The sequence below is a fragment of the Harpia harpyja genome, chromosome 6, assembly GCF_026419915.1.
Source record: "Harpia harpyja isolate bHarHar1 chromosome 6, bHarHar1 primary haplotype, whole genome shotgun sequence".
NCBI classification, from domain to species: Eukaryota; Metazoa; Chordata; class Aves; order Accipitriformes; family Accipitridae; genus Harpia; species Harpia harpyja.
In genome coordinates, this window is record NC_068945.1 from 66,131,026 (window position 1) to 66,419,383 (window position 288,358).

Here is a 288,358-nt window from a genome sequence, read left to right on the forward strand (position 1 = left end):
GGTGTTAGACCATCCCCTGCTCCTGCAAGAAGGGATGCTCACAAGATCACCCGAAAACTTCAAACCTTGGCTCAGAAATGACCGGAGAAAAGCAAGTGGAGACAGCGATTGTGTCTGAGCCTGTGGGCTGAGAGGCAAATTTGGCAGCCCGGGCGTGGGGACAGACACGCCAGCGTTTGGGGTGAATTTCACGGTGGAAAGGGCAAAGCTGAGGACCAGTTGCTGCCCTGCAGGAACGATATCCCTTCCCTCGGCTCTCCTCCAGACCTGTTGAATATATATGTGCTGCACCAGCCTCCATCCCGGAGGATGCTCCAAAAGCATCCACTTGCATCCTCAGTCCTATCAGGGATGCAGTCCCTGCCTGCCTGCAAGGAGAAGGGGTTTGGGGCTCCAAAAATCCCCAGCAAGAAGCATTATGCAGCCCCCGGGCAGGGCTGCAAGAGAGGGAGCAAAATCCCTACAAAATACACCCACAGCCCCGCTGCTGAGCAAATCCAGGTAGGGAAAGCTCCGAAATCGGCCGGGCACCACCGGTCGGAGCATCCCGAATAAACCTGGCTGCAGAGGGGGCTTTTATCCCCATCCCGTCCCTTGGGGATTTTTCTTGCATCCCTGGGAGTAGGAACAGTCGGAGGGGGGGGCATGGGCAATGGTGTCTGGCCAGACTTTCCAGCTCTGCATCGGGGCTGATTTTCTCAAAAAAAAAAAAAAAAAAAATCAGAAAAATCCCGCAGTGTGGCTGTACGTGCAAACACCACCCCCCCCGCCAAGCACAGCCGCACACGCCGACGTTCAGCGCAATTCTGCCGTGAATCCCCTGCAACCGCTTAATAAAGAAATAACCAAAAAAAAAAAAAAAAAAAAAGGAAAGAAAGAACCCAGCGTGCAACGACCGAAAGTTGTGCGTGTGCCTGCGCGCCGGGCGGGGCGGAGGGGTGCGCACCAGTTGATTTTGCATCTCGCCCTGTGCCTTCGCCTGCTTTTTTATTTTTTTTTTAATTGATTTTCTGCAACGGGGAATAAACAGGTAACGCAGGAACCTGGGGAAGCGGAGGGGACGGGCGGGCTGGAGGGGACACGGTGTATTTTTTGCTTTCCCTTCTTTCCCCATCTCCCTCCCTGGAAGTTTCTTCGCGACACGGAATAAGGGGAGAAACCGAAATAAAAGGTTGCGGAGAGCGGTGGGGAGGGGAAGAGCGGAGGCAGAGCTCCCACTTTCCCGGCGGAATAAAATGCTTTATGGTATTTTATCGCATTTAACGCGCGGACGGCGAGACCGTGTGATCGCTGCGCGGTACCCCGCACCGCGGAGGAACCGCGGCATCGATTTCACGAGTGATTTTTCAATCCTCCCTTCGGTTATTTAGTCCATTTCCCAGGCGGAGGCACGGCTCGGGGCGCGGAAGCACCGCGGCCGCGTAGCGCGGAGGAGCCGGGGCGATGGTGGTTGGGATGTGTATGTGAATTTTTTTTTTTTTTTTTTTGAAACTGCTGAAAAAGGTCACTGAAGGAGTTGGCTGCTAAATTAAAAAAAAAAAAAAAAAAAAAGAGCCCTAAAAAGAGCGGCAGGCATGCGCACTGCGCGGATGCCATATTGGAATGAGTCTGCCGCGAGTGCGGGCAGAGGGACGGGTCGGCTCCGCTCCGCTCCGCGCAGCGCCGCGCACCGCGGGGGTCTCGCCGCTGAGGCGCGGGAAAAAAAAAAAAAAAGAAAAACACCTCCCCAAAAAAGCCAAACTTGCCCAGGTAAGGTACCGCGCCCGGCACCCCCCCCCCAAAAAAAAAAAAAAAAACCAAAACCACCCCAACCCCTCCCGGCTGGCATTTCCCTTTATTGGGTTTTGCACCGCTTGGGTGGAGAGAGTCGCTTTTCCCCTTCCAAGATACATTAAAAATCTTTTTTTTAATTTTTTTTTTTTTTAGCGGAGGAAGCTGGGTGTGGATTTTTTTGTAATTTTTTTTTGTAATTTTTTGAGTAATTTTTTTTTGTAATTTTTTTAGTAATTTTTTTTAGTAATTTTTTTAGTAATTTTTTTAGTAATTTTTTTTTAGTAATTTTTTAGTAATTTTTTTTTTTAGTAATTTTTTTTTAATTATTATTATTTTTTTCTCCTCCTCCAAAGGAGAAGGCGGCGGTGGAGTTGTTGGGAAGTGTTTGCGGGCGGGTGGCGGGGCGGCTCGGGCAGATCCCCCGGCGGGAGCCGGTACCTGCGCTCCGGTTCGTGGGTGCCGCTCCCCCCGGCGCTGCCTTCCCTGGGCAGGGCACGCCGGAGTTATCACGGGCAGGGTTTGCAATGCCTGTGCAATTCATCGCAGGCGTGCAGGGGCTTTCTTTTTACCTCAGCGTATCGCATTTTAGAGGCTCTCATTTCTTTTTTTTTTTTTTTTTTTTTTTAAAGTAGTAGCTATCGTTTTGGTGCTTTCCTGCTAAGTGCTTGTGCGACCTCCTTTCAAATTTACTAGGCTGATGCACGTCTCGGAAAGAGTTATTTTGGGTGTGCGGGTGGGTTTCTTCGGAATCTGCAGGGGAGAGGGGAAAAAAAAGCTGCTGCAAAAGGCGGGGAGGAAGAAAAGAAAAGAAAAGAAAGCAATCAGCTGTGCCAAAATGTGCAGCCCTGATCTATACATATTTTCCCGTAGCGCTTCCGAACTGCGGTAAATGAATATTTATAAAGCTTGTCAGTTCAACATGGCGGGTTAAGGTGTCTTTAAAAACTGAAAATAAACATTTTGAGAGGAGAAAAAGAAGAAAGACGAGGTGCCACACGTTTGGTTCAACTCTCTTTTGTTGGTCGGAGAGGTGCGCTGGTGAATTAAATGCGGAGGAAAGAGGATGGGATCTGTCCTCGGGGTTCCCCCTCCCCGCAGGACTCAGTGGTGGGAAAAGTGTAGGGCATTTGTATGTGCTGGGAAGAAGCCATGAGAAGGGGCATGCAGACTTCGGAGCCCGGCCGATTTGCCTTTGAATGCCAAAATTGCAGACATGCCATGAGAAAAAAAAAAAAAAAAAGGCAAAAAAAAAAAAAAAAGCCGAGAGACACAGCAATGATTTATTTTGCATTAACAGTAGACATGTCGTGGGATGAGATGTCCTGTTGGAGCTGTCAAGGCTTCCGCGCTCGCCTCGGCGCAGTCAACTGGGGATGTGGTGGGTTTTTTTTTTCTGTTGTTTAGCAAAAACGCTTTGAAATTGCTACGCACGGAAATTTGGGCTGCCGAACAAGTGACTTTCCCAGTGCGTGCTGCAACGAGCGTCTCTTTTGCAGAGAGACCCTAAAAAGCCCAAGACGACGGAGGCAAATCGCAGCTTTGGCAAAGCAAGCAAACGAGAGTTTGCGAGGAGTTTGCAGGGAGTTGTTTGTGCCCTTCCCAGCTGCCTTTTGCAAATGTATTTTCCAGGGGACTGGAGGAGCGAGGCTGCCTCAGAGGCAGGAAAAACTTCCTTGTTCCCGTGCAGAGAGCAGCACTTCGCTGCTGCTGTTCTGGGATTGTTTCACCGTGGTTGCGAGGTGGTAACTTTGGAGCATCTGTGTTTTGTAGCCGTGAGAGGCGATGGGATGCTCCAGCATCGCAGGCTGTCAGTGTCCGGCTGGGAATGGAGGAGCCAGGGAGGGTCTTGGGGGGGGGGGGAAGAGAGCTGATCTGCCTGCCCATTTCCCTGCACCTCTTGGAGATGCTCTCCAGAAACCCACCACGCTTTTATTTAGCAGGAGCGGTTGGAGATGCCGTTTGCGCATCTTGTCACGCAGGTTGAGGTTTCCTCTTCCAAAAGGGCTCTGCTCCATCTTCCCACCCCGTTTCCCCCCACCTTTCTCCAGCCCTCAGCTCCTGCCAGGACCAAGCTTTGCTGCTCAGGGAGGCAGCGACCTCGCATCGCAGGATATGGTGGTGGGGAGGGGGGCAGAGGAGAAGACCGGAGCGGGAGGATTGTGATCTCTTATCCAAATAGCAGAAAACAGCATTAATTATAAGCGGAGCGGCGTGGAAGGCAGCTGTCAAACAGTGGTGGGACTTGGGTGGCAAAATCTAAGAGCTGCAGTGGAGTCGTGTCAGCCTCTGGGGTTTTCTCTGGGGTGGGAAGGGATGGAGCCATTGCAGAATGGAAGCAATCCCCCCCCGCCCTGTGAATCTCCCCTGTCCCCAAGTTTGCTGCCCCTTGGATAGGACAGCTTTTAAAATCAGTTTGCGCCCCTGGTGCTCTTGGGGAGGAAAATGTTGTGGCAGAGACGTGGTGTCTGAGCAGAGAAGCATCTTCGCTCGGTTGCGTGCTGTGGGCGTGGGGATGGAGGGGGTGTGCGAAGGTCTCTGCAGATCCCTCTGTACCTGGGGTCTCGCCCTTCTTCCCTCACTTCACCTTTTTTCTCTTTGCCTTGGAGACATCGGCTTAAAAACAGGAAAAGCAGCCTAAAATGGCTCTTTTCTTGCAAACCGTGCTTTCTGATGGGAACGCCTTGCTTTGCGTCAGCAGTGCCTCTTTCAGGCTCTGCAGCCCACACCCCACCCAAGATGGGGTGACCACCCCCCCCCCCCCCCCAAACCCCCACCTTTGGCTCTTTGCCAGCCACATCAGCCAAAAGGGGCCGTATTTATGTGACCACTTTGCTCCCCCCCCATCTTTTCTCCCAATTCCCTCAAAGGGAGGGGGTCCCGTTGCTGCACGAAGCCCACGCACGCCCCTCCTGCAGTGCCAGCGTTAGGGTTAGCTCTGGTCGCACCAGGCAAACCTCCTCCGGGAACTTTTTCCTGCGGTGGCAGGAGGGTGCTGGCCAGGATTTAGTGCCTTCAGGTACAAACAAATTTGATTTCCTTTGCTGGGGGCAAAGGAGGAGCAGGCGAGGCAGGTTTTCTCTCCGGGGTTGGGACTGTTGCCTGGGTGAGCAGCGATGCAAGTGGCTTTTTTTTTCCCCTCTTTTTTTTTTCCTCTCCAACAGATTATTTATGGAAGGGAGGAAAATATTCTCACAAGTCTAATAACTTTAGTGCTTATAAAGGATTAGGTCCTAATAACTCCTGTGATAAGATGGAGGCTTGGTGTAATCTGTTACTAAGTGAAAATCTAAAAGCCATTTAAATAGATACAGCAAAGAGCTATCAAGAGGCTAGTGCATTGTAAACAGCAAGGAAATACCTTTTTAATGATTTAAGGGGGCGCACGGGGTAGTGGGACAGTAGAAGCATTATAAGCAAGACGGTATCATTTATAAATTGAGAAAATATTTACAAATATTCAACAGATGTTATAAGGATGTCGCAGAGGTGGAGAGTGTGTTTTGCACAGATGTGAGAACATCTGTAGAAGTCAGTATATAGTTATATAGATGTGATTATGAGTGATAATTGACTGGCTGGACAAACAGTTGATGTTTTAATGAAGCATTTATTAAAACTTTATGGTAGTGTTACTAGGAATAGAATAAACACCACAACTGTCAACTCTTTAGGCTGGGGATGCTTTTCCTCCACCCTTGGCTTGTGCTGTGCTGAGCGTGCTGCTGGCCCAAGAAATACATATATGTGTTTTGAGTCACTGTTTTTGGCCTTTCATAGCCGTGGGGATGCTGGCCTGATCTGAGGGCATCAGCGAGGGGATGTGACGTTGCCTTTCTGAAGGACGGGACGTGGTAGAGAAGGTGCCGTCTTGTTTCTTCAAAGACTTTTTGCTGGTTAAACTCATGTCGGTGTGGGGTGAGGGGAGGTATGCAGAGTGGCCGAGGGGGTTTTCAAGGGGGGTGGTTGAAGGAGGTGGCTGGTCCTTGACTGTGTCCAAGTGACAAAGTAAAGGAGTTGTGGAAAGCTCCAAAACCTGGGACAAGTAGCCAAAACTTGAAGCAGAGGAGCCAGAGGCGTCTTTCTGAAGGTGCACAGAGAAAATTAATGTGGTGACCACAGGGACCATGTTTTAGATGACCTGAAGGCGATGGAGGTGTCAGGTATTTTATTACTGCGAGTATTGACACATACAGAGTATATCAGCTGATGCAGCAGGGTCCTCAGTACTGAAAATGAAATGCTGTTGTTAATAGTGATGCTATTTGCAAATACTGAGTTTGTTCTATCGTTGTAATATTCTGGTCCCCAGGAGCAGGTTTTTTTAGGATTGGAGTAGCCGATGGTACCTTGTCAATAGTTAAATCTTGTAATTTCAAAGTGTCTGTTGATCTCTGCACGACAGTCATCTCTGATGAAACCAGTCAAATCCGTCCTGTGGGTTTTCTGCCAGAAGATTTCTCTTTCTTTTCTGTGTCTCAGGTATGACTTCTACAGTGATAAAAATGTTTGGGTTGCAAAACAGGGGAGTGCAGAAATATGAGCAAAGACGCTGTCACTGACATTTAAAAAACCCCTGAAAAAGTTTATTTTGAGATTGGTCTTTTGCAAGACCTAAACAAAGCATTTTTGAGAGGGCTGGTTTGGAAAATGTGTTCACAGTTACTCTGTTTTTATGAATCAGAAGCATTTGCTCTAAAATTAAATAGTAATAAAAAGAAAGAAAAAAAACCCCAACCCAACCAAGCAGTTCTTGACAGCTGACCGAGAGATCATTTCTGAGTAGGTGTGAGGCTTAAAAAAAGGTATGTGCAGAAGCCTTGCTATTTTTACTCTCACTGATGATTCTTACTTTCATGATTAATACTTTTAACATCACTGGGTGGCTTGTGCAAGGGAGTCCTCTTTTCTTGGGTGAAGTCCTGAGACGCAGTTTGAATAGAAGTTATTGGAAAGTTTTGCGTTTATTTGCTTAGCAAGGAACATGAATTCCCTCCACTAAAATCCAGGAGGTGACGTTCTTCTTACCCTTGGGGTGTAGATCGGACCAGACGACCATGGGCTGAGCATCCTTAAAGTCTAAGGAGCCATAAGTCCCGTGCCAGGACTTTTGGGTGGAAAGCGATAGCTTTCCCGGATGCATTAAAAATATCCCTTTAAAGAAATGACAAGAAAAATATAACCTTTAATTATTTCTCGGAAGGTGTTTTGACCAAGGTGCAGGTGTAAGACCAGACTCCACGATGCACTGTTGTATGGGTGATGGTGGGGCATTAAACCTGGATGGCCTGGAGCAGCTCACATGTTCATCTCTTAGAAGCCACTTGTGGAATGAAAGGGAATCCAATTTGTCTTTTCTTGGAGAAATGGGATGAAATTAGCCCCGTAAATGTGACTCGCAGGACTCTGAGTTAAATTGTCTTGAGGAATTTGGTTCTGGATGGACCTTGGCAGGGGTCTGCTGGCTGCCCTCACATGCACTTGGCGGAGGGAAGGGTCCTCCTCCTCCTCCTGCTGTTGTACCAAGGGGTGGCAGGAGATGGCTGCATCTTTTTTTTTGGCAGGTTCTGCCAGTCCGTGAAGCTGCTTCTGGATGTAAAGCACTGAAAGGGATGTAAGCGCGTGTAGGACTAAGCCCAAATGCTGATCAGCTGTGCTGTTTAAATGAACCAAACAGTGCCAAGACCTAAAATGTCATTTTTCCTAAAAAGTGTTGGAATCAGATGGCAGATGTTTCCTGGGTTCTGGTTTGCATCTCGTATTTTTTTTGGAAAATGGCTCCGACTGCTGCAAAGCACTGCAACATAGAAGGCAGAACTGATCGCCCCGGGTGATGGGAGTTTTGGCTGATGAGGGACTGCTGAATTGGGCCCTAAATTAAGTCCACGAAAACAGTATTTTGTGTTTCCTGCTGGGTGACTTTTATCGCTTGGCTGATGGGTCCCGTTCAGGGGGTCTGACTTGAGTTTTTTTGATCCATGGGGCTGGTGTTTTGAGATGATAAGCATCAGATGAGATGTTTCAGGGTGATAAGCAGCTGTGTGCATTCAAGTTACCCATCTAAAAGGCTTCCTCCTTTCAGCTCCGTTTCAGACACGGAGGTGGGAGAAGACAGGGCGTTGCAGATGGTTGATGTTGCCACTGTGCTTCTTCCCTGCAGTTCTTTTGCCTGTTGTAAAGGGCATTGGAGATACTGATTCGGTCTTCTTCATGGCCCTGATTCAGCTGAGAGCTTTAGAGGATGCCTAATCTTAAATGTGCCGTATTCCCCAAGTAGTTGGTGTATGTTGGGTCCTTAGCATGGGTAGAAGTGCTTTACCAGAGTGGGGCTACATCATAGAAATTGCCTGTTGAATCATGGAGAAGGTGACAGCCACCTAGTAGGTGACAGGACAGCTGGAACTGAGAAGGATTAGTACACGGCGACCTCGCTGTCCCTGGCCTGGCACCTTACGCCGACATTTATATCTATGGAAAGACAAAGTAAAATATCAGTGCTGTGATAGGAGGGGATTTCACAGCTGCTTGGAATGAGCGTCAGTAACGCAAACGCAGGGCAGGGGAAAAGCACCCGCTCGCCTTGCCTGGCTGTTTTTGGCAGCGCTGCGGGGTGGTTTGGGGCCAGATCCTGCTGTTGGCATCCGAATCTGGGAGGCTCCTGCAGCCAGCCGACGTGGGCGCTGAGGACGGTACCGTGCCATGCACATGTGCTTCGCGGGATGCTGAAGGCAGGGACGTCCAGGGTTAGCAGGGGCGACGGCAGGGATGCAGGTGTGGCAGCAATGCCTTGTAGCCCATGGTTATAAAACATCCAGCTCGCTTGGGAGAAGGGAGATTTAATGAAAAAGTGCTTTTAATTTTAGAGGTTTGATCTAGTCCTCAGTGAAGTTTGTGGCAGGTTTTTGCTTTAAGTCCAGCTCTAGGTCCTTAGGTTATATTTACACATACGGCAGCTAAGAGTGGGATGCGTACCTAAGTCTGTGTTCCTGCCTGTAATCTATCTTTTTTTTTTTTTTCCTTTTTTTCCCTCCTAATACTGCAGGGCTTTTTGCTGTAAACAAGTTAGTTTCTCTAATTAGGTTTATTTTACTTTCTGTTACCTTATCTTACTGCTGTTTATCTCTGTGTGTATCCTGGACTCCAGGGTGTGCCAGGTAGGGAGGATGAGAAAATTGCTTTGTGAAACAGGTTTCTCTCTGTTGGCATAAAAAGTATGAGGCGTTCGGCACCAGTGCAAGAAGAGAGGAGAGCAAGGATCTGCTGAGTTATGGAGGGCTGTCACCACCTCGCATGATCCTTTCTCCACCATGTGCCTTCAGAGAAGTTTGGTTCCTGTCCTTCTTCCCCTTCAGGATGGACAATCCAGACCGTCCCTGCTCTGATGGTTCCTCTAGTTTCCCATTTTTGCATGTTTTCCCTCCAGCCTTAGTCATCTATTTTCTGTGCTGCTGCACAAATGATACTGATGCTTGACTTCAAGAGCAGAAAGATCAGCCCTATTGAGTGGCTGGAGCAGGAGGGCTGGAAGGGACCTCCATGGCTTGTACAGACCATCTCTTACCCCAGGGCAGGATTAATTATACCAAGATCTGTTTCTGGATAGATCAGCATCCTAACCCCTCCAAAAAGCAAGGCTCTGTGCCCTTCCCACAGTCTATCCCACTTCTTCACCAGATTCATTATTAGTGATTTCTTCTCATGCCCAAATCAAATGTCCCCTCCTGCAGTTTAAGCCCGAGCTTTCCTCTTCGATCCACCAAGAACATGGAAAACAGATTATACTCTTTCCCCTTTCAGCTGTTTTTTATATATTTGAATATTGTGAACATTCCTAGTTCTCCAGTTTAGATGGGATTTGTTTCTTCCACCCCAGAGTATGTCTGAACCAACAGAGCGCTGTTCAAAGCAGTAATTTGCCCCTAATAAAATCCTGTGGGGTGTTGAATATGAAAGAGAAATTGTCACTTGATATAAGTGAAAACATTTGGCGAGGGAAGCTCTCAAATAAATAATAAAAAAAAGACAGGAATTTGGAAGAAGTGATCCTTAAAAGGTTTCCAACTGGTACTTTGTCTGAGAAGAGAGACAGGCTCTTTCTCTAGGAGGTGAAAGCTGTTCCTTGATGTGTTCAATAGTCCTTCCAAATGAGCCTCCATTTGCGTTGTGCAGATGCTTGGGGGTGTAAATATTGTGGCAGGCTGCCACTAGCAATCCTGCCTGAAGTATGGTTTTATTTAGGGACCTCTGCCTAGAGGAGCAGACTTTCTTCTCAGCCACAGTGTTAGTCCTGTGCATCCTCGTGTTAAATGCAATGGGACGATTTGCAGCATTGCCCATGAACTAGCTTTTTGGGGAGTTGGAGACTGCATTTATTGCTTTACATTGCCTGCATGCTCTTGGAGGTCATCTCTGAGCATTGAAAAAGGTCACCTGCATTGCTCAAAAGCAAGGAATGGAGATCCAGACTTTCAGACCTGGAAGGGAACGCTGTTGACTTGAGCTGTAAAAATCAGAGGTTGTGTGTGTTGTGATTTGCGGTGTGGCTACTGGTAAGACTGATCTCAGTGTCTACTGCGACTGGGATCCACTGGGACATGGGTATCTCTAGGCTAGCAGGCAATGGAGGCGACCAGAAGGGCTGCAGGAGCGCAATGTTGGGTCAGAGTCCCAAAGGGGAAAGGAGATGCTGTGGAGAAGAGTGCTTGAGGGTGGGCAGGATATCGACTTGGTATTTTTTTTCCCCTTAATCTTGGGTGATGCTTGGTCTTGTATTGTGTCCCATGGGTGAGAAGATGCCTTGGTGGGTCACCTGAGGAGGGAGAGCATGATTCAGGGTCGGTCTTGCGGCATCCAACTCGCATGCGTCCTAGATCTAGTCCCACAGGGCCGAGTCCCCCTTCACCCTGCTCCACGTACAGGGCCAGTACCATATGGCATCTGAGCATGTCGCTTCTTCAGTTTGTTTGCTGGCAAATTTGGATGTCTGAAATCTTAGCAGGTGCTGTGCAAGCACAGGCACCCCCAGAGGGTTGTTCGTCTCATCCGAATTTTGGGTGTCTGACTCGGACCGCACAAATTGTCCTTTGGAGATGCTTTCTCTTGGTTAACTGCAAATGATTGACTAGGTAAGACAAATCCCACCTGAGGTGGGTAGGATTGGTGGGCATCGTTTCTTGTAGTGCTGTTTCATGGGGATTTGCTGTGCTGGAAAACCCCAAGGTGAAGTCAACAATGGAGTTGGGACCTGGTCTGATACCACCTGTGTCCTGCCTAGGCTTTTGCTCCATCTGCTCCAGCCTAGGTGCCCCCATTTTACCTGATGTAAAGCCATTTGGCCAGATGGGGGACATAAAAAAAAAAAAATGATGTTCTGGAAGTAGGATGGAAGAGGAGACAACTGGAGTGACCATCTCAGCTCCAGGATTGGGTTGAGGCAGGGCAGGTCTCAGCACAGCCCTGTCCTGTTTCCTGAGAGCCTCAGCACTAATTGCTGCAGTTTCCTAATTGTTCAGGCAGGTGGATCTGGTCTCATTTTTTCAAAATGGTTTCCTTGATCGCTTTGCAGTGGCATTTTTGCTCACGGTCCTGCAGAAGGCTTGAAGATGGTAAAGGCTACGTGAAACTGCACATGGTGGCACCTGGCTTTGAGGGGACTGGGTGAAATCAGCAGATGCATGCACCAGGGAAGTCTGCTGGGGCCACCCCATGTTCAGCTTCCCTCCCACTTGGCTGGAAAAAGAAATGTGGCTTCCTTATATGCCAAAATACCTGGGGTCGAGCTCTGGAAATGTAGTGAGCCCTGGAGCTGCCCATGGACCCACCCTCCCACTCACCATGTCCCTGGTGGGGGCTCTTCACCATGGACATGGGGTCATGCTGGAAGCCCTTACTGCAGCTCTGCTGTACTCATCAAGTGGCTTCTTACTGGGAGGTGGGACCATCTCAGGTCAATGAATGCTACCAAATTTTGGAGGCAGGGCCCATATCCCTGGGAAAGCAGTGGGATTTCTACTTCTTCACCATTCAGGACTCAGCGGTACGTTGGCTCAACTGATGCACTATGCAGGTAGGAGGTTTCAAGGATGTAGGATCTTTTTTGCATGCTCTGTTCCAGTAGCCTGCCTTTTTTATGTCAATCCCAATTAAGCAAGCGTACATTGGAGGGAGAAAGTAATTTTTTTCAGGAATTACTCTAAGGGAGAGCCCTAGGGCGCTGAATTTGTGTGTGGGGGTAGGGGACATCTCCCTACAGGGGCTTACTCCAAAGGAAGGAGAACCAGGGTGGAGTTGACAGGAGGTGAGAAATGTAAAATGGTGCAAAGAAGCCAACGCCGGCACTTATACAAAGAGCCAATATTGATACAGATGACAAGGCAGCGTGTTTGAGATAATCGTGCGGCTGAGACTGACAGCCGTGGGAAGAAGGAAATAGAAGAGATTCTTTTTTTGTATTGGCTGGGTTTTTCTGCCTGTGAATTAAGAGTCAGAATCTGCATTAAATACCAGGGGAATGGGAGCTGCATGGGAGAAGAATCGGATCAGTTTGAACCACCACTGTGCAGAAACAATGAACAAGGGATCTGAAACCAGGGAATTTCCCCCCTCCCTGCTCTTTCACATGCATTTCATAATATTTTCCTTTGTGTTCCTGCCTAGTGTAGTGTCACCTTGAGCCTCTTTTGCTGTTGTTTCCCATCCCCTGGTTTACAGGCTGGCAATGTGGCTTGTGGTCCTTAATTTGGTTTCCAGTGGACACAGGTTTCTTCAGACTGAGAGAGAAATCGGAGTACGGCGGTGTGTGCTGCTTGTTTAATGTTGATGGTTGCAGGCCAGTCAGCATGCTACTGTTAACAGTATGGCTGGGGACTCTGTTTGAAGTGTTAATTAGCAGCAATTAATAAGAAGTGAAAAATTAATACCCTATGTCAGCTTTCTTTGCTAGTTAGTTATATCAACACGAAGGCTCAGAGCTATCTTGAAGCTTATGTTTGCATAAGAGTTTGGTCTTGTTGTCACATAGTATTGGGAAAATACTTAAATGCTCTCCTGCCATAGATGGTAAACTAGTTATTCCCAAAATAAGAAGATAAGCTACAGTGTCTGACAGATCCAGTTTTCTTGGGATGTGGATGCTCTTGACACGATGTTTCAAAAACTTCAAGTTGGCCATAGCTTAAGCAAAAAATACATTAAAATAGAGTTAAACAAACAAAAATGTTGATGACATTGCTGAATCTGGCTAAGAGATTCTGCGTTGCCCTGGTTTAATTGAAGTGGGCTCAAACCCAGCCCCAGATGTGGCCACCAAGGATGGATCCCAGCTGTGTTGCAGACAGCTCGTGCAGGTTCCTGCTGTTTTTCCCATCCATTTTCCATTTCTGATGGGAAGTTCCCTGACCCAGGGGAATGGGCTTTTCTCATGGGTCTGGTGGCAGATTGGGGGCTTGACTGCATAAGAAACAGCAAATACTGTTGTCGTCTGACTGGATACCTTCAGCTTTTTTGTCTTATCAGCATCATAGGAGTGTCACAAGATTTAACTACACTACCAAGAGGCTTATCTTTCTTCTTGGTATTTATATTGTTACCCCTGAGTTCTGTTTAAGGTGATTGATTTGTTGTGTTTAAATTGATCTCTCTGTTTCTCTCCATCCTTTGAATTTTTTTTTTTTAATAGACCCAGATTACCTTCCATCATTGTCTGGTCCTAGGCAAAAATGAAAACAGCTGAATCCACTCAAGGTTCAGCTTCAGCTGACACCTCCTCTCCTCTCACGTTTAACAAGGTTGATGTAAAATCCTGATACTTAACCAATTTATTATTAATGATATTTACGAATGTATTCTCTACCAAAGGAGAAGTGTTATTTGACTTTCAGTAGACTGATTGCTTCTAGTTTCATGGTTAATTGAAACGTAATATACACTGGGGATGAGTGATACATGTGTTCTGAGGTTAGCTGCACTCAAAATACTCATAGTATATAATACTTAATTCATTAGCAAGTCTCATGTCAACAAAGAATAAAGCTGAAGTGCTGTAGTGGCCATCGCAGTGGGGAAGTGATCATTATTATTTATGGAGTGCTCGAAGTATACTAAGCACTTTGCAAAGAAATCAACAAGCATATTGCTCTGAATTGGTTTACAGTCTCTTCTTCTGAAAATATTTTTATCCTTTCATTAGCAGGTTTCTTTGGGGTGGGGAGTGCAAATTGCTGATGGGGGTCTCACTTTGCCCAAACAACATTCAGTTGGAGGTTGTATCACCTGTCTTGGTAATTTACTTCTACCAGTGACGCTTTGTGAAACACTCCTGGTTTTAGCACGGTTTGATTGCAGTTGCCACGATGCTGTTGTGATCGCTCCAGCAGACAGTCCCACCATGGTTCAGTTAATGGATATCACTATGGATAGCTTCTAGGAGCTTCTCACAGGAGCCACCCCTGTAGTCCCCTTCCCCGCTACCAAAACCCCACCATGCAAACCCAAAACATGCACTTAGACTTGACGTGCTCCTCATCTTTTTTAGTTCCTCCTATAACTGCTCACACACGTCCATTTCTTCCTTGCAATTTTTGTTGGAACAGCCTTAAAAACTGGGAGAAAAAAAATCTATGACAGAGCACTCTCCCTCTTTCTATTTTATAACCACCATATCTGGCCTTCCTGAATATGCTTCCTAAGTAGTAAAAGTTAAAAAAATCCCATAATATTTTTACAATCTTATTACCTCCTGCTTTGCCTGGCCTCTGGCAGTAAACTTTTTTCCTACTTTTAGTCACGCTTCTTACAGGGCATTTGGCATCAGTGCTGCCAGCATAGTCCTCTCTGTCATGCAAGTCTTAGATGCGTCCACTAATAAGCGGGACCAGTCGTCCACATCGTATATTCTGGACACACACCTTCCCTACTATCTGTCTTTGCTTTAGCATATCTTGTGTGAATAGCTGGTTCCCTCTGCGCCCATAACCCGAGCTCTTGGTTTCTCTTTTTCAGTCCTCCTTTGACACCTCGTAATTCATCACCATCTCAGAGAGTTTTACTGAAAAGCTCACTTTGGAGTTCTTTTTAATCTGCTCCTAAGGGTGTATCTCTGGGTATTGCTTGTCTGGTGGCTTACTGTAGGTAGAAATATAGTTCTCATTTAGCCTGGTGTCTGATTCAAGATCTAGTCAGTCTGTATTCCCTTTCTCATACCATTTTTCATCTCTGCGTGTTTTTATTCGCTTTGTATTTACTACGGTCATTCCTTCTAGAAGAATCTACTCTGCCAACATAACCCAATCTACAGCTGAGTGAATATTTGCTACCCTGCATGGTACTAACTGGTGCAGTTACCTTAGGTCAGCCTTCATTTGAAAAACAGTTGCAGCCAGCACTATTTCATTGGAGTATCTGCATTTTGCATGCTGAACTTTATTTTCTAGAGTTATTCCAGTCTCTCCCAAATATTCTCCCTTCAGTGTTTCCTCTGTTTCATTATCACAAATATACCCCTTCGGAAGTTTGAATATTTATGGAGTGAGATATACCTCACACAGTGTTAGCCATCAAAAAGTTGGATGCCAAGAACTGGACTTGTTGGAGGATGGTTGAGTTGGCCTTTCTTGGATGCCTTTTTTTGGCATGGGTTGTGCCACCTTATGGCACAACCCTCTCTGTTGGTGATACAGGGAGCTGGACTGAACTTTGAGATGTGCATCCTTTGTGTTGAGTAGTGGGGATATAGTTTATTACCTCATTATCTCGTATGTTATTATTGTTGTTGTTGCTGCTTTTATATTATTGCCACGAAGGGGAGATGCCCTTCGTTGTGGTTCCTCATCCAACTCTAGCTTCACCTTGGAGGGGAGAGCAGGATTGAAGGGTTACAATCAACATGGGATAACTTGAAAACCATTAGGAAAGGCTGAGGGAATGGGTCGGTGTAGGTAGAACAAATCACTCATTGTTTTTTTTCTTTTAGCTTGTCCTCTAGGCGCTCCCTGCTGCAGGATGAATTAGGAAGGCAAGGCCTCTTCCTCTGAACCATGGAGACAAGGGCGTCTTTCATCGCCACCATGCAAGAGACCCAGCATCTCTCCCCAGAGAAGGGTCAGAGCCCGGCCAACGGCAACATGGAGCAGTTTGATTCAGGTGAGCTCTCCTTCAACCCCGTGGGTTGTCTTCGCTGGTACAACCCTCCAACGGATCACCGGTACGGGTGGGGACAGCCATGTTGCCAGGGGAGCGTTGGGAAGGGTTGTACAGCTTGAAGGCCTTTTTTGGGTCTTATGGATTAGACTGTGTCCCATGGTTGATGGGTTGGGAAATTTGAGCTTTTCTTCTAGATCTCTTCTACAGTATGTAGCAGCTATTCAAAATTTAAACAAAAAGCAATGGAAAACCTTTCCCAGGACATCATATTGTGTTCTTTCTGTTTCCCCACCCTTTTTTATTTTGTTGGAGTTTTGTGGTTAAAAAGAGGAAATGAACATTCAGAAATTACAGCATTTCTCCCTTGTTTTGACCCTTCACCCTCATTTCCTCCAGAATTTTTTTGAGTGCTTCAGGTGAGAGGGCTTCACAAACATTAGACCAACCCGTGGAGAGCTGGTCACACGTTGTCCTTGTGCTCATGGTATGACTGGACCTAAAGGTGAGGATTCGCTGCACTAAATTTGGGCATCGTCATGGTAGATGGAGAAAAGTGCTAGCTTCTGGTGATTTCTTCTGGAATTAGGTGCTTTAACTTCCCATATCTAGCTTTAATAGGAGGAGACTGTATCTTACGGTGAAGTTGCACATTATAGCTAGACCCAATCTACTTTCTTTCTGATGCCAAAATGGAAGACACCTCTTTATACCATCTCTTCTCTTGCACCACCTCTGCTGCCTATCACACCCTGGGCCGAGTCAATCAACTCGCTAACCCAGCAGAAAGGTAATCCAGCGGAAGAAAAAAGTCAATAATTTTCTGTCACCTTTGTGAGTTGAACTGGCTGGAGGAAGAGTGTGTGCCAGAGCACATGCTGGTAGGAATGAGACCTCTCCCAGTGGCATTGAACTGTTAATTTGGCTCAGCTATAACTTGTAACTTCATCGTTGCTCTGTGTTTGCATGGGAGAGGTCAACTGATGAACTTGTGGAGAACACCACTGAGCTATCGGTCAGTTAATCTGTACAAAAGTGTTTGGTTTTGCATTGTAGTACTTGTGTTGGTGCTTACATGCTTGAGTGCTTTTCCAGAACTCGCTTGCATTTTTGTAAGAGCTATACTTGACAAAAGGATCCTAGGATGTAAACGGCAGATGAGTCTGTGCTTGCAGCTTGGCCTCCTAAATGGATGCCTTAAGTCTACTTCCATGGAAATTGGTGCCCTCACCGGTGGTGAATCACTGATTCAACACTCCTCAAATGCAATGGTAGCAGTGTTGGGGTGATCGCTTTAAAACTCTGCATGCTTTGCCTTCAGTGTCTTTTGCAACTTTTCTCTCCAGTGGTGCTGTTTGTGCTTTATTGGTCAGTGCTGTGCTGAAGTCCTTTGCAAAGTTGTGGTTTTGGTCTGCTTTTCACTGCTTCTTGCTCAGCACCTCAGAAATTTGGCCACCCAGCCTTTAGTTTCTTCACTTCTTGCAGTGACTCAGTGGTTTTCCTATTTCCCTGGACACCACCCATTGGAAAGCTGTGACTGGTATTTGAATCTTTCCCAGGTTCACTAATGAGTTTGGGTGGGGGGGAAGACTCACAGCAATGTGAGACCATGCCAGTTAAACTATGAGCTGTGGCCCTTGAGGTGACTTTGTAAGTTTTTTAGGGTGAGGATGAGCTGTCTTGCACAGCCCCTTGTGCAGTCCAACCTCTTCTGCAAATTTTACCATGAAAATAATAAACAAGGGTGGGACAGTTGGCTTGCAGGTTGTCGGTGACCACCTGGGCAGCTCTTAGCAAGCAACTGCATTATGCTTGTGCAGTTGAGATGGAAATGCAGATGGGCTTTCAAGAGGTCAGCAGCGGTAGGGAAAAATGACAGGGATGTCCTATAAAAAATGCAAACTGGCTGTGTTGCACTGAAAACGTGTTTGAAATGTGGCGTAGTCCAATTGGTCTTGCCACGATGCTTGTAGATTCAACCGGGCTCTTAAGCTCTGCATGTTAGGTGGGACACAGAGAGGTGGAAACTTTCCTGTGCTGTGGGCTTGTTAGGCCAGCCAAAGTTTTGGTTTTTTCCCTGGTATATGCAGTGGTTCTGCTTGTTTCGCATGGCTTCAGAGGGAAGTTGGACATGCTTATGGAAGAAAGATGTGGTATACTAACTGCTTAGAAACGATGTTTGTCTCAAGGAAACCCCTGAACCAGAAATAGTTGGATGATAGGAACTTACCTGGTGGGCGATCATAGAAGGTTGCCCTCATCTAATGGATGTCTTTAGGCATCCAGGAGGAGGCAAAGGATACAGGAAAAGTGCACTGTCTCTGTGTGAAGGGGAGGATGTGTAGATATGGAGGAGTTGTGATGAAAAAACTGGATTCAGCCCACCTAAAGAAAGCAGGACACTCTTATGTTACCTTAGGTAAGAACATAAATATTACCCTGGATTCTCCCATAGACATGAAAGATAAAGAGCCTGCCTTCTGTAGTGTGACTGAGATGACTACTGAGGGTCATCTGGAGTTAAACATCTGAATCTGGAGCTGAGGTGTCTTAAAGCACCTCACAAAACCTGGTCCTTTGATGCTACCTGTATCACCAGTGAAGAGAAAGATACAGTTCCAGAAAGCAAGTCATCCCATTTTAACACAGGTGCTGGGTTGCCTTTGGGTTGAGTTGCCATCTGGAGCTGCGTGTTTCTCCCCACTGAGGATGAAGCAAGCTAACGCTGGCTGGAGCAGAAGGGAACATCTCAATCCTTGTTGCTCACATGATGCAGACCCCTCTCTTGAGGTGGGATTCATGGAGCCTCTAGGACGAGATTCAGTTGGCCAACCATAGACATTGGTTTTGGAATGAGAAGAACTGGCCTGCGGTGCCTAAATTTCTTTGGGGATACGGATCTTGGTGACTCTCCCAAGGCCATGCCAGAGGTTTGTGGTCGATTAGGTTCCCCCCACCCCCCGCCTCACTTGCTGTGTTAAATGCTGAAAGCATTTTGGTTCTCTATTCACTCAAAAAGTCATGAACGTATCTATGTGCTATAATAAGATGGCTAAGCAATTTGCCATAAATACGTTCTCCTTCAGTGAAGCCTGGGAAAAATCTGTGTTTCTGGAGCCACAGGTTTTGGGTCTTTATGCCCTTTATTTCCCATAGCCAAACATCCCAGGAGGCTGTTAACAGCTGGAACAGTTGCGTTTTTATAGTGTCAATACATGAGCACTTTAAAGCCATTGAGAGGCTCACGGATAATGACTTGTTGATTTTATTTGCCGTCCTGGGCTTGTTTATACATCACCGTATTGTAGGCTAGCCAGCCTTGACTCTTTCATTAAGAAAGAGCACTGGGCCTAAGTACCAATAATTGGAAAGGGAACTGATATGTAAAATAGGCCGAATGCCAAATCTATCATCTCGCAGGGCGCTCTGTGAACTGTTGGCACCTGGGTTTTGCAGGTCTCCAGCAGAGCCAGGACTTTGTTCTTGGAGTGCGGGACTTGAGGAGAGACGAACAGATCGGCTTTGTGATAACCGCTTCTCCAGTGGGCACAATCTTTGTTGTCGTATATTAAGAGACTTTGCGTTTCTCTGTCTGCCTTTTAATTGGGGGATTTCCAGGCAATTGAGAGAGGTTGGGAAGAGGTGTCCTCTGCTTCTCAGCAGTAGGGCTTTTCTGATGGATGAGGAAATTTGTGCACAGTCCCGCTACGTGCGTGGATGGGGTTGGGTCCCTTGGGCTGGTCTCATCCCTGGGCCACGCTGTCTCTGCTCTGGATGCCCCCCTGCTGGATTTCTAGAAGGGAACAAAGTCCATTAAAAGAACATTTTGGAAACCTGCAGTCCCTTCAAAATCCGTTGTGATAAAATGAAGCAAAATAGAACGCTGATGCTGTGATAAATGAGTACTCTGACATTATTTTTACAGACCTTGTAAAAGTAATTTCCTGATAAAGTCTGCAGATAAAACACGGTAGAGGAGTCAGACTTGTGATGTGTCAGAGAGAAATGAACTAACAGGGAGGGAAGGCTGCAGCTCTCATGCTGCCTCCCCCCAGGGTCCTGAAGCCTCTCTGTTTGGGTTTAGAAAGGAGAGAGCTGGGCAATACTTTTTTAAACAGGTGCTGTTGTGAGTTTTGCTGGACTGCGTGTGAATGAACCTGCCAGTGGGGCTGTGGGAACAGTGGGGCCAGTGAGTCTTTCTGTGTTGGCAAGTGGCAGAGTAGATCACGAGTAATAAGATTATGAAGTACAGGAGGACTTGTTGCATCCATAACTAGCATCTGTAATGCTAACGTAATTAACGTGCTGTTGCCAAATTCTGGAGAAGGTTTTGCCAACCCTGGAGACGTTGCTCCCTGCAAGGGCTGGAGCTTATATATTGAACTGCCTAAAAATCTCTGCTTCTGCTACTCTGTGGAATGTCTCCTTCCCATAAGACTACTGAGAGGGGCTGGAGAAAAGGAGATGCTTCCCTGGACTCACCCAACAGGTTAGAGCAAAAAGTGGGACTAAAAACTGATGATATACAGTGAGCATCATGGGCTGAGGGAAATGCCTCATGCTCTGATGTGGGAGTATCTGAGCAGAAGAGAAGGGAGCCCAGGGCTGACCTGGAAATGTCCTGTCCATGTCAGGTGTCCTGAGGTGAAGATGTCCTCGGGGTTGTTGAGCAGCCCATCCCAACACCACAAGCGCAGATGGATGCAGAAGCAGGCAGCAGCCAGGCAGAGGGGATGCACTTTTAGCTTTTCATGTCAGATGCTTCTTTCAGTGGGATGAGGATTGGTTGTGCTCAGGGTAGAAAGTTGCTTAAGCATTGGAGTAATTTTAAGCCTGGGATGGATAACCATATCTGCCCATCTACATGGGGACTAACATACTTTATTGTCCTGGTTTCAGCTGGGATAGAGTTAACTGTCTTCCTAGTAGCTGGTACAGTGCTATGTTTTGAGTTCAGTATGCGAAGAATGTTGATAACACTGATGTTTTCAGTTGTTGCTCAGTAGTGTTTAGACTAAAGTCAAGGATTTTTCAGCTTCTCATGCCCAGCCAGCGAGAAAGCTGGAGGGGCACAAGGAGTTGGCACAGGACACAGCCAGGGCACCTGACCCAAACTGGCCAACGGGGTATTCCATACCATGGGACGTCCCATCCAGTATAGGAACTGGGAAGTGGTGGGGGGAATCGCCGCTCGGGGACTGGCTGGGTGTCGGTCGGCGGGTGGTGAGCAATTGCACTGCGCATCATTTGTACATTCCAATCCTTTCATTATTACTGTTGTCATTTTATTAGTGTTATCATTATCATTATTAGTTTCTTCTTTTCTGTTCTATTAAACCGTTCTTATCTCAACCCACGGGTTTTGCTTCTTTTCCCGATTTTCTCCCCCATTCCACTGGGTGGGGGGGGAGTGAGTGAGCGGCTGCGTGGTGTTTAGTTGCTGGCTGGGGTTAAACCACGACATTTATTTTAGAGGCTCAGCCTTTGAAATCTGTGGACCTGGCTCCTCTCTAAAACATTAACTCCACAGGGTTGCAGACATTAAGGCTGAAAAATTTCCCTGATCATTTAAGTTGCCTGCCTGCATGATACAGATGAGGGAAACTCTTAGCAATTTTTGCACCAAGCACCTACCACGTGGTCAAGCTGTGGCTTATCTTTCGGTCAAGAATGAACAAACCCCTTATTTTGGGTCAAATATCTGAAGTAGAGCCAGCTTATATGCCTGGAGGCTTTTGCAATGATGACAACAAACAAAACAAAGCCCATCTCTTATTCTAAATTGTATTTGTTTTCAGGTTGTAATCATGGGGTTGGGTTGTTTCTTGTCTTGCTGAGTTGAGAAGTCATCTCATAGCTACTTTATCACCAGAGTAAATGTCGATTTACATCTTCATATTTAAGCAGGTTATTTGAGTTTAAGGCAAGGAATCAGACCTCAGACTTGATGCAGCAGCGTGCAAAGTGTTTAACGGGATTGACAGCTCAGAGCTCCTCTTTGAACTCCCAGACAGATCTTTACCCTCCACTAGCCCTGTCTCAAAAACCCTCTTCTGATCCACCTTTTTCCCCCTTGTCTATGTATGTCTGGCTCCATAGGCAGCAAATAAAACCTGTGTCTTCCCCTTTTAATAATGAGAGATTCCCATTGCACAACATAATTTTCTGGTCCTGAAAACTGGAGACCTGTAGCAATAATTGCAATAAATTAACCCTGCCGTTTTCTTCATAAAACTGTCTGGGGAGGTTTCTTAATTCAGTTTGTCATGAGTCACTTTAATTACATCATGACCACGCTGATGAATGTTTGGGCAGGTAAGGGTCTTACAGAGTTTGCCTGATAAATGCTCATTGCAAAGAGCTCATTGCTAGACTGTAAATATTTTTGCTCCGGGGATGAAACTGGGTTTGCAAGATTGCTTGGGAACAAAATGAAAACAATCAGATTTGGCTGATTTTCTGTAAGTGAAAGAAGATTTATTTTTAATTATTGCTTTGTGTGTTTCAGTGATGGTTTGGGGCCTCAGCTCTGCTCTACTCAGCACAGTTATAAAAAAAAAAAAAAATAAAAGAAAGAGTAGTAATGTCAAGCCCTTCACTGTGGGGAATGATTGTGTGGAGCAGTGGTGTGGATGAGGGAGCCGTGATGCAGAGCCCCAAATCTGAAATGGGGCAAGGACAAGAAGGCAATAGTGGTCTGGCGAGGGTGGTGGGGGATTTGGGGGAAAACAGCTGTAGTCTTGGGGGAAGAGGGAGGCGTGGAGGCCTCAGCTGAGATTGCTGGGTGGAGGGATGCTGCGGGAGGAGAGAAAGGGTGGCAGGACTGAAAATGGGGCTCCCTAGCCCGAAGGGTTGGGGTGTTTGCTCTACACACTGCTCAGCCACCAGAAGCAACTTCTAATATTATCACTAGGACACTGCTGTAATTAACAGTGCTGGGTGACCCACTTTTGGGGCACGAGCAAGGCCGTTGCACCTTTGTGATAGTGGACAGGCAGCCACTTCCCTTGCGGCAAGACAGTCATCAAATACAAAATAAAAGAGCACAAGTGCCTGTTGCAGTATGACGGGTTTGTTCCCCAGTGCCATGAAAGCAGAGTCATTTCTGCTCTCACGGTGTTGGTTGCTAAAGTCCCAAAGTCTGCTCAAAGTGTAGTAAGAGACGGTCAAAACCAATAAGCACAGATCTTTAAAACAAGCTTTCTGTTTTCCCTTGTGTTGATGTTTATACTGGTTGCTATTCTCACCCTGAACTCTTTGACACAACTTTTGCCTTCTTTGGCTGTGTTTTAGGCTGCTTTTCTTTCTTTTTTTTTTTTTTTTGCTTTTGAACAGATGAGGGCTCCAGCATTGAGGACACAGACTTCAACTGGGACGAGTTCCTGGAGGAAACAGGAGCCAGTGCTGCTCCCCACACCTCCTTCAAACACGTACGTGCTTCGTCTGATTCTCGCGGGCATTGCACGCGTTCCCTCTTCTGGTTTTCAGGGGTCCCTGGAGAACTGAAGTGGGGTCTAACCATTTTGGAGATAAATTGTCCCTCTGTGCATGTGGCAACCTGCGTAGGAATAGCCCCCCATGTGGTGTTAGGTGAACTCAGTGTGTTTGCATCATCTGCAGTCACAGCTCAGAGCACTGTCTATGCCACTGCCTTATCCTCTGCCTTGGGTTCAAATTTTCCATTTTTGAGGGCTTCTATTGCTCTCCTTTTGCTTATAATGCACTCATTTCTCTTTGTCTGCTTTTTCTTCTCTATTCATTGTTGTTCATCGCAACCTGTAGAGATTCATCCCACAAGAGTACCTTATTTCTCCAAAGTTGTCCTCTTAACGCCTGATTTACTGAATAGCAGGGTCACCCCGCATGGCCCGTAGGAAACCATCTCTCAGCCTCCTGCCTGGAGATGCTATCTCAGAAGCATGAGAACCAAGTACTTGGGTAGGTGATACTCTTCTGGGTGAATGTGGCTGATACAGACAGCCATGGTAGTGACAGCATGGTCTGTGGCTCTGGTCCATGTTAGCGCAAGTAGCATTCAGAGCGTCTGAAATCTTGACTGATGAAGATGAGAGCATGCTTTGAAGAAAGGACTCCGTCTCCAAGCAGAGCCCATCACAGTCAAGGATATTGTTGTTTGGGACCAGCTTCTACATCCACCACCAGTTGTTTAACCTCTTCTATTCAGCTCCCTGTGTGTGATGTCACGTGAGGACATGGGACCAAAATGAAGCTGATGTATAGGAGTTCTTCATCACAGTCAAGGGCGTGCACATGTGGCAACATCGGTAAATTTTTCCAGGATATCTTTTGTCATTCAACCGCAAGACTGTGCTGTCGGAGATGTTGGGGCCTAGTGGGCGGGTGTTGCGATGCCCTCATCTGTGTCAAGCCACGACAAGTCATGGTGGCCCTCTGTCCTCAGCTGCAAGTCCCATGAGGGTAGTGCTGCTCATCCTCCTACCTGACCCATCAGATGCAGGTAGCTGCCTGTTCTGCTACAGCTGCTCATCAGTTGCACTGGCTCTTCTGCCAGCTTCGCTTGCTGGTCTGTGTGCTCTGGAGAACGTGGACATCTTCATCTGGAAGAGAGGGGTTTTAGTTGTGGTGCTCTGGGTTGTCTTACACTGAGTCTGTTTGCTGGCAGAGATGTCCTTTGGGAACAGTGTAGTTGTGCCACAGTGAGAAAGCTTCCTGAAGAACATGTTGCTACTTTAAAAGAAGTCTTTATTTGGATGACTGCTGTCATGCCATTAAACCACCTTTGTCGCCAGGTGATTTCTTGGGTTGTTTTGAAGGGATAAGGAGCTGCAGTGATGAAAAACCTCTCTTCCATCTACGTCTGAAAAAAAAAAAAAATACAAACCTACATTCCCTATTTTGCTTCTATTTTAACAACAGTGGAGTATTGCAGGATGAAGGACCGTAATTCTCTATACTGGAGAATTACAGGGCAATGCTTATTGTAGAGCTTATCCTTGATCCAGCGGCTGTCTGAAGAGACCATCTTGTCCCAGGTTTCTGCTCCAGGGCCAAACCCAAATACCAGATCCAGGTGAAAGTTTTGTGCTTCATGAAGCCCTTAAGGATGTCTTTAGGTGCCTGGAGATGCCCTCCTCATCCTGCTGATCCTGCTGATTGCAGTGTCTCACAGCACCTCAATCCTGGGATTGTCGATGTGAGACAAGTTAGTACTGGCAACAGTCCTCAGTGACTGTGCTTCACAATCTGAAAATTGATCCTCAAAAAACCCTGGCTTGGCCAGGAACCTGAAAGCCATCAGAGAAGATTATATTATCTGTCTGTTTGATTCCAGTCTTCATGTGATTTCCAGTCACAAGTCCCTTGCCTCCAGAGTACCACTTTGGTCTTTACTTACAGTGAGTGCAAGGAGAAAAACTACAAATGAACATGTATCCTGGGTTATTTATGAGGACCCTTATCATCACAAAAGCTAAAGTTCCATCTTACCACTATGTAAAGTAGTAAGCGTCACAGACCTTCTTCAATCTTAGACGATCTCCAAAGGTCCCTTCCAACCTCAGCTATTCTATGACTCCAGGCATTGATGCTGATGGAGATGCCCACACAAGTAAAGGCACATGGAGTGTTGTTACCTGCAAATAATAAATGGCTTTGGCTGGGCAGCACTCGTGGCATAAGCTGGAATGGGATGAGTAAGGGAGTACTGCTGACATGCCAGGGGAGTGTTTTCTCTGCATCTTGGCATCCCCAAGTCTGCGAAGTCCTCAGGTGGCCGAGTAGACCGTATTATATTTGTATTTGTGGGTAAAAGAGGCATTTTAACCTGTCATTTAAAGGAGAAGTTAATCAGAGACAGGCTTAAACCAGGCTTTATAATCTCCGGTTTCAGTAGGAGATAAGGTACTACGAAACCTGTAAGAACCTGTCCTTAAGCATCTCATAGGGAGTAACAGGCTACATTTTGGATGGTCTTCTGAAGACAAGTCTGGCACCTGAACCAGTGGACTGGCATCCACTTCTTCTTTATCAACAGCAGCTAGAGACATCCCACTGGCCCTTGGAAGATACCATACGATGTGCCCACAGCAGGCCCTAGTGTTTAACAGCAGTCCCTGTAGTGTCCCAGTCTCCATCTCCAGTGTCCTAAGGGAATTTACATGTGACCTGTCACTGGCGAGATAAATGGAAGCGACATCTCCATCTGACGGCAAGACGGGGATTCAAACCATTTGCTGCTTTCAGCGATGGATCATCATACCTTACCAGGGTGCTGGGACAGCAGATTGGTTGAGGCTTAGCTGCTGGGTATGGATTTAGTGGAAATGCTCTCCTTGGTCTGACTGGTACAGCATTCAGGCTTTGATGCTTGTCAAGCCTCTCAAAAGGTGCTTCAGTGTTATTATAGGACTAATTATTATAGTTGGGTTTAACTCCTAGAGGTGCTTAGAACCTGCCTTTCTACCTTGCATATGTCCTGTGATTTGCCTGATGGAGCTGTGCAGTGGGAAATGCAACTTCACTTGAGTTATACTACCTTTTCCCAGGCATTAGTGAGATTTATGATGATGATAAATGACCCATTTAAGATGGGTAGCAGTCCTCTCTGAGATGCACTGCGTCTGAGGTTGCTGCTGCTGGAGGGCCTCTTTAGAGCATGCAGGACCTTGCATGATGGGGTATATACCAATGAAGTAGGAATGACAGATTGTGAAGGAGGTGGTTGGATTACGGAGCACAATCAGCTCGTGTCCTATCCCAGAGCTGCTCTTTAATGGTGACATTATCTTGCTTAGCTGGGGAGGGGGGGGGTTCGCCTTGCAAAGAAGAAAAGGTAACACCATGCCTTTCTCATTCTGTAAGGTTGAAATCAGCCTTCAAAGCAGTTTCCAACCAGGGATGAAATTAGAAGTGGCCAACAAGAGCAATCCGGACACGTACTGGGTGGCTACGATCATTACAACATGTGGACAGCTCTTACTGCTTCGTTACTGTGGCTATGGAGATGACCGCAGGGCGGATTTCTGGTGTGACGTGATGACAGCGGATCTTCACCCAGTTGGCTGGTGTACACAGAATAACAAGGTCCTGATGCCTCCAGATGGTGAGTTCTGCATGTTTTGTTAGGGTCATGCTCTAGTATTGGGCTGGTGGTTAATCTCCAGACTTCCAGTCGATCTGGAATGGGTACTCCATGATCCTCAACTGGTGTTGGGTGATGCAGTCAGGGTCAGGTCCCCACGGGTCAATGGGTGATTCAGTTTGCCAGTCAGCCTCTAGCAAAGGCATTTTTACTCTAGTTGGTAACAACAGAAGGCGCTTCTATAGGAAGCTGTCTTAACAAGGAAACTTACTGCTAAATTGTAAAGCTGTGATTTTCAGTTATGGGAGAAAATTGTCCTGTTCTTGTAGGAAAGAAGGGTGAAATGCAGAGTGAGAACAAACTAAGCAAGATCAGTTTGGGTGTAACCAAAATCAAAAATTGGCTGTGCACTCAAGTGTTTTGCCCTGAAAGTTTAAAACCTTCCATTGCCAGATTTATGCAGCTGTTGATGCCAATGGTAAATACATGTGATTAAAGGTAGCAAAATTCAGTCATCGTAGGTTAGGGCATGTCCCAATTATCAGCTCTTAAGTGCACAAAAGCTATATGGAAGAGCTGTAAGTTACCGAGTGGCCCATGTGGAACAGTTTAATAATACAATCTGATCCCCAGTGTTTAAGAAAAATGGGGTTTTTTTGGCTATGTACTTCAACAGAACAGCTGTGTATCCCTACCACTACGTAGCTCCAAGCAGGGGCATACTTGTCACTGTTACTCATACGTATTCTCGCCATATATCCCATTTATTCTGGATCAAGGGGAGAAGAGATGAACATTTAGCCTCCAGCTTGTGCATGTGTTTAAGAAAAGTCTCATTTAAGGATTCTGCTGCTGAAGTTATTCTTTTGCTTTGTTACATGTGACCATTGGAAAAAGTATATGTGCCAGTTGTGTGCCATATGTGATTTCTCCTGGATAGGTGTTACCTGACTTCCCACTGAAGTGAGCTGTAGACACGGTCTTTGAATCAGAGCTGACGTTCCTGCCTTGCATATGCTGAACTCTGAACTAAACTTACCTTTTTGTTCTGGTCTGTGTATTTTGAATAAACAGAGGATTGATTGCTTAAAAAAAAAAAAGAAGTCTTGAAGACAAATATGGCTGAGAAATCTGTTGGCTTAGCGCTAGTAAATCAAGCTGATGTGAGAGGGGTTAGGTGTTTTATTTTATTGGTCTCTTAAACTACCTTTTATTACGTGGATTATAATCAATGTTACCAGAAAGGTGTACAGTGCTGTAAACTAAATCTCAAAATGTGAGGGTCAAGGGGTAAGAGATCTTATCGGCTGTTGTAATAGAAAATAACGATTGTCTTATAACCGGAGGCAACCACTTTTCATGGAAATGTTGGAATCTGCTCTTTGGGTTGTAGCTGCTTCGTCTGAATTGTCTTGCTTGAATGACTGCAAATGTGCAGTGCGTCATACTGCCTTTCTCCTCTGCCTGGGTGATGTAACTGTATACCAGGGTCTTAAATTTGGGCAACTGCCCTGTTTTGTTGTTTTTTTTTTTTTTCCCCACTCCCATTCTCAGTTCTGTTGATTATGTCTTAGTATAGTTTTCAGAAAGAATAAATTAAATGTGTAGGCTGTAATTTCAAAACAGATTTAAGCATTTAAGAGCTTGAGTCGTATTTTGGAATGAGGCATCTAAAAAGCCCAGGAGGATTTGAGCCTTCAGGACTTGTCTCACTTGGAAAAAGAGAGGTCCTAAATGTGCTCATTAATCACGAAGCTCCTCTGGGTGTTTGCCCGCAGGGTCAGCCCATGGTCAAAGGTGGGTTTCCAAAAGATCATAGCTCCCATTGGGACACCACAGGGTAGAACCTGAATTTTCAAGAGTGCCCTTTGTTTTCCGTAGGGAGAACTGAGGTCTGACCAGCTTTTAAAAGTTGCTTGTGAGTACTGGACTTGTATGCAGATGTCTGGAGTTCGTCCTGTGCTTAATTGCTTTGCTGATCAGTGAATGTATCTTAACGAGCCAAACTTCATTGGAGCGCTGAGAGTTTTAGCTGGTGAAGCCTGCAGGATCAGATTTTGCACTGGTTATAGAGAAAGTGATGTTCTCTGTGAACTCCGTGGAGGTTTTTTTGCCTTTTTAGCATTGCACGCTATTTTGTTGCCAAACCTTTGGAAGAAACGAAAGCCAGCTTCAAATTGCATGGACTCGTTTTCTAAGGGCCTGATTCTGCACATCTTGATTACAATGAGGATATCTGTTGGCAAGACCATGCAAGCAGCATGGCCAGGGCCAGTTATCTGTCACTAGGGTTTGATTTTAATCAGGAGCTGAAGGCTTTGGTTAAAAAGCAGATCTGCTAAGAAGGACTTGTTTAACGGACAAAATACCAGCGCTGCGACAATGGTCTGGTTCTGCTTACGAATCAGATCGGACTGATCAGCACTCATCTTATAAATGTGATGCCAGACAAGAATGATCCAGAGTGATAGGACGAAGAATTTCATTAGAAGGGAGAGAGATGCAAAAAAAATGGGACGGTTCAGTTTAGCAAATCTATAAAGCTTGATTTAATGTTCACTACACATGGAGCTTTTAAGGGGCAGCTGCCAAATAATTGTTGTTTATGATCCCAATAGAAGGAACTCATTTAATTTACAGACTGTTACATGATTATTTATTAGGTGACGTTAGTATTGCATCATGGTGCCTGTGAGTAAAATGTCAAGTCATGTTATGTCCTCCTATGACATTATGGTGCAATGCACTAGAATAGGACCACTCAAGCCAAATACTTGAGTTTGCAATAAAAGGTATTGGCTTATGAAAGGACGGTGTGAGTGCGTGTGTGCCTGCAAGCTTCACACTCCACCCCCTCCTTCCCTGCAGGAAATCAAAGGAGTAAAATTGTAGTTACTTCAAGCTTTGCCATTAATTATATTTTTCTCATTACAAATCGGTGTGTAATTTGAATTGCAAACTCAACTATCCTGGCAGAATAGATCTGTTTACCATTCAAAGCAAAATGAAAATTATTTAAATTAGTTAATATAGAACTCATTTGAATGAATTGGATGTTTATTCATGAACTAGCTGAGGCAAGTGTGAAGCTGTCCTTATGGTCTGTAGCTTTGGCACTGATCAGCTCTAAAGTCACGTCCTGGGACAGAGATTTCTATTTTATTGCATATTAACTGTGGTGTAGACCAGTGGGTAGCTACTGCCTGACGTAGCTGAGTGTGAAATTTTCATCCTTTCTGACAAGGCCCCTCGGCAATTGTAATTCATATGAGGAAGGACAACGTGCTTCAAAGTTCCTTGGCAGTGGCAAGGCTGTGGTGCTATAGTAGGATTTGTTTTCTGCACTATAGGGGTGGGATGTAACATAGACTTCCCATCAGTTGGTGAAAATTTCCCCATTATATTAGCCTGCATGGAAACAGGGACAGCCTTTATCCCCTCCTATGTCTTAACCAAGCGCTGTCCTCCTCCTCAGCACAGAGCCGATGCGATTGCTTTTCAACATCCTCCATCCCTTGGGATGTTTTACCCACTGAGCATTAAAAATTAAAGTCTAACTAAACTTTCCCTTACTAGCAATTACTTTAACTGTGAAAGGAAAAGAGGTCTCTTGCCTCCTTTAGCCTGTTATTTCCATGTTCTGTTTTCCTTTGTTGATGGCAGTTGGGTTCATGAACACATTTACCATCGGGTAGAAGAGCAGTGTGGAGAACCTGACAAGCGTAGTAGCTAAATTATGCATTGTGAACCACGCGTAGAGCAGGAATGTCTTTTGATTGACACTTGGGTGTTTTTGTACAGATTGCAGATTTACAGCTGAGCCAACAGAGCCGAATCTCTCCTGGCACTATCTTAATGCATTCTGGGATGCGCTAAAGACACTGGACGACAAGATTATTGTGTACACTTGTAATTGCCGTGGTGGTTCTGCTTTAATGTTATTGACAGATGGAAATTCAAATAGGGCATTTCTGTGTGCAGATCCGTGCAGTGAGCTTGAGTCTGCTTGCCATGTAAACCAGAAGATGGAGGAGACTGGAGATGTAAAGAAATACAGCGGGGAGAGAACCAAGTCTATGTTTTGATTTTACAATGAGCTGGTACAGATGGGAAAATGTCTGAACACCATCTATACCTGGATTTGGTGATCGAAGTGATCAATCGTACTGCGATTATGTGTAGGAAAGCAGCCTTTACTTCTCTGTTACACCACTATAAGGAGGATGAAAGCAGAAAAGACTGATCCTGGGGTGAAATGAGTCCCTCTTGAATGGTGCTGAGCTTCATGAAGTGAAATATGCCGTGAAGAGTGGTGGACATGAAGCATTTTGCCTGCCCAGACTTTCTGTGAACATCATCATTCGGTCACTATTTGAAATAGGTTTTTGTGTTTTGCTCAGGTCAGGTTAACTTCTGTCCTAGATCCAGGCCAAAGGAGGGGGATTTCACTCGGATTCAAAGTGCTAGATTTGATTCTGGGCAGGGTATGGATGAAAAAGGAGATAAAACTTATGCCACAGCAAACCGGGTTGCCGTGAAATAACAACTTTTTTTTTTTTTTTAACCATTATCTGAATCGATCACAGAGCCAAATCCTGTTGTTTGAGATCACTGGTGTAAGGGAGGGGAGAAGTGGGTCTGGTTGGCCATGTCAAAATTTATGGCGTGAGGACTCACCGGATTCTGCGTAGTCAAAAGGTGGTGGCTGTGTGGCACAGCTGATATGTATGCAAGATGTCAGATGAATAGATAAATGGAAGAAACAAGTTAATTTTGAGCCAGTTTTTCCACTTTGTTAGTGCTCAGGTGAAATCATCGATAGATGCAGTGGTTAGAACAGGTGCTGGGGCTGGACTGCAGCAGAAAGTAGTGGGATTGAGAGAAAATGGGGCGCAGGGGATGGGAACAGGAGCAGTAAGGGGAGACGGTGAGACAGGAGCAAGGAGAAGAGCAAGCCTGGAGCAGTCACTTTCTGCTTGTGTGTGGATTTGGTGTCGTTCAAGACTCCCTAGGTGTACAGGAGGCTTTTTTGAGGGGCACAGCTGGCGGTGGTGGTGGTGATGTGGCCCGTACACTTGCCTTTCAGCATCATTCTTGGAGGTCACTTGGGTCTGCAAAGTTTGTCCACAAGTTCTTCAGAGAGTCACACAGAGGTAATGTTTCTGAAAATAGATGAAGGCCTCCAGAGCTTCTCTCTCAGAAAATGCTATCGTGGATTTTTTTTTTTTTTTTTAACTGAAGCCAACTTTCCCCTGGTAATCTCATCCCAGAGGAAATAAAATGTAAACTATGCCTGCAGGTCCATGATTACAGTGCAGGTAGAGGGATCAGATGGGCAGGGTGGACTTCTTTTATCTTTGTGAGGAGTTGGCTCGCCTCCACGAACTTATCTGAGATGAATTTGCTTTTCTACTGGTATAATTGAGAGCAGATCTGGCCCTGGTTTAGCTCTTTCACTGAAGGCTGACCTGAAATATTGCTTCCTAAGAGCTTGAGGCTGGAGAAAATCAGCAGGCATTCACTGAGCTTATGCTGTTTTACATCAGCTAAGAAGTGGGTCCTCGAGCCAAGTAAAATGAAACTCGGAAATCTTCTTTGGCAGGTTGTACTGTCAAAGATTGTGGATATTTCTAAAGTAGTACATAGGGGTTTTTTTATCTTCTTTGCCCAATCCTTATCCTCTTATTCCATCAAACCCAAGTTTAGACTAACCTAATGTAAATAGATTGCAGGATTTCTTTATTTTAAATACTGTAAATGACTCCTAGTACAGTGTTTTGTGTGTGCTTTTCAAGTTGACTTTAGCAGACTATTAATTATGCTGCGGTGATGTTAGCATAAATAACTAGTCAGCAAATAAATGTCAATTAAATATTCTATTAGTATAGTAGGCAGCTTTATGCATTGGCATAGAACATTTAGCAGATTATACTTAACAAGCATATAAAATATAGCATTTTTTTTTTCTTTGCTCTCCTCATGATGGCAGAGGGGAGGAGAGGAGGTAAAAATAATGCCAGCTTTGGCTGAAGAGCCGGGGGTGTTTGGTCTGAAATTTGCCCTAGTAGGAGCCACGTCAGTTGACTCTGATGTCTCTTGGGAGCTTGCAGCAGCTGGAAATTGCTGGAGCATATCGTGGCTCGGCATCTCCCCGCCGGCCCCGCGTAGCCCTTTGCAGCCTTGCTCGCAAGAAGAACGTATTTTCATTACAGCACCCACAGTAGTTTTTCCTTCCCTTCCTTGACATGACTTAGATCGCTCAGTCTGGGATGTGAAAATTCAAGAGTTAGCCCATCGCTCGTGCGTCATCAGGATAATGTTGTCTTGGTAAGGAAAATGGTCTTTTCACTACTGTGTGAAACTGCAAAAGTTTTGCATGTGGTGTTGGCTTTAGTTACTTTCGAAAGACTTAATATTGCCAAGTGAGGCCCTTTTGGGGTAAACTGACTGTAACAGGCCCCCATATGTCTTTTGGGAATGTCGGTAATTGTTGAGCTACTGTGCAAATGTGGCATAGCCTGGCCAGTGGGACAGGCTTTGCAAAATGTTTTAGTTGTAGACTTTATCGAACGCAGAATCTCTGAGCATCGCCAGGTCTGCTGGGCTTGAGGTCAACCTTTTCCATTTTGATTTTCCTTTTAATATTTTTCAGGTCTAGAGGCATAGTTGCAGAGAACCTTGCGGGGATGAGATGCTGGCAGGTTTGTAAAGTGGACTGGGGAGTAAATGATTTATCCCAGTGTTTTTGTTGTGAAACTAGGACAAGGAAACACTGCGTGAGTGGGCAACGCGAGGTGTGTGCTGCTCTGGCTTTAGCTGGGACTGCCGTGAGTGATGGAGGCTATCGAGGGGAAAAATCAATGCTTGGTTATACATAGGTCCTTTCGTTTCAAGTTCTTCAGGAGTGCGGTGGAGGTAATCCTTAGGGAATGTACCTACTATGAGGCTCCCAGCCTTGGCTCTGCAGTGATCCTGTGGTTTAGGTGAATGGTGATGGGGTAGTGTCAGGCTCTGCGAAGGGGAAGATTTTCCCTGGGGTGAGGGCCCATCAGCTGGTGTCACTCTGTGCTCCTCTATTGAGATTTTGGTGGAACTGACTTAGAAAAGGTGTTTTTCCCCTTCATAAAAAACACAAATGCAAAGCCTCTCTTCTTGTCAGTATTTTCCTTCGGGAAAAAGGTCATTGCTTTTCCCCACAAAAATGTCAGAATGGTTGTTCCTGGGATTAAATGCCCAAAATGTTGTCTTGAGTTGCAGCACTGCCTTATGGGATTCATACGTGGGTGCTGGTCCCTCCTTGCACTTTTTCCTGGGTTAGACTTTCACAAGGATCTGGTCTCTCCTTGGGGAGTCCTCCTGAGATGTCTGCTCCTTGATGCCCCGTGAAGTGCTCTTGTGCCTGCGGAATGCAGCCCTTGCTGAGGATCAGGCATTTGAAAAACCAAAGCCATGCAAGATGGTTTAGGTTTCCAGTGAAAAAAAAAAAAGCCCAAAGCTTGCACATGAAGTAGGCTCTGTTTATTAAAAGGAAGAAAAGAACACACTTTAATCAAAACCTAATTTTCCAGTAAGAAGCCGTTTCAGCAGAAGCATACTCAGCAAGCCTAGTTTCCAGGGACAACGACATCTGCTTATGCTGTATTTATATTTATTTATTCTCACAAACAAATGAAGTAAGGGAAACAGGAGCAGGCCTGACCAGAGAGCCTGTGGTCCAACGAGGCAGGGATGCATGCAGTGGCTGCAGCCACCAAAACTGCGTGGGACCCTGCAGTGCACCTAAAGTGCCTGCTCAGCATCCATGTTGGGGTGCTTTTTTTATTGCTCGGGATTATTTGGGGAAATTAGATTTGGCCTGCACCCAGATTAGGTATCAGTGCAACTCCTTAGAGAAGTGACAGTTTCACTGATGCAATTGTCCCTGCGTAGTCCTAATGCAAATCCTGGATTTTTGCACACTTATGGGTGGAAAGTACTTTAATTTATATTTCTAAGTATAACCTGTCCTCACTCCTGTACTGGACTGAGCTATATTGTCAGTAAAACTAGTAAAACAGTATTACATAGTTTTACAGCTAACATTGAAGATAATATAGCACTGTTTACGCTAGTGTGTTACTAACCCAACTTGGAGCATGGGTTTAATCTGTAGGTTGGCTGACGGCCGAGGAAGGGTTCAAGAAGGGGTTTCACCGATGGAGTGAGGTTTGATAACAAATGACTCGGACATACCGATACTGAAATGAAGGTACTTTCTGACGGCTTTTCCCTTGCTTGGGTGGACTGTCTGGCCTGACTTTTATTTCCATGTATTACTACTGGTGCATAGTGCCTTCCTCCATAAATGAATGATGTTGCCATTCCCATAAACCAGCAGTATGGTTTGCAGCACCGTTAACAGTCCATTTTGGGTGGTACAGGGAAGACTGAACTATTTCAGCTACAACTATCCCGTTACGATTAAAGAAGCAGCACCTTGTGTACAAGCAACAGCGGAGCTGAGGATCAGGCTTATTGCAATGAAAACTGAAAGCCTAATCCTTTTATAAACAGTCTGGAGGGGGATGAAGGTGGGGAAAAGAAAAGCAGTGATTTTTGTGGACTTTGACATGTTATAAATATATCCTGAGTGAAACCAATAGTGTGGAGCTTTATGAAAGATTTAATGAATAAATATTTCATGCCCACATGGTGCTTCTTCAGTAACGCATGCTGTTGGTAAAAAGCAATAAACAAAGAACCTCCTTCAGGGTTTGTTTGGGCTTTTAAATTAAACTAATTTAATCAACTTTTTCAGTCAAGCTTGATATTAGTTCATTTCTGTACACAGCACTGTACTCGGATCTGTTTGTTTTCTCCTGATACCTGATCTCCTGTTCGGAAGATGCTTGAATATCAAAGAATGATTCATTTCATCCTGCCCCTATGGCGCGCATCTGGGTTTTCAAGGCAGAGACTTTCTGACTTTCTCTGTGTCCTACAGCTTGAGGAGTCAGCCATCCTCTACCGTTATGGGACCCCAGCTGAGGTTTTCATTATTCACCAGGGAGATCACTTGAGCATGTTGGTCATTTCTCAGTGTAAACAAGCAGGCATCTTTTGAGTTTTGGAAGCCATCAGCACCCAGTTTGCTGCTGCTTGTAGGACCAGAACTAGCCAAAAGTGCTCTGGAGTCTGGCCCCCTGTGGGCAGCAACGTTTGCACACTTCTGCACTGGATTGCAGAGATTTATGCAGGGAGATTGAAATGCTCCTCAAGCTCAGGCTATTGGCAAAGCTGCAGCTCGGGTGTGCTAGTGCCGTTGGTTTATGGTTGACTGTCACAACAAATGGCAAGAAGGAGATCAAGATATGTATCAGCTCTGTGCTCCATGTCTTTGCAATAATTTAAAAAAAAAACGCTCAGACACCTGATTTTTCCTTGGGAACAGCAGGACTGTAGCCAATTGATTCTTTCACAGCTGGACCGTGCAAGTGAAGAGCAAATAAGACACAGTAGGGAGGTAAAAGCAAGGGTGATCGGAGGGGTAGAGCTAACTTTGGGAAGGCATCTGCGGGCAGGGCTGCTCAGTGAGCTGAGGATCTGCTTAAACTTGGACGCTGATGCACCTTTGCATGGGGTGGGGCATTTCTCAGCTTCTTTTGCCATGAAAAGGAGTAAAAGTGCTTCCCCCCCCCCCCCCCCTCCACTGATCTGGAACCACTTGTTTTGCTAGTGGGCAGCTTCGGGAACTGAAATTTATCCCTCTTGGCTGGATGGAGTACATCCCCGTGAGGTTTGTGCCACAATATGGGCAGTGACAAAAAAGAGGAGTTGTATTAGAAACTGAGGAAGCTTTGCTTGTCCAAACCCATGTAGAACTAGATTTCATTTACTTTTTTCAGTGTTATTAGGCAATGTGTGAGGTTGTGTCTGTATAGATCAAAGCCCAAGCCCTTTGCACAGCAAAAGGGTTCAACTTTGGCAAAGATTGATGGAGCAAAACTCATTGCAGTAGTGCTGGGCTGCAGTAGTTGACTGATCCAGCCCGAAGTGTTGGCAGAACCAATTTCTGCTGCGGCTCCCGACCTCCTGCAAGGAAAATACATTTCAATGGGACTCAAGCTCTGTTTAGGATGCGCGGAGGGCTTAAGATGAGCAGTTGAGACCCCACGGCTTCTCCTTCTGCTGCTCACAATTCTGGTCACAGTCCGCAGGATAACGCTGCAGCCTCTGCTGTGACTAAACCATTGGTTTTGGACTTGACATTTAGTACAAGTTGTGCTGGAGGAACAAAGATATGGGAGAAAAAGAGTAATTGCAGCACAAGGCAGAGACTGTGAATGAGAAGCTGTATTTCCAAGGAAATATTGCAGGAAAAGGCTGTGAGCAGACATCAGGCTTTTCTGCGAGTAGAGATTTCCTGAGATTTCCTTGTTCTTTAGCACCAGGTGAAATGGGGTGGATTTTTAGAAGGTACCTTTGAGACCATTTCAGGTAAAATCTCCCTTTGACTATTGCACAAAACAGCAAAGTCCTCCTCCCAAGACATTTAAGTGCTAAGGGATGGAAAGATATAAATTATTTTACAATTAAAGTCCCCATCAGGCTTCTAATAACAAATGTGGTTGAGGAGACAGTAAATTTTAGAAGTACTGGCTCTGTTGCTCTGTGTTGAGCCACCATTTGACATCATCCAACTATTTGGTGCAAACCATGTGGATACAGAACAAAATGCAGAACAGTTGAGAATCTGTTCACTGTCGAGCAGAAGACATACAGCCCCATTGGTAGACTTGGTGAGTTGTCATTGAGGAGACTGCAATGTCATTATTCAAGCAAATACCCCTGAAGCGTGCACCTCAGTCATGACTCTAGAGATGTCCACACCTTGAATATTCAGCAGTGAATATCCAGAGTTGTTCTTCCACAATCACACCACCTCCTGGGACATGTGCTCTGAAGCTGTGGAGCTAGAAAGCCCCAAAATGATAGAAAAATAGGAGGATTGACCCTGAAAGCATAAAAGTGGATGCAAACCACTCTTTTTTGACATGGTCAACTTAACTAATGTCCAGCTGGATGCTTTTTTTATAAAGTGTTCTTTTAAAATTATAATTCTGAGAGATTTTAAGTAGCAGGTTGGTAATTGCCTATAATTTCCCTTCCCCAGTCTCCCACAATTGCCCCCAGAGGAGTTTTGGAATGGAAATGCCATCTCAACTGTAAGACTAGGCCTAAGTAGTTAATGTGGTGATATAACACGTAAAACATCAACAGTCTTAAATAATCGCCATTGCAGACATCTGTGGAGAATTAAAAACCCCCTACCATTCATATTCTGTTAGGCACAGTTTTGGGTTTTTATATCAGAGAAGGAGGTGACTTTTCTGTGCATTGGTGTGGGAAAGGTAAATAGCACAAAGGGCTTGATCCAGAGCATGCCAAAGTTGATGTACACATTTCTTCAGTGGATCTTTTTTGATCAGGTTGAAGATTCAATTATTTCTATTAGAGCTGAGCCAACAGAGGATTTTCTGTGCTCTTTTAGGCCAAGGACAAGCCAACGTGTCTAGTGTAATGTCTTCAGCAGAGTGTTCCTTCAGATGCACCTAGGGGCACCTCAGATTTTGCTCGTGAGGAGCATGCATATAGTGAACTCGGGAAGCTGCTAGTGGCAGATGCAAGCGCCAGCATGATCCTGAGCCAGCTGTGACTTGCACTTGATTTTTCCCTCATTACACATGATAATGTGGGCTCCCAGTCACCATGGAAGGGGTTTGCTTCGTGAAGCAGACCATATGCTCCTGGAACCCGTGGAGGTAGCAGTTACGCAGTGCAGAGATTTAAATGATGCTCCTTTAAAGCATTTTCCTGATGACAATTAAAAATCAATTCCTCTAACCCAGATTCCAATTTCTGGGTCAGTTCTGGCCCTTTTGCATGATATTGGAAAGCTTTTTCTCTTAATTCCCAAATGATTTGTTTCTATGTCTGTGTGTGTGCTCTCATTTCTATTTGATTTTGGTCACAAAAGGCAAAAAAACCCAACAAGCAAATAAGCTTAAGGATGTGCTGAAACCTTTCCTGATTGATGGTTTATTTTGTGTTGTGAGGCAGAGCATCCACCTCCTGCGTTTGTAGCAAAAAAAGCTTTTTCCCCACACTGTCACTGTTGGGAATGGATGAAGAAATGAGGGGAAAGTCAGCATTTTCAGGTCGTGGTGTAAAAATGCAGCTACTTCCTAAAGTGCTGGAGTTAATCTAGAAGATGTATCCAGGGAAAACTTTGCCAAACTCGGGAAACCATCCTGCTATATATTGTACAAGTTTTACTGAAGAGGCTCTGCCATGATGAGTATAGAACCTACAGAGAGTAACTCCTGTAATTCTCCCATGCTAAGCCACGCTGGGAAGGTCACCGAGGAGTCCCTGCCCGTGTGAAGCATCTACACCCTGAGCATTTGACTACTGAAGCTACGTCTTGCTTTGCTTTGAGCTATTCTGCTGTTGTCCTTGAACTTGTCAGTCTGGACATCAGCAGGTGGCTCCCTATGGAAGGTCTCTTTCCTGTAGAACATCTACAAAATGTATTTAGAAACAAGCCAAAAAAACTTGGAGGAAACATTGTGTGATGAAGATGAGATTAAGAGCTCACAAACCAGCTCTGCACTAAGATTTGGGAGCCTTCGATTTAGCAGTGAAGGCATTTGGGTTCATCAGAGCATCATCATCTCCAGTCAACATGTCCCAGAGTGATGGAGTAGCTAATGTTTTAGAATTCAAAGGAGGTTTGGAGCACTGTGGAAAAGCTGCTGGCTTTTCAAGTCCTGTAACACGTCGTTATTCTCATTTCAGATGATGCCTTGCATAATGTTCCATGTTGATCTCCAATTCAGATCTAAACTCTTCAAAGTTTGGGGGATGTTTTTGATCCTGGGATTTATAGTTCAAGCCCTTTTCTAGTTTCAAGTGAAGAAAACACATGTTTAGCAAGCACAAAATGAGCCTTGATGGAGTATTTCTTTGACGGTGTTGTGATGATGATTATGAATTTACATCTTGTGCATAGGATGTTAAGCACCTCATGGGGCCTGGCTGTGCTTAGACTGTACCATTAATTTCGGGAAGGATGCATGATGAATGTTCATAAGGCCCTCTAGGTTCTGATTTGTGGTGCTTACATCACACAGCCGAGAGCCTCCAAAGTGATTAAATGGGATTCAATCATTAGAAGCTGGCAATACAGTTCTGATTAATTACAAAACACACTGCAAAGTGTGAAATGAGTTTTGGGTTTTTTTTGTTGTTTTGTTTGTTTGTTTGTTTTTTAAACGTGTGCTTCTGCTTTGTGGGGTGTCAGAAGGTGAAGTCATGGTGAACGAGGCTTGTTGGCTATTCCCATGATAATTTGGAAGTGTGCTGCCTCACTCTTGGGTCATGGGGATTGTTAGATTTCCAGTATTGTCCCATGCTCCAGGCGTGAGCAGTGAAATCTGGGGAGAACCATGGGCAGATCCTTAAATTAGACCTAGTGCGTCCTGCTTTGCTGTTTGTACCTCGCAGCACTGTTCCTCACCAACTCGAGCACCGTGGCACCAGCCAGGGTTTTCCCACAAAGTATCCCTCTGCCTCTCATCTCCGAGATGCGTCTTTGCCCGCGTTTTGGGGGTCCAGGCTGAAACTAGTAATGGATTGCTTTTTCTTTCAAATCACTGCTTGTGTCTTCAAAAGATGGCACGGTTTGGGACTGCCAGTCAGTGGCCGTACAGCCAGGGACATGTTTCACCTGTCTGTAGTCATAACACTTAATAATCTCAAATAATGTGAGACTAGATGCTTAAATCTTAGATACGTTGCGCAGGGTGAGGTGAATCTAGACTTGTGGTGTCTGTCTAGAGGCAGAACAAGTAAAAAATGTGCTTTTGGCTATTCTCTGGGTCTCGTGCATATCCGGTGAATTTGATAATAGGAAAAAAAAACTTTAAGCATTAACCAAAAATTCCATCCTTTTTTTTATTTTTAATTGGTGTTTCCCACCAGAGCTAAGAAAGAGTTGTCTTAATTATTCTACTGTAGTGTATTAAACAATACAGTGCATATAATAAACTGCAAACATCATCCCCACTAATTCTCATCTTTCTGTAGAAAATGAAAAAAACCCCAAACCTAGAATGGATTTCTTGGACATCAGGTCTCTCTCTCTGTCTTCTGTGTTTTGGTGCTTTTGTTCATAGTGGATATTTGCTTTAGACTGTTTGCATTGCCAGGGAAAAAAAGGTAATTGTGCGGTGAACCGCTTTAAGCTTTATGTAAGAACATTGTGCTGCTGTAAATTTGTTGCATTTTAGAGAGCTGTCTGAACAGCCTTCAGAAAGCGACCGCGGGATTTAGAAGTGAGAAAAGGCACTTAGTATGTGAGATAATTGGATAGAGTTTGGGGGCGTGAGGTCAGAGCCTTGGGCACAATATTTATACTGCAATGACATCCCCTTACAGAATGGCCCATAACTTTTAGATGCTGTTATGCCGCAGAATCCATTTGGGGCTGGCCTGTGAGATCCCAGAAAGACAGGGCATAAAAGTGCCTCTTGTGTCCGTTGGCAAAGGCGAGCCAAGGGGAGAGCGTTTGGCGTTCGGATCAGGATCAGGTAACCTCCAGACCTCCTTTCCTCCACTAGCTCACTTTCTAGCATCGGAGAGATCTGGTGCAATTCAGTATTATGTGAAAGACCCCCATACTAATTCATAACAACTATTGGCATGGTCCACTGTGTGCCCAGCGGTGGTCGGAGATACTAATTCAGGGTATGAACCAAGCTGATGGTTATATTGCAATAGTTCTGGCTATGGTTATGTATGTTAGCTTCGATGGGGATTTATCCAGGAATTACTGCATTTTGCTTTGTAGATGTCCCTTTTTCCTCTTTCTACATTTCTCTTCTGGAACTAGTACACAGGGAGCATCTGAAGTGCTATATGTAGGCTTTACCAGGGTGATGATGGGCAAGCAGCATGCATACGTCCTCCCCGATGGCTTTTGAAGCTTTTAAATCAGGGTTTTACAAAGTGTCTGTGCATCTCTGTCTACCTGCAACAGCAAATCTCTGCGCCTGCAAAGGTGACTAAATGCCGCCTTGGTTTTCACCCAGAGGGGCTACAGCTTCGAAGCAAATAGCTGCCTGCCTGCCTGCTAAGTGCAGTTTTGTGCAGGGAATCTGGTGTATGTACCTGCGTCTCATACAGGCACACACATAACCCATCTCCTGCAGTCACACTTTGAGGTCTGTGACCTGGGCTGCTTCTCTGTATGCACTTTGGTTAAGGTGCTGATTTTACCTGGAAAACAGAGCTCTTACAATTTTATTTATTTATTTATTTTTTTAATCTCTATGGGATAAAAATGGATTTAGAAATTACAATCAAAATATGAAGTTCCCCCCTCCCTGAATGCTCCTGAACTGCTGATTTGACAAGGCGTTCATTAAGACTCCTGGGTCTGAAGATTGGGAGTTTGAGCTCTCGTTGCACATGATACATCTCTCCTGCGCGCTGAGCATGGCGCTTAATGCAACTGGAGGAAAAAATAATCAAGGAACGTACGTGGAGGCTTGGGGTTAAGTGGTGAGAGCCGTGGAGTTTGGATGCTCATTTTCACAGTGAGCCATCGCCCTAATGGACATCGATACTAATGATGGAGGAACCCCTATGGCTATATGGTTTGTTCAGAGCTTTCAAACGCTGGGCATTGCCTGCCTTTCAGAAATACCTTCCAGGAACTCTATCTGTGTGTGTACACATCTGAGACCATTTAAGTGAGCCATTCCTGCTTAATTTCTAATACTGTTGTTGATAACAATGAAACTTAGTTAGCTTGTACCTAGAACTGAATTGGGCAGAGAGCAATGTTATTGCTACGTGTAGAGAGTGTACAATCTCTGTTTAGGTAAGAAATTTTGGAGAAATAGAAAGTACTTGCTCCGAGTGAAACACCGTGACCTTTGTAGTTATGCAACAGGTTTCCTCCTAATTTATTGCATAGGTAACCGAGAATAAAATCGGTCTTTTTTTACCACGTTGGATGCAATAGCAAAATCGGAATAATCAGCCTTTGTTCATGCCTGCAGATACAAGAGAACAGGTAACTGACCCAAGTAAAAATGTTTGTGTCTGGAGGATCTCTTGCGTTCTGAAGTTGCCAGGCAGCTGCTCTTCCCAATTCATAGTGGTGTAATGAGAATGTTTCTGTTGTTTGGTACCTGGTCTGGATGACAAGGTTTCAGAATTGTGTTCCAGGTGAAATTAATGTAAAAAAACCCCACTTTAATAAATAAATAAATAGGGTTATGCATGGTAAATGCTCTAAAAAGTTGAATGCTTCATCCTTGAATACCACCCTGTTGAGGCTGGATGGCCGCGGGTGACTTTCTGTTATGCTGAGGGACCAGGTGAACGAATTGGTTGCATCCCTGCAAGGCCGAGGGTGGGAAGAGATGAGTCCCCCTCGCCTCTTGCCCTCTCCCACCTGCCTTTTGCTCTCCCTCCTGCCCTGTTCCCATACTCCCAAGGGAGAGCCGTGCTGCGTCTCGGTGGTCCCTGGCTGTGTGGTGCCGCTTGCATGAAGTCTTCTTACAGCGAAGGGATGTGACAAGTGCAAATAGAGCTGATAAATTTGCTGCTGTTCTTTATCTACATAATCTGATTGCAATTGATAGATAATGCCACGAAGATAGAGCAGAGCCGCTTCCCATTATCAGCACACCTCTCCTTTTTATCCCTTTTTTTATTATTTAAATAATCCAGTGCAAGTAGAGTATTGACTTTAACTGAAGGGAAGTAATTAATCACAGTACTTATGAGAAGATCATTTACTGCAGCTTGCATGCAGGATGGGTACCTGAGGCCGTTGTACTCAGTCAATCAAGGCAGGCTGATGCGGGTTAATGGCACACGGGTCACCATGCTGTAGGGATTTATTAGTCAAATTTCTTTTCTGATCTTGGGCAGTTTAACTTGTAAGCAGAAAGCCATAGCAGCAGGCTCTCAGGAAGAGCGTTTGGGGTGAACGTTATTGTTTCCGTAATGTTGTGTTTGGGGTGAGGATAGCTGAACCTACGGCATGGAAGTGCTCAGCAGTTGCTGGTGGTGACCCTCCTGCCAGTTATTTCTTGCTAGGCTTCCTGAGCTGCAGCGAGTTAGTGGAGAGGATTGCTGCAAGATCTTTCATCATTCAAAAAAATCACTTCGGTGTAATAGCATTCACTCACCCTGTCTGCACACACTGATGCTTTTCTCCCACAGCATCCCACATCGACATCCTTGCCTTCGTCCACCCGTAGTTCCCACAGCTGGATTGGAGATGTAGCACAGGCCAGAGCAAGCTTCAAGAAATGAAAAGCAACTCCCAAACCACCGGCTGCTTTTTTATTGTTAAAAAGATAACAGTTAATTAAGGACTAGAGAAACCTGAGGGGAATAGTGTGCATGTCTGTGAAGGACTCAAAGGATGTTAGGATGTAAAGTCTCCTGTGGACAGTGAGACAGTTTGCTGCACCAGAGCTTGCCTGTTTTGACCGCGAGAATGTAAGTGGATCATTTCTGGAAACCTTGAATGGCAGCAGGAAGGATAACAGTTGCATTATATTGAAATTCAGTGTAATTGCGTAGAAAAAGCTAAGGGAATTCTTCAGGTGAAAACCTAAAGCATGCGTTCATGCCTTTCTTCATTTTTACTTCCCTTTTTCTAATCGGGGGGTGCTCTTGCATGCAGAACTGGGTATGCAAGGATTGAAGTCTGTGTCTTGGCCCTTTCTTGGGTCAAGACCATAAAAAGTCCAGCACGGGTAGTCTTCCCTTAGAAATGGGGTCATGGTGTTTGGCTAGCCTGAAAAACCAGAGTGCACCAAGTATTTTGAAGACAATTAAAAAGCGATGCAGAATATTCTTGTTATATGACGTAGCTCATGTGGGCTAAACAAATAACATTAATTTGATTTTTACACATTTTCAGTTTTATTTGTGAAAATTTATTAGATAATCAACAGTTATAAGAGCTCAAGATCAATCGATACAGATCGATATAGATCAATCGATAGCTTAAAACGGCATCTTCTAACAGTGTACAAGAGCTAGTCATTGTCCTACAGATATCACACTTCTAACACCTGTTTGTTAGCCTGTTGTAAATTCGTATGAATGGGACCACAATGTACTGCTGACTCCGGGAATGTATTTGGAGCACATGTATTCTTTGATAGACAGTTGCTTATAACTTCTGGTTTCCATGAAAATCCCCTGTATATAGTATTTTCTTTGAAGGCCTTCCATATTTAAGACAGGTGTATAGAAGGTGATGCCTGAGCTCTGAAGTTGTTATCTCTTGATATTTATGCCTGCATCATTAAGAAGTCAGATCAACAGCTTTTGACGCACTTTTTTGTTTTTCTCTTTTGGACTGCATTTTCATTATTTTGTGATATGAATCAAACCACAGAACTCTGCTGGTGTGAGAACAGAAGATTGTTTGAAGTTTTAAGTAAGAAAGTTGTTTGAAGATGTCTCCAGCCCCATTTGGCTTTTTCCAGGGAGCCCAAAGAATAATCCAAAACAAACAGTCATTTTTATAGAAAATGCCATTAAATCACTAAATACCTTTTTTTTAAAAATTTATTTTTTTATTTATTTGATTTTGGAAATGCCCCGTGGGGGATCTGGCTTTGTAGGGTATGCAGCGGAGGATGTTCCCTGCCCTGAAGGACTTGGGGAGGGTTCAAAAGCAGCGTAGGCACAGCCTGAGCCACAGCACAGGAGCAGGGATAGCACTCACACCCCCGTCCTATTTTCACATCCAGTCTGGTTCACAAGGACGTATATAGTTCAGCAAGCCGAATGAAAATGTTTGGATCCCACCGTTTTCTGTCAAAATGCTGTTTTATCAAAATGGAAATATTTTGTGAGAACATGTCAGTTTTGACAAATTGTTTTGATGGGTGAAGTCTAAACAAATTGTTTTAGCGTTCTATGTTATTTCGATATAAAGACATCTCATATTGACTCTATCATTTAGACCTTTCTAACATAGTTATAACATTTAAATGTTAAGACTTTTATAACATATAAATATTGCATCAAATGTGTGACAGCTTTAAAATATCAATATTACAAGGTTTCTATATTTGCGCAATATGGTATTTACCTTTCCAAAACCTGCATATCTTAAATATATATGTATAATATCCATATACAAACTTTTGAACATCTTGAATTACTTGTTTAAAAAATTGGGGGTTTTATGAGGACCTGATATTTTATTTTATTTCATAATGGAGTGACAAGAATTGCCCAAGTCCTGCCCAGCTATAATTCCTCTTTGTTAACCGTTTTTGTTCATTCCAATCCTAGGAAGGAGTTCTATTTTTAATAATAAGAGTAGTTGCCGCAATGAGAGTGTTGTCACTTAGCAGATTTATCCCAAAGATTTTAAACCATTTTATAAAGCTGTTTAAGATGCTGTTCCTCACTTCACATAAGAGAAAATTGAAACGCTGTTGTTTAGAGGTTGATGGGGTCCAGTGGGGATTCTCCAGTCAAGGTGTCGACAGGTTGCTGGTGATCCGGGGTTATTAAAAAAAAAGCCCCAACATGAAAAACATTCTTTCTGATGATTTTTTTTTTTTTAAAGGACAAAAACAAACATAATTTGATGTTATACTTGTCCTGGGCCCCGTTACTGGTGGCAGCAGCTCAGATCCCCTCAGATGAGCTAGCGTTAGGTTGTCCTCAAGCCTGCAAGCTTGTACTCAACATGCTCAGATGGTAGGTGGATAGATGGGCGTAGGTATTCAATCATGCATTATGTATTAATTTGTATTATCATGCCTTAGTTTGAAGTAATGGCACACTACTTGCTCGGTGGAGTCTGGTGGCTGGAAGTCCTGGCGTACTCTACCTCTGTTTATGCTTGTATCTGGGAAGGGCGAGGTTATCCATGGGGTATGTAAAGGCGTTCCTGAGGAGTAGCTTATTTAGGTGCTGTAGTACCGTAATGTCTTTGTGCTACAATTCTTTTCTTTTACTGAATGTGGCAGTTCAAATTCCTGAGTCTTGCTCTTGTCAGTTGAGGGAGTGGTTTGGGGGGAAAAAAAACCAAAACCATAAAAGGCCAAAAAAAAAAAAAAGTGCATGTTCTTTCCATTGTCTTCTCAGTCTTTCAGATTTCAGTTTCTTCTGTGCTTTGCAGTGTACTGTTGCAAAAACAAAAAGAAAACGAGGATTTCCATATAAACCCATGACCCTGGGAGAAATGGCTTTAAGAAAAACAGCAACTACTAGGAGACTAGTGTTGTGGTTTAACCCCAGTTGGCAACTCAACCCACGCAGCCGCTCGATCACTCCCCCCATGTTGGGATGGGGGAGAGAATCGGAAGAGTAAAAGTGAGAAAACTCGTGGGTTGAGGTAAAGACAGTTTAATAGGGAAAGTAAAAGCCACACGTGCAAGCAAAGCAAACCAAGGAATTCATTCCCCACTTCCCATGGGCAGGCAGGTGTTCAGCCATCTCCAGGACAGCAGGGCTCCATCACGCGTAATGGTGACTTGGGAAAACAAAAGCCATCGCTCCGAATGTCCTCCCTTCCTCCTTCTTCTTCCCCCAGCTTTATATGCTGAGCATGATGTCCCATGGTCTGGAATATCCCTCGGGTCAGTTTGGGTCAGCTGTCCCGGCTGTGTCCCCTCCCAACTCCTTGTGCCCCCCCAGCCTCCTCGCTGGTGGGGTGAGAAGCAGAAAAGCCCTTGGCTCTGGGTAAGCCCTGCTCAGCAGTAATGAAAACATCCCTGGGTTATCAACACTGTTTCCAGCACAAACCCAAAACACCCCCCCATACCAGTTAGTATGAAGAAAATTAACTCTATCCCAGCCAAAACCAGCACAACTGGTTAAAATCCCAAGAGTTGGTAATGCAATAATAGTATCTCATATTCATTGAAAGGAGCACCTGTGACTCAGTGCTTTCATGGGACTGTAAATGTTCTTTTAATCCCGTATTTCTCTAGAGAGGCAGATAAATCTGAACCCATTATATGCTGTGGCTGAGGCAGGGCACAGAGATCTACAGGAGTGCAAGGGCAGCTGGTTGTGCGCCGGGAATAAAGCTGCTGTCCCAGTCTCCGGCGCGCGGTTAGTGGGATTACAGGGGACGTGGCGATGCAGGGCATGCAGTTCTTTGGCCTTTTCTGACCGCTGTTTGCATGGCTTTCATGGTCAGGATGCGCAGTGCAAGGGGAAAGGGCTGTTTTTGAGCAGCTGATGGTGGAAACCTGGTGCATGGTGAGCGATGCTAATGGTACTTTGCTCTTCAACCACGGACCAGGTTGCAGCAGCCCCTGGTCCTCAGCTGCTGCCACGGTGCCTGGGTTTGGAGCAGTCAGGTCCGGCCCCAACCCAGAGTTGTTTGCTTGGGAAAAATGAGACAAATGAGTAAAAGTGAGAAAATGGTAGGGAGTTGAAAGGGGAGAGAGGAATGGGAGTCAGAGAGGTTGGGGGCAGGGTGAATCAAGTAGAGAAAGAAGTGGGAAGAATTATTATTATTTGAGGGATATTGAGCGTGATCCATTTTTTGATGGAGTTCAGCCCTGTGGAAGGGGAGCTCAGTTTTATAACCTGTACCGTGACTTCTGTGGAAATAGAGTCTTAATGTGGAAGGATCCTTTTTCTTTCTAATTTAAGAATCTGCTATAATATCTGCCAAACTAGAAGCTGCTCTCCGAAATGAACATTTTTCATTGAAGGAGGCAGGAGGGCTTTACATTTTCCTGCGGGAGACACAAAGGTAGTGTGCTGCAAAGACTGCAGCGGAGCAGGGATACTTGGTTTTTAATTTTGCAGGTGTGGATAATTTCGCGGAGGTCTGTTAGGAGGAAGCAAAGCCTGGGCTCAGCTTCAACCAGCCCAGCCCAGTGCCGAGTCTGGGAATTGGTGCACCGCTACAACTGCTCCTCAGGAACTGGGGAGAGAAACATGGGATCTTTCTCAGGTCTTTCTGTAGTGATCTAGATCCAGATAGATTTTCCTCTCTGTGCAGTTAGTCCTGCATGAGTGCAACCTGGAGCAGAGCTATTGGCTCTGCTATGGGTACACCTTGGCCCAGCAACGTGCAGATCTGGCCTCTGTTTTGGGCTGCTTTACTCTAAGGCAGGTGGTTCAGTGGCATTTTTATGGCAGGAAGATGCTTTAAAGCCTTTGGCCTTGGAGCTGCAGAGGTGTGAAAACAGCCACCCATGCCGGCTCCAAGATGAACTGCACCCGATCCAAAGGAAACAGGCACATCTGCGTACACAAGCTGCAGCTCCAAACAGGGCTGTGGTGTTGCCTGCTAAACCTGGAAAGAAAAGCAGTTACGAGAGCATTGGTGTTTTAGGAGCATCGCTTCGTGCGATGCGTGCCTGGTGTTTGGGCTGTACTGTGTCTAATCTGGTGCAAGCTCTGACCGATGCTTTTTCCATGGTGAGGGTGTTGCTAATACCTGTCTCCTTTCTGGATTATCTAGTGTTTAATCATTCAGTTCAGCTCACGCTCTGGCCTTTGCATCAGTGGGATCGCTAAACTGAGTCTTTTTTTCTGCTACCATGTCTCTGCTTCTCTTGAATCATTTCCTCTCACTATGATAAATATGATGGCCGTTGGCTCCCGGGGTCTCAGACTATTGCACAATCTCATATTGGTCACTTTTGTGCACAGCAGACCCTGTGCAGGACTATGAGACTGGTTCTAAAATGGGTGTGTTGCTCACAGCAACATTGGGATTCTTGGTCAAGCTCTGTCCTTGTAGAGCATCGAAGCCTCATGCTCTACAGGACCAATCGTGTGATTATGTTATTGTTGTCTTGGTCAAGCAAGCAATCACTGCTTAGGATATAATTTGCAAAGTAGCCTCAAAGTAACTAGAATATCTCAAATGTTTTCTTGTCATTGGGCCTATTTGGAGCTCCATTGTGGTATGGGTGACAGTCCCCTTCCCGTCTTCACAGGCCAGCTGTGCCTGGTGAGGGAAGGGTGGGTGTGCAAAGGGACAGATAGACTTCAGTACTTACCCCTGTTTGGAGAGGATTTTATGCACTGGTAAAAGTCTTCCTGCCAGTTTTGCCAGCTCCCTGGATTACGAAGAACGAGGGACGTTTCCTCCTCTGCCACACAGACAGAAGTACCAGGGACTTTCTTTCTATGAAGATTTCTTACCACCTTTTGAGTCTATGTAGCTCAGTAAGGGCTAGGGTGACATGAATTAGGGTGACATTAATCATGCGCTTGTTAATTACTGCTTGTGCCTGTCACACTTTGTGGTTGGAGGGGGCTCGTCAGAGTATTTGCATCTGAAGGTTTGAAGGACACATTTTGTCCCCCGTGGCTTTTCTCTTTTGTAGAAGGACCTACTTCCCTGCATGACATGGTTCTCTTTGAAAGGATTGATGAGATTTCTTTTGCTTTATTTCTCGAGTGTGTGTTTCCCCTGCCTTCTGTGGTACCACAGATGTTAGCTGAGATTCTGGAGGTGCGTTCAGCTTGACAGGTTCTGGGTGGAGGAGGTTCACAGAGGTCTTCTGGGAAGATGGATACATTGAAAGGTAGAGAAAATATGGATATCTGAGCCCCATGGACCACTCCTGACTCACTGAAGTTATTTAAGGAAGGAAAAATTCTTTTGAAAGTAGCAATACTAGTGGAGCTTAGGTCCCTGTGAAACAGGATCCTTTGTCCTGTCCACCTTCCCATCCCACTGGTTGGTCAGCCAGCTGCAGATGGGCTCTAAAAGCAGAGTTCTTCCAGCCTGTCTGCAGTAGGAGAGGTTCAGTTGGGTCTTTTTCTGTAGCTAACGAGTGAAAATGCAAATTACCAATTGAAAATCAGTGCTTCAATTCACAGGTGCTGGCTCTGATACACCAGAGAAGCACCAGCAGTTTCTGAGATGGATGCTCAGGTTGGGCACCCATGCATTACACTGCCAGCTATTCTCATTTACCCAGCGGATTTGCCTTTGTTTGAATATTCTTGTTTAACATTTTGCTTGGTCCTCGGAAGGCTTTTGCAGGTATCGTGATGATTCAGATTCACTTCATTACTACTAAAAATTAATATTTGCGTTGTAATAACTTGAACTGTAGTACTGAGAAGCCCAGTTGTGGTCTGCAGGCACAGAAGAAAGTGCAAATCCCTGTTCCTAAAACTTCCAGTGCAATCTGTTCTCTCCCAGAGGTTTCCAGAGTCCCTTTATCTACATCACAAAAGAAGCATAAAATAAACCAAAACACCAGATACTAGATATGTTTGGGGAGGATGGCTCTGAAACCACTTCAGAAAATGGGAGTAGCTCGTTTTTTCAGCTGAGTGTGTTTATTCTGAAAACAAAGGTCACCTTGGCACTTTTGGACTTTGGAAGCCTGTAATCCAGATTTGAATGTGGAGAGGGGCCACCATCTTATTTAGGTGTCAAAAAGTTGTGAGGTGCGAGTCTTTTAAAAAGGACAAGGGATTTTGGGTTTTTTTTTTTTGTTTGTTTGAGAGGCATTAGAAGGGGGACTGACTGACAGACAGCAAGATCTGTGAATCGGGCACCGTTAAGACATCTTGAATTGGGCATCTGGAAACGGAGGCCCCTGAAATCTGTTGTCAACTTTGAAAATCCTATTCGTCCCTCTGCCTCCTGCCAGCTTTGAAAGTTCGAACCGTGTTCTTTTTATCACATTTGTCATTCCTTAGTAATGAAGCTCTGGCATTCAAAATTTGTCTGACAACTTTGTGGGTATAAGCCAAAATGAAGTTCAACTTGCACCTTTCTCGGATGCACCCAGTGCTGTTCGCAGCAAGAGGCAGAAGTCTGAACCAGAGGGACTCCACTCTCATTCATTACAGCAATTACTATCTTCTCACTGATGCCAAAATTAAGCTTGTTTTCTTTATCCTAACGTAGGTGGACAGGAACTGATGAGGTGTACGCAACAGGAATGTTGAGAGAGAAAGTACCCTGTATAAACCATTTCTTCTCAGGCTATTCCTTCATCTTAAATAATGTAAAGGTCATAAATCTCCTGGAAATCATGCAAAATCAGTGCTGCAAAAGACTTAGAACAGTTCCAGGCAAGTTCAAGTATTATTTTATAGAGGCTCAAGTCCAGCACTTTAAGGTTTGCTAATTTTAAATACATTTAAATGCACTTTCAAAGTAATTTAGATCTATAAACTGAATGTATAGGTCAAGTGACGTTGGGAGAGCTGGCTTTTGGGGAAAAGGAGCACAACTCAGAAATGAGGTCTGATGTAAGGTCTGCTGGGCATGGCTTCTGGCTTTGTCCGTGGCCAACTGTATGTGTTGCATAAGATATTTAGGATATAAATTGAGCATGGGCCAGAGTCCAAGTTTGCCAAGCACCCGTGCTGGATGGAAGCCCAACCACGAGCATGTTGTGCCAGGTTTTGTGGCAATGTTGTATAACTGTCCCTGGGCAAACACAACGCTCCCTCTTTGCATTTCTTTTAATTCCATGTTTGGCAGCGGATGGCTTGAGGATGCGTTTTGAGAAAGCTCAGGTTTGGTCTCCTTGTCTGGAGGTAACAGTGGCAATATTTGTGCCCACAACGCTGTTTGCATTTCCAGTCTGTAGTCCTCCTGCTTTAACCACTGAGATTGCACCTTCTCAGAGGTCCAAAACCTCAGGTTCTGCATTGTCGGGGCAGTGCGGCTGCTGACGCCCATCTCTGGGAAGGACTGAGAAGTCACAGTCACCGAGCTTTTAAAACATTTAGAAATCCCACCCTGATGTGTGTGGAAGCACAAAGTGTTTCAGACCGGATTGCTCTTGGTTGACTAACATGGTATTTCCTTAAAGTGTGGAGCAAAGGACTCCGCTTCCTTTGAGCAAACCATGAGGGCTGCTGTCATTTAATTATTCTGGACCTATGCTGGTTAATTACAGACCTTCCTGGGCTCCCCTGTGGGGTAATGGTCCTTAAGCCACGTATCCATTTTTTTTGTTCAGAGGAAACGTTCTAATTTTCAAATGCTTGCAATTTTTCCCTTCTATGGGTGTTGCTATGTTAGCGGCATAACTGTATCACTGTTGGTTATCTCACACATAAGTAAGAATTTTTGGGAGAGAAAAATGTTTCTGATGTAATTTAATTCCCATTTGCAGGCAGGTGGAATTAAAGTCTGGTTTCTGGGTTTCCAATTGCAAATGCACAATGCATTTGAAGAGGCATCTGTATCTCTGAAGCTGAGATTTGCTGAATTGCCTTTTTGTGCCCAACTTTTACTGATTTCAACAGGGATTGAACCAGAATTTGAATCCCAGAGGCAACATTTATATGTTTCAGTTCAAATCTTACACAACTCTGTGGATACAGATCCTAAAGTAACATAGGCTTACAGTGTTTAGCTCAGAAATTATTCAGATTTTTTTCTGAAATGAAATAGAAGTTCCTGATAGATTCTTTAAGTCTTTCTTCTTGCAAGTGTGTTGACTTGGCAGCTGATGTACGATGTTCTCAGGGTTGATTTTTCTGCTTTGCAAGGGGAAAGCACCTGGAGTTTCTGTTGTCCTGTCGAGGAACTGAAAGTTTGCACAGCTTTTTTTCTCAGAGGTCATTAGTGAACATACAAAGAGACTTTATAAATCATATCTCAGCCTACGTGGTGAGCAGGAAACCAGCGGTTACACAAACAGTGGCCAGTTTTGAATGGGAGTGATGTTGATGATAAGCCATGCTGTTGTAAGTCGTGATCAGTGACTACAGCGGAGCAACACCTTCCCTCATGCTGGGATGTAACCATGTGCATGGGTTGCCCAAGGAACTGGGCAAGAAACCAGCTTTTCTCCTGGTCTTGATTGCAGACTTTAGAGCTGGTAAACCCTGAGATGTCTCTAAAATACATGTGGCAAGTCCATTGCAGTCTGCTGTGCTAAGCATTTCTTTTCTTTCCTCACCCTCCCCAGCAATCAAAGAGAAATACATGGACTGGACAGAGTTTCTCATACACGATTTGACCGGCGCCCGGACTGCACCTGCAAATTTACTGGAAGGCGTATGTATTAGATTGCAGTTTCTATCTGATACGGTGTCGCGGTGTGCATGCTGCAGCAGTGTTTGCGCTCCCGATGTGTAGGGTTGTGTGCTTGCAGCGTCTGTGTGCTGGCAACCGAGTCTGATCCAGCGCTGGCCAAAAGTCGGTGGCAACGTTGCCTTGACTCTGCTGGCTCTGCTTCTGACCCAGCGATGGGTAGTTTGTTTTGCCTTTAAGCTGGAGGATGGTGCTTAGAAAGTTGGATACTCAAAAAAAAAAAAAAAAAGAAAAGGCTGGGTGGTGAAGGAGAGCATGGAGGGAGTGCGTAGGAAGGAGGACACAGCCCTTCAGTGCCCCATTAGATTCAGCAAACTGGTGACCTGAGCTTTCAAGCCAGGATGCAAGTTGGAGAGGGGGTTTAGCAGGTTGATGGGAAGCACTATCTGTTTATGTGTATATGGAAATAACCCCCCCCGGGACATTCCCTCCACCTAAACACAGCAGTCAGATTTAGTAGGGAAGTTGGGTGAGGTGGCCTCGGTTGCCCGTAGTCAGGAGAGAAGAAGGGGCTGGTTTTTTAGATGCACCCATATGGCCAAGAGCCCAGTCTGTGCAGCATATTCACAGGGTGACTCGCACCTGGGGGAGCCTCACCATGCCTTGAGATCTTGGACAAAAATCCCGCAGATTCACCTTGAAACCATGGGAGCAGGGCACCTTCTTCATCGGGACTCATGTGGGCATTTGGAGAGGAAACAGCCCATCCTGCAGGAGATAATGCTCTCTGCCCCTCTGTATTTAGGCTGAGAGTGAGGGCGTAAAGACGGTTTACCTTTGTGTTAGCACTCGTGTTGGCGTTTTGGAAGCAAGTGTGCATCCACAGGCACCATTTTTGATCGTTTTGTCCCTGGTCACTCCCACCTGCCACAGCCGCATCCTTTATTCCACATGCCTGTGCGGTACGAGCTGCCTGGCAGAGAGAATTAATAGCGTACCATCAGGGATTTTTTTTTTTTTCCCCCAATCTGTTAGCCAAACAGCCCTTGCACACCCAAAATAACGCGCGTCCTCAGGTCTGCTGCGTCCCCGTCCCTGGACCACTCGCAGGTGGCACGTGCAAAAAGCCGGTGGTGTCCAACACCCATCTCTGGTGTACGCCAATGCCATCGCGAACCTCTCCGTTCCCTGTCCGCAGGCAGAGAAAAGAGGCAGCCCCAGGCAGAAATGCAGAGAGAGAAAGCAGTGCATTGGCTTGAAACAATTTCTGACCCTTTTCTGGTGTTTTATGCAGTATATGTGCTTAGTGCTGTCTGTGTCGTGCAATGTATGTAACCCCCTGTCGACAGATTTGCTGTTCGTGAGTGCTGCAGATTGTTGTTGTACTGTTAAATCAATATGTAGTGATACTTTTTTTTTTTTTTTAACATGCTAGCTATGCATATAAAGAGTTCTTGCATTATGGTAAATGTTAATATTTCATGCAAGCCAATTATTAATCTTAGCCATTCAGTTCTCAGGAGTAGGTGACAACCCATTGGCTTAAAATTTAGCACACAAATCAGAGAAGCAATATTCGCTTTTATACAGCCAGGGATTTATTATAATAAGTTAAATCATGACACCATCGTTTCATATTAAGGAACGTTTTGTTGCAATGAAGCAGTTGTATGAGAGGAAAAAACCCATTAAACTAGATTTCTACTATATTATTAAATTCTGACACTGCGTTTTGCTATGAAATAATGTTTGAAGAGATTATACAGGTGCTTGTAGCTTACACTATAGAGGAGTGACTTATAATGGCAAATATATTGTTCTGAGAAATATCTATTAATCATAGAGCTGGTTAAAACTGTGCATGTGATAAGATCTTAGTTAATTTTAATTACATTTTTTACCAAATTCTCATTCTGTTGCCTGCATTTTTGGATTGAGAGAGATGTAGTGAAAATTGGTTGCATTTCAAAATTTTGGATCTTTTCAAAATTCAATAGAAAAGGGAACTTTTTTCAAAAATAAGGCTTTCTTCTCTCTTTTTTCTAGCTACCCCTACAAAGAACCACCCTGGGCTAACTCTGATTTACAGAATTAATATTTTAAAAATACTGTGAAAAGTTTATATTGTTTAATTAAGTAGAAGTGGGACAAACACACAGGAAAACAGAAAAGTCCTTGTTTTTAATACATTATGCCTGTGCTTAGCATCTCCTTCGGGGACCAATGCTCCCAACTCTTGGGGTGTTTTTTAGTGCTGCTCTTAAAGCCCTGGAATTGAGAAATTGCGTAAGAATTGGAACTTGCATTTAATAAAAAAGAAGAAATCTAACTGTTATGTTAGTGGAGAAAAGCTCGACAACAAAGAGATGCTCACAATCACGAAACAAAAACACTGAGCCCCAAAGGTGTCATTCTGCAAAGCATCTCATGGTTTTTTAATGCCTGCGGTTGGCAGCTTTGCAGGTGTAAAGTTAAGCACATGTTTAATGGTTGCAAAACTGGGATCACAGAAAATACTATGTGTAAGCAAATAACCTCAGTCACTGGGATTTTTTGGGCATGGTGGCTTGACCTGACAAATCCTGTGTGCCTTGGGCTTTGATCCCAAGACTGCTTAAGCTGGTGGGAACCTGCCATTGGCTTTGGGCTTTGGAGTAACCACCATCGACTCTCGCATCCATGGCTGTGGGGAATAATTTGCTCTACATGACAGTAGGAATGAGATGAAGCCTTTGGTGGGAAAGATCAGTGCACAGAGGGCAATTTCAGGGTCATGCCCAAAGTAGTCGCCTTTTAGGCAAATGCCAGTGTCCAGTCCTGTGATTGGTTCTTACCAGCTGCAGTCAATGAGAATTTGGTTTGAAATCCTCCATTATAACTGGGCTTTGAGCTGTTCAGGAGCATCCTAAGTGGATGTGACTTATGAGCTGTTCCACCTTTTATTATTCTTTTTTGTTGTTGTTGATGATGTCGGTTGAGAAATTAGCACAACTGTTGTTTTCTGTTTTACTTCTGAATTTGCACTTGGAAGACATTGGGTAAAATAGAAGAAGAACAGACTGTTTGCTGATCGCTTGGATGATGGTGTGAAAAACAAAAATAATCTTCTGCTGTCATCTGTTGCCTTGAGAAGTCTTCAAATAAAGTTTAAAATAAGGAGTTTTGCTTCTATTCAAACAGCCTCTGCGAGGAAAAAACCCTGTAGACCTCATTACAGTTGATTCCTTAATAGAGCTGCAGGATTCCCAGAATCCCTTTCAGTACTGGATAGTTAGTGTGGTTGAAAATGTTGGAGGAAGATTACGCCTTCGCTATGTGGGATTGGAGGAGACTGAATCCTATGACCAGTGGTTGTTTTACTTGGATTGCAGACTTCGACCAGTCGGTTGGTGTCAAGAGAATAAATACAGAATGGACCCACCTGCAGGTAAAGAGCCTCCTAAAAATACTGTCTCCCTTTGGCATTTACTGATGTTTTGAGATACTCGTGCAATCCATTTCTTTTCCAGCATTCACATTGCTTTGACAGGAGTTTCTAGATGTAACACAGATGGTATGTGAGAGCCATCTAATTTGGGTTCAGAGTGGGTCAGGTAAACTGTATTAAATTTATTTAATAAATTCAGTTTAGCTTCACTCCTGGAAGGAAGTGGTGTCTAATAAAAGCAGTTTCGTGCAGTTCTCCGCCAAGAAGCAGAGCTGATGGGAATAGTCCACGGATGTGCCTGCTTGCCCAGCCCTTTTCATTGGCGTTTCAGTGGCCAGCTCTTCCTGGCCATACCATGTGCATCCTGGTGGAGGCCTCAATGGGAACCAGTCTTCGGCTGTTCAAATCAAGTCCTAGGTGATACCTCTCAGCATATACTAGTCTCCATTTGCTTTCCCCTCAACCAAGGACCCCTTGCCTGTTTGTCTTTCCATGGCCACGCACGTTTCTCTTGGGTAGCAGTAGACCTCCATGAAATTTCCCAGGGCTGGAGGAAGTGTTTTGGGACCCTTATGGTCCCTCTAACACAGGGCTTTCATATTCAGCTGTAACATTGCTGTACATCTGCGGAGTGAGACCTGCCTTGTGTGTAACCAGTCAGAAAGTGCAGTGAGAGTGCTGGGTTTGTCTGCCTGTCCATGTCAACCTGCCCATCGAGGGGTTATGGGGTGTCTCTTGCTAGAAGCTAAGAAAATACTCCTTTGAGTAAGGGTAGAGGGGGTCTTTCAGGTTTAAAAGACCACAGATTTTATGCTGCATTTTCTCCAAGGGAGTGAAGTCTTTGTGAGTATGTCAGACCAGATTGAACATCAGGAGATTGCAACTTGGAGAAGCAGCTCGCTAGAGTTGAGTTTAGTGTTCAAACCAGCTTGGATAGAGAGAGGTAGGGATTGCAGTTGAGCCAGTCTGGGGTCAGAAACTGGAAGTCACAAATCCAGGGGTAGGAGAAGTTCAAGGGACGGGAGCTAGGCAGAGGCGTCAGGCACAAGCAGGCTGGGCCAGGAGGCTGGGCAAGAGCAGAGCGTAGGGGTCAGCTGGAATCAGATTCCAAACAGTGGGATGGGGTTTGGCAAAAGGAGCAGGATCAATATGGCAGGGAAGGAATGATTGCAAGACTGAGTGTAGGGGAACACTAAGCATCACTAACATTTAGCAAGCAGGACATGGGCTAGGGACCACAGCACACAGTAGGGGCTCAGGGCTGCTTGAAGCCTGCTGGAGAAACACCTGCATAGGCATTCACTGGCAGGTTCTGGGGCTGGCTTTGGAGATACGCTTCCATCTAGGCTCTACCCCATTACAGTGGGGCATGACTGGGAGGGTGAATTTTCTCTACCACCCAATAATTTCGGTCAAGACTTTGTGGAAGTTTCTGGGCAGTTGGGTTTCTCTCTACTCAGGGCGTTTAGCTCTGCGTTTGTCTTAAGTTGGCTGAGTTGGTTGAGTCAAGTTGATTGACTTGACTTCTCTTGAAGTTAGGGATCTAGTTAAACATGACAGCTTAGACTGTTGCATGCATGGTCTTCTTTGGAGCAGAAAGTGTGCAGCATCTGTATTTTTCATAAAGTTGTGGCTTATGCTTGGGACCACAAAGCTGTTTGCCAAGTCCTGCGGATCATGGCTCCCATTTGCTAGCTGTTCGCACCTGTCTTGAGAGATGAGGTGCTTTCTTGGTTAATGCACAGGTTTTGACCCAGCAGACCTATTCCACCTTTTCCTGTGTAGGTGAAAAACTTGTCCAGGTCCCTACCTCATTTTCCTTGTGCTGTGGGTGAAGTTTTGCAATGAGTGTCAAATGATAGCAGAAAGATAGCCCTCCTTTGGGTAGGTATTTCTAATGTGGCTTCTGTCCATTGCACCTGATTCAGAGAGGTTACCCTGATACGTGCAATTGTCGTGTTCACAAGTCTGTCTGGGTCTTGGGTCTAACTTGGGGTCTCAAATGATCTTTGGAGGCGTGTGTTTTTCTGCACTGATGGGTAGGAATCAATGTTCCCCATCACTTCTAAATTAGATGCGAACACTGGAGAGCATGACTATCACTCGCTCTCTTCTTTTACAGAGTATTTGTGTTACGGAGAAACGTTTCTTCATTGACCATCTTTGCACCCTCTTGGCCTGTATAGGTTTGGTGAATCAATACAGAAGTGGCCCAAATGAGATTTGTGCTTCCTCTTTGTTTATTCCATTCTCTTTCTACTCTTTCCTCCTTTTATCCACCTGTGCTTCCTTCTCTATGGATTCCCACCCCCTCCCCCCGGCTTTCTTTTTCTTTTCATTTTTTCAGTTGTCTTGTCTCTAAACTTGTTATTGGACTCTTCTTTTTGCTGAAGTTGTTTATGTTTCTTCTCCCTTCTCCTTGATTTAACTGCTTTTAAAATTTCTTTCTCTTGTTCTCATCTGTCTTCATCTGAGATCTGTTTCCTCTCCTTGGCATTTCTCTGGTCATTCACTTTTTAGTGAATGTTGTTATTAATTCAATGCCCGGATCTTCTTCCTGACTTCCATTGACTTAAATAGGTGGTCATTACTTTACACCTCCTAAAATTGGGTCTCATAGGAGTTTGCTGAGAAAATACCCTTTGGGTCTGAACACTTCCATTTTCTCACAAGTCCTCTCCTGAACACTGCCCCCGATGATCTTTCTCTGATCTCCTCTTCTGGTCTACCCAGTTATCAGGCTCTGCACTCCAGGGAATAGCCAGTCAGAAATGGGAATCTGATGAGTTTCTGGAGGCAGGAATGCTGGTTGTTCCACTTCTGACATAGTGGACTATATCGGCCATTTGATGTCCACCTAACATCAGCATGTTCATAAAGCACAATGGATGAATAAAGTGTATGAGATGTTAACCCAGAGGAAGAAGAAGGAAAAAGCCAAGTGGCTGGTCTTAGGGGATCTGTTTCAAATTAAAGAGTCTGCAGAAGAAATCTTGGATCTAGCAGGTAGGCAAGCAGTAGTGAGTTGTCAGGATGAGATGCTGGCAGCAGAGGTCTCTAAAGAAACTCAGGGATGAAGCTACTAAACCATAAACTGTCAAAGAATGCAATTTCCTAAGGACCTCAGGCCAGGAGAGTGTGCCAGGGACACATCCTTGCCTGCTTACATCCTTCCAAGTGACTTCTGTAGTAAATAGGATTTGGACTAGAAAGACCTTTGTTGTGTGAAAGACCTAGTGTGGACCTTCTTAGGAAAGAGAGGGAGTCTGTGGGCAGTATGTTTACTTTTTACACATCAGGGATTAGATTCACCTGTCGTAGTGTAGGCATCAAAAAGACAGTTCAGTATGAGCTATTGCTTTCTCTTTATGATCAGTGGAGAAAAGGGGATGCTTAAGACATGTCTAACATAGGTCAGATGAAATGACAGCTTCATAAGCCTATTTTTTCCACTCGGGGTTGAAAGCAATGAACAAACCTGGTTGTCTAACTTTTGAACATCTGAAGCCAGTTAAGGTGACTCCTTGATCGATAACAGGAACAGCCTTAGACCGTATATCAAAGCTGTTATGAATCTCCTCCAAAGAGATGCCGAGGACACGCAGCTCCTCCCCAAATCATGCTGCATGTTCAACTGCTATCAAATGCAGATGTTCAGCTGTACATCAGTTCTGCAAGTTGTGACAGTGCTCTTGACTTGGATGCTGTATATGCACCTTCAGCTTTATTTGCCTTTGTGTCTGGGCTGTGATTTTTCCGTGTTGATCCACCTCTGGGACCTGCCAGGTTGAGTTTCACCTTGCACAGTAGTTTGAGGTCAGTCTTTCAAGAAGCAGAGCATCTCGTATAAAGGAGATGCCATGGATCCAAATGCCTACAGTATTTTGGATGGAGAGGTCTCTTCTCTGAAGCCATCCACATCCTAGCACCCACTTAATGTACAAGAGTGTGCAGGAGGATCTTTAGGAAATAGCATCCTGGCTGTCTTCTCCAAATGGCAACTTCCAGGGACTTTGTATGTCTTGTGAGCCCTTTTAACTGAGGCAAAGGGGTCATAACTTATTTTTTCCCTCAGATGTATATCTGAATCCAAAATAAGCCTCCTTGCTAGTGCAAATTGGCACAGGCTGCTTGACACAGAGCCATTGATGGTCTTGCCTCGACTGTTTATGGAGGAAGAGATCGTCTTGTTTTACGTTACTTTCTATTTAAAGACAAATTGGCAGTCATTTTAATTGCTCACTCCTTGTTAACCTAAATACAAATTGACACAGTACACTTTGTTCAATTACCTGCAACCCTATCACTTAAACAAAATGCTTTATGCTCTTTTAACCGTGCGATTTAGTGTCCATATACTTGCCAGCATAAGTGAGCTGCCACTAATTAAATGTGCACGATATTGCTTGCTGGTTATTGAAACCATTGGAGTTGTCTTTATCCCTCGAACTTTGTTGACGCTGCCCAAAGAAGTTGCTGCTTTTTTTCACTGATTTTGGGCAAAATTGCCCCAAATGCCACTTTCTTCTTCTTTCCTATGCTTCACTGCCATCATAGTAGAAAGCGAGGGTCTGTTTTCAGCTTCAACTCCCTCTGTCCAGGGAGCATTCAGCAGCATTTTCCAAAGCTGAGACTTCTTGTTAGTTGAAACAACAGGCTGGCTGCAGCTTGGGGCAAAATCATATTGTATTGAGTATTTCTCTGTTTGGCATCATTTAAACCAAAAAGGAAGAAACAAGGTGAGTCGTTTCCCTCCCTGCGCTTCAAGCCGATCAGAGCTTCTGCAAGTAAGGGAGAACTGGAGCAACAAGGCTATAAAATAATGAACAATTAGATAAAGAGTGCACTTATTAACACTTGTGGCCACTGCACATGCTGTAAACAAAGACTTGAAATGTATATTCCCATTAATAAGCAGACAGTTGAGGAATTAAAAATACTGCCCTGAAAGGTTAACATTTCCCTTTAAGTGTGTTTAAATTCATATGCATATCCTTGATGTCTGTTCTGAAGTAGTGAGGTTTGATATAGTGGAAGTATAAATACATCCACTTCCAGTGAGTGATTCTGCAAATCCTATTTTGATAAGGTCTTAAATCTGTTGAGATGAGAGCATAAAATTCTCTTGTACTGTCAGTGCTAGGTGAAAACAGTGCTTGCCAGTTCCTTTTTTATACATATTTTTTATTTCCTCCTTCGGAATTGTAAGATACAGCAGTAAATCTTTGCTAGCTAGTAAATATATATCGTTATTAGATGTACAGAATTTAAATGCAAATTGGGCCAAATTGAACTGTGATGTAAGCGCCTGAAGCCAAACCGACAAAAGCTTCACACTGTTCACTTTGTATCAAGGTTCAAGTTTATTATTGAGTAAATGTTCATTTCCATTTTAATAATTGTTGCAATCTATCTACCTATCTTGTCTCTTTAAGACCTTGATATGAATGTTCTGCAATAGCTTGTTATGTGCAGGATAACAATATGTTTTCTAGGGCAGAAGTAAATCCAATATAATGTTCTTCGTCATAGTATTGTTTCCTACATTGTTTCCTTTGATGATTCATAGGCGTTTCACTGCACTGAACCATAAAGGGCTTGTTAATAGAATGATTTAATAATATTAAACCTATTTAAAGAAACTCACTGAAAGCAATGTGAATCTGCACAAAGATTTTGCCTAAAAGTATAATGATGAAAACTCGTAAGTGTAAATCTTTGAATTGGTGTGATACTCTGGTTTGAGTGTGGTACCAAACAATGGGTCTGGATAGAGATCTAGCTGAAATGTTCCTTCCCACACTTACTCCCACCCACCGCAAAAAAACCCCAACGCTGCAATAAAAAAAAAAAAACAAAACCAAAACTTTCCAATGAACAGAAGCCCTGGTAAAGATATTTCTAGTTTTGTTCAAATATAACTAATATCGGCTGAAGACCTGAGGCTCCTCAAACTGGAAACATCAGGTATTTTGAGAATTGAAAATCAAAGGAGAGTTTTTGTTATTTTCAAGTAATGAGATAGTACGATTCTCGTTTCTTCAGCAGAAATGAAGGACATGCATTTTTCTGGGTTTTACTCCAGGATATAAAACACAATCTTCCTGAAATGTGCCCCTGCTAGTTGCTTTTGTGTTGAATTTATCCATGCTGTACAGCTTGGAATATACACACTATTCATTTCACTTGTACTATCCATTTTTATGACATAGGAACTTAAGTCTTTCAAAAATGTTTGATCCCCAAACAGTCACCTCTTGGTTTTGTTGTGTTTTTTTTTTTGTTGTTGTCATTGCTTTAGATATCTATTCTCTGAAGAGTGTATCTGAGTGGAAATGCGCTCTGGAAAAATCCCTTAATGATGCAGCAAATTTTCCTCTTCCAATGGAAGTGTTCAAGGTAAAAGATACACATTTTTCCTTCACTTACAGAACCTGCAATGAATAAATATCGCGCAGTGTTTAGCAGTTTATGTTAAACTTTTGCAGGAAAGGTCGTTGCTCTAATACATCACCATGAAAGGTCGCAAGTGAGATGTTTGTATAAAATGCAGTTTTATGTGTGGACTTTCCATTCTGAGAACTGACTTCTTGCAGTCAGTGTTTTCAAGGGGCTGGGGGTGATCGGCACTGATTTCTCCAACGTTATTTTTAACGTGTCTTATTCTGTTAGACCTGTGCAAAGGCGGTGTATACAACCGTGAAATTGTAAGGCTACGAGTATGAAAGTTGACATAAGCTGGACAGATTTCAGTGAGCCTTGCACCAAAATTTTCATCTGATCACAAGCCACAAGGCAGAGAAACCTCCTTCAGGGACCTACAGTGGAAGTGGGAGATAATTTTGCTCCCACATCTTTTTTTTTTTTTTTTTTTTTCCTTTCTTCTCACTCTGGTTTTTAATAGTTAGAGATGTGCTTCAGCCCTGAGGCACCGGCTTTAATTTCCCATCCAGATCTGCACTGCTATTAATCATGACGGCTCCAGATAATCCTGATTTCTGGCTGTGCCCGTCTGGTTTCTAACAGTTACGTCCCTGCCGCGGTGTGATGGGCAGCGCGGCTGTGGGTGCGAGAGGATGCTCGGGGAGGCGCGTTGAAGCACAGCGCTGCCCTGCTGTCTCCAGTGTCACCTCCTGCTTGGGGACCTGGTGGACCACGGTGTCCTCCCCACCACCCTTCCTGGCTCATCCAACCATCCTGGGGACCCTCTGGGTTCCTTCCCTGCCCTTAAGCAACATTGCACTGGGACACCCCAAAACACCCATGCAATTGGTGCCGTTCACATGTAGATGTGGCACTTAGGGACATGGTTTAGTGGTGGACTTGGCAGCGTTAGGTTTACGGTTGGACTAGATGGTCTTAAAGATCTTTTCCAACCTAAATGATTCTATGATTCTATAACTGGAAGAAGGCAGTCATGGTGTCCCATCCTGGGTGGCATGCCACGAAACGCCGGTGCCACCTTCACCCTTTCTGCAGGGATGTGCTGGCTGGCAGCTTCCCGTGAGGAATCCAGGCTCCTCGCCCAGCTGAGATGCACTTGAATTAGCAACATTAATTTGGGACCGCTTTGCTAATGGCCCAGGCAGTGGCTCATTTGCTTGCAATGTGAAAGCTTGGCTAGGCTGGGAGAAGTGGGAAGATTTGTGCGTTGGCTTTCGGCACGAACGTGGGTTTGAGAAGCCCCATGTTGTGATGGGAGTGGCGTGCGGAGAGTTTTGATTCTCTGCCAATTATTTCATACAAAGCTTCAATCCGCCAACTCTATTAAAGTTTGCATTTGCAGTTTCAAGATCAAAAATGCATTGTGTGGGGCAGGGATTAAATCACAATAGGGAATGCCTAATGTGTAAATTTTATTCCTGTCTATATGAAAGAGTGAAGAATGTTTCTGATGAGGGTCATAATACATCCTTTTTTAAAAAAATTTTATAACTAACAGCTGGTTTTCTGCCTCTTCTCAGCATGCCGGACTTATACCCACTTATTTTAATTATTGCATGAGGGTCATAAATTTAAATTCAGCAAATCCCAGTTGCTGTGCCATGCGGTTGGAGCTTGCAAAGATATTCCTCTTAGAAGACAATGCAAAACATTGGAATGCTTGAATGGCCCAAGAGGAGAGTTACTTTGGGGCCAAATGGGACAAAAAGGCAAGATTAGGTCAATAGGGCTTCTTTATTTGTAATGTGAAAGCTGAGCACAAGGTGAGCTGAATTCAGTGTTCGGTGTTATCTAAGCCCCTGGTTCTGGGAAGACAGGAGGCTGAATAAATTATTTGTGCATGGGCATCACTTTATTCTGCCTGTTCAGGGTGAATCAACCCCATCTTGTGCCTCTTAATTAAGGAGAAAAATATGAGAGCTTGTCCGTGCCTGCGAGCATGTCTTCCTGTAGTAATGACTTAAATATGAGTTAAGGAAAGGCTTTAGGAGACTATATGAGAGTACACTTGTCTGATCTTACAAGGTAAGCCAATATTTATGTGTGGGACCTTCAAGGATAATCCCAGAACCCAGCAAAAAGTGTAGAATCCAAAGGAGTCTGTCTTTTTTTTTTTTTTTTTTTTAATTTTTTTTTTGCAAACCCAGCACAGAAGTAATGTCTCTAGATGGTGCCTGGGGCTCCGTGCTACTGTAACTGTCATGTGTTAGATGAGATATAAAACACAGGGTTTGACAGCTGGCAACTGTTAAAGATCTTCTGGAAAGCTGGAAATGTTTACTTTGGCGGACATGGTAAACTGCACACCAAGCAATTATATTCCGCATTTTCCACATTTCCCTACAGAAATCCATCACTGAGGAGAGTGTAAGTGTGTGCTTGCTGTACAGACGTGAGCGGTCCCTATGGTGAGCACATGCACATTTGGCTGGATTACCACTTAAATTACTGTTGTCCTTTGAGCTGTGGATGACCATGGGCAGTGTCACTAGTTCACCATCAAACTGGTCCCAGGTGGTGGTGCTGGGAAAGCAGATCCGCATTTGCAGCGCGAGAAGTGGCTCCTCTTATGGGTCTATCAGCCCATTGTTGGTGTTGGTGGTGATGCTCTTTGGTTTTGATGTAATAGGGTTAGGTTCTGCCTGAGACCTCATAAGCCGTGGATTTGAGCCTGAATTATCAACTCTCAGAAGTGTGGCAGAGCTGAACTTGCGTGTGGTGGTCTTTGGCAGCAGTTCAAAAAATCCTTTGCAAAAGTGCAGCCCTGATCCCCTCTTGGCATCCAAGGAGAGGGCACCATCCATCAGACCACATGAGCTGGTTGGAAAAATCAGGGAGAAGGCTGCAAACAGGATCTTCTTTTTTTCTGGTGCTATTTTACAGTTGGCCATATGTTGAAAGTGTTTGTAAAATGCTTTAGGATCCTTTGAGAAGAAAAGTGATGTTCAACTGCCAGAAAATGCTGCTATTATATAGCTACTAAACATAGTGTTTTGCAAACTGCACATCCTGGAATAAGTTTTTTCTTCACAAAAGCTTTTTGCAACACACCCGCTATTTTGTTGTTCTGTTCTTTTCAGAAAACATGTTGATCCTTAAAGAAAACTACATGCAGACAGGATTTTCAAGGGTGTTTGAATGGTTTAGGAGCACAAATCCTTCCGTAAGACCACAACCCAAGGAGCTGTGTCCTTTGCTGTTTCTGCTCTGATTTCAGGGTGCTATAGGGATTCCCCATGCTTGGCTGGGTACCGGTCATAAATGATGGCTTAGGCTTCAGAGGACACTTGAGAAGATGGCCAGAGCTTTGGGTATGAATAAGGGTGGTCGTACTGTTACCACGGCCTGATTTCAAGTTAAGTGTGACAATTTCAGCTGTTCCCTTCACCACCAGCATTGCTGGTGCTCTCTAAGAGACAGCCTTGCATCAGGAAGCCAGACTCCAAACACAGCACCTTCTAGCCCTAATGCGTATGAACCAATGCATTTTCTAGAGTTAAAGCCCTGTAGCTTGGGTAAGATGAATGCTGGACACAGATCATGGGATTTAGTTTCCTAGAGAGAGGCAGATAGCATCCTGGGGATCTTCTTTGACATCCCATTATGCTTCCCCTGGTCTTCTGTGCCATATCTGTGGGTCCCATGCAGATGTCGTGGATCCTCAGGTGTCTTTCAGCTCACAGACGCCTCTGGGCAACTAAATCCTACCCAGGATTTGGGGTACTCATCATCTTTCCATAGCTGTTGCATATGGGCATCCTATTCCCAATTCCCTCCGATTGCTGTAAAGCGGGTCCTGATGACTAGCTTGGATGGAGCTGTCACCAGTCACATCCCTAACCCAAACTCTGTAAACTACTTGAAAAGCACAGACACTTAAGAGGGAGAGGTGTTATCTAAGACAGGCGGCAATTCCTGATTTATAGCCTTTGGTCCCATTTCTCTTGTCTCCACCCTCTGGTCCTCCTTTCCTAAAGTTGTTGGTTTTTTCCAACTTGAAATTGTTCTCTCTCTGGCAAAAAAAGCTCTACACTATGCCCAGCCCAGTGTGCCCCTGTTTCCAACTGGAGCTTTTTGATATTTCCTGTAATCAGTAATAGTATTAATTAACGGTAAGACTAATGACGTGGAAGGAATCAGTTGGGACAAATCTCTGCTAAGGAGAGTGATGGCAAGAGATGCCCCCAAGAGCTGCCATCATCCAGGCAAGAGCTGCTCCCTGAAATTCAGGATGGAGTGGTGGTTCTAGTTCTACACTGAAAAGTATGAAGATAAATATTAAACAGGACTCTTTCCCCCCCTCTAAAATATAATTTTTCCATCAGATGAATTGTGCGTTTTAATTAGAAGAGTAAGATGGACTATTTCTCCAAGACACTGATTTTTTTAAAAAAGGAGGACAACATCTCTCAAAAGTTAATAAACCCTTTGGGTGTTTTAGGGTGTCTTCTTCCATTATTTGGTATGCTGGAGGAGTTGAAGTGTAAAATAGAGAAGCTGAAGGGTTACTTTCTGCTCAGAGGCAATCCTGACCTGGCTATATGAATAGACTTGGAAGTCCAACAAGGTTTTTCTGTCTTCAGCTCCCCTAATAGATGGGCACGTGCTGATGCAGTAGCTTACGACGAACACGCTTTTGGTTTCACTTGGAAGCCAAATCCCAACATAAGCAATCCCCAGCTCCTTCATGCACTGATGGCTTGGCTGGCCCTCGCTGCGCACGCTGTGCTTTAATAACCCGCGAGTCGCCATGTTGTTTGCAGGCTGCCAGATTATTTATCCTCCCATCTGTTCTTCCCCATCCGTAGCACTCGCCAGCCCTCCTCCCTGACTGCTATTTGCCTGGCTGGGAGATGTGCACGGCGTCCCGACCCCTCTGTCGTTCGGCTGCCTTTTGACCCACTCCTGTCCCAGCTCATTAAAGCCATTTATCTTTGTAAGACCTAATAACCATCGTTAGGGGGTATACTGCAAAGGTCCTTATAAACGTAGCTGCCTTCACGGCTCTTGGGAGCAAGGATGTCTCCGATATCAAAGGTGCCACTCGGGCGAGATGGAGTCTGGCGGTACCTCTGCGGACCAGGGAAAAGTTCTGACCTCTGTGCAGCTCCCACCCGACCGTGGGTTTTGCAAGGAAGCAGGCGGGGAGAGCAATCCAAGGAGGTGAATGGAGCCAAGCCCCCTCTAAAATGCCCCGAGGGTCTGTTTGGCAGCACTGTACAAAAGTCAGGGTTGGAAGAGGAATGCTGGAGATGGTTCAAGCAAAGCAGACGGGCTGAGCGGGAACCGGGTCCCTCAGCCTTCCTTGTCCCTCTGGCTGTACGTTCAGCACGTGTGGTTTTCTTTCTCCATTACATCCCGGCATCTCTCAGGATGGTGAGAAGTTAGCAAAAGGACCTGATCCAGTGTACTTACTGCATCCAGGCTCGGCGTCAGGGAATTTGTGCATGACAACCAGAGCTCTTGCCTCCTGCATCCTTGGGCATGGCAATGTTTTCCACTGACAGGGGCTAATGTGCACCTACAACCAGAGTCTGCTCCCATATAGGGGGTGGGTGATACCTAAAAGTCATCCATCTAAAGACGGATGATTTTTCTCAAAGAAAGCAAAAGCCAGCTCTGGTCCATAGCTGTTTTGCAGGGTCGTTGCGGCCCACAGTGTGCACTGAATTTGTTCTGATCCTCTCTCCTCTAACAAATTCCCATTGATTTCTCAATAACGATCTGAGGGCAGACAAATGCCTGTGAGGACTCGGTCGCTATTCACAGCTGAGGTACTTATTTAGGGGTGTGAAAAGAGACACTGATGGTTTCACTTGGAGCACTCAAGTAGGTATTCCCACCTGTGTTTTCCTTTCCACTTGACTTTCCCACCCGTGAAATGGGACCCGTGCGTGTGACACAACCAGGATTCATTAGCAAACACTTGTGGAGCGGTGTGGCAGTCCGGAATGCCGCAAGACGTTAAAAAACCTGAACCAAACACAATCCCCCCCTGCCCCAAGTGGATGCATCTCCCTCTCTTTTACCTCTGCTGCCCGTGCTTCCACCGCCCAGGCAAATCAAAGCAGGCGCTGCGTAGGAGGGGATCTTTGCCCTAATGCCATCTGCGGCGGGCCGAGCCATACGGAGAAGGTGTATTTGGATTTAGACCGGCTACTCTGCAATGTTGCTGTTTCTATGGTAACTATTTTTTATTCAACAAGAGGAGCTTAAAATCTGTAGGGCTAAATTTGATCCTAGGCAGAAGCATCTGCAGTTTTTAAGGGGCTCTTCAGTAGGTGCAGCTCGTAGCTGGCTCTCGTGCTCATTACTTCAGGGTCATGGTATCTCTAAAGCCTCCTTCCCAGCACCCTTTCCTCTTCATCCCACCCCACATCTCTCCATTTTGGTCTTCCAGTGACTGCACTTGTCAAACCGAGGGACAATTTGCTCGTGTTGTGTCTTACTGGGGGATTTCTGTCTCCCTGCAGAGAGTGTGTCTTTAGGGAAAATTGCTCTGTGTTTAGCAAAGGAAGTTGATGAATCGCAAACAAGACTGATTCATCTGCAAATAATGCAAAGGATTGCATTTGGGAGGGTTTCTTTATTTTTTTTTTTTTTTTGCTCAATTAAAAAACAAATGCCAGATTCCTGCAGAGGCAGTTTAACCACTGCTATTACTGTGTTTGTGACTAGTTACCACACATGAGCTTTGTGATTAAAATTAGGCTATTAGAAGCAGCCAGTTTCTTGGAGAATTAGAGAAAACACTGGGGGAAGCAATTTCTTTGAAAACAAAAACTGAATCAAATAATATGGTTCCAATCATACCAGATGGGGCCCACTTCTTCTGTGCCTTTTAGTAGGGTAAACCAGGAGAGATGTGACTGAAGGCAATAGCATTTCACACTGTTACGGTTAGTGAGGATTAAAAGAGGCTCAGGTCAATCATTTATTAAGTGCTCAGTGTTTCTAATCAGCCTCTCAACTTTGCAACTTTTCAGCATTCAGACTTAATTCTGAATTTTGCACAAAGCTGCGGTCTTACAATGGTGTGAATCTGACTGTCCTGGACCAAAAGAGCCCTGACTTCTAGAGTATTTGAAAATTAGAGTTCAAATTAGAGCCTCTTCCTCTTATCTATACACTGTGTAAGCTGCTGGGTTTAAAATGAGATGACTCCGGTGTTCTGTCTTGAGCAGAATGGGCTAAAAATGAACATTTCACAATCTGAAGGTGATGCCTTTCCTTGGGTTTGTGGACACAGCTAGAGCAACCGGCCCATAGTACGGCTTCCCTGAATGTCACGGGCAAAAGCAGCTTATCCAAGTCCCCCTGCTCTATCTGCATTACCCAGTGCACTGTAAAATTACCTGAGCTCCACTCTTGTGACATGGGCAAATTTGAGTTTATTTACACTTAAATGACCTTTGCTGAGTAGAAACACTCAGAAGCCGGATTTAGCAAGGTATTTAGGTACCAGAAAGGGCAAATGACTATGATGATTTTGAAGTATATCTTTTTGAGTTCAAGACCTAAAGCCAATGCTTAGTAACTTTATTATTAGGACTTAAGCATGTCACCCACACAGGTACTTCCCTAAAGCCTGTCTGCATCCTTAAGAGTCTGAATACTTTTCTAAATATGTTTGTGGATCTCTTTTGGAATGACATTTAGGCTCCCAAGTCACCTGACGTTTTTGAAACCTGCACTGCTAGTGGCTCGTTAGCTATGAAGGAGAAAATTATGCAACTATCTCAGTACCTAAAGAAGAGGGTTGGGAATTAGGAGCCTGGTTCTCCTCCTAGCACTGTTGCTGACTTGTTATTTGACCTTCAGACGTTCCAGCTTTCAGCCCTGCAGGTGATGCTGGTTGCAGTGAGCTGTTGCAAAGCCCATCAGTATTTTTGCAGAAGGGTTGCAGAAATACGTGCGGGAGGAAGGTAAAGATGATGCAGATGCATACCAAAGCAGGGCTGTCTTTCAGATGGCCTGGCGGGTCACAGCCTGTGCATGCTGGCAAATTTGCAAATGCATACTGCTCTAAAACTATGAGTGTAGGGCTGAGTTTGATTGCTTCTTGGGGTTTGTAGTGAGAGCTGTGACAGCCCTGGCTTTTGCCAATGGATTTGGGCTGTAAGTGACAGACATTCGGTGGAGGGTTATGCAATTTTCCATTCATTACCCGTGAGCACCGTCGCAGGCTGTAATCCATCATGTTAGGGATTGCGACCCTTTGAATGACTGTGGTGCTCGTGCCACGTTAATTCGTTGTACTTTCTGTGGCATGATTTTTCACTTTGCTGTAAGGGACTCTTCTGCATCCTTGTTGATTGTCGATCCAGCTTACTTGACTGCTCTCCAGCTGTCAGAGGGTATTTCCATTGCCCACTCAGGGGTTGTGAACCCTGGGACAGGCAATCTACTGGTGTAAATCCGTGTGGTCAGTGGGAAGCATTGACTGCCAGCAGGAGTAAAGGTTCACCGTGCACGAGGCTATAAAATGCTCCAACTGGTCAAAAATATTCTGCCTATTCATCTCCATTTCAAAGAAAATGGAAACTCACTTGGAGAAGTTGCTAGAAAATAATGGCTGGTGACATCCTCATAGGTGGCTTTGAACGCCGTGAAATAGCGGTAATGGGTCAGATTCTGCCACCCATAATCATTTCAGGCATTTCTTTTGCTCGGCTGCAGAGCCTGGCGGGGACCAGGGGAAAGTCTCACCCCTCCAGTCCTCTTGTAGCTGCTTTTATTAAACAGGCATCTTTCCTGTCAGTGTGAATAAAAGGAGTAGAGAGCAGTTCATTATCCAGTGTATCACTTTGAGTCTAATACTAATTAAAAGCTTTGCCTTCACTTCTGTGGAACCTATTCTTAGAAATTATGTAAATTAATTGGAGTTTTGAAGAGGAGCATATGCCAAATCCTAAGTAATTCCCTGCTGGCTGAGGCAACTCCAGCACTGGAACTGGAGAATGGCATCAGGATCTTTTTTTCCTTTTGTGGCTGCAAAAATCTAAGGCTGCTTCAGTAAATTTTGATGCTTCTCTTTAGCAAATATATGAGAGACATCAAATATCCAGACCCTGACCATTTGCCAGAGAGGTACAATATAAAGGCTTTTTCTCCATGAAAGCTTTTCCATCTCAAAAATGACATTTAACACAGACAAGATTTTACTTCTGTAGCCCTTCTCCAAACAAATGTATGTTCCTGCTTCAAAGAGGATTTTGACCCTCAAAAGGGAGACGTACCCGAGATCCCATGAACTCCCCTTGCGAATTCACTCTTGCTATTAATTTAATGGGGAAGATATTTATTTACATGCTATGCTGAATGAGAAGGGAGGTTTGATCCTAAGGGACATAGCGCGTGGTGAAAAGAGGATATACTTTTGAAGCAAAATAGCTCTAAATGTTATTAGCTTTTTTTTTCCCCCTACCTGATTATTTTTTCCCTTTGAAAAAGGCCAAAACAAATAGAAGGAGAAGAACCAAAGAAATGGATTCAAATAAAAGTGAGAAGCAATATGGTTTGGTCTCGATATATTTTGGTCTCAATCAACAAATCACTTAAAGTTGATGAAACTACTTGCATGTTTAAAGGTAAACATGATTAAGTACTTTGGTGGATCTTGGCTTGTTATGTATTGAAGCTAGATACGAGCGTGAATTGAATCCTGGAACTTTTGATGGGAAGATGCTGCATGTAAGCTTACTTCCAGGTGCACATTTTGCAAAGTCGCCTTTTCTTTACAACCTCACCCAAAGGATTAAGAGATGCTGGGTGTGGATCCTCATGCAGGAGGAGGCAGCCCTCCAGTCCAGATGTTTTTTGCCTTTGGAGATTTGAAGTTCAGTGCTGGCGAGGTCTGATTTTTGCAGCTATCATCTTTTCCCAGCTGAAACCTTTTCAGTAGTAAAGGAGGCAATTTTGATAACCTGTTTGTCCGATGCATCCCTTGTATTAGGCAACCTCTATGTACAAGGAGCCAGATTCTCTTCCCTGGTTCAGACTTTTATTCAGTGAAACATTCTCTGTGTAAAGCTGCTAGAAATGGGTCTCCTGTCTCTCTGGGGCTTTAGTGATATGGAAGCGACTGCCAGAAAGCACATGTACGGCTGATGGTTATGCTATACTGCAGGATGCTCACACTCCTGAATGTCTGCTCCTTCCTCAGCTGTTAGTTCATTGTGCTCCTGGCCATTATTGCTAAATCTGCCTCAGTTTCCCTAACTGTATATGCTTCTGCTGTGAGTCTAAATCCATTATGATTTTTTGGACTGCTTTTTGGTTCTCACAGAACAGGCTCCATAGCATTGCAGGTTGGTAAGATGAAGACAACAACTCATTTAGCCGTGGTTGGAGCTTGTAAAAGTCTCTATCTCTAATGGCACCAGGAATGTAAGATCCCAAAATAGAAGTTGTTAAGTCTACAAGTGAAGACAGTTCTTGGGAAGAGAAAGCACAATGACATACAACTTTGGATCAATAGAAAATCTTTTCAGAACAAGAATACAACATGTAGCAGTGACTGTAGATGGGAATGACATTGCTAACCACTTACTAGATAGCAAGCTCTCTGCATGTATTTTGGAGCCGTCTGTATGTGTGTGTTAAATATAAAATCATCTCTTTTTATGCTTGTATTGGCTAATGCACAGACTGTTTAGAAATACTGCAGGACGTTTTTATGGAATGAACACAAAAATATGATCATTACTCTGGAATTAGGATGCCAACTTGTACACCTATTAGACAGGGGTCATGAGGGATGGATTAATTTGATAGATGTTAAACACTAAACTGGTGGCAAACCAGGGAGTTGAACCTGGGTTGCTTCTGAGTTTCAGGACTGCATCCTGCTGCCATCCCCAAAGCTGCTGGGTGCAACCCTCTGGGTGCAGCCCTTTGGATGCAGCCAGGTTTGATCCCGGGTGAAAGTGTTGCGGTGGGCATATACTTGAACACAGTTGCATGTTTTCCCACCATGTTCTCTTGTTGCCCACGTTTTTGGTCTGAGTTCATTGTCTGGGCCTTAGTCCACCTTTATTGTCCTGGCTGGAGCAAAGACCTTTCCATCTTGCAGCACGTGGAAACCAGCCCAGGTCCTTATATTGGTGCCCTGCAGAAACTAGACATCCATCAGGGTCAATTAGGGCCATCCTGAGCTGTTTGCATACATGTTGTGCATTACCCTGGGGGATGTCAGGTTGAATCTTGACACCTTTAGTTGCTATTACATGGTACTGGGTGTCAGAGGTGAAGAGACTCTGTCCAGGGGAGATTTTCAAGTATTCCTTTCTCAGACAGGTCCTCGTTTTGCTGAGTATGATCTCGTTGACCAAGGTCAAGTTAGATGCTGCTGATGAGATGGACACACATTGTGCTTTAGATATGATGGGCTTGGTGCTGCAGATCTGTCCTCTAGGAGTGAGGCTGTCCCTTCTCTTTCTGTGGTTGGGTTAGCATGAAAATAACGTAAGACCAGGAGCGCCCAGTTGGAGCTGGGGGTCAGTCTGGTAATCAGCTAAGTGACAAAATCCATATGGACACATTTCAAATAGATTTTCAAATGTATCGGCCCTTCCTTGGTGGACAGCACTGGCATGCCATGTGTTCCTCTTTCCCATCTCTTCCCACAGGACCATGCTGATTTGCGAAACCACTTCTTCACTGTGGGAATGAAGCTGGAGGCGGTGAATATGAGGGAGCCGTTTCATATCTGTCCTGCATCAGTGACCAAGGTGAGCTCCCAGAAAGAAGGATGAAAAGAGCCTGATTAGGAACCTCTCACTGATTTCCACCACATTTAGGAAAACTCAAGAGTGGTACTTAATTGGCTGGAGAACACATTAAGAAATATGTTTAAAATCCATGGGTGTTCCTAAGTAATGAATTGTTTGTTTCCTACGAACATCACCAGCTGACTATATGCACTTAGATCCAATGGGGATGAGTATGTCCATCTAGCACTTCCATGTAAAAACCAAAAGGATCCTTCTTTTATCTCTGTCTCCCATCCATGCATATGTATTTTCCCTGCACATCTGGGAAACCTTTTGAAATAAAACAGCTGGGTGGAGGCGGTAGCTGGATATTTAATCCACACTCTCAAAGGCAAGAGAGAGGAAGGCTCTGGGGTCTCCATGATCGCTTCCAGTCCCTGCTCAGCTATAGGCACACTGAGTGACCTTGAACCCCAGCACTTTCCCTTGCCTCAGTTTACCTGTCTCTCAAACTTGGGCTTTGATGTCTTTGGTAGAAACGCTTTGATGAAAAGTGTTAGGTGAGAGCGGGTTATTTTCAGGACTAGTTTGATTCCAGGGCCTGGCTGTTTCAGCTTTCCACGTTACCTAATGTTATAGCAAATTTAACTTCTGATTTTGTTTTCTTCTTTTTTAACCCCTTAGGTTTTTAACAGTCATTATTTACAAGTGACCATTGATGACTTGAGACCTGAACCCAGCAAAATCTCAATGCTTTGCCATGCGGATTCCTTAGGGATCTTGCCAATACAGTGGTGCCTTAAAAATGGAGTCAATCTCACACCTCCCAAGGGTTCGTATTCCTTCTCGGTGATTTGCAGGTTTCCTCTGAAGGAAGTTTGCTTGTTATTATTGCCTTTAAAACCACGATGCTGTTCACAGCAGAGCATCACCCTAAGTATCTCAAGCCAGAGTGGCTCTCTTGAGTCACTGGGGTTGTTCTGCCTCATACCAGCTCGTGAACATCTCTGCAAACGTGTCTTGCTGGTGGATTGATGTCCGTGTGCTTTGTAGTCTGAAGCAGGCTGCACCGAAGCCTAGTGAGTTCCTGTGAAATGCATCTTCGCGATGCTTTGTGTGTGTAGAGAGCAAAAGGAGCATTAAAATTCGTATCATACTAGAGGCAAACCAGGCATCTCCCTATAGTATCCACCTTGGTACAACACCGAGGCCAAGCAAAGCTCCTAAATCTAAATGTCTAAACTAAACTTACAGCTGCCTGCCCAGGAGTGTGTAGGCATTTCCTTAGCTGTCTCAAAAAACCCCAGGTGAGGGCAAATTGTGAGCAGTGTACAGGTCAGAGCCAGGGGAAACAGCCTCCATCCCTGCTATTTCTCAACTTTGTAGCAGTGCAGTTAATTACGTGCAATTTCAGACAACCACCTGCGGTGCCCTAGCAATATTTCTTTGCTTGCAAAATGTGTTGGTGCTCTGGAATTTTAGATTTTTGAAGCTGGCTGGAATGTTGACCCTTTGCCAAAATTTGGTGTTGCTTGGGAGAAAAAGAAATGCCTCCAAAAAAAAAAAAAAAAATCCCACTAAGTTTTGCACATGCAGATTTGTCTTAATTTTGGAAAAAGTATGCTGCTGCCAAACCCGGGGAAGTGAAGAGTTATTCCCTACCAGATTCAGAGTCCTCTTATGTATATCCAGAATGTCTCTTCAGCACATGTGATTTGAAATTCCCACCAAAGTCCTGGAGTCCTGTGCGTGCAGCTGCGTACAGTGCATCCATAATTAGTCTCTTGCTTTTACTGAAAGAAACGTGCTGTCTGGATGCTTTAGCTCCCTCCTGCTTAAATCCAGGTGTAATGATAATGTCTGTGTAAGCGCTCACTGATATTGGCCATAAAAGTTGCTAAAAATGAAAGTAAATGGAATGTTTTGTTTTTTCACCCCAAGTTCTCATGCAGCTTCCCCCAGGCCAGCTAATTAACTAAAGTAGACCATAGGCCAAACATTTCCCTTTACAGGGTCATGGCCTAATAATTTCCAATCCATACAAAGCCTGTCTGAGGAGGCGTTTTACAGGTCAAGTGCATGCAAACTCTCTTTTAGATGCCAGCATTTTTAGAAGTGGCTGTAGCATCCATCATATGGGTATTTCTCAACTTGGCCAGTAAAGTCTAAGGGGCAAGTAATTATCTGGTGTGATGCCTGATGACTGGGGTCCACCTGGACTCCTGGGAAAGTGTAGAAAGTCTTCCCTCATTCTGCTGATGAAAATAGTTTGCTTTCTGCTGTCAGATCAGAAATTGTGGAGGGAAGCTATTTAAAAGGTATAAAAGAAGTGGCAGATAGATGCATGCTATCTATTGCCGTGTTTGTTACATTGTGTATGAGGGCTGCATGCCCAAACTGTGTTTTAGGACCTTTGGTGTCAAAAAACTCTTCCATCGGCAGATACGCTCTTTGAGTCACTAAAATATAATCAGATATTAGAATGATTTCTTTAAAAAAAAAAAACAAAAACCACACAACAAAACCCCACAAACCACCAAAAAAGAAAGCACAGGGAAAGTGAAAAGCATCCAAACTCCCACTGAGGGAGCCAGTCTTCTCTGAGCAGAGTAATACCAGCTTTGGATAAAGAAATAACCAGAGCTGATACGAGTGGGCTGCAATGCTGCAAAAGTGAGGAAGGCTGTGGTGTGAGCTGGCTGCTAATGAGCAGGTCTGCAGGAGGAAGAAATCCCACCATTTCCACCCAAATCACTGGACAGTCCTGCCTGCCTTGGGGTGTCCAGAATTGCCCCTTCTCACACCAGATTTGACCAGCCTCCTGCTTCCCAGCGCTCATGCGTTCTCAGCCAACATCATCCTTAACAGAGGATATGTTGACCATTTTTATTGTTGTCCAAATGGCTCTCCCTGTTGAAAGGCAAGAAGTTCCCATGGAGCGAAAGATGAGAATGGAAGAAGTCCTTTTTGGTTTTGTGAAAACGATTTCTTTGCTGTATTCTGGGCTTGCGTTTTTTGGTTAATTTTTGGTTGACAAGGAGGTTTTCGGATTTTAAAATTACCTGATTTTATTTCATCAAAACAGTGTGCCAGGTTGGGGTATTTGGGTTCAGAGTCCTTTATTTGCCTGATACCCATTTTCTGGCCTTTTTGCCTATCAGGCCTTTGTTGAAGCCAAACACACAGTAGATGAGTTGTGAACAGGAGGTGCAAACATTTGCTACTAGAAATAGAGCACAGTATTTTCCTGTATGGTGCCAAAAATGAATACCCATTTACTGCTGCTGTATAAACATTGAACAAGCGCTGTTTATATTTATTAGAGCTGGATTTATAGACCACTTCCCTTTAGAGTAACAACCATTGTTCCTTTTTATGAGCTATTAAGAGGGGGAAAAACATTTCAGTAGCGCTCCTGGTTGTAAGGCTTACTAAGGAAATTCCACTTCCAAAACCTCCAGTACATTTGTATTGTTATATTTGCTTCTGATTAGACTGCTGAGCTCTTCCGTGCTGAGAGTTGAGATAGCAAACACAATGAGGTTTTACATGTTTGAGGAGCAGCAGTTGAATCACGCAAGCAAAGCTTTGAACGTTATTACTTGGGCTGAGCCTTAAAGGATAATGGTATATGAATGCTAATGGAGGTATTGGGTACATGGTAGCTACCCATCTGCTGAGGGAGGTAACTTATATCATGATGCTCCACGCTCCCAGCCATACACAGATCCAGGCTTATTTGAAGCCGATTCCTGAGTATGCTCCTCTTGGAGTCATCCTCGTTGGGCTGCTGAAGTGAGTTATGGCAAACTCTCTAACTGTCGTCCCAGGTTTCGTTCCTGCTAAAGTCTACAGCAAAAGATCTTCTGGCGATTTCAGTGGTGCAGGGCCAAGCCAACGGGTGGTTGTGCAGTGACAACACGCTCAAGTTTTTATACCTCACTGAAACCTTGTCAATGTGCCTTTTCCATCCACTCCGCCAAGATTTTGCGTAGCTTGCAGTTAAGATTCAAAACCTGTCCGTGAGGGGCTTAAATCGGAGATGAGAACGTGCAGGGTGTGGGCAGGTTTTTGGGTCTCTGAAGGCAACGTCCTCTGGCAGCTGGGGTGGACCCCAGGGGATTTAATGTAGACGACTGCGCTGTGGCTGTCCCCACCTGAGCCCATCACCCTGGCTTCTTCTGGAGTCAATGGAGAGGGACTTTTCGCGGGGCAATTCTGTGCCTTCTGCAGGAGGACAGACAGATCACCTCTAGATCTGCCTGTTTTTCCATTGACTCTTTAGGGAACCCAAGGTGACAGGCGCAGCTGTAGGCATCTCCACTGCAAACATCCGTATGCGATCAGATGAATCCTGTTCCGATGCGAAGTGGTGTGCACTTCTCCTGTTTTCCATTTCATTTTATGAAGCTGAGAAGTACCTGGCAAACAAATAACTGGAGAGAAAAAAGGAGATAGAGAAGATACGGGAAGAGAATGCTGTTGCAGAAATTGGTTGTTAAAAACCAGTGCAAGGATATATTTTTTTGTATGAAAAATGAACATTCTGTAAAAGTAATTGCCCTTTTTTACTTCCTTGTGCATGTTTATTTCTAGCTTTCCAATTATTATGCACTTTCATGCCCCACAGAGACGGGCATCTTAGCTCAAGGCTTTATGTCATTAATTTGTTTGTCATGTATGCAATCATTAGGATTAGAAGTTCATCTTATCCCAGACACTTGCATCTTAGCTGGATGCTTGGGACTTTATTTTCAAAATTTTTACCTCCTTTTTTGGATCTAGGTGACTGATAGGTGACTGCACTCAGTATTCCAGTCCTTTCTTGCCTACAAAAAATGTCACAATTTTCATTTTCATAAATGATTTATTCCTATCTGATCTTGAGTGTCCCTTTTTGACTATCAATGAAAAAGGCATTAAGGGATGTTCTGTGAAATGAGGCCAGGCTGAGATGCCAGGAAGGGAGATTGAGGGGAGAACTTGGCCTTTAAGTGACTCCTGAAACTTTCCAGTGTGAGCAGTTCCGCAATAATGTTATTAGAGTATCAACAATATCGTCACAGGGCCCTCGACAGGATTAGCAGTCATTGGTTTCAAGCATTGTGAAAATATAGACTAAGACGCAGACAAAAAAAAACCCCAAAAGCAAATAAAAAACCTCCTCTCTGTCCCAAGAGTTTATTGCCTAAATAGCCGTGTAAGAAGAATGGATGAGCAGAGGTCTGTTTTGTCTCTCTGTGATGGGACTGTTTGAGAGATGCTTATATAAATCAATTTTTTTCCTAGAAGCAGAGGCTGAAGGGATCATCCAGTTGCTGAGACTTTAGTCTGGGAGCTGGGAAATCTGCGTTCATTTTCCTCCTCTGCTCCAGAATTCTATAAAACCTTGGATAACGTGCTCACTGTGGTAGGATTCAGCTCACGTACACTGAGCTGCTGCGAAGTCACTCATGGAGGGTACATCCCTATCAATGAAGAGAGAGGAGAATTTATCTCATGCTTTGAAAGAGAGGATGGATCAGCTTCTGATTGTGCTGGTCCTCTCCCTGTCCGCTGCTGAGGGACCCTTGACGTCCAGTTCCATAACCCCAACTTTTAGATAGCTAAAGGAAGGAGAAAGAGTCGATGACTAGCCCCACCTGGAAACTGGGGACAGTAGCACTTCTTGGTAGTTATAGGTTTATTAAAGCCTGGGAGATGCTCACAGGAAGGGGAAAATAAGGAAAATAAATATGTTTTATTACTTTTTAATAAAGACCTGGAGTTTTCAAAGTGAAATGCAGAAGGTGTGTGAGTGGGGGCTGGAGAAGTGTTGGCATTGGCTCTCGTGGTGTATAAACAGGCATCCAGAGAACTTGCCTGCTGATACTGTGCAGTTCACCGAGGTGGGATGGGATGCTGAAACACAACCGGTCATCTGCTTGGGGCCCATTTCATGCTCTCTCTCTGGTGTGACGTGGTGGCTGATGGCACTTGCTGTTTTGTCATCCTGCAGGTTACTCTGGCCAGGACTTTGACTGGGCAGACTACCAGAAGCAGTGTGGAGCGGAGGCAGCGCCTCACCTGTGCTTTAGAAACGTAAGTTCTCTTTTTGCCTTTGTGTCGCTCGTCTTGATCCATGTGAAACAAAATAGCTTGCACGGAAAAGCTGCAGGAAGGCTTTGGGAGGTTCCCCCAGACCGCCATGAGTCTGTCTGAGGAAGGAAGCTGGAGACATGTTTCAGGTCTCCATCCCTAAAAGAGAAAAAATCTTACTCTTATCTTTATCTGATTGATTTAGATTTCCTGCTCTTCATCTCCTCTCTGATTTTGTACAGCACCTAGCACAAGAAGGTTCTCGGCTGATCATTGCAAGTAATTCAAGTGCTATTAAAAGAAAATAAACTAGGTAAAAAAATTGCATGATATCATCTGGCCCTTTTCATATTTGGGGTGTTTACTCTGGTTCCCGGGGAGATACATTTAACCAAACCAAATGCATTTAAAAGCTACAATTGAAACTGTTGAGCTCAGACTGTGAGAAGGGATTAACCTGCATGGATGCTCTGGTCTTTGGGACAGTTCACGTGCTTTCTTGATAAGCAACAGTGATGTGAGAGCGAGCAGCACATCATTATGCTGGAGGCCATCAACATTCAGAGCTTTTGAAATAGTCTTTTCTGGCAGTGACAGTCTGGCATGGCTTGATCCGACAGGTATTCATCACTTGGTGAAAGGCAGATGTAGCCTTCTGCCTTTTTCAATAACCTGGTGCTCTTCTTCCTGCTCCCATCAGCTGATGGAAGTTGAGATCCCATCAATAACTGAAAACGTGGTGGTACCTAAAAAGACCGCAGAAGGGTTTGCAAAATAAAGTGGTGTTGTGAACGGTGGACAAGCAGATTCCTCTAGGAGTTACACAGCCTTTCACTGTACTCAGAAGTCACAAGACTGGGGGACAGGGTGTTTGTGAAAAGCAGAATGGAGACGGTCTCACAAGACACCAGCCATGGTTTTGCATTGCCTTCCTCATCTGTGGTGGCCCAAGGGCAGCCTGGCTTGGAACAGACCTTTGATGGTGAATTGATGAATTTGAACACTTTTTATTAATAAATTCGGAGGACCTGTATCATCAACAGAGTTTGACCTGGGAATCAAATCCGAGTTAGGATTTCTTTGCCCCGTTTATTGTGCCATCCCATGCAAAACCCTCTGCCTCAGGGGACTTTAAGCGAAGATTTCTGAAAGAACTGAGGGAAGCTGGACAATGCTGCATCGCACCAATAGAGTGGAACAGTTGTCGCATTTCTTCTCTTCTGCAAGCACCTCTCCCTTTTCTTTATATCTCTTTTCGTTTTGTCAAGTAACGGATCTATGCTCTCAACGCTGGCATCTTGAGAATAGTCTCTGTGTAATATGCTCCAAAGATTAAATCAGGTCTAAGTACTTTTTTTTTCCTTTTTTTTTTAAGGAAACACATTCATCAGATGAACACATGTCTGTTATTCTTTCACTCTCGATAACACAGTTCTCTGCAGAGAGATGTAATTTCGCTGTTGTCTCTTGCGCAACCTCCCTGGCAGGTCGGTCCATTTGTTTCGTGGCTGTGAGCGGCTCTTTGATAGAAGCTGTATTGCAAGCACATCTTCCACCTAGCGCAGCCAGACGTGGTGCTGGAAGTGGATATGCTGTAACTGTTTCCCTGAGGGGGATATTTAACGAGGAGAGGCAGTTATGAAATGGATTGACATGACCAAATGCTTAGTAAAATAAACTCCCAGCTAACTGTTTTGCCATTGATTCTGTATAAATTAGCCTCCAGCACCGAATTGCAATGAAAGGAACCGGTGTGATGATAAATGATGTTTCCTTGTTAGGCAACATAAAAGCCATTTAAACAAACTCACCCTGCTTTTCTGCAGTCCTGGCCACTGGCAGCTTTTACATGGTGAGACTGATCTGTGTGCTGAGCAAGGCTTGTGACGGTCCAAGCAATGTTGGAGAGTAGCAGAACTTTCCTGGAAGGCCTCTTGATGAAAAAAAAAAAAGACCAAATCTAGAAGTTTTTAGTCTCACAAAGAGCTCCCAGTGATTGTTCAAGACCAAGTGCCCGTAGTGCTAGGTGCTGTACAAATAGCAGAAAGGGTGAATTTGAGTCTGGCTTTCAGCTGCTGCATGAGAGATTGGTGTCATTTTGAGTCAGTGACAATTATTACCCATCTTAATTATTATTAGCCAAAATCTCAGCCAAGAGGGGGAACCTTTTTGTGGTGGTGTGTGCAGAGAGATGCAAGCGCTCAGAGCCGATGTGTTGCCAAATGGGTGGGACAGATGGGAGGAAAATGCAAGAAAAGGAAGCCGTGGCATGGCCACAGGTATTTCATTAGTCTGTTTTCAGGGATAGTGGTGGTGGGGATATTGGGAAGGGACTGACCTTAAGTGAAGGAAGAGAGGACACTGGAAGGGACAGAGGGTAAGGATGAAAGTAGGTGAAGAGTAGCTTGAGGCTCGGCTTGTGGGAAGGTTTTGGAGAGGTTGTAGGGTCTTGGGATCCCTCTGCACTTGGGATCACCTGCAATGACTACAAACAGGAGCTGTGGTTTGTTATGTCAGGGCTGAGCCATCCTGGCTCTGGCAGGAGCAGGAGGGACTGGTCAGGAGCCTGCTGCTATCACACGGCCAGGCCAACCTCAGGCTGAAGCAGTTTGCCCAGGCATATATTAGCCTACAGTGGTGGTACCTGAATGATTTGAACTGCGGCTTCTCTCAGGCTCCCAAACTCTTAGTACAACGGGGGATGCTGCATTCTCGCAAACTCGTGACCCCACATTTTGGTCCTGTGTTTCTTACTTGGGGTGATGACTGCTCATTTGGGGATCATTGCTGTAATATCTGACCTGGCTTTGCCTTCAGTGGAGAAGAGTGGGAGGGCAGCGGGGGCCTCAGATAACCTATGAAAGACCTGTTTCTTTGGTGCTGTATTTAAGTGTACAAGGTACTGCTGTAGCAGTAAACACAGCTGGCTCCATCTACACCCACCTGCAACTGATGAACTAATGCACCTAAAGTCTACAGAGAAGGACCTTGTACCTTAAGCTTAAAATACTCCATGAAGAAAAACATACTTGAATCAGTTACTCAAATTTCTCCAGACTCAGTCAGCCTGGGCAACTAAATGTGGAAAGAAGTTTCTCTGGTCTCAGGGAAGGTGGGTTATTTGCTTTACAAGGCTTCTGCTAGCAAGGTGAGAGATGCTCAGGCGCAGCAGATCTGGGAACCCTCTGTGTAGTATTTTGTCACCAACAGTGGCCAGCAAATGCATCACTAGCAATCATCCAAATATACTTGGAGCTGGTGTGGAGTAACCTCCTCCCAGTCTCTGAGAGTTAGGGATTGGAGTAAACTGTGAAATACATTGCTTCCTGATTTGTTGCCATCATTGTTTTTTCATATGGGTGTCCAGGGTAGCTTCATTTTGAATCTGGATGCCTTTGTGTTCTTCAGTGTATCATGCACTTCCAGTGAAAAGCAAACCGTGCTAAATTTATGCTTCCCAGTGGACAGCCTAATTAAAGTCATGGAGTGCTGCAGTGCCATGTTTCAGTGTTGGTCCTTGACTCTTTCAGACATCCTTCAGCCGTGGCTTTACTAAGAACATGAAGCTGGAGGCAGTGAACCCCAGGAACCCTGCAGAGATATGTGTCGCTTCTATCACCTCAGTTAAAGGAAGGTTAATGTGGCTTCACCTTGAAGGTATGTGCTGTAAAGGCTTCTTGTGTTTGTGTGGTTCACTCAAATGCTCTCTTAATTTTGTCCTTCATCCTCTGCACAATATTGCTTTCTCCAGCCTTTCCTTTTTATACACATTTACCAATAATAATAGATTATAATAATAATAAAGGTTATTAAGAATTATCTTCCCCTGCTCTCTCCACGAGGGAGCCACAAGATCTTCCACCCTCCCATCCATGTGGACTCTATCCGCATGATCTCCGTTAATGATAGAAACCTCCTCGCTGCCATCATGATAGGCCTCCATCCTGGGAATGGATGTTTGCCTCGCTTGTGCGGCTGAGACTTCCACTGTGATTTCCAACAGGCTCTCATGGGATCTCCTGTCCCCCTGCAACCTCCTTCCTTCCTTCCTTCCTCTTCCTTTCACTCCTTTTTTTCCTCACCTAGGCCCATAAAACTTCTGCATTATATGCCGCCCCTCACTATGGCCATCGCATGCTCACATCCCTCCTCTCTGGGACTGTACAATTTCCTTTGCTGATCTAAGAGAGCTCTCGCAGGCAGTAACTCTGTAACGCAGACTTTAGAAAGCCATCATCCCACGGAGAACACCACCCACCACTGTACAAGCAGTATTAGGAGAGTGCTGAAAAACTAGCAGAGCATAATACCGTATAAAAACTTCCATTTCTACCTTTCTTGAAATGAGGTATAGATGAGCTCATTTTTAATGTGGTTTTGCTCTTGGGACTTTCTTTCTCAATTCATCTGGGCAAGGACTTCTTAGGTAAGTGTAATTTAGAACAACACGGGGATTCTTATTGCTTTAAAACCAGTGTTATTTGTAAAGTCACCGAGAGCGGAAAGCCATGCTCATTTAAGTGTTTTGATGGGCACTGTGATAAACCATAAATTTGTTGTAGCATGTATCATTGTCACAACATAGTTTAATTTTTACCCATCAAGGTAACACACTGTTGTTTGAAGCTACTGGCTTCACCTGTAATGAATATAAGAGCTTCAGTTTCCCTCTGAAATCAATAGTAATTGGGGCAGCATCAACTGCAAATGCAATATGCTGCTTTGCTTTCTTCTGGAGAGCCATGAAAATATCAAAGGCACTTCTAGTGGCCCATAGTCCGGCTCATCACCAGCCTCTAAGATCTGTGCTTCTGCCTCTTGAAGAATGCATAAGGCAGATGTGTCATTACTTGTGCTGCCAGCCCTGACGCAGTCAAAAATCAACATCTTGCTGGAACACCCCATTTGCAAAATAAAATGCATTCGGTTAAACTACCGTGATGGTTCAGGGAGACGTGATGTTAAAATACCTCCACTGCTTTGCCTGCAATCACATGCTGATAGGCAGATCACTGTGCAGCTCTCCTTATGCATTTCTGATAGATGCCGCTAGATGTTTCAAGGCATCCCTGAGAGATTGGGCTGACGAAGGAGCAGCGTCTCTTAAACACTTGCTACGTACAACCCCAGGGAATACAATGGCATGTTGTCTCAGTGAGCTGGGAGGAAGGCAAGACGCGGTCACATTCTGCAGCTCAGGGAGTACTGCATGTTGTTGGTATCCCAGTCTCCTAACAGGAGGAAGGGATGGGGAGAAACAAAGCTTGTGCTGGGCTCCAGGTTGCAGAGTTGTCCTGCAGAAAGCAGAATCAAAGGGAAACAGAGCAAGACTTTCCTTTGCTAAAGTCAGTGACACCTGCTTGCTCCGTAGGAGCTCTGTAGCAGGAGGTGGGAAGGAGGAAAGGAGCCGTCCATGTCTTCTCTGATGGCCTGTGGGGTCAGTGTGGTGGCTCATGAGTAATTCCCCTGAAGTGCATTAAATCTGGGCTGCTGTCAAGATTGTTTCTGCAAAAGCAGTGTGAAGCCTCGTTCTCAGAGATTAATGCAAGTTTATTTTGGCCCTTGCAGGGTGAAACAGGTAGGAAAGTGTTAATGGAAGAACAAACCATAGTCAAGTACATGATTTCCAGAAAGGACAGAGGAACAGGGCTCGCAGCAAGGGGTTCTTGCAGAGATCCCATGTGAGATGAAGTCTCAAGCCTGATCTGCACAAAAAGTCACCTTCCCTCCTCTGCAAGATGCTCAGCTCTCAGTGTTTTGGGGCTGAAAGACAGTGGAAGCCAGATTGATAGTAGCTGTATTGCTTCATGATCACCTGGCACATCACCTTCAGCACCATGCTACGCTGATTATAATAACCCAAGAAGTATTTCAGCATCTGACAATGTGCAGTGCAGTTTGTGCAAGAGGAAAGGTCTCTAATCAAATCCCTTAAAGTTAGTAAAAACGTTGTCAGGTAACCCAAAGTACCTCATCTGTGCTAGCAGCTTGCTCTATAATATAAGAAAGGCAGATGTTCTGTGGTGTTTAGCTTTACAGAAGTAGCGTTATATGGTAGACAAGGCTTTCTCGACACCTCCGTGATAAATCCCATTCTCAGAGATTTGTAACTCAATTGCTATCTAAAGAGAGATTCCTCTTGACCTAAAGCTTGGCAGGCCAAACCATTCGTGCTTCTCGTGTCTTTGCTGCTAAGCCTCGTGGTTTGGGCCGGCTAAGGTCTGGGGAGGGCAGAGCTGCAGATGTGCGCCCAAATGCAGCAGAGGTGGGAGAGGTAGGAGAGCTGGGTTGTCATCCTTCTCCATCCCTGACACCCCAGGCAGTTTGTGTGCTCTGTGATTATCTCCAGGGTACAGAGCAGATACAACTTGGCATCTTTGCTTTTGGTAGAGCTGTGTGCAATGGCGGGTTTTGGTTTTTTCATCTGAGACGACTGGTTGCCTTCTGACTCGAGGTGGCTAAAGCTCATCTGCAGCCTGGTCTGGACACGTGGTAAATATTTTTGTTAAAGAGCTGGAATCAATGCTTGTTTGAAATTCAGTTCTCACTAGGGCTGTTGTCGAATTTACACCCATCTGGTCAAGTAATCTGGCCCATTTTGGCAACTCTCCTTCTTAAATGGCCAGGTGCCTTCTCTTTTATATGCAGATTTTATGGGGTTTGGGAATCCTTCTTTTTTTTTTTTTTTTCCCCTAAGCTGTAATACTTTCAAAGGGACTCAGTTTCATTAAACTCTGGCGCATTATAGTGAATAGGAAGTGCTGGTTTTGGGTCTTCAAATCAACTAGTCCTCCAAGACCCTGAATAAAGGCAGGGAGAGGGCCACACACTCCCACCTTGCTCCCCTCCCTCATCTCTTTCTCCCTGCTTTTTACTCTTTTAATTTCTTAAAGGGTTTTTTTTACAACTTATCATAAAAAAACCTGTGTGCATCTCCTTGTGTTTTGAGTTCCGATATACAGATGCTTTACCCTTGTTTTATATCTCAATACCAGGAATAGAATGATCTGTAGTAAAAGGAAGAGATGCAAGACTGCAAAAATGAAAAGAAATCCTTGCTGCTGTTGAAATACATGACTACAGTATGCACAGTGTTAGGCTAAAACTAGGCATTAAAAAAACACAAAACCCCAAAACCCTGCTTGCAGAGTTGTAAAATAAATGTGGCTTGAACTGTGGCATGTTTTTTTGACTCCATTAATACACTACTGTTTCTAACTGATTATTTATATTCTGGTAGCAGCAAGACTTCCCAAGTACCATGGGAGCCCATCGCTGAAGACCTCGGGTCCCACCATTTATCATGGGGGTGTCTGAAGTTTTCATTGTTGCCCTCCCAGTTTCGCCGTTTGACAGCCCAAACTGCAGCCATAAAACAGGACGCAGTAGTTAAGCGGCGTTGAGTTAGACATGAGGGAACATTGCTTAATAAATCACGCTTTGTACAGTAGCAAAACTCTGTAAACTTCAGGGTGAGCATTTAATGAGCAGCAGTATAGTTCCCCCGTGGTGGAAAAGAAGCATAGGGCTGATCCGATGCTGTGCACATCCCATCACTTTCTGCTACTTTATTACTCATCATCTGCATTGTTAATTTTTACTGGTTCATTTTAGATTTTAAAGCTGAAGCTTTCTGGTGTGAATTTATACAAGTAATAATGTACACTCTCTGTGCAGCCTAGGAATTTGAGGAAAACCCTTTTGTTAATCTCTTCACCAGGGAGATTTTCCATAATTTTCCCTTTGAGAGTTTTCTAGCATTGCTGCTCTATTCTGCCCATCCTGTAAGATTCGTAGCGTGAGATGGAGGTTTTCCTCATCCTGTTTCCAATCTCCTTGTTGTCTTCTTTTCCATTTAACCTCTCAAATCTCACGGACATTTCTTAGTCTGAGAAGATGGCAGCGTAAAATGCAGCAAATGAAACTAATGAGTCGCAGACAAGCTGTTTTCCACGTATACGAGCGAGGCCAAACAAAGCGGTAGGATGTCAGAAATGGAAGGCAGGGTTATCGGTTACCAGAGGGAAGAAGCAGTGCCCGGGAGGACAGAGTAGCTGTGAATATGTCTTACAAGAGGAATAGTGGTGTTGCAGGAGAACAGACATTGTGGTGCTTCCTCGCTCGTCAGGCTGGCTGCAGCTGTAAACTTCAAAATGTTCGTGTCGCGTCTGTTGTTTCTTGCAAGCAGGAAAGTACATTCGATCTGTTTATTTGGTCAGAATAACACTGTAGAACAGTTACAGTAATGAAAATAGTGGATTTTCCCAGATCTGGTGAAATTTCAGTGGGGACTGTGTTGATCTCTTGCTCTGTTTCAGGCTTGATCCATGGCTTGCTCACTTCATGCCTGTCTTGCCACTGACTTCAGCAGTTCTCACATCGGTTCCTTGGCTGGATTTGTGGCATTAGGCGAAAATGTTTTGCCCACTGGAGAGTGCAGCTTTCATCAGGTTCAAACTGATCAGTGACCTCTTGGTGTTTCCTCGTGGAGGGAAATGGTTTTGCAGGGAATGCCAGCTGCTGAGATCTCGCATTGAGGCTCAGCTGCTCATATGAGCAGGTTGCGTCCCCTTTCGTGTGCCTTCATCCCGTTGTTTTCCCTTCCCCATATCCTGGTGAAATAGAGACTGTATGTTCAATGTACAATCCGTGAACATGGTGCAGGGCTCAGGGGAATACCATGACGACATCCATGAACCTATGTCGACATGATGATTTCATTTTTTAAATTATTGTCTCCAGCAGTGTGAGCACCGGCACTTATTTTTCTGCTTCCTTTGGGTTTTCATACAACCACACACTCTAAAAGTGCAGCAAGTTTATTACTAGAGACAAGATTGATCCAAATGCTGCATCTCAGCCTCAGTGCCATTCCCATCACAAAGTTCAATTACTGTTTCAATTACACTGCAAGCCCTTGATGAACATTCATTAGTGGGAAGTTTGCCGTAGTCATCTAGCTGTGCACAGTCAAACACGGCTGCATTAAGCAGGAGGCAAAGATGCTGTAACAGATGCAAAGGCGAGGATGCTGCAGGGGAAGCTGCTGATCCTTTGGTCTCTTTTATTAGGAGATCATCTCATGCTGGTGCTGGAGCTATAGGTCCTAGGGTGGAAATGGCAGAGGGGAGTGAAGTTGCTGGCCAGGCTATGCCAGCACAGATGGACTTGAATTGGAATAATTAAATGGTGTCTTGACTCAGGACCCAGACTGTTTTCAAAAGAACTCAAAGCTAGTGGGAATATTTCCATTTGCTGCAATGGGCTTTGAGTGTGACCCACATAAACCAAGACAGGAGAGTGTCTTCTAAAGGAGGCATAATAACCAAACTGGAAGAGACTTGCTTTAAGCGGAGATTTTCAGTGGGGTTTTGGAGTCAGTGTTATGCTAGAGATCTTAGTGCATCTGTCTCCCTTGGGGTTTTTATACTGACTCTCCCTTGTTTGGGTGATCAGGTCATGTTGTAGTGAGGAGCCCTAGGAGAATTCATGGCACCTCTAAACAAAAAAGGGGCCATCTCCCACCCTTAAAAACAGTGAGTCAGGGGCAGAACTACGTGAAAAAGCTTCAGGGGGGCATTGGGGCTTAAAGGCATATCACATTAGTGATTATCCTGCTACAGCACTCTTTTACCAGTAAGAGCAAGCACGCAGCTGGCCTTCCGCTAACTTGCTTGTGCAAATCTACAGAGCAACCAAGGGGGCAATCAGTCTGTCTTGTTGGGGAAGGTCATGCATGTTTAACCTTACTGGCTTTGGCTGCTTCATTGTGCAGCCTTAGTGTGCTCTTAATGGGGGTTTTCTCTGGAATCACGTTGCACTGTAAATGCAACAACCTTATCATTGCTGTCTGTGCAAAACTGAAGGTGAAATGATGCCTGATTTTGATGCAGGGAAGCAGAGTTACTTTTACATGTTCCATCATTTGCTTCCCTTGGTTCATGATGAATGCTCGAATGGCTCTGGGCTTGGTATTTCCGTGTTTAAATTACATTATAAATTTGTGTTTATAGGTTTACAGATGCCCTCTCCAGAGTACATAGTTGATGTAGAGTCTATGGACATTTTCCCCGTTGGCTGGTGTGAAGCGAATGCTTATAACCTAACTCCACCACACAAAGCTGTTTGTAAGTACATGGAAACCTCAAACAGCACAGATATTACATCAACGGATTTATCAGGGAGTTTGTCTTATGTCTATAATCCAATTTTTGAAACTACGAACCTAACTAGCAGGCTGGTAACCAGGCTGTAAGTGTACTGTAATAAATAGTAATAAATCTATTTAGTGACCAGACTCCACAGCACTGGTATTATGCAATTTGTACTTGTCTGTGTGGTCAGTCCTTCTAAAAATGGGATTGTTTGCACTGGGAAAGGCTGTTACGTGGTTTGGGATTGCACAGTGTGGCTTGTGGGTTTGCGGTGGGGATGTCAGAGTGAAACCAGGTTTCGTTGCGCCGAGCCAAATTCACTTGGGCAGCTGAGTGAATTAGGGACACAGGACCTCAAATTGGAAAAAGCCCATAAAATATAGCGTGGCATGGACATAAAGAGGCCATCCAGGTGCTCCTTCTCCGAAACAGGATCTGCTCCATCTAAATTACGAAACGTTTGCTGGCCTCTTGTGATGGAGTTTCTGCCCCTTCCCAGGGTATCTATCCCATTATTTCACTGCCCTTACCAGCTCAGAGATTTCCCTAGTGTTTAATTTAAATCTTTTCTGGCACAAGTAAGCCCACAGTGTTTTGTCCTGCCTCCAGTGTGTATTAAGACCAATTTCTTTCCTTTCCATTTGCATTTGAAGGCAGTTCATGAGCGCTCAGTGGCTTGGTGGTGTTCTCCTGTTCCTCGCAGAAACTATCCAACCCCGATCTCAAGCCACCAGACAAAAAATTAGCCTCGCTGTTTATATTAATTAACATCTGAAAGGCAAATTTTAAAATGTGTCAACCCTTTTGAAGAGTTAAATATGCTTAAGTTAAAAATCAGGCAGCCGGGGCCTAATTTGGGAGAATACTGCTATGGCAACATTATGCAGCCTTATCACAATTTATAGCTAGGGATAAATTATGCTGGAGGTAATCATGCTTGTAAAACGTAATCTTACCCATATGTGTTTCTGTATGGAAAAATATTTGTGTTTTTATTTTAATTTTTTTTATACCGATCCCATAAAACACAATATTAGCATTCCAGAGGAAAGATTAAATGTATTATTACATCTTTAAAGTAGGTTTTAATGATGTAGTGACTTACTTAAAAAAAGCCAAGAAAAGATGGCGATAGTAATTAAGTACCATTTCATTGTGTTAGAAGTCATTTTATAGTCAGTGCATTTATACAGCTCTTTATGCATTATGGGTATACTTTATAGGACAGAAGGGTACAAAAGTATTTTTTTCTTCCTTGCTTCATTTTTGCAGTGCGAAGGAAGAGAAGAATTGCAGTTGTGCAACCAGAAAAGCAGTAAGTTTTTGTTATTTAAAGTGATACTTTTACAGGGATGCATCAGGTCTTTCAGGGGAGAGAATAGAGCAGCTGAGTGACTTTGCTAACTACTGCCCAGATACTGCAGTAGAGCTGACAAGGGGATTATTTTAAATCTAAAATATTCGTGAGCATATTAGAAAATCTTTGTAATAGAAATTTTTTACTGGTTGGGACTGTGTAGCCAGTGTCTGATGGGCAATAAGGGATGCTTGTGGAAGGCGAACATGTGCCAGGAGGGCATTTCCCTATCTAGCCCTTGCAGTTTCTAGAAATTAGAATTTAAGGGATTTAAGTGTGAATATTTGCAGCCTGAAGGGCTAAAGCTCACAGACCAGAGTATATTTTTGGAGGAGGGGTGAATCTGTCTCCTCCTTCTGCAATATGCTGGCCCTGAGCTATGATAAACCATGTGGAGGTGGTGTTGCATTTGAGGTATCGCCATTCCTTGGTCCAGGCGGGTGCTGGTATATCTCTCGGTCCAGCCTGAAGGCTGGTTCTGCCCCTTTGCCCCATCCGACACTATTAAAATACACTGAATTGCTGTTTAACAGGTTACCATCCACAGTGCCTGTTGAGAAAATACCTCATGACCTCTGCCCGGTTCCTCAGCCAGACACAACAGGTAAGGCTGCTTGGCACCAGCAGGATCCTTATTTCAAGGACGTGTTGCCTGTGTGGAGGGGAATGACCCCAAAACGGGAGCGAGTGTGTCGTTTGGGTGGGGAGACAGGACCACATCCTCAGGGATGGTGAGGTGGTCTGGACGCACCACCAGTGCGAGGAGCCTCTGGTGTACAGAGGGACTGGTCCTCTGCGCGTGAGCATCGTGTCTTGCTGGGGTTAGCGGAGTTCCCCTGCAGCTTGCCCATTTCAGCTAACAATGATAGGGCCAGGCTAATGAAGCTCTGGTGGAGGTGGATGCGACTTTTTAATTGGCATCAATGAAATTGCTTACGCCCGGACTTAATGGGTCCCTGTGTTAGCATCAAGACTGTGTGGCATGGCTGCTACTTCTGCTAAAGGCAAATTTTTCTCCCCTATAGCAATGGCAGGAGGCTCTGGGAGCTCAATATTCATTCAGTTAATTGCATAGACTCAGCAGGAGGGGCAGGATTTAACTCACTTTATTTCAGCAGACTGCAGGACACACATTGGCATCTGAGCCAACATCCCAGGGCCCCATTACAATCAAATGGAGAGAAACAGGCTCTTTTCGGGTATGATAACCAAAAAGTGGATAACCACTTGGATGGCACATGGACCGCATCTAGAAGTACACACTTCTCTCCATGGGCTATAAAGGAGCCCAGAGTAATTAGCCCAGACAAAGAAAACTGCTCTGTAGACCCATGTTGAGTCAGGGGAATGGCACTGCAGTGCTTACTGGGTTGGACAGTAGCTGAAGAGGGGTTTGTAGAGCTCTCCACTTGAATTTTCTCCCTGAGCCTATTCCGTATCTGTGAAAGGCAGCTAATACATTCCCTTTCTGGCAAGTTGCAACTAAGTCACTCATGTCCATCTGTGATGCAAGTTATGGAAGAGGTTTGGGTCACATTATGAATGAAATCCTTTCCCGATTCTCCTTTCAGTAGGGTGTGCAGCCAAATCAGTTGCTATTAAATACACTTGCTTTTCCCATGTTGGATGGATTCAAGTAGCAGAGGCTTCTCTACCTTTTATCTCAAGGAAGACTTTTTGTGCCTCCTCTACTCTTCTCCCCTCCTTCCCGCATCTAGGAGGAAGAAGAAGGGCCCTTGATTTATTGTACAAAAGTGCTACACGCACATCAACGCTACTTTCTCCTTGCAGGCACCATCAATGGGAGATACTGCTGCCCTCAGCTCTACATCAACCACCGCTGCTTCTCAGGTCCATATTTAAACAAAGGCAGAATAGCAGAGCTACCTCAGTCTGTCGGGCCTGGCAAGTGCGTGCTGGTCCTCAAAGAGGTATGGCTCAGCTATCTTTTGGGGGGATTTCAGGGGAAAGCATGGGTCATGGGTTACCAGGCCCAGAATTTGAAAAGAATGCACCTAAAATTGTCCTGGAGCTCCATGGTGGTTTCCATAAGTCAAAACTGCAAGCTGGGAAGAGAGGGTAGGTATATGCATTGTGGGTTTTGATGGGAGAGGTGCCATTTTTGAAACATGGAGAGTTCTGCTGGTTGGGAGCAAGTTTTGTCTAACTGTGTGCAAGAGAATTCATGTTCTGACCAGAGCCATCCCCAAAGAGGACCTCTGCGGTTTTTGCCATCAACCTGTTTCTCAGCATCCACGATGCTGTTGGGCCAGCAGATTCAGTGTGGGTGACACCGTTGTATATGTGACCATGGTCCGATGGGGCCCAAACCATCGAGATCCAAAGTGAACAGGACAGAAAGCCAAGCAGGGCTGTGTGCGATGTGCTGAGTGGAAGCTGTGGTGTGCCCAGCTCTTGCTGAATGTGGATGGGTTGATCCCACGCAGCAGGGATGGCAGAGCACCACTGCCTCTTCACTTCATCCTGACCCAATCAATGCTTGCTTTGGGCCAAATCCATGAGCGCTTGCTGTTGATCTCAAGAGAAAAGCTAACTTGTTTGAAAAAATGCATAAATATTTTCCACAAAGGTTACAGTCCATATACAGATGAAAGGCAAGGTGACTGCAGGTGGCAGAGGACAGCAAGATGGTACTGTTGGATAAGCAGGGTGCCATTGGTGCCTTGGACACCATTTCAGTTTGACTTGGGTCTTCTAGAAATCCAGATCTTCCAGCTTTCAGGTCCGTACCTATATGAACTGCACTTGATGTGCACACAGGGCCATATCTGAGCTCCCTCTGCCCTTGGTGGAAAAGTATGGGAACTTCTAGGTGTCTGTTTATCTGATGGATTTGCAAGACCCTCAGTGCCCAGCTCAGGATGTTTGGACTTGCCTGAAATTAGATGAATCCCAGACCTTAACAGAAACACCTGGAAGGTGAGATTCTTCCCAAATCACCCACTACTTTTGAAAACACCTCTGTACTGTACTGTAGAGTGACTCCTGTGTCCCCATTCACTTCCTCATCACCTACGTGCACTGCTTTATGCACAACAGTACCGCTGGCTGTCTCGCATGGTTGAAAGCTGGGCCATGAAGAAAGCCCAGTAATCCAGCTGCCTGTGCAGGTGGGACACTTGGGTCTCAAAGAGGCAAGTCAAAAATAGCCCGCAGCAGAAAGCAGGATAAAGTGGTTGCAGAGCAAAAGTTGACAGCTGCCAAATTTGAAAGCAAGTCCATAGTGGCTTGCTGACGGCGAGCGTTAGCAATCTGCTGCTACTTGAAAAACAGGCAATGAAAAAACAACATGGGGGAAACACGAGGCATGCACAGTCAGTACTTATGCTAATGTTTCTTCCTCCTTTCCTCCTGGAATTTGGATTTTGAAAACATAAGCGGTGCAAAGTTTGTGCCACGTCCTCCCCTTGTATCTTAGGGCTTTGTTGCATAGACTAACACCAGCTTCTCCAAATTCCTCAAGAATGGGACTGATTACCAATTGTGTAAACCAACCTGAGTTTCCTACAGAAAGCCTGTTTTCTCTTGCTCTGCCCCCTTACAGAATTGCTAGCCGAAGGAGCAAATAGCCGTGTCAGTGAGATATGGGCATCTTGCTTTTGGAGACATGAACGACTTCCCAAGGAGTAGGACAATGGCAATGGCCCAGCATTGGTCAGTGTTATTTTGCAGATAAATTCAAGCTCATTCTGGCCACGGGGACCAGGTCCAAATTCTGGAAAGGGTGAAGAGAAGGCATTCAGGGTGTTGCTGTAGGGGAGATAACACCTGGTTCATATCAGCTGCTCCTGAGACAAGAGAGGGGTCAGCAGCTCAGAGAACCATGGGTGGGGGCGAGGATAGGGGTACCCAGCACATGGAGGAGGTGAGAAGTGGCAAAGAAGACGTCCCTGCATCGAGATGAAGATCTGTAGCAGCTGCCAGAGCACCCAGAAGGACTGCAGAGCTGAGTGGTGAGAACATTGCAGGAGGTATCTCCTCCGGCCCAAGACCACAGCCACCAGGCTTTGCACAGCTGAAAAGCTTTGCAAGGGTCCCCATCCCTCCGAACCCAGTCTTGGTGCTGAGCTCAATGCCTTCGTCTCACTTTACACCCGCTGATGATGTGGCCCCAAGAATGCAAATGCATTATAATTATCTCTCTCTCACTATATAGGAAAATTTCAGGCCATTGTAAATTATGCATCAGCATAACTTGTCTGGAATAGATAAATTATACATGGGCTTTACTTTGGCAACACACAGGGGAGGGTGGGAAAGACAACTCAAAACAACAGCTACAAAGGAAGAGCAGAGTCCGTAGCAGTCTGGTGAGAGCTTTTTAAATCACCCTGGTCTCCAGCCATAACTCACTGCCTTTAGGGACGCTCTAGTTAAAAATCTGTGCCGGTCGCCAGCCAGTTCACAGTGGGCAGCAGTCTCCATGACGGAGATGCTGCTGTGTTTGGCACTGATGGAAACCACAGACTAAAACCAGCTGAGCAACCAACTCTTGTCCCATTCCCGGGCCTGGATTACCTAAAGCAAGAAGAGAGCAGATGTCCTCTCCCCACTAGCACTAGGTGATGGGAGACCTTGCTCCTGGCTGGGTGCTAAGGAAGTGGCTCCCCATCCTCTGCCTTCCTCCACACTCAACCAAAAAAATGCAGCACGACTGTAGTTAATGATGCTCCTCAGCCCTCTTTTCCCCCAAGGCCTTGTCCTTCCTTACCTCCATCATTGATGCAGTGAAGCATCATCCTGGATCCAGCTCCAAACTGGTGCTGCTCACCTGTGCACTAATAGTGGGATAGCTATGGATCAGTACTGCTTGCTTCGGGATTAAACAAGGTTAGGAGATACCCTTGTAGTGTGGAGTAGAAGCATCTCCTTCCATTTGAATAGTATGGGCTGTTCTCACCTGGGATGTCAGGAGAGAAGCAGCACAGATAGGTTTGCTTTTGCACAGCACCTCTTTTCCAACAGAACAGGCATGTCTGCCGAGTTCTGCGTTGTTACTGCATCCCCCCGATTTCTGCCCAATTGCTTTGTCCTAGCGTTGGATTCAGAGGTTGTGAGCTCTGCAGGGAGGAAACTGCAAAGGTGCCTTCCAGAATGGCAGCCCTTGAGCAAGATTTCCCAGCAAAATCTTGAGAGCAATTGCAACTTATTTGGTAGTATGATCAAAAATACTGATTTTAATTCTGTGTGTGTTTGTGTGTGTGTATCCGTGAATCCATGCAAAGCCTTAGGTGAGTGACAAGTAACTCTTGTGCTATCTAGTGCCAAACTTATTTTTAAAGCCTAGCTGTTCATTATTCCTGGTGCCAGCACAAGTTCCTGCTTTTGTGGTTTCTTTCACAGCAAGAGGCAAGTGAGGTGGTAATGCCTGTTGTTTAACATCAGCTGCAAATATTATCTCATTCCTGAGATACTTGTTGGAAAAGAAGTTGAAACCTGGAGCCAAGTACAGTGGAGACATCAACTATTGCCATCCAACAAGTGCATCTGGGCTGAAAATTAGTGGCTGTATAGTGGCTAAGATATGTAATCAATGCTAACTTTGAGTTAAATTAAAATAAACACATTATCAGCTTTAGATTTAGTTCTTGGGTCAGAATATCTGAAAAATACTTGTGAACAGTTCTTCTGTCTATACCAGCAACTTAGCACGGCAACGTTGTAAAACAAAATGAGGTCTTTTTTAAGACTTCAGATGATCTATAACCCACCATATTTTAGGAAAATATGCTGTAAAGATTAATTAGTCTTATTGCTTACTGCTCTTACTATTTTTAAGATACTTTGCTCTTTCTCTGTCTAAAAAGAAAATGGACTTAAAGGTAATGTGACTGTCCAACTGATGCAAACAGGAGAAATCAGCCAGCATTTGTGAAGGAAGGCTGTTGCACTCTGCAACTTGACTTTTTTGGAGCACAGCGTGACTTCTTACAAGAAATTTGCATAATTAAATCATGGTGCTCAGAAAATTAAGTAGTTTGTACTGAGCCTTAGGTGTATGATTGAGCCGGGCTGATAGTGCTATCATTAGTCATCAGATATGCTGTTGGAATGGCAGAAACCTCTGTAGTCTGGAAGGATATAAACTGCATTTCTGCAAGAGGGTTCAGTAACATCCTCCTCAAGACTGCTCTGTGGACTTCAGCTCAGCTGTAGTAGTTCCTCCAACTTAGGATCTGGACATCTGTATTTTTGAAATGTCATGGACTGTCATAAGCATGTCAACACTTACGTGCTACAACCTTGACTATGACAAAACCTCACTTTTAGATCCTTGATCATCTAATCAAAGAATCCAAAACAACTCTTTTTTCCCTTCTCTCTGTCCCACAGACACGTCATTATTCCAAGTAAAATAAAATAACTGTTTACTGTCCTACCTGAGGCTAGCCTGGGAGTTAGGGTCTCTCCTGTTAGGTAGGAGATGTGGGCTCGTATCTCAGAAATAGGAGGGAAATTGAGTTTCTCCTCATAAAGATGTTGACCATTGGGGTCTTGAACAGAAGAAGAGGTACGATGGTATTTTGAACTCCACCTCATCAGTGATACCTCCTGAGAAAGCTTCATCCAGGGGTGGGACCATTAATGAAAAGGGGTGGAGAGATGAGGAATGTGCGAATACCAAAAAGCTATGGTGGGAAGAAAGGTGCTGAACTGCCCAGTGGCATCAGACACATCTGGACATGCTCAGAAAAGGGCCCTTGTGCACTTGAAAATCTGTGACATGGAAAACTTTATAGCTAAGATGTAAGGTGCTTATAAGGTTGGGTAGAGGCTTGTGGTGGTGCTCACTGATGTGACTCCAACCTGCTTGACTCTGAAAATCCAAAGTTCAGCAGTATCAAAGTAAAACCTCATAGATGCATAGCAGCAAAGCCTGGTGGTGTCTAATCCACCTCTCTGCTCCGTGGCACCGCTGGCTGCACCCAAACCATTCCTGATGGAGAGGGCTAAAAATAAACTACCAAAATCTCCGACTGGTCACACTCTAGCCAAAGGGAATTTAGTGAATCAGATCAAAATTTGACCAGTCTGATATGGGTGGAGTAACTTTCCATCTCCAGAGAAAGTTGGAAACTGGTCTAGGTTTCTTCACTGTTTTTGCTTTAATCACAGTTAATTTTTCCACAAGAACCAGTGTTCTTGTTTCTCCCTAGTGTTTAATAGTGTGTAATACAAAGCAATAATGTTGTTAGAAGGTAACACTGTTAACATGGTGATGGACTTCTGCTGTAGGGTAAAATGCCAAACCCAGTGACTTATTTGAGGTATGAGAAGAGTAAAAGCCAGAGGTTTTAAAAATCATTTTTTCTTCCCTTAAAGGGAAATGATTGTTCTTACAAAACACTGTTTTTTTAAACTGAGTTTAGAAGTTTACAGAGTCCTGCTGATTACAGGCCGGTTTTGAGAAGAGTCCTGGTATTTTGGGTGTCTTTGCAGGGCTGGAGTTGATTAGGTGTCTGGGATAATGCCCAGACATGGCCACACTGTTATTTGCAGGGTTGGGTTTTCTTTTCTTGCTCATTTCCTAACTGTTCCGACAACTCATACAAACACCATCGCCCTGATAAAGGAGCAGGACAGCACTGTTTGTGGGAATTGGTCAGCAAGAGACACTTGCTTTCTGCTCCTGGCTTTCCCACCAGCAAGCAGGGTGGGTGCAGAAGTGTGCTTAAGGAGATTTTCCCAACAAGCTCCTGCGCAGGTGTTAATGACTCCCTGGATTTGTTGATTAAGAGGGGAACACATCTGATGAGTTGTGAATGAGCCTGGGAGCTACCCAGGCACTTGATGTTTTTTGAAAATCCACCTTTGGCTTCCTTACGTAGGCTCTCAGTGTCTCTGCGTCAGAGGCCAGTGCCCCATCAGTTTGTACAGTGAGAGGCAGGCAAGAAAAGATGTGGATGAGCAACTGGATGGGCTTACTCAGAAGCTTTCTTTTGCTCCCTTGGGAATCAGTGTGGCTTAGTAACTAGTATAGCAGGGTTGTGTGATGAGATGGGAACCAGCTGGGGAGCTGTGGGTAAATCTGTGTTGTAGTTTCCCCTTGTGTGAGATAGGGAGTGTGCTTCTGCCCCTCCTCATAGAGTGCTCTGAGATGTACGGATGATCAGAGCCGCCTAAGACATTGGTGCTATTGTTAGGCATTGCTTTAGGTGTCTCTAATTGTGCTTTTTTGAAGAGTGGTTCGAGTAATGTTTCCAAGGGCCCAATGATAGATCAAATTTTGCTTCTAGTAAATAACCTAGCCAAGCAACTCAAACCACTGCCGTTTTACATGGTACTATGCAGCTTTAAGTGAAGCCCTTGCCTGAAAATGTTTAATCCTACAAGGTTTTCAGAATGCTAGCAAATCCTTGGGTTCCTGGATTAAAAAAAAAAGTCAAAACAAAACCCCCAAAAAACCCGAAACATAAGCACATTGCTCTTTGCAATATGACCTAGTCACTTTTTCATTTCTGATGAACCACGTTCATGGGTGCTGGGGAAACTTAACGCTCATCACACTGAAATCGTTTGCAGGCCCCCAGAGAATTAAGAACAGGCGTTAGGTAAAGAGCTAAATTATATCAAAACCAATCTGGACTCACTGTGGGGTCATTGATGTGCATACAATGCAGAGTGTTCAAACACATGGTCTGGTGCTGTTAAAGAGATTTGTTTTTCTTGTATTTATCTCCTTAGGACAAGTGTGGACTATTAAAGCTTGGATTACTGGAGTCAATAGTAGGAATCATTTTTATTCTCAGAGATTTTTGCATTAAATGGATTGGCACATTTGTTTTGTTGTACAGAGTGGACACAGACTGGGTTTCAGGCACACCTCCTGCAAATTCTTTTTGTGTAGACTTCATTAATATTCTTTTAATACAGTCAAGGCACGCAGCACTCAGACACTTAAGCATATTGCTGACCTCAAGTATGTAAATTTCCCATTCAGTGTGTAATGGTACACGTGACTTTGTACCTGATTGAGCCTTCAGAATTATTTTCATTTTTTATTAAAATGAGCCAGTATGGATGCAGCGAATGGAGTCTGCTTAGGGTGAGAGGGTCTGTCTCAAAGAAAACTACTGATTAACAGGAGATTTGGGGGCTTAGCTAGCAGCATTTAATGCAGCCACCATATCAGACTGATGTGTCATCTGCAGTACACTTGGCACATCGATCCAATCTGGGACCTCTTCTCATTGCATCTAGCACTTACCCTGTGCAGCCTTGGCCCTAAATTGACACCTGTAAGCTGCTCTTGCCTATGCAGCACCTGGGATCATATTCAGTGTGGTCAAGGGCTACTTTTAAACCCATCAGTGTTGTTGGTTTTGTTTCTCAATAGGTTCTCAGCATGGTGATCAATGCAGCTTACAAGCCAGGGAGTGTTTTACGAGAACTGCAGCTAGTGGAAGACCCTCAGTGGAATTTCCAAGAAGAAACACTTAAAGCAAAGTAAGTCTTCAGTGTGTGCTCTTTTATTTGGGAGGCTTCAAAAATGGAACTGACTGGAGGGAAAAAAAAAGAAGAGAACAAAAGATTTTTTTCTATTGTGACAGTTTTACTTTTCTAATTATCGTTTTGCTTCATTGAATTATTTGACTTATTCTATAGCAACTTAAGAAATGAAATATTCACCTGAATGGTTCATTTCTATTGTCTTTCTCCAAGCAGCTGTCCAGATTTTTATGAAAAATGCCATGTTTATTCAGTGAAGTCCTGAGTTTATGATGAGCTGTTCCTATAAGCTTGGCTATTATTGAATTAACTCAATTTCTGGCTTTCTAAATGTAGGAGTATTGCTGCTTTTAATACAGAGCCTGTCACTCTAATGCAGAAGAACCTGGTGAGAATCAATGGTACAAAAAAAAGTGTGAAGAGAATAGCAGGGACACATTTTTAAGCAGGAGAGTGATTAGGACAAAATACTAACAAATCTGAGATTCGGGTCAAGATTTGAGGCCTTTCTAGAATATATGCTTTGATATTCAACTACACTGAAGAAAACTGTATATCTAGAAAATACTCATTTTCTCCTTCCAACTTGAAAATTTACCCATTGATGTCTTCTTTATGTAATAGGCACTACACTTAGGATGTATTGCAACAACCATTGTCTCTCTGAAAGGGGGGAGTCTCTCCTAAGCTCCCTCCAGAGTCCCTCCAAAGGGCAATTCTTCCCACTTCAAGATGGATGTCAACAAATAGTTCTTTGAAGACAGCTCTCTCCATTGACTAACTTGGTCACCTTGACTTTTTGAGTACTGAAGTTAAATACAGTGAATCTCACCCTTTGTACTGAACTGTTACTCCTTTTCAAATAAAAGCAATTTTCTCTTGGTTATTTGAAATGATTGGCTGTCAAATGTGGCACTATTGATTGCAATTGTATTTGATCTTTGGCCATGCAGATATTGCAGAAAGTTCATTTGTGCTTTTGTTGAGGTAGAGAATTGAGAACCTTTTATTCTGCATACTCAGAAATTGTTTTTCTAAAGGAGGATTGCAAATAGAAATGAAAAGCTACTAGAAAATCCTATTTTTAATTTACTTCTTTCACCCATGCAGAAAGTCATGGTTTTGTGTTTTTCAGTTGAAATTTTGTGGATGGAAATCTAAAAGTAATCCTTGTGCATGCAGATTTTCATTAAAATCAAGTCATTGTCCATGACCTGGTTTTCATTGATTCCAGGCTCCCACACCTTGTACATCAGATAATGCAATCCTATAGGTACTTAGCAGTTGTGAAATCAAGTTGTAAGGCCCCATCTTAATATCCTATCCTGCAAAGAATTGAGCTTACAGGCAGTTTTCCTAATAGCAGTATCCAAAATAGGACTTTATTGGGATTTCTCATTTGAGTGTGGGGATCCACCTTGTGCAAAAGCAGCAGGACCTAGTTCTTAAGGCTGCCGCAATCCTTATTTCTAATGGGAGACGGCCTGGAAAATGTTTAACTGACCATCAAGTGCAGGGGTGTCTTGTCCTTGATAGTCAGCTGTGTCTACAGCCCAATTCACTGTGACCCCAGGCAGCCTGCTGGCTCTGGGTGTGCTTACACCAAGATGACCAACTCACTGAGTACATGAGCTGCTAGAGGTTGTCGCTCATCCGTATCACATCAACCACTTATCCCCCCTCACTGTTACCCGACGTGCTAATCACACTGTAATGAGCACCTCCGTCTCCGATACTTTCCCCAAGGAGCTCCTACCCCTTCGTTCCTGTGTCTGTTACCTCCTCCCATCTATTTAGCAGGGTAGCCAGCCTGCTGGGATCTACCTTGTATCTACATAGCCTGCCAGATAAAAGTATACCAGTGCTTTCCAGCAAGGAGGTTTTGTATTTTATGTTGGCCAGCCAGTCACACAGGCTGTGTACGTGTTCCTGTATGATGGCTACCCCAGGAGGCAGCAACCTCAGCTCTTCAGTGAGTCAAACAGCATCTCTCAACTTTATCAAGCCACAGAATGGATCATTACAGGCTCAAGGCTGGGACAGCAAGTTTTGGAGTGACTTCTGAGCACAGCAGTGTATTCTCGTTCAGTGTGGCAGAGCTCATGGGGCTGAACACCACCTTGTTGCTGTGGCTACCTGGCTTCTGGGGCTGGAGCTCTGTTTGCAGAGCGGTGCTTGGTGGTCATACCAGCTTGCCTGTGGGTAGTTGGAGTACTTTTAAGAGTGGGTGACAGAGGGTTGACATGCCCTAAGACTGTCTGGCTACCCTAGGACTTCTTTCTTTTTTCCTTGCTGAATTTGCTTGAGTTGCTTCATCAAGAAGCATACCAGGGTTTTAATTGCATTTGGTTGTGCAAAAGGAGAAAAGAAGACACGCTCGTGAAATCAGGTACCCCGGGATGCGCAAACAGCACATGACACGTTACATCAGGTATGACAGTCAGTTGTGCTCCAGAATCTTAAACAGACCCGTAACGAGCAAACGCCTGTCTACACCAACTTGCAGCTGCACCGGCTCCCAGTGGTGTCTTGCTGCTAATGATGACAGCTCTACAGCCAGCTGGAGCGTCTGTGCTGTAATGTGACATGTCGTGTCACCGCCTGCCTTCTGATGTAAACTGACAACTCCTTGGATCTTGACAATGTTGTTGTTTGTTTGCAGCGACGGCTGTAGTAGGGTAGAGCAAAGGGGAGGGAGGAAGACGGTGAAGAGGAGGCTGTTTTTCCCACTGGCCCAAATGCCAAATCATGCACTACCAGGAATGCATTATCTCAGTCCTAGGGCAACCTGCATTTGGTTGATTCTGCTGGCATGAGTGACCAGCGCAGAATCAATTACACTAGCCTTGCAAAGAAGATAAACAATTTAGATTGTCCAAAGAGATGTGTCTGCAATGCGTGATGGCAGTCGCTTCCCATCAGCACTGCTGGCTCTTTGTGAAAATAGTCAAACCTGATTTATTGGTGATGATGAGTTAGAAATGTCAGGCCTGATCCTCTGAATTCCCATAAGCGCCAGCCGAAGCGGTAGGCATTCAGCCCTTATAGTTTTGATGCTTTAAGTTCAGTGCCTACATTTAGGTTTGGCTTCCCAATTTTACAAAAAATGCTTGAGGGACTTTATGCTTTTTAAGGGTTTTCATTTCTAAGGGCTGTAAGTGGGGCTGTTTGGACTTACCCATTTTTGCAGGACTTTGGACATAAACAGTACCAGTGTGTGCAGAGAGTTATCTCCTGGGTCTTGTACGAAGCCCAGTTAATCAAAATACGAAAGATGAGTATTCCTGGACTCCTTCATCAAACAAAATTTCGAGAGCTGCCTGAATCCAGTAGCTGAACTCTAGGAATGTTTCCCCCCATCACAGACACCATTGCTTATTTATGAAGCTGCATTTCAAAGAAAGTCTTTTCACTGTGGATGCTTTAGAAGACTGCCTTTCACTTGTGATAGATGATGCTGAGGTGTTCGAAGTCGTCTTTGCCACAGCCTTTGTTAGCAAGGGTTACTCTCAGGCCTCCCAGGTCCCAGTTACTGTTTGAGGGAGTGAAGTGTTACCCACAGTAAATGGAAAAGAAGCTAGAGACGCTATAAGCAAACTGGATGTGCCCAAGTGCATGGAACCAGATGGGATGCAGCCAGCTCTGCTTGAGAGAACTGGCCAATGTCATTGCAAGGCCACTCGCTGTCATGTTTGAAAGTCGATGACGATCAGGGAAGTTGCGTGATGTCTGGAAAAAGGCAAACATCACAGCCCTCCTCAAGAAGAGCAAGAAGGAGAATCCAAGTAACTACAGGCTGTCAGTCTAACTTCCTGGGAAGGTTATTAGGCAAATCCTGCTGGAAGCCATTTCCAAGAACATGCAGGACCAATAGGTGACTGGCAAGAACCAGCATGGATTTATGAAGGGTGAGTTGTGCCTGATGTGATAACTGGTTTGGTGGTTGAGGGAAAAGCAGTGGAAGTTTGATTTTATCAGGTTGATTTTATCGAAGCTTTTGACACAGTCTCCCAAGTGTCCTTATAGCCAGGCTGTGGAGATGTGGATTGAATGCGTGCATGATGAGTGGAAAGTTGACTGGACAAATGAACCCCAAGGGTTACAACCAATGATACGAAGTCCAAGTGGCAGCTAGTTATTAACGGTGTCCTCAAAGGTCAGCACAAAGCTACAGCTCATATAATCTGGTTCGTCTTCCACATCAGCTGTGCTACATACTTCTTGAGGCACTGCAAGGGTGAATTAGTGTGACCAGGTGGCCTTCTGTGCCAAATATTGGAGATAGAAGTCATCAGGAGCAGTAGGATGACTTAAACCCTTTCTTTCCATAATTGGGAGGAAACTTAACAAGACATGTCCTTACAACTAGAACAGTTCCAGGGTCTTTTCTGAATCCTCCCTTCAAGAGTACAAAATGCCATTGGATGATTAAATAGCTTTGGAGGAAGATACCTTCTCATGTTTGGCAGACTTTAAGCTAGTAAGACAAATTGGAAATTTCTTGCGAAAGAATAGGAGATTTTGGTCCCCTAAAAGGAAATTGAGGCTTTTAGCCACTGAGTTGTTCAAAAGTCTCAAGGATTGTCAGAACTGTAGGCTGTATCCTTATGATGAAACTTTTGAAAATGAGGGTAGTCTCAATGTTCTTGCTGTTTGAAGTGTCTTCAGCACAAGACTTTTTGTATCATCACACAGTGGTCCCTAACTGGAGCTCTTGGAAGACATTTTGTTCTCATGAACCTCTGATCTATTTTACCACCAAAGGAATCTTCAACAGAAGAGTGATATTGCCAGCAAAGTGCTGTTAGCTTAATATTGTTGCTCGTGGATCAGCAAAGATCCCGAGTATATTTTTCATGGAAGTAGTTTCAGCCGTAAGGGTTTCTCCAGGTTTTGGTATCTGAGGGCAGAGAAAGGGGGAGAGGAAAGGAAGATTTCTTTGGCTTTAGCTGATAAATCTTTTTTAAAAGAACAGCGATTTCTAAGAAAACTGAAAATGTTATGGTTGACATGGCTGTTTTCCAAGTCTCCAGTGCTGCCATGCCGTGCATGCAGGTTACTTACTGCTTATAAGTGGTTGGGAAGGTAGGAGTCCTAGTATGAAAACATCAATAGGAGTATCAGTAGTTGGTAATTTTTTGAGCAATGCTAATGGAAAAGGGTTTTCTGATTATATACAAAGGAGCTCTTTCCACATGGCTGTCCTAGAACAGCTCAGTTTACATTTGGTGGTGTTTGTGTTAAAAATCTTTAGTGTGTGAGGAATATGGAAAATATTAGTAGAACCTGGTTTATAGTTGAAAGAGGTGCTGCCAAGGCCAAAATCACGTAAAAAATATTACTGGGGCCAGTACTAACACCTTGGGTTATTGAGACTGATTGCTGCAGTCATGTTGATCTCCATTTAGCCATCCGTTCTGTTAATTACTATGTGTGTTGCATTCAAACCAGACTGTGAAATCAGTCAGTTGTTCATTTTCCTAGTTTCATCTTTTTCTTTCACCAGGCACTTTAGTACAATGGGTCCTTTCTAGGCAGCCAAACACAATAGGAAGCACACAGTTAGAAAAAGTCAGCCATCCTTGAATAATACCCATCAGGCAGCTTTCTTAGCTTATAAGAAAGAAGATCAAGAGGCAATTTGATTACAGTGCTTTTGCAGGGAAACAAAACCAGATGCAGTCTTTTCATCCTGGTGGTGAAAGTCAGAACAAGGACAACTAAATGTAAGTTAAATCCAGACACATCCAGACATAAAATGAGGCATAGGCTCATGAGGTATAGCTACAGGTGCTCCCACTGCCAGGATTCTTCCAGGGTGGAGACCCTCGAGGGGAGGCTGGTGCTTTTCTGGAAGTGATGCTTTAGTCCAACCAAAGTTGTTGGGGTTCAGGTGAAGGTAACGCAATGAAATTCCACAGCCTGTCACAGGAGTCAGACTTACTGACCTAATGATCTAGGCTGTTGTTAAACTTAATGGCTCCTGGAGAAGTAATAAGGGCAGGAGTCTTTTCAAACATACTGAAAAGAAATATAAAACATTTATAAGTAGATATATTTAAATGCCTGTGGAATTTGTTCTTTCGATGTTAGGTATTGCCAAACCTTCTTTAGCCAGCCTGCTTGTGCAGCTATTTCATAGGGAAGCGGGGATAACAGCGCTCTGTATCTGGAAGGAACACTTTTTCGATTTTAGATCAGTTGTCCAGGTCTGTTGAGGGGCATGAAGAATTGGCTAATTAAGTCATTTAATTCATTCATTCATTCAGAAGGATGAATGAATCCAGGATTGTCACCATGACCTGGTGTCCTTGGTCAGGCACCAACTGGGGTATTGGAGCCTGGTGCCTTGCAGAAATGCTCATATAGGTTCTGGAAGAGTTTTCTGTTGTGGTGATATTTTGGATCAAGTCTTTTGTGATATGAGGATGGTTGGACTGGGTGGTTCTCAGACCCAAGTTTCGTTTGGGTATGCCTCTATAACACTTCATGTACCACAGTTTCAAACCCTTTTCCCATACCCCAGTGTTTCTGGAAAAAGCTTTTGGGAGGGAGAGCAGAAAAAGGTGGTTTCTCAGCTGCTTTGCGCAACTCAGTAAAACCTTCAGAGAGAGGGAATTGGGTCTGGGCGCATGCTGTGCATTTTAACTCTCTGGCCACATCTCCCTTGTTTCACCTTCCCCTCCTCTTCCTCTTCCATATCTGACTATCAGCAGCTGATTCCCTGCTAGGGAACTGTGGGTCTTAATGCGCTCACAAATGCTTTGTCTCATTTTTCCTGACGACTGTATCTTTGTCTTTCGTTGCCTTCCGTCCAGTAATCTTTCTTTCACTGTCTCTCCCTCTTTTTCTTTTGTGTGTGTTACTTTTCTCTCCTCTAAGCACATTTATAATGCCTTAGCACCAGGCGCTCGCGTGATTGTCTCTTGTGTTGCATTCCTCAGGACGTGCAAGAGATGTTTTAAAAACCTTATCTCACCATTTACAATAGCTTGGTGCTGCTGTTTAATAAATTATGGGGATAATTGGTTTTTCAGAGTTCGCATCTACAATGTATTACAGCAGGGATGTAACTATATCTTTCTTAGCCGTTTATCGCTCAGAAACACTTCATATAAAACACTGAAATAAATGTTTTAGTAGCACATGGATAACAAATTTAAGACAAACCTTTCATTGCATCTGCTCTAAGCATTCCCTGTTCAGGAATCACTGTTTTTAGGGCCCGTTCTCGCAGCCCTGTTAAATGACTCAAGAGACTCCTGATGAGTTCCTCGGGTCTTGTACTGCCCAAATCTCATAGTGGTGAAGTCATCTGGTCCCTGTATGGCAGGCAATCCAGTTTCACCCAGATGCAACCGCGGTTGGCACAACGAAACTGTGGGCTTCTTGTGAGCTGGAACATGAGTGGGCATGGTGGTGTTGGGTTGACGGTTGGACTCGATGATCTCAAAGGTCTTTTCCAACCAAAATGATTCTATGATTCTATGATTGATTCTATGATGTGGGAGCTGCCTCAAGAAAGATGGCAATGGAGAAGACCAAAGGTGTATTGGGGGCTTACAGAGACAGTCTCCAGTGCACCCCACATACAGGGTGGTGACCAGAAAGCAAGGCATACAAGCTTCTAATTGCAGATCAATATATGAGGAGAGACTACGTCCTTCTCCCCAAAACTTTGCATCAGCTCGTAGTATGGGCATTCTGTGCTGTGTAATATCCTCACCAAGCCTCCTGTGATTTTTTTCTGTCTCTTGCCTTACCTACAGATATACGCAGTCTGCGCATGCATTCCTCCCCAAGTCATGTCCGCACCTCTGATTCCAGGGTCATTTCACCCTGCCTTTCCTTTCTCAAGTCCATTTGAAATGGAGCCACTAAAACAAGTAGACCTATTCTGCCTGCCTTCTCAAGAGAGACACTCTCCCAAAAGTCGTTAGGGAAGGTATCTCCCTAACAGAGGAGGGTCTGGTCTGTAGCATCAAAGGACATTGATTGGTGACATGGGGTCTTGTACGTTTTTCTAGATACAGAGGGAAGACATACAGGGCAACCGTTAAGATTGTGCGGACATCGGATCAGGTAGCAGATTTCTGCAGAAGAGTCTGTGCAAAGTTGGAATGCTGCCCCAACTTGTTCAGTCCTGTTCTGGTGGCCGAAGTCTGCCCAGAGAACTGCTCCATTCATACTAAAACCAAGTACAGTGAGTATTGGCCAAAATGCTTCTTGTTGCTAGCTGGGAATCAGAGCGGTGGGAGACTGTGCATGAGCTAGTGATGAAGAAGAGGAGTTGTGTAATATGTTAATATTGAGTAGGATTCATCTCATCTAAGAGCATTTATTTAATCATGACCAGGCCACCATAGGCTCCCTTAGTATTCTGTACAGAGAAATGGGCATCTCCAGAAAACTGTCCATCTCACTCCATCCTAATATATCTGTTTGAAAGTCATTACTTTTTAGAAGTCTTGACTTTTCTTCATACGTGAAGTTAATATAAGGAACACATAAAAGGAACCTGCTGTGGCCAGCTGAGATTTAAACTGCTACATCTGAGACAGCGTCGTTAGGTGAGATGAATCCTGTCCTACTCAATGAAGAGTTTCTGGCATACATACCAGCACAGGCCAGTATCACAGTGCCGAGGCACTGGAAGGAGTTTGGTAGCACTGACTCTCTCTGCTCAGGGTATTTAATATTTAAACATGCTCCTACCTACTCAGGAAGACTGAAGGTAGGCATGTGTTCGACACTTTTTGTTGTCAATGTTACCGATTGTATTGGCTCTTAGGTTAGGAAAGTGGAAGTGAGTGCTGTCCTTCCACAAAGGTTATAAGAAACCCATATGATTGATTGAAACTAATTAGCTTCTGTTTGGTGCCACAGTAGAAGGAGAAATGGGCTCAGGGAGAGATTCCCATTGCTGAGTATGGGTTTCTGTACAATTCTACACCTGAGCTAGACTCCTAGCTCCTGTTGGAGAGCTGTGGGAGTACAGGTAGGGAAGCTCCAGCTGAGATTTTCTCATCTCAGAGTTGATGGTTGTATGTGGCTGGATGAATCGTTCCTCAAAACTCCATCAGTTTGATGAAAAGCTCAATTCAGTTATGAACTTTGACATAGGTGTCAAGTGACATTTTAATTGTCCCAGGATACCCTACGTGGTGAAGGGCAGAGTATCTGTCAGCCCCAGAGGCTGCTGTAGAGCATGTCAAAAGGCATCTCACACAAGTCCCTAACGTAAGGTCAGAGGACTCTCACATCCTTCATTTCAACTTGGCACGAAATAGTCAAAGGTAATAAAAGCCCGTTCCTTTGTGCATTGAACAAACACACGTAATTCAGGATAGCTGGTCCTCTTCACTCTCTGCTGAAAACATTAGCAACTGAAAGAGTGTCTAAGACTGTTAACTCATGCAGAAGGGCATGGGATCAAATCTGAAACATGCTAGCCTCTCTCCCTCCAAATCACTGCTCGGCTTAGTGGAAGCTTTTCCTTAAGTACATATCGTAGGGTTAAATTCTGAACTCCTCACTCATCAGCAATAAATGTGTATACATAAGAGCTGTAACACTCTGCGCTAGTCCAAGATGACATCTTGTATTTACACTGGACATTTTTTCCAAATCAATGTATTTTAAAGTTTCTAGTAAAAGTGCACCTAGAGTGCAGTACTGAATCAGTAGCAAGGAGCAAGCCAAAGTTTCCTTCTCATGGTGGTTAAAGTTTTTAATGGGTATTTTGCTTCATTCCTCCAGCTTATTATTACGGGAAGAGGAAAAAAATCATTAAGCCACCAATTGGGGAAAATAACAACATGAAAAGTGGACATGTCAAGCCAGCCAGACGCAGAAAGAGACGGAAATCCATCTTTGTGCAGAAGAAAAGGAGGTCATCAGCTGTCGATTTGAATGCTGCAGGCTCTGCAGAGGTGCGTGTTGTGTTGGGATAAATCAGCAAAAGCCCCTTGGTGCTTTTTTGTCCCCTCATCTGCATCGTCCTTTTGAGGGACATCTCAGCAAACCTCAACACTTACGTTTTCCTTTTTGAATCCCTCCTTGCTGCTCTGTTCTTCTAAGATCAGACTGGTTTTCTTGGGACACTTTGGGGACAAATAGAGTTTTTGCTCCCATCTTCATAATGCTTACTAGCTAACATGCTGTCTAATATTGTATCTTTGTTTTCTTTTGCTTCCTTACAAGCCTTTAGGCAGGTAGACGAGCCTGTTAGATGCTTTGCACAGCATCTAGCAGAGTGAAGGAGGTCTGTGATCCATGTCTAAGATCTCCATGTATTATAATAAATAATAATAACAGCTCATGGGCCATTGTGGTTTCAAGGCCTTTTATTTTTTCATTAACCATTTGTAATATCTTGGGTTTACAACATCAAGCAACAGAAGTTCTAGAGGCTTTAGAATACAAGTAAATGGTTTGTGTCCCAAATATATGGTATTTGAGGCCTCAGTCTTTCCAATTGCTGTGTAATAGGACAGGATCCCAGCTTCAGCAATGATTTGTGTCCAAATACAACCTGGAGCAGAATTAGTTCTGTGTGGACCGTTCCCAGGTGGTTTTCCCGTGATATAATGACAAAGTTCATATGTGGTTTCCTTTCCTCAGCTGAGTGCCAGTGATTGCTGCTTTGTGCAATGTGAAATAAAACTGATTTACTTAAATTCCCTGTACTTCAGCTGGAGGGGGATATTTTAGTCAGCTTTCAGTTGATTGCTTGCATCTTCATGACTTGGTCCTCATTTAGGTGTAGTTCTGCTTCATTTCCTTAAATTATACCTGCTTCAAAGGAATTTAAACTCATGTTAAGCCTAAATCAACCATTAGCCAATTTTTCAGCCTTTCGGCCAATATAACTAACTTTGTCTAAAATTGCTCTTTCACTTAAGACCTAAGCTTATGGCTTGGATGCATGCTCACGCTTTGATCAGAGCTAAGCTGTCGAAGCCATTTGGGCCACTTACGTATATATAAAGTTCAAAATACACAGTTCCCACCAATTGATGTGTGCTTGCAAGCTCTGTGTGACAGAAATAACAAGAATCTGGTATAATATCCTTTAAATGGAAATTTGTGCTTCACCTTCAGCAGTTAGGTGTTGGGCTGAAAGCGTGGAAATCTGGGTGAAATCCTCTGTCCTGGGTTTTACAGAAATGCCAGCTAAGAAATCAAGTTCAAGTATGCACTTGTAGATTTAGATATTTTTAAAAGGCACCAGAATTTCCTTCCTTTCAATACTGGTGACACCTGTGGTAATTTGAAGCAAGGTAAAGGTTTAAATTCAAGCCTATTTGTGATTTGATTTTATCTCAAGCAACCTGAGTTTCGTTTTGTCCTTTCAGTATTTTCCACTTCCCCTTCTCATGCACATCTCCAGTGCTACAAGGTTTGAGATGCAAGACCAACAGAGGAACATTTCATGCCAGATGAGTTATTGCCGTTGACCTTTCGTTAGAAACAGAAAAAGGATTTGTCCACCATGTATTTTTTTCTTCTATATTGTGTAACAAATCTAAATTGAGGGCTAATCTACTTAGCACTGCAATGAAAATGAGATAATTGGGTTAAAATAAATGTTACCCTGGACCAGCGTGGGCACGGGTGTGCAGTTTGACCCAGTGCCTTTCGATTTTCCGCTGTATTAATCCCCGAGCCTGGATGCTGTTTCTTTGATGGTTCTTGTGCAGGAGAGCGAAGATGACGAGCCGGACGCGATGGAGGACGAGACGGGAAGCGAGGAAACCAGCTCAGAGCTCCGGGATGACCAGACGGACACCTCTTCTGCCGAGGTCCCCTCCGCCAGGCCCCGGCGAGCGGTCACCTTGCGGAGCAGCACCGAGTCGGACAGACCTCCTCCCACGGAGAGAGCCCGACGGAGCCGGAGACCGCAGCCCCACTCCTACAGCGAGGCGGAGAAGTGCGCGCAAGTCAAGGAGGTGAGTATGTCCCGCGATCGCTCCCCATTAATGGCAGTATTCTTCCTAAATTAACCTTCCGGGCCAAGCCTTCCTCATCTGAGGAGGGCATCCCTGCCCTGGTTCTCCACACAAGGTACTTTTCTTTATGACAGCTTTTGGTTTTTTGTAGGAAATTAAGCAAGAAGAGGAAGAGAAGCTCATCCTGGACAGTAATCCGTTGGAGTGGACCGTGACTGATGTCGTGAGGTTTATTAAACTGACCGACTGTGCACCCCTTGCCAAAATATTTCAGGAGCAGGTAGAGGTCTTCATGTAACTCTTCTCTTTGTGTCTGTGGTGCTTATTCACATCACGAAAAAAAAGAGCAGCACATACTACCTTGCTAGCTGGGCCCGGGGCTTTGACAGAGAGATTATGATCAGACTTTAGATCCCCTCAGACCAGGCTATAGCACAAATTTTGGCAAGGCATGGAAACCCTTGGAAACTTGAATCAGAGCCTTGCCAGATCCTCAGAGAGACCAGAAACACCCCAGCTGGAGTGCTTGTGAAAAGCAGGAGGTTTAGACCTTTCTTGTTCATGCCAAGGTCCACACCGCCATCCTGGGGTCACACAGGCACCTCAGTGTACCAACAGATAGTGGTTATTTGGTACCTAGCAAGCTGTCTCTCCTGGCCACGTGGGTTCCACTGTATTTTAAAATATTGGCCTGGGAAGCAGAAATCTGCTGCTTGAACCCAAACCCAGCTGCCTGAATTTTGTCACTAACACCTAGGTGCTTTGAGTATGTAGACATCTACGTCCTATCTGCATCCCTCTGAAGATCCGGCAGTCAGGCCCTTGGATGACCTAATTTTAGGAGGTGCCAAGCATCTCCCCATTAAGCGGGTAGGTTTGCGGGAGCAGAAGCCAATGCTCTTCATCTCAAGTCAGTGTGAATGTGTAAAATTTATATAGAAACAGCCATTCCTTGGCTAATGAGTAACAGCCACCACTGAAAGTAAAGGGCAGCGCTAAGAAATCATAGTTAGAAAGAAGCAAGTGTGGTTAATTAGGCTATAGCCGATGGCAGTCAGTGGTATGGCCAACTGCACATTGAACTATCTCTGATTCTTCACCATGAGTAACTCCGTACCCAAGTACAGCTGCTTTGACTGGGAGAAGTTGAAGTGCGAGTCTAGAGCAAGGCAGAAACGCTCCATAGCAAGATGCCGTAGTCGCTGCGTCGCGGCATGCTCCGACCGTTTGTTAATCAGCCTGGAATAGCGCCAGGGCTTGAAAGCCAACCCAGTCTCTCCTTTGCCAAAGAGTTTTATGGGGACTTTAATCAAACACAGATGACTGGAGCTTTGCCTTGTGATTTGCAAGGAAGCTCTGGTGCAATGGGCCATGCCATCAAGCTTCAGTGGAGGAAGAACCTGGGCCACGGACAGTCCTGATCAAAGCAGTGCTTTAGGTGTCCAAATCCTCCTTGTGTTTAATGCTACCTAATCAGGGCTGTCCTGGGGAGTTTATGTTGCCTGTGAGTTACAGTGCTTTTTTCTGCACTTAGATTCTGATCCTCCCTAAGGGGTAAAAAGCAGTTTTGTAGCCTGCTTGTCTGCTTCTCAGTCCATTAAAGAATAAAGAGGACTTGAGCTCTTAATTAAGAAGAGGATCATAAAGCCAATGGAAATCTCTAATAAAATGGCTTTTGTCTGGGATGCTAGTTCATGGAGTTTGCTGCATAGATATGCCTGAGGGAAGGATGTGACCTCCAGAGGTCCCTTCCAGCCCACACCATTCTGTGGTTCTGGGACATTAGAGATTGCAAGGGCTCTAGGTGGTCCAGTCCCCTCTGACTTGGTTGTTCAGCAGCTGAAGTGGATCAAGGCAGGTCCTGGGTAGACCAGGGGACATGGCGTGGAGCAAGGCAGACATAAACCCGTGCTGAGCACATCATGGGCCAAAAGAGGTGGGGGAAAGGTCTGACTTGGCAGTGGGACCAGCATCGGTTCCTCCCTTCAGCTCCCTCCTGTGTCTCCTGGTGTGCTCTCTGTAGCCTCGTCCTTGTTTGAGTTCCTCAGTCATAAAATGGGACTAATCAGATCTCCATGGACTCTGCAGAGTTTCTTTGGGAGCTGATCCTGCATTTCAGCAGCTGGGTAGCTTTTCCCAAACTGGCGGCAAAGTGAGAGTCTATGAAGACACACTAGACAACTTCTGAAAAAGCATGAGGTATCCCAGAGAAAGGAGATGGGCAGCATCAAAGTGAGAGAAAAGGGCAGAGGACAAAACCGCAATTAATTTTGGGGGCAAACTTCCCTACTTGCTTCTCCAGACCTGTTATGCTTTCTGCCCTCCAGAGTCCACAAACAAAACCATTTTCCCTGTCTTTTTCTTCCCCAGGACATCGATGGCCAAGCCCTTCTGTTGCTGACACTGCCCACGGTGCAAGAATGCATGGAACTGAAGCTTGGTCCAGCCATCAAACTGTGTCATCAGATCGAGCGAGTAAAAGTTGCTTTCTATGCACAATACGCCAACTGACTGCACTTCTCCATTTCTTTCTGTTCTCCTTGTTCCCTCTCTTTTTTAACATTTCAACTTGTTCAAGGGTTTTTTTTCCCCTATCCCTTTTCTTTTCCGAGAACACGTGGAATTGGAAGCACTGGGAATTAATCTGTAGGCAAGGAAAAAAAAAAAACCCAGAACAGAAAACTAGCAACAAATTGAACTATTTTTTCTGTACTTGTAAAGCACACCGAAAGACTGCTGGCATCTCTCCTCGTGAGCCTCACCAACCCGTTACGCAGTGGTGCAAGGCCAGCACGGATCAGATGGTTTGTCATTTGTTAAAACAAAGCTACCGATGGCAGATGCATTCCCAAGGGGAAGGGTTGGACACTTCCAGATGATGATGGTTTGTCTAGGCCAATTTCTGGACATGAACATTTCTTTTAGCCAACTCTGACACACTTCTTTCATATTGAAATGTAAGTGATCATTTGTAGCATTGTAGCTGGGGTTTACTGCAAATTTGATCTTAGTGATCAAAGGGCTTTTTTTCTCCCGCCTCTCCAGTCTTAGAAAAAGTGTTATACCAGTCATACGCTATTTATTATTCCCGAGTGATTTATGAAAAAGGACTCAACCCATGGTCTCTGTATGGTATCAGACAAAGCTGCAGTGAACTGACAGGGATGCAACAAGACCTAGTGTGCAGTAATGTGTCCTGAGCTGTGCTGGCTGTGCACAATAAGCTGAATGTCTCTGTGATGGGATCTGTACAGTGCTGCATTCTTGTACAGGAACATGCACAAAAGCTTTCATAGTCAAGCCCGTGCTCTTAAATCCAAGTCACTTTAAAGACCTGACTTTGAGCCCCACAGAGTAAAAGGAAAAAAAGCTATTCAGATTTAATGATGAGACTGTTGAGTGAATGCTGGTTTCATTTGCACCTTCATGAATCTGGTTGCTAGGTGGGAATAAAAAGCATCAATCTTTTCAGGCTGCGTACGCCACAGTGCTTTAGACCAGCTGAGGATCCAGCCCAATGCAGTCTATATAAAGCCCCCAGATTGTCCCAGTGCCACCCTGGCTAGTGAAACTGGGGGCTTGCTTCATGCCAAGCAGGGTAAGCACCAGAGAGGGTGAAGAAATGGGTCAGACACCTTGGGTTTGCCTCAGCTGTGTTTACAGGAGAAGTATTTCCCATTTACTTTGCAGGGATATATGACCCCATCAGTCCCACGTGTTGAACCTGAAATTGCTGTAACTCAGCAGAGGTTGGCGGCATCACCGTGGTGTAAAATTCTCTCAAAAGCAAGAACCAAACTGCGTCCAAGTCTGAATGTTGCTCTGACTTTAAGGTGCAAGTGAATCCCTCCTTCCGAAAGTGAATTGGATGGTTTGTGCTGAGTTTTAGCCTGATTTCATAGGAAACCACTGACTTCGGCAGATCTTTGTTCTCTAACCATAAACAGACCCCTGTTCCCTGGCCTCAGGGAACTCAGCTTGGAAATTGTACACAGCTCTGTTAAAATGCTGTGATGCCAAAGCCCGCTCAGTGAAGACCCCTTCAAAAAGAAATGTTATTTCTATCCCTAAACCTGAAGCCAGTGCTTATGGCCAGATAACGCCCACCTCAAGCACATACCCTATGGTGACAGCAAACTTCGATCAGATAATCCTGCTGACCACCGTGTGCTCAGAAGAACCTACTGACTAACACCAGGCTATAGCTGCTGCTTTCTGCGTCACCAGTTTCCTCCTTAAATTCTTTGGATTAAAGGGGGAAAGCCTCAGAAATAATATTCTGGACTACATCCGAATCTGCCCTAGAGCATGTGTTAGGCAAGAAGTATTGACTCCATTTGCCATGCATCACTGGGGAATCTCTAGACTGTCTTTCAATGAGTTTCCTGATTTGCCACTGAGGAATGTGATGGGTGCAACCGCTGCAGGCTGGGCTAGATCCTGCGAACTCCCAAGACTTCAAAAATTTTCTTACATGGGACATCAGCAGGACTGGATCTGTTCTCAGCTGTTGTCTTGTACTGAAGATCTTCTTGTTCAAGTTTTAATCAACTGAAGGGAAAAGTAGACACCTCTGCATCAAATGGTTTTCATTTGTTTCTCAGAAATCTAGGAATAGGGTTCTGTAGTGGTGCAGACATTCAAAAACTGGGTTTTAGACTGGATTTCTACTGACAGTAGCAATGGACTGTGTCCATGCAACTGGTTTGATAACTACTTTGGATCCCTCTTAGGGTCCCCTAAAAATGTTGCTCCGTGTTTCGTTTCTGAAGACTAAAGGATTGTGCCCAGCAAAATGAGAGCACAGCTGAGAAAAACAGGGAGGGTGCTTCTCCCAGCTTCTCCTTGCTTCAGCCCAGTCCCTCCAATGGCTGGTATAACCTCTGTCAGCAGGAGATAGCTCCCAAAAGACTGCTATCAGGAGAACTGGCGTATGAGGACATTTCAGGGAAGGGAAGCAGAATGGCTGTTTGCTAAACAGCATCCCAGCACTGATCCTTTACTTACCACATCCACCTTCTTTCGAGCATCGTTCGCTGCTCTGGTATTCTTGGAGTTTCTGGCCACCGGGATTTGTTATAGACATTTAATGCTTCCTGGGACACGTTGCGAAAACGTCATTGTTTTTTCCATCAACCTTGTAACTGTAGATGTTCCTATGGCAGCTAACTACTCGTGGAGGCACGGTCGGGGAGCAGACAGCCGCAGACTCTGAGAGCAGCCAGCTCTGATGTTGGCCAAGCAGGGGATGAGTGGAGCATTGAGCCCAGCACGTGGGAGTCTTTACTGATTGTTCAGGGAAGTTAAATCGTATTTAAAACTCACCTATTAAACAGAAAAAAAGAGTTTTAATTTTATCCTGCGCCGGCTCTTTTATTTCCTCAGGTTTCATTCTCCTCACCATTTGTCTTTCAATTTATTGTTCTTCAGTGTTGTGTCATTTATCACACTCTGTCCTTTCGGAGAAGATTATAACCTGAAATCTTTATTCTAAAATTACCTTGGGTGGTAAATGCTTTCTTATTTCTTTTAGCCTGCAGGTTGGGAAGAAATAGGGGATTGGGCTACTGTTGTCTGTTGCACTGATTGCCTTCCAGAAAAGCTGGAGCTGAACTTCTTAGACAATTTCTTAGGCAAGTGGAAATGGACGGTGCATAGTTTAAGTGGATGGGATGCGTGGATTGTCACTTACAGCTTGAGCAGAGATCAGAAGGAACTACTTACTCTTGCCTGGACTTCATTTCAATTCCGGAACATTAGCAAGGCTTTGGAGTAATGTACTTCAAAGGAGATGTTGGAAACCCAATCTCGCTGGGGTAAAATATCACTTTACTTTGCAATATAGAAGTATAAGCCACTGGAAGGTTTTTTTTTTTTTTGGCCAGCCCCAGTTTTGAGTTAAATTCAGAGCTGGTGCAACTTCCCAGATACACCGATGACACTGGTGAGGCCACATCTTCTCCCTCCGCCTCCCCGGTTCTGAATTTGGCATCCAAGCCTGAAGTTTACTGTGTTATCAGCTACAAAAGGCCACCACTATAAAGTGCTGAACTCATAATTAATTATCCAAGACCATTACCAAGGGCTGACGAGCAACCCTGCTGTTGCTTTTGGGCCGTTGGATACTGAACTTCAGCACATTCACACAGACTGCTTTGCTCCCACAAGAAGGGTGTGCAGGCACATGTTATTGGCCTCTCTTCAGGCATAGGACCAAGGATGAGCATTTCTGGACCAAAAGTAGCGGGTTGCAGAGTGTGTGGTACCTGCCCATCTTCATCTGCTCTGGCTTCTTTTGAGCCTGCACTCAGTCAGGTTGAACAGATCCATGGGCAGGTCCCTGCTCCCTTCCCAACCCCCTCAGCACTTACCTTGACAGAATCAGCCAATTCCCAGTCTGCAGGCCCAAAGCACCAGTCTCTGATGTTGGATTAAAGCATCAGCTTAGGGGAACGTCCGTGATTCCCTGGCTGGTTGTCCTGCCTTCATCCTGCTGTCGTGGATGCTCCTCTCCCACCTTGAAGAAAAATGCTCTCTTTAGTTTCAGAGCTCTTCCCTTTCCAGCTCAAAAACACAGCTCACATCCACATTCCCATTTATTTCTCAATGCCAGGGTGACCAAACCGTGGCTTTTTCTACCTCTCAGATGTGTGATGGCCTCTCAGCTCTGACAAGGGTTTCAGCAGCTCCAGCTCCACCATGTTAACCATATGCAATAGCCCTTGATAGTTTGGTCCTGCAGGGTGCAGAAAACCTCCTAGAAATGCTGTGTGCCCTTAGTAACCACTGAAATCAGGGCAAATGGTTACACACCCTGTCCTTAGTGATGCATCTAGCAGATGCATGTCTTAGCTGAGATGGCCTGACCCACAGTGTCAGAGGTATTTGAATGTCTGCTAGGATTTACAAAGTTTCCAATTAGGCACCTAAAGCATAGTAATATTTCACTCTGCGTAAACAGCTAATTTGCCTTAAACTGGAAAGTCACCATTCCTTGGCTTTAACCTTCAACCTTTTGCAGTCCCCAGTCGTGTGGTGTGGAGCAAACACCACCTCAGCTCTTTGAAGGCAAACCAGATATTGTTGGGCTGCCATAATCAACATTTGGTCACCTGAAAAGCCTGCCTTGGTCTTTTCAGGGCACAAAATTGAATTTGGCAGAGCTGCAGTGTCATCTCAATGTTTTAGAAGCTCAGTACCATCAGGGCACTTCAAATACTTTTTGATTTTCTGGTGCAGTGTGTCTGGAAAATGATGAACGGAGACTGTTCCTTCCATTTCCAAATTCAAGTGCCAAAAGAGAAGAACATGCTGCAACTGAACACCGTTAAAACCAGCTTTATCACATGTGGGTAAATATAGTCTCAAGGGCTCCATTTTGGTGCTAAGATATGTCACGCTGTGTTTTCCATTGCTTGGTATTACAAAGCTGATTCCCTGCTCCAGGAAATATTTTCTGTAATCAGCAACATCTTAAGCATTAGGATTTTATTTTTTTTCTTGAGGCTGTAGATTTTTTAACTGGGATACACTGAACAAATACACCCCCCCCCAATCATGTGAGTTTTGGAGAAGTTTTATACAGTATATTTATGGAAAAAGTCTTTCAAAATATGGGTGCATGTATATTTTCCCCTCAGTAATAGTCTTCATCACATCAGCTGACCCAGAACTAAGGGAATCTGTTACTCAGGATTTGATCGAGAAGTGACCGAGGTTACGGGAAGGGCCCTCACAGATGTGTGGGTTGTGGGACCAGGTCTTCACCAAATTTTTTCACTTTGAAGTCAAAAAGTGTGCAGTTAATTAACATAACATTTAAACACCTCCTTCTCCTAGCAGGCAGAAATTCAGCTGAAATCTGCCAGACTTAACAAGAAAGTGCTTGTGTCCTTAGGTGCTCATGAACTCCCAATAAAGGAGCAGAAGCATTTAATATTCTCATTTATTCTTTGGTACAATACTCCAGCAAGAAGTGCAAATTATCTTAATGGCTGCATTTAGAATATGAGCCAGTCATCAAAGATGAGAGTTTTACAGCCCAGTAGTCCTTTAAATGTCAGCTGTCCTGCAGAAGAGTGGTTTTGCAATGGTTTGGTGCCATGCTGTGGAATTCTCTTGCAGAAGTCATGTGAACTGCACAAAAACAACATGGGTCATAGTTTTAAATACTCATGGCATTTCTCTTGTTTTAGTCTTTCATGTTAATTCTTACCTTGAAAAACATCTCATGTTCCTGATTTAAAACTCCAGCTTCTGTAATGGCCCGTGGCACAGCATACCAGCAAAATACTTTTTTATCTATCATCACACTATAGATGAGCACGGGGGCGTTTTGTTGACAAGCAGTTAGGTCAAGTGAGACAAGGAGATCTTGCTTCAACACCTTGTTGAAGGAGTCATCTGTGCAGCCCAAAGGGCAGATGTTCCCCACCGCTCACTCTGGAGGGACCGACGTTTCCAGTGATGCTCTTGCTGGATAGGTCGCGTAGCCCAAGTAGCCCAATACAGCAGGTCAATTGCCGTGTGGCTACCTACCCACAGATATTCCTGGTCTTGATGACTGCCAAGGATGTGGGAGAGGAGAGGGAGGGTTTCAGTGAAGGAGAGAGGTTGGAGTTCTGGGCTTGAGATGTCTTTGTTGAGGGGGACCTCTCACAACAGGGAAGCACAGCTATGATCCATGAGCATCATTCCTGAAGGTTTCTCTGAGTCTTTTTCACAGCAAAGATGCTTTGAGCCCCAACAGGGGCCAGGTGAGAAGAAGGAAGGAAGCTGGCAATACACTCAGAGCTACAATGCTGAAAGGTTCGTATTTTGTTTTCCCTGTGGAATTACAGAGATTTGGCTCAGGTGGCTCTAGGCTCCGTGGCTGGATAGTAGGGAAAATCAGTCTTTCTTCCTTGTACCCAACTCCTGTACATCTCGGTTTGGGGGGCTGAAGAACCCCCTCTTGCACCTTTCAGACCTCCATAGGAACTGTCAGGGGCTAAAACTTGAGCTCTCTCTCGTAGAAAAAGGTGACAATGCCCTGAGTTCAGGTTGTGGGTCTACAAAACACTCTGCTCTGTGTTACGATGTGACAGGACTAAAATGATCATTCCCAAGTCACCCCACCTGCTTGTTGCTGCTCCAGTCTCACTGGAGATTATGAACCTTATGTCTGCTTATAAATGTATGCATTAAATTTCCCAGTCCCTGTTCCGCCATACCTGGTCAGGATGTGCTGACACACGCAGTTATTCCAGCAGCCTTCACCTTCAGGGACCTGTCTGCTAGAAAATCCTCACCTGGGGAATGGTATCGTGACACTTTCATGTACACAGGCAGGGATGTCGAGTACAGCCAGGCATTTGCTGCAATATGGTCCAACAGAGGTGAAAGTCTCAAGTGGAGGCTTTGAAGGGCGTTGAGTCTTCTCATGTACCATGGTAGGACAAGGCAAGCACTTAAACCCTCCTGTCTCCTGCGGAACAACAGAAACGAGCTCCACAACCAGCAGTTATGGTCCATTCGTGGTGATGCACGTTGGAAACCTTTGAATTGTTTTGCATTCCAGTTTGTACTGAAGATTTGATTCAAACTTTGTGTATATAATCCCTTTGGTGTGTTACAAATATGTATGTGTGTGTATATATATATATATGTATATATATGTGTGTGTATATATATATACATATAAATTAACCAATGCTGGTGTTTTTACTTTTTAAAGTTCACAGGGCAAAGGGCATGTTGTTAGTTTGCTGTAAGATTCTATTCTGTATATATGTTTTCATGTAAATAAGTGAAAATCTATATTCAGAGTTATATTTTAATTTTTATTCAAAATTAAATAAATCCCCTTTTTACTTGAAACAATTGTAAGCCACGTTGTTAATAAAGTGACAATAAATCATATCTCTCTCCAGCGTACTTTTTTGTTTGCCTGGGCAGTGAGGGTTGTGTTTTGGTGTATTGGGTTCCTCCCTGAGGAGGTAAGGTGAGAAAGGCATCTGCTTGGCTTCACTGCTAATGCCAGTTTACCTCCATCTTGAGTGACCTCATGCATCTTCTAGGACAGACCAGTCTGGATTTGTCCCTTGCGGTGTTAGACACTTACAGAGGCATCTTTGGAGGCTCCCCTTTTTGTCCCTAGAGGGAAGCACCTGTGGTAAGCGTTAGGTTGGCCAAATCAAATTTCCCTAGGGAACTGCCTTTTTTCAGTGCTTTTGGAGGACATCCAGAAAAGGCGAACTTTTCATTTAAGTTAATACGAAGAGAGAGTGAACATGAGCCAGTAGCCAGTCTGCGTGGATGGGCATAGATAGACATCAGCTTTGGTTGCATCCCTCAGAGCATAATGGACACCCAACGGTATGACTTCCAGGCAGTGCAGGTTTCTGTCCAAGCAGAGGTGTGTCTCCACATCTGTGTGCTCTGCATGCTTCACACCCCAGCCCTGGTGAATGTGCCCAAGCTGCCTGGACCACAGTCTTGCCTTCACGAGCCCCCGAATCTCCAGGGAGGTGTAACACAGCCTCCCTGGCTCAGCCCTCCAGAGATGCCAAGCTGCAGGGTTTGGGTTTACGTGGCTGCAAATTCTTCCCAGAAGCAGTACGGCAGAACACGAAACAAGAAAGGTGGTGGGTAGCTGAGGAGACACAAGAGCATCCGAGGACCTTTTAGGAGACTGACGGGGAGCAGGGTGAAAGGCAGGAATGAAGGTAATAGAGTGAACAACAGGCAAGGAAGGATGTAGTGAGAGAGGAGCTGATGGTAGCGGGACAAGACTTAAAGCAGGGCCACAGCACACGGAGCAGACACACGGAAAATAAAACTTCCCAAGGTGCACAGCAGCCATTGAACACGGGGGGAGCCACCCTGCAGTGGTGGAAAAGAGCCATTTGTGAGTCCAAAAGGTGGGCTGCAGAAATAGTGACATGCTTTGCAAAAGAAAACCTTGTATTACATATTTCATAAAACATTTTCTCTGCAGTTACAGGCTGTGTTGAGGAGCATAAGTTCCAGCTTTGCAAGTGAGTCATCTCACCTTTCAGACATCTCAATGGCATCCTGAGTCCTGCCCAGAAAGTCTCTCTTTGTTGGGCTAGCTTGGCTACCAGGCATTTGCTGTTGAGTCTCATCACCCATCCCCAGTGAAAGTGGGGTAGTGCACACCCCGAGACAGCAGTATTGCATCCATTGATGTGTGCATGAGAGAACGTGAGCGCACGGTCTACAGAATTAGCTAATGAACTTGGATGGCCCTCGTTTTTGTTTTTACTCCGTCAATCCCGTTCAGATGTCTCTTGTGGATACAGCAAAAGGGGAGAAACAAAATTGCTTCTTCTTCGATCCACCGTTTCTCTTAGTTCATCAAGACTGGCTATTCTTTAGCAGGCAAAAATAGAACCATGGGCGAGCGAGTGATTTACAAAAGGATCATACCACTGGAAAGATTTTTTTTTTTTACAATGTCATCAAAGTCTTGGGATGGAAATCCTTCCGTGTTACTCATTATGACACTGTAACCACAGCCCATACTTTGGGAAGGACAAAAGTGCAGATAGTCAAAGAAGTGACCTGTCCAAACAGCCTTAAAAATAAAGCATCAGACCAATGGATAGTGATGTGTGTTGACATATGGCTTGCTAGACCACAGAAGTCCTCACTGAAAGGTGATGCAGAGAATGGGAAAGATTTATACAAGGAAATAATTCTGAGCTAAGTCTGATGGTGACATTAAACTAAAAGAGCAAAAGCTTGAATGTTTTATGATATTCTTCAGAATCCAGAGGTGAAAATAAATCCATGTATCTCCCTGCAGCTTATTACATACTCATTTAAAAGCAATGCAAAGGTCAGACACTGGTTTTTAAATTTCTGCCCCAGCTCAGGGAAGACATGCTCAGAGCTCTGCAAAGAGCTAATTCTTGAAGAATGTAGTGCAAAGTGATTTTAGTAAAATGCTGGCAAGATATTCCAACAGAGCTCTTTGAAATTAATGACCAACACATGAAACACAGTTGCCATATATAATTTCCTCAGGGAAAAAACCATCTACCAGCCTTGCTTCAGACATCACAGGCCAAGACTTTGAAGACGCCTCCATTTTTAGTATTGCAGCTTTTCATGCACAATTAATTTGGAAAAGATTTCTAGTTACTTCATCTGATTTGTGGACACAGCCAAGTACTCATGTAAGCATCAGTATGAACACCAACAGGTAGTCAACTACCCCATTAAAAAACACCTACAAAAATAAAGTTGGATTTTCATGTCTCTGAGGAAACACCATCTTTATATTTCATTCCTAGGGTTTTTAGACAGACTTTCAAGACAAATAATTATTGTTTTTAATAACCATATTGTTGCTGTTACTGCTACTTTTGTTAGCATTGTTACTGCTTTTTTAATTTTAAGATTCATGCCTTTCAGTGAAATTTAATGATTTTCAGAGTCCCTCTACTGCTACAGTATTTACTTAAGAATGATCCACCTCTTGCTATAGTGTCTGTAGTCAATCACCATAAGTTGATTTTATAACTGCATCTCAGCCAAACTTGTAATTACACTGTCTTCTCTAATAAGTCATAAAATCTTAAAATCAGAGAAAAATAGTGCTGCAGGACACCTTGAGGTGTCAGCTTGACTGTTTCCCCCGTACAAGGCAGGACCACTTTTAGACAAATCTTATTCCTATTTGGCATTTGTTTAATCTGACCTTCGGATGGGTGTCAAAATAAGACCGCCAGCAACAAGCGATTCCCCAGCACTTCTACAGCATATAAAAAAAAAAGTGATGTCATTTGGATGATGAAGCGTAATATTCCCAGCCAAAACCACTGAGCTGATGTTGCCATTGAATGGCCATTTCATTTTGAAAAGCTCAATATGACTAGTGATTAATGTAGCAATTAATAAAAGTAAAAGCGGAAAATTCACAGTTAAGATGGATTAGATTTCAAGTAAGCAACTGTGATGATAATTTCCATCATGAGTCCTTAGCTGGGGAGGTAGAGCATATGATCTGGAGCTTACAGCAAATGATGGTACTACAGTCAACTTCCCTGCGATACCTAGTGCTGCCGTCATTGTGCTTGGGTCTCTGGGTAAGTCATCTCTGGAAATAAAGCTTTGAAACACGGTTCCCAGCTTGTGCACCCGTGCAACTCAGTGGCCTGCTGACTCACAGCCAGGCTGGCTGAAGAAGGTCAGATCCAAAGCTGCAAGGGCTAAACAGTAGGGTTTGCCCAGCCGTGCCTATCGGTGAGTTGGTGAGTCAGGAGAGAGCTGTTAGCCATAAAAAGCAGTAGATGATAGGCTTGATCGGCAGTGAATCTCAAGTGCTTCTGAATCAATTGGACACTGTCTCATGCCATTTTAAGGAATGCAATACCTATGATGGACATGGGATGGGAATGCTTGAGCATGCATTCCTTCCAGGCTTGATAATACTGTCTTCTTCAGTGGACAACTCCCAGTAGCTAGAGAGAGAGCTAGGAAGAGCCCTTAGCTCCTGAAAGAGCTGTTAGCTCTTGATAATCCTGCTCTAGGTGGGATTTCCAAGGTGATGGCTCTGTGGAACCTGCCTTTTGTTCCCAGGAGAAGACGACATTGGCCACTTTCTTGACTGAGCCCAGGATTAACAGCAATCTTTTATTCTCTGACCCAAACAGAGTTTTTAAGAACCCCTTTTTGTTAACACATGTAAACCTAGAAAATCTCCATAAGACTCAATGTAAGTTTTTCGTGTAAATGTGGAGTCTGCGGATAGCAAAAGGGAGAGCCGTAGAAGAAAAGAAGAAAGGAAGGAAAGCAAGCAAGACCTTGACTCCACTCACCACAAAACATATGAACAGATATAATTCTCTTAACTTTACTCATATGAGAAAGTGAAGCTTTCTCGTATTTGACTGTGTAGGCACCATTTGAACTAATTTCCCCAAATTGGCTTCATCTTTGCACTTTCTGAGTGTGCCTGTGTCTCTTAGATGCAAAAGCTTTATACCTAACAAACAGCTTTATCATACTGCAGCTATTGTAGATAACAGGTTAAAGTTCTGGGTTTTTTGGGTGCAGATTGCTCTGTTATGTATGACTGTCCTTCCTCTCAGACGAGTGAAGGACATCACTCTGGTCCTCTTGCAGACACCAGCCACCTATTTCTGTGAAATTTTTCCAGCTGTTTAACATAAGTAAATCAAACATGGAGCATCTACTGTTGGTGTGTGCTTAGTCTGGGGTTTGCTGCTGCTCTTTCAGATGTGAAATATGCCCACATGTTGGAAGGGCCACTCTGTCTTTCCATGTGTATCAGCTGGACATATAGAAGGAACAGCCTGTCTCTGTAAACCTCCCTCCCACACATGCACACACACACTCACAGAGTACTCGGGAGATACTCCCTGCCAAGGCAATTTGCAGTCTCTCATGATGAGACCTAGCAAAAGGCGAGGACCTTTTCAGGGACAAAAGTGTTGTTATCACTTTCATGGACTTGTCACTGAGACCTGGAGACCCTGCAGCAGTCAGGAACCTTGTTCCCACTGGTTTAAGGTGAGATCACACATGTCTGTAGGGAATAGTGTGCTGGGGAGATCTCCACATCAAAACGCAATCATGACTCTGAAGTTCACTTTTGTTCATAGTTGGAAGGACACTCGAACATCCAAACTGTAAATCTTTAAGCTTGAATTTGCACAGGAAACCTGCAAGCTCTGCTGAACTCCTGGATGTATGGTTGACCTTAATTGCATTTTACCAATGCAGCTTTCTACTTTACAGCCTCCACAGCAGGTATTTACCTAGCCAAGGAGGGCTTGAGCACAGCAGGTCACCAGCTACAATCGCTCAATGCCCTGCTTCTGAGAGCCGGGCCTTTGGCACCTCATTTTCATGCTGTCATGAATATAAGAGACAAACACAAAAGGAGAGAAGAGCTGGGAACCTGGACACCATCTGAGGACTGCTCTGCCTCTAAGGACCCATGTTGGGCTGAATTAAAGCCCTGAAGTATCATCTCGTTGGGGGAAAAAAATCCCTCATTTTGTTCTGTGCTTGTCCAGTATCTACAACTGCTGATGCCTTGGAGCTTGACTTCATTTTTAGCCCACGTTATTACAAGTAATAAATAAAGTAATGAGAATATCTTCCACCAAGAACTTGGAATAAATTCATACACCTCTTTCCAGTGGAAAGTCTTGTTGTCCTCTCTTAGCACACTAACCACTGAGGCAGACCAGGATGTTTCTGCACATCACACAGCATGGCAGTGAAAAATTGGGAATCCTTTTCCCCATTCTCACTGCTCAAGGGTCTCCAATGCACCTCAAAAGCCAATGTAAAACCTTTCCTCTCCTTCAGGTGGCTGGGAACACTGTGCCCCAAGAGGGCAGTTGGGATGGTACCTTGGTCATGGCATTTCTGGGTGAAATATGAATTTCTATAAGTGGCTGTGGGAGGGCAGGGCGGAAAGGAACTGGTCCAGCCCCAAATATTTGTTGGTAATAATGTGAGTGGGGAAAAGATTGTGCCCACAGATCTCAAAGAATATCATCACTAAGAGGTACAGATGCAGCAATGACCAAAGTTTGGGATGCATGTGATGGAGGGGTCTGGTCCATATCTAGTGAAGACCATCTTTCCTTTGACTTAAAAGGAGCTGGGAGCCAGGATGCCTGGTGCCTGATGGGACAGGCAATAGGACAGGAAGGAGAGATGATGGAAAGTGGAGAAGAGGCTGGAAATTTAACTGCAGGCTGCTGAGTGATGCACCCAATGTTACGGGATATTGTTTTCTGCCATGATTCCTCTGAAATTCAATGCAGCATTTTCAGAAATGTGTTTTGAGGTTTTATTTCTCTTCTGGGAATGGAGCTGCTATTGCTCAGGCATTTTGGTGTTGCTTTTTGGGGGCTTTTTCTTTCCTTTTTTTGCCCCCCTTTTTAATTCCTTTAATAAGAAACAGCTTTTCTGTTTCTATTTACAATTGTTAAGCTGCAGTATCTATGTGCGTGCATGTGTCTCTGTGTGTGAATCTCCAGTCCATTGTGAAATACAAACCAGAATATCAAGTCTTTGCATTTCCTTAGATCGTTTTTTATCTGATATTGAATTAAGTAAAGGGCTTAATGTTCAAAGTGGTGTTTGGGGAGTTACTCGCACAAATTCTGTTATTGCTGTTAATGGGATTTGTGCAGATTGCTTTGAAGATGAGTCCCTTAATGTAGAATAGGAAAAGACATTCTAAATTGTAACTTATTTCAGACAAATCTATCTTTATAATTTTTACTGATAGAGCATTAGAGACGTGAGGCAAAGAAGCATTTGCTGCATTTTTTTCATATATTAGTATTATTGACAGGCATGTGAAGATAGGTTTGATTCAGATAATCCAGTGGATACTTCACTGAATTTTTAGAAGTGGAAAGAAAGCGATGTTACATTTTGAAATAATGATGGAATTTGGTGACATTTCGGAGAATACAGAGCTGGAAAGAAATATTCATAAAACATTTCCTGGAAACCATCTGACACTGCAGACTCACTACTGATGGAAATCTTAGTTTGCAAAGTGGACATCTCAGCCTGCAGCTCGATAGTACCTCCCTTAGTTATTGCACTAAGTGATGACCACCTGGTTTTAAGATGTGACTAGGAGCAGAAAAGAGCAGGCAAAGGGGAGTCTGGCTGATGGGACTGTAGAGAAAAAGGCTTGAGGATCCAGTATCATGCATTTTCTTGAGAAATCTCATCCCTTCTGACTCCAGAGAAGAGTCAGATCAGGCTTGTCTTATATGAGCTGAGACCAGGGAATATATCAGGCAACCTGCAGGCTGAGGCTTGCAGCCACTGAGAACAGAGCAGGGCAGCACTAGGATAAGTGTTATTTAATTTTCAGGTGCCTGGGCAGAGAGCGTCTTACCTGACTCCAAGGCTGGAGCTAGTGATCACCCCACGGCATCCAAGACATGAATGGGATGGCAAATCCAAGGAAAAGTCACACCCTCTTGGAGCAGCAGCTAGAATTGGCATTTTGGGGTCTCTTAGATAGTGGTAGACACCTATGTCGAGTCAACTTGTTCAAGTCCCACCTGGATATCTGCTCGTACAGCTCCAGTGACTGTACCAGATGCAATCATAGACACCGACATGCTTGCAGACACCCACGTGTAGGCTTCCATTAGCCTTAGCGGGACAACCAAGGTCCACACTTTTTTTGTTTCTCTCTCTGGAGGAATGCATGGGGTGCTAACCACACTGGTCCAGGCAGCTCGTCTAAGATCGATGAGCAGTTTAATGCTAGCTTTCTCACTGCTGAGTTGCAGTGAAGATTAGTGGGCTGCTTCCTTCTCAGATCCTTGCAACCCCTATCTTTTATCCTCTCATCTGGATGACAAAGTTGACAGAAGCTATATAAATTACAGTCTTTGGAGTATTAATTGCCTGTTTCTAAAAGATTAATTACAGAATATCTCTTACATTCACAGATCAGTATTAGTGAGAATACACGCAGTAGTATTCAACAACATCTCTTCCTGAGCCACCCAGTCTGTTCTGGATGTAAACAAGTTGGTAGTTTCTGAGCATAGAGATGAGAAGAAGTTATAGGAGATAAAGAGTATGAACTTTTGTGCTTTACCTACTTGTCATAACTGCCTGCATATAGGTTTGTGGTCCATAGTAAACACGGAGCAATTTAATGCACTTAACCCACAAGTCAAGGTTACACTGTCACCTTAGTGTTAGCACTCTTTCTGCTTCAGTGAGCGGTCCCATCCCCTCCCTGTGTCATTTCTGCTTTCTCACTTGTGCTGGCGTCAGTATTTCGGCAGTTGGGAAATTCATCTGGCTAAAGACTAACCCACATTAAAAAGCCATCTTATCTCTCAGCTCACTTATTTTCCCAGTCTATCTATCTGCCTGGATGCATAAGCTCTTCCATCAGTATTTTGGGATGGGTAGGAACAAGCGCTTGGGAGGGAAAGGATCGTCTTTTTCAGTTGCACATGGATTTACACTGAAATAAGGTACGGGATTTGCCATAGTCCTAGAGACAAGGGCAGACACTTCTTCATACCACATGCAGAGCAGGAGAATTGTTGTGTCTCGCACAGCTCACCTCGCACTCAAGCATCCGTAAGCCGAGCTAAGTGCCACCACACCAAACCCAGAAGATCCCCACCCTAGATAAATGATTTCACTGCATATTTGAAAGCCATGCCTCAAAGACATACAAAAGCAATGCAAAGAAGCCATATGGAGGTGATGAACTGAAAAGTTGAGCTACTGAATTTGCATGCAGAGACATGCAAAGATGTTTCTGAGACCTAAACAAGTAACTCTGTGGTTGACCAGGTTGATTTAGATATCTCCAATTGGAGGCATTCTGCTGACATGCCTGTATTTCTGCCGTAAAAGGTAACCGGTCTTTCTCTACTGACCTCACTTCAGTTTTGTCACCAGTTATCCACACTTTTCGGTTGGATGAAAGCTTAACTTACTATATTTTTGCTCCATTAAAAAAATTTTTCTATAATTTTTAAATGCCATTTCCTTCTCCCCCTCCCAAAAAACCTGAGGAGGTTCACCAGCACAACTCTGTAACCATCCAGTCACATAAATACATAGTTAAATTTAAGCACCCAAATAGTTCTGAAGTTTTGGAAGGAGTTTTCAGGTGTTTTCTGCATGATGGTAGGAAATGCCTTCGGATGTATCTGATATTACCAATTGTGTTAAAAAGCTGTTTTATTTGTGGCTGCTGTTTCTGGTGATATACGTATTTTACAAATGTTTTCAAAATTACCGCTTGAAATATAGCCATTCTTACTCTGTTCTAAATTTTCATAACCTTGAGATGTTGTTTTCTTTGCTGATTAATGCTTTACTTCCTCACCCCCCCCCCATAAGTTTCTCATTTCCTCCCACCGTGGTCTATCAACATTACTTAATTTTAGCTTTTCAGGCACATACACCACATCCAAATTCCTTCTGTAGCCAAGGAAGGAGACAAGCACCTCCAGAGGGCAGTTTATCTCATCTATTTAAGACCATTAACTAGGACAGGATGAATTGTCTTTTGTAGCAAAGGGAGACAAATGTCTCCAGAGGATGACTAACTTAGTCAATGTATCTAAATTTCGGAAACCTGAAGTCAGAGAAGTCTCACCACAAAGTTGCTTTGGGGATAAAAATTGGTTTAGTTGACTTTGGAGTCCTAATATTTTCCCCCCACTTCCATTCCAAGTAGTTTTTACATAACGGACATAAAGAAACCCTGGGCCCTTTGAAATGAAGAATTTTCATTGCAGACCAGTTCTCATGTACACTTAACAGAAACTGAATCAACTTAATGCAGACTTGTTTTTACTACAAGCTCTTCTAAAATTTGCTCTACCTTCATAGACAGCCTCACCACTTTCTGCACAGGTGACCATCACATCAAAAATACTTGGGACCAACTCTTGAAAGTAGTGTTTTGTCTCCCAGTCTGCACCTAGGATGTTGAAGTCTCCTATGTTAATGCCATCGTCAGGGATATTTTTTCCTTTAACAAGAGCTTCTGTCCATATGCAAGTCCAGACACAGTGATTCATCACAGTCTCAGCACCATCTCTAGAGAACTTGTCCTACCATCCAGTCCAAAAGGACTTCAGTTCAGGCTGGTTCTCTGCCAGTCATGCTATATTATCCGAATTCTTCCCTTACATCCTAAGCAGGCCACTCTCTCTTCTCCATTCAATTCATTCTTGGACAGCTGTTAACTTCTCTGTCTGCATCAGAGATTTATGCCTAGCAGAAACAGATTTCCTTTATTGTCCCACCAAGGATCTGTTGCTCCTTTTTACCCATTCGGTTCCTTAGACTCTTTATGTCAAACTTTACAATTTGTTTTCTTAGCTCGTGTCTGTATGATCAAGATTCACAGGTAGATGTGTCCTAGATCTTCAGCAGGAGCTGCACAGAGAAAAAGCTGTTTCAGAGGAGTGCTCAACCAAACTCAGAAACCTTGCTGCAAGGTAGGGCTCATCTCCCAGAGTAACACATTGCTCTAACACTGATAGCTTGAAGAACAGAGCCACATCCCAGACACATACCTCGGAGCTCCAACTGTAAAAGACTGGATGGACTGAGGCTTGGCTTTTCTGGGTATAGTTCACAAATTAAATCCATTCCTTCCCCTCTTTCTTTGGCACTCACCATCTTCTTTTCCCTATGGCATGCCTTAGTCTATTACTGTGCCCCGGTTTCTCTGTTCTTTCTTATCTTATACATCAAGACCAACTATTTACACATTTATATACACAAAAAAGCACCTTGTGAGTTTTCAGAAGGAAGTACTCAGCTGTATCTTCAGACATCTCTAAAAACCTGGCCCTAAGGCAGCAACTATTTACTACAAGCAAAAGTAGGTACTTTGCTAAATAAAATTATTCCCTGATAACGTAATTCCCAAGGTAGAGAGGGAAGAGAGCAGGGACAGGATAAGAGACTTTAATTGTCTCCCTTTTCCAGCAGGAAGCAAGCAGAAGGAATAATTGTTAATTGCTGTTAATTGTTAATTGCTGCCTCCTCCATCTGCAAAGCTTTCATTAGGAACTAATGAAAACTTAAAAGAGCTTGAATGGGTATATTGTTCTCTGGCTCGACAACTTTTTTCCTCTATAGCAGAAAAGGGGTAAGTTTTCCATTGATATTTGTTTAGAAGGATGCTCCTAAAAAGCCCCTGCTCCCGGGAGAGTGGCTTTGTCAGATTACCTGGGGATCATCTGATCTGCAGAAAGCCTCTACACCTTGCACAGTAGATAATGAAAGTGATTGCTTTTGTTATCCCACACCGAGGACATTTGCTCAGATCGATCTCAGGTTTGTAGAGAACTAGAGGGTGATGGCCAACGGGCAGAACCCACCATAACAGCTGCTTCAGGACACCCACTGCTGTTGTTCTGTCCCTGGAATAGCAAGTCCTTGTGTAAATAAATCTAAGGGCACCTCATTTGGAGCAAGTATTAACACTGAGGCTTAAAAAAGGGACTGACAAATCTACTTTTAATTCCCACCATTACTTATTGTGGGAAAATGTTCGCGTGTGTCTGTTGATGAGCTTTGCATCTCCTTTTATCAAGCCTTTTACCTCATCCGGCCTTATTAATTCATTCTTATTTTAATCAAATCTGGAGGCACTGAGCTGTATGTGGGAAAGGAAGATGGCAGATCAGTACCAAGAGCTGTACTTGAGGAGCTGCCTTACCTCCTGCCAGCCACTGCATCTATTTTGTGTATCTTTCCATCTCCCCGTCTGTAAGATATGCAAAGTACTGCTTACTGCACTTCAAAAATCTTGTGAGTTCCTTAGTTGTGGATAACTAAATATTATGACATATAAAAGCACAGGGTATAGATATATCATAGACTTCACACTTGTATTTCACACTCTCTATTAATGTGGTACTCCATGGTGACATGATATTTACCAAAGACTTCCTGGGAGCAGATTTGAAATTTTATTTATTTTTTTTCAAGGCTAAAAACTGTTAAGCTCAATGTTTATCTGCAATGGCAAGGGAAGGTGCTCAATGAATGGTAATGATAGGTTTCTAGTCATAAAAATAGCCTTTCCTACGCTGAGGAAAGAAAAAAAAGAAAATACCCTATGAGATTTTTCTGGCATTAAGACAGTCAAATTGTCTTTTTAAATACTGTGGAAATCGACAGATCATAAAAAATAGAGAGAACAATCATTGGAGAGTGTACGATAATCTGGCAATATGGAAATTACAAATTTTAATATTTCCCCCCGAGTCAATGAAATATGCAAAGGCACAACTGCATAATACAGCAAGCTCTGTGTAATCCCTAGGTAGCTAGAGTTAGGAAGATACTCTATCCCAGTTGTTTTTTTCTTGGTTAATAACAAATCCAACAAATTACTTCCATGGTGAAGGATAGAAAAAGCCTCTCTGAAGTTCAATTGTTGCACAAAGCTGCTCCATCAAATATCCAAATTTAATGATGCTCTGGTAGTTTCTGATCTTGCTGAATTCTTATTGCAACATGAAAAGTCAGTTGGTCTAAATTTGTGCAGCTGCCATCAGCATTCATTTGCCATAATGGATTTTCTTGGTGATCCATCAAACCCAGCTTTTTCTCCAGCAGAAACCAACAAGCTAGCTGAAACAGTGGGGAGGTCTGTTCCCCGAACCACACTCACCAGCTTGTGACTGGTTTCCTTTTTAAATCAAAACATTTTTCTTGTAAATTTGGAAGAAATCTCAACAGATAACAGCTTCAGGATTCCTCCCTCTTTGGTAATAAAACTGCAGAGTAAAAGATCAATTCCTTCTTTAAAGAGTACAAAATAGCCTGTTAATGTAACATCAGTCACAAAATGACAATGGTGTTATGTGTCTGCAGCGTGCAAACCTTTGCTAGACAAACAGCAGTATCAAACTCATCAAGCAGATAGCGGTCTGTAAAATGTGATCAAATGCAGTCTGCCTTTTGCATAAGAGCTTCTTTTTCCAATAGGTTTTTGTTTAGTTTCAGTGCCCAAGCTGCACTTGGAATAATGGATTGCAGCAATTTCATAATACAGCAGAAAACTCAGCCCAAGCTTCCTCAGGCTCCTGATTCAGAAGAGCACTTCAGCATGTGCTTAATTTAAGCACATACTTAAGGGTCTGAAGGGCTGAACAACACACTTATGCCCTTCTAATTAGAGATTACTCAAATCATGCTGCAATACAGACCAGCATCAGAAGATGACTGAACCCATCTTCCCCTGATGCAGGGCCAGAAGCAACTCCAATAGGTGGAAAACTGTCTTCTAACAAAAAGACAAGGGATTTGTCTATACTTATGAGTTACACAGGCATATTCTGGGCTAAATTAGACAGGGAGGCACTGGCAGGACTGTCCAGAGAGTATTGAATGAAGAAGTAATGCTGCATACAGACAATGTTAAAATCAGACCATTTTATTCAATCCCTCTCTGGTTAGCATGGAAGGAAGTTGCTCTATGAAATTGTGCTTGCATTGCCTGGAGAGATGATGTTGACAGCTCAAGGCTGACCCACCTGAAATTAAAGTGGCTCCAAACATGAGCGAAGGATTTTATAGTGTGCTGGGGCTCAAGGTAGGGACAACATATCAGTTATTGCAGAGGGGAAAGCACACTCCAAACAACAGCATGGACAGATGGGGTCTGACTGCAGTTAGCTGAGCTCTGATGAGGTTTTCCACGAGAGGATCTGATCCTCTTAGCTCTGATCCAGGTTTGCTAAGCTCAAGGGAGCCTGCAATGAGACTGAGCATCATGCTAGTCCTGGACAGGCAGTTTTCATCAGAGGCAGGGTTCAAGCACGCCTGTCAGATTTTGTCATTCAACGTTTCCATTGAAAACTTCCTGTTTCCAATAATTCTGGTTGTATTTCTCCCGAATACAAGTGCTTCAGGCAGAAAATCCTCCTCACACGTCTTCCCTTTTAACAGCAAAACCAACCTGCCTTGGACTGCTTGGGCTTAGAAGATTTCAATAATGGTTTTGAAGCATGTGTATCATCTTCCTTCCCTCTCTCTAAGTGCTATACTTTCTTGTTAAATGTGACAGAGTTACCCCTGGATCAACAAGCTAGAACAAATATAATCCCCCAGTAGCAAGAGGAGCAGCCCTTTTTCGGGGGGAGCAATCAATCCCTTACAGCGGCACGTGCCTAATGGATCTGTCTCTTTCATTAGCTCTGGGGTCCTAATAACCACTGTCTTTGCCAAATGAGGGATGTGTTATGTCGGCCTCCTCTCCCATCTTCTCCTCCCTTCCCTGCCTTGTCAGCAGCATGCTAATTTATGTAATCAATTCATAGTACTGCTTAATGAATAGCTTTGAAGTCGTTAGATTCATCTGCTGGTAAAGGGGCTGATTGGTCAGCCTCTGAATCGTTTCCATTTTCTGAAGCTCGACAGTGTCAGCCAACATAATTGCTTTAGAAACACCCTTGAGACACTTGGGAAGTAGCTGTACAATCCCCCTTTATATTTAAGTGGAAGACAAAGTGGAACAATAATAATACTTAGCATTTTTACCACACTTTATATCATTAAAATGCTCCCCAAACATTAACTAATTTTTGCAGTATGCCCAAAAGGTGAATCATTACTTCACTTACACAGAGGAGAGTCAGTAGTAAAGACAGTAGGTCCTAAGCTCCTTGGATGTTGCAGCTGATGGGTACCGTTGTGCTCAGGAAGGCCAGTGGTAAACTCAGATTCACAAAGTCCCTTCAGCACCCAACTCCTGTGGAAATCCCTGGGGAGTGTGAGCTCTAGGATTTTAAACCACACATAAAAGCAGAACTCACCATTGGCTTGTAAATACTGGGGACACATTCAAAGATGTTATGAACCTTTTCTTCTCAGGTGCCTGATGGAGGCACACAGGCAGCCACCAACAAGTTACAGATACTATGCTTTGGGGCAACAAGATTTTTCGGTCTTGATTGACAGCTCTGTGGATGCCTTTCTTCTTGCCATCCAAGCACTCTTCTGTGTTCAGGTCTGAGTCCTGACCTCCTGATGACGGACACGGTGGCGTACAGCTGAGCTCAGCTCTCCCGCATGATGTGCAGCTGGCATAAGGAAAGGAATTGCAGAAAGGGGGCAAATGCTTGTTGAATTCCCACCCCAATGCAAAGCATGGGTCCTAGCAGTGTGCTCCAAGGGGACCCTGTGTGGATGCAATTTGATGCTTGGGTCAGATATTCAAATATGTGCTCAGCTAACCCTACCAAAACCTGCAAAGATGCAGGCTGGGACAACAACCACAACACAGATTTCGCTAGGAGATGGTAAGCAGAAGGTGAGATTTCCTTTCAGCTTGACTGTCTGCTACCAGCAGAGCTGAGTACTACTTTAATTACTTGAAAACTTTCAGCTACAAACAGTTTTGCTGTGCTTTATAATGTTTATTCAAGGGTTTCAGACTCCGCAGTGAGCTGTGATGCAGGGTGCCCTCTGGCCACACCATTTCGGTAATGACTCTGGCATTTCTGACAGAGACTAATAGCAGAAATTGTTATCAACGTTTTTAGCAAAATACTGCAAGCTAGAAATTGGATTCCCCCCCCTTCTGCATCCTCCTTCACTCGTTAATGAGATAGTTCTTCAAGGTGCCAATGGTAAAGCTGAGAAGTGAGATGGGCGATTTATTTTCTGGGCTTGAGACTCTCAGATACAGAAACATACAGTTATTTATTTTAATGCATCATTCACTGAAAATTACATGATGCTTTACAGGTGTAGCAGGAAGACAAGTTTCCTTATCCTGGGGACCTGTAAGTTGAGATATTGATGAGATGCTAGAGCAAGACGAACATGAGATGAAGGAATCTCGCACTCCAGGTGTAAGTGAAGGTGGTGAGAACTGGTTTTGCCATGCATTACCTCTTAGACTTCAAGAGGTTGGGAGTGGACAGGACACTTCTTTCTTGATAGGGGTATTTGGAGTCCTTTAACGTCACTGGAGATGCAGCCTTTCCAATAGAATGATTTAACCTGCTGTAGTTCAGATGTTTAAAATCAGTGAGATGAATAATGCTCTATTTCCAATTCCCTATTTCCCATGGTAGCCGATGGGATATCTATCAACCGTGTGTGGCTTCCTCAAGTATTTCAACGACTGTCCACTGGTTCACAAGGCACTAAGGTGGTGGAATTGCACCCTAGATGACTAGCTCCAGTGTAGGTGTTTCCATCTACAGTTGCAGATATTTCTGGGGTGCTGCAACCTGTATAAAAGAATTGCTTTCCTCCATGCTTTCCTCCATACTTTCCTTCCCTTCCAGAGCACCCCAACATTCTGTTACTGTTTTTCAGGCTGTAGAGATACAAGTTATCTCAAATTGGATGGATATGCTTTGTTCTTTGTCTGTGGAAACTCAGGCATGCATCACGTGCAAGAAGCTATTTTATAAGCATATCAATATTTTTATTGAGATGGGAATATATTAATATTTTATTTGTATATGAATATTTTAATAATATCTTAAGGAAAATGTAGAAAACAGAATATTCGAGTGTGTAAGCATGTGCCACTCACTATCAGTGATGCCCCACTGTACCCTGCCTGGCCTCTGACTATTGCTCCAAAAGTGAACCTCTCCCATCTGTCCTGTGCCACATCAGCACCGTGGGGGTCATCTCAGGTATCCTAGGAGGGCTCATACAATACTAGACGTCTACGTGTGAGCAACAGCATTGTGCCTAGACTGAGTTGTGGAGCACAGCAAAGAGAATCAGGCACTGAAGGTAGGTAATGAGTTGGGAGAGGTTAACCAAGAGGGTTGATAGAGGATGAGCTTAGCCAGATGTTATGAAGCATCTAGGAGAGCAGACACTGGTGTTTAAAAGGAAATGCTCTTTGAGCCTTTAGGAAACAAGTTACTCTAATCTGCTAGGTACTGCACATCATTGACAGGTGATATCAGGGAAGGACTGGGACAAAGTCTTGATTCTTTACTCCATGTAGTCAGGGATGGAGGCAAATATGTTCCAGAGTGGGCTTTCAGCAGGCAGGAACAGTAATCCTAGGTGGTTTGGTTTTTTTCTACTTCTTTTAGTGTTTTCCTTTTGTTTGCTGAGAAAGCACTGTGCTGCTCTCCCCATTTTTGCTTCCAGGGGGATGGAGGCAAAAAAAAGATGTGACCTTCTCATGGTGCTTGCATACAGTGCTCTGCAAGCAGTTCACACCGGGGCAATATCTGGTTTTCCAGGGAAAGGTTGCAATACCAGCCTGCGGGTGAGGAATGTACCTTCTCGCAGGGACCCTCAGTGTATCTTTCTCTCAACAGAAACTTGTGCTAGACAGACCCCCAAGGTCACCATGAGCGGTTGTGCAGGGAAGAGGCAGTGACACAGTGTGAACTTCCCTCTGCAAGGGAGCACAAGGTGAAAATAGAATGGACAAGTGTCACGTTCACTGCAGCAGGGACAGCCTGTGTGGGTCCTGGCCACCACTTTGTTCCTTCTACCCTCATGGAAGTCAAACCTCACTTGTCTTGTCATGGTCTCCAGCCCATGCTACACAGGCACTCAGCAAGTTAACATTCTGCCATCCCTTCTGTATTGTTCATCCAGCCCTGGTTTTAATCTTCAGAGAAGTTTAAACAAGAAAACCACCACCAGCAACCAAAAGGCTCTGCCTTCACCATAAAAGCATTTTAATTTCTTGATGGAATACAAAAGCAATCTCTTCACCTGCAGCATCTCATGTAATTACTGACAGCATTGAGGGGAAAAACCTTGTGTTAACTTCTTGACCTTGCTGCTCAAGAGTGTCCAAGGGACCCTAATGTACTGTTATTATTTTGCGAGAAACTCCTTTTGTGCATGGTTTATTTGATTTGATATATAAAGGGAGAGAGCAGGGCAGTTGTCACCTCTTCTTCCCATGCAGGCATCAGGTCTGAGCAGAGACAAGAGGTGAGTGGTGCTCAGTGACAGGTTATTGCCAAGGTTGAGATATAGGGCCTTTTTGTTTTATTCCCCATCTAAATTAGTTACTGCAAAGAGATTTCCCTGGTGGAAAATTAGTTTCAATATTTATTTCCTACCTGACACTTTATTATTCTTTTATTGAGTGGAATGTGTGCTTTCTCTTTCAGAGCAGGTCTTCATGCAGAGCTCGCTATAACCTGCCTCCACTGTTTTGGTTTATAAACTCATGCCAGGTGCCTGTTACAGTTGGCTGCGCAGGATGAATAACTGTCTGGGGGCTGACCCTTGTCGTGGTTTAAGCCCAGCCGGCAACGAAGCACCATGAGGGCACTCGCTCGCTCCTCTCCTCCGGTCGGATGGGGAGGAGAAAATACAACGAAAGGCTTGTGGGTCAAGACGAGGACAGGGAGGGATCACTCACCAGTTATGGTCACTGGCAAAAGACGGGCTCAACTTGGGGAAGAAACAAAATCAATTTCATTTACTACAAATCAAAACAAGCATAATGAGAAGTAAAACCAAACCTTAGAACACCTTCCCTCCACCCCTCCCGCCTCCTGGCACAACTTTACTCCTGATTTTCTCTCCCTCCTCCCCTCAGTGACACAGGGGGACGGGGAATGGAGGTTGGGGTCAGTTCCTCACACGTTGTCTCTGCCGCTCCTTCGACCTCAGGGGCAGGACTCCTCACTCTTCCCCTGCCCCAGCGTGGGCTCCCTCCCATGGGAGACACTCCTCCACGAACTTCTCCAACATGAGTCCTTCCCGTGGGCTGCAGTTCTTCCCAAACTGCTCCACATGGGTCCTTTCCCCGGGCTGCAGTCCTTCAGGCACAGACTGCTCCAGCACGGGGTTTCCCACGGAGTCCCGGCCATCTTGGGGGGCATCCATCCCCCTGCTCCGGCGTGGGCTCCTCTCTCCCCGGGCTGCAGGTGGGCATCTGCTCCTCCGCACCCCTCCGTGGGCTGGGGGGGGACAGCCCGCTGTCTCACCACGGGCTGCGGGGGCATCAACCTCCTTCCTCCCTGACCTCGGTATCTGCAGAGGGGTTCCTCTCACATTCCAATCCCCCTGCTCTCTGCAGGTTCCCCTTCCTAAATCTGTTCTCCCAGAGGCACTACCACTGTCACTGATGGGCTCTGCCTTGGCCAGCGGTGGGTCCGACTTGGAGCTGGGGAAGCTTCTAGCAGCTTCTCACAGGAGCCACCCCTGTAGTCCCTTCCCCACTACCAAAATCCCACCACACAAACCCAATACAACCCCTTGTCCACCCTCAAAATTAAAGATAATGCAACCATGCAGTTCAGCTTGACTCAAGATGGAAATAATTTCTTACTTCTTTCATAGCCAAAAAAGTATAAGAGTGTTGGGGAGGCACCTAACACAACATTCCTATGAATTGTCAGAAATGCTTCATTCAAAGTGTTTTATTTATAATTTGGTAATTTGTAACAATAGGAAAGCTAGACTGAGGTGTCCATACACTGGGGAAGAGAGCAGCTGTAAATATGCTCAGGTTTTGGAGACTACAAAGTCTCAGGTGTCGTCCACTGCCTCTCTCTGCCTGGGAGGATGTAAATGCTCAGTAATGTTCTGCATCTGCTTTTTTTTTCAATCTCTCCTGCTTGCATCTCTCTGCTTTGTATAAAATGTTCAAACATGCATTGCAGAGGAGCTGGAGACATGGCCTTAGGGCAGTGACTCCTGAGCACCAAGGGAAGTAAGTAGCTCCCTCTCGCAGGTTTTTCCACCATCTGGCTTTGCCTGGTAGGGGCATACAAGTATTGCTGAAGCACAAGACTTGCTTTGCATAGTGGCCCAAGGTCCATGGCTCCAGAAAACTGCTTAGCAACCTGTGCAATTTTTTCATTTGCTTCCCTTGAGCAAATTTAAAGTGGAACAGTTCACATGCATGGTATGGCTCCAAGAGGAGAGCACAACACCCTTCCCTGTGTTACTTGTCAGCCTTTCCATTAAGAGAAGATGAATGTGATTTCAAATCCCCGCAGATCAAGGAAATTGAATCCCGGTCTATCACCTCACTGCTGGATTACAAGAAAATAGGTGCCATCACGTTGGCTTTGGAAAGGACTCTAGGGTAAAACCACGTTGCAGCTGAAATGGTTCAGCAATTTCTGTTGTCACAAGCAGTATTCAGTTTGCAGCTCATACCTTGCTTTGTTCATCCTGTAGCTCTTGGAGGCTCCTGTGGGCAGTGCTCCTCTCCTGGTGAAATGAACACTGGACTTCAGGAGACCTGTTGTCTACTTCTGCCACTGTCCAGTTTAGGGCAAATCATTTCATATTTACGCGTTCACTTTTCCCACTTTTGAATAGTTATAGTGTTAATGCCTTCATAGAATACTTGGAAATCTAAGTACAAAAAGTAAGACTAATAATTTGGTAGCGCTATGTTCTCATTATTAGGACTTAAGTCGTTGAAATATCACATGGTAAGCCAAAAGCACTCCACCTTCCTAATGCTGTGGCTTCAGCAGTTCCTTTGAATTGCAGTAGTTTGGCTGCCTCTGGGGTCCCCTTTATCAACATGTGTGGTGAACACTTAAAAGTCACCCCTCAAATATGATGGAGAATGAACAACTCGTATGGTACTTTTCCTCAAGATGCATCGAAGTGCTAACCAAAATATACTGAGTTGCAAATAGATTTCAGGTATTTATAGGGTTATAGTAGGAAAGATTTAGCAAGAGAATGTTTATAATAAAGCGTTCTCACAAAATAACTATATGCAGGACAATATAATATTACAGAGCATATCAGAGAGGCCTTTACGTTAAGAACGTCATCAATTTTCATAATGGAAATATAAGAGGTTTTGCTGATGTTTTGGAGACTGAAATGTGTTTTCCTCCTCCCTGAGCTGATTATTTTTTCTCACTTTGGCATCTTATTTGTATCGTTTCTTCTTATACAATTTTATTGTGACATCTGGCTGCAAAATAAAAATGTAGCCTACAGGAAAACTTAGAATTGTGTTCCCTACAGTGCATCAGTCAGACAACAAAATAGCCATCACTAGAAAAGAGTGTTTACAAAAGCTATTATTTGTAAATAAAAAGTTTTCTTCTGGCTTTACATCCAAATGAATGCATAGGGACAACTTTTCAGATGGTGTAAGCTGGCTTCAGGATGGCTCTACCAATTTTTGCTAGCTAGAGGTCTGTTCAGGAGTCCTCTTTTCCTTTCTACCACTTGTTCTGAGAGCATCTAAAAATGCACCTCTATTGGGTGTCTACAGGTTTGGGTTTTTTTCATTGGTTGGTTTTTGTGCATGTCTGTGAGGGTCATCTTTCATTGTGCTCATCCCACTGTTCCTCCTCATCCTGTGACCAACTCCACTGACCATCTCCTGGTCTTCTCAGTGAGGTGCCTGTCTGGATTTAGGCAACCATTTCTGAAAGTAATAGTAATTTGGGCTTCAATATCCTCCTTTGAAAACTATGAATAATACTACTAAGAGGTCAGTGAGAGAGTTAATACTGGATTAGAAGCAGTTCCAAGATTTCTATCACAAAGCGTTAATACATTGATCTACTGTAGGCTTAGGAAAAGAACAAAAGAAGCATGATTACCTTCTTACAAATTGATTACATCCATACAAACACCACAGACAAAAAAGCAGGCAGATCAAAGCACAATTTTGACAACAGACTCACTAAAGAAGTAATTTTAGCAACTCGTTATGAGGCAAAAGAAGGAAAGGCTTGGCTGGAGGTCCCATTGCACGAAGAAGACCTTGCAGAACAGAGGAATTGGTTTGAGAAGAGGTTGTTTGGAGCTGGTAACCCTGCTCTATTCACCTGATGGTGCTAGAAATGGATAATATTATGGTACTGCCATGCACTGAAATAGAACATGAACATACAGATGAAATGGCACCTACCTCTGAGCTTGCCATTATAGTCAATGGAAGGAAACAAATGCTTCTCAGGTACGACCTATTTTGAATGGTCAGTTTAGGATGAAATGAGGTGTGCATAACATCTGTTTGCCTCTACTGACTCAGAAAAGAGGGTAGGTGACTAGTCCAGATGGAGAGATCTCCATTATTGTTCTCTCAGTGGAAATGAATCTAGTCAGGATTTCAGGAATGGCTGACACTGACCATTTTCGAGAATTGATTAGATAAAACAAAAGCCTAAATCTGTGGTTTAACTAACTCCCACATTCTTCTGGTAAAAATAAAGAGGGAAAGGGTCAGTCCAACTCAGTTACTTTAGCAACAAGGTGTAGAAGTTGGATGCCTAAAAAGAAATGGGATGGGGTCAGCTTTGAATTCCTACACACAAGGCTTGATTCATCTGCTTAAGCACTGCTGTTTGATGCCGGCTGAGATGCCGTAGGATGTAAGCATGGGCATGCCAGAGATGACCTGAGATTAGAGGGGACCTGTTCCCTTTCAGAGCAACGACCAGAGACTTGGGTGGAGGTTCTGATGGGGGTCAAGTGGCACTTGCTACCTCTGCTTAGACAACTGGGTTGAATCCCTAACTTTAAGTAGCAATGGTGATGGTCTCTATGTGTGGGCTGAGTATCTGAAGTCCTATTGTAGCCAGGGGAGACCCCATCACTACAGTCCATGGAGTCCTAAAAATTACTTATCTGTTTCACCAAATTGAAGTGTTAGCCTTGATGCTGCTGTTCATCTACCAACTCTGCCGAGTGTAACGAGAATTGATATACTCAGCTCACGTGGCATTAACTGCATTATAGTGTCTGTATCTTGCCCTTGAACCTCACAGGGTAAATGTGATTGCTGGGACAGTAACTCATGTGCTCTTTACAACTTGGGCAGAGTGTTGGGAACTGGGTAGCACTTAGGCAAATACAGTATAACCCAGCATGTATTTTTATGTCACTCAAAGATGTTCTTTTGCTTACCAAGAAACTTCATGGGCTTATGACATTTATAGTGACTTTGAGGGCTCCACAAAGAAGCTGCAGATACTCTGCAGTGTGAGATCTAGGCAGAAGATCATTCCAACCTATTTTGTCTGTAGGCATCTGTAGCCCATCCCAATTCAATTGGTGTGATTGGCCCAATTGTCAAGGTTATGTTTTTTTTTTAAATCATATCACACAGTAGTGTTCATTATGACCACAGCTCAAATGAATCCATGTAATTAAATTTTCTGCCAGTAATTATCAGCTCATCTGATTCTGATTGTGTATATCAGGGTAATTGCACTAATGTCATCAAAGTTACACAAGCCTAATCAGAGTGTCTCTTGATCTGGGATAATCCACAGAACATGTATTTCTTGACCTCTTTTACTCAGTTCACCCTTACACAAAATGGAGATGATGGATCAACTCTAGCGGGTTGAATGCAAGCAAACTGACCTAAAAAGTCCTTTCTTTCCTAACTCATGATCTTGTTGAAGGTTTTAGTCAGGGACAATTTATGTCTTCAGAGCAAAATATGACTGCAGGGCCCAAGCAACACTTTGTCCAGAAAGAAGAGCTGGAGGCAAGAGGTGAGGATGGCAGAAGCAAAGAGGATAAATTATTCTGGAGGTATTTGGCACTGGGGAATGATGCAGGTGTTTCCAGGAAGACCTGCATGGTTTTTCCTAAGGTCTCAAGTCTGTTGCCTGCATATAGGTATGTTGAGTCAGTTGAGAGGCCTGAGGATACCTGCCCAGGGCTCCAGCTGATGTTATAGAAGGGCAGATAGACAGCTGTCAGCCCCATTTGGCTGTCTCTGATAACCAGAGGCTGGGACAACTATGTCTGGGCAATTGAATCAAGCGTTTAGTGTCTGGAAAATCTAATGCTTCTTAGAGCCATGATTCGCAGCTACTGGGAAGCTGAGGGGCTTCTTAACAGACCCAACACATAGTTGCATTCAGTCCAGTACTGTTTGCAGAAGATTTCACCCAAGCTATCAACTCTTTGAGGCAGGTATTTTATTTTGCTAATTCTCACGCAACACACCTAGTTACCTCAGGTCCTTATAACATTCCAGTAACTCCCATGGGTTCAGGTTGATGACTCCTCTTTCATCAAAGGACTTACAGGTAGGGAAGTAGATACTTCATCAAGGTATCAACAGTAAACTATTCTTTAAAACTGTGAACAAACAGAAAAAGACTTCTCAATGTGGGCTACTACAGACACTGGTGTGCTGCTTTCATTGATTTCAATGGGTTTTATCTTCATGGCCTGTACAAGGAACAAACTTGGAAACCCATGTTACTCAGAAAACATAGCTAATAACCTGTAAAGCCAGGTATTTTATTAGCTATTTAATAGATCTGCAGCTGGGGAATTGTTCTAATCACAGAAAATCTTAACTAATGACAAATAAATAGGCTCGTGGTTACCTGCTTTCAACCACCCAGCTTCTTAAGCCGATCTGACTTGCACTTCAAAAGGCTTTGGTGATTCTGTCAGTACAGATGCAGGCATCAGTTTCATAAGGGCCAGAGTATGCAAAAGAGACAAGCAGTAAGATAACTCACCACTTTCTTATGTTACTTTTCTTCTTCCAGACCTAAGCCTCCAAGGCAACAACCTGCAGTTGCAGCAGCAGATGGTGACTTGATTGTCTGTGAAGAAGTCCATTGTTTTTCAGTGGCTACAGATGGTATAGATTTGAATTTATCTGGTCAGATATACAAGCCATGTGTGTTAGATGAATTCCACCTATACATGGTACTGTTTACCATTTGAGCTGTTAACCCTCAGCCCTCATTTAGGTCAATGGAGAAAAACAGACATTTTTAGAACAGAATTCATGTAACTGATTTTAGACAATTGTTTTACAATGAAATGAATCATGTTCTAAAAGTGTTTATTTTTTCCACTGACTATAAAAGTAGTCTAGACAACTAGTTTCATTGTAGATACTGGAAGCATCTTGACTGAGACAGATGTGTCCACTCCAGGCTGATTGCATTTTCCACCTAACCTGCAAACCTTTCCAGACCAACGAACAGACATTTAACTCATTTAAAAAGTGTCACAAAGGTGTAAATAAATACTAGAAGGTTCACAAATATAGGGTTTTGAGAGTACACACTCTAATCAAATACTTGGGTTTTTTACTTTATAAAGTGCTTGAACTTACATTGCCAACATGTCATCATCAAGAATTGGTATCTATCTGCAAGATAAGATGTAGTTTAGCACAGCTTATTGGGCTAGCACAGTGATAACAGTGTAAGAAATTATATATACCTAAAGGTAAATATATATCTATATGTATATTTATAAATGATGCAATCTTGCTTTTTCTATGGTACAGTCATAACATCTAATTCAAAGATTGGTACCAAAGGAAAAACTTTTCCCAGTGAATTAAACTAGCACTGTGTAATTTAATTAACCAGTTGATATAAATATAGAGCAGTGTAGACTTGGACTGTAGAATTTTTGATACTAGCAGAAATTCACTGAGGATTTTTCAGTGTCGTATTTGCTGACATTTTTCTTAATAAGCTTATTGAGTGAAGCTCATTGAAACACATGATCTCCAGAGAATTTCCCATTTAGTTTTACTGTGGATTTGGATTTTTCCATTTAAGGCCATTTGAAATCCCAAATGGTCTCTATCAAAGCGACTTTCACTTAGAAGTAAGTTGCTGCAGCTTCCTGAGCTCCCTTAGAAATCAGCTTCTCCAAATCATGGCATTAAGTGGGGCAGCAGTATTTAATTTCAGACAGTTGGGACATTGGCTGTTACACATCTTTGGTGGTACAAAGTTTGCTGGTAATTTCTAATTTTAAAGGTCTTTTGGAGGATTCACAAAGCCCTTGAGACTACTGTGAAGGAACATGATATTGTTTTCTGTTGCTCACTAAATAGAGTGCCTGAGAGATTAAGCATAGAGAGAAATCTTGCATTAGAATAGGTCAACAAGATAGATGATACATTAAAAATTCACCCAGCTCATCAACAAAGATCTGATCTCAAACAGCAGAAATCTCTACTGCAAACCACACTTCCCTGCCTCTCAATCTGAATTTGATATACCAGTCTCACATTATTCTTTTTTCCCCAACAAAGTAGTATAATAGCTTCATTGGACAGAAGAATTGAGCAACTGTATTTCCAAGAAGCATACAGTTAGATGCTAAGATGCAAAAGTCATATGCCAAACTCCTGAGTTCAAGTCACTGCTAGGTTAGAAGCTTTTCTGTTTGATTTTAGAGCAAGCCAGGTTTTAAAATGAAGATATTTCCTTTCTATTGCTGTTATTTTTTCCTGTAGGAAAATACTGAGCATGATTGTGCACTGGTAAATCAATTCCATTTCACTCGAGCAGTTTTCTGTTCCACCAAGACCACCATAGGAAAGGACCTGTCTTGACTGTATATTCTTTTGTCAAGTGCTCCAAGACACTCTTTATCTGATATAACCAGGGACTGATCACATCCCTTTGTGAAGAGTTGTGGGGCATGGCCATTGGTAGGGAACTCCACAAACACAACGCCAGTTGATTCCGGAGTTCGGGAACAACCTTGTGGTGCAGTAAGATATGATTGCAAGACTTGTTCACTCTGCAAATCCCACACCGCTGCTTACCAATCTCAGTCAAACCCAGAAAACACTTCTTCAGCTATTCCTACAGTTCAGGCAGTTCTTTTGACAAGAAAAAAAGTTTTCTAACTTTATGGGAAAGAAGAAATCAGAAGCTGAGTGTCACACTTGGTCATCCTCCTACCTGCCTGCTTCACTTGTACGGGGGAATCTAAGAGATGGTAAATCTACCTACATACTCCTCACAAGAGTAGCAAATTAAAGAAGTCATTCCTAGTCTTAAAAAAGGAGCTATAACCAAACAGGTATCAGTATATCTGTCCCCTTGTCTTCTCTCTCCCAGCGTTTCCTTCCGTCCCCCTGAAAATACTACCCATCTCACTCAGAGGAATGACAAATGCCCACAAAAGAGAAAGGCGAATGCATCCCTGCTGCAAACTAACCACCCTGTAGATCACACTAACTGAAGGCTTCACGTCTTATGAAGATAACGCAGTGCATCACTCAGGGCCGGGAGACTGTTTTGCTGCAGGACACAGCGGGCTCAGCTGAGTGTATTAATGATTCATGCTTACTTTGCCAGCACATAATGTATCGTAATCATATGGAACCAGCGTACAGCAGTACTTGAGACACATTTGTCCGGCTAATAGTTTGACTTCATCTGAAATGTTTCATTGGGTCACTGACCTATTAATTGTAGGCAGAGCGCAGGAGATAATATATAGTCGATACACTCCCGAGTCAGACTCCTTTCTTCACAGTTACCAGGCAACCTCCTCCAGCTCTGCACAGCGCTGCTAATACTTTTCCTCTCTTCCCACTGCAAACTTAGCGATGGAGAGCATGTGTTCACGAGAGCATCGGAGGGTAAGAGACAAGGCAGAGCATATTTAAGTTAGATGGCTTTTTACAAGCATTAAGCAATGCACTCTTGTAATAAACAACTATGCTAGAGCTAATACTCAATAAACAGTGTGCTTTATAAGCAATTAGGGACTCACATTGTGGAACAGCCATTTCAGTGGAACGTACACTACTACCCTAACAATGCTTAGCAAGACAAGTGGCTTGTTAAAAGCATCATAATTCTCCTTTAAAAATCAATTAACAGTTTGGTGCATTTTTTTTTTCTATGGACTGCTGGGTGTCTTATTCAAATGAGGATGAAGCCAGGAAACTGCTTCTCATGTTCTATTCATTGGCTGCTGTTTAACCCCCAAAAATGCAACTGGAAGCAAACCTGTAAAATAAAGAAATAAATTTATATAACCATAGTCAAGTTCAGTTGTTTTTCAGCCCACGACACAGCTGAAGATGCTCAGATGAGTCAGATAAACACATTTTCTCTGGGGAAAGGAGAAGCTAGAGCACATTATAAAACCATTTCCTTTGTGTTCCTTGGTAATTTTTTTTAAGTTAAATTAATTAATAATATCTTCCCCAAAGCGCACTGGGTTAGGTAACAGAGGTTTAGTTTAGAGAGGCTTGTCTGTGATTTCTACACAAACAGGCAGTATAATAGTCCTTTTCCTGAAGACACAGAATACGTCTTCCTTCCCTTCTAAAGCAACCTGCTTTATGGGATCCCCGGGAAAGAACAGTCTATCAGGGCACCAAGCACAGAAAAGAGGGTGAGAAAGTCATGGGAGAGGGACCTCCTGGCCATGCCTCCCCTCCATCACTAGCAGGGAGGGCACTGAAGAACCAAATGTCCTCCTCTTTTCACCTCACAAAGCCAGAGATGTTTTCAGCCACTCCCGCTTGCAAAGGTAAAAAGCCAGAGCCCTTTTCTAAGTGAGACTGAATACTTTCATCCTCTAAATATTCACAGGATTATTTTTCTCAGCCCAATCTGATGCAGTCCTTATTTCTCCCTGAGCAGCGATGCGCTCTTGCAGCCATCAATTTCCTATCAGCCCTTTATAAATGCCTTCTTTCTTCCCTCCCTGATTAATTATTAAACTATTAAATAAAATGCTGCATCCAAGAGTTGAGCAATCAAAACACAACCTCCACCTGCCTCTTCTCAAATGCTGAGCTGTGTGAGCTACAGGCTTTGTTGGAGGAAAGTCAGCTGCTGTTATCTGGGAGCTTCCCCTTCACACCAGCAAGCCCACTCAGCAAACAAGTACAAGAAAAGGGAGCAGATTTTGGAAGATGATAAAGAAACATTACTGGACTTCAGTGCCGGATTTCTGTTCATAATTACAGCACATACTAAGCATGCACTGGGATTGCCTTGGATAACCAATACGGTTCATGTGTACTTTTCAAATGCGAGTAACTGCAAAAGAATTTCTACAGATTTTATAATCCTGCTGGACTGTGCTGATCTCACAGATGAATGTACGCTTAGACTGCCGAGCCTCAGATATAAAAGCATATTGTGCTGTTGTAGATGGGACACAAAAATGGAAAGCGAAGGGTTTCAGAATAAGCCTTCAGTAGGAATTGTGGTGTAATATGGGCTGTTCGGAGAAGGTTCCAGGTGTCATGCTTGGATTAAACTAGCTAGAAAAGTGCTTTTCTCTCGTCTGCCATGGAAAGCTTCATGCTTCTGGGAAACAGATGAAAAAAAATGAATCCTTTGGCTGCCTAAAAGTCAAACAGTTTAATTCCCCCCATTGCCAGGGCTGCAGAGCCAGCTGGCTTTTCCCTGCCTTCCTCTTTATCCCCCAGCCTGCCCCAGAGCAAGAGAAATGTGGCTGGTTGCAGTGCTTTTGCTTTTACAAAGCCACTTCTCCCTAACATTTTAATCTCTACACTGTAAACTCTGAGAGCAATTGAACACACTGAAAACTGGGAGGTGGTGCAATCCAAACTGGGTGTCACAGCTGCTCCAGCTAGAAGCATGTGTGTCTTGAGAGTGCGAGTACATGTCAAAGTATATACTTTTCCAATCTAGAAAACTTCTCTTGTCCATCTAAAGATTTTTTTCTTCCAAATAAAGAGCGCCTAACACTTAAAAACAAAATGAATGTCACTGCTGAAGAGAAACCTGTTCATACACACCCAAGCCCATATATAAGAATCAACACAATAGCAAATATAAAGGTCAATAGAGAAATCCGACTCTTATGCTAAAATATATATAACAACAAAAGGTTTGCAGATATCACCTAGAAGAAGAAGAAAAATAAGCAAATTACTCTATCTCCTGATTACTTTTTTTCTCCTTTGCTTTTTTAAAATTAGTTTTTATTTAAATCACCTCTGAATGGGCTTCTTGGCAGGCTAGAGAGGAACTCATAACATTTCTTAGGTGAAGTGATCCTGAACAGTCCAGGGACCAAAACTCAACCAAATATGTCCAGACCATTACAATACTGAACTGAAGAGAGCTGGCTTCTTCCTATCTGCTGCCTGGCTCCTCTATGCTATGAATCTTTCATTGGTGCTTTCGTTTCAGACAAGGGGGAAAGAGAGAGAAAGGGGGAAAAATGTCATAAAAGCAATATAAAATGGACAGATGTAATACTTCTTATTCTCATAAAAAAATCAACATGCATATTTTATCTGTTCTAGAGAGCCTAAACCAAGTTTCGCAATCCCTGCACTTTTATTTCAGGCAGGCCAGATCCTGTTCAAGAGGAATTAAAAGGCTGTTTGGGACCTTATGAGTGAAAAAAGATTTTGTTAGCTTCAGAGAACTTTGGAGCATGCTTTCACCTTGTTGCCGAGGTAGCAAAACAAGAATAAGGCACGTTAGAGTCTACAAGCATTTTTATACTGATTGCGTATGAAAAATTGCATTTAAGTAACAAAAATAGAGGTTTGTAAAATTTTGCTGGGTTTCTAGCTATGGCAAGAGTTAAGCTGTCAGGTCTTACAACTTCTTTCCTTGCAAGGTCCTACAACTTCTTTTCTTGGCAGGTCCTAGTACCTTTTTAGCCCTGGTTTGTAAAAGAAAATTACATCACTCAAATCCTTGCCTTTTTTCCCCTCCATGGACCTGCTGTATTTAGAGGAGCTGAATTCAGCAAGGTTTGAGGGTGGAAATGCTGTCCCTGGCCTCCAGACTATTGCTACCCTCAGTCCATTTTCACAGGAGAGTCTTGCACGGAGCACTTCAGCTGTCACTCAGGCATTGATCAGGGAAATGTCTCACCATCATTGAAGAGATTTCCTTCAAGGCCAGCCTCTCAGGGGTCAATGTTATTAAGATTTTCTTCAAGGTTATGAATAGAACTGAATCTTTTATTTTCTTTTTTCTTTTTTTTCTTTTTTTCCTTCTTTTTTTAATTTTCTTTTTTCCTCTCTCCTCTCCTCTCCTATTCTCTTCAAACTGGGTAAACTTCTAAGTTGTAAGATCATACAAAAAAGAAAGCCCTGCTGGTCTATTTCCTCCAGACACAAATGGGTGAAAAGAATTTTTTCCAATTTTAGCAATCATCTGGCCTATTTCACTGCAACTGAGGAACTTCTGCTGGCCTTCTGCATCCTCATTTTGTCTTCTAGATGAATTCCAAGACAGCTACTGCTGATGGACCTCTCCTCTCACCATCGAGATGTGAACATCCCTTAGTTGTAACTCATCTGTACCTCTCAGTCAATGGCATCATCATCTCAAGCATTCACAGTCCAGCCTAGAAACATCTCCTTGGCTCCAGGCTTCCTGGCTCCATAGAGTGTGAGAAGAAGCATTGGCATTGAAGAGCACCCAAAAATGTGTAAAATTTGTTATATAAGGCCTCCCTGGAAGTTGCCTTTTTCTTAAACAACCCTTTGTGTATCAGGTCAAGTACACTGGTGTTTTCATGTGTGTCTGTCATACAGGACCTTTGATTCCATGGTTGGATACACAAGATGAGAGTCGATTAACTGTAGATGGCTAATGGAGAAGAATAAGCATTTCCAGGCCAAGATGCACTTGACTTCTTTTAGCTGTTTACTTAAGGATGAATTGCACCCTGAAAAAACAACATTGGTGAGCTCCAATGGAGGCTATAGATACTAAATAGTGCTGGTAATGGCAATGAAGTGATGCATAATCAAGGATGTAAGATAACCCAAAATACCCTGAAGTATATATAAAGATGTCACTTGGATATTTTAGGTTATGAGACACCTATTCCTAGAAGCGTTTGTTGACACCTTTCTGAGTATAAGAGGGTTTATATCTCATGGACATCCTGTTCTGCCAGAACAGAGAGGCTGTGACACTTATGAATGACAATCTGCTACTGACATTTAGCTTTGTAAAAAGACTTCCTTCATTTTAGTAATGAAGGATGTTCGTTCCAGTGTGAATGTCATTGGTCAGAGGTGAATCTAGCAAAACCAGTAAGTATTAACATTGATTAGTCATTCAGACTGATCTCAATCCAGTTTGATGGCACACAATAGAAATTCAAACTAATAAGAGACAAAACCAGTAGTATAAAGCCATGGTTCAAAATGACCTACTAGTCAGAGGGAGCATCCTTTTGGGAGCAATCAGCTCTGGATTCATCCCAGATAACCCTGCAGCATTTAACAGAGGCATGGCTAATTATCCTAGGCACTCCATCGAGCGGGAGCTTGTCACCTCTAAGACTCTCCAGTGAACCTGAAAGATAACTAAGAAGAGCTAGCCTATACTCAATAGATGGAAATTTGCTCCTCAGGGTCTTCCCCTCCAATGTATAGGGTCTGAAAATTGAAGAAGGGTTTGAAACCCCTACTCTGAAATGACCGGAGAGAAACACAGTCCCTTGGGCTTGATTTGGTTTTCAGGGGATTAAACTGTGCTCCTCAGAGCCTGCCCTTCCCTCTGGTGACTCCAGGGGAGCAGATGGTGACTGCGGTTTTAATGTAACAACACCTCTGTTAACTGTCCAGATAATCCAACTTGCATGTATCTGGTCCCTCACAAAGATTCAACTTGCTTTTTAAATCAATAATTACCAGGGAGGATGACAGCAAAAACGCTCTGTTCTGCATGTCTGACATAATGTTGTCAACTCCCAGGGGTATATTGCTCTATCATAGTGTTTGGTGAGGGGGTTTTTTTGTAAGCCTCCAATTTCTGCAATCATATCAGAGTTGCCTTGTGGCCTTCTCTTCCTCTCTTTTCTGTCTTCCTTGCCTTCCTTCTTGTTACAGGAAAAAGCTGGAAAATGGGAACCTAGGGCATCTTGCTGCAAAGAGAAAGGAATAAAATCTTGCAATTCATTATTTTTAAATCACTTAATTTTGGGGCACAAATTTTATTCCAGGGACTGACTGATGTTTTTATGCTTTTAATCTTGTCAGTGCTATGACTCACGGAAACCACCTCTGAGATAATCTCAGGCGTGGGGTCTGAAACTCAGGTGCAAGCTCATGTTATCTTTAACCTGTTTTATAACAAGTTGCATGGAAAATATACTGCTTTGTTAGGTGGCTAAGAAGTAGGCAAAGAGGATCATATCTTTTTCATTTTGTGAACAATCACTGCAACAGTAAAACACAGCAAACCCTGCTTTGTAATGCACGCTGATAAAAAGCACTGCCATGTGCCTCCCATTTTGAGCCGGCGATATATAGCAACCGCTCATGAAGTCTGTTACGATACCTGAAAAGCCTACGCTGAGCAAAGCTGAAATGAATGATAAACAAAACAGAGCCCATTTTTCTCCAGTCGTGTTTAAGTGTATGGGGGCTGTCAAGGCAAGATGCACATTAGTACTTAACTGAAAATGACTTCAGAGAGCAACTCGTAAACCTCCATTAATAACTCCCTGACAGCCTGGCAGTGCCTGTCTTGGCATTTATCTAACAGCAGGCCACTATTATACTGTGACATGTTTCACTTCTCCAGAGACCTCTAAAAACCTGTAGGATCTGGAAACATTTGAGAAGGGAAAAGTGTACCACTTGTCCCTTCTCCCCTCAAATTAGATTTATTATCATATTTAATCCAGCATGAATGCTGCCTTATTTAGTATGATGACTATAACTGCATATAAGTTAGCTCAACCCAGTGTTGGCTCCAGTGTGAAATTATGCCTTTCCTGGTTGAAAACGAATGACACAGACCAGAAAATAGTTCATGTTGGGATACACATTTTACGTACGGCGTGCTCTCAAGTTGCACAAGTTGTTGCTTGCTTAGGCCATTTTTGTCTTCTGAGGTTATTCCAGCAATCCTCAAGCTTTTCCCAGTGGGTTGGGAGCAGCTGCATGTTCTCTAGGCATGAAAAACAGCAGGAAGAACTCTGAAAGTCTCTTGCAAGGACACACCTTGCGCTCCGAAGACTGCTGATACTTGAACAGTATAGATATAAAACAGCTTCTACCACACGGCCCAGGGACCATGGTCTGTTTCTTGGACAAATCCCAAACACGGCATAGATGAAGCCTATGTAATCCTGGCAATCACTTATCTCCCTGAGGACAAAGATCCCATCTGCAAAATATACGGAAGAAACGTACCAGCTTTGCAAAGCTTTAATTCAGCTCATGGCTGCAACTCTTCTAATAATGACATATGACAGCTCTGTAAAAATGTTTTTAGTTGCCAAGGCAAGAACTGGAAAAGGAAGGCCAGATTATGTTTGTGAATACAACTTGAATTAGCTCCTCTTTTCTTCCCCTATGCAGGTGGAATACATTTTGAGGCAAAGGGGATTTGTCTCGAGCACGAGATGGGGCTGAAATATCTCCTGTGATGGTACAAATCCGGAAGACTAGAGAAGAATGAAAAATGCCTGGCTGTTAAAGACAAAAAGGGGGAGAAACAAGGAAATGCTGCTAATTCAATTTGACTTCAACTTCCTTCACAAAGCAGAACAAGCAAACAGTTATACAATATAGGGTGAAAAAGCTGAGCATATATATGATCATGCTGTTTCAAACGGCGTGGTTGTGTCAGCTGGAGGATAGCCTGCAAGACAATGGAAGTCATTCTCCTGTCTGTCCCAGGTGTCATCCCGTGTCTGGTTTTGATTTCACCCTTCGAGAAAGATGATTGGGCCAATGGGAGCGTTTCCAGGGGAAAGTAATGATAATGCTCGTCAGTGTGATGTACGTGGTCTGTAAGAACGAGTGAAAAAGCTGGAGTTGCTTAGTCAAAGGAGAAAAGGCTTAAGGAGAAAGCTTTAACAAAGCTATTGCAAAGGAGAGGGTAAGCTTTGCTATGTGTCTGTGGGTGACAGAACAAGAAATGATGGATTTACTTAAATTTCATGGAGAAATTATTAGGGGTTTTGATTCTCTCACCATTAGTTCAAGCATGGGGTGGGGGGAGGCTCAGAGTACCTCACACTCTAGTTCCTTTTAACAGAGTTGCAGGCTGGAAGATAGAAGTTGGTGGCTACTAGATATGTCATTGCAACGTCTCCTGCCACAGCCACAAAAACCTTCAATTTGCCTGTGAGAAAACCAATGCACCTTCATAGTATGTTGCTACCCTGTAAGCGGAGTTGCTCCAAAGCAGACAAGACACACGTGTAACATGCATATTAGATAAAATATCAGCTGTCTGCCCCTCCTCCCTCAAGTTTTCTCCAGCTTTCCTCAACAGCACATCTCTTGTTTCTCCCTTTGAACCTCCCTTAGTTGGGTCTTGAGTGCCACTCTTTTACCCATCACTCTAAAGTCCTCCAAAGCTCATATGTCTGCAAGAATCTGACCTCCAAATAACTTGGCTACTAACACCGCCAAACGTATTTCCCAAGAGAGTTTTGCTAAAGCTTGGAAAGGAATCTGGGATCCTCAGCCTACCATATACAAAGTAGTAATAATTTTCCACTGCTCCCAGGGAAGCAAAAATACAGAAGAACATCACTTACATCCAGAGTTATATTTACAGCCCATTGAGGGGGAAGGGACATTAGATCCCAGATATTTAGCTTCAGGAGAAGTTCTGCCCGTATCAGGATTTGAGGCAGTCTTTGATGTTAGTGAAATAAAAGAGAGAAATATTTCCCTCAGGGAGCAAGAAAAAAATATCCAAAATCTTCAGCCTGACTTTCTTTTGTATCGCTGCTCCAGCTACTGTCTTCAGAATTCATTACAATAAGCAAATACTCATACATCATTGGTTTAATATGACAACTATGATGCTTAATAAGGCTGGAAGAAACATCGCTGTGACTCTATTTGAGCCTCCTAAACAATCAGTTATTGCTGAGAAGGTTACACCAATTTTTATAGCTCAGGAGCTGATTTGCAATTTGTATTCATCTTTCATTTTGACTAGACCAATTGTGTGTTCTATCTGCGTTATCAGCGCCATAAAAATTCATTCCCATCCATAAAAATATAAGATTTCTAATAATGCCTCTCCTACTTTGTATGGGTGTATTTGTGGTTTTATTTAGAACAGAAAGGCAGTTAAGCTGGTAACTGGATTGTCTTTCTGTCCAGTTTCACTGCAGGACCTAATCCATCTACTCTAAACCCATCCAGTCAGATTTAAACTGAATTGTTTTTATGATGAGATGGGAGAAATTTGTCTTTGCACAATTTATGAATTCTGAGTAACTGTGAAATTGTTGCATATCAAATATCTTGCTGTACAGAGTCACTCTGGGCAGACAGAGCTCCTGACAGGTATGGCCCACGCAGTCTGAAAGATGGTAAAGAACCAAAACAATTAACATATTGTTTGCAGCCTGATCGAGCAATAGGCATGCTATAGAGACGTCTGAGCTGAAGATATCGGTTTAACCGAAGTCTGTCTCCGGAGAACTGGAGTGTGGAAAGTCTCAGTGAAGGGGCAAAAATGACAGTCTAGAGAATTAAAATGTTAAAGAAGTTGTGGATAAGAGCAGTAACAAATGTATTTAAGCAATGACAATACCTTCTGTGTCAAAACCAGCCCCAGGAGCCTCAGGCACCTGTGATGTCTGTGACTTCCAGGTGAGTCTGTGCCTACAAGTATACTGGGAGACCAGAGCCAGTGCTGGATTGCCAGGGGAAGGACAGGAAAATACTGACCTGTCATGAAGAGGTACAAATGCATCAGCCAGCTGAATGTCCAGAATAATGGGTATCACTGGGATCTCATTGTTTCTCATCATTGATGATCTTGGATATTTGACTGATGTTCACTAAGCAAAGAGCCATGACACCATCAGCTCCTCCCAGATGCTTGCTGTCTCCTTCTCAGCACAGGTCATGCTCCTGTAGGAGAGGCAGCTCGAGGAAACATATGCTTATGTCCCAGCAGTGCTTGTTCGTTGTCCAGTGTCCTAAGAGAAACTTACCTTCATGAGAAGTTTGAGGCAATGCATAAAATGGAGCAGCTGAGGTGGGGCAGGTGTTTGATTGTGCCAGCTCAGGTGGAGGCAGTGACCATCAGCAAAGGGTGGGACAGACAGTTAGCATCATCCGAAAGTGGTAGAGGGAGATTGGCAGGAGCCCCTCGTATATTAGTGAATGGGCATCCAGCTACTTAAGCACTAAGAGGACTTGTTTAATCCCTCTCTTATCCCCTCCCTGCTTTTCTTTCCTCTTCCTTCCTCCTGTACCCTATTAAAATATCTGTGCCATGTATGGGGTTTTTTCATGATTATTGCATGTAGCAATACTGATCAGATTATGTGCAGGTAGTTAAAAAAAAAAAAAGAATTTGTTGCTTTTTCACAATTGGTGCAATGTGCTGGCTAAAGTGCAAGCGTGTTGCTGTTCCCAGCTACTAGATCTCAACAAACTGATTAAATGTCCTTTAATGTTTTTTCTAAACCAGGTTGCTATTGTTAACCATGGTGATACGATAGATCCAGAGTCTGCAAGGTAAAGAACCATATTTTGATTAAGAAGTTAGAAGGGTGCAAAACCAGACTGGCATGTTAAAGAGGCAGAGAAGCATCTGTCTGATCTCAGTGGGTGAAAAAGAAACAAGAATTTGTCTTCAGGCAAGAGCACTTCCAGGGGAGTCCCACAGAGATCTCTGTCTGGCCTTGAGTTCTTCAATGTTCCTACAATCTCTGTGAAACCTACTGGGCCATATCCATACTACCTACAATACATAAGCAACAAGCTCTTATGTTGTTTCTACTTCTTCCTACGGAGGGACCTAGGCTCTGGCAGCCTCTGAAGGAGCAATCTCAGTAGTTCATTCCAATTTTGCTGTGAGATGCCACAGCAGTTGTGAGGACTAACTTGGCCATTTGTCGCCTAAGGCATGAAATTTAGGCACTAGTGGCTTGTACAGGGCTGGAAACAAATGTCAGCAGTCCAAAGATAAGAAAGGGGATGGGGAATTGGAGAAGGGACAGCTCTAAATCACTCATTGCCCTGGAAAAGTGACAGTTAAGACCTAAATGACCTTCTTCTCACTTGGTCCCTCCCCATATGAAACTGGAAAGCAACCATTTTTGCCTCACCACTGTGGACAATTTATGTCCTAAAGTCTTCGTTGATCATTATAGTTGTGGGCTCCTGCCTTGGCTGAGCCCTCCTCCATACTTCTTCTTCCCCACCTCCCCCAACATCCTCCTCCCAATCCATTCCCCAGTGTTCCTCACTAAAGTATGTCCCTTTCTCGCCACAAACATCCCACTGCAGCATGGCTGCCCATCTAAGAAGACAGTTCTCCAGCTGGGGAGGCAAAGCGGGATCTGTCATAGGGTGGAAACAAAGTCAGAGGGAGCTCTTTTCTAAGAGCTGGTCTTGCAAGTCCTCCCAAAGGGTTGACATGGAGGTAAGAGACAGCAAGGAAAATAATCAAGCCAAAGCTTCAAAATGGCCTTTCCAGATTAATAAAGGCACCTTGAGAGTCCTTAACTTGTGCTGAATTGTAACTTGCAAGATTCCCCAAACCGCCACTGCCTGAGTCTGAGATACTGTGGTTTTACATGCCCAAATCTTAATGCATCCTGAAGAAACCTCTAACTATATCCTCCACTCTGAGTAAAGGAGTTTCTGAGGACCATTCAGTCCAACCCCTGCAGCTGCAATCTGGACAAAGTGGGACACTAAAACTAAATTTCCTTTTGGCTACAGCTGGTTACATTATATTTGCCACATGCTGTGAAATAGCCTTAAATATTTGAAGCAGCAAATGTAAGCACCCTAGCAAATGGGACATAAGATAAGGTTCTTCATCTGCCAGCTTCCAAGCAAAGATCCTTAATATTAGGGGAAATGAAAGAAACCGGAAGTGCAGAAGACTAATTAGGACCATAAGACGTGTCAGGACATGATTATCCTTCCTCACTCCAGGAGGAAGTAAGATAGCATAACTGAAAACAACCAATGCTTAATCAATCTGAAAAACCTGAAATGAGAGAATTTTAAATGGGGAATTTTCAAAACAGGCCACTTTTTACCAGTTTAATGAGAGCCATGATCAAATGAATGAAATACCGCAGGATCAGACAAGGTACGAAGTGTGGGACAGAGATGCTCTCCAAAGAAAACTGCACATACATCTTACTCCAATGTACACTGCCCTGTATAAATGGCAGACTATGTCCCAGTGAGAAAAAGATTCACATTTTCCCTCCTTTTTACTTGTCCTTTACCTTATATCCTAAACCACTGCAGACTGACACCTTGACTTACACTGTATCAGCTTTCCTGAGGAATGAATATTTATATCTCAAAGGCACTGCCAAAACCACCCAGTTACCGATATTTCTCCAGAAGACACTATAGGAATTAGTGGATTATAAATCTGGACAAATCTGCAAAGATCTGGAGTTTAGTTCTGCCATAGTACAACCAAGAAATTGTGGTTTACTGCCTCAGTTTCCCCACGTATGAAGTGAACGTCATGATATCTCTTTGAAAAGTGTTGGGGCAATCCACTCATAAAAGCACTATAGAAAGTCAGGCATTATTATTATTATTGCTGTTATTAATTATGCAGTGACTGTGTGGTGCATTAAACTACAAACAACTGTGGATGATGGGGACAGAATATTTGCCTGATGTTCCCAGTACTGTTAAACACAAAATGTGACACCAGTGGTAGCAACCTCCTCCACGGTGGAAGACAACATGTACCAAATGGATGAAGAAAAATGCCTTGCACCCTTGTGAAGCAACACATCAGAACAAATAGTGACAACTGCTGAAAAATGCCTTTGGCTGAGAAGAGCTGAGATGTGGTTCTGTCCAGTTCCCATTGCGAGGAAAGTGTCCCTTTCTCTCCTCCCCCCCCACGCCTCCTCCCAGTCATATTCACAGTTTGAAAAAAGATCTTGAGAAATAAACATGGGAAGGTGGTGGAGGTGTGTCATGGGGAGGGAGGAATATTCAGCATTTTTGTCTCAGCCTCAGCTGGAGAAATGATGTTAACACATCTGGAATAGCAGAAAGAAAATCAGCATTACTGGGGAGGCTTTGCTGGTTAAGAAATAGGAAGCAGCTCCAGAGAAGATATATGAAGCAATAAGAGATGATTTACTTCCACAGCATTTATTGTTTGAATACGTACATACACCCCATCTATTTTCGTTTGCCCCAGCATGCGTGGCAGTCCTCCCTGTCAGAGGATGACATTGTTGCATTTGTCGTCATTCCCTCCAATATATCATGAGGAATAGCTGCTCGAAGTGCAATGCCTGGACCTGGATTAAGCGGGTGGTGAAAAGCAATCTGCTCCCAACGCTAGCCCCGATAATGGGAGTTCTCCATCATGCTGCCTTTTCACGGTGCGGGGTACAAGGCTTGCACGGCTCGCAGGAGCTCATCGGAAGCGGTCTTGCGATCGCCATCATAAAGCCCAATAAAGTAAATACTTCCCAAATAACTCTTTTCACCTTGTGTTCTCTCATATTGTGGCACTTCCAATGAGCAGCCTTCTTTCTGAGCAAAAGAAGGAGAGAAGGAAAAAGATACAGCTTCTGTTATAAGCACAGTTGTTGTCAAGGCTTTAATATGATGTGGACTACTCAGAGTGGAAAATTGTGCAGAGTCTGGGCACAGCTGGGGACGTGACACACATTTGCTGGGATGGGTATTTCATTGACAAGTCTGGCTTGGTACTTAGTGAACCGAGGGGTTAACTTCGGCTTGCTCCTACTGAGGTAGGTGCTAGGGAGGAAGAGGACCCAAATGTGGCTGATGATTTTGACGGAGAGAGCCTTAGATCATTACATTTCAAGACTCGAAGGGTGCCTTGAAATCCCTAAATGACTATTTAGGGATCCATGAACTTGACCCACGCCACCTTCCTCCAGCCAAGCTTTACGTTACCTAAGTGACACAAACGCGCGCGCAGACCTCAGATGGTACGTGAGCTATCGCAGCCGGTGTGTCCCATGAAGCAAGTGCCAGCACATAGCTCTTTCAAACCTGGTCACCTTCTCCAGTGGAAAGGAGTAGTTTACAACCTCGCTTTCCTCCACAGTGGGATCCTGACCATGCCAGGACACCTGGATGCAAGTGGGGTCCTGCAGCTGGGGGTGGGTGAGTGGGGAAGTGTTGGTATGGCTGAAGAGGACTCCAGTTTTGGGTAGGTGAGGGCACTAAGGTGAGATGCAGGGATGCAGGGAGTTGGTGTTGGACATTGGGGCTGGATGAAGCTGGGGGCCAGGCTGTCAGGGAAGGGTATAAATGAATCTTCTTAAAAACAAAAATACAAAACCCGCAAGAATTTCTATGTATTTTCCTTTGCATTGTTTCAGGCTTGAACTCTTCCTAGGATCATAAGACTGAATTAAGCCCCACAAAGGGCCTTTGAATCTGATTTGAAGTCCATTACAATTACTTTGGATTAGGATCTTCATGTTTTTATTACATGATTTTACCTCCTTAGTACAAACTGGCTCTGGAAGAAGAAGTATTGCAGGCCATAAAAGTGTAACTGTGATGGGTTTGTTTTTTTCAGTCATTTCATTGCCTTCCCCTACAGGCATATTTATATACATTGAGTTTTGAGGGAAGTCCTAAGATATATCTATCTCTTTTAGAAAACTTCTCAGTAATTTGTCTATAATCACAAAGGCAAGTCATGTAAAGAGAAGAACTAGCTGAAATTAGGAACATGATGTTCTCGGTGGAAGGTAGGCTGTACACCTTTCCCTGCAATCCAAACTAACAAACAATCTTCACACCTTTGAGAGTCATTTAACTCAGTACTGTACATGTGCAGAGGTTTGCTTCCTTTGGTTTGAAACTGTTTAGCCTGTTCTATTGCTCTGATGTTTGCAACATAACATGATCCACTTTGAAAATGGTGAATCTCATCTGCATGAGTCTGCAGAGTCTCAAAGGCTCAGGAAATACCCTGAGGAGTGTTCAGATAAACATGATAAAGATTCTGATGGCAACATCATTAACTGCTTCCTTGCTTAAAATATCTAGGAAAAAATATCCTGTGTTGGAGATCAACACTAGTGTTTTCTAGAAAGCAAAGAAAGGACTTCCTAGAGGCAAAGAGAAGGTGTGACTGCTTTCCCTGGCTCATTACCTCCTTCAAGGTACATTCCCTTCTAAGAATTTGTTACTGACTCTGCTTTTTATTGTTAGTTGGCCAACTCTGTGAACAGTCTAATATGTCTTTGGAGATATGTTTTGTTTTGTCATAGTGATAATTTGGTCACATAATCTTGCCTAGGGTTTGCTGCACCATATTAACATCATATTTAGCGCAAAACATTATCATCAAGTACACAAGACAGTAACAGCACTAAATTGTTTTCCATTTGAGGCTGTGTCTCTGGTTTCAGTAAAGCTTTATTATGTGGCTGCAGCTGCATTCTCGTAAGAAGCTCCACAAAATTTCCAACCACCCATTAAGCTTTCCAGCAGTCCTTCCAAAGCACTAGTCTCTCAGACATTTAAAGTGTATATCTTGCAAGGAGGTGCCCCAAAGCTGCAATCAAGACAAAGTTCTCTGTCCCGGCCAAAAGGCCAAAAGAGTCACCCTGGCTATGACCAGAGGTTGTCTTCTGGAGCATTCCAAGAGGCATTTGACAAACTCTTCACAAACTACTTTCATGGGTGCTTACAGGAGGTAATGAAGTCACAGAAAATGCCATGCTCATGGTACTTCTTGCAGCCACACTTTTGCATTAAGATGTCTCCAAAGCAAATGTCTCTGCATGACTATGGGCTGGATTTAGCTGCCCACACATAGGCACTGCATGCCAGCTGAGATGCCCAAGGATGTTTAAGCCATCCACATGGGGCTGTCAGATGTCACAGCATCTAGGGAACACTTGCACCATCGTGGACCAGCAGCTGGAGGCCAGGCAGAGTACTCGAGAACAGCTCAAGCACCCTTGGATAAGTAATTAGGATACCTGGCAGCCCATGCAGATGTATTTTAAGGTGCCTCAAGTCACTCTAGATGCCTGAATGTGGTGAAATGAATCAAATGGTTGAGGTTGGAAGGGACCTCTGGAAGTCATCTTGTCCAACCCTCCTACTCAAGCAAGGCTAGCCCAGGACCATGTCCAGATGGCTTTTGAATATCTCCAAAGACGGAGACTCCACAACGACTCTGGGCAACCTGTGCCAGTGCCCAGTCACCCTCCCAGTAAAAAAGTGCTTCCTGATCTTCAGAGGGAACCTCCTATGCTTCAACTTGTGCCCACTGCCGCTTGTCCTGTCACTGGGCACCACTGAACAGAGCCTGGCTCTGTCCTCTTTGCACCCTCCCTTCAGGTACTTATACACATTGATAAGATCCCCCTGAGCCCTCTCTTCTTCAGGCTGAACAGTCCCAGCTCTCAGACTTTCCTTACAGGAGAGATGGTCCAGTCCTTTTGTCACCTTTGTGGCCCTTTGCTGGACTCTCTCCAGTATGTCCATGTCTCTCTTGTACTGGGGATCCCAGAACCGGACACAGTACTCCAGGTGTGGCCTCACCAGTGCTGAGTAGAGGAGAAGGATCACATGGCTTGACCTGCTGGCAATACTTTGTCTAATGCAGCCAGGATACCATTTGCCACCTTTGCCGCAAGGGCACGTTGCTGGCTCATGTTCCACTTGATGTCCCCCAGGAGCCCTAGGTCCTTTTCTGCCACCTTTATCCAGACAACTGTAGCAGGAGCTCAAGAACCAACTTCACATGAATATACTTCTATTGCAGATGCCAAAATCAGGATAGCTGAAAAATAATACCTTCTGGCATGCTTATTGTCTCCACCAGCAAATTAAATTGCTTTGCATTGAGTCACGTTAGACTTGCACTCACCATTGCCAAGGTATGGATCTACCTGGGATCAGTTCTAGCACCTTGGAAGTAATATCATCCCCATACTAGCAACAGGGGCCAGGAATGTCTCCATTGCTTGGTCTCTTCCTATGTTGTTATTGACAAACATGATCACCTCCCAGACCATAATACATTGCAAAGGTGTTCCAGTAATTAGAGACTGTTCTTTACTTGTGAATTAAAAAGGTTTAGTTTGGTTCGGTCTTCTCAGATTGTCACAGAAAAAGGATGATTCATCAACAGTTCATTTTCCCACACAATTTGTTCCTTGTTATTTTTAATGAGCTTTTGAAAGCAAGCAAAAACTTCAAGAGGAGATGAATTTCTGTATAAAAACAAAACAAAAACTCTAAGCACAACAGCTGAAAGTTAACAGCTTTTAGTAACTAAAAGAATAAATAGATTGAAGAAAGGGCGAATCATCCTAAAAGGCACTGGAAGGAAATTGAGTTTGTGTTTTGGAAAAGAAACAGTCCACTTGAAATGGTTACAGCTAAGGCTCTGAAAGAATAAAATTACTTTACCTCACCTCTGCTTAAGGCTGTGCTAGCTAACACTCGTAAAGCCCCTCCTCTGCCAGCAGACGCCTTGTGCTGTTCTTCATGGGTTCGTACTTGCAACTCTTCTGCATGACAAGATGACAGCTCCAACTGCTGCACAGAATTGCTTAGAAAGAGTTGTCACAGGGAGAAACCTTTCCCGGACTCCAGGAAAAAAGCCGCTCCTAGCTTCAGCAATCCCTTGATTTAGCCTGATAATCAAGAAGGCCACCCCATTCCCCCCAAAGTCAGTATGGTTTTTTTTGCATGGATTTCCAGGTTTTGAAAGAAGTACCACTGCTGGAAATACTGAGTGGGCAGCAGTCTGAGGACATGTGTGGTTTTGTCTGGACTTTGTCCATTATCATAAAATCAGAGATATGTATCCAGTAGAAAGGTTTCTGCGATATATGAGATGTATTTCTCTTTCCTTCCCTCTATCTTAAACCATCCTTGGTGTTTCTAGCTTTCAGATATATATCTTCTAGCCCCTTATGCTGTAATCAGTTTTTCAGTGCACATGAACAATTCAAGTTTTCTGAAAGTCAAGGCACCCCAAATCAATAACTGATAGTTGACTGAGTGTCAAAATGGAGACATGGAAATCATGGTTAACCTGGTAGGACCTGACTGACAAATTTGGGCCAGGCAATTTCTGCTGTAATGGTAGTATTATTCTTGTAAGTACACACTTACAAGTGTACTTTCAGGCATACAAAACTCAGTAGAATGAAAGAACGGGAGGAAAAGTGGTGTTTACCTACATTAAATACTGGTATTTGGTGTATTAGAGCATTTAGTCTATATGAAAGCAAGCTTAATGTTAGTAACATTAATAACAATGTGCTGAGTGAATATGGGAATCTAAGGCCATACTATAATGCAACTAATACAAAAACCTAAAAAAAAAATGCCATTCAATCACTCTAGCCCATAGGCAGCATGATGAGAAAAAGTGGGTTTGATAAGCCTGCTCCAGATTTAGCACAAACCACCATCGTTACTGTGGTTTCATTTAAAATTCCCTGATTTTACACCATTGGCAACATGGTTCAGAGTGGAATCCCTAATACCCAGTAATCAAGACATCCAACAGGGTTTCTCTCATCGTGTCAGGATCCAGACAACAAAGTGTATTAGTGAAACTAGATGAGACTCGTGAGACTCGATGGCTGCCCTGCTTGCTCACAGAAGATGCACTGTAATAGCCATGTAATTAGGGACAATTTTGCAGCATCTTATTCCTCTGCTTATTAAAGTGAAATAAAAGCTGTTAGAAAAAGGGAATATATTTGTATTTATCTTTTCAGCAGGTGTCATCTCTTTCTGCCTCATTCCAGTCCTTTTCTTTCCAAGAAAAGAGTAATTTATAGGATCATAACAACACAGAAAATTACTGACTGAAAGGATTCTATTATAAATTAGTAGCTGAACCTTAGAAGGTGTGTGTGCTCACACCATCACATGCTCACTCACATAACTGTCCTCTTTTGTTACTGTTAGCCATTTATTCTACATATACCATTAATGAATCTATAAATAAACTCCATACGTGTCCAGTCCCTTGCCTCTTCCCTAGCTTTTAGACATTTCTTTTCCCTTTCTGCTTATATTTTCTGTGGCTCCCGTTGTTAAATATTCACCTGCCCTTTGGACAACACCAACCCAATCAAAGTGATGACTGTCTTCTCCTTTTACAGCAGCCCAGTGCTGGATATGATTTTATATTTCCTCTATGTTTCACATTAGCTCATGCAGCCTCTTATTTTGATGGCTTCACAGGTGGATTGAACTAGTTTAACAGCACATGGTTTTTGGAAAGGGGAGGAAAGGTGAGAAGAGCAGAGATGATGAGGGGGGAGCAGGGAAAAGGGAGTTTTCCCAAAGCAAGATTCTCCTGTTGGCAGCAAGGTTAGTTCAGCTGCCCATGGGACCTCACCCTGTCTTCAACTGCCACTTTACCATTTGCCTTGCTTAAATTCCCTGGAAGGAGCATCCTTCATGCTGGGTCCAGAAGCACTTGGGTGCTTAGTAGCCAGAAGCACTGTAATGTCCCCATTGCTTCCAAACTTGGGACCTAAAATCTTGATGCTAACTGTATTTTCTATTACCCATTCATTGGAAAAAAGAAAAGAAAATAGCACATGGATCAACTCAGAGACCAGAACTCCCTCCTAAGAAAGGGCTCTAACCTCTAGAGTACTGCTCCCTCTAACTAATTTTCTTTTTGACCTCGAGGTCAAGAGGACCTGACCTTTCTATGTAGGAGGAATGGGTACCATCTTCCACCCAGAATACCTTAATGCAGGGAATGAACATCTCGAGGAGAGGAGAGGAGAGGAAATGGGGTTTGGATCACTCCACATTGCAAGGAGAATCAGTCTCTTGTTCCTTGGATAGGAGCTCTGCCTCCAAGTGGTGTTTGAAAATCAAGGGGCATTTTATGGGCATCTGAGTCCTGCTAATGGGGTGAAGTGTTCTCGGGGCAATGTGCCAAAGACACTAGCATAGGGGATACCTGGTTACCGATCCCTTGTTTATCCTTTGCGTACCACCCTACCTGGGCAATCCAGACATGCAAAAAGACACAGAATTAAGTGCAGGAACATTAAAATCACAGATGGATACACCTCAGGAGCTCAGGTGTCTTCGAGGTCATGCTGCAGCTTAGAAGATGTTTCCAGGGTAGGTTTCCAAGGTAGGTCAGTGTCAAAGCTGGGGGTCCCTAGACCCTACCTAAAGGGTTTTATCCCCAGGTCATGTCCCTGATGTTTGAGAGCTTTGGTAGTAATTGTACTTGCAAATAAAATTCCCCCCTGTTCTCTCAGCTGCAATATCCATCCCAAAATATCCATTGAGCATCATTGCTGATGCAGATTGGCTGTTACCTTCCCCCCCAAAAACTGCTGAAGGATCTCTTTATTTACAGGTTATGAAGCACCTGGGATTTTTTAAGGATGACTGACACGGCACAAATGTCCATTATAATTATTGTCATTCAGACTGGAATCAGCTCTGTAGTGTTTTATGGTGGGGGTTTTTTTATTTTTCTGTGTAGGAGGGCTGTTTGGTAAAATAATTTGTTTCATCATGTGGCAATGTTAAACTTTTCTATTTTTTTTTCTTTTTATTCTTTGTTTTCTGTCACTGGTAAAACACTTCTCCTGTAGACACTAAGCTTTATTCTGCATGCCATTTGTGAGGGCTGTGGCTCATCAGGAGAGGGCCCATCATTTCTAATTACAGATGAACAAGACCTTTCCAGTCACAAAACTTTTCTATATATGTAGAAATTTTTAAGGAAACATTTTGTGAGTTTTGTGAAACACCTACATTTTCCTTTTGGACTCAGAATGTGCTTCTCTTGGAAACAGCTTAACAAAGTATTAAAATGCATTTTCCTGCTGGTGTATGGCCTGATGGGACTGGTAGTTTTAGCCCCATTTTCACCAATAAAATAATCTTCTCAGACAATTGTGTTTCCACTAGGGAGCTGTTCTGATTTCCCACCAGCCAAGCAATGTTGTGTGTCATGGACATTACATTACCTTGTAATTAGTATGTAATTATTATGAGCAGGAAGCCTGGTCAAGGAGAGTGGGGGAAATGTGAGTATTTCTGTTTTAACTACAGTTCCCATAAGACCACGTGCTGCTGTGAGAAAACAAAGTTGAATGTTGACACGACTCAAAACAAAACCTTTCAGCAAACCAAATGGAAAGGTTTTGTTTTCAGGCGTGTCGAAACATTTCTCTTCAGCTGAAAATGTCAAAAAGAGCATTTGACATCTGTTGTGTTTTGACCTTTCCAAATTGAATTTCTTTGTCGCTCCCTCGTCCATTCTGTAAAAAGAAAAACACACATTTCTTTTGTCATGTGGGGGAAAACAGAAAACAGAAATATCTAGAGAATTTGCCACGGAGGGACATTTTTCAGTTTCACTTAGCTCTTTAGAAGAAAGCTTAGTCTGAAATAAAATACCCTTTTCTCCTTCGGGTGCCTGCAGAGGACTTATACTGAGCTGAGCCCTGCAGCTGGGCACAGAAAGGAGCAGAGGATAAAGCAGCAAGTGTGATCCTGGGGGCCTGTGCCTCTTGCCTGGGCACCCCTGAGCTTCTTCGTCTCTGAGCACACGATGCAGAGGTGAATAACTCTGCTCCTACCCTATATGTCCCTGCAGCACCTGTATAGATTATATATTTTCCTTCTTCTCAGTCCTTTTCTTGCTGCTATCTCCTGTGACACATTGTCTAGTATATTCTTCGTATATCTAGTACAAAATTGAATAAATGTCCTTTAAGTTACTTTCATCTCAGCATCTTCATTATTTTCATGTCAAAAGTGTCTCAACGTGGAAATTCAAGTTTGGGTGAGCTCACAGACGTTTCTTTTCACTCCTAAGACATGAACAAACCATCTGGCACAGTTAAGCCACTCAGCATGATCCTAAAACAAAGACAAATGCTGCTGATGTTGTTTCGTTGTTTAAAATAGACATTTTTGGAGCATGGATTACTTTGGTTCAAACCTTCCAGCTCTTTTCTGTTAAACCCATATATATTGATACATGCTTCTGTATGTCTCTATATAGCCTTGAGAAAGTGTCTCTTTATAAATAATACACACTAAATATGTATAGCAACTAATTCTGTGTATCTGTATCTTAATTCTAAAATCTATTTAAAATACCAGTGAAGCTAAACAGGGATCTCCGTGCCCAGTGGTTTTCTACTGTAGACTCAAATAAAACAGTGTCAGCATTCCTACACCTCACCAGGTTAAGCATGGCTGTTTAAGATCTCGTTCATGAGCCATAAAGGTGCCCATGGAGGGACGGAGGTCTGAACAGTCCCATGGAAGAAACATTTGAAGCAATGATGGCGTGGGGAAAAGCTTGAGCTGAGTCTTCTCTTGGGATTTTTTAGCACAGGAATTGTTCAACAATACTTCATGTTCTCCAGTCAAACTAAATCCCATGAGATGGGAGGTTTGGTGTGATATGTGTAATGCTCCTTTGGAGCAGTCTGGGGAGAGGATTGTCCTCTATTTGAAATGGTGCGTTTCATTCAGCAAATGACTCTGTCCTTAATGGGGACTTGCAAGAAAGAGTGATCCTTGCTAAATAAGGGAAATGGAGATGGAGCTGAAGATGTGTAGATGTTAATTTTCTAGAGAAAAAACTTCTTATTTATAAATCAAACTTGGATTTCAGAAGGATTGAAGCCCACCGCTCCAGGCTGTAACCCACCCTACCAGAACTGAAGATAGGGAAAATGGACTCTCAATGCAGAAAGTCCATTTAGTGACTGCACCTAGGTTTCCTCCCTGTTTTTCTGGAGCAACTGGAACTGATCACTGGTTGGGAAAAAAATTGCTTGTCTAGACTGATATGTCCTATGGTGCCTTGTGCTATGCAGTCACATTTGTGCAACAGGCTGTCTGGTGCCAATGGATCAATTCTCATGAATCAGAGCTTTTACCATCAGGCCGTGACACCAATTTCCAATAACTGAAGGAGATGCATTAAAATTCACATCCTTCTTCTATACCACTGTTAGATTTCTCTGACTAAGTCTAAGAAAGTGTATAGTGTTACTAGAAAGCACTGGCACCTTTTCACACGTGATCCACAATTGCATAACAATCACAGATACTTCCTTTTTAATATCAAGTGGTGCTAATATGGCTAGGAAAGCCCCAGGGACCATGTTGATTTACTGGTTCCTGTGAACCCATCACAAGCTCATCATTCAATAGACTCTGCCTTTTAAATATGGCCACTGTGTTCAATTAATAATATAAAAAAAATTCAATTCCATTTTCTCCCTCCACTCTTGGAAAATATATTACATGAAAGGATTTTATCACCTGCACTGTGTATAATATCATGTACTGGATGTGATTAAATGTCTAGGTGGTTTCATCCCTACTACCAAACTATCTGACATCTCCAATGATGCATTATCACCCATAAAAGATCCATAAGGAGAAAGGATGTGTATTCAACATAAGAACATATTCTAAAGCTTTTATTAACTTTTATTGGCGTTGCAAGAGTCCAGGGAGCCTGGATGGAAGCAGTTACAGAAAAAGGACTCAGTTATTACAATGCAGCCTTTGCAAAGTCAAGGGTAGCCTGTAGCTGTATACGCAGAGATCTAGATGGGAGTTTAAAGCTTTTCTTCTGATGGTCCTCTGGGAAAATGATTTGTGCCCATACCTTTGTGGAGCAGATTCGTTCCTCCTTAGTGCCGAGGCTTGTTGGGCTTTGCAAGTAGAGTGGAGTCTGGACGAGACTGGGACTTCACACATGCAGGATGACAAGCAGAGATGGCACAAAGCCTTCATCGATGAACGAGGGGCTCCCGATAAAACTAAAATATAAAAAGGTTGTGTGTAAGAGGTGGAAGCAGGGTCAGATCAGGTCACCTGGGATATAGAGATATGGTCTAGCTTTCCAAACATCACCCCTACATACTCAGAATCCACCTGGAACTGTATCTAGCAAGGGATGCGAAGGGCAAGAGGAAGGGTTTCTATGGGTGCATTGGCAGCAAAAGGAAGGCTAGAGAAAATGTGGGCCCAGTGCTACAGGCGCAGAGGAACTGGTGATGGAGGATATGGAGGAAGCCAGTGTACTCGGTGCCTTCTTTGCCTCAGTCTTTACTGGTAAAAACAGCCCTCAGGAATGCCAGGCCCTTAAGACCAGTGGAAAAGTCTGGAGCAGAGAAGACTTACCTTCAGTGGAAGAGAACCATGTTATGGAACATTTAAATTGAACACACACACGAGACCTGATGGGGAGCACAAAGGCTGCTGAAGCAGCTGGCTCATTATGTTTGAAAGACTGTGGTGACTGGGAGAGGTTTCTAAGGACTGGAAGACAGCAAATGTCACTCCTGTTTTCAAGAAGGAGGATCAGGGGATCTGACTACAGATTGGTCAGCCTCACCTTGATCTGTGGGAAGGCAATGAAGCAAGTCCTTCTAGAAGCCATTTCCAAAAGTGTAAAGACAAGAAAGTGCTTGGGAGTAGTCAGCATGGATTTATGAAGGAGAAATTGTGTCTGACCAAAGGCTTCTACAAAGAAATGACTAGCTCAGTGGATGAGAGAAGAGCAGTGAATATTTTTATTTATAATTTAGCAAGGCTTTTGACGCTGTTTGCCACAACATCCTCATTTTTAAACTGATGAAATACAGACTAGGTAAGTGGATAGTGAGTTGGATTGAAAACTAGCTGAATTGCTGGACTCAAAGGGTTGCGACTGGTGGCATGAAGTCCAGCTGGAGGTCAGTCACAAGTGGTGAACACCAGACGTTGGTACTGAGACCAACAAAGTAATGTCATTATTAATGTCCTGGATGATAATACCAAGTACACTTTCAGCACCTTTGCAGATGATACAAAAGTTTGAGCAGTGGTTGATACATCAAATGGTTGTGTTGCCTTTCAGCGGTATGTTGAAAGGCTGGAGAAATGGTCAGAGGGGAACCCCATGAAGTTCAACAGAGGTAAATGTAAAGTCTTGTATCTGGGGAGGAACAACCTTATGGACCACTGCACTCTCGGGGCTGACTGGCTGGAAAATAGCCTTGCAGAGAAGGATGTGGGGGTCCTGGGTGAAACCAAACTGAAAATGAGGCAGCAACATGTCATTGCTGCAAAAAAGGCCAACAGCATCCTGGACTGCATTAACAAGAGCATTGCCAGTAGATTGATGGAGGTGATCCTTCCCTTCTTCTCAACATTGGTGAGGCCACATCTGGGGTCTTGTGTCCAGTTACAGGCTCTCCAGTACAAGAGACATGGACATACTGCAGCAAGCAATTGAATGGCCACAGACCTGGTTAAGAGATTGCAGCATCCATCATATAAGAGGCTGAGAGAGTTGGGACTGTTCAGCCCGGAGGAGAAAAGCTCAGGTGGATCTTAGCACTGTGTAAAAATATATATGTAATAAAGAAGAGGGAGCCAGGCTCCTCTCAAAGGTGCCCGGTGACCGGACAAGAGGCAAGTGGCACAAACTAAGGCACAAGGAATTGTTTAAACGTAAGACAAGTTTTTTACTGTGAGAGTAATTGAACACTGGAAATAGTTGTCAGGAGAGGTTGTGGTGTCTCCCTACTTGGAGATATTCAGAGACCACCCAGACATGGCATTGGGCTGCAGTAGCTGACCCTGCTCTGAACAGGGCAGGTGGACTGGATGTTCTCTAGAGATCTCTTCCAACCTCAATTATTCTGTGATTATGAGGGATACAGCAGCTTAAGGTTGTCCCAAATGGACTGCACTGTTACCAAAACAGACTATTTTCTAGCATTGATAAAAGAGTCTTCCTGCAGCATGGAAAAGTTCTCTTGAAGTATTATCTCACAGGGGATGCAAAGGAAAGGTTTGGCCATTTAAAATGTGCTTACATGATAATGGAGCAACACTTAAGGATTCTGTTGCGACCAGCTTTGCTGTGTGTTGCAGTTCCACTTGCCTTCTTTGGGCATCTACTCCTGTGTGATTACATTTTTATTCTTTTTCAAAAGGGCAGATGGTATTTTTTTTCCTGTGTGCATAATTAAATGAACACAAAACAAACTCATCTAAAGATACTAATTAATTCCTTTTCCTAATAGATTGCAGGCAGCCTATTAATATTATTCACTCCTGGGACTAAGAGTCTGTTAGCAAGAGCTTCCTCCTCTTGCTGCTTTTCCTTCTCCCGTGGTGACACTGGTGAAGTGATCCACCACATCCCCTCTTAACACAGTAATACTGGAAGTAGCTGTAGCTAGTCCAGTATTAGGGCTGGTCTTGGTGATAGGCTGACTATCCTTTTCTTCATTTTTTAAATACTGTTCAACTTGGGTCCCCTCATTACCCCTTCTAGCTTTGAAAATTTGTATCTGAGTGGCCATGATGCTGCTTGGGTTAGGTAATGGCTGAGGACTGGGTCGTTCCTAGCTCTACACACATTTACATCCAGTTTGGGCTCTCTGGTATTCTTGGAAAGGGTGTGACAAAGGAGAGGAAGTTTAATTGTTCTGCTTTATACATATATATATATATACACACATAAAAAAAGGTGAGATCAAAAATGCATTTGGATGGCACCAAGTGATTGTCAGCTCTATTATAATTACCCAGTTAAAGAGGTGATAATGAACCCAGACTTGAAATGCTGGAGGGAGAAAAGGAGGGTGTCACTGGGAACTCAACTTTTGTTTTATCCTAAATCTTTATTGTAAAGGAATCACCTGTCAGGAAGTCTGCTGAGGAGTGAGCAGCTACTCGCTGCAGTGCTGTGATCACAGAAACAAGGTGGGAACAAAAGCAGCAATGACAGATTCAGGTAAGGCAGTCTCCAGCCTAGGAAACCCAAGCAGCCCAGGGGCTTTTTGGGGACCCCATCAGTCCTGGGGGCAAAGAGGTGCAGCATTAGCTGGGGAATTTAAATGGCAGCTGTGCTTTCTCCAGTTTTTTTAGTGCTTAGATGGTGGGTCCTATTTTTCAAAGTGCTGGACAAAAGTTAATCCACGAGCTGTATGTTCGCATGTTTTGTCACAGTAGCTCTGCTGAAAAGAACCTGAGGTAGATGGTCATTAGTGACCATCTACCATTAGTTCTGAAAAGAACTTGGGGTAGATGATCAGCCCAGCAGCCTTAAGGTTGATAAGATACTGGTTTGTACTGACATGAGTATAGCCAGGAGGCCACGGGAAAAGATCTCCCCTTTTTACTTGGAATTTGTTAGACCAAATCTAGAATAGTGCCTCCAGCTTTGGGCAAGAAAGACACTGATAAAACAGAAGCGAGTCCCATGGTGGGAGTGGGGGCTGGAGCACTTGCCCTGGTCAGAGAGGCTGAGGGAGGTGGGCTTGTTCCACCTGGAGAAGAGAAGGGTTCAAGGGGGATCTCACTGCCACCTTCCAGTACCTACAGGGAAGTCATGAAGAAGACAGAGTGAGGTTCTTCATGGAGAAATGTCTTGGGTGGATGAGAAAATGGACAGAAATTGAAATAGTGGCAGTCCTGACTAGTTATAAGGATTGCCCCTCCCCTGCCCCTCCACTGTGAGGCTAATCAAACATTGAAATAGGGGCCTAGTGAGGCTGTATGTCTCCATCCTTGGAGGTTTTCAAGACCTGGCTGGACAAAGCCCTCAACAACACGGCCAGGTCTCATCTTTGACCTTTGTTTGAGCAGGAGGTTGGAGTAGAGACCTCCTGAGGTCCCCTCCACCCGAATTATCCCATGTTTTTATGAAACCTTGTCAAATCACACCTTTTGTTGATGAGATTCAAGCGGCTTCTGCTCTCAGCCCTCAAAGGTGTGCCCATGCCGTGCAGAGGCTATGTGAGACCACAGCATCTTCCTGCTCTGGGTTCAGCACGTTGGCAGGTTTGTGACAGGCTGGCCTGAGGATTTATGCTGTTGGGATCCTAGACTGCAGCTGGTGGGCTTGGCTTCCTTTGGGACCTTATTGCATGACTTGCAATGGCTCTTTCTCCACCCCATGACACTGTCGTATAGGCTGGTAAGTGCTGCTTGTTGGTTAGGAAAGCATATACTTGTGAGACCTGCTGTGTAGACCACAAGACCAAAGCCAGGCCACATGATAAATCTGGGATATATTCCTCTTTCCATCTTTCAGGATCCCAACACCCACTTTTGTATTCAATCAAGCCAAGTATTGCATCTCAAAAGTAGCCACCCCTTCATCTTCCCCCAGCTTGATCCTTCTGGAAGTTTATTTCCGCAAGGATTGTCCACTTCAGGGCTACAAATCCCATCAGTCTTCATTGCTGCCTCAATAAGAAGCGTGGCTGTGCTGGACTTCAGAGGCCCACATGAACAGCCAGATAAATCAGATGAATCCTCCCTTCTGAGAGACAGAGAGGAAAGCATCTTATTAAATTCTTTCAGCTTTTAATGTGTGCAAAAATGTATTTCTTTTCATATGATCCTCATTGCTGGATTTCAGTCGTGTTCAAAGATGACAAAATGAAAGAGATCAAATGATAAATCAAAACAAGAGTAACACAAAAGCCTGAGGGATACAGAGCTGACAACAGATGATCACAGAAGAAAGTGATCAAATTCTTGCTTATTCCAGAAAAGCCAGCCTTAACTAAGAAATATTTCCTAGATATGTGTGTAAATGACACAAAAATTTTAGATTGATAGTTTTTACTGGATATTGTATGACCAAAATTTCAGTTTATTAGAATTCTAACCAGCCTGTTCATCATTTTCGAGGCTTATTAGTACTAATATACATATATAAATATTTTAAAATGTGTTGAACAAGGCAAAGACCCAGCAACTAACAAATCAATTTCTTATTAGGTTACACCAGAAAATAGAGTGTCCAGAAGTGTGTGCCGTTTGTAAATATTAGGTGCATCAATCTTGGTTCCTTCAAACAATCAATTTCCCTGTGAAAGGAAGACAAACGTTAAAAAGAAAAAAAAAAAAAAGAAAAAAAAAAAGAAAAAAATACCCTGAAACCAGCAGCAGCATAGCAGGCTACATCTAAATCATTGTTTTTCCACTGTGGAGAATATAGCTACTCCTTTTTTTCTTTTCTTTTTTTTTTTTTTCCTTTTTTTAGGAGCTGCTTTTGTAGCTCATTATAATGACAACTGGCTTAAAAGTGTTAAGAGGAAAAGATAAATCACTTCTGAAACATGTTTTGAAGTGGGTTAGTTAATACAAGGAGCCTTGCAACACTCGCTGCAGTTATTTTCTGGATGATGGATTGGTTTTGGCTTGTCTCTGATCTGTTGAGGGACTTCTTCAGCTCTCGGGAGGGCAGTAGAGGAATATCCTGTGAGGGAAGGAGGTATCTGCTCTGGGCAGCCCTGGAAGGTGGCAAAGCAGATATCGTGGTGGATGGACAGGCTCCATGGGACCCTTGAGCATACCCTGGGGTTGTGGAGAGCACGCTGCCCTCTTCTGGAAGCAATGTCTAATATGAGCTGGAACGTATCACAAAAATACCAGTTTCTCTCTGATTCAAAAAGGAAGCTCATGTGCTTAGCTGTGGCACAGCTGTCTATGGCAGATACCATCTTAAGTAGTTCTCTACCTTGTGCAGCTTGAAGACCGGTGGACACCCTGCAGTTAAGTGTGGGGCAAGAGTACCTGAGCTGGCTAGTGTGTCCCCGTGGCTAAGAAACACTAGCTCAGGGCTGTCCTGCAACCGTCATCTCAGCATGGTGCTGCTCCTGTGCTATTAAACCCTGTCTTAGCTTGAGGATTCTCTGCGTGCTGGCTGATGTGGGTGCTCTGTCTCCAGCCATGTATCTAGCTGAACTGCTATTTCTTTGGGGATCTCTGCAGCTAGCCTTTGGGCCTGAGTTCTCTTTGATGGCTGTGCCACCTCATTAAAAAGAGCCAAGGACCAGTCCAGCGTTCTCAGGCCAACTGGTAATGACTGGATTTTGTCCTTGTGGCTGAGAGTAGCTAAATGCTCAAGCTTGCTCCCTTTTATTTAGCAGGGTAGACCTTCCCCATCAGTGGAGTCCCTCCTTGCCTAGGAAGGGAGGACCTTTGTATCCAGCCGTTGAGGTCCATGAGGTCTTCAGATACCGCGATGATGGTGCCATACGAAACCATATGGAATTACAGGGAGTAGCCTAAAGGCATCTCACAGCTGTATTTTGCTTTCACTAGGCTGGGTTATCATGTTTCTCCATTGCCGCTCTACTTTTATCCATTCCTTTTGCAAATACAGTAGGGAAGGTCCTGTGTAGAGCATGACAGCAATTCTGGGGTCCTCAAAATGCCGTTATACATTGGGAGCTTGAACCAGGAGGACAATACGAAGCCAAAGCAGGGAAAATTAAAAGGCAGAGAAAGGCAGGGCTGATGAATGTGGTATTCCAAAGGGCTTCTTGCAATTGTCAGCTTGTGAGGCATTGGTACACTTTCACCATTCTGCTTATTTTAGTACCCACTTTTCCAAATGCCTACTCAAGTTAATAGATGTGGCTACTCAGCTTGACAAGCACTATACGGTATATTCACGTTGACGTTATTTTTCCCCTCAGCTGCTGCAGTAAGCTCTCCTACAGGTCTCTCATGTAAATTCAGCAGAAATGCCATTCTACAACAATCTGAGGTGTATTTAAATAGCCACAATCTTCTTGCTTCTCTCAGGAAAAAAGAGCTTCTTTCAGCTTTAACTGAAAACATAGACTGGGTCTTCCTGGAGGATTCTCAGTGAGGGTGAAGGAAAACATGTGCTCAAAGCACAATGGCCACTGATGGGACATCTTCTTTATTCTCCTTTGTCCTCATTAAAAAGCCCTGATTTGATTTTATGATTTTACCGCTCAGTCATTCATTTGGGATTCTGATGTTCCTCCTGTCAGTGTGATGGAAATCAGACTCCTGGGTACTGATAAAAAAATGAGTTAAACCCAGATCCTCAGACAAATTTGGACATGATGACTCTGAACTCGAAGGACTTTCAAGTAGCTACCTCCTAGCACAACCACAGCTCTAAGTGATGTCTACATTTTTTTAAACCTTAAGGAGGAACAGTTGGGAACCCAAGGACAGTATTCACACTAGACATGTGCCCATCTAAACACAAAAATATTCCTTATTTTCAGTGAAAACCACAGTGTATGTGTCCATCCACATGCACACACATATTACTGTATATTTTATCCAATGCAGTGCATAATTTATTAAAAGGGTATATTTTAAAGATTCTGCTTTCAGTAAGGGTTCAAGGAGGGGACAAATGTTACTGCTTGTCTTTAGTGAAATAAATTAAATTGTACATTACAGTTAATCAGGACCATCAGTTAAGAGCAGATATGTACTGCTGCAGTGATGAATGACTTAATATAAATGACATAGGTGTATTAAACTAGGATAAAACCCAAACAGTAGATCAGTGATCGCATCTTGCTACTGAAGCTGAATTATCCCTCAGCCACAGCTCCTACTGTTTTGTCCAGTTGAGTCTTAAAATCCTCATTCTGGGACCCCCACAAACTAGTGCAACTGCCACAGAAGGATATTTGCGTTATAGAACTGCTGTCTCAGCTGTCGCTGAAAGTGCTGTACAAAGTTAGATGACCAGAGCTCAGTGCACCAGGGCAGAAATCAAGAAGTAATAAGGAGGGATATAACACTCCATGAGGGATAGGTATGACTCCAAAGGAAGTGTGATCCCAAAGTAGCCATGACCAAGAAGATCTAATGTCTTGTGTCCCTTGGTCTTGGTGTCCCTCCAGGATGCTTGCTGGAATTTAAACCTGCTTTGCTTTGTACTCTGCTCTTCCCTTGGCACAGCTCTGAAACTAGCCTCTGTGAGAGTGATTGAGTGAAAACTGCAGTCCCCTCTAGCCTGAGGGATGAAATCCTGGCCCTGCAGTTCATATTCTTTTGTTAAGTTGTGGTTGTCTCTTCTCCTCCTATTTCTTCTACTCTCCACTTAACTGAGCCAAATGATACATGCCTTTTTAAGTCTTTCTTTGCACGTCAGCCCAACCAGTTGCCAGATCATTTCTACTCCTTCTTGGACCATCTCCATTTCATTAATGAATAGTTGAAAGCTTAGCCCTGCTCAGTATTGAGTGGAAGTCTTTTATGGGAAAACAACCTAAAACATCCAGGACCTGAACAGTTGAGGCTACGGAGAGTATGAACTCCCTGTTGCCCTAACCATAACCATGGGTTTCCCCAACTACTGTCCAGCATGGAGAACATGTTTCAGCCTTTAACTCTGCTCCTCTAGAGGCACCAGTCTTCTCACATTGCTTTCCCCAAACTCCACTTGCTCCCCTCTACCGCAAGATGGACCACCCTACTCCTGCATCCTTACCTCTGCTTTTTGCATAGTGGTGTGCACTTGTCAGCTTTGGGATAGTAATCCAGCATTTCCAGTAATCCAGCATTCAGCCTAAAAATGATATACTAAACTCTTGGTCAGCCCTCAGAAGGATGGTGTGCCTGGAGTCCTGGCCATGAGGACATCCAGAGCATACACCGGTGCGTGAATGTCTAAAAAGTCTGACTTGGTGGTTTGCCAACAGCCTTGCGCACCAAAGCAGGTGGGAGCTGGATAACTAGCTGAACGTTGATGGAGATGGACGTGACATTTACAGCTGTTTCTGATTATTCACCGCAGTGCAGCAGTTGGCAGCACAAGGATCACCAGCCTAGGAAGGACCAGTGTCCTTTCAGTAGGCAACTGTGAGTTTTCCAGCTTGGCTCTTTATAGCTAAACTACTTTTAATGCAATGACAATATGTTGGCTGGGCTTCAGCTACCCAAATAGGTGCCCAAGATCCCCCCCACACCTATGCCTCCTGTGACACCACTCCAGTTCCCAAGCTAATTTAGGCACCTTGAGCAAGCACCTGCTGCATCCCATTCATACGGCCCACTGCAGTGTAAACCTCATTTATGTGGTCCCAGATTTCCTTCTCTGCCTTCACTGTTTCATATTCTCTTTCTTCAGCTGATTATTTCCAGCTGATATTCCTAACCTCTTCTCTTCCCTTGCTGTTATTCCTCTGTCCTTACTGCTGCTTCTCTCTGGTTATTATCAGTACCTGTTATTTTCTTTATTATTAACAGACTAGAGACCAAATCTGCTATTCTCCACAACGCCATCATCTCTAGGATATCTTCTTTTAACTCCAGTCTTAGGTGACAAACATTGCCTTTTGTTTACAGCACCATAGCCATGACAATGCCTTCCTCTGAGTTGATTTGAATGAGTTTTGCTTCAAGTAAGATTTCCCAAGAGATGCTAGGAAGTGCTTCTGTAACTGCGTCAATACGAATAGATGCCTATTCATCCAGATGCACACTGTGCTGTAACAACCATGGGCATTTCGTACTGTCTTGGGGGGAAATGCGCCTGCTGCAGCGAAGCAAGCGGAGCTTGAGCTGAGCTTCAGATGGAACTGGGAAACCGTGCACTAATTAGTTAATTGGCTGAAGGGCCCTGCATTGTATTGGCTGGATTTAGCATATAAACTGACCCTCATTTGGTGGGGGCAGGGGGAGGAAAATGCTTTGCAAAACCATAGACCTTGTTAATCCCAATTGTGCCCTCACTTATCCCAGCATTATATTGACAAGAGGCTGACTTATATTACTTTATACTCAGGAATATTGTTCAAGCATAAAATCAGGAGTGAAGTCTGAATCACGTCTTTCTTTCATGCTCTGCTATGACTTCAGTTTTCTTTGTTGTGAAAAGACAGCGTGAGTCACTGACTCAAACAGAGGAAGCACAAGTATCCCTTTTTTACACCAGAAAAGCATACGCTTTTGGAGAGAGATGGAGAAATCTACACACAACCAAGAGACTTGTGACTGGCCTATGTAACCTGAGTCCCAGCTCATCCAGAAACTGTTTTTTATGTCACGTTGCAACACAATGACTCATCCACTTTGTGGTGAGCTGTTCTTCTGGTCAAGCACATCTTCTCTTCTCTTTTTGGTTTACTCCCTCTACCACATACACACGGTTCTCATAATGAACTTTTCAGAGTAGTCAAGACAGATTGAAGTTATTATTGTTTAGCTCTGAACTTTTGGGGAAAAAACCCCATGCTTGGCATATGGGAAGAAAAACTTTGGAGCTTTCCTGGCATTTGGGGTTTTGAGATGTTTTCTGATAACATGATATGGAGGGGTGGGGGGGCTTCTGTACTGTGAAGCAGAATAAAGATCACAATAATGAGGGCATGAAATTAGCTTGGCAGTATGACCTCTGTGATACTGTGTAGGATTTTCAAATAGGATGAATTAAATTGTTGCCAAAGTCAGAATGGATGTAAGGATTGAGCAGGGTAGGAGGGAGGAAAAAGGTGAGTCATAGCATAGAATCATTTAGGTTGGAAAAGACCCTTATGATCATTGAGTCCAACCACAAACGTAACACTACCAAGTCCCACTAAACCACGTCCCTACGTGCCATGTCTACATGTCTTTTAAATACCTCCAGGCATAGCGACTCAACCACTCCCCTGGGCAGCCTGTTCCAATGTTTGGCAACCCTGTCAGTGAAGAAATTTTTCCTAATATCCAATCTAAACATCCCCTGGTGCAACTTGAGTCCGTTTCCTCTCCTCCTTTCACTTGTTACTTGGGAGAAGAGACCCACCCCCACCTGGCTACAACCCCCTTTCAGGTAGCTGTAGAGAGCGATGAGGTCTCCCCTCAGCCTCCTTTTCTCCAGACTAAACAACCCCAGATCCCTCAGCAGCTCCTCATAAGACTTGGGCTCTAGACCCTTCATCAGCTTCGTTGCCCTTCTCTGGACACGCTCCAGCACCTCAAGGTCTTTCTTGTCGTGAGGGGCCCAAAACCGAACACTGGACTCAAGGTGCGGCCTCACCAGTGCCGAGTACAGGGGGACGATCCCTGCCCTGCTCCGGCTGGCCACACTATTTCTGACACAGGCCAGGATGCCGTTGGCCGCCTTGGCCACCTGGGCACACCACTGGCTCACGTTCAGCCGGCTGTCGACCAGCACCCCCAGGTCTTTCTCTGCCGGGCAGCTTTCCAGCCGCCCTTCCCCAAGCCTGTAGCGCTGCACGGGGCTGTTGTGAGCCGAGCGCAGGACCCGGCACTCGGCCGTGTTGAACCTCATGCAACTGGCCTCGGCCCATCGACCCAGCCTGTCCAGATCCCTCTGGAGAGCCTGCCTGCCCTCAAACAGAGAGTGTCCTAAAGACATAGGAGATAATGGCTTAGAGAATTTTCTGTACATACGGAATAGTTCATTCATCCGAAAAAGCATAAAGAGAATCATGAAAATTACCTAGGAAATAAAATATGTGTATATATAGTGAGGGTGAGAATCTAAACTGATGTCAGGGAAATCACAGCAGAAGAATAAGTGATGATTAGAGCCTCTCTTATTCTGCAGACCTGCCAATATTGCGTCTTCCAAAAGCACAGTGATAATTTGCGCCATTGAAAAATATAAAGGACCAGATTTCTTCTGTGTGTAATGCCAGGAAGGGTCAAAAAAGACTAGGTACTAATGCTTTTCTGAATGGCCTAGTCTCTGTAATTCTGTACACAAAATGTCTGTAGTATTTAATCAGAGCATAGGATCAAGCTTATTATGTCTCATTTTATTTATGGCAAATTTCAGTAATGCCATTCATACAGTAGTCTTCAAGACTGAGTTTTGTGCACAGTAAAAAAGCAACGGTTTGCCCAGAATATTCTTTCATTCACTAAGAGTCTGATTTTTGGAGATATAGTCTTTCAAGAGTGACAAACATCGAGCACCTTCTAAAAACTGAGGTTCCAAAAGATCCCACCTTGCAAATTCCTGCAATCCATCTTTTTACATGTCTTCCGATGTAAAACATACATAAATGCTTGAAAAGCTTTACAAGAAGAGCTTAGACACCTGATTGCCACAGAAACACATTTGATGTTGAGTGCCACTCCCCTTTTTCATTTGCCCACTTTATCCTGCCTAAACACATTATAACGAGTGATTTTAATATTCCAATCATGCAAATCTTCCCCCAAGATTTCAATAATGCCAACAAGGTCTAATGTATACTCATAAATGAGCTATTCCAATTCCAATTCTTGTTTATTACTCAGACTCCCAGCATTAGAGTATAGGCAATTAAAGAATTTCTTCTCTTCACATCCCTTGGTGCCTTGATTAATTTTGTTCTTGACATCTTAATTTCGTGCTAAGTGAATGCTCATTCGTTCCTCCCTTTCTGCCTTCCCCTTTTCTTAGTTTAACACTCTCCTGACTACTCAGCTTGTTACCTTGAAGACTGTCCTGTGAAAATGGAAACCATCGAAACTCTGTGGCTTTATCTTCTCACCAAAGTAGGTCATTGCATTTCTTACAGCCACAAATATCTTCCTCACTCTACTTAAGTCTAGGAGTGTTTCTTTTCCGGAGTTTTTTGCCTTCCTCTGCTTGTTGGACATAAGACTTCTGGACAGAAATCCATCTGCAGTATCCAGGAGCTCTTCAGCCAACTTCAATCTCTCATATAGATCATAAAGAGTTTGCACCACCAGCATGGGAACCTTGGGCACCATATGCCCGTCCACCCTTGCAGTAATACATCATGATGGGTTTGGAGGAAAATAGCAAATGACTTCTTTGTCTCTGGGAAATTTAATTTCATTCTGAACGCAGTGTCTTTGCCACAGTTGATGGGATTCATGTGATCAAATGTAGACACATCAGATGTAAATTTCTCCATCTCTACCTTTATAGTCGGAAGAGAGAAATAAGGCCTTCTGGGGAGAAATTAATCTGAATTAGGGTAGATGAATCACGTCTGGAAAATGCCCATTGCTCTCTATGGACTATGATGAATACTTCAGCTGTAGTTTTCTGTAACTGAGACCTATAAAGCACTCCTGGGGTCATTTCTATCCCATGACACAGCTCTGCAAACAGCATTTCAGGCCCTTGTAGTTTCATTTGGGGATCTCTGCTCTGCGATATGTTCAGGTTTGTGGATGTGCATTCAGAGAGTGTATTATGTCAGGCACCATATAGAAACACAGTCAAAGGCAGCCCATTCTCTAGGGAAACTGTAATCTAAATGAAATCTTCTATTCCTATCCCTTTCCCGGCCTGGCATTATGCAGAATAACTTTTAAAACCCTTCTTCCAGCTTTGCAGATCATGACTGTTTCTCTGCCTGACCATTTGAGATACTGAAAAACTGAAGATATACCAATCACAAAGCAAGCTAAGTTAAAAATAGACCATACTCCACCGCTGGCATGCAACAGCCACGTGCGTGTACTTGTGCCAAATAGGCTCTTTTTCTTGCAGCATCTCCAAGCCGGGCATTTCAAGTTCCACTGGTAAAAACCTGTTGTGGGATGTAGCTATTGCCATTGAAGCAAATAACCGTGCAGGGTGCTGGGATGGTGTAATATCTGACCTACACAGAGAAGGAGCGCTCCCAGCAGCTCCATGGAGAAGAGCATCAGTGTGGGATGTGCTCTTAGAGCGGCCTGCCCGCCCGTGTTATTAGCCCGAACGTGGAAAGAACCAGGTTAAGCAACCAGTTTGTGCGTGTGGCAGAGATATACGTGAGCTGCTGGTGTCCTGTTGAAATGCGTGCTTGTGGGAGAGCCGCAGCAGATTAAGTTGCCATCCTGCAGCTGTGATTTACTTTGACCTGATTTAATTTGTGCAGGTGCTGATTAGAAGTACCCACAAAGTCTGCAACCATCGCTCAGCTGAAGGGACAGCCAGATCGCCCTACATCTGTGGTTCCTTGAAAACAGCCCCGTTTTCCATCTGGATGTTTTCTTTAAGATGGGATTTAAAGATTTTTTTTCAAGTTTTTTGTTCGGGGCAAAGCAGATGTCCCTGGAAACATGTCACAGAAATACAGCTGGTAGAAGCGGAGGTTTTAAAGTGTTTCAGCTGTACAAATATGAACATGTCCATGATCATTTGCTCTTTGGCCCTAACCTTTTCTATTTTATCCTAATTTAATGCTCAAGCTTCTGCAGGTAAAGTTTAAACTGGAGTCTGTCCTTTTTGCTCCAAGGAGCACAGTCTTGCAGATGAGTCTCTGGAGACTCGAGCCAAGCTCAGCTCATGATTTTTCTTGCTCATGTTTCTGGTGTTGGAGATGTTAGAGCTTGTTTCAGTGAGGTGGGATTCATCTCACCTAGCTTTCAGTGTGGGACTTAGCTTGCAGATTAAGACATCTAAATGTCAATACCTCCATCTATGTGTTTCTGTGTAAGTTGTGACTCTAAATTCCCAAGATAGTCAATGTAAATGTGTGGTCACATATAGTTGTCTGAGCATGGGGTCTAGCACTGGTTTTGGTGGTCTGGGGTATCCTCCTGGCCTCCAGCAACATTCTGAGAGGGCAGGCATCTCCCCTAAATCCCAGCTGCATCTCTCAGTCCCATATGGGCACCTCTGATTCCCCATAGCATTTCAAACGGCACTGCATATCCATGGTTTGTGGTTAAACTAAGATTCAACATTTATCTAGGAAATTAACTCTTTTGCTAAGTCTTTTTTTGCAAAAAGGGCAGTGATTTTTTTTCTCCTGTTCCTTCCATGTCTTGTTCCTCTTGCTTGTGTGGGGCTCATTAGAGTACTGACATTCCCAACGTACTCAGACCTCACTTAGGGTCTGATCCTGGCTGGATCCATAAAGCATGCAGTTATTAGCGAGTCCTATTATATCTGCATCTGTGTTCATGGAGGAAAAAGCTTCTGGGACCACGCACACAGAGGAAAATCAATACAGTCAAAGGGAACACTTGAGCCTTTTCTAAACCAGTTCCTCCATCTCCGCAAGTTAGAAATGCTTTGGCAGTGTAACACTGGAAACCACAAGACTGCACCCTGGAAAGCTCTTTTTAAAGCAATTAAGTCAAACTGTGCTACATGGTGTTAATTTAGAATTTCAATTAATGCATACAATTTGCTATCAGCTTAGGCCAAGTCATTTTCTCAAACCAAAGCTGCTCCTTGCTTGACTGTTTGCTTGAACAATATGAAGATGGAAGCAATTTGTTAACATAATCTGATTTAATATGATGACTAATGATTTTCAGAAGTATGGATTGGGTTTGTCAGGCTGATTATATCTGAAGCATGACTGAGAAGGGGACTGGCCATCTCAGCTAGCTTGATCAATGTAGATTTACAGGACCTGAGCTGGTCCTTGGCATTTCCAGGGTAAATTCAAAGTACCTTCACTTTATTAGCTAAGTGTAGGATGGGTATGCTTAGTTGTCTAAGGCAGTTTGAGTTCCTCCCTCGGGGGTGAGTCCCGTTCCCATTTGTAAGATGCAGTGATAGCTGCACGGCTCCCTCGTTCAGATGGAGACCGCATTCCCCCCAAACCCACCCTATCCCTTGTTTTGGTATTCACACCCTGACTATGGAGCCCCTGCACCCAATTTATCTTGCTTTGCCCTCCTAGGAGAACTGCTGGCTTTGCAAATCAATTCGTCAAGAGACTGGGGCTTTTCGGTTGTGGGGTTTTTTTTGGTTCAGCTTTGCAGGATTGTCATTACATCAGTGGCTCTTGTCTCAGTCATTGTTGATGGCTGACCCTACATCCTGCAGTGCAAAAAGAAAGCTTGTGCATGGTGTCCAGAAGGTCACTTTTCTGAATACCCTTCTCTGCTCTCCCCCTTGGCCAGCAGTTTTACTACGACTCATGTAAATATTGACATTTGCCAGGGACTTGCCTTTGTGTTTTCATTCCCCACTGAAAAGGCTTGATGTTTTTCTTCTGGATTTGCCTGGACTTTTTCTTAGCTCTTTTCTTTTACCCAGCCTTTCTCTGAAGAGCCCGTAAGAAAGAAAACCCCTTTTGTAAAGGCTTTCTTTTTTTTTTTTTTTTTCCTGGAAACGTTAACTCCCTGCACAGATATTCTGGGAACTTTTCACTGTTCTTTTGCTGCGTGACACAAGAAACTAAAAGAGGAACATTATCTCTTCAAGGCAGCAAGTCATTGTACTTGCTTCTAAAAGCTGATCTTGTTTTGTTTGACTCTCTAGCTGTTTTATTCTGGCAGCAATGCACTGGAATACCTTTGTGCTAGCTCCGTTGCGCTTGCTTTCCTTCCTTTTAATGCCACTTCTCTTGCAGTCAGACTGTCCTCACCATGAGCAAACCTATCAGCATCTGGCCCATTAATAATGACTTGTTACGAAATAAAAATTAATCAAGCACTGAGATTATTGCACAGCATTTCCCAGGACTTATTATCAAGAGTGATTGCACAGACATCTTGTTGCATGGGGGTAGATTGCAGTTTGGTTGGAATTAACTCACAACAGCTGCTTTATTACTGTGATGTATTATTATTTATGGAGGATGAAAGATGTGAATAGCACTTGAGCACAACAGATCTGTGCACAGAGGAGTTTACAATCTAAGGGAGAGGCAAGGCTGGAGCAGATGACAATAAAAAAGGGAATTTGACATGTGTGTTTCTGCAATTCAGTCCATAAACTTTAGCAGAGACTTTGTTTCTCTTAGCCTCTTGTTCTTCCTTATTTAAGGAACATTTATAAGCAGCATTAATCAAGTAGATGAAGAGTCAAGAGCTTTGTCTTTAATAGCATTTAAGTGTTTCTTGTTTAACTTTCTCCCTGTGGACCCAGTACTCAAATCTGGCCAAGTTTCACTCAGTTCAGGAGCCAAAGAAAGCAGATAAAAGAGGCAAAAAAAGATTTATGTCAGAAGAACAGCAAGTATATTTTCATCTCAGAGACACAGTGATTTAGTACAATAGTGCATATTAAGCATCTTAAAATATAGCTAAGCTGTATGCTGATCTTTACTCTGAGGCTGCATTGCTCAACTACTAGTACAAATCCTGCAAGGTAACAGAAGGTGCTAAACGAGTAACTGGGAAAAAAAGCTAGAAAAGATACACATCTTTTAAAACATAAGTGAGAGTAAACTGATCTGCAAAGGGAGAATACAACTGATAAATACAGTCAGAGCTTTGTCAGTTGTAACTGAAAAGGATATGTGGTGGCCCTGTCCAGAAGGATGCAAGTGGGGTTTGGTTTGCTGCTTTCCAAAAGCACATACAGGTCTTTGACTAAAAGGATTGAAACACTCTGTGATAAGGTACTGAGACCCTCTGTTTGCTGGAGGGAGGGATATGTGTGTGTACCACGGCTTGTTATCACCGGAAAAAATGCTAGGAAAGGAAGAAAGAAGCACAGGACGGATGACATTTGGGGAGCTGGTTACAAAGTGTCTTGAAAAATTTGGGAGCAAGAGTTACAACCCCTGAACGGGGAAATGTTGGGTGCCAGAAGTGATTCAGACTAAGGTGGATTTGTGTGAAATAGATCCTCTAATTCCCAGAGTCCATTAAATATCCTTCTCATTTGTGAAAAAAACCCTTCCAGATCCTCTCATCCACTACTTCACACCCCAACATATTCACTGTAGCCCCCTGCCAGTTTCAATGTATGCCCTGCCCCAGTGCTTTAATTTTTCTGAATGCATTTCATAATGTCTTTTGCCCAAAGAAATACCAAGGGATCTGCTATCAGATGCACCTTGCCTTTCCTCAGCAGAGTTTTTAGCTTTTAAGAACACTTTAAACCTGCCAGGGACAAAATGGGATATGAAGAACCAATTTCAATTACTGTGTGAGGTGGTTTCCCAGCAACAAGAGTATTTAAAAGCAACAAAAATTAACATACCTTAAAAAAAGCAGTAGCAACAGCCGCTGATTTTCATGGTGTAATATTTTGTATTCATTAAAACGTAGTTTCTGAGCATTGCTTCTGCCTCAAGGCACAACCCCAACTCATCTTAAAATCACGTTTCTCCTTTCTTCATTGAAAAGTACTTAGAACTTTACAAAGACAGAGAGGAAAAGAAAGTAGAGGGAAAGAAAGAGGCAGACTAGACTGGTAACATAATCGCTTGGAGCTAAGCTATTGACTTCTCTCTTGCTGGAATAGCAAAACTCAGTTGCTCTCTCAAGGAATAAGCCCTTCTCCTTTAGGATGCAACTCCTGTTTTGAACCATAGAAAGAAATATTCCATCTTAAAATTGCCTTTTCCCCCCCCTTGTACCTCTTTTGTCACCTCCACTGTAGATCCACCCCTCCCTATTCTCTCCAGAAACATTAGTTTCTCTCCAAAGCCTCTGGTTTGACAGATAAATCCAGGCGAATTTGGGCTCTGTGAAAGAGCTGTTTTAAAACAGAGTTAATAAATCACAAATATTTTGTCCTGGAGCAGGTAACACAGATTTTACCTGCAAGGGAGGGAAGGATGGTATCAGTAGACACAAGTAAGACCCACAGCATCCCAGTAATCTCCAGTGCAAGAAGAAACTGGGACAGGGTGGTGATTTTTATATGTCCCTTTTGCCTTGAAGGATTTATAGTATTGAGTTGCTCATGTCCCTTAACACCTGTCCTGCTTTTGGCTGGGATAGAGTTAATTTTCCTTCTAGTAGCTGGTATAGTGTTATGTCCTGGATTCAGTATGAGAAGAATGCTGATAACACACCGATGTTTTCAGTTGTTGCTAAGTAGTGTTTAGACTAAGTCAAGGATTTTTCAGCTTCTCATGCCCAGCCGGCAAGAAGGCTGGAGGGGCACAAGAAGTTGGGAGGGGACACAGCCAGGGCAGCTGACCCAAACTGGCCAAAGGGGTATTCCATACCATGTGATGTCATGCCCAGTATATAAACTGGGGGGAGTTGGCTGGGAGGCACAGCTCACTGCTGGGGATGTAGCTGGGCATCGGTCGGCAAGTGGTGAGCATTGCATTGTGCATCACTTGTTTTGTATATTCCAATTCTTTTTATTATTATTGTTATTGTTGTTGTTATTGTTATTAATTATTTTTATTATTGTCTTTCTGTCCTATTAAACTGTCTTTATCTCAACCCATGAGTTTTACTTTTTTTTCCGATTCTCTCCCCCATCCCACTGTGGGGGGACAGGGAGTGAGCGAGCAGCTGCGTGGTGCTTAGGTGCTGGCTGGGGTTAAACCACGACAACACCTTATACCTGATAACAAATGTGTGTGGCAGTGACATCCCCTTTGTACAGGTCTAGGAGAGGGAAAAGTGAGGAGGCAGTGAGTTGTGTCCTCCCCAACCATAGACATCTATATGTAGACACTTACATGGAGGCAAGACCTGCCCCAGAAATTATACTGGGACCACAGGATCCTGAAGTGACCAGTCCTCTCAGGGCACAGGGACATAAAGTGGCTGTACCGAGCCAGAAGGAAAGACTAAGCAAGCCCGGTCTCTGACTGTGGGAAAAGCAGATGCCTGTGGTGATACTTCCCAGGTACATATAAAAATGAAGTTAACATTGAACTGCTTAAAACAGAGAGTTTCTGGCCAGCTCGGAAATAAGAATGAAACTCTTTAACCTCTGAAATTTATTTCCCAGTCCTTTTTATTCCTCCAAAGAATTTCTCTTCCTCAGAAAAACATTTTCATTTGCAGCCCAAGTTGGACCAGAAGAGCAGTGCCATGCACTTGCATGGTCTCAGTTTATATCTTCCAAGAGGAGAGAGCGAAGGCATCTGTTGTGTTGCACAAAATCAGCAGGACAGAGATCACTCACGTGGCAAGCACTGCCCTGACAACATCAATCTTCAGCATTTTGGGATGTGCAGAGATAATTTTGGTTAATCTGCTTTGTCTGGGCTGCTAGACATCCAAAAATCCTGGCCAAGTGCTCAAATTCCATTCTTTCCCCCCTGTGTGAACAGCATTTCTGAGTGAATAAGGGAAGATATGTCAATAAAAGCTGTTGGAGAACAAATGTAGTTAGAGGAGTAGGGACAATAAATATTTTGTTTCTCAAAAGGTTGCTGATTGACTGATGAAAAGCTAGGGGCAAGCAGATTTATCTCCCTGCATCAGTTCCAGTAGTAGGACAAACTCACATGCCACATGGTCCAGTGCTGAGTAAATGCATTGGCTTCTACCTCTTAAATACAGATTTTTTTAAGCAGTCACAGATAGCTCCAAGTATGAGGATCTAACAAGGGTCTGAGCTACTTGCCTGTATATAGGAGCCTTGTTGCAGATGAAATGCTGCTTGAGACATCCTTGTAGGGTTGGCATGTGCAAGTCAGGAGCTACAGGAGCCCTGTACTGCCTAGAACAGTAGCTGGAGGCCAAGTAGGACTCCCCAGTTTTGCCATGTACCTGTGCTTGGGCAACTGGATTGAATGGCCCAAGGTGAGAGTCTGAATCCTGCCCTGGGCTTCTGCGTTCATTACAGAGGTGACCTTGGAGAAGATGAAGTGGCAGCCAAAGCTACAAAGGGTAACAAAATTACAGAGATGGAAGTGGATGTAGACAGCTGCCTTCCCCCTTCCCTGTGAAGAGCAGAGAGGAGACCCCAGAGAGACCTCTGAGCTCAGGTTCTCAACAGGTGAACTGTCAGCAGAAAGCCACTGGGAGTAAGATATTTGCAATTTAAATGGATTGAAATCAAAGGCAAAGGGCATGAAGAACTGGTCAGCAAGAAACTAAGTTTTTAAAGTTTCTTCTTTAAAAAAAAAAAAAGTTACTCGAACTAACTGCTGCCATCCCTTAATTCAACATGTCTCTTAATGATGCCCATTCCTTGCAAAACCACCCGAATACTGATGTTTCATTTACCTTGCTGAGTGGCAGAAAATCCCTCTAAAACTTTCTGCCTCCTTCATGCCACCTTCCTCACTTGCTCACAGGCCCTTCTGGTGTCTGTATCTCTCTGCAGCTGCAGTGGCAGCAAGATAGAGGAGCTTTCTCTCATAATCGGTGTTTATTCACCATTGCTTCCCAGGCCATCTCTGAAGTTGAATTTCTACATAGTTCCAGCCGTCCAAGCCTGGAATTGGATTTTCACCAGGATTTTCAATCCAGAAGGGAAAAAAGTGATATAAAGCAGGGGATGTGAGTTTTCTCAGAGCCATGGCAGTTGTGTGAAGTAGGACTTGGTTGAGTGATGGGGGACTCTTGGCCCTTGGTACATCGGGGCTGTGGTGAGGGGTTGTCTCAAGGCTGACACCTCAAGTCCACAGATGTGACCGTGACCACCAAGAAATATGCAGCCAGCATTATCACCCCTTGTCCCATATATTTTTTTCTGAAATAGGGATGTGAAACTAACTTTAATAAAGGTGGCTGCCATCTCCCACTATTTCCAGTGAGGTAGATATTGAGCGGAGAGATAAAATGGCTTCTGAAACGGGTCAGGGCGATGGGCACCAGAGACTTGTGGAGGAGGGAACGAGGACAGCGGAGGCTGCAGTGGAAATTAGGACAGTGGGGAAAGAAAAGCAGCTGGGATGCAGAGGAAGTAAATGGGAGAATGACTGAAAGATTACATTTGCAGTTGCTTAAGTTATATATATACACGTGCAATTGGTGGAAATTTTACAAGGCACTGTGAATTCAATTACTTCTGAAATGTTTTAAACATATGATACGGAATTACTTTATTAAGGAACACTTTAAGAATCTTATGATAACAACAGTGTGAGGAAGCTGGCATGTTTTCTTTTTAACCAGTAGTCTGCCAGTCAGTGTGGAAAAGGCATCCTTGCATGTAAAAAACGTTGCAGTTTTTGTGGATCTTCACAGAAAAATAACTGAAGAAGTTAAAAAGGTAGCAAAGCACAAACCAGTGCGCACAAGGGAAATTGTCTCATGGACATAGGCACGGAGAAGGAGAGTCAGAGCCAGCTCTTGGCTATGGAGGCAGGTGATGGGCTGCTGGAATTGGCCAACACTCCGGGGGTACAGGTGGGGAGGGTGTCACCTTGTAGGGATGCGGAGGGGACCTGCAGACAGGGAGTGAGCAGAGGGAAAGGACCAACAGCTGGGAAAAGAGGAATATTCCCACTCCCAGACCAGCACAGTGTAAGTTATTTTACCCTCATCCTCCAAACAATAAAGCTCCTTTTTGCCTACAGTGCTGAGAAGGAGTTAAAAATATGGCAAAGCTAGCTGAAAAAAAAAAGAAAAAACCCAGCACTGATGTTACTGCTGTTTGATCTTGCTGTTTTGGGTGGGGGATCAGGCGAGTTTTGATCTCTTGGTGTAACTGAGACAAATGATTCTTATCTGTTGAGGTTGGCAGTGCAGGAGAGCAAACTGCACATCAGCTGCCTCAGCTGACTGACTAGAAGATGCGGAGTTAAATACACTCACATTTGCAGCCTCTGGCTTCATTAGTAAATTACTGTATAATGAACCAGTACATAGTGACGTTCCTATTTTCTTCCATAGCTAATGCTCTGCTAGTATCTCATCCGTAGGCTTGATTTATACCACAGCCAACCTATTCCTATGACAGGCAGCAGCCTGGTCCCTCCTGGGTTCAATGTGAGGTGACCTGAACCCTAAAAATGGAGCTAGAAAGAAACACAGTGCTGGTTATGCTGGAGAGAAAAGTTCGATCATTTCATTAACCCTGATAATGTTTCAAATGAAGACCTTAATGGTACAATCAATAATTCAGCCTGTGATCAGTTTGTTAGTGAGTCTCAAATGCTTTTTTTTTCAGAGGGCACTCCCAGAAGGATCATGAACTGTTACTTGCCAGAAGTAATTTGGGGTGAGTGCAAGGCATGACTTCTGGCCTTATTTTGCAGCTTTCTGACAACCACAGTCACTTCCCTGTCTCCTTAGACTGCTGCTGGATGACCTACCCCAGGTGCCCCAAAGTCCTCTATCCTCCACCAGTCTAGCATTTCTTAACGAATTATTTGGATATTCATTCTTGTCCTTCATGCTTTGCAGGAAAAGTGAGTCTCTGAGCAATTCCATGCTAAAGAATGGGCTGATAGGACACCACATTCAGCTCTGGTGTTTCTTCACGGACTTCCCTAAACTCTGCCTCTGCTTCAGCTCCGAATCAGAGGCTGTGCAGCTATAACGTGATGGCACAAAGCACAACCTGCCATTGCCTCCATGGAGGTCGTTAGCTCAGCTCAGCTCCATGCCACTTCAGTGCAGGTTCCCATCTGCCTGGAAAACCCCATGCCACCTCTGAGACAGGCTCTGCCCCTTTGCCAGTGCCAGGATCCCCTCTCCCCCTTTATTCTTCCTTTCCTCCTCTTCTTCTCTTCAGCAAAGGTTTCTTACTAATTGAGCAAAAGCTGCCAGATCCCAGCTTGGGTGCTGAGGCACACTTGAAACAAAACCCCTTGAAAGAGGTCCAAATCCTGCAGGCACAGAGCACCGCTCCGCTCTTTGAAGGTACTCCACCCAAAGGAAGGTGGACAAGGGGAACCTACATGGTAGTATTCAATATTGGAGGTGGATGCAAAACAGCAGAACAATTCCTTTGTGCAGTTCCAGTTGTAAGAAATAGGGATGCTCCCTTTCTGCTTTGCTGGGTAGAATTTTATCTTCTGGTTTTGACACTTATTAATTTTCCACTTATTAGGCTGCCTGTAAGATTTTCATTGTTGGGGGTTTTTTTTATTATTATTTAAAAGATCAGTGCGTGTGGAGTTTTCATTGTCACATTAAACACACTGAGTAAATATAGTCCCTGAAACAGGAGATTTTATCTGGGAAACTCAGATGAAATTCCATGGCTGACAGTTGTTCAAATGAGCTCTCTCTGCCAGAATACAATAGCAAACGATATTCTTCATTCCCTTTACCTTTTCTTCATTATGCATTGGAGGGAAGGGAGCGAGAGAAAAGCAGGGTCGTCCTGGCATTGCATTTATTCCGCTGCGATGACTTCACTGCACACAAGTAACAAAGCATTCACTTTGAGCGTAACACTTAAGAGTGAGATTACACCTTGGGTATAATATGATAACGTGACCTGTTCCAGGTTGCAATGACTTGCTAAGTCAGCTAATTTCTTCTCCTTCTCCTTACACAGCAGAAGAGCGTGTAAGAAGTGAATGGAGATTATACTGTTTCCTACCCAGGAGTCCTCACTCTTGCTGGCATCGGCTGAGATAGCCCGGAGTTAATGTACCTGAGCACTGGGGCAGCTTTCTAAAGGACATGCTCTATTCTCCGTGGCATAAGTTATATTGTAAGGGGAAAAGCAGGTTCAGCCTTGCCTGTTAGTGTATTCTTCATGTGGTTCATAATGAAAGCAACCACATTACTTTTAGGAAGAGCTGAACTACATAGAACTGTGGGTGGTCGGGCCAGAGTGAGGGTAACACACTCAGCCCATCCTGAGGGCACAAAACGGAGTCTGGCATCCCACGAAGAGCATCAGGCTTTGGGCTAAGGGGATCAGCCAGTGTGAGCAAGAGGGCTTAAAATATGGGGTGGGTCTGGGCATGGGAATGGCTCAGGTTTACATTTACCAAGCAGGGTGGACATCCACTTAGAGCTGTTATATCCAAACACAGCATCCCTGTAACTGATGTGCTCAATTCAAGTAAGAGACGGGGCTCAAGGTGTGATGGCAAAGTGAGAGTCTCTGTGTGGGAGGTAAAACTTAGGTGCTCAAAGCAGCTTCAGCCCTTCACACCTATGGACCTGACTCTGATTTACAGACAGGTCTCTTATTCTTCAGAACATGTCGGGGCTTCAAAGCAAGACACATATTACTGACTCCTCCCTCGAGGCCCCTCTCCCTGGCAGTGCTAAATGGCTTTCAGATGAAAGAGAATAGGACTTTGCTAGACTCCCAACCCTTTGCTTTTGTATTTTGCCAAAACCCACAACCACACAGCCAAGAGAACTGGAACTGTACTTGTTCCATGACCCCGACCTGAGTGTAATAAAATGTGAAACAATTTGGATGAGAAATCATGTCTGTATGATGGATCGCAAACAATGTCATCAGAGGGATGAGATGGTGGTAGAGACAGGGAATGGTATCAAACATTTTGCTTCCTTGTTCTCATCTCTCACAAAACGCGCTTTGTTTTCTTAACAGGAACTGGCAAAGTTCAACACATTAATTAGGATTGTAATCCAAAGCTAAAAGTATTAAGAAAGAGTGCTAGAAAACCTGGCTCTGGGTACCTAGTATGGTGGGCCCACAGGAGAAAAGGCTGTGATCAAGATAATCACATCTAAATTACAGAGCATATCCCACAAAACAATGTGAAGAAAGGCCCATGGCCAACAGAGCACTAAGCCAGCACTTCCAGATGAAGCTTTCAAAGCTGTTGTTTAATCCGTGGCAGAAGTGTGTTTGTAGCATGGCAGAAGATGCCAGCACAGATTCTTAATCTGAGATGGTAAAAATGTACAATATCAGTCTGAGTCTAAGGGCTTATGTCTCCATCTCCAGTGCTTTCACCCGAAGACCAGTATCTCCTGCTGTCATGGTTTAACCCCAGCCAGCAACTAAGCACCACGCAGCCGCTCACTCACTCCCCCCTCACCCAGTGGGATGGGCAGAGAATCAGAAAAAAAGAAAAATACCTCGTGGGTTGAGATAAGAACAGTTTAATAGAATAGAAAAGAAGAAACTAATAATGATAACACTAATAAAATTACAATAGTAATAATAAAAGTATTGGAATATACAAGTAATGCACAATGCAATTACTCACCACCCACTGACCAACACCCAGTTAGTCCCCGAGCAGTGATCCCCTCACCCCCACTCCCCCTAGTTTATATACTGGGCATGACGTCACATGGTATGGAATACCCCTTTGGCCAGTTTGGGTCAGCTGTCCTGGCTGTGTCCCCTCCCAACTTCTTGTGCCCCTCCAGCCTTCTTGTTGGCTGGGCATGAGAAGCTGAAAAATCCTTGACTTTAGACTAAACACTATTTAGCAACAACTGAAAACATCGGTGTGTTATCAACATTCTTCTCATACGGAACTCAAAACCATAGCACTGTACCAGCTACTAGGAACACAATTAACTCTATCCCAGCCGAAACCAGTTCACCTGCCCAGCAATCTACCCAGATGTGTCTGAAGGTTCTTTACAATGATAGCAGTAACTTTCAGTTGACAGGTCAGGAAATTGAGGTATCAAGGGAGATTGTCTTGCCTGAGGACTTCTAACAGGCCTAGGACAAAGGAATATAATTGAGGTCTCTTGAGCCCAACTCAATGCTCTGTAGCTGCTCTGTGGAGCTGAACATACATGAAAGACTTTGTTGGAGACTGAACTTTTCATTGCAAAAACTGATGGGGGATGGATTGTGTGACTGCTGAGACACGTTCCCAAGCAAGGCATGTCCCTGGGAACAACAGCGTAACTAATCATCAACTCATGTTAATACTCATCTTCGCTGTCCTGGCTCAGATTGTGTTGGGACAAATCTTCCCAGGGCACGGTCTTAATTCTTCAAACTTCAGGCAATACAGGGAGCTGTGCTGCATTGGGAGATGGAGGCAGAGGCAGCAGATGACACTCCCCGTTGGTGTTGATAGCTGCCCCGGGTTTACAGCCAAGGATGCCTTGGAAATGTGTGGGGAGTCAGGTTCAAATGGGGCACAGCTGCTCCTCCTTTCTTCCAGGCTGGCTGGATACCAAATCAGTACTGCTCTGGAAGGTGCGTAGTGCAGCATGCTCGGGTCCCCTTGCCTGTTTTGCTTTCCTCACACATGGGGGTTCTGGGGGGGGAAAGATTTTTGGCATCGTTTGGCATCCTAGTCAAACCACCACAAATTAATCCCCCTGACCCAATACTGCCTGCCAGGAACTCCTGAATTTATTTTGGCCATCCATATGCAAATGCATGTGCAAAATCTCTAGCCTGGAGAAGACCTGTATAGGTCACACAGTAAATGTCTCACGTTCCAGAAGTCTCCATATTGTCCCATATGCACCACACCACGTATGTGCTGAGAAAAATTGCCCACTGAAGCCACACCAAGGTTTGGCATCAGGCTGTGCTAAGGTGTCTTTTGGCTAGCCAACGAGGAGTGTGTGCAGGATCAGTCAGTGCCTCACTGCCATCTGCTGCATAGATATAGATATAGAACCATTTAGGTTGGATGAGACCTTTAAGATCATCGAGACCATGACATAGATAGAGATATATTGGAACACACGAGGAAGCCAGTAGGAGCTTTCCAAATGAGCTGAAGGTCCTTCATCCCTCTGAACATGACCAGTGCTTTCTAACACTTGGAAAGCATCTCGCAGCCTTTGTGTTCTCCATCTTCGTGCTTTGACCATAGAATTGGGACATTTACTGTTGACTTCTGAGCCTTATCCTAATCAGGATCCTAATTGTTGCTTCTTCTTTGGCACCCCAGCCTGCTCTCAGCACTGGTTCAGCAGTGAAGCACACAGGGTCCACACACATTCCTCACTTGATCTTTGCTCCATGGCCACCCTTCAGCAAGGACATCCCTCACCAGCTGCGAAACGGACCTGTAAACTGTTCTGCAGGCTGCTTGGGGCAGTTTTGTCACTCTTAAACCACGCCAAGCTTTTCACTGTTCCCCCATTCACTCTTGGATCCACACTGAAGTTGTTTACTACAAATTTTGCTTTAATTCTGTCCCTGAGTGCTCAGATAGGATGGGAGACAGTTCTGAGGAAAAGGCACTTTGTAACAATACTATTATTATTTTACTTGTGTACATTTTCCCCTTCTGCTAGATTGGTTTTCACTCCAGCTATATTTCTTTGAATGTGAAGGATTTTTTTTTTCCTCCTTGTTTTCCTTTTGGTCCTATCCTCTGTTTAAAAGCAAAGTCATCAATAATTTTAGATGAAATGTATTTGCTGTAACTCTCCAGGATAACATGGTTTGAATGTTTTGATTGATTTATGTGTATAAAAAACAAACTGCATCAGCCGTTTGTCTGTGGAAACCTTTGTTTTCTTTAAAGGTATGAGCCCTGTGCCTCATTAGTCTCCCAAGCTTTCCTTTTGGTACCTGTTGTGTTTCACACATTTTTATAAGCTGTCTGCCTCTAATAAATGAAATTATACTTCAGCTGTAAAGTGTTCCCATAAGCAATCAAAGAAATGCTGCCTTGTAGTCTCTGAGAATAAGCACCATCAGTACCATTGTCACATCATCAAGATGTAATACAGCCTGGTTATTAGTTTTATGCTACTCTGACAGCTCGGGTGGTGCAACATCCTTAAAAACCAGTGCTGGAGGAATCAAAGAATTGAGGATCAGCATATACCAGCCTAAGGTGCCTGGCACTACTATATTACAGCTGATTATTAGACAGAAGGGTGGCTTGCTTCAGCATAAGCTCGCGAGTGATTTCACTCAAGGGTCAGAGCTGAAATCAGATTAATTAAAAGTGGAAATCACATGCAGGTTTATTATCATGACTTGAAACTATCAGTATGAGTTACAAGATCTGTGACAGCATCTTCAGGGAGCTCCAGAGAAGTTCAGCTAAACCTGCTTTGGGATCCACAGGCAAGTAGAAACTTGTTGTTTGCTTTTGCTCTTGTTTCTTGTTTCAAAGAGGGAGAATTGAAAGAATTGTGTTTTTCCCGGGGCATCGCCAGGTCAAATGAGAAGATGGATGCAGCTGTGCACATGCTCTGGTCTGTTCTTGTCTCGCACCTCCGTTACAATCCAGAGGAAGAAGACAGGCTAGCTCATGACATACAACATTATTCAAATTCAGATGAAAGCAGGCTGCCAGCTCCCCATTTTTCTAGCACTGATCTGGCATCCACTGATGGCAATTTTGAATTCCTGAGGTTTTTATGCATCTCTCCCAAGTTCATGGCAACATTCAGTAGCAAAGTTTGGGATCTGGCATCCTTTGCTTTCACCCCCTTTTCCCGAGATTGCACCGTCTAATGCCATATTTCTACATGAAGTTTTCTGCTGGTATCCATGTTGCAATCCCTGCAACTATGAGTGCAAGATACCCACGAGAGACACATGCTAGCTCACAGAGCTTAGGGCACTAGTGGGTGTCAGTGGAAGCAGCCCCATGAGACCAGAAAAGCAGCACAACAGGTAAGTGACAGAGCAAGGATATTGCTCAGGGCAAGGCTAGGCATAGCACAAAGTTGTCTTTAACGTAAATAACTTTTTTTCTTAGCTTTAAATTCACTCCAGCTTGGTGATCCTTAGGTATATACAAATCTTTTTGCCTTTTTCTTTTCGTACGGGAGTGAGGCAGAAGGGGAGGCAGAGAGGAAATGAGCATTCAAAACTCCTCTCTACTTGCATGCACATTGCACTGCTAAAATTAACATTGTGTCTGGTTCAGTTGGACCAACTTTGTAGTCAGATTATTTAGTAATTAAAACATAGATATATCTCAGAGGCAAAAGAGAAAATCCCACTGACTCCAATTTACCCTTTTGTAACCCATCCCGGCAAGCAGCAAAGCATCAGATGACTCTGTTTATGTACAGGTACATATATATTTATAAAGAGAAAGCAGATAGCAATTCCTTTATCCCTTTATTTCCCCCCTTTCTGCTTGGAAGCCTATTTACAAACACACAGCCAAAATCCTATTCAGAAATTGGCGATTGTGTTCATTGTTCCAGAACACATAATAGCAAAGGCAAGCAGGAACTGCTTTAGTGAAGCAGTAATAGTTTAAGTTGCTTAAACAGGAGAGGAACAGGGAGAACAGCAAATAAATTTCACAATCTAAAGGCTGCAGAGAGCCATAAATCACCAAGTCTTGCACTCTGTGAGTCTTGCACCCTTGTTGAGCTACTATAACGCCTTTGATATGCCATCAGGACCTGAGGTTTAGCCACAATTCCAAGTATGTGGGCTAGATCCTCCTAAATCCTGCACCAAAATTCACACTGATTTCATGGTGACTGAATTGGGTTTTCTGGGGCCACGTACCACTGAGATACGGAGCTTCCACCACGTTTGTGTACAGTGGCCCAGCCAGAGACATCTCTTGGATTCCTTTAGGGCAAGAACATCCAAGGCTTGGTTAACTGGCTTCATTGAACAGGTATCTATCGTGTCCCTCCTCCGTGGACTGCAACAAACCAGGAGGCGGTGTAGAGACCATGCAGAATGGTCAAAATACCAGTTCTTCCAGTGGCTTGGTCAGGAGCAGAGTTATCACAGGATTAGACAGAACATAAGGGAAAGCTTCAGCTCACTGCTAAGACACCTAATGGGTGGTATCCCCACGTAGGAGCCCCTGGGCTGGCAGGCAAACCTCCAGTGTGGTCTGAGGACAAGAATTTGGTCCAGTTTCCTCAACACAACTGGCCAGATCCCTCGATTATGGTGTCCAGCCCAGTTCCCAGAAGGGCAATCTCCCATGGGTCCTCTCCCCGCCAGGCCTGTAAGGATGTCTCCGATGCCTCCAGGGCATCTCAAGTGATGTTAGATGCCTGTGTCAAGACAAGTAATTTAAGCCCTTTATTTTTTTCCCTGTGCTGCTCCCATCTAATATCCCCTTTCGCACCTTGTTTTGTTTTCCTCATATCAGTGGAAAGAGCTCCAGCCTCTAGGAGCTGCTCTGGTTAAAGCCATTCATGTGTTTTGGTTCCCTGGAGTTATTCAGATTTTCCTTCACAAAGGAGAAACATCAGGACATATCCTTTATGCTGACCCATCCCCCCAGCAGAGCAATTAAAATAAGAATTGTGAAAGAGCAATATTATTTTAAAAACACAGCCAACCTCTGATATAAAACAGCACTAGGAATGGACTTGTCAAGCACTATTAGTTTTTCATTTTATTTTTCAATAAAAACAGGGAAAGAAGGAGTGTTTACAAGCAAAACAGTCTGTTTTCTAGTCAAAATACGCTGTCTGATTATGCTCTGGGACCACGCAATTAACAATGATCAAAGAGCGTATTTGTCATTAAAAAGTTAATAGGGATAAAAATATCACTATATTAATATTTTTTGCTGTTTTTTTCCCTCCAGAAATAAAACCGTAATTTGCCAGTATTTGACAATATAATCCTCATCACTAGTTGCTTTTCTTTGGGGACAGAAGGTGTTTTTTGTCTAAAAGCAAAAAAAGTGAAATAAGGAAAAATCTTGAATTAATCCCATTTTTGCCAGAACCTATCTTTTGTTTTTAAAAAAGGCTCAACAAAATTTTTGGTCAGATTTACAGATTGCACAAGGTGGTTAGTTCAATTACAGCAGGAAAACAGTAATTCTGAGAACTAATTAAATATGCTGGTATGCAGATGGTTAATTGGATTAATAATTACCTTGCATATGTAAAAAGAGTTTTATGTTTGCACAGGCAATTTTTATCAGGAGTCTCCTGGGATAAAAAAAAATCATGCTAATAAATGATTGTTTCAAATAGTAAGATAATTTTGCCTTGGTTGTGACTAAACTTTAGAGGAAGAAGCTTTCTGCTTCCATCAGAAGGTAATTTAAATTTTAAAAAAAGATTTTTCCTTCTTTTTTTCTGTACACTCACCTAGAGTCACTCTAGGGAAGAAAGAAAAGCGAAGCATGTTGTAATCTGGAGAAATCAGAAGACAATGGAAAAATCTGTTTTTAAGCATTTTTGGGGGGTGGGAACAAATTGCCATGGCAACTCTCTAAACGGATATGTCTTCAAGGAAATCATGCTGTTCTCTTGAAAAGTGAGATGCATAATACAACAAGCACTTGAAAGTTATCTTTGAAAGGCATGTGTACAGGAAAATCAGAAATATTTTATAAATTCAAACTTATGAAACATTCATGCTGATTCACTAATGTTTCACATGGCAATTATTCTACCCAAAGGCAGGAGCTGAATAACCTTGCCATGTATATGTGCATTTTTAAGCGTGTTTAGTGGTTGGACTGATCTGGTCTATCAGCTCCTTTTCTCTGCTTTGCAAGCACTCAGAGTCTCTTGCCATCAATATATAAGTTGCTACTAACTCAGATGGTTGCTAAATCAGAGCCTGAAATATTTAACCCATTTCTTATACCCTTTCTTTTTCTGACAGATTGTGTCAGTCAACATTTCCTTACCAGTAGCATCAGTGACATCAGTGTGCTGCAGAGAGTGGGATGACAGAGGGGAGAAGTTGACCTAATAACTTTACTTGGAAAAGCTGTTCCTCTTATTTTAAAGAAATCAGATGGTTTGAGGCATCTGGTCACACTGAAGATTATATTTTGCTCACAGAATTGAAGGATTCTCATCCTGGCGGGACAAGTAAGAGTCTTACCTCAGGATACCCTGCCCCTCTTAAAAACAAAGGGAATATTTTCTTTGCTGTAGGATATCTAGTTCCTAAGCCTCTGGCCTGAAACAGTAAATAAAATAAATTAGAGCCTGACATATACAAATACAGAGGGAAAAAAAATATCATGAGCATTCATTTGCATCCTTGAGATGTGCGCCTTTGTGCTTTTTTCTTGACTTGTTTGTTGCTTCTAACTGCTCTTGGGCTTTTCTTCCAGAAGGCTGAACTGTTTTAATTAATACAATCCATAATACTTGCTTTTTTATTTAAACCAGATTAAATATCTAAATACAGCCTGACTGAAACCAAAATCAACTTCTTCCCCATAGCCATGTGCACCAGTTTAACTAAGTTCATTTAAAAACATCACCTTAGACTGACATGTTATGTAGAGAAACCCTGAGGGCTGCATTCATGCTGTTGGCCCTGGGTGTTTAATTTAAGGTGTCAGAACTACTATCACATCTAAGCAGCAGCAAATGGAGGAGGAATTCGCCAGTGTCTCCCTGAGGGTCTTCTCCACAAGCCACCATCACATACTTCAGAGAGCTGAGGTGGTGGCCACTATGCCAGGTCAGGGCAATTAGTTATGATTTCAAATACTAGAAGCAGTTTGTGAACAACTCACTAATTTTATCTTCCACGTGTATCTGTCTAGTACCTTTCTAAGAGCGGGCAATGAGTCAGTTGTCTGTTCAGCAGTTGTTCTTGGAAGAAGAATGGTCACGGCAGTCAGAAGAAGGCATCACATTTGGAAGGTGGATCACTTGATGGGATGGCTTGGACTGAGAGTGCTGGCTGCAGAACATGGACACATCTCATCTTGGCTAAGAAAGTGCTATCTCATGATTTTTTTTTTTTTTTTTTTTGAGGAGCAAGGAAATATTTTGACAAAGTCTAGCACAAATGGGCCCTAAGGAGACACTGAAGTAGAAAAAATTACTGCTGATGATAGACAAAAAGACCATAATACCTATCAGGGATAATGATTGCTATATCTGATGAAAGCTTAAAGCTAGAGCCAGACTTCACAGCCTGAAGAAGGGCTCAGAAAGGAATCTGGAGGTTTGAAAACTCATTAGCCTTGGGGTGAAGGCTGGTGCTGACTCAGACTTGATGGCTGGAGCTCAGTCTACATCCCACCATGTATGTGATTCTCTGGCCTCTTCTTCAAAAGGTCAGATGAAGTGATTGCAATATCTGTGAGTCTTATATGATTGCTGAACCGGGTCATAGCAGAACCAAGCACCTGAAATCCTTTCACTCAGTATTATAGTTGGATCAGCCAAAGTCTGAGTATGGGTACCCCTCCCTCCCCTCGGATCAAGCTGTTACAACTACATATCAAACACCGGCGTGAAAGTGCAGACATCCAAACAAGAGCACACACAGGTCGTCAGAAACCAGTGCCACATCATAGAGGCAAATTAAACAGCTGCTCCAGTGTCAGGGTGTTGGGAGCCACTGCAATGTCCAAGAGGTTTGGGATGGTACCAGCCGGGTGTGAGGAACCAGGATGGGTGCAGCGATGGCTGCTACCTACGATGACGCCTCAGTGCTGGCACTAGAATTTAAAACCTAATCCAACCTCATCTGGAGTCAGGGATATCCCTTTCTTCAAGGAGATAAACCCTCCACCCGTCACTTTTCGTATGGATGGGGAGGTTAAGGGAGTCACTTAACGCTAAGCCAAGCCTAAGTCAGTGCAATCCCCCTGCTCACCCTTCTCCTGTATCTCAGGGTACAGCCGCAGGGTATTTCACGGGACGATGCTTTCTAAGCAGATTTCAGTTGCGGTGGACATGCTCTGAGCTGGCCAGAAGCTGTGCCCTGATTTGGCACAGCCTGCCTCACAGCAGAGCATGTCACCTTCTGTCACCCTTCTCAGGCTGGGGCTGTCCAGGGCTGAAATGACCCTACATGTGACCGTGACCCTGCGCAGTGACCCATGGCATCGGTGGGGTCCCTTGGCTCTGCGATGGAGAGTGACTCTGTGCATGTGTGTGAACAGCAAAAAATCCCCTGGATGAGGGAGAGAGATGCTCTGAATGCTCTGGCCCGTTCAGATGGACATTAGTTCCCCTTTAGCTGGTCCCAGTTTGTTCTGTCCTAGAGTGACACCTCCATCGAGATTAATGCTTTTATACCTGCTTCCAGCAAGGGGGTATCAGCTCCAATGGGCAGATTTCAGGTGCTAGAAATGGGTTTACGTGAGCGAGGGTCTCAACCCACTTGTGTTTAACAGGGAAGAAGTCAGCAAGATTCAGAAAGCTTAAATATCCATGAGAAATTTTTATTTTAAAAATCATATTTCACAGATGAAAAGCTCATTTGGACCTGCACACAGTTTTCCATGACCGAAACATAGCTTTTGTGTACGTGCTAAAGACATGTTAAAAGTCCTGTTTAGGAAGTCCTCCGTTACCTACATCTTAGGAGTTTTCTGGGAGAGTAAGGACAGGACAAATCTGTGTCAGTAATCCTGGTAGAGTTAAGACAGAGATAAAGGTGTTAAATGGCCAAAGAAGTTTTATAATTCAGTGGCATTTCTTCTGATAAAGCAGTGTTTAATCTGACAGCTACAGGAACTGGGGTGTGACACGAGCGTGAGGCCAGGAAATATAAAATGAAGTAATCACCCTGAAGAAGGAAATGTTTTGAATAACACACTATGCTGGATGTGTGACATGATGTTCAATACAGCATCAAATTCTGTTGGTCAGTGCCTCATCCCAGCCATTTGCCACTAATTTAAATATTATTGAGACAATTTAGGGCAAAAATATTTCATCAGTGCCTGCAGCAGCATGAATACATGTTCTTGCTAGAGAATCTCGTCATCAACCCCAATAGCTATGGGATCTGATGTGACACATGAGAAATGACATTTTTTAACAGCAATGATTTCAAAATAGTGGGGAAGGAAAGTTGAGAGGAGGTGAAAGGATTTGTGTAGGTCAATGTCATGAATGGGATCAAGCCAGACCAAGAGTTTTTAGAAAAGGGCCCTGGATTAAAATGAGAGTCATTGGAGGGAGGACAAGGAGATGGTCAAAGGAAAGACAGTATCTTATAATGTGGGGAGAGGGGATTTTGACCTTACAGATGATACTTGAAAATAAATTATTTCTCAATAAATGAAAGTGAGGCAAGTTCATAAGTGCAAGACTGAAATATCAGGAGCTTTGGGCTTAATTTCTGAAAGTGCATCAGGAATACCTAAATAACAACATCCCCCAGTTGTCCCACTGAAGGTGTCCCAGGAAGGCTTCTGGAGGCTGAGGGCTGAGCCCAGGTACTTTCCTGACAGCCAGGTGGGAAGGCTGGTTGCTCTTTGCTCAAGTGTTCTGTCTGCAAGGAGAGGGGGAAAGGCTGAAGTGGAAATATGTGATGGAGCGGCATGTGAGGGTCTGTGGCACACAGCTGCTAACGGCGTCTTTTCGTCATCATCAGAGAGAAATGGAGCAGGGACCCCCAGTGGGCAGCAAAGCAGAGAGACCCATGCCACTTCTGCATGAGAGAATACCTTAGTGGTTTTTGTATTTTCATCCTGGTTTGAGATTTTCCCATCCCCACCATCCCTGCTACACCTTCCCCAAACTATTGCCATCTTTCCCTCCCTTGTAGGTTATACTGTAACCTGATAAAAACCCCAGCCCTCCCTTCCCTGGGACAACCTTTTACCACAGGTGAGAGAAGGTTTGAGACAGCGGGACATTCCATTAGCATTAACATATTGTTATCCTTATTCCACAGGGATGAAATTGAGGCAGAGAGAAGAATGTAGTAAATAGAAATAATAAAGACAGGCTGACACTCCCTTTTGAGTTGGATTTCTTTTATCTGACGTTAGCCATCTGAAAATGAGGCATCTGGCCTAGTGTAGACATCTGGATTCTCTCAATAGTCAGTAGAGAGAAGCAGTTTCAGAGGTGATTCATCACAGCTCTTCAGAGGGCATGAATTACCCCTGGAAGCTCCACCAGCTGCAAAAGGAACGCAGATGACATGCTTAACATGGATACCCACCTGTTAACTGGAAGGAATCAGTCAAGAAAAATCCCATCCTTGCTTTCTGTGATTAAAAAAGGTCATGGGCAATATCGTTCCACTGCATGATCTGACCAAAGCCAAAAAAAGGTGGCTATTGTTGATCACAGGCAAGGAGACATGTAGAGTTATTACAAGAATAGGTGAAAGTCAGAAAGGTGACTGCTAGTATAAAGTCACAGTTCAGCTAGGAACTGGCATTGGTTATCTATGAATGTAGATACTTTATTGGGTGCTGATAATTCCTTCAGTGCATCAGTTAAATGCCACTGCATTGACAAAACCTGTCCTCATCTCCATAGTTGAGGTCACCAGGGAGCGTGCTGAGGACATCAAAACCCTCACTCGTGCCTTGCTGTCACTATTATAGCCATGCCCTGGGCTTCGTGGTGGACCGTGCAAATAGAGAAGGTCAGGAGATAGGTGATGATGGCAGTAGCTGTCTCAAGCTGAAGTCAGTCCTGTTGTGTCTTTGCAGTGTTTGGCCACTGAATTCAAGTGTGTAGACCAGTTGGATGTTCATCTGAGATACTCACAGGAAGGGATGCTTTCCTGATGTCCAGGATGCTGGTACAGACCATGATTTCAATGTCTCTGCTGTGAGCAGGTGTGGCGTGACCAGGCAGCTCCATACAAAGTATACTAAAGATGATCTGACATTTTCATTCCTCACCAAGCTTCCCAATATCCTAGGAAGGCCAAAACCCCGGCATCTGGTGCCTAAACCCCAACATCTGGTGCCTCAGCTTAATTCCCTCTCCTTACCGAAGAGCTAACACTGAAGCCCTCAGCAAAAATCTGCATCCCCACTGTGCAGTTAGAGGGAGGAAGGAATGACTGCGTGTGTGCACATAAACCCGTTCCGGGGTAAAATGTGTCACTGTGGGTGTGACAACAGTGCATACCTTCCCTGGGGGATGCAAGGCAAATGCAAAAGCTCTTGCAGTAGAAGTCCCTCCCTAAAGCCATCAGGCTTTGGATAAAGGCCGTCAGCCTCAGAAACGTCTCCTCCTTGCCTCTAAGTGAGCACACTTATCCTGGTTTCCAAGTGAGACAGATTATGATTCCTTTTTTAAATTTATTTTTGCCATGGACAGGTGCAAGTGTGTCCCTCCAGGAGAAAGTGTGTTTCTCTTTATGCCCCATTAAGACTCCAAACCTGCCAAGCTATTCAAAAGGAAGCAGAAAAAAAAAATATGCAGAGGTAGACTTTAGACCCCTGGTCTCAGCTATTTTTCCTTGCGGAAGACCATCTTTGAGTACTATGTTATTGAACCTCCCTGTTTAATGACCCTTCTAATGCACTGCTATCAGGTAGTGCCATCTGTATTTGGGCAAATGTGCTCACTCGTCTGTTTACTCAGCATAAATTATCTTTATTTAAAGTTTAATGGAAGTTACATCTATTTGGACATCTGTACTTAACTGATTACTGGCCACGTTGGGCCGCCTGGTGGTTCTGCATGAACCTGCCAGCTGCTATGAAATGATAAGAGCCTGACATATGTTAAGAGCCAGCAACAATCATGGTCAGGGAGTACAATTTTTATTTTTTTTTTAAATATTTCTAAGCTGGCAGCTAATAGCAGCATAAAGAAATCCACCCGCGTTCCCCAACTGCCTCCTCCACGCCCATGCATGTCTCTGCTGTCAGTCCAAATCTTTTCAGAAGAACACAGAAAAATCCTCCCCTCCTTAGGAGTGAGTGAACTTCTTTGTACATACCATTAAATCCACGTATAGTTTGCTACCTATTTTATGCAGTGAAACACTTTTCTCTCTAGGAAGCCAGAGACCATCCCGGTTTATCAGCATCTGCAACTGATTTGGAAAGTTGCTGCCATCTATAGATAGGTATGAGGATTTGCTAGCACAGTTAGAGAAAAGGTTTGAGAGAAAGCAACAGGATGGAGGGAAAAGAAGGGAAAATACAGAAAGAGAAGGAAAGGTGCAGGTGTCTGAGGAACTGCCCCACTGCACTGTACCATGGGGTCCATCTACTCCTGCCTCTGGCAATGGACACATGCAGAGGGATGCATGAAAAAGTAGCAGGAGACAAATGGGAGAGAAAGCTTCTTCCTGACTCCAGGCTGCCACAAGTTGGCTTATGCCCTACAAAGGCGAATGAAAGAGTCTATACTCCTCTAATGAGATTTATAGTCTTAAATAAAAAAATATCCCAGCCATAGAACTAGATGCTCTTCACACCCTTCTAGTCCAACATCTCTTCCCGATGGTCTTCAACTTTTTCATTCTCCTGAAAGCTGAGCTATGTGGAGACCTTCTCTGCAAAAAGAACAGAAAAGCCTGCTGTTATTTCTCACTCACCCTTCAGCACTATCTCCCACCCTGCTCTAGACAGGAGGAGCAGTGGATGTAGGCAAGTCACACTGGGAACACCCCCTGATCCTCTACTGTAGCACACAAAATGTACTGCGATGTTGTCACAGAGGTTGGCCAAGATTTAATAAAATTTACCTGTATGCTAAAAATATTTTTGTCCATGACTCCTCTGTCTTTCAAGGAGATGATCAGGCTGGAAAATACAGTCAATGGTCTGTGGATCCAGGGTTTCCTTCTGGGCTTGTTAGTGCATCAATTTCTATATGCATAAGATGTTCTCAGATGCCTAATATTTATTATTCAGCCCTCTAAAAAAATATAGCCAAAGCAATAATATTATTCAGGTTGCAAAGCCAGGCACTTAAAAGTTAGGAAAGCGTGTGGATGAAGAATCAGCAGAAAGTACTCTGGGCAAATATCGTTCTGACTTCAATCTGAGTCTGAAAAGAGCTCAACACTAAAGACTTGGAGTTAAAAGCCTCTTCCACAACTTGTGCAGTATGCACAATGCTCAGCCTGATCTTCATGTGTGGCATAAGCTGCCATGACATGCCAAAATGCTTTACAGCCTAAATATTTACTGAATCTCAGCAGTGCACTCGGAGGGTGCCCCATTGTATCATAGGGCTGACAACTCAACGTGTGGTGACATTAAACCTAGACTGATTTCAACTTGCTCCAACGTCAGTTCTGAAAACCTTTTGTCCAATGTAAAGCCACATCTCATGCTGGACAGACTGAGGGCAGAAAACAGGCCTTATCAAGTGAGAGTGTTTGTGCAGGCACTTGGAGCACATGGGTGTGCAACAGGGGTGAGCATAGATCCTACACTCAAGAAGGGTAATTACATGTAAAGGAGACAAAAACTCATATCCTCTTCCCATTACCTCCTTCACATCACCAGAATGAGTTTGCCTGCCATGCTACTCCTGTCTTGTTGGCACTGGATGTGCTGTTTTAGCTTTATGCACAATTATGTCATAAAACAGGCTGAGATTGTACGTATTGGACAAGAAATGTTCCTTTTGCAGTATCTGAATAGTTATCAGTTTTGCTTCGATTCCACATAAGTCCATGGAAAAGCAAAATGAAATAACTCATTGTGGGTCACATCACTGTTAAGCTGCACAAACACCAACAATCTTGGACCTCTGCTTTTGGTCTGTTCTTCTCCTCTGTGTCTTTCCTCCCATTATCTACTGTTTGCCACGCTGCCAGCTGAACTATATCTTGGAAGATACAGTTTATCTTGGAAGACCATGACCTGGAAATCCTAGTTTTTGACTAGTCCTAATTAAAAGCTTATTTGTGAGTGCAGATGCCAACCTGATATCCACTGCCGCAGCTCTACTGGAGTCAGTGGAGCCACTCTGGTTAACACCTTGTTGCAGGTGTTACACCTTGTTGTGTAAGACCAATGAATTTGGCCCTTGTGATCTATGAAATGCTATCTTTAGTTAGACCTTTATTCTAGGAAGAGTTTTGTAGACCTCTCAGTCTCCATACCCTACCACCCCATGGACCTGAGGTTAATACAATAATGCAGATTGTCCTAAATTTAGCTCTATGCACAGAGAAGTGAGATATCATTATTCTTTGATGTGTCCCAGCACTGGTATGCCATTTTTGCAGAGGTTACCTAATTGAGAAAGGAGATTTTTCTCTTTGCAAAAGAAATAGCATAAAAAGGATGACAATTCAGACTCTGCTGTTTGACGGTATTTTTGTGTCTCATCTTTCACTGAGGAAGACTAAATACCAATTAAAATCTCAGCACTGACCTGGCTAGGTGAAGGAAAGTTGTATGAATCCTTCCAAATTTGCATTTGTTCCAGAGCAGCATGTGAGATTTACCCTTCTTTACAGAGGAGGTGTGCTGCTGTTGGAACAGATAGTGACTTTAATAAGAGTGAACAACATTTCCTGATAAAGAAAACTCTACTGAGCATCAAAAAAGATGTTTTATGAAAAGCTTCTTTACTTTTTCTCTCAGTTTTCTGGGTTCCTTTAATCCTTTCATACTTAACTAATTTCTCTCAGGATGAGATGATTAGTTGCTTATGTTTCCTAAACTCTTTGGTACAAATTTAGCCCTGGAGAAAACAGCTGTCAGCTCAGATTTGTTGTGGGTATCTACTGGCCTTGACGACTGGATTTTACTTAGACCCTAAAGCTGCTCCTGTTAAAATGACGATCCATGGAGCTCCCTGGAAGCAGAACCAGGCTTAGGCTGGGTTTCTGAAAATAAACTCCTAAAATCCCATTGTAAAGCTTTCATAATTACTGACCCCTATCAAAGTGAATTGAGTCTCGGTGAGAACTAGTAGCAATCTGCTTTCAAAAATCAGGGCAGTCACATATCTATCACACATAGCATGGATTTAAAGAGTTTAGTATCAGGCACCCATTTCTGTAAATCTCAGTGGAGTGGACCAGACATCAAAACAGCCTGTGTCTACTGGAAGCAAAAAGGCCCGTGGTTTTTAGTTGCAAAATAGCTGAAGGGTGGATAGCCTTTTGCTCCTGGGGTCAAACCAACCTCTGCCTCCTGGGCACTGACCTGTAGGATGTGGGCCATAAGTGAAGACCAGGTATGGCCTCTGGAGCTTCTGAAGAAGGGATGGACCATCATGGATTGGGTGGAAGAGGCACTACTGGTTTTTTCTCAGGGCTCAAGGGCTCTTGCCCTCTTGTGCAGCCCCATGTGGAGTGGTGGGGTGCAGGGGACAATTTCCACCACATGCCCCTGCTCTGCCTTCATAAATCCTCTTCCTTGGCTCCCCTGGGCAACTCAGGAATGTGTCTCATCCGCAGCCACAGAAAGACTCTGGTCTGAGAGAGAAAGGATCAGAAAAGCTCTCCACCCTTCTTCTATGTCTTAAATGGAAGAAGAAAATTTGTCTTTGGAGTCTTTTAGTCCATCACAGTCCATTGCAGCTTTCTCTGTCTCCTTTAGCCTTTATGGCATGAGACAAATACAGACTATGTTTGGTAGCTCCTCTCTTTCTACTGATACAGAAAATTACTTTTATTTACTGTTATGATTAAGTTGCCATATGTTGTGTTTTCATCATATGGCTGCATGAAGTGATAGTTATGTTTGCGTCCTGAGGACAGGATGTCTGTAAATATACCTTTTTATTCCATGTTTGTATATAGTAGTCTGATGTCTACATTCTTGTTTTTCATCGTCATAGTAGAACTGATGCAATACAAGCACAGCCAGCCTTGCTGCATAGGAAAATACAAAACAGACCTAGAAAATGTGTGTGTGTGAGAGAGAGAGAAAGAGAAGACAGAGAGAGAGAGATGGAGAAAATGATGGTGTATATACACACACACGTGTACAGGCAGGGCCAGATTTCTGCTCTCATTTATGATGGTATAAATCTGTGATAACCCTGTTGAAATCATGACAATGGCACAAGAGTAAAATAAGCAAATTCATAACCCTGTTGTAATGTAATTACAGTTTCAATTACTTAAATATACAGACACATACACACCTTCCCCTTCCTCCCCTGCATACACATTCTTGCTTAATTTCTGAACAACATGGGAATGAAAATTGCTACTTGCTGATTATTATTCTTGGAACATATTCTAGTTACAGGTACTGGGTGGTGAACAGGCTTATTTTTGTTGAGTCTCTGACAGAGGTTAGACAACACATAAGGAAAGATCTGCAGTTTCTAGAAGAAATAGAAATTTAGTAGCTCCACACTGAATTAGTTCAGAGCACCTGAAGATCTGGGCATTTGTTGGAGGCATTTTTAGGTCCTGTGCTTTGCATGGGGCAGACTGGTTAATTGTCATCATCTTGTTGATGAGTATTGGTCTGTTGGCAGCGATTCATTTGCATTACAGCAGGAGGAATTATATGTAAATCAAGCTGTTAGTGGTTTTTTTTCTAAACTAAATATAGAGGATTAAATTAGCTGTGGACCCAAAATCCAAGCCATTTATACCTCTGCTTTAGTTTTAGTGGAAATGACAACTCATTCTTAAAGAGCTTTGAATGATGAATTTTTTTGTCTCTATGAATTTAGCATTTTCTTATTTAAAAAATTAATTAAACTGTGATCTCTTCCCCCAGCACTAAATCACACAGAGCTTATAGACTTAAGAAGAAAAACCTTATATTTTGGAGCTACTATGAAACCACTCTACAAATAAATCTGTGCTTTAAGCCATGGATATTTGTCAGGGAGAAAATATTTTTGCTATCAGAGAAGAGAATTTGTTATTCTTAATGTATTCAGAAGTCATGAGCTCCTAAGTTACATTAGTAGCTTAAAATTATGTTATTTTTCCATTTTAAGTATTATTTGATTTTTATTTACCCGCTGCTTTTTGCTTCTAATGCTCATGCTCTTTCACTTCTTTTCTCCAGCTATAAACTTGTCTGTTATAAAAAGTAACCCAGGTCTCTCGCATGATCAGACGTCTCCAGGGGACCTGAGCTCTAAGACCAAATTACCCTTATATCACCATCAGAGTCACCCTACTATCTCTTGAGAATTACAACAACATCTCAGAAAATGACAACCAGAGTTTCTGGGCCATGGATTACAAATAATCTGCTCTCTGAAACATGCTATAGAGTTCAGCACGCTGACATGCACTGACTCTGACTGTCTCATGCGAATGCAATGATTTGTCGCTAACAGGTAATTCGGGTAACAGACCCAAAGGTGCCCTTTGATACGCAGTGAAGTTCTCCAGCCCCGTTTCTGGTTGTGCTCTCATCACACCAACCATTTCTGCTGTTGTCTTTGTGGCTCGCACCAGACCTGCGTGATGGATAGGTGCCAGGACAGCGGAGTGGCCATCAGCCCCCTGACTGGGATGGGATGCCAGAGTCTGACTGCTGCACTGGGCAAAGGACTGAAGGTGGGAAGACCATGGCCATTGCTGGGGATGGTCCCTCCCAGCCACTGCAGCCTCAGGCTCCTCATCCTCCAAGGACACAAGCCGAACTCCTACTGAAACCACCTGGGTACAGCTAACGTGGTCAGGGACGTGCCAGCCTTTGTGTACAGAGAAGTAAAGCAGCCCACAGCAAATCACTCCCTATTTTCTAGCATTAAATCTGAGGTCCGCTCACAGTTACTCTGCACAAAATCCTGACCCTGAAAGCCAGCAGAAAACCTCCCGTGAGGCACAGTGGCATTGCTGCTGCTTTCTCCTGGGGTTCAATCCTGTTGCCTAAGCTAAGTATCTAGGGGCATACGAGATGCCTTGGGCTGTACAAGGGACCCACACAAGGCTGGAGCTGAGAAAGGACATATGGGGGACCTACACCCTTCCAGAACAGCATCCAGAGGGCATTTACAACTCCACCAGATGTCTGTGTTTTTCATGCCCCAGCTGAAATACAGACGCACATTCTTACATTATAGATCAAACTTTCCCATGTAAAACACTGAGATTTACCAATATGTTTTAGATCAACTGCAAATATAAAAAACATCTGCCTCTTCCCCCCCGCCCTGTATGGAGTATTGACACACATGGAGGTATACTTGGATGATAAGAGTGTAGGTTCAAAGGGGTTTTGTAGGCAGAAAAGAGTTATGAGAGCATCAGGGATGTTGTTCCTGCAAAAACATCCTGCAATCTCCCAGCAGAGAGTGCATCCCACGGAGAACTGCTTCATGCTTGTAGCACAGAAAGAACACGGCACTTTTTACTAGTTCAGAGATGAAATTTCAAACATTTGCTGAACTCCAGCAAACAGTTGTCAGCAGAGGTCAGTTCAACACCTGCTTTTGTCGTGGATCTGCTCTGTGATCTTGTACAAGCCTCTTGCCTTGTGCTGTGCATTGGTCTGCTTCTCTGTTTAATGGAGGGAAGGATAGGAACATTTTGAGATCCAAGGAGAAAACTTGGAAGGTAAAAGCCCCATGAGTGAATAACCAAAAATCAGATCTTAACCCATTCAGATCAATTCCAAAAAACCTCTTAAGGAGAAGTTAAAAAAATCTGAAACGGTAGATTTCTCAAGCTTTTAATCCTATGTGACAAACCTCAGCTCTTTCAGTTCAGTTCAGTTATGCTCAACATATAATAGTTCTTATTTTATTTGTTCACTGAATAATAAAAAAGTATTCATATGGCTGTAATTAAAAAGCAAATTCACAAAGGACTACATGAAGAGTGCTTAAGGATCCTTAAGAAAAGGTGTGAAGAAATCTTCCAACCTTTGAGTGCTTCACCTAGAAATTTTAATAAAGTTCTTTAACTGAAGTCTGCTGCTTGTGGAGGTAAGTGTGGAGGTGGGTGTTTGTGTGTGCAGTTGTGTAAGATATATGTGTGTTTGTGTGCACTTGTACTTTTAATTCTTGTATGACAGACTTTTCAAAACCATTGAAATATCATCAAAGTAAAAATGCCACCTAAAATATCAATGATTTCTTCTAGAGAGTGCTACTTTTTTTCGTAAATCCATTTCTAAGACTGAAGGTGTGAGCGCTTCTTTTTTTAAAATCCAGAAAACAAAGCACGAGTCCTGTGTTGAGAAGATGGGTGTCAGCATCAGAACACCTATATTCTCTCCTTAGACCTTACTGGGGAGCCCTGACAGATATGCTGGTCCCATACAAAAAGGAGTTATACCATAAACCAGTCTTTTACCATAGAATAATAAATAAGTACTCTACATAAAATTTGTAAAAATTGAGGATAGTCACAACTTCTAAGAACATCCAACACATCTAGAACATCATCTAAAAACATCTGACAACTTCAAGGATCCCATTTTTATATGCTCTTTTGACCATCCTCAACTGTTGCTGACTTCACTGGCTATTGGGAACTCTGAATCTTGGGAGAGTGCTTGATATCCTTTAGGTTTAGTCATTACAACCTAAGGAAACAATGGCATTTTCCCTTCAGAGGTGTTCAGTCTAGGGGCCAAAACCTAATTCACGTTAGGTAGTTCTATCTGATAAAAAGTTGTAGAAGCTAATGGAGAAATCTGGAGTGACATTGGCCTATGCTCTTACAGAGCTATCTGAGAACTACTCAAGCTAATGGATAAAGTTGGCAGAAAAACAATTGCCTATACACTGACCGTGAGTAAATTTAGGACTACAGTTAAGCGAAGGTTTCCAAGCGTTGGAACAATGAAGGTCTGGAGTAACTGTGGAGAAAGGACTCAATGTCACAAAAGGAATTCTGTAGTCCTAGTGTCCTTTTATTTGTATATCTGTAATACTTAGCAACTTCAACCAATTATGGTTTCCTTACTGTAGGCAGTATACAAAGAAGAGGCAAGAGACAGCCTTTAACTGCCTGATCCTTCAACCTAAGCTAGAAACCCACAGGACAACTGGACCTGTTCTCAAGATGGGGAAGAGAGTAATGGAGGTGATTACGCCTCTTTTTGCCTCATTCAATGCCTCTCAGGCCTCCGTTGGAGTCCTGTGTTCATTTTAGGCTTCACACTAATGGTCTAGACCAACCTGAAAGGAGAAGCATGGTCTTCTTTGGAAGAAAGATCTAGGAAGTGTAGCTCTCAAGGAGAGAAGGAAAATAATGTTGTTTGATCTACAGAAGAGACAACTGAACAGGAAACTCTATGACAATCTTTAAATACTTAAAAGAGTAAAATAAATTATTCTTTTGACTATTACAGGTATAATAAGAAACCATTGGTTTAAATGCAGAAGGACTTTAGAAAACCCTGAAACGTACTGCACCTGGGGAACAATCCCTGCTTCTAGAGAATTTAAAACAGATTAGACCAATGTCTGCCAGGATTGGTTTATATTCAGTGGATCTAGCTGGGAATGGACTAAATGACCTATTAAGGTCTTTCCCTATCCTATTTTGTACCTTCTTAACAAGACCACTTACCCACAAAGGCCTGAGTTCACAAATACTTAACTGGGTAGATGAGGTTTTTTTACCCAAATTCATCAATCTGAGTGCAGATGTCTCACCAGCACTTGGAAAAAATGCCTTAAGGATCTAGCTTGACATTACAGCATGTGCAATTAGGGAGTTAATTAAAGTTTACAAAATATTTTAAGATCTTCAGAGAAATGCTATATCTAACAGAAAGCTATTATTAGTGTGTCACATGAAGAGCAACTGAGCATTCCAGTAAAACACAGAATATACAACAAAAAAGAAAAAAAAGCACCAGAACCTTGACAGGGTAACAAATATTGAATTTGTTGACAATGAAAAGGTGTGTGTGTGGAAGATTAGAAACATATAAAAATGTCTAAATCACTGAAAAGCACTAATTTATTGTCAGTAGCCTCTTTGAGAAGGAATATTGCCAAACAATCCAGTGTTAGTGTAAATTATGCAGAGCACAACTCTTTGGGAAATGGCAAGTGCTCACCTAGCTAATAGAAATAGTGAATAAAAACCAAACCTCTGTCTGACTATTTATTAGACTTTTTGAAGATTAGAAGAGCAAGTATCTGGCCCAGAATGTTAACTTGATTAGGAGTCTTTATGCAGTTTACCTGTCGTATAAATAATGGATTGTTTCCCTTTATGCGGCTTTTTCGGTTTATTAGCTGCTTCCATTAGACAACAGCTATATCCTCAGAGATCTGTGGGGATTTGCCTTTAATAACAGCACAGCCTTCATCTTTTTCCTTTTTAAATTAGATTTTGATCCAGGTTCACTTTCTTCTGGTGACATGAAGGAGCCAGGATCTGTCCCTAGAGGAACAGAGCTGTCTCCCATGGGAGAGTCACCTCACAGCACTCGGCTATGCCCTGATTTAGCAACTCCTTGAGCAAATAAAGCTGCAAAGCCAACAGCCCCAAGTAAACTGCAAGTGTTGGGGGGCAGATAGGGAAGCTGCACAGTTACCTGTACAGAGTGGGTAGGATGAGGCATTTCCATAAAAGCAATGACTTTCTGTTCATATTCCTTTTCTTGGTCCCTCCCCACCAAAACATACCTCCAGAGGATCTTCAACAGCTTTGGAGGACATTCCTGTTGTCCCTGCTGAAATTTGGGCTTCAGTGAAATGTGAGCATAGAGAAGATAAACCTCAACCATTCAGTTAAAATAAGCCAGTTGAATGGGAATTGCTTTCAGTCAACAGCAAAGTGATATAGTGTGGTAAACCTGACAGAAGTGATCTATGCAGCCACTAAGAATGTTATTTTAATGAATTATCCAATGCAGTTAAGAGATGCTTAGAAAATTAATGTGTAAAGTAGCTAAACTATGATGCAAAACACATGTTTAACAGGGTGATTATGTGGTACTTTCCCCAGGGTGATGTTTTTGCGATCTTTTCATCCAACTTCTGCTAAGTACCATTGCAACAGGACAGTAAACAACCTTTTTCACCATAATAACAAAGAATATTAACTCTAATAGGACGTCTGTAAGTTTTCCCCAAACACTTCAGGTCAGTAAGAAACTTGGCAAGGACTGTAAGTGTTAGTTGGGCTGTACTTCATCTTAGTCAAATATGGGAGTCAGCAGTCCTTAACCAAGATAGAGCACTGTAAATACCATCAAATGGAAGTTACAGCACATCGATTTGCACCAAGTGAGAATACGTCCGTGGACTTGACTCCAGGTGTATTTTACTCCTGTCCATCTCTAATTAGAAGCCAACTTACTTGAAGACCTAGTGCAGGTTACAAACCTTCACAGTAATTATAAAATCACAGTTATACACCGTGACGCCTTCTGGCCTTGTTCCTGAGCTTGCTGGAAGGGGAAGAGCCTTGTCCATCACCAGCAATTGGGGACCGTAATCAGAGTCATTAGACTCAAACAATATGTTCCACTGGAAAGGAGCTGAAACGCTGTCCTTTGTGTTAAAATAACGGCTGCAGCTATAGTTAAAAGCCCATCGTTTACATGGAACAATCCTCTTGTGATGGGGAAAATAGAGCCCTTGGCTGGGTGTCAAGGTTTTAAGTGCAAATCCATGCTTATCCCTTCAGCGCGCTTGGTTGTGCCACCTCCTCCCATCCTCACCTCTGTGATCCCCAGCTGAAGCTAAGCTGCCAGCAGTGAGGGGAGTCATGCACATCCCCCAAGGCTGATAATTTTCTTCCTCGCCATGGTTTGGGTGGTCCATCTGCCTGGGCCAATTGCCCTCTGGCAGGTCACTGATCTACAGTTTATTACATGTGAAACAGATGTTGCAGCTGTGACCGACAGTAGAACCAGAAGTCTTCCTTTTCCAAGCCAGAAAGACCAGCAGGGAGAGAGCAGAGTCACACACACGATCTTCAACAACCAGCTTTTAGCAGGACTGGTTCATCCATCTGATCCCATCATGACAAGGTGCTCAATGTGGAGCAAATGGATGACTCTGAGGACGTGGCTGCTTACCTTATGCCATTGGATTGACCATGCTTGGTCAGGAGACATGTCTTAATTCCTTGGTGTCCTTGTCACAGCTCCCAAGCAGTTCTGCAATAAGGACGGTCAGAGCAAGCTGACCATGTTGTACGATCCATCTAATCTGTCCAAGCCTCTTTGCAACTGAAGGAGCTCTTCATCCTTCTTCCCAGAGGACACAAAGCCAGGTGTGTATATTTAATAGAAGCTTAACTAAGACTGCTGGTGGTCAGTGTGGAGGCAAGGAAGGCAATGGATTTATGGAGCAAAGGCAAAGTCTCTTCCTCCTAAGAGTTTGGGGTCTCTCAGCAAATTATCTGAGTATAATGCAACTGTTAATTCATCTTCCTTCACCACCCTGTTGTTGTAGGGAAATGCTATAAAATATGCCTGTTTTACAGGCTGAGGACAAAGACCTGAACCCATAGAGGTGCTTAAACCCCTAAATTGTACAGATTTCTACATGTTTGCAGATTGGGACTCAACTATCTCATCTAAGGTGAAAGTAAGAGTCTTCTGTGGCAAAGCCAGGAAGGGGAAATCCAACAATAGTTTCCTGGCTGCTCTGCTGTTCATCATGGGTCCCTATAGCGTTAGCATCTGGGATGCTGTTTTTCCCACATGGAGAAGGCCTGGAGGAAGGATTGTGCCCATCCTTGAACTAAGCCCACATAATGAGAGTGCTATGCTCTTGCTCAGAGAGTCCCATTTCCCTCCCAGCTCCTCATCAGCCATGAAGCACATCTCCTGGAGTGACTGCAGACATCTCCTGCTTAAAAAAGAAAACCCTATAAATCATTTAAAAACATATTACTAAGCTTATTATAAGGCATTATAACAAATTAGAACTAATAGTGTTGCTTAATAACAAGATTTTTGTAACAAGATATTATCCCCACATATATCACCATGACTGGTTAGCTAGCCACTGTAAGAATAGGTAAGGATGATTGATCGGCTTGCTTTTTTCCTCCTCTGATTATAAAGCAAGGCAGCTTGGATTCAGAATATTAAACTGCACTATAAAATACATTATTAATATGTACAGCAACCCTCTTTTTACAGCCTTATGCCAGTTTATTGCCACAGTATCCTTCTGAATGTGACTTTAATAAAACTAGTGCAATAACACAGCCTCTAAATTGGTAGTTATTGGTAATGAGGGAGCGATTTAGTAGTGGGGTTTGTTGGCAAAACTGAAGGCCCATTATTAGTCTGATGGTTGATTAATTAGTAATTATTCACTATCTGGTCTGTGACCCAGCCCACTGTTTTTAGAGATATTCTCACAAATATGCAACTTTTAAGCTATTAGCCAAAACAGAAGTATAATAACAGTCTGCTGTGCAGCCTAAGCAAGGGGTTTAGGTTCAAAAACAAGCAGCAAGAATCCTCATCCTCCATCCCACAACCTGATGCTATAAAATGTCAGAGACCTGCCCAGCACAATGGATTGATGCCTTCGTCGCTCTTCAGGGTCTCTCCACTCCCACCCCGGCACGGCTCGGTGATGCCGCTCCTCTGCCCGAGCTGTCAGCAGCTCAGGAGCTTCTTTTTAGCATGGAGATATGCTCCATGGTGATGCTGAGGAATTGGCAAAAAAAAAAAAAAAAAAAGAAAAAGAAGAGCTGACAGCAACAGGCGGTTGGTTTATTCAAGGTCATTTTATATAAAGATGAATTTTCTGGACACTGAAGTTGTCAGATGTGTGGATGAAGTTGCCTGAAGAAGCTGCTAACACGGGGAGAGTTCAGGACTTCACTTTCCCCTGGGAATGTCCTCCTCATTGTTAATACCATTAGATCGGCAAACTGCATCTCAAAAAAACAGGGCAAATAATATTTTGGGTTTTTACATAAAATTTTCATCCCGTGCAAAATCCTTTATGATAAATCAAAAGAATACAATTAATGCCTCGATAGCATTTACATTGCATTTATGAACAGGCCTTAGCATCTGCATCTTATTAATTTTTTAAAAAATATTTTCAGCAGTGTTCCTTGTCCACAGCAGCAGCAGCAGCAGCAACAATTTCTACAGCATCTGGACATCTTCCCAGACTATTTTATCTGCTAAACCATGAATCATTTTTGTAATAAAAAATAATAAATATAATAAATAAATAAAAAACCCCATGTTAACCTGAAAGCTTTTAAAATATTTTTGAATGTTTGCCCAACAAAAAATACCAATGTTCTTTCCTTGATATCACCAGAGACTAGATATCACCAAGGACATTTGGATGATGTTTCATCTGAGAAGAGTTCTCCAAAAGGTATTAAATCCCTAATATTGCCTCTGCTCCCAGCTCTTGCCAAGGAGCTCTTATGATTCCAGTCCTACCAAGAAATGTGAAATGTACAATAACTGGCAATCTCAAGGATACAATTTTTTTTAAGAGTGATGACCATCTGGGGAGATTGAGATCAAATAAGTCTCAACAGTTGAAAGGGTGGGTTTTTTTGTGGGTTTTTCTCTGACCCATCAAGCTAAAATGAAGACAGAAAGCCACAGGCTGGCTTCATCCTGTGGTCAAAAGGCCACATGCGTATGCTCTCATGTGAGAATCAAAGACAGGTTCTTACAGAGCCCAACTCTGCTAGCAATTCATTGCTTCTTTCAAACCCGTAACCCCCTTGGCATGACTGAACAAGATGACCAGCAAATGTTGAGAATTATCATCTCATCAGAAAGTGTTCTTGATCATTTCTTTAAGTACCATATTTTATCTAAGCTACTGTTCATTTAGTCATAGGCTGTTTGTTAACCTTGCTCACATTTTGAAAATGGGAAAAGTAGAATTTATGAAAGCATAGGTATTTTTCCCAGTATTATACATTGAAATCCAGCTGTTCTGTCTTGTAAGCAGTGGAGTTGGGGCTAAAGAACAGGCTGAGTTTGACTGCATCAACATTTTGTGTTGCTCATATACCCTAAAATGCACGTGCACCCCAGGGTGCATATAAACCTCCCTCAATCCTGTGTTTAGAAATGAATTCATTTACATTTACACGCCTTCCCCAAGGACCATATAAAACCAGAGAGACAGAAGAGTCACAGTCCATTAACATCTTCTCAAGCATGCTCATCATCTAATGTTCAGATATCCATCCCACGTGACAAAGGCATTCGGCTCCAACAAATGAACAGCTGCCAGATGTTACTGCCTTATCAAACTATTGAAAAAACCCTCACATTTTCTTTATAAAGGCGAATCATTTCACATAACAGATTACTTCCACTGGTGTTACATCTTCCAGCAAACCTTCCGACTGGCAAACCCAGTTCCTTTCTCCTCATGCAACCATGATTGAGAGGAAGCTTTACCAAGCCACAGAACTGAAGAAGCTCATTCCAGAGGTGTGTAATTTTTCAATGAATCCCAAGTGTTGGAACAGCTCACACCAGATTATGAAATCTTAGGAAGGGAAAACAGTTTCCCTGGATACACGGTTTTCAGTCCCATCTGCTGAAGTGATACCATATAGAGGACAATTCAATCAGCAGTTTTCTGCACGCTAAAGAAAGAAGAGCTGTTATTTCTTCTCTGTTCTGTAGCTAAACCATCAACTTCTTCTCCCTGTGCAAAATGTGTGTCAGACAGATACAAGAGGGAGGAGGCCTCCAGCCAGAGGCTGTGAAGGAAGGAGATGACAAGGGTTAGAGCAAAATGCATGTTTACTGGCTTTCAAAGAGTTTCTGTGTTAGCTGCAGGATCAGGAAAGGGTGTTACTATTATTGCACATTGCTGTCAAAGGCAAGAGTGCCTGTTTTCAGGCTGTTTTGTGAAGACATTAACAGTTGCTGAGTTGTCTAAAAAAGACCACGATGCGTCCTCACAGATTTTGAAATCTGAGGTGAAAGACATAGAGGGGAGTTCAAAGTGATAAGACCCCACCACTTATATCTTGCTATCTGGCAGAGACACAGCGATACACACTGGTAGGGACTGTCTGTTGATGAACAAACCAAAGAAAGACTTGGCTGAAAGTGATATAGGTTGGTTTAAATCCTTTTTTGTCTCCTTCAAAGTCATATTTTCCCCTTTCCCATTTCAACTCTCCTCATATCAGTCCTTGCAAATAGATTAGACAGTCATACATCAGGAAAGAAGTAGGTAAAGCTCATCATGACTTGGGGCAGAGGATGGACAAGAAGCCCTCTGAATGTCTTTCCAGCCCTGTGACTCTGTAAGCCAGCAAATTCCTTAACGTGTATTTAACTTGAATGACATAACAAATTTGATGTTGATTAATTGAAATCAATGGGAGTTTTAAGATCCATAGTCAGTGATGTCAAAGTCAAGACCAACATCTGTGGTAAATTCTGCTGTTGTAATGAGAGATCATTGCCTTGGAAACATGCAGAAGAGCCCACAAGAAAATTTCAATTACACATTAGTTAGGTTTGCAACTACACCAAGAATTTATAAGCTCTAAAGGGAAATAGGTGATTTTATTGTTGTCGCTGATTTTTTTAAATTATTTTTTTCAAGCTTCCTCAGTGGAATGGAAAAGTGGAGAGGTTGTTGGTGATGAGATCCAGCACATTGATCTGGCTGCTCCATTTTCTCTTTCTCCTATTTTCTATGTCTGCATCTGTCTGTCGCTTTTTGGCTTTGACTTTGATCGATGCCGTCTTTGACTGAACCAAGAGGCAATGTGCCACTTACAGGGCACTAACTGCTCTACTTCTTATTTCAGCTTCCTTTGACTTTTTCCTCTCTCCTCCTTCACTCTACTTTGTCAGATGATGTCCTCATTTCCCATGTCTTCCCGTGTCCTCCTGGGAATACCTGTACAGACAGCAAGCCGAGTGTTTTCTGGTAATAGAATGGCTTTTTCCTTATCTGACATAATTAGCAGCGGGTGCCAGGCAATTGCCTAAATGAAAAATGCTGGGACAAATCTTGAGCTGCTATCAACCAGTAATCTCTTTTGAAGTTCGTTGGACTGAGGTTGTTTATATCAGCTCAGTATTGGCCTCATTTAATTCATCAAGCTCAAATTTGTCAAACCTAGATGTTCAAATTTGCTGTTTATGCCCTTATCTCAGTTGTATTTTTGTATCCATTGAGTAAGTGGCCTGGTTTCCAACTCTCCAACTAAAATGACCAATAATAATCTTATTACTGGGACACTTCAGATTACAGCTGAAAATGACAATGACTGACTTGTTGCTTTATCAGTTCGCAGTCTGCTTTGCTCTCATAGTATCTCTTTCAGAGATCTCTTTCAGTGTTGCCATTTTCCAGCTTCTTGCCTTGATCTGAGACCAATATCTTTCCAATCCAGACAGAATAGTTTGTATTTGTCAGGATAAAATTGATTTTGTAAAGAAAGTGAGGAAACGGTCTTCCAGCAGAACAAAATGTGTCATACAACCTTATGACCTAGGTGCAGTCAATGCTGCCTTTAGAAAACTGCATGGACTTGGTGGCCTCTTGACATCTCCTCCAGGTGTACTGTTTTCTGATGTTTACAAAGTTCAAGTAACTGCACCCCAGGCAAAAAAAAGGAACCGGAGAACTGTAAAACAACAGATGGTGCACTGGGTAAATAAGACAAAATCAATAAAATCTAAAGAAATGACATGGATCAGATCCGGTCACAGTCAGACTAAAAATCATTAGCTGCAAACTCTAATAATTAAAATACAATTTGATTTTTTTTTTTTCCTGGAACAATTGCCTTGCCTTTCTAATCAGCACCATTATCTCTTCCCTGCCTTTTACAGCACAGTGTAGAGGACCTGGACAACACCGCTGTAAAACACTGCTTTATACAAACATCAGGAATGGGATTTCCAGGGAACCAACACTGAATATTTAAGAAAATGCCAGTGTCTCTGGATAAGCCCAGTCTCTTCTCCAGACCCATCTGGTTGAGCCATGTCCCTCTCTGCAAGGTAAATAAAACCTCACAAAGCATAACTAGTAGTCATCTTAACAGCTCCACACACCTAAGCTGTTCTGGTGTCTTGAGAGACGGTTTTCCCTCCTGAAGCTCTTATTTCATTGTGCTGCTTTTTTTTTTTTTTTTTTTTTCCCCCCACCCACTTGTTATAGGCTTGGTCCATCCAGCTCACCAGAACAAAATACCCTTCAAAAGTTAGTCAGTTTGGACCATAAGAACCAATGGAAGTTACTCTGATAACAGTGGTCTAGATAATCCTAAAAAGGAATGGCAAACTCTTGTTTGGACTGAATAAATAGATGTATTACTGATTCAGAAAGGGAGCATTATGGAACTGGAGGATGGACCTCCCAAAAAGGCTGAGTACCCTCACCTGTGAAGAGAAAAGGACCATCATTTTACGTCTCAGGAATTCAACTGGTTGTCAGATAAGGAAGTGGTGATAATACAGCACCCTCTGACAGTGTTTGCAAAATGGGCTACTCTGAGTGCCCACTGAGGCAATTTCTAACTAGAACAAAAGAGTGAGTCAGCCCATGTACCCACAGCAGCTTCTGAAAATGCAAGGACACCATATCTGTGGAGCAGGATGCGTGCAGGAAAGGCTAACACATTCAGAAAATGCGCAGCTGTGAAGTGATCACATGCTGGAAGAAAAGAAGAACAAAAGGAGGTTGTATTCAGCAAATCACCAAAGAATAGTGGAACTCTAAAACGCAGTTCAGCATCTCCCAGAAAGGACCCCATTGCGTTCAAAAGATACATCTCTGTGACGGGAACTACAATGCAGTCTTTGGAGTAGCTACAGACTGAGACATGAATAATGGAATAAACAGAAGAGATGAAAATGAAGCTTCAGGAAAGGAGCTAAAAATCCAAATTAGTCACTCTGGGCAGACTCCCTCCTCCCCTCCCATAGTACACCACTTTTAGGGTAATCTTACTGAAGTCAACAGGATGATTTAGGAGTAAAGGGACATGAAAAACGAGAAAGGAAATCAGGATATGGCCTTTTGTTTAAGAGGAAAGATGCTAAGATGAACTAAGGCGAATCTGAAAAGGTTAAGATTGATGAACCGTCATCCAGAGAGAAATGTATCATGCTAACAACCTTTATGCATCCTAAATCCACATTTTTCCCCCTGTAGTTTCATATATTACCAGCATAAAATACAATAAGAATGGTTAATAAACAGGAAACCTCAACAACTAGTAGGTCTAACTTTTGGTGCTGTTTTAGTTATTGACGTTTTTACACCGGACATGTGAATCTAGTTTTGGTGAGCCCAGCAGTTTAAGATGACTGATACAGATCTTTCAAACTAGTAGGGCTAAAGTTTCAGATAGTGCTACAGTGACATTTCAGTGAAGTCAATCAAAGTTGCTTTTCAGCATTCAAATTCTACCTGCAGACCACACTCCTGCATTTTGTGAGCTGAAGGAAGGAACAAAAGTGTGGGATTTGTCTTTAGGCAGTCACAATGTTGACAGCCCCATCTGAGCTAGTTGTCTAAGTTACGTTGTCAACGGAGACAGGAAAATACTTCTACAAATGTGATTCATGCCATCTATCTAAACATCTACATTAGGATGAGATGACTCACACCCTATAGATGACTACAAAGGGAGTCATGAGTCGTGAGGGTAGCGATATCCAGCTTTTAGACAGCATTAAGTGAGATGAAGCTCACATCTAGAGTACAAAAACATAGGTACTTTTGTTTCCTAGACCTTTGACTCAAAAGGCCTGGTTTAATGCTGCTGCTGCCTTTACATGGCAGCAAGGCTGGATTTAAGAGCTGCAAGGTTTCTGTAAGCCTTCGGAATCTGTCAAGAAAGCAGTTGTAAATATTGGGATCTGATATCTTTCCATCAATTCTGACCCAGCTGCTGCCCAGTGATAATCTACACACTAAGCCAGCCCCATGGGGTACCAGCCACCTTGTCAGTCCTGCCCAGCATCCTGCAGAATCAAATCACAATCTGCTGGAGACAGATGTGCTCAAACAAAAGGCTGTGATTTCAGGGAAACTTCTTGTACGGTATGAAAATTTTCTGTCTAGTGTGTGGATCACAGAAATGCTTCAAAGGTCTATTCAGGTTTTAAATTACTCTGTATTTTCAGAAAAAATGAAGAGGAGATTCCTGTGTTTCAGACCACCATGTTCGTGTGTTAAGGAACAAGATCCATCCTACAGTAAGGAGAACTAGGGTTTAATTTGCATTATGCTCCAATTCCCCACTGTTCAAAAGAGCATCTTGGCTACTGGATATGAAAGCAAACCACTAACTTGAGTTTCATTAAATCCTCCAGTTTGGCTGAAGGACACTCCTAAAACACAGAGAAATAGCTGGTTACCCTTTCAGTTCTTTGGTTTGGTAAATAGGTAGCCACTTCACCCAGACATGTGTTACGTGTTTGCCTTTTACCTTGTCAAACCAAATGAAGGATGTTGGCTTTTTCCCTTCTCTTCTTCCCAAAAGAGGAGGGGTTGAACTGCCTGTGAATGGATCCTGGGCTGAGAACAGACTGTCACGACAGACAACCCTTTTAATATCACTGCCTAAAGGGACCTTAAATGCTCCAGGGTAAGGCACTGTGCAGACCTAAGACAGAGGCTGTTGCTCTCGTAAGAGCTTATCCTGGTTTCAGCGGGACTAGTAACTGTGCACATAAGATCTAAGGGGTGGAATAACCTCCTTTTCCCGTTGCCCTAAGTTATTGCTAAGCTTGAATCTGCCAACATAACTATGTGAGTAAACACTTCTTAACCTGGTGCTGCCAAGCAGGACATCCAGAGAGGTGGTGGAGTCTCCATCCAAGGAGGATTTTTGTTGGCTGGACAAAGGCACAGGTCGCCTGCTAGTGTTGGTGATAGTCCTGCTTCGGGAAGGAGATGGGACTAGAGTCTTCCAGAGCTTCCTTCCAACCAACATTTCTGTGACTGTTACCTTTTGCCCAAGGTTAGGAACAAAATCTCTTATTTATAAAAGCAAACTTGTGCTATTTTAGTAGACAAAGGATAAAGAGAGAGTGGCCCAACAATTGTGTGAGCAGGTCACAGTGGGCACTAAGCAGAGGGCTGAGCTCAGAAAAGGTGTTTTGGGGACCAGTGATGTCTGGTTTAGCTCAATCACAGTCAGGACAGCCCATCTCCGAGGCTCTGATAAATCCTTTTGGTCCTAGATAGATATTGCCAGCTGACATTTCATCCTAAAGACTTAGATAAAACCATTTAAAGTATTTATTGTTTTGCATTGCTCATCTGTTGTTCTGATGAATTTAAAAGGGTTTTTTTGGTAAGGGTCTATATTTTCCCAGCCTGGTTAATGAAGGAGGAGCAGGAACATTTCTTTCTAACCCAGATAGTCACGCTCTTGCTTGCAATGTGGAGGTGACCAGTGGGGTCAGGGAACTCACTGGGTCATACCTGTCTCCAGCACACACATGCACAACATACGCACTCATCCTGCTCTCTGTGAGGTTGCTTTGCCACCTGGGATTTCATGAGCTCCCAGGAACATCTCAGGACCAGAAGAAAGGACAGTAAGCTCTGGGTTTGCCTTCGCAGCACAGAGGGAAAGTTGGCAAATGGCCCAGGCAATGTGAATAAGAAAATAAAGTGGCAATCCCTCAGGGAGAGTTGAATATTTAGATTTTTTTCTATACTTGCACTGCTCCATATGCAAGAGAGGCAAGGCAGGGGGGAATCAGCCTCCATGAACTGTCTGGTTGGTCCTCAGTATCCCCTATCTCCTTAGTCAGGAATTATTTCTCTGAAAAGTTTTAATTTTTTTCCTCTGTTAAGGAATAATTACTGCTTTTAGCAGGTAGTTCTACATGTTTTAAACAACCATAGGCTTTCTAGGGGGTGATTCTCAGGGCGACTTCCAGCTCGGAAAGGTCTCATGCTTATTCAGAGTCAGACCAGGAAAACTTCAATTCTGCCACCGAAGCAGTCTGTCCTTTGGGATGCTCCGTCTTCTGGGGTGGACATTCACTCCCTTTCCTGCTGTCTGGAGGCTTTCAGTTTGCCACAATGTGAGACTGAAGGGAAAGAAGCAATCTTGATTTATTTTTTATCTTTTGTAAGATGAGCAAAACGCGTCCTGTCTCACTGGACTGCTGATGAATCCTGGGCCACAAGAGAGTGCGTGAAAATCATTTACCAAAAGAAATGTGTACTTTTTCTTTTTTTTATGTGTGTTTGAATAGGTCAGAGTACCTAAAGTTTAATTAAGTAGTTGCTGCTTTTAATGTGAATACCTGCCTCATAGCATCAGTGTGATGACTGACATCAGAAGCCAGCAAGAGGGGAAAACACTCATGAAAAATGAAACCCACTTCCCCCTTATCACTGAGCAACCATCCAATTTTGCTCTAGGCATTGCAATTTTTTGTTTCTTACCTCGTGTCTCCTTGCTGAGGATAAATAGCACATACAGGGTGTTGGTTCACTGGCTTCGAATTGTGAAATGTAAAGGATTTTTCTATGTAGAAATATATTTTGTGAATGCCCAGCTGAAAACACTCCGTAATAACTCCCTTTTCCTCTGGTCTGACGCTGGACTTCACACCTGCTATCTGGCTCATCAGATACGCTCTTTGCTGGCTGACAAGTGCATTGCTATGATCTTAATGCCCCCGTTCCTCCCTCCCTTTCCCAATGGGATACAAGGAAAACCTCAACATCACTTGCCACTGCAGTGGCTATGGAAGAGACATGTTGAGTCTTTTGATGAAATTCCACAGTTTTCATTGGGGAGGCTTTCCATCTGTGGTGCATTATGTCCCGGAGCAGAAGGTACCCAAAGTGGATGCTGAGGCTTCAGACCTTCATCCCAGACATAAAATGGCTCCAGCAGGTTGGAAGTAGCAGCCCAGCTTAGGTCTTGCAGGAGTCATGTTCAAACAGGAGAGAAACGTGTTGGAAAACCTCTGCATCTCTGGGTCTTGAGCAAAGACCAGTGGATTTGGGCTGCCTTATCAATATACCCAATATAACTAAGCAGAGTTCCCGGGATTTCCTCTCCTTTCTGTACCGCTACCTCAAGAGAAAGAGCAATGTCACTCCATCTCGTTAAGGTCTTCACATTAGCAGTGCATTGTTTACAGCGAGAGGCAAATAAGATCCTTGCAGCTGACTGCCGTTCCCTTTCCATTCACAAGCTGCAGAAGTGCCCATGAAGACATCATTGTAAAGTCAGTTTTGATAATACATAATTCAGTGCCTTCAATTTGGCCCTCAAGGCAACTGTGGTATTTTATATAATGGCTTTACTCACGAGGGGGAAATTAATTGCATCTTCCTAGCTGGTTGCTCAGAGCTACAACTTCATGTGCATGAGGCAGGCTCCCCTTAGGAGTCCTGATTTTTGTCAGAACAATCTGAAATTGTCTCCATGTCATCTATTATTATAACAACAACAACCGAGCAGCCTATATAAAATACAAATCTAGGTCCATTTAAAACTGATACGCTTTATTGCTGCTATGAACAGCATGTTTTAATGAAAGTGAAGAAAGAATAGATGTCTGTGGTATTTGCCTGGTGTAATTTTGGGACACTTGGCTATAGATAGGGAAAGCTCCGAGGAAGACAATTGTGGACATATTGCAAATAGGCATCCTCTTACTTATTCATTCACACTTTCATTTGGCCCTTGGGGCTTGTAGGGAAATTAAAATGGCAAAAGCAGAACAGGATGACTCAAATAACCCCTGCTGTCCAAGCTGTCATGTACCAATAAAGCCACTCACATAACAAAGGATTGTTCACATAAATATTCACTGCTGTCCACATAAAGAAACATTATCCTACCTGGCTGGAAAGTTCAGTGAGGTGAACATCTATCAGAGTCAAGGGAATTCGAAGTCTGATAGACAAAAGCAGAAAGTTTCTAGAAGTATGATTATGCATTTATTATATCATCATCTCACATCAGAGCCCTCATTACAGCTAGGCTCCCTATGTGCTAGGTGCTGTACAAGCCCAGAAAGAGTAAAAATGGTCCTTGCCTCAGGCCTGTGACCAACCTGTTGCAGCTGCCTGTTACTTCTTTACAGAAGTTTTGGGGAGGTGCTGAGCTGCCAGAAAATGGCCCCATGCAACTTGCACAGCACAGGACCTACCGTCCCGCTGGGCAGCACCCTGCTCTGTGCCCCTGCCAGCCAGCTTGCCACCCAGTACCAGCATAGGTGCTTTTTATTTCCCCCCACTGCAAATAAAAGAGCTACTTTCTTTCAAAAAAGACTTAGCTTTTCAATGAAAAATCAGTGAATCGAAGTAATCTTTTTCATGATGTTTCCCTGGGGTGTTTCATCAGCTTTTTCCCTAGGATTGTCACTAAAAGCACGAAGTCATTTTGCTGCATGTTTTGTATAACCCAAGCTAGTATTTTTTTATAAGAAAATATGATTTCTCAGGTGAAGGAGAAACAGACTCTTCCATAAGGAGTGGAAAAGATGGTGCCTAATTTCCCGTGTCCTATGTCCTTACTCCTCTTCACCCCATTAAGCCCAGCTCCCCGCCTCTGTTCTCTATGACATGAGTGCCTCCAGTTCTCTGCCGTGTCCCCTAGTCCCCACAGTACCCCACCACTCCTCCTGTTCTCCTATTGCCTCCATTATTCCCCACCTATTTTGCCCTACAGTTCATTCCTGGAAGGTGATTTCAGACAAGCAAAATCATCAGCACTGTGGTAGCCCACAGCTACAGTCCTTACTTGGGTATTTTTTACTCTGCTGACTTTTACAGAAAAAAAAAATTAATGCAGGAATTTAAATACCCCTTTATCAAATGTGGTTGGAAATTGCTGGTAGGAAAGCAGAAATATTGATGGCACTGGGTGGACAGTAAGAGGAAGGATGGACAACATGATCACTTAAGTCTCTAATAACAGCTAGAAATAACGGGGAATCACCTCAGAAATGGACTTCAAATTTTCTTATTTGGAGATTTACTTCAGTTTTTACTTTTCAAATTTTGTTACCAGTCCTGCTTTTGCCTTAATCTGGCATGAGGATTACAGAGGTGAAGGGTACTCAGAGCCTCCATGTATCTCCGTGCGTTTCATTCAAAATTGACAAGAGTTGCCTCAAAACCAGCAAACTCATTTCATTTTACTTACCAATAGCACAAGAAAATATCTTACTTTTGTCGGCAGATTGCCAAAATGCAGGTTCGAAAGCATTGCATTCCCTCACTGATGCATTCCTATTTACGCTTTACATACTGCTGCACCTAACGAAGTTCAGAAAAGGGACATAAATCCCTGCTTATGCCAAGACACTGGCTGTGGGCAGGTGTGCCAACAACTGATTTAACAAGGAGATGGATTTGAGCAACTTATGTGAATATAATCTTGCTCTCCATCACTTCACTGAAGACCTATCCAATAAATGGAATTAAAAATTGCACAAATGTAGCAAGGAATGATAAAATGCAATGCTGGCATTACTGCCACTTACCAAATCACATCATATCAGTCTTGCCAACAAATAAGAAAATCAGACTCAAATGTGGGATCTCCCCTGAACATCAGAAGTTCACCCCTCTGTTGTTAAACAGTCACTGTGGCCATCTGAGGTTCAGATAAGCCTCATAAAAGCTGAGTGAAGACAGCAAAGTGTTGCAACAAAAAAAAAGCCTTTTATTGCCTGCCTCTTCCCCAGGTGAGATGATCTCCTGCCATCACAGCGTGCATTTGCTTAGAACTGCAGCACCATCACATGGGGTGGCTAAAAGGGATCTTTCTTTCTTTCTGGCACACACATATGCACGCACAGCCTCACACACGCCCTGTTTTACCACTAGGACACCTAAATGTGTCCTGCCAAAACTCAGGAGTTTCATACCCCCAACTCCCTTCTCGCACAGGATGGCAGCTAGCTTGGGTTTCTCCTCTTCTGCAGTCCTTTAATATGCTGACTTCTTGCTTTGGGTTTAAGGAGGCCATGGGCTGAAAGGAAAAAATAGCTATACAGATCAATCCAAACATACACCTCTGCTCTGACACTGGCCAAGAGCAGGGACCTTGGAAAAGAATGTGAGACACAAGAAATGCAGTTGGAAATACCCACAGAAAATGATTCTTCCCTGATATAGTGACCCAGCTTCTGGCAACTAACAGTTTAGGGATGCCTTGAGCTTAGGGAAGCATCTAGGCCATTTTTATGATTATTCATAGAACCATAGAATCATATAGGTTGGAAAAGACCTTTAAAATCATCAAGTGCAACTGTTAAGCTAACACTGCCAATTCCACCACTGAACTGTGCCCCTAAGCATCACATCTATATGTCTTCTAAATACCTCCAGGGATGGTGACTCCACCACTTCCTTGGGCAGACTGTTCCAGTGCTTGATAACCCTTTTGGTGAAAAAATTTTTCCTAATATCCAATCTAAACATCCCCTGGTGCAACTTGAGGCCATTTGGACTCTCCTATCACTTGTTACTTGGGAGAAGAGACCAACCCCCACCTGACTACAACCTCCTTTCAGGTAGTTGTAGAGAGCGATGAGGTCTCCCCTCAGCGTCCTTTTCTCCAGGCTAAACAACCCCAGTTCCCTCAACCGCTCCTCATAGGACTTGCTCTCTAGGGTCTACCCTCCAGAAATGTGCCTGATGTCTTTTTGACAGTTGTGTGTTCCCCATTGTGTGCTGTGCTATGCAAACACCTTTAACCAAACACAACACATGGTCGAAGAGGAGGACAAACAGAGAGATGCCCAGATGTGCATAGTGCTGCACCCCATGTCAGGTCTTAGGATATCACCATGCTCTTGGCCAACCAGTCAGCATGGCCATAGGGCTCCATGGTTAGCCCTGAGCTAGGGTTTGCATGGACGCTTGTCCATGTCTAGCATTGATGGAGCTTGGTCCAATCCTTTCTCACCATTCAAGGAACTGCTAAATCTCAGTGATTTTGCACCAAGGACATGACCTCAGTGCTTCCCTGCCCAGGACAAACCTTTAAACCCTTTGAGTGGCTGCAAATCCAATCTCCCATCCTTTGCCTTTCTCACCTCTGAGATGCCATATTGAACATCTCAGATGCGTAAGGCAGTATCTCCTTGTGGCATGTGAGGGACTGGTGCCATATTCATGAGACAAGAGAATTTTGCTATTTTAGAGGTAATAACCCTTGGGACAAAGCATGTCTCACTGCACTCCTAGCACAGGTGCTCCAAATCTTACTTGCAGTGGTCCAGCACTGGAGATAGCCCAGTAAATCCAAAGGTGTTTCCTTCTGCCAGGAACTCTGAGTCTTTCAGGGCTTTCACAGAAGAAAAAGGAATGGAGGAAGCTGCCTAGAAAGTGTGTATGGGAAAGGAAGAAAGCTTGGTTCCCTACCAAGTTCAGCAGTGGAAATGCCTTCATGAAACATTCATGCCCACTTTGAATATTATATAAGAACTGTTAGCGAATGATTCATGCCATGTGTCATTTACTCACCAAGTGCACAGATTGTTTATAAATATGTTATAGTCTATCTTTGGAAATATAAATGACTGTAATTAAAGACTCCTGTTTTTAAGCCTGGTGAAGTCAGTTAACTGTGGCATAATGGTTACTGAACGCTGTTTTAAAATACCATCTGAAAGGTCTTTACATATTCATGGAACTGTTGCTTATACCTTGCTGTTGGGGACTGCAATTTGTTTTTCCAGCTATGGTGTTAGAGAAAGGCTTTAGATCAGCTTAAAATGCACACTAGCTGGAAATGTGATCTTCAATTTCTGTTGATTACAGTGCACCAAATCCTCTGTTGGTGTAAACCTGCTTAACTCAATATATTGAAGAATTCATCCTAACCTTCCTGTTCCCATTTGACTTTTGGTATTTAATAGTGTGACAAACCATTTAACAGCTGCATGTTCCACTCCAGGGAAAGTCATGTCTTTGAGGTGGACATACTGGTGCATACCGAGGGTGCAGTGTACCAGGACAGCCTGATGCACCCAGTCCAACTCACTTTTAGTGCTCTCAGCCATACTGAGAAAACATCAGTCACCATGAGCTGGGCTTCTTCTGAAGTAGTTCCTGTCATTTCTTCAAGGTTTAGAGCTGTAAAGTTGTCATTTTAGTCACAATCAAGCAGCAAAAAAAGTCTTCCTGCATTAATTTTATCTTTCTTTTCCCTTAGAAAGTATCAAAAATAGGAAGTTTTGATAACCAATTCTCCAACTAAGAGTAGGATACATCCCCTTCCTCTTCCATCCTGTGTTTGTAGTAGGACACATTCATGCTTGCCACAAGACCTCCAGCTGCATGGCAAAACACATCTCTGATTTCAGACATAGGAGGTCTGCATGAACTTGCTCCATCTTGGTCCCTGCCATGCTTGGGCTCATCTCCCATGAAACACTCAAAAGAGAAAGTTTGACATGCAACCAGTTCTTGTAGAACACCGATCCCTTAAACACTTCTGGAAGCTTGTCTTGAGTAGCTGGGGGCTTCTGCAAGTTAGGCTGTTTACTTAGAAGTATTCAGCACCCGTTCAAAACGAAGAGGTGGGTTGGAGCAAGAATCCAAAAGTTTAGGAGACTGGGGTCTAAATATAGATGAAAAAAATTCCCTCAGGATGCAACTGATTTCAGAAAATCTGCTACATAGATTCTGAAAGGTCTGAAAGAGCTTAGCAACCAAAGTATGAGGCTGCACAATAATTTTCTTACTTGCTCCTTATTTCTCACTTACCTGCTTGTTCCCTTGTCATATAGAGCTAACGTTTCCCTTAGAAGGACAAGAGCAGCAAAAAGGTAGGGAGACTGCATTTTTGTTCCATTGCAGAGCTCTGTTCTGCTGCCAAAGATACACTTGGCCATCTCCAACGCTCACATGGATACAAGATGAAGTGTGCAGCTGAGGTGACACTGAACATGATATGGCACCTCTGAAGAGGCTTCTCGGACCAGCCTGTGCCTAAAACAATGACTAGGAATGGATGAAATCTTGTTGCTCCTAACTGAAGGGCACGGTTGTTTAAGGGATGACTGGGAGATCAAAAGGCAGGACTGAATTATAGAGAAGAGGAGCCACAGCTCCCATCAAAGTTGTTCTTGAAAAAACCTCTTTGTATTTGTAAATGTTAAGTTTTTCCACTAATCAGTTGCTCTGAACATATCTTCTCTGGTTCATCAGTGGAGCCATCTGTCAAGGGAGTCACAGGTCAGAGAGGGACCTGTTAATCTCAGTGCCAGGATGGAGGAGTTTTGCTTTGGACTTCTATGTCGGTCATTAGGAGCATCACTGTGGTTTAATTCTACCAAGCCTCGTTGTTTATCACCTCTGGGACACAGTACAACTCTCCTCACCTTCCAGCTCACACTCAAGTCACTCTCCAGGAAAGAGTTGAGTTTTTCTGGGGTCATGAAAAGTGTCTAGTTCATCTATTTTACTCAGTATTTTTCATTTCTTGAGTGCCTATATCTGGGATCAAGGGTGTGCTTTGGCAATATTTCCTGCCTAGTTAGAAGCATACAGAACCAGAAGTTCAGCCTTAAACTGCCAGATGACTTCTGCAGAGTAAGCAATTCAGAAAAGTGAAACTAAATATCAAAGTCAAATGCTAAGTCTTGATCCTTTCACAGCTCTGCTCATGTTTCCAGTTTAATGTCATAGCAGCTCTTAAAGTTTTCAAACAGCACTCTATCAGCAGGGCCCTAATGTTAAAGACATGGAAAAATGCTTTTTTTGAACTTCTGTTTTCAGTTGTACCTAAATTTGACAATTTTGACTGTGAAAGCTGGGATTATCCAGGTATCTCCTCTGCTTCAGACAGAGTTAATTTGAAAAGCCTAAACAAAATTCCCCAGGTTTTCTTCAGCAGAATGATAAGAAAATTAATTTTTAATTTTTCCAAGTGGTTTTGGTTGGAAAGAGGAACTGAAAGGTGATAGAGGGAGAGCCCTGGAGCACTTGTCTTAGCAGCAGGCTTCAAAGTTTGAATGTCGTCTTCAATACATGGGCCCTGGACCAAAGCTAGCTTCCTGAAGGACACACAGTCAGGCCCACAGTGAAAACAGTCGTCTTCTTCCTCCCTTGTTCCAGTCCCATCTTCCCCTGGATGATAGTGTTATGCTTTTCAAGACACTTCTCACTGATCAGGATCTGGTAATGCTGTTACTGCTTCCTTTTGCAGATGGGGTAACTACAGAGCAGAAAGGCTGTGCGAGGCCTTTTCAATAATAACCTCAAACTTATCCTTGTCTTGCAAAATGCCACATCTACTTGTTTGGCTCCAGTGTCAATCAAACGGGCAACTTTGCTATAAATAACAACTCTGCAAACCCCTGGGGAAAAAAAGTGATGCTAAGTAATTTCTGCTCTAGTCATTAGGTCCCGTTCCTTCTCCATAGCCAAGAGCACCTCTGGATATCTGATTCCCACCTTTCTCTGGCTCCGTGGCATGGCTGAGCTTTCCAAAGAGCTCTGAGGTGAGCAGCATCTGTGTGCATCCCTTGAAAGCGTGCAGAGAGATAACGGTGCTGCTCAACAGTTCCCATGTTTTGGACCCAGTGGCAGAGCTATTTGAGCACGAAAAATCTCAGTTTCAAGCCCTGATGGCCCGAATAAGATGTGGTTATAGCTGCATGTAGCAGTATTACTTTGAGCTTGGGTTTTGTTTGGTTTTCCTTTTCTTTAAAGAAAAGGAGAGAGAAGCGTAGCGAACACTAAGTAGAAGTCTGGTTTTGAAGCACCGTGTTTGAAGGCACAAATGTTAAAACAGTAAAACCAGGCAAATGACAAAATTGTGCTTGCCCATGTCTGGTCTCATATGCAAAAGATAAACCAGGAGAGCAAGTATCCAGATTTAGGCCAGGACAAGTGGGACTGTAAAAAGCATGTAGAAGGGAGAAGAGAGGACAAGTACCGCACGACCTGGCTGGTGAGAGGCACGACTGGTGGGCAGGGAGGCACGTTTCAGCTTTTTGCCCTGAGCCCAAGCTGCAGCGTTGGAAGAGGAATTGCAAAAGGAATTTAAGGAGGTCAGGAATGCTTTCTGGCTTCCTCCGCGCCACAAGCCCAGCTACACTGGCAGCCACGTCTAGGGGTGGAAATCCCTCAGCAGAACTTCTCCGCATCCCATTGCTACAGTCACAGGGCATCTTTCCTGTGTTGGCCATCCCCTCTGGGCAGCTGAGGCCAAGGATGTGTGCGTGATGGCAATCAGTCAAAGAGGAGAGATTTCAATTTAATTTCATTTCAACCTCTCACCCGAGCTGTTAACACATGGGAAAGGCTTTTAATAAAATGGGACAAACGGTGATCTCATTTGCCGTAACTAACACTATCTTTACAGATGCACCATCTGATTCGAGGCACAGAAGAACAGAGGATTATTGGATTAATTCTAATCTCATAATTGATTCATTCTGGGTTTAGTCTGCTTGTAAAGCAAGATAAGATCTTAATATTGTGCATTCAGCACAACAACCACTTGCCTTTCAGAGCAGCCTCTAATTTCTGTGAGTGATTAGCTCATACCACATCTCCAGTTTGGCACAGTCCCAAACCATGGGGAAATTTGGAGCAACATCCAGGCTTCACAGCTGGCTCTTATCTAAAGGAGGGGCCTGGCTATTCTCATGGCCATTTACCATTAAGGCAATATTAAGCTTTAGAGCTGGACACAAGTATGAGTTTGATCATGTACAAAAAAAAGGAGAGACTGTCCCAACAGAGCTTACAACTGCATAGCTGATTTGCCACAGGGAAAGGGGAAAAACAGTGCAGTTGAAGATATGATGGGGAACAAAAATACTCATATTCCATACTAATGCCAGGCCTGGAGGTAGACTGTGGGGATGGACACATAAGACACATTTATTGCTGTCAAGGTTAGGACCTGGACACAGTTAATGGTTTTCTAGGTATCACTGATGATGTGGAAAATATTTCTGGCTGTTTAGAGAAGAACCTGTCAGTGTGCACAGTCAGGATATGGCCTCAGGTCATGCTGCTGTGAGGTGATTCCTGTCTCACCCGTGCCACATATACTATCCACCTGAGAACCTCTCATCTAACCAACTTGTCACATCTCAGGGGAAGGATGAGCAAGATCAGCTGTCAAAATGCATTCCTGAAAGACATTTCAATAGGTCTGTTATCCATTGCACTCTTTTCTCTGCCCGTAGCCCCTTGTCCTGATGTGTTTCCATTAAGATTTTAAGCTTTTTGAGAAAGGGAATGCATATGTCAGTCTGTTTTTACACCACCTACTGCAATAGGCATAGGCAACACTCACCCGAAATCTTTCTCAGAACTAAATCTTTCCAGCCACATGTTTCAGCCTCAGTGAATGGAGATGACTGAACTTCTCTCAAGGCTAAGACCCAGGTAAGAGGTGCAGAGGGGAACAGTGTATGTGTACAGTGAGACATATTTGAGCTCTGATCCTGGCAGACAGTAAAGTTTCAAGTTGCCCATACAGATGTGCTTGATATCATTTGCAATGCCATGTACCTTGTTCATGGAGTGACATGTCCTGGATCCTCCAGTTAATAGAAAGACACGGGAACCGACATGGCTTTTTGCCTACTGGGAAGGGAAGTCAAGACCTTGTGAAGGTAGTGCTGGTGGGAGGGAGGGAGTGGGTGTGTGAGATAATCAGGTAGGGTAAAAGTTCTAGTCTTATTGGTTCTTCAGTAAACCCCAGCATCCCAACTCACTGCAGGCTGTCATTTACTCTGCCTCACCCATGACATCCTCTCAAGTTTGGTGTCTGAACCTGTGAGCTTAACCTCATCCTAAACTTCTGTAGCAGATCCTTGCTTACTATTGCTGTGGGAGGATATTCACATAACCCAGAAAAGGGCTCTGCAGTAACAAGAGCCAGCATCTGCTATGGGGAATCTCAATTCCAACAGGAGTCAGAGAGAGACCCCCCAGGAAGGGCATATAAGGCAAAAGGCTTGGGAAAAAAACAGTAAGACCAATTGTCATGTCTGCTGCCTGCTCCCAGGCCCCCAACACCTCCGTTGACTCTGCTCTGTGCCTCTCCAGAGCAGGGGTGATGCTATTTGCAAGAGAGGCAGGGCCAGCCATAGGCTGTTCTTTCCTTCCCAACACCCCACCAGCAGCATCCTCCTGCAGAGCCACAGGTCCGTGTGTTTGTGTGGGAGGATCTCTGGCCTGGGGATGAGCGGAGACATGGAAGAAGACTGTGCAGGGTGTGAGGAGCCTAAACCTGGGAGGGGGAGGAAAGGAGTATACCTAAACCTCCAACATGACCTGTGCTGTTGTTTCTCTCATGAGAAAAGCCTTAGGAACTGGTCATAGATGCTAGAGAGACCAGACCATCTAGGACCTGGAGAACAGAACAGGGGAGAGAGAAAATAAGGGGCTTTTCTTTACCCATTGCTCCTAAAACCTCACTGCCAACAGGATCGTGATACCTGATAGCATCCAGAGCCTCTTCTGTTGTCTCTCATTCTTGGGAAATGGTATCTTCTACCAAGCCCAACTGGGTGACATACACCCCTGTGAAGGAACCAACGTCACCGAGGCTTCATGGGCTAAGATCACCCCCAAAATGTCTGCTGGGGAATAAAGAGCACTATGTCAATTCTCCATCTACTTCATGGCTATGCCTGCACCATTCCTTTGTCTCCTCTTCGTTTTTGCCTGCATCCCTCCAAGCTGAATTACATTTGCTCAGCTGACATTGGCACCAAGCTTGCCAGCCCAGGTTTTAATAAAATCACTCCTCTTCTTCAAATAGATTACTCCAGTATTTCAATTATAGTGCTGGTAATTAGAAACGTTAGTGAATGAATAGCAGCTTCATTTAAATAGAGGCCAGACGAATATCTTCTCCCCCAGACACATCCCCAACCATTTTAATCGCTCCTGAAATGCTGCTCGAGGCTAGCAAGAAGACCATCAGTTGCTATGAGATGGCTTTTGAAAAGATGCAGAGTACCTAGCGTGGATGGGGACCGGTTGGCTGGAGATATTATTTTCTACCTTCTCTTCTGCCCACATAAAAGGTAGAATGAATGGTGACTGCATAGGGATCAGCCCTTTCCACACTCAGCCTCCACACCCCTAAAAATAACATCCAAATTCAAGCAATTAACCTTTTAAGGGGTTCATAGTGGTTTCCACTTAATTTCTGAGTGTAGGATTCATAAGCAGTAGTCAGGAAGGATTTGGAAGCTGGAGAGGAGTCTTTAACATAAAAGAGAAAAATAAGAAGGATTAGAGGACAGACACGGGATCTGTGTGTCTGTCTCTCAGTGGGTCTGATTGCCAGCTGTAACAACCGTGTCAAACCAGAGCACTTCAATGGGCAACGCTGCTTCCCTATGGGCCATGCAACTGCCTGGTTGGACACTTCACATCGCTGGGTGAAAGGTTTTAAAGGTATTCCTTTGCCTTGTTAGAAACAGTACGTACATGAACCAGAGGAAGCTGCCAGCTTCCACAGAATTTTGTTTGGCAGGGGGGACTGAAAACAAACAGATATCTGATGAGGTCTTTTAAAAAAAGATTTTTTTACATTTTTTTTCAACCTAACATTTCCCTAAAAAAAAATACTTTTTGGGTAACTGTGCTATAAAATTCAAAACAATTGCCATTGGAATGAGACATTTCAGTGTCATTAAAATTAATTTTTAAAATTTGACTTTATTATGATTCCACTTGTGATTTGCTGTGGGAAACTTTTATACAGTACAGGTTGGCTCCAAATCGCATCGATCCTTTTCACTGCTGAGGGTTCAATGCAAAGTTGAAGTAGCACCTGCAGTGCTGATGTCCTGGACCAGGAGAACCTGATTCTTCTTGACCATGTCCCTTGTGTTGCTCTTTGCACTTATGCAGGATGGCAATGCATCCTTCATGCTGGAAAGAGCAATGGGCTGTGGTGTGTGTCCCCTTTGTACCTGCTCCTGTTCCAAGGGACGAAGGACCTTGCTAGATAGGAAGAAAGGAGGAAAAGAAATCAACCTGATTTTTACAGAGGTATAAATGTTGACCTCTAAGAACATCAAAATATTTTTCAGACTGTCTTAAATTCCTCGTGTCCGTGAAGCTGTAGGACTATTGTCAGGAACTGCAGGACAGTTAATGATGCCAAGCAGAGAGCTTCAACCTAAGAAACTCTCTTATGAGGTTTGACACAACAGCGTAGACATAATCCCACAGTGTTTCACTAGGAGAAGATGAATCATTTGAAGTTTTAAAGTTCTGTTCTTGGAAACAGATTCATCCCAGCCACCATCCACACAGAACGGATCCATTAAAGACTGCCTTCAAACAGCATGACTTTAACTGTTCGTCCAGCCCCAGATATCTCATTAACACATCTGCAAAGTTTTGTTGCTATTGTCCTTTGATCGGGACAATTTTTATAAGTGTTTCTCCACGGAGTCTGAATATAAGCCAAGTAACAAACACTAAGCATATGTGACTGCAATGTGTCTTGCCGTTCAGATGATGCTACTTCAGACAGAAAGACGAGGGCAAAGATAGGGAATGTATCCCAGATGACAAATATTGGCAGAAACCTTGCAACTTGGACAAAGAGTATTGTCTTTTTGTTACTACCCATGCAGTGAATATAAAGGCCATGAGTACAACACTAAGCCTTGATCTTACAAAAACTTCTGAACATGAGTAACTGAATACACAAATACATTCTAATTAAGTACAGGTTGTCCCATGATTACCTACAGCTCTCAGCTAACATCAGTCTCTTATGCTGGCTGTGTAGGTGCACATTTTGGCTTACATCAGCTCACCACCTACATAGACGAGAAGCACAAGCAGATTAAGGACAAGAGACGTGATGCTGCATCAGATCATGCGAAAAATCAGTGTTCAAGTGATGAGAATTCCCACATGGGTGGACTTGCTGGGAAGAGTTATTTCCAGGAGGATGCATACGCACTAGCAAGAAATAAGATCTCTGCCATACAGGCTCCATCTGCCATGTAGCATGCAACACACGCATGATTGTGTCCATCTTACTCAATGACTGGAGATACTTCAAGGTCCCAACGCAGAGGACTGTTATCTGGCAGGCTGGGGACATACCTGTCTCCTGTGTCTTCACTGCCTTTTGTGCACACAGCCCTGGGGTGAGGGTTTGGTGGTTAAGGAATACGTAGACACAGAAGCTCTCAGATGCTCTGCAAAACCCTCCTAGCATCAAAAGCCTCAATTCAGACTGAAACTATCGCTGTTCGCAGAAAGAAGCCAGGCTTCTGAGCTCTTCTGCTGTGTGCAGGCATTAAGTGTACATGTGTGTGGGGAGGAATGATTCAAAAGGTCCTCACTGCAAAATGAGTCACAGCTAGTCTTGGTTTCTGTGCTGATTTCAAGGTAAATTTGCATTAGCGGAGGCAAAGATCAGGATTTTAAGGGCAAATGGGTTAATTTGCGGGTTGGTCCGATCTCCCCCAGTGCAGTGAGGATGTTCTGCTGCTGCCATAGATGATGCAGTTGGGTAGGAGGAAGGCAAATCCAAGGATTATCATGATAGCTTGGTATTGGAATAGCCATTTTCAAATCCCTGCTTGACTACAGATGAGTTGCAAGCCCCAGGAAACTCACTTAGTCTCACGTCCTCAGAGGTATTCATCATCCAGCTCCTGTAGAAAACAACAGGGACCGCATGTGGGGATGTATCTGTCTTGTCATTAAAGACCTGGATGTCTTTGTTGAGCAGAGTTTCAGACTTTGGAAGACACATTTCCAATTTTAAAATGAATGGCCAACTTTTATGTAAATTGCAGAGCTGACATGCAAAAAAAAATGTGTTAGAAAGCACAAAGTGACCAGGCAGTAGGATAATGGGAGAAAATACTGTAACCACTGCACAGAATAGTTACTGAGACAGGCCAAAACTCAGAATATCCAAAATGTTTTCAGGATTCCTTATCAAATGGCTTGACTTTGCTGAGGCTAGAAGAAATCCATTTTGGATTCAAGTGACATAGTTTTTCTATTGTAGTCAGAACAATGTAGCCAAGCTTTAGCAAAAACAGCACTTTGAGAGTCTTGAGATGAAATGTTTTGATAATTTTTCATTGATTGTTTTGACTCATGTGAGACCTCTCCACAAAACTTTTCCATTCATCAATTATCAAAGCTGTCAAAAAATTCTCAATCGTGAAAAACCCATGTAAGGGAAAGTCCATTTTTCTGCATTTTACATATCTTCATATGAGCAGTTGTTGCTATTTCTTCTACAGCACATCCCTCATTAGAGAGAGGAAAACGAAAGGTCAGTTTCATATGAAAAGGAAACTTCAAAAGTTTTTCACTGCAATCAGTCTCTTTCTCTTCGTGATTTTATTTACCCAAGTTTGAAGGCAGAATTCATGTGTAGGGTAAAAGACAGAATTATGGGGAGCGTTTTTGCCTCTGTGTTTAATGTTGTGCTGTTGGAGTCAGCAGCTCCTGCCTAGCTTGGTAGTAACTGAAATTCTCTGATGTTTAGTGAAAAGGATTTAGGATATTGATCCAGTTTTCATTGGGCAAATGTCATCATTACCTCTGAATTACAGCCATGACAGCTGGTCTATCGACAAGTGGCCCAATACTGAGAGATGGCGTTGACTGTGGAAACTGCTTTGTCACAGACACAGCTGGATTAGAGGAATACTGAAGTGTGTCCATCTTCAGTGAGGATTTCAATAAGGTGAGCAGAGTGACTTGAAAGAAAGACCCATTTAAAGAACATATTCCAAGCACAGTTATGGACTCAAACATGAATCAGACTTACTTTGTGGACACAGAGAATAGGATTCGTCTGACTAGCGCAGTGTTCCCTTAGCTGTGGGAAACGTCAAATCCTCAACTCAAGCACATTTCATAAACACATTCTACAGTAATAAGATTTCTCACCTCACAAATACCATCATCAGTTAATCCTCACACATTTAAATACTAGCTCTTTTCTCCCAATTGAATGTAAGCTTTGTAAGGAAGAAAAGCAAATTCACATCCACATGGCATCCAACAAGAATCACGGCATGAATTATTAAAAGCCAGCATTCAAAACCTTCCCTTTCTGGGAGCAAAGAGTTGCTAAGATGGATGTTCCTCATAAAGCCCATTTTGAAGTGAAAGAACAACTTATATCCATTTTCGCACTTATCTACCTACCCTTTCATTATCCATCTGTTTAGTACTCTTTCAGTTTTTTTAACTCAAGGCTAAATTCTAACCCCAATAGAGATAATAGGGCTGAGCCATCAGCGTCAGTAGGACTAAACCAACATCCTTAGTGATTTTCCTGTGAGTTTACACAGCTTCCCACAGCTCAGCACTTAGTAATTATTCAGTGGATTCACAGATTCTGGGAATTAGTGTTCCATACAGCAGGATGGACAAGCTGTTCCATTCACCTTCACTTTTTGGACAAATTCTGCTAGAAGGTATGTAGAGGTGGCTCTTGTTGACTTTGCAGGCTGGTCACACAGAACATACAGTTCCAGTGTAACCTACCTGAGAAATCTTCTTTCTTTGCCATGTCACTCAGACCACTTTGCAGAATGAAGAGAAAGGGATGGGTGTATTTTGGGTGGTTGCAGCAATCCGGGTGTATGCTGTCTGCTGTTGACTTTGCAACTTGAAAACACCAGGGAATGTTTGGCTTCTTTGGTTGACATTTAACCCAAGAAAGCATAACAAATAAGGATTTCATTGTAAGGCCACTGAAATCAATGAAAAAGTCCTCCTTCACTGTTTGGACTTTAGATAAGTGTCGGTTACATTTCATCTGCACACAGCTGACAAATATTCCTCCAGTCCAGGGCTATGGTCTTTCACATTCCCATGCAGACCATACACTCAAAAACTTGCACACCTGAGTCAGCAATGTGCTGGAGTCCTTTTCTTTTTGCCTTGAGTTGACTCCAGAACAGTATCACGGGGAGATGTCTCATACCTGTGGATCTGTCTATGACGGAAGACCAAATTGCTTTCTTCTGCATTGAAACTGTCATTTGTCTGGAATATCCAAGTGAGAAGGTCTGGCAGATACACACACAGCTTTTCTTTGGAGACGGAATGAATGAAGATGAGTCATTGAGTGTCTGGCTTGTGGCAAGCAAACACACACCACTTCATCATTTGGACTGGTGTCAAAATGGCACCTCAGCTGAGCCAAGAATGACACATTCATATTCCAAGTGACAGAAAACCACTGTTGGTCATACTGCAAGATAGGACTCCAAGGCCTCCGTATCTCCAAAAATACCCATGTACACTCATGCACGCATGTATCCTGAGACAGATCTTACCCAAAGTAGTTGGGGACAACCCCAACAGAGTTTAGAGCCAGGGACTTTAATTCATCTAGAAATGGAAACCCACCCCCACATCCACCTCTTCCTAAATCAGCCCTCCCCCACCATGTGCTGCTCTCTTACTTTCTGTGGTCTCCTACTTCCATCCTCACTGCTTCCTCAAATCAGGACCCCTTCTCCCTACTAGCTCTCCTTGTCCCAACCATTTAGTCTTATTTTCCCTAAAAACAAATGCCATGGAAGGACTGGCGTCATCACAGAGCAGGAGTAGAGCACAGAGCTGCCCTCCTTCACACAAGGACCTCTTACCACATGTCAAATGCTCCATGGGAACTGTTCATACAAACACTAATCCTCCTTTCACGGCCGTGTAAGGCACAGATCCCTCACACACACCGGGGTGTAAGAGCAGCATCATATGGGCAGTTACAGCAGAGCAGCTGGCGCATAGTGAAGTAACGGACAGGGATGGCTCAAATGCATGGGATAGGTTCCTTATATCTTAAATTGTTTGAGCATGTCAGCGCAGGTGTGCACACCTACCAAGATGCGCACATACAAGCTGTAGCAACAGGAGCCTCCTATTCGTCTTCTCTGAAGGTGTCTCCAGTCCTGCAGGTGCCGAACGGTGACAGCAGCTCAATTAGACCTGAATACAGAGCTCTTTTACAGAGAGCTGGGATCCTCTGTTCTCTCACTGACCCTCTCTTTGAAGTCCCGCAGGACTGAAAATCAAATTGCCAGGATGAAAAAAAAAAAACCTCAGCCAAAGGAAATGAAACAAACAACTGCCACCCTTGATAATTCAGCAAATCTTGCCTTCACCTCAGTACCTGCTGCTCCACAGAGAGCTCTGAGTGGGGATTATTGCTCACATAGACTTTGTTTCTTCACACAAATAAAACCAGCCTATACCCTTTCGCAATCTGTGGTCCATCTCCTCAGTATATGGAATAATTCATGGCAGTATTGCTCTTCATTGTACTTTCCGGCATTCAGTTGTTATTCCAGATGCTCTGTTATTAGACAATTACAATTTAATTGTCTCAGCAAATACACTTTTATTTAAAAATCTTCTCTGATTACTTTATTTCATTTGCATGGAGTCTATAACTTGCTTTCAGAAAGGAAGAAAGACATCAAGAACAACGTTCAACCTAAGGGCACACTTCTAAGACATTTATAGCAGGCTACTAAGTACTTAACAGGAGTTGAAATAACTTGTTTATTAGAACAACTTAAATGGTAGACGCTGTAAAAAAACATAGAAATACTATTTCCTAAAAATGGATTATTCAAGTAAGCTTCTCACAGAGGTAACCCCCAGTTAATCTTTAAAATTATTTTCCATTGCATTGGAATGTGCAAAAATACAAAGTGTTTTTTTTTTTATTATTTTACAGAAATGCCCTTTGGGATATTTAGTGTAGCTGTCTCTTTACGTTCTTCTCTGGGGATAAAGAAGACCTATAGGGGGGTTACATCTCCTGCAGCTTGTTATGGTCAGGATTCTGGGGAATACTTTTTAGTCCCCAAATGTTGTTCCCTCTCTGCTCTTCTGTAAGAAGACCTCATGTTGTATCCTGAGGCATATAAGAAATCAAGGAAGCCTCCTGAGTGGGAGAAAATAATGTTCTAGTTCACCCCCAAAGGCAGTGTTACAGCAATTAGGAACTGACTCTATTGCTTATTTGAAATAAAAATGGTATTGAAATTTTCATGCAAGTGTTTAACCATTTCTAGCCAAGAAGGTTATTTCAGCACTTTACAACCATCTCTAGTATCTGTAACTTGCTCATAACATCATTGTTATACAACTATAAAAGCACTACAGACTATTAATTAGCCTTTTGTAAAGGCAGCCTCTAGACCAAGTGTGATCAATAGGATTTAAAAACATGCAAGGTAGATTTTGGTCAAAAGGCTGCCAGGACGTGCAGTAACAAACCCCTGGGAGTTGCCTGGGAGGTTTCTGAATCCAATGCTTTTGGGTTTCTGTGTTTGTTTCCCTCTGCAAATCAATCTTCTGCCTCAGGGACATTATCATTTAGAGCCTGGCTGGCCCTTGGGTTGTGAATCTGTGTTTCACGTTTGTTGTCTAAGCACTGCAAAATCAAAGCTACACTGTGGCAAGCTAAAAGGGATGATATTACAACTATTAATTAGGCTTTTTTTTAAATTTCTGGTCATTCCATAGCATTGCACATGGATTTATCTGATTCGTCCTCTCAGCATAGTTGGGAAGATGAGTTGGTTGGTGGGAGTGCAGGGGTGGGAATCGAAGGGTAGGAGAAGTTTAATCATCTTTTCCCAAATTTGCTTTCACTAGCCAGAGGATTTTGTAGATAGGAGATGATAAATCCCTAGCAACACAAGCCCTTGACAGATGGTGTTAAATGGTTTTGAGAATATTTCAAAATCTGCCCTACTTTTTATTCCCCAAATGTTGTTCCCTCTCTGCTTTTTTTTTATACAGAATTTTCCTACACTGTCTCCCACATTCTCATTTGTGTTATAATTTATGCTTCCTTATGCTCCAAACCAGAATCCAAATCACCAATTTAAAAGGAGAAACAACCTGCTGGATTTTAAAGCCAGTTCTTTTCCCCACATTGGGCTGGGTATCCAATCTGAGAGGAAGGAGGGCATATCAGGTTGATTTGAATTTAATTCCCATTCTCCAGGAAGGATTGTCTGGGTACAGCACATATAAATCAAGAGAGAGGTTGGAAGCAGACCCATTCTCCAGAGAAACTAACCAATTCTCCTTTCACATGAACTTTGGCAAGTAAAGGCTTGGTTTACCAGGATGGGCATCCTGCGCATAACTCCATGAAGCAGTGTAGGACAAGGAGTGGCTCCTCAATGTTGTGCAAGGAAACAGAAAAACATGAAGTTAAAAAGAGTGGAAGAAATTAGCTTTTACAGTTTGCTTTAAAAAGAGTGGTGCTTAGAGGTATGGGAAATGTCTGGGTCAGCCCCCTGAGAGGAACTTAATGGATTCTGGCTTCCTTTCAGATCCAAATGCCATGTCCTTCTTGCAGACCAAAGTCCTAACTCTATAACAACTGATGATACAGTGACAAAAAAACAAAAGCAAAGAAAACCAAACCCAACCCAACCCAAACCAAACAAAAAAACCACAAACAAAAATCCCCCACCAAAACAAAACAAAAAAAAGGATGCATCTTTTGGGGTTGGTATGAAACATCAAGCCAGGATATGTCTTTTTTCCACAGAAGGATGGTATTCTCCATACCTTCATTGGTGCTCGTTAGTGACCTCATCCTAAACCAAAGGAAGATTGAAGACTAATTAATGCCCTTCTGCTGGGGGGTCTGCTACCTTCTCCACGGAGATTTGTTCCAGTTACAGCTCTGAGGGCAACTGCCTTTTCTTAACAGGTCCTGTAGATGGCAAAGGCAGATTTCATCTTTTGTTCAAGGCTTGTGTGAATCAAGGAAACCCCACAATGGTAAATACACTTTCAAGGAAGAAGTCCACAACATCAGAAGATAAAGTTGCACAGGACAAAGTAAACTGATCTAATGGCTCGCCACTGTCAGAAAGGGAAGCTCCCATTTCACACACTCAGATTTTTCTCTTTTCCCATCTGTGGTCACACGATGATGTCGCATTTTACCAACTCATTGGATGATGCCAAGAGCCAGCACAACTCCCTAACCTGGCAGAAAATGAACCTTCCCTTCCATCCTTCCTTCCAAAAAAGATATAATGGACTATTTTCCATTGGTTCAGCAAGCTAAGCAGGACCAGAGCAGTCTGATGAGCAACAGCACCAATACAAAGGAGAGGCAGAGTAAGAGGAGACGAGGACAGAAGAACTGGCAGCAGGAAAGAGAAAATGAGAAGAAAGTGTGTGAAAGATCCTGCCTTTTCATGGCAGCTCAGATGTTCCTGTAATCACACCCCAAATGTGACCATTAAATGCATTTCTTTGTTCCTGCTTTTACTTTGTTGCTTATACTGCTAAGTCTGGAAACCAGTTTGCTGCAATGGGGACCTTGCACCTTTAAGACCTGCCTTTCTACATACAGGTCTGGAAGAAACTATGTTTACTGGTACTTTTGGTGGACTTGAAGATATCCTTAAGTCTAAAATAACTGCCCTTCAGGACAAGAACACTGAATATTTATGGATCCCTGAAGAGAAAATATTAAAGAGCTCACAGCTGACAGCATTTTTATAGGATGCTTGAGTTAGATCCCTGCCTATTTTCCAGAAAATGACTGGGAATGCTTGCTAATAGGCAGAAATAAACACAGAAACTTGTTTTCTATGTATGGATTGTTTTTATTTAATAGCTAATTAAAAGCTGTATCCAGTGACCTTTTTCTAGGTAGACGACCCCTTGGCCCAAACAGAAATGTAGTTGTGTCCCACTGGAGATACCTCCCTATTGACTGCACAGGGAGCCAGGGCTGGCAGTCCTGAATAACATACCTTGTGCCTCGAAGGCTCTTCAGTTCAGCTAAAGAGCTGAAAAAGTCTGTCTGAATCCATGCCACACCTCACAGGAGAATACCAACTCATCCTGCCAGGCTGGTGGCTGCTTATGCATTCGTCTCTTTAGGTCCATACATCTTCCGTGCTGCAAACCCACCCAGTCCTCAAAAGCTGACTGCAAGTACCCAGCCCCAAGACCTTCTGCTACCAATAGGATGAAGGTTTATTCACTTGTGTGGTCTCGCAACTGTGGCCCAAATATCTTTCTGTGCACAGCAGTCACCCTTACGGGCTCCCCAGGTTTGCTTTGCATACCTGGGTATTCTTGTCTCTGCCAGTGCAGCCTCCTGCGGGTAGAATTGCCATGAAGAGAAAAGGCAGCTCAGTACGCATGGAGATAATTTTATGTAGTTACTTAGGCAACACTGGAAGGGATTTAGGGTGACCACTGCATTACAGCCATCATTATATTCAAGGGCCACAAGAACTCCACAAGGAACGAAGGTTCCTGGAGGATGTGCTAGAAACTGATTTAGCCTGATTTCGATGCACAGAATATTGTAAGGGATGTGAAATAAAGAAAAAGATCACGCTCAGGAGCACGGACATAAAATAAATCACTGTGTAATGCAATATTAGAGTCAGTGAAAGCTTTTCTGTAGTTCCCAAACACTTGCCTGGAACATCATTTGCAGAAAGCAGCAGTCTTCAAGTTTCCAAGTGGCAAACATACATTTTTTTTCCCTCTGTGAGGAATGATCTTCCCTCCATTGGGCAAATTTTATATGAAGAACAGAGATAACAAAAACCAACCAACCAACCAACCAAACAAACAAAAATCTGAGTAGAGCTAGATTTGCCCATTCTGAAATTCACCTCTATCATTATCAAATGATAATTCCCTGGCTTTTGAAATCAAGACAGTGAACAGAGACCAAAAAGCCATAACAGAAAATTAAATAATGGAAGGTCCCGGAGGGAGAAAGACATACTTCCTGATCCCTAATTCTGAGGTGGTTTGTTAATAGGGAAGATTCATTTCTACTCCAGCCCCTCTGGTGTTTTCTAAAGACAGTGAAACTCACTGCTCTTATTTTAAATATGAGTCACAGACCAAAAAAACTTACCTTCCAGAATTATTTTAAAACAAAACCAATATCCCCCAGGGTTATGCTCGCCTCCAAGACAAATTTTTAAATGAACTTAGGACAAGCCCTGCTGAAGGTGATGGCAACAGTAGTGCAAATATAACCCTGTGAAGCTTTAGCATTACTCTGGCCTTGCAACCAACCTACTATAGTGAGATAATGCTGATACCAGCCTAACTCAGGCTGTGCTACAGCACATGCACTGTCAATGACTTCTACTTAGCAAATTGTGGGGTTTAAGCAAGTTTGATAATACATTGTCCAGAGCAGCCCAGCTTGAGCCATCCAGGTCTTTGAAAATAATTGAGTTTCTCATTTTGGGCAAGGAAGAAGACAACCCATTTTAGAGGATAGTAGTCTGAATGGAAAACTGCAAAGCAAGTTGCAGCAGAAATGGAGCCATGGGTATGTTTTTTCTGGCAATTAAAGGATGGTTCCTACCTATTCAAACAGTGACACTGCAGAGCAGTCTTCAGTTACTGGATACTTTATGGAAGGGTTATAATTTCCAAGATGTATTTTCCTGCTATATCTTCCTACTATTATTTCTTAGGCCTAACATGTCCTAGCCAGCCTCATGTCCTGGTGCAGCACCAGGCATCACTGCAAAGAGATGCCTCAGTCTTCCCATTGCACCATGGACGCTAGTCTGTTCCTGCATAGAGCTCACAGGTGGCTTGAGGCTAAATAAGTCCTGATGTTAATTTTGCATGTAAGCTCAAATAAGTAATTACAGAAGGAGGATATAGAAAGGATCTGTTAGGTGACCTTCCCACTGCATGAAATCAGGGTCAGTGCAAAGATCTTTTGGGACACCATGAGAAAGTAATTTTGTCTCTGCCTTGCTGTTTCTGCAGGACTGCCTGTTAAAACTACATCCCACTTAACCCAGGTGCTCAGCTGGGTTAGGCATTGATGTCTTAGGCTCTCTCATCTCCAGGACCAGCTGCCAGGTACATGATAGAGACAATTTTGATACGGTAGAAAAAGGGCAAATGAAGCCTAAGAATGTCATTGCCCTACCAGACAGCTGTGTTTCTGAGAAAACAAACTGCGAGGATGTATGGTATCAAGAGGAGGTAGAAAAAAACCCCCCTGTTTACAAGATCTTGGTGAGTCACATCATCTCAATAGCTCAGAGATAGACGTACCCAAGCACTTATACAAATGCCAGACATCATGTTTGAACAAAAGGTTACTCAGTAACATAACCTGAAGCTTTTACTGCTAATGAAGTAGTAACTTCCATCTCAATATAGGACTGTGAGGAATTTAGGACTTTTTATAGCTCAACTCATGATTGATTGAGTGATATAAAAATAACAATATCCTGTATCTCCCTCATCTGAGACAGAGGATTTAGTTTCTTTTTTTCTTTTTACCTGGAATTTCTAATTGACAGAAAATCTTAAAATAAATCTTGATTCTTGTTTGTTTCTTTTCATTATGGGATGAGGCACTTAGAGAATAATGACAGCATGAGATGCAGGTTGTACTGAGCAAAAATGCTACCTAGCCTGTCTTACACCAGTGAAGAAGTTAGGACATTGGCAATTTTAGACCTGCTTTTTGCACAGATAAAAATATTGTTTTCTAAATGACACACTGAAAAATGCAGACTAGACTAAACTAGACTAGACTATTTCGGTTGGAAGCGACCTACAACGATCATCTGGTCCAACTGCCTGACCAATTCAGGACTGACCAAAAGTTAAAGCACATTGTTAGGGACATTGTCCAAATGCCTCTTAAACACTGACAGGCTTGGGGCATCAACCACTTTTTTTAGAAAGCCTGTTCCAGTGTTTGACCACCCTCTCGGTAAAGAAATGCTTCCTAATGTCCAGTCTAAACCTCCCCTGGCGCAGCTTTAAACCATTCCCAGGCATCCTGACCCTGCATCCCAGGGAGAAAAGTTCAGCACCTTCCTTTCCACGTCCCCTCCTCAGGAAGCTGTAGAGAGCCATGAGGTCGCCCCTCAGCCTCCTTCTCTCCAAACTAGACAGACCCAGAGTCCTTAGCTGCTCCTAATAGGAAATTCCTTCCACCCCTTTCACCAGCTTTGTTGTCCTCCTCTGGACACATTCCTTCTTAAATTGTGGGGCCCAGAACTGCACACAGTACTCAAGGTGAGGCCATACCAACGCTAAATACAGCGGGATGATCACCTCTTTTGACGGGCTGGTTATACTGTGTTTGATGCACCCCTGGATGCGGTTTGCCCTCACTGCTGACTCGTATTGAACCTGCTGTCAACCAGCACCCCCAAATCCCTTTCTGCGGGGCTGCTCTCCAGCCACCCCACCTCCAATTCAAACCTGTGCCCAGCATTACTCCGTCCCAGGTGCAGAATCCGGCATTTTGACTTGTAGATGGAATAGAGACAGTTGCTTTCCAGAAGGCCTTCCACTTAAAGTCATCACTTCAGTCCAAACTGTGGTCCATGGGACCGTCCTTTGTGGTCTGAAGCTTTTATGGAAAATCAAATTAAGCACAGGAGTTTGCAGACTTGTCAGTTCTAATGTGCATGAACCATGGGGAATTTTAGAGTTGACAGAGATCTGTAGTTGCTCAGAGGTCTGGAAGACACTGGCACAGATAATGCATCCACCTCATCCAGAGTCCCATCCAAAGACACTGGCAATCAGTGAGGAGGTACTGATTTGAAAGGGTTTTTTTGTCAGAGGTAAAAATAAGAGTTAAGTAAAAAATATGACTTTTAGATGACTAAGCCCCAGCTGCAGGCTCCTACCCTTCCTATCTGCACAGATATGTAGACAAATCTTCCTGGTGGCCTCCTGCATCAAGAAGGGATCAGATCCTTATCCAAACCCCCAAGGGTGGCACCACTGCTTGATGAGAGCTCATATTGCTGAGATATAGAGTTTGCAGGGAAAATATATCTTCTTCAGCACCTTTTCACTGAAGATAAGTATGTTGGCAGAAGAGAAAATGAAGCACTAGTCTTAAAGGGAAGGTATTAACCAGAAACACTTCTGAGGGGGTAATGTTGGAAGGAGAAGGGGAAAGAAATGAGTTAGAGCTAGCAGTCAGCTATCTGGATCAGGATGGTTAATGAGATCTTGAGTAAGGCAAGCGCTTTACACATGGACATACTTATGTCAGGGGCTTGACTATCAACCTACTCAAAAGCAGCCCACCAGACTCACCAAACCATTGTGCCTTGAGGTTGCAGTTTCACACCAGCCTAACCCAGCCTAATCATTGATGGCTGTAGTCATTCTCCCCTCCCTTCCCTCCTCCAGCTGCCCATTCCCATCCATTCCTTCCGTGCTAGCCCCAGAGTTCACCAGACCCCTTTGCTCCTCTGTGTCCAGAAGTAAATCTAATGTCACAAAAAAAGGGCATTATTTTTGGAGCATGAGGTTGTCATATAGTCATCCTAGTCTGGTATAAATCCATGCTGAAGCTGACAGGGTGGTAAGATGGCATGGTTTTCCCATTCCTAGTCCTGTCCCCTCCCTTAGGTGGATACTTCTGCTCCTGTAAGCACACGTTTTATTTAGACTTGCAGGTAAAATGAGATCTGTCTTCTGATCTTCTGTGCTTTTTATTTGTTAACACTTTTCACATGGTTTCAGCTTCTCAGGGAAGATGCCCAGGGCCATAAACTCCTGGGACACAATTTGGATGAGGCATGTGTTAGGAAAAAAGAAGGTTTAGTCCAGTGGACACGAACTGTTCTGTGCTGCCTCCCCACAGATAATGATTCCCAGATGATTTTATTTGCTATTATAGACCTGATCCAGAAGAAAGCTGGTGGCACTGTGCAAATTCCAGCACAAAAGAAGGAGCTGGTCTTTCATTTTGGGCAACACCGCCTCTAGGCTGTAAAAAGTAATCCTAGGCCCGGTAGTGGGAACAGCAAAGACCCATGCCATAAAATACCAGGAAAACAATATATGCTATGGACATGTCTAGTCAAAGAAAGATCTAAACATTACATGGTTTCTTAGCAGAACTTCAGTTTTTGCAAGGGTTTACTAAGAGAAGAATTTTTGAACTTCTTTTGGAGAAGGAGACAAATTTAATTCTGTTGCTGAGACGGAAATACTAATTTAGACAGAGATGGTTTAAAACAGAAATCTCTCCATGATTTAAAGGTCACTCTCATACTCATAATATTATAAAACTTGCATGGGTGAAAGGGAAACTACCTACATTACAGTAATGGTTTCCAGGTCCTTTTGAAATTGCACAGAAACTGTCAGAGTTTCTGCATGAGGTCAAGTAAGAGGTGCAAAGAAGCAGCCACATTACACATTTTAAATAGCCAAAACCCAACAAGGGTCAGCAGTTCACTGGTTTTCTTTTAGGTCAGTGTATGAAAGACACCTAATCTGAGCAACCCAGAAACAAATAAGTTAGTGCAGGGATGTTGTATCACCTGCTCCTAGTAATGCAACCAAGGTGGGAGAGCATGGAAACCACAGCGAGGACTGCAAGGTTAGGGCAGTCCATGGCCAAGTACCCTCAAGTTTCGGATTTGTAAGGAAGAAAGGGCCAATTTCTCAGTATTAGGGGTGTTTGGCCAGTTTTTTAGTTGAATAGCTGGGTTTTTATCTCAATGTGAGTCTTTATCACAGGGAGCAGGGTGAGAGACTGACTCCCACACTTGGGTCGGCATCATTGCATCTGCAAGACACCCATTCCACCTCTCAGAGAAGAAAGTCTTCAAGCTTTGGAAGTAACCTATTCCTCTCCTAAACTAAAGGGAAATTGGGTGACTACACACGTGTAGATGCCCAGGTTAGATGTCCAAAGTTAGATGGGTCCCAGCCCTAGTAGCGAGTATGTTGCAAGTGGAAGCACTTTTGCTATGCCCAGCCAGGGAAACAGGACAGGAATGCTGAGGTAATGACAGTACAGTGAGTTCTGGGTCAGGAATCATGTTTCCATGGCGCAGTAACAAAAATAGTAATTTGAAAGGGAGGTAAGTGCTATAAAGTCTTCAAAAAGAGTCATCTTTAGAGCCTGAATAAGCCTAAGAGCCTAAAAACTGGTCTCATGAATCAGGCCAGGTCTATGAGTCATGTGTTGTGTTAGGATTTTTTCCCCGAGACAAATTACTGTGATCCTCTTCAAATCCATGAGAATTCAAGTGTTTTATTTGGTAGCCCATGTAGAGGCATTAGACTCTGGCTGTTTTTTAACAGTCATAATGACAGTCACTTAAGGGAAAACTTTAGCATTTGATAAAGACCACAGATGGTCTTTATCTTAACTAATAGATGAAACTTGCAAATAAATATTCAAGCAGAGAAAGACCCGAGCTGGTAATTTCTCAGACTCCCATTGCCTGAAGTCCACAGCTTTGGTCTGAGTAAAGACAGTGTGGCTGAAAAATTAGACTTCCTTCAGATTCTCTGTATCTCATTTAAAAGTTTTAAAATGTAGGTGGAGAGTCTGCATAGATCCTCCCTCACATCAATTCCGTGCCAAGGTAATACCTTAACTGTAATGGAGTTACTCCTGATCACCACTGAGAAGTTGAGTGATTTTATTCACTTTAACCTTTTGCCATGATGTGCTGGGTGTTGGGAGGTGACATTTCTCTAGGTATGACCTACATCTTGATTGGAGTTGTAAAAGTTATAGTAAATATCAACTCGTTGTTATCAGTTAGAGCCAGGCTGTTTAAAGGCAACCTAGTGAAATTCTGTGTATGGTGTCCATTGAGTAGTCTTCCATGTTTTCTTCTCCAGGCTGTTCAGATGGAAAAGAGAGATGGATGTAGACAGAGGGAAAGAAAAACAAGCATTTTGTGCTGTTCTATTAAAGGAGACACAGCTATATCAAAGGTTTCACTCAAACCATGAGATCATTATTGCAGGATCTGATTGCTGGCCACCAAAAGCAAGTGCTAAGTACCTGAGCACCTGGCACTGAGTACCTGGAGTGGCAGCCAGGAGGACAATAAGCCTGGAAGTAAGCAAGCCTTAAAAGCCAGCCTTGAGGTTGTTACGTCCCAGGCGCCACAAGAGTCTCCAAGGCATAAATGAAAAGCCTGCATGGGAGGGGAGGCAAGGAGTCCAATCTGCTCTTCAGACAGATGCACGAGCTGAGAAGCATAAAAATAACACTGAAAAGTGTCTCTTTTGGTAAGCAGTGCTACTTGTAGATGGCAAACAGCAGTGCTGTTTCCTGAGAAAAGCAGAGTGCCAGGTGTGAGCTTGTAGCTTATAAATTCTTAAAATTATCTTCAACAAGGCTGTTCTGATTTTTTTAAAAAACCTTTCCTATCCCATGTTGTTGGAAAGATCTCTTAAGAAGAAGTGGCCAGAAGCGAACACAGTGGGCATTTAGGGGCTGCTACCTTGTTCCACTCTAGTGATTCGGATCAGGCCACATCATAAGAAATGACTCATTTTGAGTTATGGCTTGGGAGACTTTGCCAGCTGATTTACCCTGAGGTATGATAGGAACTGGGAGGTCTCCATCACTCAGGCTTTAGCTTCAGATGAGCCCTCAAAAGACCACGAGACTGGTAGAGCTGGACGATCAAGGTATTCTACAATGTATTTCACCAGGGAGTCTTTTTTCTATACAGCCTTGACTTGTTCAAGCTTCCTGATGGTACCAAACTACTCTTTCTTATCCTCTCTATCTTGCAGAGATAAAGAGGGTCCCTGGGAGAACAGTTCAACTCTATGTACCAAAAAGCATTGACATAATTTTGGGCCACTTGGCAGTCTCATTCAAATTTTGGGCTGAGTTCTGCCATGTTTATATTGTAGATGTAGTAAATAGAGGCTGGAAAGCAGTGAAATTTCCCCAGTGATGATTCTTCAGAGTGCACTGGGTTGACCGACCCATCTATGGATGCTCTTATATTGGATGATATTGGTCATGGATCTGTTCAAACTCTGTGCAAAACTATTGGTATGAGTGTGAAATCCTTCCCAGGGAGCAGTGCTCAGTTCCTGCTTAATGAGTAACTTTAATATACCCTACCTGTTACCTCTCCTTATCATGAGTGAGTGTTCACAGTGTGCGGTAGCAAAGGACTCATTTTGTTGTATGACCTACAGCACCTAGAGCAAGAGTTGCCCAGAAGGGCGCATTTCACACTGGTGATCTTAAAAGGCATTATAAACTGAGAACTAATGCCTCCCAACAGGGGGAAATTGTCATGCACAGAAGTCCCTCCCTAGCTCTAAATCATCCTGCTGAGATGCAGGGATCCAATCACAAATCCTGTTAGCTCAGGAGAAATCAATGCCTAATGTTTCTATACCTTTAAATTATACATAGCCATGCAGACACACGCCTTAAAATTGTTTATATGTATATTTAGTTATATGTCCATCTAATTACACGGATATATATAATATATGCATGAATGTATGTGTCACACAGGGTCGTTAAATCACCTTTATTTTAGATTTGTAGGAACATATATATATATATATGTATGACATAGCTATATCTCCCTCTTTCTGTATATACATATATATGACTTGTAGGCAATCTTGTAGAAATTAGGGCTTGGTTCTTCTGCTTCATAATTTAATGCTGTTGATTTCCTCTGAGGTTTTTTTTTTTTACATGGGAGACGCTGAGGAGAGATTCAAGCCCTTTTTGCAGTTGCCCAGATTTTAGGCTTATATTCTGATGGAGTAGGAAAGTTTGCCAACCCAGCTAGCTTCCCACTGGAAGCACCAGGGGGTAGAAACTCTTGATCATTGGAGTGTAAAACCAAAGGATTTCGACACCAAGGGAGATTTCACTGGATCTTGGCTTAGCATGTCATTTCTGAGCTAACCCAATTAAAGACCTTGTTAGCACAAATGACATTGTATTGAGTTGATACCTGTAGAGAAGTGTCTGAAGTTGAATTCAATAGAGAAGGGTATACTCTCCTGATGCAATTCTCTCCTCCAAAAGTTGCACAGTATGGAGACTTTTCTAAAAGAATTGTTAATAAGATTTGTTTCCTTTAGAAAATTTATCTCTAAAATAAAGGAGAATAGTTTCTAGTTTCTAGCGCTCCCCAAGGTGAGGCTGACACAACAAGGTTCTGCAAGCTTAACTATAGATCTGGCATATCCACCTGATGTCACTATGTCAGAAAACACCAAAGAGTTTCTTTCTGGTTGAAAACTTCTGTTGACACAAGCTTCTCTCTCAAGAGACTCTTCTGACATGATATCCATGGTAGCTGCATTATAGGGGCGTTAAGGTCCAGAACTCTTCTGAAATACATATCCAAAAGCACAGCTTCACTACCTGATTTAGCTAAGGCATTAGTCACCATGCCAAATTCACTTTGGCTCAAACAGACGAAACTTCACCTTTTTTATATATTTCTAAAGTTAAAGCCAGTCAAACTCAAGGAATTTGATACATAGGCAGCAGAAGTACACCACTACTGTGACAACAGTCTATTTTTTCATGTAGAAAAGCCCTAAGAAATTTGTTCTATGAGACTGAAGTGCAAGAAAGCATCTTAAAGTAGCTGAAAGCATCTGAATTTTTTAAAAAATTCAAAAACTTGCAAGAAACAATTACCCAAACCTGTGATGATTTCACTATCCTTGGGCACTCAGGTTTGATGTATTAAAACAACTGTTTGTGCTTTATCATTTTAATCAGTGAATTTTACTCTGTGCTCCATGGGCTTGTTCTGGTGTGTCAACAATATAAAAAGGTCTCTGAAACGTGATTAGGAAAATCAATCTTACAGTTAGATGGCCAGAATTTGGTTTAGACACGGCTCTTCCAGTAGGAAAATTTCAGGAGTCTACAAATCAAAAAAAAAGATAAAATCTCCCCAAATTAAGCAATAGACCCAGATTGAATTTTATCTGAGTTTAACAATATCAAACCTGCTCACTTCTGACCACTTCATAAAATCTCCGATCTATATTCATGTGCAAGAAAGAAAAAGAAGCAAATTGTAATGGCCATAAAGATCCACTGTGATCCAGAGCACAGTGAAGTAAATGGAGTTGGCTCCCACCAAGGCAAGCAGAGCTAATGGTGGGGGCAGAGGAAGTTGTCTGAAGTGGAGCATTTAATATGCTTTTGATAAGACGATTTCATGGGTCCTTCTCAGGAGCATATGCACACTGCCCAGGTTCTTGAGGAGCAATTCCCTCATAGTATCAGCAAAAAAGAAGTGCCGGGGAGCTACAGGTGGCATTTGACCTCAGACACCTGCAGCAATCTGTGAAATAGTCAAGAAATAGCCACGTTTTGAAGACTTCCATATCCATCTATTAATGCAGAGGACCTTGTAGAAATGCAGATATCTACAGAGGCCACAGAGAGAAGACATTACTGTGGCTGTGTTTACATCCCTTACTTACAAGAGGGCTTTCATGGTGCTTATGTCTTTTCATGGTGCTTATGTCTCTTATGTGTTGTGCTGCATGTTTCAAGGTGCAGAGCAGTAGGCACCAGGACCATGTCCCACCCAACAGAGCATGGGAATTGAAATTAATGATTTAAGTGGTTTTCTTCCTTCCAGGTTGTCGTCAACTAACACAGCCAAGCAAAGCTAACTTGGCCTCAGCAAGGAAATCTTCAGCTGCTGCATCAATCCGAAACAAGAGCTTAAATGCTTTTCTTTCCCCTCCTGACTTAATGATATCCATTTCATAATCCATACTACTACCCTTCTCACCCATCTGCCACACTGCCCAAGTTGAAAGACTAACACATCTCAGCACCTTGTGACCTGGACACACTAACGTAAGACTGAGCATGTGTCTCCCACAATTCCCCAGCTAATTAACACAGATGTAATACAGTAACACCAGCTCTAAAAGTTTGAGCTTCTCCTGCCAGAGCTAAGGAGAATGGCTCCTGCAAGAGGAAGACATTAGCTGCCTTGCAAGCCTCAGAGAGTTATCTGGGCTTAGACAGCAGGTAAACCCCGTGTGTGTGTTACACAGAGCAAACTCTAGGTCCGGCCTAAGTCACCAAGTGATTTAAAATCTGTCAAAGACAAAAGGAGGAATTTTTTTCCCTACAAAGTTGAATTTACATGCTGCCATGTTTTTGCCCAACTCACTTAAAGCATATTCCAAGAAACACTGAGATGGGAGCTCAAGAGAAATGGGCCAAGTGGATAACTTTTGTTTGATCTCAAGCAGCCAAGTTCCTCACTGTCTTGATTCAAAGGATAAATTCAGTATAAATTCACCCCCAGGACAAGATTAGTATTAGTATCTGCTAATCTCAGCATGATCAGAATATGTTTGCTCAGCCAAACCCTGGAATTTGGGATGCTCCATTGATTTGTTGTACTTTAAGAACACAATGTAGCCAGAGAAAGGAAAATGTCAGCTGTCCTGAATTGAACTGCTTGACCAACCTGATCTCCTTCTATGACCGGGTGACCCGCCTAGTGGATGAGGGAAAGGCTGTCGATGTTATTTTCCTAGACTTCAGCAAGGCCTTTGATACTGTCTCTCATGGCATACTCCTGGAGAAGCTGGCGTCTTGTGGCCTGGATAAGTGCACTATTCACTGGGTGAAAAACTGGCTGGATGGCCGAGCCCAGAGGGTCGTGGTGAATGGGGTGAAATCCAGTTGGCGGCGGGTCACGAGTGGTGTTCCCCAGGGCTCGGTGTTGGGCCCTGTTCTGTTTAATATCTTTATTGATGATTTGGATGAGGGGATTGAGTGCACCCTCCACAAGTCTGCAGACGACACCAAGTTGGGAGGCAGGGTCGATCTGCTTGAGGGTAGGGAGGCTCTGCAGAGAGATCTGGACAGGCTGGATCGATGGGCTGAGGCCAATCGTATGAAGTACAACAAGGCCAAGTGCCGGGTCCTGCACTTCGGTCACGGCAACCCCATGCAGCGCTACAGGCTTGGGGAAGAGTGGCTGGAAAGCTGCCCGGCAGAGAAAGACCTGGGGGTGCTGGTTGACAGCCGGCTGAATATGAGCCAGCAGTGTGCCCAGGTGGCCAAGAAGGCCAATCGCATCCTGGCCTGTATCAGGAACAGTGTGGCCAGCAGGAGCAGGGAGGTGGTTGTTCCCCTGTACTGGGCACTGGTGAGGCCGCACCTCGAGTCCTGTGTTCAGTTTTGGGCCCCTCACTACAGGAAAGACATTGAGGTGCTGGAGCGTGTCCAGAGAAGGGCAACCAAGTTGGTGAGGGGCCTGGAGCACAAGTCTTATGAGGAGCGGCTGAGGGATCTGTGGTTGTTCAGTCTGGAAAAGAGGAGGCTGAGGGGAGACCTTATCGCTCTCTACAACTGCCTGAAAGGGGGTTGTAGTGAGGTGGGTGTTGGTCTCTTCTGTCAGGTGTCTGGAGATAGGACAAGAGGAAATGGCCTCAAGTTGAGGCAAGGGAGATTTAGGTTAGATATTAGGAAAAATTTCTTTACTGAGAGGGTTGTCAAACATTGGAATGGGCTGCCCAGGGAAGTGGTTGAGTCACCATCCCTGGAGGTATTCAAAAAGCGAGTGGATAGGGTACTCCAGGGCATGGTTTAGGGGGCATGGTTAATGGTTGGACTTGATGATCTTGAAGGTCTTTTCCAACCGAAATGATTCTATGATTCTATGATTCTATGAATTTGTACTATTCTGCAGTTGCTGCTGATTGACACATCACTTCCCTGCATAAACAGAGGAGACCGTATTAGCAGTTTAACTGGATGAACTGAAGGCGCTGGGCTTCAGCTTGACCTCTGGCAGAGCCTGAAGCTGTGGAAGGTCTCCAACTGCACCAACCTATAGAGGTGGATGTGCCAGTCCAGTGGTTTGCCTGCTATGTGGGAAGGCATATCCACACAGGCCTTAACCCAGCCAGTTCAGGTACCAATCACCATGAAACCACCACAGCAGAAGCACTAAGGTCAGTAGTTACCTGCCTACATAAGACCCTGGGTAGCCCAGATGACCACTGTGGCTCCAGGACTTTTTTGATACTGTTGCCCAAGCTGGGAGATTATCCCAACTCCCTTCTCACACTTGCAGGACTTGTCTCATATCCCCATTTTTGCAGTAAATGGATAATTCACCACAAAGACCGTAGAAGCCCACATCAGAAGAGCAGCAGGGACCTCAAGATTTACTCTGTTTCCACACCTTCTTTGCCATACTGAGCAAAGTGTCTCACCTCATGCTCAGGAATGAGCTAAACCAAAACCTGTCCCTGACATATGTTTGTCTAAATGAAAAGCTGTATTGAGAAATCCCACTCCCTCTCAGTTTGTTCCAGTGCTTGCTGGTAGAGTGTTTTTCATAGTGTGTCACCTAGTTCATCCTTGCCACTCATTAAGGTAGTGGCTTCTTGTCCTCACCCTATTCCCTCCTTTTTGAGAGCCACCTACTGTGGCTCCTACCAGATATTATCATAACTCTGCTCGGGCTTCTGTAAGTCCCTTCAGTGCTCTAGGACTAATAATTCTGGATGTTCTAAAACCAGTATTTCTCACAGTTTTGATGACTCTCTGGCTGCTGTGTGCCACTTCATTCTTTTCCACCCAGCAGTTCCAGTACATCACTACCCTCATCCACTGATTTTTTTTTTTTTTTGTCTCACCCTTCCTAAAACACTACAAAGACATGTTCTGCTAATCACTTGCTGATTATTTAATTGCTGTATGATACCAGAGCAGTGATGTCCTCTCGGTTTCTGAATATGTTGGGTCATATGTTCAACCTGTTTTCATGTTCTAGTGGTTTGAATAATCCTTCAAGACAGAAACAGGGGGAGTAACTATAGTAACTACACTACCCTGGTGCAGCAGAGATATGGCTCTGGACAATCATCTGTAGAAACAAACAAAAAAAATCAAGGGGATAATTATTGCATCTCATCTTTGCAGCTAGTAATCTTGAACAGCTTATTAAAAAACAAAGGAGTTAAACTACATAAGAAAGATTTGAAAAATAATTAAGCCTGTGTGTTTATCAACCAGATGCTGCAAGTTCATGGACAGAGAAGCTAACAGGAAGGTCTGTCTGCAGGCTCAATGAAACCCAGTTCAGGAAAAAGTAGAGAACCACCAATATTAGCATTATTTGATATTTTCTTTATACTTTATGGTGATTCTTTATTATGGTGAATTTTTTACTATCCTATGGTTTATTCATTTAGCACTGATACTGCTTGGTGTAGTAGAAAATGAATATATAAAGCCAGGAAACTCTACACATCAAGCAATATGTAGAAAGCAGAGAAACAACAAACCAGGAAATTCAAAAGACTAGACCCTGTAGAGATGTTAAATGCAGTCTTTATTTTGCAGAGATTCATTATGCAGTCTAAGTGGATATATCTTTTCCTACAATTCAGAAGATACAAGAAATACTTATGTTGGCTTCCTGAATCACACTCTCCACCAGTGTAAAGCAGTTTCTTTTCAAGGATGCCAGTTTACTCCAGCGGAACTTCTTGACTTCAAAGTGGAATGTAGAAGTGTTCAATGAGAGAAAGATCTCCAATATTCAGCACCGAAATGGGAAAAACAGACTGACCATTTTGGCAAATTCAAGAAACCTTTAGTTCCTTCAAATTTCATCCTCAGCTCTTCTCAGGCTGGAATTTACTAGCCATGACCTGTGTTGTTATGTCGACTGAGGTTGCCTGAGTTTTTCTGGCACTCAAATAATTAGTTATCTGCTATTTCCAGCTATTTATAGACATTGTAAATACTTGCTTTATTAGATATGTGTGCACTTTAAATGATGAACCAGCAGCTGCTTCAGTTACTTAGCATTTTATGCCTTTATATCATACTAAGATCATTTTCTCATGTGTCTCACAAAGCCAGTGAGGGATAAGAGGCTGGAGCAGATTGAGATTAACCCCTGAAAGACAGATTTTCCAGGGATATGGATGGTGGTTTTGTGGTGTCACCTGATGGCAAACACAGTCACTGGTGTGAGGAGGAATCCCAGCTTTTCTTTGGGTTTCTCAGCAACCTTTCAAAAACAAAGGCCATCACCCCAGAAAGGGATTTTTAAGATGCTATGCCAAGGCTTAGCAGTGCTTGAGGAAGACATGCCTTTTGCTGAAGGGATAAATTGATTGGAGAGATATGAAAGGATGCTGCCAAGAGAAGGGTCTGCATCTCTGTCAGCTTTAATTTACACTGCCCATGCTGGACTTGATCATTTCTTTGAAACTACTTCTTACCTTACTAGCAAGTAAAATGGGCCAGGGCCAATTTCTGTCCCTCAGGGAAATGTCATGGCACCCGAATTCTCTTCTTCTGCACCCCAGACAAGTTAGCCTCTTCTGTACCATATCTGCACGCTCCCCATCATTGTGTGAGACCTGGCACAGGACCAAGACAGTACTAGAGCATCCAAATAATCACTCAGTCTGGCCGGAGTAATCTCCTGGCCCCTTTTAGTTTTTAGCCTGAGAGACACAGCACTGGGTAAGTAATGGATGCTGAGCCACTACTTGCAATCCTTTTCATACCCTTCTCCTAAGATATTGCTTATACATCCCTGCGTGTTTGTGGCCTCCCTTTTTTCCTTGCATTTTCTGTGCAAGCCCTAAGGTCCAGTTGAGGTCTTTGCCTTGCCTCTGCAGCTACAAAAGGAACAGTTTATTCTCACCAATGGTGAGAAAGTTTTTACATTATTCTCAACAGCAGCAGGATTTTGTAACCTGGACAAAACAAAGAAGAGCTATCCAGCTTTGCTGAGGTCTATTTAAAATAACGAGCCTGGCCACAAAAGTTAAAGAGTGAGTGTACAGCAGCTTTCTTCATCCCAAACATCGCTGCTGTCTCTGTTCCAATTCCAACAGAGATGGCCGAGTGCCAGGAACATGGAAAAATGGATATTAGCATTGCTTTATAATGAGATTTTCTTTCATAATAAAAATTGCAGGATATTCCACAGCACTTGTTCAAAGTATTTTGGGTGAGATCTGATCACTCAGGTCCAGGTGGGAAACTGAACGGAAGTCAGTCAATTCTATCCTGCCTTGTTGCTCTAATTAAACAAAAAATTGCTGCATATGACCAAATTTTCTGCATACTATTTGCATGGATGCAAATAACCTGAAACAGCGTGGAACTGGAACATATTTATTGTCCCTCCGGTCAGAAATGGGATCAGACCCTCATCAATCCAACCTCATCTATATGATCAGGCGATGAGCAATGCTGTAATACCTTAACTGCAGCTATAAACCGGCAGTGGAAGCAGGCAGCCTGTCATTCTCTGGAGAGGAGAACTGACAGAAGTTGCATTTTAATATCTGATTTTACACCATTGCTCCTTGTTTAATCAGATCAACACAGATCGGGCTGATCATACTGGCAAAAAAAAAAGCAACCCAGAACAAACACGTTTGTTGAAAAGCAACTGAGCGTTTGGCGGATTATGTAATGTTGCAGTAAGTAACTGCATAGCTTAATTTTATGGTTTCCATGGAAACCATCAAAATGAAAGGTAAAGGAGTTCAGTGTTCTTGGCTCCGAGGAGCAAATCTCTTTGTTGAGACGTGCATTTGGGGGAGCACAGATTTCGTCTGTCTCACCTGGCTTCGGAGCAAAGGAAACGTTTTGCAAGCCGTGGAGGAGAGCTGGTGTGCGAGGTGTGTGTGCCAGTCCCAGCCCCGGCCGGGCTGCACAAGTGCCTCGCACGCAGATAGAACTGCATGAATTTTACATGTGACGCGGCCAGCTAGAGGTCCCAGCCGTGCTCACGTGGGCTGTTCGTGTGACAGTGGGCAGCTTGTTTTCCAGGGAAACTTTTTGCTAATAGAAAAACATCCACTCTCGTCTCATTCAGGAAAAAAGAAAAGTAAGAAAACAACAAAGCTGGCAAGGGTCACTGTAGAAGGAAATGTTTCTGGCTATTTCTGTTAGTTTTGGGAAAGACCAGAGCCAGTTCTGCTCTTTTCTTTGCTGGGGCTTAGCCGTGCAAATCTCAGTGGTGCTAACGCAAAGACCCCTGCTGACCTCGGTGAGTTGTGGATCTGATGCCTTACGTCCTTGGAGGTGATAGTTCAGGTCTACGATTATATTTAATGCAAGATGGACACAGTTTTGAGCACAGGCTTAGGCAGGCCAAACCCATTAGACCTCCCATAGCTTTGTCTCAAACACAGAGACAGGGAGACTGGCAGATGGATGGAGAGGCTGTAACACACTGACCCAACCTCTCCAGGCAACATGGGCAAGAAGAAGGTCCGCTTTGTCTCTGTCCCTCCAGAAAGCTATAGGGCATGGCCAGAAACTGCCTTATAGCAAGAGCAAAGGTTTTACAGTAGGGGCAATGGGCAGGTGTGGTCTTCAGAGCAATTTTAGACCTGTGTTTAACTGACAGTGTAAATGCACCTTCAACAACTCCATCTCTTCATTTGTATATGAGCAACAGTATCACACACCCTAAGAAGTATTTGGTATTGTTCTAGCAATTAGCTGTTAGGACTATATCAGTACTAAGACATACCCCCATGCCAAAAAGTTGATGCAAACAATTCAAAAGCAAAATGAGAGGAGCAATCCACAAGCAAGAGCAATAAGACTTTGTTAATGAGGGAAACAGCTCATCCTTTCTTTCAAAAACCAACTTCTGCTGATTTTTTCCTAGCTGATTATCCCACACAGCTGTGCTTTGCCTTGACACAGCTAAATTTCATGGTGATGTTGGGAGTCTAGTGATCTGGGATGATTTTCAAGTAGCACTGAAATCACGAGACTCTTAGATTTCGGGTGAAAAAAATATATCTGGTTTCAGAGTTGCAAAGCAAAGCTGTAAAATGTGGCACAGGGGAAACTAGAAGGCAAATAAAGGTGGTCTGAAACATTTCCCTCCTCTTTAAACTTCATTATTATGTCAATCTCCTAATTTTTCTTAGCCCAACTCAGCATTTTTCTCAGTTGGCCTTTTTGGTCCAACAAGCACCAGCATTGATAAAAAAACAGCTGAGATATTGAAATCTGCGGTTGAGCCTCTCCTTTTTTGTCCTTTTAAAAGACCATAGACACAGGTAGGGCTGGGAGGAATTTGGGATCCAGCTGAGCTGCTCTGCTGATGATATTGATGGGAAGTGACAAATGAGTAAAGTCGCTCACAAGTGTTTCTAGAACCCAGCCCTAAGGGTTCAATTCCTTGCTTCTAATTACCATGTCCCTTCTCACTGTGCATTCAGCTCATTTTCTTGTTCTACCACGTTGTCATCGGAGCTGCAAGCAAGCTACCAGTTTAACAAGCTGCTACGGAGCAGCTTAGCTATGGCAATTGCCCGTGAACCCTTTCTTAAAGAACCAAAAATCATGAGGCAATGCTACATATTTTGCCTAATGGTAGCAGTGCATATTAGATCAAGTTACTACATATTTTTCACAGACTCGGAGCAGACAGGTAGGCTGCAACCACAAATTAACCAGTGTGTGGGAGCTCCCCAAGCCATGCTGAGTCCTACATGGATCTGAACCCTTGGTTTGGAGCCTCTTTCTAAATGAATGGAGAAGAGGAGCTGTATTACATTTGCATTCTTCCTTCAACTGCTGTGAAGCACCCTGCTCCTTGTTAGTCCCATGCTCTGATATATTTTTCTTGGAGTGTGACATGGGAACTACATGCCCAAAACTCTTTGGGTATCTGAGCTGTAATATATACAGGTATGGTTACTCTTTTAAAAGGCTGAGAAAACAAGATTGAAGCAGATGTGCAAGTATTTTCATCCTTATTTGCATAATCTATCCACCAACTTGCCCCCAGTGTAACTGATGCCTGAGAAGTGCAAATATTTAATGCTGAAACAGGTTTTCCTGCTCTAAGACAGCCTCAGAGATGGGGGTTTTTTTGCTCTGAAGACACATCTTGCTGCATCATTCAGAGTTACTGCACTCTTGTCTCCTCTTCTGCTGCCAGCTCTCTTCTTGTCATTCTGCTAATGTATTAAAGATTGAAAATACATGAGGCTCAAGGTCACATGGTGACCTGGTGTCAAAGATGGGATCTGAAATTCAGGAGAGCTGAGCTTCCCTTGCTCTAAGCATTGGAGGACAGAGTTGGCTTCAGGCACAGTAGTCTTTGTGGCTCTTCTTGGAACCTCTGCTCCTTCTCTCAAGGCTTTAGGAGAACCAGCAGCAATCTGCTCACTGCTTGCATCTTTCTTGGCTCTCCTTATGTAGATCAGGACCACTGGGGAGGCTGAGCAAACACAGGGAGCCCCACAGGGCATCATACAACGAGATATACTGCATGCAGGAGGTCTGCTTAAATGTCCTGTGAAAAAGTGAATTCCCTATCCTCGTTCTAGTAGCATATTTCCCTGTGGGTTTGTATCCAACTCCACTCTGCAAATCAGCTAGGGCCCCGCCACTGACGTGTTACACTGATACAAAAAGCAGTATCAGTTAGCAGGGATGAGCAGGTCTTACCACGTCCTAAAAGTTTCCTTCCACGCAGCCTGCAGTCCCTAAAACCCACTTTTAACACACTCTCTCCTTGTGCACCAAGGGTGAATGCTGCCTGAACCTACAACAGGGAGACAGATCAGGCTTTTTCTTCACACGCTTCCCTAAAGATTCACCAACAATGGCCAAAATTTAATCTAAATCCACAGAATCCCTTCCTAGAAGGAACCACATATGTTATAAAGGGAGCTTCAACAGGATTAGGTATCTCTAGCAAGGTCATTCTTGAGCAGATGGCTTTCTGCGGTAAGTTTTGACAAAAACAACTAGTAGAGATAATGAAGGGATGGCAAAAGGACATCTAAGTTTGCTGTATGTCAAAAACCATGAGCCCTTCAGCAGATTCTTTTAGATCCGTATTGCCCTGTGGAGGAGACCAGCCCTTTACGGAGAACCACCTCCATAAAACCACTCCCTCTGCACTTCTTTGAGTCCCTCTCACTGGTTGAGTTTATTCCAATCTTTCTTTTAAGAGCAGATGTACTGGAGAAGTAAAAAGTCTTTTACATCAGCAACTGTTCCTCCTTCATATGCAAGGTCAGCTGCATCACCCTGAATTGTTGAGTGCTGCTCTGCTTCAGTGTAAGTTGGGAGTTTATTTTTATCACCTCATATGTGCGGTTAATCAAACTTCCTCTTCCATTCCTGGTAAAACCAGCAAGTCTGGTGTTGGATGTTAGCAACAAAGTTATTTCTAGGGGCTGGGCACTGACACCAACACATCTGTGTGTCAAAAACAGAAACTGCTTTCCTATTTGCATAGAAGAAAACCAAGTTAATGGAAAATTACGCCTGACAGAAAGCTAATGACTCTGTACCCGTAGCAATGCACTTTGGAGCCAAACCAAAATGAACACCCAAAATGAACCTGCCTAGAGCGCAGGATCGGTGTCAGTAAGAGATTGCCACCCACCGGTGCTGCTGAGCATCGCCAGTGTTCCTAGCTTCCAGCAAACCTCTGCGAAGCTGAAGCTTTCAGCAAATTAAACTAGCAGATGCCAGTGGGAGCCTAGGAGAGCAGAAACGTGTAGCTCTTCTCACAGTTTGTACCTAAGTTGTGCAAGTCTTTGTCGCAGGAGGATGTGGGTGCTGTAACTTTACATGGGTTCAAGAAAGCAGCAGGAAAAACTCATGGAAGAAAAAGGCATTGAGGGCAGCTAAGTATGAAGACACTAACGCTGGCTTGTAATACTCTGAGCAGCAAGTTATTAGAGGAAAAGAAGAGTACTTGGGGAGGCTATGTCTCTGAAATACTACAAGGGATTTGTGCTTCACTAGTGATGGGGACAGACCGCCAAGTCAGTACAGCATTTGGGCTGTTCTGGAAAAGTCAGTCTTGCATTACCCTGCTTCCCTTCAGGAATAGCTTGGAGATCCTCAAAGAGTGCAAAAGGGCCTGGGGGTAAAATGTACCTGTGTGCTGAAGGGACCAACATCTTAACCAAGGTATGCTCTTCCACTCATTCCTGACAGAGCTGCACGAGAGTGTGTATCGGACCACACAATGGGACCACACCTTGGCATCTCTCATTACAAGCGCACTAGGACCTTGCCCCCCAACACATAGCTGCCCTCCATCCAAAAACCTCTCCTTCAGCAACAGAGATGGGACTTTAATCTCCCAAGGTGACTGTTTCTGCCTTTGTCTTGTGTTATGGATACGTCTCTTTGCCTGATGCAATTCCACATCCTCCCCTTGCCCAAGGTCCGGGGCAATTTTTCTGGCCATCATCTGCTCAGCCCCCGCTTCTGGTCCTCCCTCATCAGTTAAGGATGGCGTGAGGCTAACAGCACTTGGGCAACCCTCAGAGGCTTCTGTGAGATGGGATACAAGCACCAAAGAGATGCCATTTTAGATGGTCTTGCCCAACTCCAAATGCTTTCCATTTAGGAAGTCCCAAACAGAGGCCACAGCTGGTAATTGTGGAGGTGAGGGTGTTTGTGTCTCTACCTAGTCTTGTTTCACCCACCAACTTGATTTTATTGATGGGAGGTATTATTATCTTCTGTGAAAAGTTCACACACATGATGGATGCTTTGCCAGGGAAAATTAGATCTTATGTTCACACAATCCTCAGCGGAATACTTGCTCCTGTTGCAAAACATTTGCTGCCAGATATTAACGCGGGAGATCTCTTCTGCCAGTGGCATTATTAAAAAGCGTGGGGAGAATTTTGCATCCAGAATCTACCTTAATATTGATGTGTTCATATGAACAGATGTCTCCTTGCTTCCCACACAATGTGTTATCAGATTAGAGATTTTACAGCAGCAGCCTTAATTAGAAGCATATTATTTGCCAGTACAAAAAGCCTCTTTTGGAGGTGTAAATCCCTGCAATGCAGGGATCCTGACCTGCCTCCTCCCCAGTGCCGTCTACCATAAGCCAGACACTTTTGTCCAAACATTTTGCACTTCAGAAATGCATTTACCCTTATTTTCAAGGGGAGACTGGGCACTTGGTCGAACCTGAGCTTGCCAAAGATTGGAGTGAAAATTGGCATACAGCAGAGCGAGGAATTCAGATCCATGACCCGTAAGGGCTAGGATGGTCCTGAAAGTCCCCTGTTACTGTATGGAGTCAAGAACAGGTATGGTGCCAGCGCTGCAGTGTTGGGACAGTAACAGTGAATTCTTCTTTCTGGGTGAGACTGCCCTGACTTTATTCTGTCCTTGCTGTGAGTATTAGAAAGCTACTCTCCACTACCTATCGTTTCAGCCCCGGCAGATATGCTTCTTTGCTTTCTTCCAAGGAACAGTCTCTGAAAGAACACTTGGTAATGTAAATGATGGGGAAAAGGGCAGAGGAGAGAGACATTTACACCAACTAATGCTGTAAGGTAGGCAATAGTGTATTTTAGCTTGAGAAAGAAGTCTTTTTTTCCACTGCTCCTGGCTAGATTTTCTGAAGAGCATAGCTTTGATGTAGGTAGCTCAACATAGCTCATGGCCCCAAACCGAGACTTCAGTGCCATGTTCTCCTGCCCATCAGCACTGTCCTGTCCATGCCCAATTCCCTTCCCACTCTACACTCTCACAGACGTTTTGATCCCCATGGGTTTCCTTGTACAGGAACAAGTTAACCCACATCAACAACTCTATAATAACCATTCCACAAGCTCTTGTCCATCCCACATTGTGGCATTCAAATCTGCTTTTCTATCTTACACACTTCTGGGTGATGGCAATATTTCAGTAATCATGCTCATGGTCATGACTCCCCATTTAGGAAGGGTTGCTTGACTCACACTCAGCCCCACAGGAATGCATGTAGATGCCGTGGGTTGAAGTCTCTCTGATGAGCTTGTGCAGTGCTGCTTCAGCTGCAAAGGTCTTCTGGACCTTGAACAATGCTCCTGGTACCTGTATCAAGGTGTAGGTCCAAGAAATGGCTCTGCATGGAGCCAGGTGAGCCTGGGAAGTACTTGTGGGGAGGTCTGAAGGCCTCACGAAAGCAGATAACATGATCCTGGGCTGACCTGGCACTGGAAGCAGACTTGCTGTATTTATGTGGCTCTGCCTTGGGATAATGAACCTGATAGACCAAGGTGGCCTGAGCAAAGCCAGCTCTGTTCTTAGGGTATACTTTATCTACATAAGATATTTGTTGCTATGATTATTACTGCAATCTAGACTTCATTTCTTCACTGACAAGTTTCTAAAGCCTGGGGTGTTTTTCTTGGAAATGCTAAGATATGGTGCTTACATTGGCTGAGTCCTTGGAAGGATGCTGTCTCTTATCTCAAAAAACATCTAAGATTTGCTGTTTGTTTGGTTTTCTTTTCTTTTTAATCCAGGCTGGTTTCTTACTCCATGTCTGTAGCTCCCTTACGAATGCACTGATGCATTATAAATAACCTGGGAAGAAAGTTGAGTCCTCTTAAACTTTCAGAAAAGGTTTGTTCTTTCGAATAATATTTAGAAAGCACTCGCATTTCCAAAGTCTCTGCAATTACAAATGAGTTCACAGGTGCCAGAAAAACATCAACTGTTTCAACCTCTTTCTATCTTCTATTCTTCATGAGGAGGATAGGAGGGCGTGTAGGGACCAGCACCATTTCCCATCATCCCGAAACTCGAGCAAAACAGTAGTTAGTGCCTAATGGTTTCTCTGCTGGCCAGGTGCTAACTGTCCTTTCGGAAGCGCTGAATGGCTTCACCTCCCACCAAAGTCAAGGCAAGGTGAAGATGCTCAGCCCCTTTGCTGGATTGGCTCCCTGGTTTCCAAGGCAACTGTTCTTCAGCGAGATTTAATGAGAAGGTGAGGAGATCCACGAGGCCCTTTGAACATGCAGGGGAACCGAGAGCTTACAGAAATAACTGTGCTTTTTAGGGGAAAAGGACAGGCGGGTGGACTGAACGGACAATAAATTACTTGACATTTTAATGGGTTAACATGATATTGCAGAAAATGACCTGAATAAAGTGGCTCAATCCCCATGGAGAAAAATAAAATAAAATAAGTATAATGGAAAGAGGAACTATAAAAGGCTGAAATGTGGGTTTATTCAAACTCTCTGAATGGAAGTGAAAGGAGCAAGTTACATCCCTTGTTACAGCCTCTTAACAGCAGTTGGTCTCAAAATGAATTGGAAAAAAATGTATCTGTGATAACCTGACATAAAAAAACTGGTTGGGTAAGCTCCATAAAACACAGCCTTTATATCAGTGCCACAAATAAGAAGCTGTTTGCAGGAGATGTTACAGCACAGGCAACAGGTACTTCTTGTTCTAACCTCAAGCAGTGTCATCTGTTACAAGAAAAGTGGAATTGTTGCTTGTACCCAAAACGTCTCAGATCATGTTTACACTGTGCCATGCATTTTTGCACCCTAGAATTTTCCAGGTTTATTATAACATGAATAGACTCACCTTTCAACAGCAAGAAAGCTCTTGTAAGGATAAAGACCTATCTACCCTGTGCGTGGCACAGGAGTTAAGCAAATACGGACTTCTGATTCTACAGGAAATACTGATATTTTAATACTTTTCTCATTGTAATTTAGATATAAAAATGAAAATAGTTCACCTTTTTATTAGAATAAAGCCTGAGCCTTTTCAATTTAGTATTAGAAAACTTATTTATTTACAGTTAACCTTGACATGAAAGTGGCTCTGTCCACTACCTCTCAAAAGGTTTGAGCAAACTGTGGGAGTAACTGATTTTGCAAACTCTTTTTTGGGGGCAGGTGAAGGGAGGAGAGGCATATTGGTCAACTTAGGGGGGAAAAAAAAATATTTTTTTTTAATTAATTAAAGAGAGATATTTCAAGTCAAAACATTTTGTATGGCTGATGGGGCATTTTTAATGATTTTCCTAACCCTTTTAAATGAAGTATTGGCAATTTCAGACTTGAAAACAATTATTTTACAACTGAAAAGGGGGCACATTTGCTTTTGAAAATGCTGAAATTAAGTGTTCCAACTGGTGCTTGGCTAGAAAAATTAAAAAAGGGAATTTTTGACAGAAACCTCTTCATCGATTCCACTCAGTCACAAATAATTCCAGCCCTATTGTCAACCTCCGCTACCTCAGAATTAAGTTTCAGTGAATGAAGTGTTCATACAGCTTTAAAATAAAAACAGGAGCTTCAACCTCATGAGAGAAAGACATGAGACCATTCTAAGGGCAGCTATAGACCCAGTCTGACCGGAGCAGTGCAGGACCATGTGCCATAGTGATCCCTGCTAATTCTGGGCAGAATGGTAAATCTGTGCCACCTTGAAGCTAAGAGCAGACTTATCCAACTATGACTTCCATCCAAGAGCCACAGCCCTGCACAAGTTAAAGCTCTGGGTACTGCCAGGGGAAATAAGAGCCTGGAGAGCAAAGACAGAGATGAAGAAACAACTTTTCTATTGCTTTGGGTGACTCTGGTACCACTTACCCCAGGTGGGATGTCACCCTCTCTACTTCACAGTCAGAGAAGGACAGGGACCCAGTATACCTGGAGGCTCATGCAGGCTTCAATGCTCTGTCTTTCAATTTGTAGGTCAGGCTTTACCTCCTTGTTTTTAATCTGATATTTCATCTATTTGTGTGGAAGGGTCCTTGTTAAGAGTTCCAAAGAGACTGTCATGCTTTAATACAGTCATTGTAGGGAGAGAAGTGAGTGAACAATTATCCCTTCTAATACAATGTTGAAGGTCACAATTTTAGCATCTATGAAATGTTTTGGCCTTGTCAGCACTTTTTGCTCATGCACCTTTATGGGTGACTTTAAAACGGTGTCTCCAACCATAAAGTTCTTCCAGTCTTTAATCTTATCGACTGTTTTCTTGAATGTTATAGCCAAGATCACTTGACTAATTCAGCTTACGAAGTACTACTGGGAAAGAGTATTTATGGTAGTCCCAGCAAGGACAACCAAATTAGCTGTAGCAAGCAGCCAGCCCGAAGAAGAAATAAAATGAGGGAGTGAGATAATTTGGAACAAAATGTAAAAGAAGCACAAATCATTTAATAAAGGTTTTCCCTGAAGGAAACTTTCCAAGCAGCTGAACATCGGGACAGCTGAGGGGAATGAGGTCAATTGTATTTAGACACAATGTGTACATTTTATTTTTTAAAATTATCATCATTTGTCAAACTTTATGGCCAGATTCTTTCCTCAGTTTAACTGAGATTAGTATTTAACTCATTAAAATAAGATTTTGTCTTTAGTAGACGGGAAGGTGGAGAGAGAGATTTATATCAAGGAAACTGTAAAACATTCTCCAAAGTGGAATGATAATGTCTAAGAACTGGGAAATAAAAATGAAGTAAAAACAGGAAGCAGAATGGACTAGCTCTGCTTTATCAAAAAGGATAGCAAACAAACAACAAATATCTGTAGTTCTTTAGCAGGCTTCTGGGTTAGATAGCTCTCTTGCGCATAGGTTCAACATTACATGCTTTACATTCCTCTCATTGTATTCATAAATCTAAGTACAGACACATATAATAGCAGCATTGGAGTCCAGAAGGACAAGAGGTAAGGGGAACAAATACTTTCCTCATTCTCAGAATAAAACAGCTTTTTCCTCCCCTACTTCAGATGACAACTTTATGGCCATATCTAAGTTCAAAAAAGAGACCATCTCCACTCTCCACCAGACGTTTACTCCCCATCTGCAATGGAAAGGGAGCATTTGAAGATGTAGCTTACTCACAGATGTAGCCCTCAGTAGATCCAGTTGCATGTCCATTGCAAACCCAGTGCCATGAAGACTGAAGCACCATAGTTTGATGTGAGCTGAATATCCACCCTAGAACTTAATGGCAGGGAAAAGGAGAGTGTTTGAGTTGCCAAGATTTCCTTTTTTCCTAACCACTGGAAAAATCAGTCATTTTTTCTCTATGCTGCATTTGTATTGCAGTAGCCTGCTAATAAACTGTGATTCCTCAATTAAAAAAACTAGAGCTGAAGCTCATTCATTCCCTCTCAAGCTGAGGTACCATGATCTACAGCAGAAAGCACAGAGCTATGCATGAGACAGCTCTGCTGCAAGATTTCAGCATGATTTTATTCATTCTGTTTTACCTCTTCCTAAATTTCCCCTTCTCTAAAATTAAATTAGGTCAAATTCATTTTTGCATTAAGACATATCATTAACCTTATTACCTGAGCAAGACCAGGACTACTCAGGGAGTTCAGAGAAGAACAATACAGCAGAGAAAGATTCTGCTCTGGATAAGATCGTCTGGGTGGGTCTTAATGCCTTAAAGCTTTAATGGGTCTCTTCTCATCTCTTCCATCTCTGCCTGCTTCAGAAATTTGGCTTAGTGCTGGGAGAGAGCTGCAGGGAAAACTCATTACAGCAAAGGAGTGTGAAGGACCATGACTGACAGTTGTGGTTGCTGATTCTGCAAAGACAAGTGACACAGAAAGGACACCCACACATGGACTACTTGTGTGAAAACCCCATGAGAGCAGCTTTCACTCTGCACCATGCTGAGCCCCCTCCAAAAGGGCTGCCTCTATTCGATCACTGTTTGGATGGATGAAAGAAAGCGGTGCTAAGCGCCCTCCAAATTCTCATTCTCTTTCAGAATGTGCCGGTATAAGATTGAGTGGATGAGGCTCTCACTGACGATCTGTGACCTGCTCAGTTTCACCTGTGGAGTCCGTGACTCGTACAATCTGCTCCTGCCTCATCCTGACCATCAGCAAGGCTCTCTCTGCAACACAACCTCTCTTTTGCCTTGGGACCCACATGCCATAGCTAGGTGATCCACTTGGACCTCTGTATGAAGAAGAGAAAGATCCTGGGTCTGCACCGCTGCTGGAGGGGTTGTCTCAACCCATTAGCCAATGACCTATATGTGCTGGGAGCGTGGCCACACACACATGTATTGGGACAAGAGACACTTCAGAAGTTTATGAGATGGACAGAGAGACGGGCTGTACCCCACAACTCCCACCAGAAGGGTCAGGCCATGGAGAATGCAATCTGCCCTTCTCAGCAGCGACCTGTCCTTCCACAGGTAGAGACATTTCGGCAAGGGAGTCTTCATGTCCAAGGAAATTGTTCAACAGAGAGAGAAAAAGCTACGAATTAGTGAACAGACATGCCAAGGTTTAGCTGTGACTCATTTGCTGCAAATTTGCCTCCTTTCTCAGCCACCAGGAAACAGCGAGTGAGAGTCACATTAATTTGAGAAGGCTTTGCTGGCCATAAGCCACGTGGCCATTCACGGGAAGAGGTGAACTCCTTGAGCAGCTGTGACTTCTCCTATCTCCTCTTGGAGTTGCGTGGCCAAAGTGGTATCAGAGGTGAGTTTCTGATTGCGGTAAGGAGGACAAACTCTCTGATGAAAATCCGTGGAGAAGGGAAGGGCTCTCACAGGGAAGAAATGAAAGCAAACAGCGTCACTACAAAGCCAAATCCTCCTGTTATCCTCTTGCCCATTGCCTTGTTGGACATACTGTGTGTGTGTTTCCTCTTTGAGGCCAATTTTTATTTAATGTCACAAAGATGCGCTGCTTGGAGAGAGCATGAATCCTTCAAATGTTTAATTAGTGATGAAGGGGGGTACTCTCTCCCTCTGCCTGCAGTCTCACAACTCACATCTGGGTGTGCCAGCTTCCCCATGCACTTTTGGGGAATAAGGATGCCCTTGAGACTGTGAAATGAAAGCAAAGCAATCTAGGCAGCCTCAGATCTGAACCCGCACTAAGTTGCTGAGAAACAGCAGTTTAGCTATGCTGATTTTTTTTTTTTTTTTTAATTGACAAAGCCCTCCATCCTTTGATCTTTGAAGGGCATGTTTATCCAACATTGTTCTTTGCAGCTATACTGCTTCTGGTTACAAATTGTGAGAGTCATGTTCTGTTTCAATGAAACAATAGGATTTAATTATTAGCAGTCTTCAAAGACAACTGCAGGGCTCACAGTCTTCTCTGATTACAAGGTCAGAGCAGCAGATCAGTAGCTGAGAAGCAACAGAGTTGAACAATCTTGTTTACATTATTCTGGGGGAAAAAAAGGTGCACTTCTTAATTTTAAATTCACTTTTCAAATTTTCTGTATTTGTGAAAAAAAGCAATCAGCATATATATCAGGAGCTTGATTGGATTTCACTTTTTCAACCTTATTCAGGGTTGGTTGTCCTTTATGAAATGTATGCATTATGTTTGAATGCTAAATTCAGGAATAGAGACATGTAATACTGTGGACAGCTATTGCCAGGAGATCAAACAGGGTGATCAAAATGTTCACTCTGGGCTTTAAAGATGGCAAATAATTATCTGCATCAGTTAAAACCAATAAGAAATTCTGCTAAAAGAGGAAGGTACTGAGATACTCCATTCACAAGAGTAGCTTAGTACAAAATTATGGTAGGCATGGCATTAAGTCACCCACATGAGTGATGGATTCTCCATTACTGGAGATTTTAAGAATAGGTAAGGTAAACAGCTTTCAAGAGCAGTTTAAGAAGAGACCTTGTTTCTACTGTAAATGTGTAGGTACAGATTTCTACAGTAAAGTTTGACTCAGATTCTCTAGCATAAAAAGGCTTTGCATGTCATTACAACCCAAGGAACACCAACTTCTACTGCTAATAATTGGAGTTCCTAATCACTCATTTAAGCATATGTGTCACTTCAAGCACAAGACGTGCTCAGTTTTTGGCCCAGTGAGACCATTCAATTAAAGATAAATCATCTCAGGTAGCAGTCTCTGGAGAAGTCTGTGTTTTTCCTGTGTCTACGTCTACTAAAGATAGAGGTAGTCTAGACTAAAAGCTTAAATCTTAGACCACTAAAGAAAGTGAGATGAATCTGAAACAGCCTACAAATTGGTGAACATTTCCAGTTCATTTTTACTTCAAAGTTTTCATGGCTAATCTGCTGATTCTCTTTTATTTATTTTCCTTTTTCTCTTATCTCTTAATGAAACAAGAGCTGAAGACATCAAATGAGGAGCACAGAATACAAGCTAAAGCCCAAACAAACAAATAAAAAGAACTATAAAAGACGCTTAACTCGGAAACAGGGCTATTTTAGATAAATATTTCATTTAGTTGGAGCCATCTCTATGTAGTTGCAGGTTCTGATAATGAGCGACAAGTGGAAATTCCTATCATCCTCACCACAGAGCCCAGCAAGGACTTTGTCCACGGGCTCAGAGACCTCATTCTAACCTGATTTTCACCATTGAGTGTCACCCAATGCTACTCCTTAAAGGATAAGTGAAGAGCAAGACCAGATACTTGCCTGGATAAACCTGGTGCAGCGTGTAACCAAAATGAGGCCTAGAGTCTCGGGAAAAAACGAGCAGAGTTACGCAAATCACTTCAAAGAAGTTGCAGCTGGGCCAAACTTCACTTTCTGGGACCAGTGCTACCTAAGGTGTAAAGAATGGCAAGCATCAGGTAGAAGAAAGCGATAAGGCTTTGGAGCTCATGCAGTCAAGTTCTGGTCTTACCAAGCCTGACCTACCATATGTCTACTGATTCAGACACATGCCTTCCTTCTGTGTGTTGATGGAGAGTTCTTAATTTACAACATTTTTTGTTTCCAACAGAGAGATACAGGAAATTGTAGGACTTGCTGAACATCACAGAGAGAAGTTTGGGGAAGGGGGGGTGAGTTGTGCTGACACTGAAGGCCTCTAAAGTCAGGTAAGATGCCTCTCACAGTGCTTGCTTAGCTTGACGGGGCAGGAGCAGAAGTCTATGCACCAAAGTATTTGGGGGGGGCAGGGGCAAGATCTGGTGTGTCTTTGGGTTTTCAGGCTGCTAAGTGGTTAGCAAAGAATTATTTCTAGAACACTGTATTAGGCAGAGGTGCCTCATTTCCACTTAGATTAGCACATTTTCCCACTTGCTTTTTCATCTTTGGAAATCCTTGGACCTGCTTGAAGATCTCATGTAGCATAGTGTCTTGTTCTGGGATTAGTCCCACTGACCTGGTAGGTTAGAGGAAATCAGGTTAAAGGAAATCAGGTAATTAAGACCCCAATCCATTGAGGATTCTTTACTCATTAGCTGCCCAAAGCCTAGTCCAGCAATTAACATTATATTCCCAATACAACTGCTAGAGTAAACCATGCCAGGGATTTTATTTTAACATACTGAGACCGTTCCTGTATTCCTGGCACCCCCAGACCCTGCATCTCTGTTTCAGGAGGTGAACTCTCCAAATCAGAATTCATGGTTTGGCCTGTAATTCTGTGACAAAAGGCAGGATAAAACTTTTAGATAAGCAAAATCCCCAATCATGTTTGTTGCCATAAAATCACAGCTGGACGATGTCTGGGTTTTGCTTGGTCAGGCTTTTTCTTATTGTATGTTTTGTCTTAGTGGACTCCTGTGATATAAGACAGGCTCATTCCACACAGCATCTCTCATAATCCCAGTCCCCAATGGCATTATCATATTAAAGATTACAGCAACAGGCACCATTACTATTTCATATACTTTCAGTCATTTTCCCACAATGATTTTTGACACATGTTGTTTGTGTTGTGCTTGCTTTGTGTGTGTGAGGCTGTTGAATCTCACAGGGTGAATGATTATTCTTAGTGGATTAGACCAGGACACAGATCTGTGTTCAATTCCTATCACATGTTTACTGACATGATTGGGGGCAGATGAATCAACGCTGGATTTTATCCAAGCACTTAGGTTCCTAAACCCCATTAATTTTAGTGTTCAAAAATCATGTAAAATTTGTCTTTTGGGCACAGATCTCCCTGTCTAATTTTAAGCACTTACCTGAGGGTGTGATTGCCGAAGATCCCTCTCTACTGCTGAAAAAAACAGCTATTTTCAGAGGGCAGTGCAAACTACCCAAGAGCTTACTGTCTCCTTGGTCTGTAGAGGTGCTTTGGACCCCAGATGTGCACCCTCACTCTGGTACACAAAGTTACATAGAAAGAAAAAGGGCCTTTGTGTCAGAATTCATCCTACCTAATTTTAGAAGTCTGATATGGCACGTTTGAGAGTAGGTAGCCACCATTGGCTCCCCTTGTAGTCAATGAGGCAGTGGAGGGTAGCTCGTCTCACCTTAGACACCCATCCTGGTCTCCTTTTAGACAGCTGAAGATAATCCAACCACATGGCAATTAATACTTTAATTAGGATCAGCCAGAGCAAATTCATAGCCAAAATACACTGCTCCACCCAAAAGGCTTCAATCTGAATCGGCATCAACATAAATGTGCAGAATTGCTTGTGCTGGATAATGGATAAAGTTACCAAGAAGCCAAAGTCAAAGCAATGAATAGAGCGAAGCTGAAAGCAGGAAGGAGGCAGTGGGTATTTTTGCAGGCTAAAGACAATTGGTTTAATTATACCCACTTAAAAAAATCAGAATCGTTGCTGAGAAACACTCCCTTGCAGGCCTTTATTTTCAAAACCTAAATAATGATTTTCATATTCATTGACAAGCTTCATTAGCTGGAATTAGAGAAAATTTCTAACACACTCTCCTATTCCCCCATCCCCAGTACATTGTTCATCAGGAATCAAGGGGAGCGGACACGTTTGAAATGTCTGTGTCAGCATCTCAGTGGGAAGAAAAAAAGTGTAATTTCCCAGGAGAATGAAAACCACTGCAAAAACTTACACAAGTGATAGCAAACACTCTATAAAACTGAACTCGAGAGAAGAAAGGAATATCCAGAGATAATTTGGTGGGGGGTGAATTTAGCCCAACAGCAGGCAAAAATCCAAGACAACCTTTGCCTTAGTCATAACAGAGAAATGTGCACTCCGTCTAATTACAGTCACTTTGGGGTTTTTTATGGGGCTATTTAGCAGGCATCCGCTCGTGATGACGGACAGTTTATGCTATCCCAACGGCATCTATTTATGGCAGAGGTTAGGAAAAGATGCGGTGCCAAACGCTGAGTAAATGTTTGCTGCCCTCCTGTGTACAACTGCAAAAAGACACATGCAAGGATGCGAGCCCTGGATTTGTCACTCAAGGCTTTCAGCTCCTGGGGGAATGGCTGGCGTGGAGTGCCTGTTATGTATTTACCCCTGATTTGAGTTGGTGAATCATCCGCGAGTTGATCCAGATTTCCGCTAATGGATCTGGGCCCTTGTTCTCCCACCATCTGCTTGTTGTATCCATCGTTTGTCATATATTTAGATACCATTTGTTGCTCCATGTGTGCAGTGGGGAAAAGGGCTGTGGGTGGAAGGCTGTTCCTTGATCGCACTCTGCGAGAACAGTCACAAGACGGATCGGTTCGG

General features: G+C 43.5%; 1 protein-coding gene across 2 annotated transcripts; it reads left to right on the top strand.

Annotated features, from left to right (window-relative positions):
• Window positions 1-1,629: 1,629 nt before the first annotated feature.
• SFMBT2 (Scm like with four mbt domains 2) lies at window positions 1,630-124,495 on the top strand. 2 transcript variants are annotated; one of them, XM_052790412.1, is made up of 21 exons: window positions 1,630-1,749; window positions 15,740-15,909; window positions 23,242-23,336; window positions 26,749-26,989; window positions 53,935-54,023; window positions 57,180-57,426; window positions 63,728-63,825; window positions 75,501-75,602; window positions 76,269-76,416; window positions 81,583-81,665; window positions 85,193-85,319; window positions 91,676-91,789; window positions 93,089-93,131; window positions 93,707-93,777; window positions 94,965-95,104; window positions 102,532-102,641; window positions 110,672-110,847; window positions 112,404-112,576; window positions 114,347-114,595; window positions 114,747-114,875; window positions 116,966-124,495. In XM_052790412.1, the coding sequence occupies exons 2-21, from the start codon at window positions 15,804-15,806 to the stop codon at window positions 117,104-117,106; spliced, it is 2,682 nt and encodes an 893-aa protein (XP_052646372.1). In that variant the 5' UTR covers window positions 1,630-1,749; window positions 15,740-15,803; the 3' UTR covers window positions 117,107-124,495. The 2 variants fall into 2 exon arrangements, with proteins under 2 accessions (XP_052646372.1, XP_052646373.1); XM_052790413.1 differs by lacking the exons at window positions 1,630-1,749; window positions 15,740-15,909; window positions 23,242-23,336; window positions 26,749-26,989 and having other exon boundaries at window positions 53,994-54,023; window positions 57,371-57,426.
• The last annotated feature ends 163,863 nt before the right edge of the window (window positions 124,496-288,358 follow it).

What these genes read in the sequence shown, in the direction of transcription:
- SFMBT2 (XM_052790412.1), top strand. Translation starts at nt 15,804, where the DNA reads ATGGAGACAAGGGCGTCTTTCATCGCCACCATGCAAGAGACCCAGCAT. An exon ending in CTCACCTGTGCTTTAGAAAC is followed by an intron (nt 81,666 to 85,192) that starts GTAAGTTCTCTT and finishes TGACTCTTTCAG; the next exon opens with ACATCCTTCAGCCGTGGCTT. An exon ending in TCATACTAAAACCAAGTACA is followed by an intron (nt 110,848 to 112,403) that starts GTGAGTATTGGC and finishes TCATTCCTCCAG; the next exon opens with CTTATTATTACGGGAAGAGG.